The sequence below is a fragment of the Etheostoma spectabile genome, chromosome 16, assembly GCF_008692095.1.
Source record: "Etheostoma spectabile isolate EspeVRDwgs_2016 chromosome 16, UIUC_Espe_1.0, whole genome shotgun sequence".
In the NCBI taxonomy this organism is placed as follows: domain Eukaryota; kingdom Metazoa; phylum Chordata; class Actinopteri; order Perciformes; family Percidae; genus Etheostoma; species Etheostoma spectabile.
This window is the reverse complement of record NC_045748.1, coordinates 8937333-9225690: the sequence shown is the minus strand read 5'-3', so window position 1 is coordinate 9225690 and position 288358 is coordinate 8937333. Positions and strand designations below refer to the sequence as shown.

Sequence of the window (288358 nt, the reverse complement as noted above, 5' to 3'; positions counted from 1 at the left end):
TTATATAGACCTTAGTGGTCCCCTAACACCATATCTGAAGTCTCTTTCTCAAAATTCTGCCTTGGTGTAGAATTACAGCCACTAGAACCAGTCCCACAATGAGCTTTCCTTAGTTTGCCCCATTTCTGAGTCTGTAGATCTTGAGGAGAAGAGGGGGGGGGCAAGGTGGAGGATGGGGTTGTGGCCTTAACCAATTGACACTTTGCTCGTTTGAAAGCCATGATGTCTCTTTCTCATGGGTGGGCCAAATTCCCTGGGCAGGCAAAGCAGAGAAAGGGGAGGTAACCTTGCCCCTCATGACCTCATAAGGAGCAGGATTCCAGATCGGCCCATTTGAGCTTTCATTTGCTCAAAGGCAGAGCAGGATACCCAGGGCCCGGTTTAAACCTATCATAATTTCTAGCCACTGGGGGACTATAGGCAGGCTGGGGGAACTCTTATTCATTTTCATGCCATGGGACCTTTAAGGAGAAGAACGCATACATCTCTGTGTTTGGCTTACAGTGTGTGGCCTGTCAAATAGACTCCCAGCTGCTCAAAATTACTTGAATCCAACAATTAAGTTGGCTATATTCAGCTGACCTGCAGCTGGTCTGTGTTTACGTTGCCATTGCTGAAGAGATAGAGAATTTCGTAAAAGGTGCAGTGTAAGAAGTTTAATTCCAGTGGTGTCATTTTGTCCAATATTAGCAGGCAGCCAAAATACATTATTTACTTCATCTAGGGACTGTTTTGTCTTTCAAACATAGGATAATGTAATGTGGTGGCTGAAGTTTTTAATATTGTTACAGTTCAACTGAGGATTTAACTTGGCTCGTTTGTGATGCAATTTCAGACTTTTCCATTTCTCTTGTTTTCAGTGGCTATAAAACCAGTCATCCTTCTCCCCTGCCTTTGGCAGGTGCAGCATATCCTTCAGTTTCCATTTATAATCAGTGTCTAGTCTCACTTTTCCTTCCTTACAAACACAATCAAGCACTTCTCTATATTTTCACTCTGATCTCAGTGCCCTAATTTCTTCTCTTCCTTCTCTGTTGTTTCTCCAACTCTGACTCTGAAAGAGCGGAGTGGCAGTTTTTAGCTCGTTCACCAGGATATCTTTCATGTTGTGCCTTATCAGACGCCTTCTCAAATTCAACCAACCCAGCAGCACTTTTAGCATTATTTGTCAGCCCAGAGTTTAAGTGACTGAACACATTTTTGTGAGTTTCCAAAGTAAAAGACAATACACAATGGTTCCTCTTGTGATTCTCAAAAATTCTAACTCCTTAAGAAAAAAAAAATTATTGTGAAAGGTTTTACAACCTACGTGTTAAGTATTAGCACATTTTTTATACTTTATGAATATTTACAGCCATGCGAGCAATATCTCAATAACTATCAGATGGATTACCATGAAGTTTTGTAAACACATTCATGGTACGCAGATAACAAACCCCACTGACTTTGGTGAAACGTCTCAGAATCCCATGAAATGTGTTACTATTTTAACTGCATGTCCATGTGATTATGGTGTTGTATTTACCTTTTCCATTGTCAAATCCGTCTATTACTGTCTAATCGGTACACTTAATGATTTTGTATGTTTTGACTTCTAGTCCAAAAAAAAGTAAACCATTATACCGCATCAGTAATCACTTGCAACATCAGCCATTGTCATTTGAGTTCAGGTTACTTTTGTGCGTAAATTACAATATAACAAATGATGCATGATGCGTACAATACAAATTATGTGTTTTAACACAGTGTTAGCCCTTTGCTTGTGTCAAGCTGTAAATAGAGCATCTCTGGCAGTTGCAAGGGCTTTCATCTCCTGCAGAAGACAGTCTGAAGACAGTTTTTTTTAGAGGTTTCAGTCTCTCAGTGGTCTGTCCAGAGTGTGTTGTTATCTGAAGCTGCCACTGCCTCCCACTGACGATGCAGGACAGCCGTCACCAGGCAGATCCTTTCTTGAGGTCAGCTGTGTGACATCTGGCAGGACACAGAGAGATACCGTTCGATAGCAGGCCTCATTAGAATCATGTTTGTGTATTCAGATATCACAAGCTACATATATACACCAGCTGTGGCTCAGTGGTAGAGTGGTTGCCTGCCAATCGGAAGGTTGGTGGTTCTATCCCTGGCCCTGCAGTCCCACGTCGAAGTGTCCTTGGGCAAGTTTATCTGATCACAGTGTATGAATGTGTGTGAAGGGTGAATGTATCCTGTACTATGTAAAAGCGCTTTGAGTAGTCGTTAAGACTAGAAAAGCGCTATATAAATAAAGCACATTTACATATGAGAGGATGTGCCTGATTTTCACTTTGGTAAATCCACCAAAGGTTTTCAGCTAGTGATGACATGTGCAGGGTTATCAGAAGATGTGATGTATCTTAACAAATTTCAAACATTCTTGCAGAGAATCGTACTCAAAGCTTAATACCACTCATAACTGCCACCAGCAGCTTAGTTTAGCACAAAGACCATGGGCGTAAATTTAATCCAACAGATGGGGGACAATAAACAACAATTGTGTATAAAGGGGTTAAAGTGGGATCTAGGATTCTAATTTAATAATGACTCAGTATTATCAGTAGTACGAGTAAGAGTATCCAATGTTTAAACTGAATAAAACAATTTTTTCCCCATTTGCTACTACTTACGAAATCATTTGAATTAAATGTCATTTGCAATACACAGCATGGTTTTAGTTATATATTTAGGGTGGGACAACCCTCAGATATGAAAATGTGTTTCATACAAATACAAGTAATTTGAAAAACTGATATTTTGGGCATTTAGTAGCCTCATATGGGTCTGATCTTAATCCCCCTAAATTGAAAAGATGAGCTCTGCTAATTTGAGGCCAATCAAGATATCTTGGAAGTGGAATTCAGGGGTGTATGATGGGTGTTTTTTGTCAATCAAGACAACCATTGACCGAGTGAATAGCCAATTGAAAAGCAATCGCGGTAAGGCATTTAGTGGATGCCTTTTTCACTTGCACTGAGTGAGAGACTGTGATGACACGACTTGTGTAGGTTCTTTCTACAGTTTAATCCTGGGGAACGCATGATGTACCTTACATTATGCTGGCATAACTAAAATAAAAATAAGACTTAACTATGCATTTTTATAAAGGAGCTGGTGAACAAAACACGTCTGCAGAGATACAGTGTCTTTATGGAGCAGTGGAAGGTTTCCCTCATCTGGTCCTTCACTGTGTCCATTTTCTGCATTGGGGGTTTAACAGGGTCACTGGTGTCTGGGCAGCTGTTCTCAAAATTTGGCAGGTCATTGTCCATGAACAAAAAACTTCACTATAGCACCATCAACCATAAGATAAGCATAATTAAACTTTTAGCTTTTGTTTCCTTTTTGTTTTTTAAATGATGGCCTCAGGCCTAAACACAGTCTCTGTCTCCCTGTCCCAGAGAAAGCAAACCCTTTTGTTCAGCAATTTTATAATTGGAACTGTGTTTATACTCTTGAGCAAAACAGCTGTGTCTTTTGAGATAATTATGGTGGGGCAATTTCTGTATGGCATCAATTTGGGTGCACCTACTGTATGAGGAAACCCATTACATCTCTCTTTTTTTCTTTATCTTCATAGATGGTTGCTCAGCACTCTTGGATCCCCTCGTAACCCTACAGACAATTGATTTATACAATATTGTTAAGTTCTCTTGGTCATTTGTCACCCAGTTATTGATCGATATTGACTCTTCTCAAAAAGTATGATTCCCTCGTGCACACCTCTAGGATTCAATCTTGTAGCTCATACTGTGTACCTTGTTGAATGAGACCCCAAGGCAAGGGCTGGTGGGCGTAGCCATCGCTGTCTTCTTCTCCTTGGGGAAGTTCAGTGGTCAGTGCAGGGGATCGGGTGAGGTGGCTCATTGATACTGTCACAGGGTTCAGGTCGTGGAAGGTTCCAATGAATGTCTTAATGTGGACAGAACTCTCCCGGAGACCCATTGTGTCCTTTCTGTAGGGGGGCGACATGGATTAAATCTTAATATATATATACGACTAGATTTGACTTATTCAGTAAATTCAATGCCTAAAAAAATCAAAGCATTCCATGTCGATGTAAAAATCCTTCATAAAGCCACTAGTATGGTTGTGTTGTTTACAAACTACAAGGTTTTTGCCATCATTTGCAATTAATTATGATAACATTGTAATCCCAATTTTTTCAGTTATGTTGTTGTGTAACGAGATCTTAGCAGATAACTTAGTGAGCACAATGTTAGTAATTGTTGATAGGAATGACGGCCTGATAACTGCAAATATAAGACCGGCTACAACATGCGTCCCATTCAATTCACTTCAATTCAACTTTATTTCAGACACACAGGTCCATATGAGTATAAAAACATAAATGTAAAACACAAAAACACAGACAAGACAAAAAATGTTATGTAAATTGAATTTCATAAGACCAAAGTGATTAAAACACATGCAGACATTTGTTCCAATGTTTCTCAAAGCAAGAAGTGTACCTTGTGTTACGCTGGGTGGGGTCAGTTAAAGCCTTTATAATTACAATTTATTTGAATAAGTTAAGGGACAAATCCGGCACTAAATAAACCTAGGGGTTAATAACACATGGGTACCAAGTCGACCGTTCTCTGGGATCTGTTTTCATGCTAACTAACTGTTGTCACAAACCGCCAATTAGCTTATAAAAAAGATCTTTTATTAAAAAGATACTTTATAAAGATAGTACCGTTCACGTATAAGTGCAGGCGCCATCTTGGGAAAACGATCAAAACCCCTTTCAAAAACCAATAACTTTAAACCCGAAACCCAAAGTGACATAGCTAAATAAAGGCTTTTGGTCTTTCGACTTTTGTTTTGCTTTCACCCATGAAAACGTATTTATAAGCGCTTTTCTACCCTTAAAACCTACTCAAAGCCATTCACAAAATTCATACACTGGGCCGAGGCTGCCTTTGAAGGTGCACCTTTAGTGCAGGTTTCAGCAAAATTTCATTTTTGTCTCAAAGGGAGATTCTCTCGTTGATCGGCTAGCTCCCTTTCCCCTTTAAATTTACACTGTGAAAACCCGGGCCTCGGAGACAACCAAGGGCCGTAAACGTCAAAAAAACACTAGGGGCACAGAGGGTCCCCCAAAAAACAAAAACCCACTTTCCCCGTCAATCATGACAAAGGGTTTTGGGGAGGGTTTAGTGACATTTTATTGAAATTGATTTTATGGGGGGAGGGGCAGTTTGCTTTGTTTAGTTTTGGGATTTATTTGGAACTTCAACAGAGGGGTTTTTTGGCAGAATTTCTTAAATGAAACCTTTAAATCCACCCAAAGTTTTTTAAATTTTTTGGGCCTGTAAGAGTTGAGTACAGAAAGGCCCTTTAAAAAGCTAAAATTATTTTTTTAACGTCATCTCCACGGGGGAAATTTTGAGCTGCACTATCATCAGATAAATGACAAACCCCTTTTACCAGTTATTAGTTTTTAAATGTCACAGAATGACTGTTTTCATCTATTTAGGGGTGGGCTGATTCAAACCTAGCATTTTCCGTTGGGGGAAATTCGTCACCATCATCATTATCTCCTTCACAATGCAGTTCTGTGGAATCAGCAGCATGAGTGATATACTCTGAACACTCTTTTGCACAAGAGTAACATTGGGATATCGTGATTCCTTTGCATAACCTGACATTTTAGCTCTTTTTGAGTAATGTATAGATTGCAGAATCAATGATTAACATTAGGCCTGTATGTCTTCAACATGAGAACTTGTGATTTTATTTTTAAGTTGTTTTGAGGGAGTGTGTAATTTTTACTGCATTGGGGGTTTTAATTTAAAATTTTTATTTTTCATTTGTAAACATTAAAGTCCCAAAAAATTGATAGAATTTGACATTTTTGGGGAAAACGCCAAAAGGGGTTTCTTGGGGGGAGGTTTTGATGAGATAAAAACAACTCTTTGGGCCCTTTCCCCGAGCCCCCGGTTTTAGCTTAGCACAAAAAATGGGAAAAAGAGGGAAACCCCGTTAGCCCGGCTTTTGTAATAAAATAAAAAATACCCAAACCCACCAAACTCACTTGGAAAAAAAATTTAAACGTAAAAAAAGGAAAAAACAGAGGGTTTTTTTGTGCTGACATTTTGCTCTGAGCATTTCCCGGCCAAACCCGACTCCAGGGAAAACCCCAGTCCCACCAAGAAATAGTCCGGGCCCCATAAAAGGGGGAATTTCCCTTTTTTTTTGGGGTTTTTGTACAAAAAAACCAAACCAGATATGTGGGTTAAATTTAAAGACCAAAGGTGAGAAGATTTTTTTTATCTAAAAAGGGAAAAGGGCCCCTTTAGCTTTTTTTCTCCCTTTTTTCCCGTCTTTTTTGCTAAGCTACGCAACCTCTGGGCCTGGGGCTTCCCTATCTTGGGTTGTAAAATACCCGCAGGGTTTAAAATACCCCATTTACAGCCAAATGCATTTAAAAAATCCAAATGGGGGGGCCCTATTGAGTCACCAGCCAAAAAAAGGGAAACCTTTTTTTAAAAATTTCCCCGGGGATTTGGCAGTTGGGCCCAAAAATTTTTAAATTTTGAAAACCTGCTACCGGCCCCCAAACCCTTTTACTTAGTTTTTAGTGGGAGTTTGAGAGTAGGGGAAAAGTCCCCACTGATTCAAAAAAGGTGCCTTTTCTCCTGATTGCAAGATGGCTAAAGGGGTTGGGTTTTAAACCTGGGGGGTCCCCTCCAAAATTTCTTTTTATAGAAAACCCGTGCCCGGGCTTTTAGTTTTTAAAATACGGGTTTCATTTTTTACACAAAGGGAACTTTTGTTTAGTGGAATTTGGTAAATCAAAAAATTAAAATATTTTGGGAAATGCCCTTTAGCTTGCTAATCATAACTAACTTTTTGCTTACTAAGATCCAAATTGTCCCCCTCTGGGGACAACAGTGCTTAAAAATTTGTTGACTGGGTCAAACACCGTGATTTTTGCTAGCTAAACCAAACCCTGTGGAGTGTTTTTCGGGCGGGACTTAAATGTACTCCCTTCTCTATGGTAGGATGGAGGTGGGCCAAAGTGGGACGTGATTGGCAAGTGTTCAGGTGAGAGACAAACCAGTGGGCCAATCATTTGATGTCTCTCCTCTATATGGGCCGGCCAGTCAAAGAACAAGTATGTGAATGGCCATTGTTCATGTGAAAGACACACAAGTGGGCCAAAGTTTTCGACTGGAATGCAGCTTGCAGGAGTTTTGATCAGTGAAATCTGATACCAATCAAACTAAAAAGTGCTTAATGTTCCCCAAAAGCTTAATTTTTCCAATCAAAGCACACCACACATTAAAAGCAATTTTTTGAGAATAAAACGGAATGAAGTAAAAACACCTTATAACCCACTACTGCACTCAAAACCAGGAATGTGATTTGTATCTAATTCAAATACCTCTCTCTAGATGTACTATTATTCTTTTGATGCAGTAGGAGTCCAACAACAACAGTTACCCTACCTTCCGCCACCTTGGGCATAGAAGTGTATGAGGTGTCCACCACTGTAGTTTGTTTAAGTCCCATTTCACCAATATCCAACCATGGTTTATTTATTTTTTGATTTGTGGCCCATTACCATCAGTGGATTTCGAGTTTAATATCCCTTGGACATCCTGACATAGATGGGTATTTTTTTTGTTATTTAGGAAAACCGTTATGGAAAAACGTTCCTCTGCTCTCACAGTTGTCTCCATCTGTGACACCTGTCCTAATGTATAGCTTGAGCTCCCCCCTGTGGTTTACGTCTGTTAATGTGCTTTGCTGTTCATGATTATTGAGGATGCAGGCAAAACAGCCCTGTTGTTCAGAGGATACATGGCATTGTTTGCAACACTGATCCTCCTCAGCATCACTCTGTACCTGCAAGTGAGTTCCCACAAAGCCAGACACAGTTTGCAGCACATTTCTATATATTTTAACGCATAAAACATAGTAAGTAATGACTCACAGCAACAGATCTTTGAATTTTCCTTTAGAGTTGGGTCTCCTGGATGCCGTACTGCTGTATGGTCCTCATTTTCTTCATTTTCTTTTTTGCTGGTGGACCAGGTACGTTTTATCACTAGAGATCTTTGTTGTCAATGAAGGATTTCAACTATCCATTCTATCCTTCTAGACTATTCAACAATGATTACATCAAACTGCAGTGTGTGAATCTCTCCTGTGTTTTTGACCATCAGCTTGAGCATCAGCTCCTCTTCCATGGGAAATATTAACTCAATGGTTCAAATCAGCAGGAAACACCCTCTGCTGAACTCTCAACTGGATAAGCATGTTTTTGCTGGGAATGCTCTTTCCTTTCATAGTGGTAAGCACATTATTAAAATGCTGAAAAATGGCATATTTGTAACTACAGGCCAGTACACACATTTCTTCATGAATCAGTAAAATCAGAAAAAATGCACAGTTATTTATACATGGCCTCAAAATGCTTTTCTTTTGTCTTATCATATTCCTGTTTGTCTTTGCCGTCTGTGGGCTGTACGTAAAGTTCAATGTCCCTGAAACCAAGAATCTGACAGTGCTGGAGATTGCTGCAGTTTCAGAGGATGCACTGTAAATCTAGAGGATCAAATAAGAAAAAAATCCCCTGAACAGAAACTAGACAGAAACTCAACAGATGAGATTGTGATCATATTTACCGAAGTCATAAAGTGTCAAACAGCAGACATTTAGCTTGAAGGAGTCATGCTATATCACAGTGAGAGTTTTAAATTGCTCATGTGTATCAGAAGATAAAACTCACATAGTTATACATCTTATTGAGCCTACAGACATCTGCCAATTACAAAAAATCAGCCATGTGAACAATACAGCACAATATTAATCAAAGTGGCTTTGTTGTCTTTTATGACTTGTCTATGGTATTTGTTTTTTTACAAAAGGAATCTAACTTTACTGCATTATTTGACAGTTATATGTACTAATTTAGAGGTCCATATTTGACTAACTGTTATCATAGAATTCCGGTACATGTTATTATGGATTAAACTACTCAACAGCATTGGTTTATACACCGTTGCATTAGATATCTTAATCCCTAATTATATTACATAATAATCTGACAGGAGTGTACCTTCCTGTCCAATTCGGCATAAAGTGCTGCTGGTTGGTAATGTCATTTTATTGTATGATGCAAATACAAGTCCCAGCCCACAAGAGCTTACATTATAGGATACTGTGGAAGAAAAAGCTCTCTCAGGTCCAATTCAGTGGCCGGTTCAGCTGAGTTTTATTCACTGTGGAGTGGAGAAAGATGTCCACCAGCAGCTCACAAGCAGCTGTAGGATTCTTTCTCTGACCAAAATAAGTTTCTAGCCAAGGTTTTATACAAGGTCACAGGAAACCACAGAATAAACAAAAGCTGAGAAGACATTCAACTGACAAGTCTGTTGGAGTACATTTGCATAGACTCAATACAGCCTGCTTCAACTAATCAAAATGGCTTTGATTAGTAAAGGTGTGACTTTCTGTTGGAGCCAACCAAGGCTCTAAAGAAATGGTCCCACTCACAGGGATCAAGCAAATGCTTTGTTTTAGTACTAAACTAAAGCAAAGGCAGACATATTTAATGAAATCAGGAGACACTAAAAGTTGTTGATCAGGTAAAACAATAGGAAGTTAATCAGTCAACAGGAAAGACAATATCAGGATAAAATGGGACTAAAACCGTTAGGCAATTCATTTTATTCTACAATACTAAATATTCTGTTGCAGTGGCAACAATTGTCAGAAAAGACTGTAACGTCTTACATAACACATTACACTGCAAACAAAGAACTTTGTCTCCTCTCTAAAGTATTACAAATAAAATCTGTCACAGAAAAGGTTCCCTTCCATAACACAACTACAGTTTGTATCTTTTAAGAAAAATAACTCATCACCCACAAAGTACAAAGTGAAGGCTTTAAATCATATATAATAAAACATAAATACTCGTTCATCTCCCTTAAATGATAAAATATTTCACACACACACACACACACACACATACACTGTATTTAAGGACTGTACTTTTGATACTTTAAGTAGGCCTATACATTACGCTGACGATAGGCTCAACAGGGCTCTGTTTACCTACTTGTGCATTGCAACTTTGGGTGAAACTAAAGGCAAATTAATTGTTCAAATATCTCAAATGTTTAGATTTGATGAACACAGTTTGGCTGTTGGGGTAACGGCGGGGCAAACATCCTCGGGGAACTCCTAGCTATTACGCAGGCGTGCTGCCGTGACACATGTGTGCGCCCCTGATAACACAATCTGCAGGTTCAAAGCTAAATATCTTGACGAGTGCGTGGCAAATGCAAAAGGCAAGAGGCAGGATGTGCGCGTCCCGCGGCTGTTTACATCACGACCAAGCAGAAAGTCACAGGGTGGAGTTTCAGCTTGCGTACGAAATAGAGAAAAACATGTCCACGCCTATAACATTTGTGCACATTTGGTCATTTAAATGCTTTCCCAATGACTGTGTGCATAAAGTGCCGAGTCGCAGACCGCAGGACAGCTGTATAGGCCTAACTCACAGTAGTTCATCTTCGTTGAAAGTTCGAAGGAAGCAATGGACACAGATCCCAACACCTCCTCTGATGAACCCAGGGTGAAGCGAGGCTTTGACCAAATGTGAGTTCATTTGATTTAGGGCAATAGCAATGGCATACACAACTGTACTCTAAACAGCACTAATGCTTTTAATATCCTTTTCAACTGACATAACAGAAGAATTTAGGAAGTTGTCGTAATTATTTTCATAGAAAAGCTACTTTTTGTAGTACTTTTTTTGTAATTTCTGTGTCTTATTGGTGACAACACCAGATCTGGAGAAGTCACTGTATTTATTTCTACATCATTAACAAGTCATTATAATTAGGCTATTAGGCTACATGTTTTAAAACTCACAAATGCTTTCTGACCCTCCTCGCCTGCTTCTATCGTCTGAAGGTTTGCACCCCATCGTTACTACAAATTTGAATCAGCACATACTGAAGCCAGTAGCTGCCCCTCTGCGCTCCTGCACCAGAAACACTTGCTCCCTGCCAGCTTTTATGTGCTGGATTGATCTCAGGAAAAGATCCTTAATAGCTCAGCAGCAACACACTTACAAAACAAGAGCTTGCAGGTAAATAATGTACAGCAACCCTATATGAATGAACCATCAGGGAGGGTTGAGACTGGGCCATCCACACTGGAGGTGCTGCAGATAGGCCTCTCTCTCTGTCAGGCTGTCACTGATAAAGAGGAGCATCTAGTGACACAGGAAACCCATGTACTGTACAGTTGCACCGGTCAACGCGGCAGTCTGTTAAAAAATACATCCTGGAACCTTTTGTTTGTAATTTTGTCATTGGAATCAGTGAAGATAGTTAAGGGTAATGAAACAATATCCATATAAAAGAGCCATGAAAGCAACCATGAGGAAACCTAATAATGTCACAGAAAAACAACAAATCCCGACTTTAAATCAAAAGGTCTATTCACTTTAAATGATGACTTCCCCTCAGGCCCACATGAACAGGAACTCTGGGTAGAACTGATGCAAACAAGAACTGCAACACTTAACCTTAAGAAACCTCATCAGCCAAATCCACCACAGACATGGGTTGTGCATTGAACCCACAATAACACTTCACTGAGGCCTTGTGACGTCCGACTTCAGCTGTGTTGTTGTGTTTGATCACAGGGTGTTCGCCAACAGAAGTCTGACACTGGAGAACATCAAATGCTTTGGATTTGACATGGACTACACGATGGCAAGTATGTTACCGAAAAAAACCTTTGCATTTGTAACATGTTGTGTTGCCATGTGAAGGTTCTAAATCTAAACTCTGTCGCATTGAATTCTTTATTTCAGCTTTAGGACTCTCTCTTAAACTTGCCACGTGATATTTACCGCCTTTATGCTAACGGTGCTTGTGTTTGTTTGTTTGCGCTTGCAGTGTATAAGTCTCCTGACTACGAGAGCCTGGGCTTTGAGCTGATAAGAGACAGAATGGTGTCTGTCGGATACCCTCACGAGCTTCTACGCTACACGTACGACCCCAGCTTCCCCACACGGTTAGTTTGAAATCTACCTCTGTGATTGAGAAGTCATGCGACAATGAAGTAATCAATTCATCTGATGTCCTTCAGAAACAAATCTGTTTTGTTTTGAAATTTTAAGGATGAACCCCTTGAAATTAACCAACATGTCTTCAGAGGGGGTCCGTACAAATTTATTAACAAACAATTCAATCAAAATAAAAACTAACAAACGTGACATCATTTTTTGAGGTTTTAGGTAATTGCTACTGGTTGTTTTCACTATTTCTGAGATTGTACAGATCAAACAATTAATCGATTAATCATAATAAATGATCAGTAGAATAATCAATATTCTTGTAGCTGCAGTCCTGAAATAAACACAGTTGCCCCCTTTGTATCTGCTTCAACTGCCAGTTAATGTCATGTCGTCATAACCTCCTTCACACCTCCTTTTGCTTGCCCCCCCCACCACCACCATCAGCGGTTTAGTGATCGACACCACCTACGGGAACCTTCTGAAGGTGGATTCAAATGGGAATATTTTGGTTTGCAGTCATGGCTTCCGCTTCCTCAATGGGTAAAGTCAAAATCTTTACAAAATACAGAACATAAATGTTGCCATATACTCTGTTGAATTGTTAGTAAAACATTGACATACAGTATATGCCTGTTTAACCCTCTATTGCATGTTGTTGCCATATGGCAACAAATTCTTTTTCTTAGTGTTTTTCACAATAAACCATGTAAAATGCATTGTTTTTGTGTTTAATTGTGTAAATAGGTCTTTTATTTTGAAGTTGTACCCATTTGATGACTTCACATACCCCCAGAATCCTGTCCCCCCCCCTTTTTCTGGACATGTGCCACACTAAGGCTCACGCTCCAGGATGAGCCAAAATGTGGTTGTTTTTCTCAATTTTAGAAGCATTTCTTTGAAGAAAAAAAAATTCAACTGTTATCTGGAATAAGTCAACTTTAATTTTTCATCATTTAAACCAGTTAAAATTTTGTATTTTTTCTGTAAAAGGCTAAAATTAATTTGTTGCCATATGGCAACATTATGCAAATATTGACGTGAAATGTGTACATTTTGCCTAATGGGCTCAATTGAATTACTATAACTTTAGGCTACTCGAACACTATGTTTGCAATTAATTATAGTATTTTCAAAGAAAAACATAAAATGTATTTATATTATGTTATTTCAGCAATTTTGTAATTAATATATTTTCTAAATTATTAATTACACACTAATGTAAATGAATTGCTCACCAATAAAAATGAGTTATTCCAAAGGAAATCATGTTGGCGCACTCAAATTATCGGTGTGTCCAATGACATTTATTGTCAATATACCCTTCTGGTTTAAATATGGAGTTCCTAAAGGAAGATTATGTATCAGAAATATGTTTTCAGTGGCCATATAGTTCAGTAATTGTAAGTTTAGTCAGTGTGTTGTACTTATTTCGCCCCTAATCAAGTACATTGTATCCGTGTGTCTTCTTTCAGGTGTACATGACAGACTTATTGCAGGGTTATTATTAATAATTATCAAAAACTACAATTAAAACTAAACTAATTTGACTGTAAACACATTGGGCTATACATGTAGATACATATAAGTTGAATTTGTTTGGTAATTATTTCAATAAAAGCATGTTTTTAAAGAAATAATGGATTTTTTAGCACTTTCCACGAATGCGCGTTGTTGCCATATGGCAACAAATTACCAACTACCCCCCCTTCAATTTAAAAAAAAAAAATTCTTTGCAATTGCATTATTTAAGCATCCTGGAGTAATAAAAACACATCAAGACATTTTTACCATGTTTAAAAAATAATTCATGCAATAGAGGGTTAATCGATAAAACCCATTCTAAAATGTTATAAAAAAAGTTATTTTTTGCTGTGACTGGGGAAACCCAGTTGATTTAAAAGCTGCCATGGCTGTATGATTTTGAATGCTACTCTTAATTATTTATTGACACAAACTGCTAATAATGACGGCAGCACGACGCTCAACTGAGATGAGCTTTCACGAGATTTTACTTGTTTTCTGGTACAAACCACAGTAGCAGATTCCCATAAGTGCATCTAATTTGTTTTGTTTTAAAAGATTATCACAAGATTTCACATTGTGTGTTTCATTTCAGTCAGTTAGCTGGGGTTTGTGTATTTGTAATACAGTTTGTGTTTCACCCGTGTTATGTTTGTGTTCCACAGAGAAGACATTCACAACTACTACCCCAACAAGTTCATTCAAAGAGACGACACCGACCGTTTCTACATTCTAAACACTCTCTTCAATCTTTCAGGTATAAAATGTAGGATTGTTGAATTGCACAGTTATATTCATATTTAATGGGTAAATTCTGTAATCTTTGCTACCCCAAACTCCTGAGAATTCAAAATAAATTATTTGTCTGCATTTTTATACTCATTTAAAAAAGGAAGTTGATATACGATATCAGCAACTTAAAACTGAACTAACTGACCTCTGTTTCCATGGAACCTGCAGAGACTTACCTCTACACCTGCCTTGTGGACTTCTTTACTAGATGCACCAGATACACAGTGTGAGTGGACTTGTGTTATTACTCTCAGATACGTTTGACTGTACTTTCTGTGACTATAAATGGACCAGGGAATTCATTGTCAAACTTCACCACTCTTTCTCTTCTGCTAAATTCCTTCCAGGCTCCTGAAAGGTTTCCAGCACGGCGACTTGTTAATGTCCTACAGAAGCATGTTCCAGGACGTTAGAGATGCGATGGACTTTATTCACGACACAGTGAATTAAATTAGCAAATCTCAAGATCTATAATGTATAATGGGACACATTGTTAGCATGGCAAATCACACGTTTGTCTCTAACTGTTATACTATATGCGTTTGCTGTACAGGGAACCCTGAAGGAACGGACTATCAAGAATTTGGATAAATACGTGATCAAAGATGTAAGTAAACTAGACAAGATTAGAATGACAATCAGCTGTAATGGCCAAGTATGTGTGAAGACAAACATGGAATTTGACTCTAGTTTTTTGTTGCTCTCAATGTACATGTAAATAGACACACAGCTAAAAACAAGGACAACAAAGCTAATCAAAGGTAAACAAACATGTGACTACTCTGTACTGTAGTTGGCAGATTTATCTACCAACCCTTATAGAGCTGGCTCAGGTTTGCCTCGGAGGAGCTCTTAGTTATGCTGTTATAGTTACACTAAGCTCTTCTCTCTTTCCACCTGTGTGCATCCATGTTCCAAAAGTTGCTGACTAAGCACTGGGAAGATTATTTCCCAGAGTCCTTATGTCTTTTTGCCCCACAGTTTTTCTTGGATTTGGGTAGCACCTAACTCATGGTTGCAGCTGTCGCCCTGGTCCTGCTCCGCGTCCTGTTATGCCCTGCTTAGGCCTGCTGTGCCCTGCTGTGCCCTGATATGCCCTACTAAGGCCTGCTGTGCCTTGCTATGCCCTACTAAGGCCTGCTGTGCCCTGCTATGCCCTACTAAGGCCTGCTGTGCCCTGCTATGCCCTACTAAGGCCTGCTGTGCCCTGCTATGCCCTACTAAGGCCCGCTATGCCTACTAAGGCCTGCTGTGCCCTGTTATGCCCTACTAAGCCCTGCTATGCCCTGCAGTACCCTGCTATGCCATAAGCTACTACATCTACTCTTTCTAGTCATAGTTCCATTATCTTTATTGGGACTCTAATTTCTATTGTTCATCACACCCCCAACTGACTCCGTCAGACACCGCCTACCAAGAGCCTGGGTCTGTCTGAGGTTTCTACCTAAAAGGAAGTTTTCCTCACCACTTAAGGTTTCTGTCTAAAAGAGAGTTTTTTTCTTGCCACTGTCACACTAAATGCTGGTTCTTGGGGTGTGATCTAGACCTACTCTATCTGTAAAGTGTCTTGAGATAACGCTTGTTATGATCTGATACTATATACACTGTGTATACAGCAATGCTTATTTTTCTATTGATAGTGAGGATATTGAAATCTTACAGAACAGAGTATTCAAACTATGAAATATATCATTTATGGGAAAAGTGGATGCTTGGTGTTATAGGGTTATTGCACGGGGACTTTCCTAGCACTATGGACGGTGTTAAGTGTTCACCATAGTGACAGCCTGCGGGAAGTGTCTGCTCATTTTGGCATACAGTGTTCTGTGAACGCCTACCAGACGGAAGAGTTTGGAACTGATTGTGTCCAAGTTGTAAATGTTCTGCAATTATGTTACCCGCCCGTTTCCTGACTTTGGCGATGTATAAGTCCTTGATGGAGGGCAGGTTGTCACCAATGATTTTTCCTCTGTCCTGACTGTCCGCTGTAGTCTGTTCTTGTCCTGTTTGGTGGCTGATCCAAACTACATTTGGCCGTGCACAGAAGAGACAGGATTATTGCAGATTAAACTTGTACCAGCTGCTCCTGAGGCAGTTTGAACTTCCTGAGCTAGCGCAGGAAGTTCATCCCCTGCTGGGCATTTTTCCTAATAGCGTCTATGTTGGAAAATTGTTGAAATAGTAAACAAATGAATGTGTTTTTTACAGTCAAATCTCCCTGTACTTTTGACCCGGCTTAAAGTGGTGGCCAAGGTCTTCCTCGCCACCAACAGTGACTACAATTACACTAAGGTGAGCCTCCAAACATATAGTGACTACACATTAATTATATGAAAATAAACTGGAGACTTTTAAAATGTTTTTTTTTTTCTCATTTCTCATTAAGGAAATTATGAAATACCTGCTTGAAAATAATGCTAAGGTGAGACAATTTTATCTCTGCTTCAAATCTTCAGAAAATATCCATTTATTTGATCATGATCATGTGATTAACCATTATCTTGGTTTCTAGCCTGAAAATCCCAAACAGTCCTGGCGCTCCTTCTTCGACCTCATCGTTGTAGACACCAGAAAGCCACTGTTCTTTGGAGAGGGGACTGTGCTGAGACAAGTGGACACAGTATGAATAAGTGTCTCATACTGAAGATTTACATGTTGTTTGAACCACCAGGTGTCAATAATGTGTTGTATTTTGGGACACAGTTCACAGGAAAGCTTCGGATCGGGACGTACACAGGTGATCTCCAACATGGAACTGTTTACTCCGGAGGTGAGATTAATTTCTGTGCGTTTATTCAAACCACTTGCAAAACTTTAGACACGGAAGGTAAAACACAAGGATGAAGAGACGCAGGGACTAACACGGGGAAAATGACAATGAACCGACAAGAGACAAAGAAAGAATAGAGACTAAATACACAATGTAACGAGGGGCAGGTGACAGAGGGCTGATAAACAGGTGGAACAGGGCAGGGCAGGGCAGACAATCACAGAGGCGGGAAAACACAAGGCAGGAAGTAAAAGAAGACATAATGCAGGTGAAACAGACACTACAAAGTAAATCAGGAACCTGAAGCATGAAACATACACAAGGATAGAACAAGGAAAAACAGAACACAGAAAGAACACAGGTAATCCCCAACTATGAACAAAAAACAGAAAATCATACACATAGGGATTGAATAGACAACATAAAACAGGAAACTAAATGGCATTGACAGTGGGATGTTTCTATTTAATTGAATGTACTTTTATGTGCTGGGTTAGGTAATTTTTAATAGTTTCTAATTTGTAAAGCACCCGGTAAAATTGTTTTAAAATTGGCTATATGGAGAAAGTTTAGTATTTTATGAGAAGTGATGAAATCTCAAAAACATCACAAATTAAAGTATAAAAGTAATAAAACTTTTCCAATTGCTCATTTAAATTCTTCCACGGCAGCAGGAGTTTAAAAATGTTCAAAATATAATGTTGAACCTGCTTCTTTTGGCCTGAATAGAAGAAAAAAATCTTCTAAAAAAAAAATCGTCTGAATTTCTTATCACAAAAATTAAAATGAAATAAAAAATAACCCTGAAAAATTATTTTGTTGTGTGTGCAAACTTGAAAGACCTTTTGGAATTCAAATGTATGAAGATGGTTTTAAAAGTAAAAGATTCCAATGCTATGCAACCTTCAGTTGTTCAGTATTAAATAGGTTCACTAGGGGTTAAATTTCAAAGTTAGTTATTCAGTTGCTTATAAAGTGTAATTATTGCAGCCTTTCTCTGCTTCCATATGGACGTGTTTTTCTGTGTGCTTGTGATATGGATGCATTGTTATAGCTTAATCCCTCTTCCATTTGAATAAATGTTTGCAGGATCTTCAGACATCATCTGTGACCTGCTGGATGTTAAAGGTAAAGACATCCTCTACGTTGGCGACCACATTTTTGGCGACATTCTCAAGTCTAAGAAACGTCAGGGCTGGAAGACTTTTCTGGTCGTACCGGAGCTCAACAAGGAGCTGCAAGTGTGGGACCAGAAGAAAAGTAAGCGCGAATAGACAACATTGCTGTTGTTGTTGTATTGTGATCATTTCAAAGTCTTAATGGCTTTCTTGTTTTGCAGGTCTGTTTGAGGAGCTGAAACGTCTTGACGTCTTCTTAGCTGAACTTTACAAGTGAGTTCTTTTGTACTTGTTAATTAACACTTGTTGAATGTTTATGAAAAACACATAAACACTAATGAATAATACATTTGTCATGTGTTCACATGGAATTGATCAATACATTATGACCTGTGACTACATCATCTTCAATTATACCCTAAAAAATAATTGTATTATAATTTAGAACATGATTACATCATTAGTCAAGGCATTAGTTAAGAATAACTTTAGCAATTTGTAATTTGTAAGTCATTATTATCATTCATTGTGTTCTGTGTTGGTCTTCTGAAGGCACCTGGACAGTGGCAGTTCCAACTGTCCTGACATCGATGTCATTCAGACAAGAATGAAGGTCAGCTCTAAGTATCCAAACACAACCTTATGTTCAATTCTTCAAGTTTACAGGTATAAATGGACGCATCATGTTGCCAAAGAAGTTGCTGTTTTAACTACATTGGATATTCTTATGTTTCTTTTTGCTATTGGGAACATTTAACACACAGCTTTACTGTCATTAATAACATTCAGGCATCAAGACATCACTAGGATGAAGTTTAAAGTTTGGTTGTTCATTCAAATTCTCCCTCCCTCCCTTTATATTGACAGCCCAAATCAGTGCATCAAGAACTTTGCTTACAGCCGTTGACACATGCAATATTGTGTTGTCAACTAAGAAGCTCTTGTTTTAACGTGCATTGGATTAAGGATTTCCAAAAAATTCTTAAATTCTTAAAAAACTCCAAAATCCTATACACTGTCTATCTTTTTAATGCTCATCTAGACCAAAATATTCATTTAAAAACCAAACGCAGGTTGTCTATAACCAGTTGGGTTTCAGAAGTTTTAATACACTCTGTCCAGGTTTTTCTGCTAATGTGGTTTGTTGCTTGTGTTTGCAGGTGCTGACCTACAGAATGGACATGTCTTATGGCCAGATGGGCAGCCTCCTGCGCAGCGGTGCCAGACAGACGCTGTTTGCCAGCCAGCTGATGCGTTATGCAGATCTATACTCCTCCACCTGCTTGAACCTGCTGCACTACCCCTTTAACTATCTCTTCATGGCTCCCCCAGTCCTGGTCAGCTCTCACCCATACATGCTGCACAGAAAACAAATCGCTGTTCTTTCGTAGTTCATCATCTCACTCTCACTCATGAACTCTTTCAGATGCCCCATGAAGCGTTGTCTCTAAACTCGGCTGACGTCGCCTCAGAATTCACTGTCACCAACAATATGGTCACGATAAAAAGAAACTAAGGTTGTTGTTGTTCTTATTATGATACAGTAATATAATCATACTTGATCTGAACTGAATTCAGTTAATAGTTCATTAACATTTCTCTCTCTCTCTCTGACAGTGCTGAAGACAGCTGACCAAGAGAAATGTGAAGATGCTCCTGAGTAATCTTCTGGACATTGATGAAGGTGACTGTTTGTACCTGCGCTTGTATATAAAGACTTTGTTGCAGCCACGACATGCCTCCTTTACAAAAAAACAAACTTATTGCTCCACCACCTAGTGGATATGAAGTGCTATGCCTTGCAGCTAGATTTTAAGACTCAAAGCAAAACCAGATTCAGAATTACTGTGTTGTTACATCTAGTGCTGAGTGTGCACTTTTGTTCCGAGGTTTGTGTAATGGTATTTAAGAAGTAACTTTATTTATTTGTTGTTTCTGCAACTTCTTTTGGATTATTTCATACATTCTTCATATTATTGGTTCTCATTGGTCACAATTGAACAACAAACATTGTGGTGTTATATGACATTAGAAGATCTCAGCTAATATTTAAGAACATGCTCAGATAATTCTTAAAATTGTGTCGGGGGGTCCTCTGTTTTTTAGAAACTAATTACAAAGAAAACTGTTGAAGTATGTGGCTTATCCACAGTAACCAGGACACTGTATCTGGAAAAACTAAATGCAGAGTTTCTCAAATGTAATTTTTTTTAGCACCACAAAAATCATGTCTCTCCTTTTAAATAAGAAGAAGGCAGAGATTTCAGGAGCAGGTAATGCAGAACCTGGGCAAATAAAACAAGAAATAGAACATTTCAAGTTTTTCTTTTGTGCTACATCTGTTGTCCACTGGATGGCAGTGAATAACCTCTGCAACAGACTCAGGTCAAGTCAATGTGTTTAAAGGTGTGTGAACGGGCTGAATACTGCAAACAAGTACAACATGTTACCTGATAAAACAATAATCCATCTCTATATTTCAGATCAATGAACATGAATCACTGTGTTTACAATAAAATGGGATATAGAATATGTGTTCTAAAACTTAAACAGTAGCTCATCGACCGCTGCATGTTTTTGTATTTCCCCTAATAAAACTAATCTTATTTTGCTCTTGTCATAGCGGAGACACACACCCCGGCATAGTAATATTGTACACACACTCTGTATCTCCCTCTTGTTCTCTCTTTAGCTCGGACAGTCCTGCTCCCTCGAGAGCTGAACCTTTATCAAGAGAGAGCTGGGAGGAATTTGTTGTCTCTCTCACACACACACACACACACACGTTCTCTCTCTCTTCCTTGCTGTATCAGCGCTCACATGTGATCTTGTATAAGAGGAAAATATACTCCTGTTCAGAGGAGCGTCTTCCCCACGTTTCACTCTGCAGAAAGACTAATACAAATATAATATCAGCCTCATATTTGATATTGATGTTGGCAGAGCACACATCATGATGAAGGCTTCATTGATGTCAGGAAACAGCTTAAACTTTGGCTTTAACTCATGGGAAGGAAAGCATTTAAAAACGTAATGTTATAAGTGCTGAAATTGACTACTTGTGTTTACTAATATGACAAAAAATAAGAAATCATTTTCAAGTGTGGACTGTTTATATAAGCCCATCTTGACACTATGCACATAACGATTTGAGAATCAAACTACCATTCTTTAAAATTAAACATTAAAGGCAACTCCAAATTTGGAGCCACCCACTGCATTCATTGGCACCTCCCCCTTACACACACACACACACACACTTCCTAGATTATTTCATTTCCTGTATCAGAGCTATTTTAGTATTTCCGTCGCTATTGTCTGCTTGTTACCTGTATTTGTTTGTTTTCTACCTATTTCTTTATTTTTTTTATTTGTCATGTTTTATATTCTCACCTGCACAAATCCTCAGCTTTAATCCCTCCTAGCTACCATTTAATATGTTGTTTTCAATTATTTCTCCACCACATGTTGTCACTATGTGTATATACTAACCTTAGTGTTCTCTGACATTGGATGTGTAATGAAAAATAGTGATATTAGTTCCTATCCTTCATTTGATGCAGTGTTCTTTATTTAAACTTGCATAGATCGATGGATGGCAGTAAACTACAGCCCATTTGAATGAAAGAAACCTGAATCAGCAGCATGACAGCAAACTAACTGCTACTTATCTGCGTTAAATAGTCATATAGATAGGTATGGACTGAGGCTTAAGAATCTCTTAAGAAACAAGATGTTTGTGAGAAGCTGTAGAAAACTGACAGTAATATTTAGTCTTCAAACAAGTCTTTCTTTGAGAGTTGTGAAACTTCTCCTGACAAACACCAGGAGAAACACCTTTCTCACTCTCTGATCCCTCTTTCCTCTCCTTGAGACAATGCGCTGTGAAATAAGAGCTGTCTTCTCACATATAGAGTGTATACCTGTACTGCAGAGGTGTGAAAAGTTCCTCTGTGCTGTTGTTTAGAGTTTGACCCTCATGTCCCTCTGCAGAAATATCAGCTTTCTTTAAAATAATCCAGCACTCGATCACAACTTTGATAAGGATCTTAACATGGAGGAAGTGGAGGCTGGTTGCACGGTGTTGTGGAACACAACTTCAGTGTCATTATTATCACAAAACATTTTGTATCAATATTGTCATGTTTTTATTATCAGGGAACATTTTGGCAAATGACATCACGATGATCCTGAGTGTAAATATTAACATTAGGGAGGGAGAAACTGGGTGCTCCACCTCAAATATATAAATCAGTAACGAGTGGCAATAAGTCTGTACAGCTTCCATCGAAATATGATAACGATTAGCATTTCGTGTTGTCGCTTTTTTTTAACAATGCTATTCCTCCCAGAACAGTATGTGCTGTATCTGCTCTTTCAAACATGTTTTTTAGCTGTGCCTTTACATCAAACAGAGATACTCTGTTCTACACTAGCCTATTATATTTGGTTTCTTCATATTTTCCCCAGACTTTAACCTGAGTATTTGGTTTCTTTAAAAACTTTGTAATTTCCTCAAGAAGTGAAAAGGAAATTTATTACGAGGTAATAAAAAAAATATTGAGAATTGAGTGACATCGGTTTGTTGAATCAAAACTGATCTGTGGACAGTAAAGATGCACGTTTAAAGCCTGCAGGCCGTGGTCAGGCCTGAGATTTTAATGTTTCAATTTAATAAGATGTACAGTAGCTACTTACTGTTGTATAATTCTTTAATAAAAATTCAGGACGGGCATGAAGGTGACAGATCTGCTATTACAAATCCAAATCAGATTTTTTTTTTTTAAACTTTTGATAAACATTACATTTATTAATTTTTTTTTTCAAGAAAACTATGAGCAATTGAAAATGAATTTAATCATCTTTATTCAGAGAGTTGTCAAAACAAAAATAACATAAAATGGCATGTATAGCCTACATTAACTGTGTTTGTTCCACATTAGTATATCATGTTTGAATAACAGTTCAGATTTAATTTTCAGAAAATTCTCCCACATGATTTTATTTGTTTAAAAAAAAAAAAAGGGCTTCATTAAGTACAGTGTAATGAAAAAACATCCGCTCATGAACAGCAGGCCCATAGACAAATTACAAAAGGGCTGAAACAAAAACATTTGTTTCGTGCATAGCAGTTGGACTAAGTTGTGTTTTATGTATTTAATGAAATACAGATGTCGTTATCTCATCAGCTTATATTCTCTCTAGTTTTAGAAAGCTGCTAAAAAAAAAAAAAAAAAAAAAAAAAAAGCACCGCTGACATGTTGGGTTTCATTGCAGGATACTGCTCCATGCAGTCAGATAACTGCAGAAGCACCACCGTCCCCCATTCCACACATTCCAGGATTTCCCAGCAAGCATTGCAAGCAAGCCTAAACAAGTCACGTTCTTTACTCAGGGAGAATTTCACACAGTCAAGTGACTGAGGTCTCTTTTTTGCCTTCCCTTTGGTGTGCAAATACGAATTCCCTTTTACATCTAAGTCAAATTCAAAAGTACTTTTTAAAGACAGACATGAGACTTTACAAACTGGCTTCAATACACCACAATCCCTTTCCCCTGGAACATTGTTTTACAATACGTTTCCTTTTTCTGTGTTTTAAAAATGACTTGTGTCCGTCTGCTGCAGCTTGTAACAGCCAACTGGACGGTGGTTAAACATTTGCACCGGGAGGGGTCTGCTGACGGTCATCAAAACAAACATACCTCTTTACTCTCTTACTTTATGGTTCAAGCATGAGGCGCACACAGGAGCAGTGACACCTAATCTCAACACAGGAAGAAAGAAAGACAGAAGAGAAGGCAAAACGTGAGGGGGAAGAGAGGGCCCTTGCTCCCTACATTCCTCCCTAACCTCCCCTCCCCCCATTGACCTGCTACCACTGAGGATGCTCAAAAAACACACATAACCCCCCCCCTCTTTTTTCCATCTGCTCATTTTACCATCAGCACCCTGATACACACTGTTACAGTGTTCAGTGAGACGACAAACACAACACAGGTAAAGAAAAACACACAGGAGACTAAACTCCATTGAAAAAACAGTGGATTTAACAGAGAGCTTGTTTACCATAAAATCTAGAAACCTTTCAAATCCAGTTCGCATAACGGAAACTTTTAAGGTATAACAATGCACAAGGAATGTCTTCATGAGTATTTCTGTTATTATTCAAATTTGCCTTTATTGATTTGCTCTTCCAGTGGTCACTTTGAATAATTATGCACTTTTCATGAGCTGTGGCGTAAATTAAAAAGGTGGGTAAATGATGACTTCCAACCAATGCACAATCACGCAAGATGGACAAAAATCAATGATATAGTTTTGGAAAAAGGCATTGTGCCATTCATTTTTCTTCCTTTAAAATGCCTTAATGCACATCGGTTTGAATGTAAACTTTGAATGTAGGTCACGAGTGCCTGTGTCAGCCTACAAATGTGTGTAAACTCTCATCTGTAAATACAGAACTGGGTAAACAGCTGAGGAGGCTTTGCTCTGCACCAGCACCTGCTATCAGTCATCAGCTCCACTTCTACACAAATTTGTTTGAAATGAGCCCTTTAGCACCAGTTTATGAGCTGAGGCCAAATGCTATGACAATACTATTGCACTGCTAGAATGGATGGTACAGTAGTGCAACATTGTCAAAGCAGCTGACCTCAGCATGTGTCAGCACGTGGACATGGGACAGCCATTCTTCACTGCCAAACTCAAAATACATTTAAATAAGCAACAGTGATGTTTGTCAGACTGATGGGCTTTTATTTATTTTTTAAAGGAAAAAAGGCAAGTAATGAAACGCTCAAATTGTGCTGAAATTTGAATCTAGGTCATTTCTTTGATATTTAAGTAATAACCGTTAAAGGTGTGCTTAAAAGAAAATATGAAGTTCAAATGTTGAAGTTTTTTTTAGCTTTACACCTACAAGAGAAAGCAAAATAATACAGGGGCTCACCCAGAGTTTTTGTATGATACTAAGTAGAGACAGTTGGTCACAAACGCAGACCCATAACCACATTTAAGGACACCCTCATAGCTCCATTAGGAGTTAAGACAGTAAAGGAAGGTGTGTGTGTGTGTCTCTGTTTCATCAGCCAATGCCCTTTTAATATTGCACTGCTCATCTCAATGTCCAGTAGTGCAACAGAAAAAGGACAGTGGACAACAACATGGACACCATCCGACTCCACTGCCCATACTGACTCAACTTGCCCTTTTCTCCTAAAAAGAAAACGCATGTACTTTTATTTTGAAGAATCAATTCAAACGTCGCTATATCACAAAAGTACTCAAACCAAGCAAAAGTCAAACTGGATTTCTAAGTTTGCAAGCTTTTCTTCCCTTTAGTTTTTACTGTAGAAAATCAGCCTATTAAGGTGAAATTTGTTTAGCTTTAATTCTGCATTTGTGTGAGACGGATAGGATATAACAGTTAAACAATATAACTTTTCAGACCAAACTTCCTAAATTAAGCAGCATTGGTTACTCTCTCCCTGGGAGAATGGGTATTTCCCAGCATGTGGGCCCATACTATTCTCTCCAGTGAATGACATGCATTCTAATTTTTGGGGAGAAATGGGAGGTCGAAGAAGGGGGGTGGGGGGGAGAGAAACACTCCCAAAGCTTTCAGAGAACTACACGCTGCAGTCCTAAATACTTAAACTATCAAATACATTTTAACCATGTCAATTCTTCCCTCCGAATGATCGCTACAAATAAAACAAGAGCACACTCCGAAAAAATAAAGCCATTGATTTCTTTAACAAAAAGGAGAGAAGAAAGAAAAAAAAAAAAAAACTTGTAAAAAAGTTGCATTTCTCGTTCACAGTGAAATTACTTAACAATAAACCGCAACAACGGCAAAAATAAAAAGCAAAGTAGGCTAATCTGTGCAAGTTTGCACAATCAACGCCTTGTTACACAACATAGCCTACACAATCTATAGGCTACCGTGAAAGGAAAAAGGACGCTCGAGAACACCATGTAGATTTTATTTTTCGGTCTAATCCGTTTTATTATTCCTACTAAAACACATCAAGGTGTTCTTGGGTATTTTCTTTTTTTTTTACCTGTTCTTGAAAGCTTTACGTTTTCTCCGCCATACATCTGAGAGCGGCCTATACGCCTCCTTCACGTTAGAAGCACTGGATCTGCTCTGCGAGCCATTCCTGCCAGCTCACAAACCCACAGCACAATACTGACGACTTGTTAGATTGCACAACAGCCTATAGGCTGCACGCACATACACACACATACACAAACGCCTGCACCGTGGAAATGTCCCCCTCTGAGACCCATTACACTACGATAACAGCCCAATAAAAAGGTGCAGGACGCGTCTATCTGTCCACAAGGCGTTATATCGTGTCCTGATCAAGTTTTGGAGCGAGCTTCCAGATGCGCAGCGCGCGGGATTGACTCAACTCCTTTTGCTGTTTCCCCTCCCTCAAGTCGCATAAATAAACCCTCAATCTTCGCATCTAGACCTTTGCAACTTCCAAGTTTGCACTGTGCTCCTGACAATTTACGCAAAAATCGGCTCCAACTCACAGTAGACCCCCCCCCCCCCCTTTCCCTCCCTCCCTCGCTCTCTGCACAACCACCTCCTCTAAAATCGCGAATAGTATCTAGCCAAGGGAGGGACAATCCGTTATAGGCAAAAGGAGAAGGGGGGGAAAAAGTTGTCCATAAAACAAAGAAAAGCAACCCTCTCCACAAACCACTCTTCACGGTCCGCCGCTTCGTGGATTCACGCCGTTGTTCCTTGAAGGCTGCGAGCGACCAGAGATCAAATGTGCGGAGCTTGAAGAGTCAGAAAAAAAGAAAAAAAAATCGCAAGTCTTCCATGCACAAACACACGGCCTCGCAGATCCGACTCCATCTTTGACTACTTGACATTCAGAGCCTGCAGGAGCAAATTCCTCGTTTGCATGCCTCCCACTGATTGGCCTCTTCTTGCGCTAGTCTTTGCTTTATGATGAGCCATTGGTTTGGTTTCGGCGTGTTCAACATTTCCAGCGCGCACAGGATTGGCTGCGCGCGGGGAAGCGTCACACCGTACAACGAATACCTGATTAACTGTGTCCCATTCACAAATTTCTCATCGTCTCTCCCTCACGTATCCGATCACTAATTATTTTATTTACTTTCTGGCGCAAAAGAAAGCTTTTGTGCAGTTCCAAAGGGGATTATAATTAGCCTTTAATTGGCCTCTGCTGGGACAGTAATGCTGTTCAGTAGTTCAAATATGGACTAAACCCAGCTTATCTCCCCACACAGGCAGCGCGGATCAGGCCTACAATGGTGATCGAATTAAAAGAGTCGATTTGAATACAAACATACACGCAGGCGTACTTTTGACGCTTAATTCCGATCTATGTCTCTTTGATTGCGCATTATAAGCGAAGTGTGTGACAATGATAATTAAAGTCAACTACGAAAAATAGGAAATTGTTGTAAAAGTTGCACATTGATCCCAGTTTGAGTAAGAGGAACACGCAGAATGAGCATGTGTGATCTGGTTTGCGGGGGATCAATGGCTGGATCAGACCACACGGTGCTGGAGGCGGACCCTGTGGGCGCCTCGGCCCCTCGCGAAGCTTTGATTGACGCTCAGAGAGGAGTAGCGGCCTGTGAAATTTGGCATTCCTGGCCAGAGGAGCTGAAATAATGGCATTATCCAGTGGGAAAGGGCCCACTTTTTACTCCCCTCACACCCACCCGACTCCAGCCCACTCAGAAGGGATCTGATTGTGCAGCCAGTTGGCGAAAAAATGTTTGATGTAAGGCGGGGCATGATGGATCCGGTGAAGCTTTGGAACAGTGATGCCCCCCCTGCCTCAGAGAGACTCTCCTCAAACTGGACTCAACGTGTTTGACACTGAAGTGGAGTTTACCTTTATGACAGAATACATTTAGTTTTGGGTGTAATTGTATTTTTCCAAACTTCTTCTGAAACTGTATTTCTACATATTCCCTTTGCTAAGTCATTTACTAATACAAGCAGAGAGAAAGAAAGGAAATTCCTGCTTACTTGCCTGAATAATAAGGTTATTTAACGAATCTGAAATACACACCTTAATTACTTAAAGACACTGATTATCATTATTAATCCTCACAGATGAGAAAATGGCAGTTCACACTGTGGTAACGACTGAATCCACATGATGTGAAAATAAAAAGCTGTAGCTGTTTTGCACATTAAATGAGATTCATTTCTGACATAAAACAATTGCAAGAAGTATTTAAATAAATGAAAGAATTTAGTATTGTAAGACAGATTGTAAATCTGCTTCTGCAGAGAATAATGAATCATTATGTATTAGAAAATGATTTACAATTTCCTCACGAACCTTCAACATGTTAAAGAAGTCAATCAAAAGTATTTAAAAGGCAAAAAGAGAAGTTGAATTACTTTGGTTGTTTTTCCTTTCACTGACTCTTGTAAGCCAATATCATTCTACAGTAGAAAATGAATGACAGACAACTTGACTAATGTGTAATATTAATAATGAAAGATTTGAAATGACTGGTTGTTAATACGTTTTTTTGGCTTTAGAACAGAATAAACTCAATCAAATAAAAGCTCATGCCCACATGTTGGTTTATCCACTCTGGTAAAGTAAAACTAAGCTACTGGAGGATATTTTGAGATTTTACACCAGATTTGTGTCATTCAGATTTCAAATCAATTATATATTCACACTTTTAAATCAAACATTATCCAATTAAAAGAGATAAAAAGGTCATATAGTCTATTTCACAAATAGCTTTAAATCGTTTTTCATTGCTGTTGTTAACAAAGGTTTATATGTATTTAAAGGTTTGTAAAACCTTAACATTCAGTTGTATTTCATTGACGTGCCATTCTTTGAATCACAGTTCCACTAAATAACTTGCAATTAATGGATGGGAAAACGTTAAACATGACTAATAATTCATTCAGAAATGTGCTTGCACTCACAGCAAGCCACTAAAACAATTACTTATCATTATTAACACATGTTTCCTGATTTAATATTTGGCTCATTTTAATGACGTTTCCCAACTGTTACATTTTACAATCAAACAATTAATTAATACAGTAATTTCTTAGTAATGGATGTACATGTATTTTACTGTTGTTGAAAATGCAACTTCTCATGAAAACAGGCCCAATCTGAATACAAGTAGCAGGGAAATAACTTTGTTAGCATGCCTTGTGTATAGTCCTGTAACATGAGGAACTCATGTTAGCCCTCTAGCTAATTTCATTAAATGTATTTTTAAGAATTGTAATTATGTGGGAAGAAATCAAACAATTGTGTTTTATAAGATTTTAGTTTAGCAAATTTTCCTCTTTGTTTTTTTTTTGGTTTGTATTTACAGAACAAAGACCATCAGCTCAAATGTGTTTAAAAGGTTTAATCTACAGAGAAATATAAAAAGGAAAAAAAAACATGGAGTATTTTGAAATGTACCTTGTTGAGAGCAAATGAGAGAAAAGACACAAACTACTGTCATGTTTTGGAGAAGGCTTCTTCTGAAAATGAGCCTGAGGAGAAAGAGCCCCAAAGCTCGGCCTGACTTTAAACTGCTGCCCGAGGTGTCATGGGGGTTGAGAAAAGCCTTTTAAACATGGGAGTTATTGTTCTCTCTGTTTCTTTCCAACCTCCCATCCTCTGAAAATGTACCTCCTTTCTTCCTCTGCCCTTTAACCTCTCCCAACCCCCATCCCTCCATCTCACGTCTCTCTGCACATTTCCCCTCCTTCCTCTCATCGGCCAAAGACCAAACAACTGTGATGGATCGTCATTGATAATTTCCCACCACAAAAAAAAGGTTAATGGAGAAGTTTTTTAGGGGGGTGGGAAGTGAGTTTTCTGCTTCATCTTTTTCATGAAGTAGTAGTAGACCCCACCTCGAGCACGGAGCCCCCCCCGTGCACCCTGCCTCTCCGAGGAGGGCTCCCCTCCACTCTTCCTCCCCCCTCTGCCTCCCTCTTGAAACAGACTCTATAGACTGCATGCATGACATTCCAGCTGTGTGGGTGGCACAGCCTTTTACAGCTTCTCCAACAGTACACAGGGCTCCTAAATCCCAACAGCAGAAGAACCTCCACCCATGATCCATCTTCAGATACACGTCTTCACTCAGGAGCTCGGGTGTGTTCTCCATCACCCATGATTTTAACCTGGGAAATGTTGATATTTTGTTATCTCAAGGCCCAGAAGTTCACAGAGAAGGATGTGTAAAACAATAAGTTGCTAAAAGACCTAAAATTTCTGTCCTTCTTTACCTTGAACCCTGCAGATCCCAGGTCATCTTACACAGTTCAGAAACATTTAGTAGCTTGACACTTCATGAATTTTCCCGACTATAGGCTATATAAACCTGATGTTTGAACAGATGACTGTGCTACATTACTTCTAAAGACACCAGCTGCAAAACACTGTTAAATACAAATCATATCCATAAGCTCTATGTGTTCAAAATATGAAATAAGTTTTTGGAGTTTTATAACAGTTTGTTCGTAAGAGGTCTAAGAGGGAGATTGACCTCTCATAAGTAACATCTCTATGTAGGATGACAGGTTTATTTGGAGTGTGAATTACTTGTTGGCAAAGAAAAGGCATACATGTGTTTATGTGTAGCTCAAATAACATGTACAACATTAAATGTTTGCCTATTTGGTGTAATAGCAATACTTTATGGTCATTTATGGCTTGACGGTTACAGCTTCAATACTTTCCTACATATTTGGTTTTATTTAGGTCAGAGGACGATGGAAATATTTTTTTTACTTTACTTTTTAATACTATTTTAGCAGGGGAAAGTGGCATTTACAATGGAATTTACAGTAATTATTATTATTATTATAAAAATAGTCTTTTTTACAAAACCCTGGTATGGAAATTTGAACTCTTCTGCTTTTAATCATTGTGTTTTGTATATTGCTAAGATTACATTTTATTAAGCCCCAATCGACATATTGATTACAGTATATATATTGATTACAAGGAAAATAGTAACACTTGGAATTGTAAATTACGGAACCAGTGGTAAAAAAAATCATCATCAAAATAGAAAACCTTGTGCACATAATAACTTCTGTTTTCACTCTTGTTTAAGTGTCAATTTTAATTATATAACCCTTATTTAATGTTTGCCTTAAGAAGCATCACAATCTGTTGTTTATGACTCCCACCATCCTTAGTCCCTCTATTCAGGCAATAAAAAAACGCCCCAAGAAACCTTTGACTTCATATGTAACAGGGATCATTTCATCATGATTTCTCCACTATATTCCGCCATCAACAGAGTTGTAGGCTCAGCAAGCAAACAAACTCCACTTCCTCAATGTTACACACACTTCCACTCTACAATATCCTCCATTTAATCAATTAGTCATGATCCCAGAGGATTATCACGCAAGTTTTATGGAAGCTCCAAACCTGCTGGTGGGAGACATCAGTTCTTAACCGCCGCCAATAAACAACAAACCTCAACCATAACTCACAGCTGCCCGGCAAGTGTACATTGAGCTTGTTTTTCCCCCTTTCCACTGGGTGAGTGCATGAGCAGAGTCCAAAAGATGAAAAAAAAACTCAACCCCATTAACTGAACTTCAGAGGAATTCCTCACTTTACATATGGAATGCACTTTAGGTCAAAGGGCAAAGGGCCAGAGGGGAATCCACCCGCGCCCAGGCAGGCAGGCCTTATTTAAACAAGCCTGGAATGCCTGGTTGGAAGAGAGGAGAAGAGGAAGAAGGGGAAGGAACCTCTCTGCCATTAACATGAGCAGGGGCCACCGCCAATAAATACCAGCACTCTTTAAATTACCTGCACTGGCTGACTTCATGTGCTACTGACTCTGAAATTTATTATGAGCTTCTCCTGGTTACATATTCACCCGTTAGACTGGGGACAGATGTCTGCCGCTGTGATAGGAGGTAAAAGAAATCACTGTATGTGTTGAAAGTGTTGTGCAGGTACAGGATCCTTGAAGTGCAGTCCAACCGACTACATACACTTTTCCTATTTTTCTTTCGTGTAGCTTTAAATTTGGAAAGATCTTTTTATTCCACTCTGTCTGACAGATTCATACATCTCATGTCTTGGCTTGTTCCTGCTCTGCTTTCTATGGCTACACCAATACATCAAATTGAAATATTTGCAGCATTTTATACATGTTTTCCCGAAGAAATTCCAACCATATTTCTGCCATCATACAGAATGTTTGGTACATTTAGCGACTTTTGGCTCTCCTCTAGAATTACCTTTTCTTTTTTTAAAATTTGATTTGAACAATGTTAGCCTGCACAGATTGAGGTTTAAATGACCAACCCACCAGTAAGGTTTAAAGGGTTAAAGGAAAAACAACAATGGGATTACTGCTTCTATTGTTTATTTCACTTTCAATGACTTAATATTACAAAATGATTCTTTGAATTCATGCCTTTAATTTGAAACGCCAAAGCATGTGAATCCCTCTACATTAAAACCTGCAGTACTTGGCTAATTGAGGCTGCCCTGTCACCTGCCCGTTTGTAATTTCAGGATCAATGGGAGAGGATCCTATGAGCGCCTCTGAAAACAAAACCCTGCATTCCAAGCGTGGGCCAACCTCTTCGTTTTTAGGATCATCTCGCCAAAATTTTCTACAAATGACATGCTACAATCCCCATGGCCGTGGTAGAATTCTGTCCACTTCAGGGCTTCAAAGCTGCACAGGACTCGTAGGCCGGTCTGGCCAATAGGTGAAGAGGGGTGGACACTGCCTGCCTTGACCTCACCGACCTTCCCCAACCCCCCACCAACCACCCACCCGGTGTCCTGCTCTTCCTCCCCCCACCGTCCATTCCATCCATCCATCCCATGAAGCAGCCAGTGAGTCAGTAGGTCAGGCTGTCCGTCTGTCTTTCATATTATATATGAATACAATACATGAATATATGTTCATATATTGAAATTCACAAGGGGAAACAAACATCTGAAATAAGATCGGCACTCATTACACTGACTGTTCATGAGAGGCTAAATGGATTTGCTCAATGAGTGTACTCACATTTTCCAGAAAAGTGCCATTCCCTATGCTGTTCTTATGGCCTGTCATTTGTCCGCAGACCTGTTATCACTGAGCCGCTAAAGGGAATCAAACAGACGAAAGGATTCACATCCGCTACAAACTCAGAGACAAGAACTCTGTATTTCTGGATGTTATTCCCATTCTGCAGCAGCATTTCTACAAACTCTTGACTCAGCGTCTTTGGTCTGTCATTGAGGCAGCCATTTTCCCATGAAGGCTCACAAGATCTCTCCCCGGTGCCCTGCAGGAACCAATTACCTTTCTTTGATGCATTTCATTTCAGTTAACTGCCTGATCTAGGAATGATTTCTTTCTTTTATTGTTCTGATTCTCCAACTTCTCATGTCTCAGGCTCACTGTAGAAACATGGACTTTACACGGCTGTGGTTTGTCCGCATGTTGTTACATTTAGCTGTAAAGACGCCGCTGTTTAAACATGGCTAGTCTGGAAAATGAACTTACATTATTGGTTGAGATCTCCATACAAACGAATGGAGCATGGTGTATTTGAGTACAGAATTACACCAGGCCTTTCATAATTCTGACTTCTCTGGCAGTGTTTTCAGATATTTGTACTGTGTCGCCATCTGCTGGACAAAGTGGAATCAGCACAGGGTTGTGCACCCTGCCAGTTAATACAGTTAACTTAAACTAAGGCAGGATGAAGCTGATGTTGTTTTACAAATTCCTAAAAGCTGCATAAGACACTAGAACTTATCTCAAATGCACACTATTTGAGCTAAACTCAGATGTGATAACTCTCATATTTCAGTGGAAAAGTAGAACATCGATTCAAAACTCTACTTTTTTTAATGAATGCTAGATTCTTTTCATTTCAGCAGAAATGGTAAATGACAAATGCAATACAAGGCTAACCAGACTTGACCCAGAAATGACATTTTGAACATAATGTGCAGTTTAGACATCATTTTCTTTGGCACAATCCTTAATAATAAGATGTTACAGTGACAAGTTACTCGAGAGTCTATAAAAGCTTCTTGGAGCCACCAAAGATACTGATGAATTCTAAAGTTACTGAGTCTTAGACGGCATTGACGTGATTAACATCTTCTTTAGTCCTATAGATATTATAGGTCATTGTTATGCTGTGTTTTTGACATAACTTCCTCATACAGACAGCTTTTTATAGTTTTGAGTGGGTCTTATACTAGATGTAGTTCTCTGTTTAGATATGGAGTACTTCAAGGAACTTGTTTTTCGGTCGTTGCTGATAGTACACACACTAGTTGTAGTTGTACTCTTAATGCTTTTATAAGTCATCTCATCTTTACATAATTGATATCTCAAAACACACTTTTCATGTGATGATACTGAGAATTATTTAAATCCAGAATGCTGGTTTTTGTTATGCGGTAAACTGTATTTCCTTTTTCCAAGGCAGAGTTGATTATGATAACCAAACCTGTGTGTCATGTTTTTGTAGACATCATTTTACAGGCCAAAGTGGAGCTATACTGTACCTTTAACTACTTTATATAATTCAGTGGTTCCCATTCTAGGGTCGGGGACCACACAAGATCAATGTCTAAGCTGATTAATGGGAGAGTAAAGAAAAAAAAGAGATTTGGGCTTTCCTGCTAGTTTTGGAGCTGAAATATTTAATTTGTTTTTTGGCCCTCAGACAGATATTTAAAGAAAACTATCTGAGAAGTTTATCGGGGAATTGCTAACAAATCATAGATATATGAAATCTGACATTATTGTGGATGTTGGTTAAATATTAAAAAAAATGAATTTTAATTTGTATAGGTAGATTTACCACACATTTGCGTAGAATCTGAATCTAAAAAAAGTAACCAGTAAAGTAGAAGCAATGCAAATTTGAATAAACAGGTGACCAAAAGAAGTAGACACACTAGCGTTACAGTTAGAGTCATGTTTATTTACAGCAGAATCCTGAACAAGGAGGGAAAGAAGGGGGGGGGCAATACACCTGCCATGACATAGTTGGGGGGGGGGGGGGGGGGGGGGGGGGGGGGTTAAAAGGAGACAAAGTGTTTTAGATCAAGCACTTCAGGATTCATATTTCACTACACAGTTCTTAATTTATTTATTCACCATTTTTCTATACAGAATCCATTCAGCCGTAATATCGATGCACCAACAGAGCAGGATGCCTCTGCTGGAGGGGAGAAGAGGTGGAAATAAAAATGGAATAAAAACTAAAGCACTAAAGAAAAAAGGGGGAACAAGGGGGGGGAAGAATTCCATTTTTTATATAAAAACAAAAACAGTTTTTTGTTGTTATCACCATGATCGTCATCATTAATGTATTTAATGTATGTACATATACACACACATATGTATATATATATGTATATAAATCTATATATTTTCTTGCCATGTCCACGTAGAGGTGAAGGGGGCCCGTGGATCCATGATGTCCGAGTTTAGACAACTGAGCGGATGTCGGACATCCGAACCGGACAGCATTCAACTCGTAATAGTCGGCTTTAATCAATCAGTCAGAGCTGATCCATCGCAGTCTTTCTGACCTGCAGTTTGTGTCCCACCCACTGACACTGCTCTTTGTAGGCGAGCTCACAGGTCCATCGCCTCGGTGTCGGCCAGCAGAGACTAAGAACTGCCGTAGCCCTGTCGATGCAGTCTGAGAAATGATACACTGTACATTTAACATGCACGGCCAGATAGCATAAAAAAGTAAAAAAAAAAAAAAGCCTGCTAACTGTCGTCCGTACGTCTCTTCACGGTATCCTGTATACATTAGACATTAACTGACAAGCACCACAAAAAGGTGGAAGGACAATAAAAAAAAACTAAGACTGTCAGAGACCAAACGGTGACAGTAAAAACATCCTATGGGTTAGCTTTAATTTCTAAAATGTCCATTTCTGAAGGGCATAACTGATTTCCTCCCCTCCCTAGGTCCAAACAGACTTTAACTGGTGATGACACACCACACTCCGACACACACTTCCACCGTCCACCCAGAGGACCCTCCATTAGTAATCTAACCACAGTACGTCTTCCCTCATCTCCAGGCTTTCAGTCCAAACTTTCACAATAGTCAGGTCTTCACCGACTGAGGTGAAGTTGAGATGAGATGTGCCGTTGTGCTGTTCCACTGACTTGTCTTTTGTCAAAATGTATAAAAACTGATCTGATATTTTCATGCTTAGACATTTATAGACCTATGAAAGCTGAAATGAAATGCTTTTAGTGTTTCCATGGCCATAAATACGTGTAAATTTAGGATGTGCACAAGAGAAATTCAGTACAAAACCCAGCATGATGTATGATGTGGCTTCATAATGGAAAGTAACATACCCTAAAATTAATTCAACATTCATTTATTTGAAAAAAAAAACAAACAAAAGAAAAAACACTGTTTACATTTCAATCTGTCCGCAGAAAGACTGATAAAAAGAAAATTGACCCCTGTTGTGTTTCCTGTCAATATTTTACAAGTTAGACACAAACTGTTTCCGTTAGACATGTCTTTATGACAGCTTGAGCTAACACGCCCAGCTCAATGGAAACCTGACTATTGTCATCGTATTCATGATCATCAAATTAAAACCAAGTAAAACAACCGTTTTACACACACACGCGCACACACACACACACACACACACACGCACACACGCACACACGCACGCACGCACACACGCACGCACACGCACACACGCACACACACCAGATGTTTTGTTTTTTTCTTTCCAAAGATCCATCAGCTACGTGACTATCACACACGCTAACAGACGTTAGAAAACAACCTCTAAATGATGAAGGCTCATCAGTGGGCTCAGCACAACTGGCAGCCAAACTTCACCATTAGACTGTTGGCTGGTGTCAGTTTCCTACCCTATTCAACATGCTCCCAAACACAAATACAAACTCAAGATACCGCAAATACACATATATACAAATAGAAGCGGCCCCTCAAACGCTGGGGACAGCTTAACAATTTATAATGCATCATTTCTGTATATGCCAAGAATAAAACTTTTCTAAATAAAATACATAGTTATCTGTGAGGGTGGGGAATGGGGACAGCAGATGAACCGAGAGGAGGAGGGTGGGGCTCGCAGGGAGTGTCAGAGGAGGGCAGGAGCGCTGGGATGAAGCCATTGTGGTGGGATAATGGGACAGATGAAGAAAGCAACGGGGAGGGGGTGGGAAGGAGACGGATGGAGGGGGAAGACTCTTCTCCTTTACTGTGCCGCTGCTCCAGAGCACTGTCCTGTGCCACTGCAACACTCCGTCTCTTCTTTGTTTGTTTAAATCGTTCCATAATAATAATAATAATGACCACGACAATGTTAAAAAAATATATATAAACCCCAGCCGTGTCTCACAACCCTAAGTCCACAAAAAGGGGGGAGGCTTGGCCCTCAAGTTCATCTGAGTCAGTGACAAACAGAGATGCAGAGAAAATGAAAGACGCAGAGAAAGAAAGAGAAATGAGACTTACTATAGAGGAGACACAAAGGAAAAGAGAGAGGCAGGGGGCAGAACAAAAACAGCATAGGCAGGATGTGCTATAATGAAGAGGAAATAAACAGAAAAGAGGAAGCGGAGATGAAACTGGGAGGGTGTAGGGACCAAAGATGAGTTGTGTTGGGGCGTTGTGATCCACACACTGGTGTCCTTCTGAGGGTTTTCACAGAAGATTGGCGGAAAGCATGAACAAGTGATGACAACATGGCCTCACTCGGAGTGTGCCCTCTCTCCTTCCCTCTTATAAGGTAAAGGATCCATAGTCCTCCCCACACTGGTTGTTTATCCCAGGGTGCATCATACCTCCAGGAAGCGGGAGCTGCTGGTCTTGGTGTGGAAGGGCTCGGACCACATGCGCCGCAAATCCCCCTGTGGACCCCAGACAACAGTAGATACACAATGTCATGAGTCTTGAATAAAATATTTTCTGATACATCTTCACTGGGCAGGTCAGGCAAGAAAACTAAAAATAGTAAAAAGTTATAATATCAATCATTCGTTCATTCATTTACACTATTGACTTATTCTTCAATTGTACGTGCCCCAGAATTAGAATTTAGCTTCCTAAAACTCTCTGAACTAGTGCAGTGCCCGTTCAAATCAAGCAGCATCTTCGCCAGCTCCACCCTTTTGTCCAGATTTGGTCACTTCTGGCTCCAAAATACAAAGAGTGCGACAGTTAAAATGCTAACTCCTGGCTCCAAAATGGCAGTCCACAAACCATTGGGTGTCATCAACGATGCTACGTCCATTATTTTTACAGTCTATGGTTCAAAACATGCCTTTTCAGAACGGGCCAATTGCTTGGTCTCCGGTATTGCTGCTTTCACAAGAACTGCTCCTCCAAACAACTTCACACTCTTCACACTGCGTTCACTTTGGTACAGAGCAATACACCTGCCATGACATAGTTGTATTCCCAAGAAATGCTAAAGTATACACATCATTTGCTCACATCTAGCCATTTGGGACCAGGCTATTTCCAGAACAAAAGTGTTCATTCTGAAAGTCACACCGCTGATGAATGTTTGAGATTGCTTCATTGTAACATCTCCGGTCTCTCTTCCTTCATCTCTTGGAGAGCGAGCTGTACCCAGCTTGGGGTTCAGTGGTGTAACAGTTAATAGAGGAGCCCTCTCAATAAACTACACAGTGGGTACATAACGCACAACTAATAAATATGTTATGTAGATCTCAAGAACTAACACTCAACACTGCATTCCTTGGGTCCCTAGAAATACACCACAAAGTTGCTCAAAGTGTTACATGAGCAAATCGAAGGACAGAGACAGACAGACAGAGACTCCATTTTAGTTAGTTACTCAGCAAACAATAAGTAATTGAGTATGTTTACATGCACACCAATATTCCGCTATTTTTCAGAATATGACAATATTCCTAATTTGATACAGGTCAAGCATATTCCAGTTGGATATTCCAAATTTATATATATCCTTTTTCTGAATATAGCATTTTCCGATTAAGACGTGAGATATTCCGGTATTATTCAGGTTTCAGAGGCATTCTTTGGACATGTATACAGCGCATTTGGAAAATGCGTCTCTAACAGGGTTTTTACTGCAGTTAACACCCAGTTTACAGCCTTGTGCCTGTTTGCGGCAAATAGTCAGCTCTGTGTATTGCTATGGATGCTGTACACAAACCAACCAACCAACCAACCGTTTGCAAGGCTGCAGATCCAACAAGAAGACACACAGCTGCTTTTGAACATTTTAAAAAGACTTGGATATCAATAGGTTTTTTGATATGCACGCACATCGCTACGCCGTCCTTTTCAAAAAGTCGGTTGAAGGAATGAAAGAGGGATGCTTTCTTCGCACGGCTCAACAAGTGTGTCGCCGCTGCTAAACTTAAAAAATAAAAAAATTGTATGTCGCATGGTTACATGTAAATGGAAACATTAGTGGAATATTCACTTTCATTATCCAGGTAAACAGCTTTTCGGAATATCGTATTTTTCCAAAAGCGGCAAAAAGTTGAATATTATGTGCATGTAAACTAGGGGTGGGAACAATTTGATTCTAAACCGATTATTGATACAACAATTGTTTCAATGTATTTCCATATTTGATTAAAAAAAATGTATAAATACAATTCTGAGTTTGGTAGATTTTGACATATACAGTATTTGTCACACACAAGCTTTAATGAAATGTTTTGTCTCCTGAGACTTTTTAAATTTTGTAGTCAGTCCATGCTTAAGCCTTAAACATGCTTGTGAAAGTCACCTTCTCTCACAGTGATCTTCCATGTCAGAGGCTCAGTCGTGTTTAAAGGTGGAGGATTGGCTTCTTAGAACATGAAACATGAGGTGGTCAGATAATGTGACAAAGTACATGAACAGCCTATATGTGTTTTGCCTAATTTATTTATTTACAGTATGTCTTATTAGATCATGTGTATACAGTATATACAAAAAAAGTTCTCCTTTTGGCCATTTGTGTGTTTTTTTTCTGCACTCTTGCCTAGACTCTGTTGTTGTCCATTATCCCATCCTCTTTCAGTCACTCTGTTTTCTGATTTGTACGTCTGGAGACAGTAACTTTTAAATAAAAACACTTTTTTTTTTTTAAATAATCAATTATTAACTTATCAGAATCAAGCATTGAATCGTTCTAAAGAGAATTATGATTCATCTAAGATTATTTGTCCCACCCCTACTGTAAACATAGTCAGTGATGACTGGTTGTCTAGTAACTCTATCACCTGATCTAAAAATAAAAGGAAGAAAAGGCTAAGTTGTGAGCTGCACTGTTGCTGCACTATGTGTATAGAAACACAATACAAAACATGTTTTTTTGCACTTCCTTCTTACATGGGTTAATTTTTTAATTGTACTGTAGTATCAAAACTGCAGAAAAAGTGGCTAAAAGTGCCACAGCTAAACTTGAATCTCTTGGAAATAAGTGACGGTTGCCGTCCCATCCCATCCCATCCCGTACCTTCAGGTAGGCCATAGTGAGCAGAGGCAGCAGGGTGAAGGGCACCAGGTAGAGCAGAGCGGGCTGAGCAGCACGATGGATCCTGGAGGCTACAGTGGCAGTCAGCAGACCTGAGGACAGAATCACATCATTAGCAATCACATCATTCTTTTATTATTATTATTTTAGGATTATTATTTAAACCCTGAAAGAGAACGGATTTGAACCCTTTTGGAAAATATCAAAAATATTGACTAGCACTAAAACTATCACCAACAAACAATAAAGCCCCGGACCTTTCAGATCCATCTGTCCATCGATTGCTCGCTTACCCACAAAGTATCCGATGAGAGTGCAGTGGAAATAGGAGACGCGCTGCATGCGTCCGGCCAATGGGACTTCCCCATTTGCTTGCTTCTTGTAGTTGTCATAGCGCAGGACGAAGCATAACAGCAGGCCCGGCATCACGATGTCTCCTATTCCCAGCATTGAGAAGTGACTTCCTGTGGAGCTGCACAAATGGGGAAAAAGTACAAATATGTTTCGGATGGCAAAAAACAGAAAAACTAGGAACATGGTCCAAAGCAAGCACACCACCAAGTTGAGAGCAAAGAATTACCAATTGTATTTCATTACTTGTTCCTGTATGCTTAGTAGGTCCTTACCAGATGTCTTACCAGATCTGAACAAAAGGTTTACAGTTAAGCTACCAGTCCCCCACACCCCCCACTGCCGTGCTTCCATCAGTCTTACCTGGGAAAGACCAGTTTGCCAGGTAGGGAGAGACGGGGGACGTCGCGGCCCATCCCCGGCCCCAAGTGGAGCTTCCTGGACAGAACATCTATGGGATTTTCAGCAGGTTGGGTGGCAACTTTGACCATCACATTACTATTAAAGATGTAGGCTGAAAAGAACACCTGGAGGGGGAAAAGGAGGGATTTATGATGTCTTATTACTCATTTTGTCCAACCATCTTTTAAAGTATTTCATTTATAATCGTGTGAAGATGAGCAAGTAAGCCCCCATTTTTTATGAAGCTGTAGCCAGTTGGATATTTGAATAAAATTGATCATCGATCATCAAATGTTCTGCTGCTGCAGGTTGCTGCTGCATCACCTGGATATCCGATTTATATCCAAATAGACTCAATCCCAGATTCAAACATCTCAAAGCAGGTACATGGTAAAGATGAGAGCAATTACAGTAAATGCTTGTTGTGCAGTGTCAGTTATGATGTTAGTATGTATTTGAAATGCATTGTTTTTGGTCTGTTCAAATGTTATATGTAAAAAAAATCTGAGAAGTCAAACTTTTCTTGTAAGGTATTATTTTCTTAACAAGGACAATGTTGCTCATCTTTAATCCTTTAAAAGAAGTACTGGCAGCAATTATTTAAACAAACATTATCTGAATGAATCAGAGCACATTTAAAGCAGCCAGGTGCTCATAGATCCCCCTGAGCTCTACTACCTGCAGATTGAGATCTTAACTGATTTAATTTGTTCAGGGGTTTAATTAGAATTAAGGAAAATTCACACTGCAGTTCATTAAGTCTCAAATAAAACTATGACTTCCCATCTCTGTCACTCACTAACCCATTGATAAACAGTCTCATATTAAAATGATCATTCACAATACTGCTTCCCCTTGACTTTGGGGACACTATAGCTGCTGAGTGGCCATTGCTTTTGAGTTTTTCTGCTCAGTGCTGGCGCTGATTAACCAGAGTCAGAAAAAGACAGATTTCTTTTCTCAGGAGGAAAATTGGGATGCTCACTCGTTAGGCTCGTTCGAGATGAACTGCGCCTCGCCTGCAAAGTGGACGAGAAACGGTTGGCAGCAGCCGGGGGCGGGGACAAAAAGCTGCGGTAAAGCTGGACAGTTTCCAGCCGTTTTCAGCCGCCTTCAGGCTGAACAGGAAGTGACAAACTTTGGTGCGATTCCGATTTAATAAAATATAATCAGACCCACATATCAGCTGGTACATAGTCTCTAGATGTTTTAATTACGACACTCAAAATGTTCTACATGCAATCTGTTGCTGATTTTAAATAACAGACTGTAGATGATCAGAGATCTGAACGGATTTAGTCTCTGACTTAACGTCACTATCAGCCACACAACATGTGTTCTGTACAGAATAAGTCTTTAAATCAGACAAATAGCAGTTAAAATCCTTACAATTCCAAAATAATAAAAAGTTTATATAAAACGTCATTTTTTTTTTGAGTCGATTGTGAACCAATCAGCTGTTAAATCTGCCCATCTGTGCATGAAATCAGAGCGAGCCGGGATCAAGTCGGACACAAATCTCACCGGCACGCAACGGGCGCCGTTTGCCGGTGATCAATTCTACGCAGACCTGGCTCATCTCGAACGAGCCTGTTATGCCTGTATCTCAGGGCAGTGGCTTGTACGCCAGCTGTGATGGGGGTGAAAGTTTGAATGGGAGCATGTCTTACCCAGAACACGTCATAAATGAGCAGTCCTGACAGCAGCAGGCAAGACACCTTCAGGCTGGGAAGTCGCACAAAGGCTATCATGGCGACACACAAGCCCATTGCTAAAGCTGCAGGGAGGAAAAAACAAGACATTTAAAACACAATTACACTTTTCAGCGGAGAGGTGAAACAGCAACATGGGAACTGATTTTAGCGAGTTTATTCAAGAAACATTAATTACTGTGCACAAAGGCCTCATTAATTACTCAGCTTATTCTGATGAAATGTCTGTCCTGATTCACTTTTGGGTGCCTGAGGTTTGACCCGATAAGACACAAGATGGTCATGTCTGAGTTTTCATGCATAGATGAGTCAATAAAAGTATGATAATTATGTGTATTTGCACGTGTATAACATTGCATTTATTCTAACCAGGTGTAATGGTGATAAAAACCCACAGGGGCAATGTAACAGTAGTTTCATATACATAGTATGTCAAACTTGTGTCGAAATCTATCAATTTTGTCAATTTTATAAGTCAGACTTTGATTCATGAGATTGTTTTCCAACAGTTATATCCATGCACTTGTTTTTTTAAAAATGTTATTACATAAAGTGTTACAATTTGTGGCTGCGTTGTCCACATTACTGAATATGTTTCAAATTGCTCCAAGTCAACTGGTTAAAAAAAAAGTCCACACACCCACACCTTTCTCTGCATTGTCAGTGCTTCCCACAGATCTACACTTTGTTTGAGACCAGTTAGCTTAAATGCCAGTTAGGTTTTATATAGCAGCTGACTAACAGAAGTGTTTTCTTCCTGTGTTAGCATGCATCCCACTTCAGTAAGAGACTGAAAATAGTGCTGCTAAAAACTTCCTATTGTATGAGTCATGATGTCAAGTGTCTTCTTTCCCAGGAGTTGATCAAAACTGAATTTTGTCGAGACTCTCGCCTTTGTTGAAGATTGAGATGGCTGAATTTAACCTTACTACTCAGCAGCTTCAAAGTTAACAGCTATGCTAACAGAACTTCTCCTTACACACACTTCAATTCACTGTTTGATAACTGAAAATGTAATTATTATCAATCAAAAACTGCCCTGCAGTTTAGAGAAAGGTTACTAATCTTTCGATCATAGTACAAAACCTGCTGCAGAACTACTTTCTGGGAACCTTGAAAAAAAATAACAAATCCTCGGGTGATTGGAAACACTAGAACAAGAGTCATTACAGAAAGATACACACCATCCATGAGAAGCCAGTGTCCAGTCAGTACCCAGATGAGCACCAACATAACAGAGAGGAAGAAGGACAGGAGCTCAGCCAGAGTGAAACGCCCACAACAACCAAAGGAAATTCTGCAATGAGACAAATAAGACACACACTGTCTAACTCACACAGATCTAAGATGAGAAAACATAAGACCCCGTCCTTGGCTCCAAGTGGAGCTTCCTGTACAGAACATCAATGGGATTTTCCGCATATGAAAATATCACACATGAGGGTAAACATTTACAGGCTGCTTTATTTTAACACTGAGTAGTATTTGCATACTTAACAATGAGCAAAGAACAACTAGAGTGAGCATTGATTTGTATGGGAGTGGAGCGAGTGAAGAGGATAAAACATGAATTCATAAAAACAAGTGATCCAGTAGTTTAGAGATATAAGTCAGTTAGCTAATACTGTCTAAATTGTTACTACAAAGTGCAGATGAAGTGTTGTTCTTCTTGTGGAGTTTTTTTTGGTTACCAAACAGCTTCAGGTGCATTACCACCTCCTTTCAGACTGGTGTGGCTCTGATCCGAATTTGCATGTAGCCTGAGAAAACAGGCCAAGTGTAATCAAAAGTGCCTTAAATTTCATCTGGATTCTTAATAAGACAGACATGAAATGTGAGGGGCCTGAGATGCATGAATAAAAACTATGCAAAATACAGCCTGAACAGCCTTTACTAGTAAACATGTTAACCATGTAGTGTGTAGTTCCTATCGCCCCAATGAGGAATTAGCAATGATAGGAAGTAATGACAACAACATGTTTTAGTATAAAATTAATTTGTATATTTCCTGCACTGGGACGTGTTTTTAATTCATAGCCATAGTGGCAACTCTCAGACAGCTTGAGATGCAATTTAACTAACAAACGGGTGGCGCTGTAAATTCAAACAGGAGAAACAATCTACAGCATCAGAATACCATAAAACGTTACTTAACGGCTGTGGCTGGAAATGGAAAGAGAAGACATTGTGCACATAAAAAACATGCACAGCAACAAAATTTATATTTTTTAACATATAGGCTACCTTTTTACAGAAAATGTTCAGACGTAACACCCAGTGAATCAGATACATTTTCATAGGTGACGGTAATTTAATTACATATTTTTTTCATTTTACAGTTACCTTTACTTGGTAATTAAATTACATAACGCCGTTACATGTTACTCCCCAACACTGCTAAGCATTGAGAAGAAAGGGGTTTGAGGTTGGATTGTAGTGAAACCAGATAGGAGGCTCTGAATCTGTATGTAACTAGAGAGGAGGCGTTGATATTGGTAATTGTGTAGGTGGGTTGTGTTGTTGGTCTTGTGCTTTAGCTGTCAAGACACCTGAGCCCAGAAGCTATTCAAAATCATTTGTATGCAGTGAGTGAAAAAATAAATGTTAAAAGGGCTAATTTGCCACAAATAAAATATATTTCTCAGTAGATTTAAGCCCCTAAGACAGTTTCAGAAGCTGATTTATGAATATGCTGAAGCACAATGCTTTAAAAATATTTGTATAAGACCTACAAACTGACTGTTGATTTAAAGACACGGTATCCACATGATATACTTACTTGTTCTGTGGGGAGCAGGGTCTAGTCAGATATTGGCACATTGGCAGCAGGAGGAATGCAAAAGCAATTGTTGCAAGAACTGAGGAGAAGAACAAAGCACAGCAGTGAATCCAAAAGCCTTACACACTTAGACTGCTTGTTCAGGTCGTTTCCTGTCAGCTTAATTGGACAGCTAATGTCATTACAGTTTCAATAATCAATGTAGATAAGAGGCCTTTCCCACTGTGTAACTACCGAACAGAAACAGGAAAGCCTCATTATAGTTATTCTACTGCTGTGGAGTTTTTGTGTTAAGTTCAAGAGCGGCACTCACCTGCAGTGCAGATAGTGAAGACCACCTGTACCGAGTCAAAGAAGAAGAACATTACTAGCAGAGACACTGAGGCTCCTATGGGCAGGAAGAGGGCCTGTGTGGAGTCTATAGTTTGAATACCTGCAAAACAAAACAAACACCAGTGAGGATTAAAAAAAACAACAACACAAAAAACCATAGCTTATTACTTATACATCAAAGAAAACATGTTGCCTGTATATTTCAAGCCCTGCCATGTATGGAACACTCACTGCTGTTTGTGTTGCTGTTATTGAAAGCCCCCGTTGTCGTGGGGTTACCATCTTTATCCTTCTCCTGGTTCTCACAATCCATGTTTAATGACCTGCGGGGGGGGGGGAGGCTTTAGTTTTCAGAATCTCAAAAGCATGTAAACTGTTGACATTAGCTGTGTATGAGACTTAAAAAGACTTATTCGACGGTAAATAAATTACTGATGACAAGTACTACGACTCCTGAAAAGCAATAATTCTTTTGCATATCTGTCAATAAAAGGTGACTCAATCTTTCTTTGTAGAAGTTTGGGGAAAACTGAAGGAAGATTAGGTGAAATGTTGAATTGATGGCTAGATTTTGCATAGAGTGTGATGTCCATAAACTTAAGATGAACTGTGGCTCTAGACACCGAAACCTGAAGAAGTGTCTTACGTCAACCCACAAAATGTTTTCATTTCCTTGCTGTTTTTCTTTTCTGTACATATCTGACATCCACAGTCCTGAACACAGCCATACAAATAGTTGTATACAAATATGTTGCTTATAAAAATATAATTTACCCTGCACAATCCCATCTTACATTACAAAGTAGAATTGTTAAACATGGCTATTGTTACCTTCCCATCCAAATGTAGTGCACATTTAAAAAAGAACCGGCAAAAGAACCAAGAACCTCTAAATCTCAGCTAAATGTAAAACCTGTTTTTGCTATATCTCAAAGTATTTTTTACCGAATTTGTGGACAAAAAAACTGCTTTCAAACAGACAGATGGAACCACACTGTAAATCTGTGTGTGTGAGTACTCGCTAGTTCTGGTGGTTGATTAACGCAGATATTTGCTGATTGTTCTCATCAGGAGCCGGATTGAGTGGTGCACCGCCATCAGTCCATAGGACCAAATGTCTTTGATTGCTCCACATTTTAATTGTGAGATTTTGTGAGTAAATTCTGAATCTGCCACATCTTTCAGGTAAATGTGGTAGTACAATGTTTTCTCTGAAGTAGGAGTACACAGTAAGTCAGTAGTAGGCTATACATTGTGGTTGCTTAGTGCTTTGGGGTCCTTCTGTAAGTAATTTTAAGGTACAATGGTTCTGGAGAAAGCTTCAAGCAGCACAGCAATATGCCCATTCCAAAAACAGGCATATTTTAAACAGGCACTGTACTAGTCAAATAAATAACAGACGGATGAGCAAAACATACCTGCCCCTCAAGCCATTTACTTAATTAGAATCTCTAAAACAAATGTGTTTTGGTCAATATTCTAACTCAACTAAAGCAATCAAACACCATTATGTGCAGGACTGTTGCTCACCACCAACATCACATTTCGCCTGTTGTTCACCTGGTACACATGGACTGTGAAAGTGTCCGACTGTACTGCAAAGTGTTTTTCACCTACTTCATTAACCAGAACTTTTAACTAGACTAAACCATTGAGAATAGGTCCATACATCAACTGCATGGTAAATACACATATTCACCATTATTATTAATAATATATCTTTTATTAGTCCCAAAAGGGGAAATTACAATTTACACGCTGTTATTACACACAGGCCATACTTGGTACCTATACATGCACTAATGGAGAGATATCAGAGTGGGGGGGCCGCCCATGGAAAGGCGCCCCGAGCAGTTTGACTGGTATTTAAGAAATTATACTTTAAGCTATAGGTCCTTGCTCATGTGGCAGAGAAAGATGTGCTCTGTAAGTCATTGTCCCCTTGACAGCTGAAGTAATTGTTTAGTGAGACTCACCTGAAGCTGCCATAAACGATGAGAAGGATGGAGATGAGGAAGGTGGACACCTGGCTGGAGTCAACTAGGGAATAAGCCCTGAAGAGGAGAGAGAAAGACAGGAATACAAACATGAGCCTTGGAGCACTAACGTCTATGTAATTAAACTAGAAAAATACTTATTTTGCATCACCTTTAGCCTAAGACTGAGGACAAAAATGGTTTTGCTGCTAAAACTTTCTTCATACTGACATTACATGAATTAACTGTAACAACTTGTGTCGTTTACTTTTCTGCCACACACACACAAGTTGCCACTTCATTTAACAGCAGGAAAGTAAATCAGCCTTAAAATACACAAACTGTAGTGGAAAAAACTATGTGTATCTGTGAATCTTTTGCTTTCTCCTTTCTTTGTTCCTAACTGGAATCTTTATGTCACACTATTTTAGTTAAATATTATAGAATACTGTTGAATGATTACCTGACTACACATTTATTATTTCTGGCAATGCACTTAAATGTCCGCCCTTTGCACACTAGCAATGAAAAAATAGAGCCCTACACAAAAGTTATTAGACACAGACCTAATTCCAACCACGTCCACTTTAACTTGGATTAAGAGAGAAAAAAATCTGAGCTTCAAATCTGGCCAGAAAATTTCTACCATTTGAATTATATAACTGTGCTAAATTGCACAGGTATTGCTTGTTCTTTGATTAAGGGTGGTTCTCCAACTACTTTGTAATCAATTCAGACGTGCCAGCCATTAGTTGGAAATCATGGTTACAGTTTTCTCTATATTTTTTTCTCCCACCATGCTGTGGAAAAAGAAATAATAGTATGCCAACTGTAATTCCAGATGCTGCACTTTGACAATCTCACATCCTCTTTGAATGTCTGCAGGCACATTTCCCACTCCAAAGCACACCTAAAATACTCCGACAATCAAAATTGATGCGTGTGTGTGTTACCCCCAATTTCCACCAGATGTGTAACGCCTGCTGATCGGCTTCACTAATTGACGGCTCCGTGCTCCACCGTCCGTCAATACCCACCAGGTCCAGACATACGGAACAGCTCTGACAATGACTGACAGCTGAAGTCCCGAGGACCCACGAGATCTCGCAAATTCACGTTTAATAGAACCACAATTTTGTTTGTTTCCATCCAGAGTAGAAAGGAAACATTTATTCATTTGTCTCTGTGTTCGACTTCCTGGCCCGCACTATCTGCCGTGTGCTGAATTGCTGGGGAGCTCTCCGGCGTCCGGCAAAACTAGAAGCTCTGCGTATCTGCTCAGTTTGGCTGCGGATCGCCGGAGCTGGGAAAGAGTTGGGACGCAGCCGTTCCGCAGTCCGTGGAAATACACACATTGACTTAAAGGGAAACTTAATGACTGTTCCGGAGCGGATACGCAGCCGTTACGCATCCGGTGGAAATTGGGGGTTGGGGCTGAATCACTAGTTTTAAGTCTTCTGCAACACAGAAAAAAATGATGGTCTAGTTGATTTAAAAATTGGCCATAAAGCAGGGGGTGTTTTAGGATGTTGCTATGATGTGATTGCAAGTTAAAGTGTGTAACGTAACTGAGAGTGTAAGGGCTCCTCCCTCACTCTTGTCTAAAATTGTCACATCCGCAACCAGGATGGCTGCACCCATTACGGCAAACTCAACAACGGATAGCAGATCTCCATCAAACCAATGGGTGATGTCACACATGCTCTGTCCACTAATTTAACAGTCAATGGGTACAGTATGTACTGTATATATATCAGCAATTGCTAACTAACCAAGCTTTTATTCCATTTTAAAAATGGCCAACTGACCTGTGCATTGTGTGTATAAGGGGAACTGGGTCGGCCCAGTTTAATTAAAGTTATCATTGTTGTCAAAATAATAAGATTAGAACAATTTAAAATGACTTTCAGTGACCGTCGACAAGAACATTGTGTTTAAAAAAATTTGAATCACCACACAACACACCGATGCTGCACGCTACACGAAAAGGCGGATGCTTTGCACAGAGCCGAACACATTCTGTCCCACTGAGATCAGTGGGCTTCATGATTACACACAAGAAAGCAACAAAGAAAAGTGAAACAATGTGATAGCAAAATTAGAAATTCTGCATTAAAAATAAAAAGCTGGGGAAAATAAGCAATTGATTATAATGGAAATCAATGAGGCAAATGTGATACATCAAGTTTTTGGCATACTGGAAACAGTTTACAAAAGGAAAAGGGGATTTCTGTTCGGTTCTGTTTTTAAATTTTAATTAGGCCGTTTGATGTAATTTGGTAGCATATGACTCACCAGAAGTTTGGAAAATAAGTAGCAAATAGCTTTTGGTATAATTTATTCGATTCTTGTTTTTTGTTTAAATCAAACAATGTAAAAGCAGTACGCATTAGTTGTATAGTACATCATATTGAATGCAACATGTCTGATGAAAAACTATCAAGATCCTGTTGCTACAAAATACAGACCATGCTGTTCATGTAAGACATTCCTGCAAGAAGATCTGTCTTCTCTATACTATCTAGTATTGCAAACAAATAGCATTACAAAATAAAGCATACCAGCCTGTAGTAATGTGTACACCTTACTGAAAATACTTGAGTAACGCAGCAAAAAATAAATAAAAAAAATAATCTTAATACCTCTTGACCTACATTCTCCCCTGGCAATCGGTACATGTTATTGTGTTTTGTGAGACAGACTAGACAAAATAAACAGGAGGTGATGAAGGACATCATGATGCACGTCCTTGGCTATGGGTCGCTGATATAAATAATATCCATATGCATCTTAGTTCTTGTTCAGGTAAATAATGAATATGTCTTAAACCCTTTGCTTATACTGCGCATCTTTAAGCTTGCTAATCAGTCAAACAAACAGAAACGTGTGTAATCAGGCATCTAGTTTGTAGACTGAGGCTGCGTCTAAGCATTAAATTGTACCCATATCAATTATCCGGGGCCTTGACTGAGTGTAGACTTAACATGCAACCTTATAATGCCTTTTTCTGGGGACAAGACAAGGCTGGCATTGTGAAGTGGCTGCCTTCAGTTGAGGTACAGACTTGACCCTAATCCTGCCCTGTCTGTCTCCTGTCAAACCCTCTGGCCAAGGGTGAGGAATACAGGCCAGAGTTAAAAGTAAACAAAAAGCAGTGACACCATCTAATGTCATCATGATCACAGTCTGCATTTTAGCTCCCCCAAATGTTATCAGTGGCTTAAAGGGCACCAATGCATCCAACACTGACATTTATTAGACTAGCTGTCAGCAGATCTATTGGTCTGACTTATCAGCTCTACTAAACTAAGTGAAAACACTGATGTTGTTTTACACTGTGGTAGAGCTGGGCAATATATTGATAATATATTAATATCATGACATAAGACTAGATATCATCTTAGATTTTGGATATTGCAATATGGCATAGGTGTTGTCTTTCCCTGGTTTAAAGGCTGCATTACAAGTGATGTCATTTTCTGTTGACTGTTGTAACTGTTCTATTATTTGCCTTTACCCACTTAGTCATTATATCCACATTTTGGAGGATTTATCAAAAATCTCTGTGTAAATGTTTTATGAACGCACCAATAGTCAACACTACAATATCGTTGCGGTATCGATATCAAGGTGTTTGGTCAAAAATATCGTGATATTTGATCTTCTTCAAAGATAATGATTTTCTTAAGAGAGAGGTGACTGTTTTTGGTGACCACAAGAGAGAAATACCTCATGTGCTCGGTGAATAATACTGGCAACTTTTTTTTTTTTTTTGATACAGAAATATGCTGTCTTTTCTACAGAGAGTCACCAGATTTGTCGCTAGTTGCTTTTGTGAGAAAAAAAGTTGAAGGGGGTCTGAAAAGTCGCTAAATCTAGCGACAAAGTTGCTAAGTTGGCAACACTGTGAGACAGACGCTGTGTGCATAGAGAGGGGCTGTGTATGTGAGAGTGACGGAGGAGAGCAGGGCAAGGAAAGGCAGATGAACGAATGCACGTTTTAAATAGAGTTTAAAATAAATAAATAACGAAACTCAATGTGTGGCGGCCGGTGTTAATTGTGTGGCGCACCTCCACAAATTAGTCTATATGTGGGAAACACTGCTGGACATACTCAACCGCCCCCAAAATGCATTGCGGCTCTTCTCCAACTGCAGACAGAAAGGCAGATGGTTTAAATAATTAACCATTGGGTAAAATAATTACGAAGGATGGCGCGTGATGTCGAGGAGTTAAAGAGGAAATACACGGGAGCTCACATATATAATGTACTGCAGAAAACAAAGGCTATTTAACACAAAATATTTTGTGATTTTAATTTAAGCTACTAATTTTCAAGTTCATAATTGTATTTAATGAAAAGGTTTTACCAGAATAGGTTCACATTGTACAGCACATTGCTGCAGCTCCTCTTTTCACCCTGTGTGTTGAGCTCTCTGTTTTAGCTACAGAGTGAGGCATCTCACTTCTGTTCCATCTTTGTTGGGAGTCGCACATGCGCAGTAGCTAGGTAAGGACAACTTTTTCTCTTTGTAAACCTATCTCGTGCACAAAAAAAGATATACAACACAATAAAGGAAATAAAAGGGGAAAAAACAAAAAGCATAATATGAGCACTTTAAAAGAATACTGGAAAATATTGCATAGAGTGCAAGAGCTAATGTTGATTAACATTTGTAGCTTGGACCGGCAACGTTGTGATTGCTAGTCGTGATACAGAGAAGTAGTATTGTTTAAATTTACATCAATGGCTGCAGGTTATGGTACTGAATCGTTTATTTGTTAGACAGTATGCAGTACACACAATGAATATGTAGTATGCAGTACTAGTCAGTATTTCAAACAGACATAGTGTCCAAGGAAAGTCCACTACATTTGCTAACAAACACGTAATGCAATGAGTCACATTTGATTTATACAAAATTACATTTGTGTGACACCACCTGAGTTAGACTGCAATATCGGCCAATATACAGTATAATTGGTGAATATGTTGGCCAACAACAAGAAATTGCAGTAGATGAATTCCAAAGATATGTTTGATGTAGTTACTAAAACAGAGTCATAAATTACATAGTGTGTATTCCACACAGCTGTTTATTTTTGTAAAATGTTACGCTCCTTCCACCCTCCCCCCAATTTAAGAGATCCTTATCAGATATTTTAAACTCTCATATCTGTATCAGTCTCAAGAATTCAGTATCCAGAGTGATGGAGAAAGACAGAGTGGCAACACTCCCATTGGACTCAGCTTTTTGCCGCCTACTTCTGGGGCATGCAGCCTCGCATAGTTCCAAACATCCATTCTACGGCGTTGCACATCATTAATTTCCATTGCAAACCGTTGAGTCACTTCTAAGGTAAGTTGATTAAACAGTTACCTATTTGGAATTGTCAACTGCCTATATTTTATCAGAGTCCCTTTAAGTTGCATATACTGATCTTTATTTGTATGTGCACTTGGGTTGGGAATCACCAGACGCCTCCCGATACAATATCATCACAATACTTATGCCACGATACAATATTATTGCGATTTTAAACATATTGCAATGTTCTGTGATATATTGCAAGATATAAACTTTTCCAAATTCTAATTGTTCCCCATTTCAAAGGATGTCCCCAAAAGGGAACTTTGTCAACATCTGTTTTATCTAAAAACATACATTTGTTTGTTCATCTCACTTCAATTTTATTGCTGCAAAATGGGATTGTCAAGCAGATGAACTGACCAACACATATAATAAAAGATCGATACTGCCTGTGTATTGCCACTGAAAATATTGCGATACTATGCTGTATTGATCCCCCCCCCACCCCTAATGTGCACAGCGTTAATATATATATTTTTAACTTGCTAGAAGACCAATTGCCTGCTAGTTTGTTAGCCCTGACTTTGCCAGCTGTGAAGGTATCTCCAGGGTTTAATTGATTAAATAGCTACCTCTTTTGAATTGTCAACTCTCTATATTATATCAGAGGTCCTTTATGATGCATATACGTATTTTTTTTTGTCTTTTATTGTACAGCTCAATCGTCTGAGGATTTGGGGATGCACAGAGCGGAACAGGCTAAGACATTACGTTAGGTGGTTGTTAGGGGCCCGACTGCTGGGCACCTAACGGGGGACAGCGCTGGTGGGATAGACCGGAGTCCCGCGGTGTACTGCAGGCCTCTGAAAATGAGGAGCAATACAGGAGTTATTTAATGCTAACTAGTATTGTTTCCCCACCTTATTCTTCTTTCCTTAACACTTGTACTGTATGTATACACAATATTCATCCCTGTTCCTTCACTTCGTTTTTCCAGTCTCACACTCTCTCTCACACACACACACACACACACACACACACAACACACACACACACACACACACACACACACACACACACACACACACACACACACACACACACACACACACCAAAGTGTAATGACTTGTAATTCTTTAATGTATTTGACACTGTGTATGGCTTAGTCTTAAAACGATCATGGTTGTGTGGTCAACTCATGCCTCATCAGAAGAAGTGGCTTGGACACTAAATGCTGAATGGACTGGTGCTACTTTGATTGATAAACAATAGTTATAGCTAACATTAAAGACACGTAATTTCAAGCATCAACATTATGAACGCAATAACAATCCACCTACAGTCCCGCTACAGACCGCTGAGACAGACAGGAGAATGACAGGTGATTGAAACACTGGATTTAAGATGTCTTGCCTCGCTAAAATACGTCTGCCAACCTACTAACATTATTCAAACATGGAGAATGAACATGGAGGATAAATACTATCATAGTCTGAACAGAGCTCATATGCATTTTAGTTTGGTCAGAAAAAATTATTTAACGTTTGGATGATATTGCAAACAAGGTACTAAAAAAGGCACCATTTATCATGTGTAGAAATATCAGTACATTTAATATAAACTCAGCCCTTTCCTGCTGACATGCAGTGAATACTATTTCAGTTATGTATTGTATTGCTAGGCTACATTACTAGATTCCTTTCAGTACTGACACTGACAGGAGTCCTTGCATAAAAAGTGCTCCAAATAATAATAATTTTCATTCTTGTGCACATGTGACACAGGAATTCACAGGTTTTATTGTCTCTTTCAATCTCCTGTCTCGTTCATTCATTCAGTAGAATAGGAATGACTACTGGGTGATTAGAAGGAGAGTTGTAAAATGTGGTTCACTGTGGAAACAGGACAATACTGCATCACGTAGCTTCGCCCCAGTCTTGGTTGTCCAATAAAGGCCTCTACTTAATGACTAAAAAACACACTCAGCAGGCATAACTTTAAAGATTTGTCACATTGCAAGGTGGCTGGTGTACCTAACCCTAGATGTTGGTCATAAGAAACATCAAACAATATAGCCGATCCAAATAGGAGTTTCTTTTTTGTAGGTTTAATTAAAATGTCTTGCCAACAGATTGGCCTCAAGCGTTAAGAGAGTGATTAAGAAACTGACCTTGTTTTCCTACAAAACAGACACTAATGAGGTCACTGCCTCACTGTCAACACCGTGAACAGATAGACAGCTAGTTTAAATCTACCACAGATCTAATTCATATTCTAGCATCAAACTGGTTCGTCTGAATTCTGGGCACAGAAGCCTGTAGAACATGGGTGAGATAGATGAATGGAACATTTAAAAACAAAATACAATCCCGGACTGTTGAGGGCTGGATGGCAGCCCAACGTGCCATAAGAAGTCCTTGTTCACTGACAGACTAGGTTTTCAATAACACAATTCCAATACCGTCCTCCATCAAGCCAGTTGCATGCATGACTTGACCACTAAGGGCCAGGTCACCAGGGCCACAATGAAGACTTTTATGCAGCCCGTCTGAGGCGTGGATATTTAAAATAATATCTCAATCAGTTCTCACTGGGTATACACATGGGGATAGAATACACAAACTGAAATATTGACTTTGCATGCACTGTAACACTCCAGCTTACAGTAGCCATTGGGTGGAGTTGCCATTGGAGCTCCAATTGGGAATTAACATTTAGCAGCCTCCACTTTCTCATTCAAATACGGATGAAATGGTTTACATCATTCAAGAACAAGAATGTGTCATTTGTGATCAAAGGTGATCTTTTTGCCTGCAGGATATTGCTCTAATTGTATGCATTTACACCATGCAGCGGTATTTGTTCTTGGTTTAGATGAGTGTTTGTAGGGTCTCAACATAAAAATTGACAGAAATGGTTGACATGCAAGGTCCTGGGTTTGGTTAGTCAGCTTAGAGGCAAAAGGGTGCCCTGTAGAATGATGTTTTAGAAAATGTTGGGGAAACGAGAGATCTAGCCATATGTGTTGCTGGTCACAGATCAAGACGGAGGTCCAGATTTAATCATTGTTTATCTTCACAAAGCACATATACACAATAAGTTAAAGTGTCAGGATCAGAATTTAAGATGCATAAGACCCCTGTATCTCCAAATTAAAACTATTTAGGCTTTGAAAGTCAAAAGGCTCATCTAAATGGTGCTTTTGTTCCAAGACACAAGCAACAGGTGCTTCGGTGATCTGTCAGATGTGTGCTCTTAGCTGACAACATAGCAGCCTACTTGTGTCTACATAACTAAGCATACTGTATATAACAGAAGTTCTAAAAAGTAGGGGTGGGAATCTCTGGGCACCTCACGATTCGATTCCGAGGCCAACGATTCGATTCTAAACCAATTTTTTCTCTCCTTTTGGCCATTTTTGTGTTTGTTTTTTTCCTGCACTCTTGAATAAACTCTAACTTGCTGTCCATTATCCCATCCAGTCACTCCGTTTTCTGATTAGTACATGTCTGGAGACAGTAACTTTTAAATAAAAATCAACACATTAAAAAAAAAAAAAACTTATCAGAATTGAGCATTGAATCCTTCTAGAGAGAATCGCAATGCATCTAACAATAGTTTTTCCCCCCACCCATACCAAAAAGAGATAGTCCTTAAGGTCATTTGTCTTCTTCAGTGTACCAAACATAACAAAAACACTACAAACAATCCTTTACACTTGATATTCCTGCAGAAGTCAACATGTTCAACATCACCTACTTTGTGAGTTGTGCAAACGTTTAGTTGATTAGTCAGTGTCTTGAAAGGCCGAGCTTAAATTAGATTTAACTGTGGATAGTTTTAATAATAGGATTTGGGGATTATATCTTAATAACCATGTTTCCTGAGGAAGGATTTTTCTTTAATTCATTAACAAAAAGGCCAAAAGGGAAAGAGAAAATTATACTTTTGGACTACTACTTAGCCGATGTTACCAAAAGTGACCTGCAGCCATCATCTCATTCATTTTTATTGCATGACAACATGATTATATTATTTATAACTATAGTAATATTAAAATGGGATTATTTAAGATTACATTTTGACAAACCTTTATAGAATCAGTGTGATAATACTTTGTGGAAAACAGTCTGCTCTAATCTCAGAAAAACAAATTGGGGACAACACTGTTGTCAGGATGTGGTCTGAGGCAATGACAGTGACATATAGGGGTGTGACGAGACACAAAGCTCAGGAGACGAGACGAGACAAGACTGGGTACACGACAATGAGACAAGATTTTAACACTAGTTTAAAGAAAACTTCAGTGACGAAATAGGACTGGAAAATTAGTCACATATTCAGTCAAAAGTCACAAAATGACAACCTTTGAAAGAATTTTACCTTAAACTCAAATGGCTTCTCTCCAGTGTAACTAACCTCCTCAGACCCAGTACATGAAATTCCATGCCGGTATCCAATGGTAACTTTTTTTCCGGTAACTATACCGCCATCATATATTATATTGCAACTAACACTTTCTGTGTAGTTTTGAGAACTGTAACCATACTTGTGACCGCTTTACCGGCATTGCCGTGACTCAAACAAGCTGCCGAGACGATGTAGACTCCCTCGGGCTGCACCATATCTCTGCGTGGGGGTCAGAGCTGAGCCCGGCTATCTGTCAAACACGCAGAGGAGAGGACAGAGACGCTCAAGCTTACGGGTACCCAAATTTGGCACCGCTTGATTTAACGTGAATAGGTCCTTGGAGGTTCAATGTCATTCTGCACTTGTGTATTGATCTTGAGAGACAACTTTTTACCTTGACAAAAAAAAAACATTGTCACCTTTTAATATTGCGAGATATTCAATTGTGACGTCACACCTCTAGTAACAACTATCAACCAATTACCAGTCAAACTACCTTTGTGCTAGATGTAAAATACATTCCCTCAAGGCTTTCCTGAGATCTCACGTTCATGAGAAATGAGACAGAAGTAACCTCCAAAATCAAATCAGTTCATCCTTCAGTCCAAGTGGACGTCTGTGCCAAATTTGAAAAAAGTATCTCCAGGGGATCCTGAGATATTACAATTATAAGAATGGGACAGACGGACAATCCAAAAACAAAATGCCTTTGGCCACGGCTTTCACTGAAATAAAAAGGTAAAATTAAAAAAAAAAACTAGGAAAAAGAAATCTAAACCTCCCCATCTCTACTATGAGGCTGATTTCTTATGAGACTAATCTATTGTTGTTGACGGCAAATATATTGACACGTTAGCTAATAACCTTTACCTGTGTCCATAAGCTAGGGTAACTTTACCAGTACAGAAGACTTTTGAGAACATACAACAAAATACAACAACCTCACACCTAGGGCTGCACAATTAATCGAATTTTAATCGCGATCACGATTTGGACTTCCCACGATCAAATTTGCGTGATCGAGCGATTATTTTTTATAAAGCATAATTTCATAGAACGCTCCGGGTTTTTGCAAAGCCCATCTCCCGCTCCGTAAAGCCGTCTGCTCATGAGCCAGTCAGAGTAGTTCACTGCACCTCGTGCAGCTAAGTTTCTAGATGTAGACAGTCCCAGAGGACAGAGTAGCGTGAGGAAAACTCAACACATAGCAGTCGGTAATACGTCGGTCTCAAGGTTTACCAGTTTACCAGTAAACGCAACACTTTGTCCCATTTGTTGTTTTTCAGACAACAGCAGTGACCGGTGCTAGTCTGGGCTAATAGCGTCTGTTAGCTGTTAGCTCCTCTAGGACGCACCGGTGCTAATGTCCTCGCATCCGCTGCAATGCTGTTTATATGGGTATGGTTTAATTTTGCGTTACATGACCCATTTCGTCTGTAAAGCCGTGTCTGTGTTGGATCTTTCTACGCTCTCTCGTCTTACTCTCCGCGCCCCGCCACACAGCGGCCGCCGGTCCACACTTCTGACATTTGTCTACAGTTTTAATTTTTTATTAACACAGCTGTATATTGTTAAGTATGAGGGGCAAACCTGTGTTTGTACCGGTGTTTCCCTGGGTAACTCTGCTATCGCGGCCGCTACGGCGAAGAACACAGAAGAAGTTATTGAATGCAGCTAACTTCAGTTGGTAGAGTAACAGCGTGTGAGACGGAGCTGCTGGACCAGGACCAGAGATGTGACCCATGGCCAGAACATCATAGTTCATAAAAATGCAGCGCAGTGAAGATACAGACGTTTAATACACACGACGTGTGTATCCGCCATTCGACCCGTGCTGGACCCGTTCATAATGATCAGCCGTCTCTCTGTGAGTAGCGTCCATCACACTCCCTCTCCAGTTATAAATAGCCCATGTGACAATAAAATTTGTTTTGGTTAAAATCAACAAATAATCGTGAGAATAATCGCGATCAAAATTTTGATCAAAATAATCGCGATTATCATTTTGGCCATAATCGTGCAGCCCTACTCACACCACACACAATGAGTTTCCTAAAACATTTAGCAAAGCAGGAAAACAAGCTGCAGTGATGAGCTTAGCAGATGGCTGCACAAGTATCGTAACATGCTTGGGTTTTGCTAGATACTGAAAAATAGGGATCACACTGAACAAAAGATTTTCTCCACACGTGGACAGCAATGGTTACGAATCCATTCTCATAATTGAATAACTGAAATATAAGTGCTAAAACCACCACTTTATCAATTAGCTGATAAACAATTACCCATGCAACTCACTTATTATGTAGAAAATAATATTGCTGGTTACAGCTTCTTCATAAGTATCGTCAGCCAACGATAACATGCGGTATGTGTGGGAAAATATATATTGCCAAGCAGAATTTCAGACTTTTAGTTTGATTGATGTGGTTGCTGCTGTGTTCACATAAGGAAATCACATCTTGCAGTGTTGTAATAGTGGTTTAACTACGCTACCTTTTTCCCTTTGGTTTGCAAGAGCTCGGTAAGATAAGGTAAGCTCGGTAAGCAAGGGGATACCTTTGTTTACTCATGTATTACAAAGAAGTGTTGCTACTTTACCATGCAGGGTTCAAAATAAATGCTTATGTCCACCACCAAAATGGCTGGTGAGTGAAGCAAATATACTAGCCACTTTCAAATTTTACCAGCATTTGGCTGGTGGATAGTGCTCATTTTGAACCTGGCGACCACGTTTTCAGAAACCCAATGTAGTTGAACTAGAGCTGCAAAGATTAATTGATTAGTTGTCAACCATTAAATTAATCGCAAACTATTTTGATAATTTATTATTTTAAGAAAGAAAAGTTAAACTTCTGGTTCCAGCTTCTTAAAAGTGAATATTTTCTAGTTTCTTCACTCAATGACAGTGAACAAAATAACTTTGAGTTGTTGACAAAACAAAACCAGTTTATAGACCAAACTACTAATCGAGAAAATATGCAACAGATTAATCGACAATGACATTAATCATTTTTGCAGCCTGAGTTAAACTTTGATTGTTGACTTGGCTGTAATGCTCAACATCCCCCTTCCTCTCCCCATCAGAAAAGTCCTGTCTTTCTAATTCATATTGTACAACTTACCAGTACATGTATTATATGCCGTTACCACATATTCACACTCTTACAACCAGCCCTGTTGATAGTATAGACCAGACCCTTTGGATGTTCAACAAAGCGTTCAACTGAGATGCTAAACCAAAGCAAAGGCACATCAAAATTGGGGGAAAATGATGGCGGCAGCAAAAATTATGAATAAAATTTACATTGAATGCAGAATAATATTTCACATTGTCAAAACTGGGTCTCCCCATGGAAGCGAATAAAAATAATTGCAAAACAGAATGGTACATTATTAAGATAATTCCTTATTTCCCTCCTATTTAGCAGATTAAACGTTTTCACATGAGGACACCAACAAGTGACTGATCGATGTTTCCCCAGATACATATACAATAAAGAGTGGCACACAGCATTTTACATTTACCTTTATGAACAAGTAAAATTAACCCTTTACGAGAACTGCGTAGGTCTGCTCTAACGTAATATATCTGTGTGACTGTACATTACTGCGTGCACTTCAGAAAGCACCACTTTCACAATTTCACCTAAAAAGTGATGGTTGAAAAGTTCAGACTTACACAGAATGCATTTGCCAAGGCGCAAAACTGAAAATGAGGAAAAGCAACTACAAGAAAAACTCCATTAACACAGATGAACCAGTGTAATGTAACATAGCCACCTACCAAAGGTTAGGGCTCAAGTAAGCTGCAGAGCTACATGCGGCTGTGAAGGCTGTTGAAAGTAGCATCAAACTACAACTTTCCAGCTTTCAAACAAGACACCTTCAAAACTGTACATTAGCCAGTTGGTCACCAAAAGGCTGAACAGGGCTTGCTGTGGTTTACTTACTTGAGCAGTAATTTGTAGCTATAAAACTAATTGTGCAAACAGAACGTGCAAGTACTGCCAAGCACAGCATTCAAACCAAATGTCTATACAATATCATTAGAGGTCTGTGTCTTCTAACAGCACCATACTATGCCACTAATTAGGGCTGCACGATTATGGCCAAAATGATAATCGCGATTATTTTGATCAAAATTTTGATCGCGATTATTCTCACGATTATTTGTTGATTTTAACCAAAACAAATTTTATTGTCACATAGGCTATTTATAACTGCGAGAGGGAGTGTGATGGACGCTACTCACAGAGAGACGGCTGACTCATTATGAACAGGTCCAGCACGGGTCGAACGGCGGATACACACGTCGTGTGTATTAAACGTCTGTATCTTCACTGCGCTGCATTTTTATGAACTATGATATTCTGGCCATGGGTCACATCTCTGGTCCTGGTCCAGGTCCAGCAGCTCCGTCTCACACGCTGTGACTCTACCAACTGAAGTTAGCTGCATTCAAAAACTTCTTCTGTGTTCTTCGCCGTAGCGGCCGCGATAACAGTTACCCGCGGAAACACTGGTACAAATACAGGTTTGCCCCCTCATACTTAACAATATACAGCTGTGTTAATGAAAAATTAAAACTGTAGACATAACGCTACATCAGAAGTGTGGACCGGCGGCCGCTGTGTGGCGGGGCGCGGAGAGTAAGAGGAGAGAGAGTAGGACGAGAGAGCGTAGAAAGATCCAACACAGGCACGGCTTTACAGACGAAATGGGTCATGTAACGCAAAATTAAACCATATCCATATAAACAGCATTGCAGCGGATGCGAGGACATTAGCACCGGTGCGTCCTAGAAGAGCTAACAGCTAACAGACGCTAACTAGCACTGGTCACTGCTGTTGTCTGAAAAACAACAAATGGGACAAAGTGTTGCGTTTACTGGTAAACTGGTAAACCTTGAGACTGACGTATTACCGACTGCTATCTGTTGAGTTTTCCTCACGCTACTCTGTCCTCTGGAACTGTCTACATCTAGAAACTTAGCTGCACGGGGTGCAGTGAACTACTCTGACTGGCTCATGAGCAGACGGCTTTATGGAGCGGGAGATTGGCTTTGCAAAAAACCCGGAGCGTTTAATGAAATGACGCTTTATAAAAAATAATCGTTTGATCACGCAAATTTGATCGTGGGAAGTCCAAATCGTGATCGCGATTAAAATTCGATTAATTGTGCAGCCCTACCACTAATACAGAAAATTATATTATGCCTGTGCTTGCTTAATGTAAAGGTTTTAATATCAAAATGCATAATTGTTTTTTAGAAGATTGTAAAGCAGAACATTGACTTGTAATCTTGTAAGAGGTATGCCACAATTCTGTGGGTGTTTAAATGTCTGGTTTCAAGGTAATGGGAGCAAGGGGATGCTTTGAATGGCTCAAGATGGTATATGATGATGATGGTTAAGTATAACCTGACGTGCCAGATGGTCTGTTACACAGAACCATCTGAGAAGCCGTCATTGTTAACTGTTTGGAAAAGGGCTGGCAAAAAATACCTGGCAGGTGATTGGATGAACCATAGGTCTAGTCCACCATTGTTGTTTTGAACGAACTGTTGCAGCAACGCACAAGCACACGCACACACACACAATTTGTGATACTGGATAAGCCTGATTTAACACTTCTAGCTGTACATTTAAAAGAGGAAAAAATAGATTTTCAGCAACTTATTAAGTTCTTTTACCTCACTAATGTTGGTATGAAGTAAAAACATTACTGACCAGGTAATGATGTGCAGATGACAATTTTACCACATTGGCTGTCTTTGCACATTGCTGTGGTGAAAGGAAATACAACTCATCAATTTGGTTGCAAAGCTTAGTTTTGTTTGTTTCCACCTTCACTCATTATTCATCTCTGAAGTTCTTTAGTGACATTTAAGCCATTTCTACAATAGATGGTCACTGTCCTTAATGTTTTTCTGCTTAGATTTCACATTAACACAAGCAACTGCACATTCAAGCCTCATTCAGATGGGATGGTTTTGAAGGAAAATACCAACATTTTAGTTTTAAATTGATCTTAATATAACATCTGTGTGCCCCATACAGAAAATGGTCCAAAAACATATTTAGTCTAATAGACGGAAGCAAAAACATATATACAAGACAATATTAAAGCTGCTGGAAAGTGATTTCCTCTCTTTTTTGGTGGTAAGGGCTAGTTATTTTTCTTTGCGTTTCCCTTTGTGCTAACAAGTCTAAATATTATTTATGTTTTACACCATTTCCACACAGCAGTAACATGTCATTGGTCTCTGGATATGCTATCTGGACGAGGTAAAAGTATGATGATTTAGGTTTAAATGCATGTGGAACACATTGTGTTGAGTATGCAATCAGATCAGCCTGAACACATCTGGAGGTGCCATGTGATCGGATTTCAGCCAGGTGAATACAATCCGTATAGGTAACTACCTGATTTTCTTGCCATGCACACACAGCAGCAGACCTTAAATCCTACAAAAGGTTTGGAGGCCTGTAACCAGATGGTTTGTGAGGGAGATGCAGTACCAAGTCATTAACGACTGTTGTGTTGTGAAGGCCAAAGTAAGTAACGCAATAAAGTCTTTGATCAACCTAACCTTAACTGTATGATATAATAGCAATTTTCTTAATAAAGACCCCCAGTTTGCTATCTACACTGTACACTATCTGAGTAAGTTTGTGCTTTGCCAACCACAAGTGCATCCTTTCCTCTGAAAACTTGTGGCATACCTCTCCCTGGTTTTTAATAACTTTTGTAAGTCGATAATATTCCACATGTTTTTCCTCGGTCTGACCTATAGGTACAACCTAAAACACGGCAATAATTAACCGTTTTCCTTGACGACGTTTTAGATCTACTTCAGTGCCTGTGCTTTGCTGTGATGAGGAGTACCTCCAATATGGCAACTTCCAGTCTGATGACACGTTGTAAAAGCCCTCTATCCAGATACAGATCACTTGTTAATACAGATTTAAATGGGGCTTTTTAGGTGTTCGTGTCTTTGTTTTCTGACTATTAGAAAATACCGTGACAATCCATAGCTGTAAAGAACCACTAAAACATCAAATCAATATTAAGCTAAATCAACTGTTTTGGGCAGAGCTATAGCCCTTTAGCTTTTTTTTTTTCTCAATCACAAACAAACAAAAACATAAATTGAATTTTTAACATTTGTTAATGGCAATAAACTAGTTTAATTCTCCATGTTAAAATTAAAACAATATTTTAGTAACCACCCCAGACAATACAATGAGCCTTAGAAAAAGTAAAACCTCCTAAACAAACGTTATCACAACCCAACAGATTTTCTAAAACAATGTCACTTTGCTTTCCCTGGTATAAGTACTGCTGCTTCCTATGCTAAATATTGACAGTAAAAATGGATGTCATACCAATTCCCCACTAACTTTACACAAACCAGGTCAAATAGAAAGAAAGAGAAAAACAAATTGTATCAATATGCAAGACAAATTAGAAAGACAGTTAATAAATGTGAATTATGTGTTTAGAAGTCTCTTGCAAGCAACATCCCTAACTGTGCAGCTTTATGAAAACTACAATGACACAAAGCCAGTATAAATGGTCAAGGTAAAAGGTCAGTGTTCACAAATATCCTAAAAGCAGAAAAGCTTGAGTTAACTGATCTCAAACTGATACAAGTCATACAATTGATATGAAAAGACTATTAAGGCATGGCTTATCCAGAAAATAATCACAACAAATTATGGCATTAAATGAAAGTTAGACAAACCCATAAGATCAAAACACAGGACTTCTGTGGACATCTACCATTCAATGAACCTCTGCTGTTGACTTATTGGTTTGAACTGTCCATACATGCTGCTCTAAACACGATCACCAAAACATTCAACCCGTGTTGATATGATCAAAATTTAGTCTACATCAATTAGCTAGGCCTCAACGAAGTCAGGTCATATTCATTCATGGGCACAACGCATTTCAGAGATCACTTCATCTCTGTCTGGCATTCCTTGATCTATTCCTTACCAAGTACTACAACTAAACTATATCGTTAACCCGGCTTTAAATCTGTATAACTGGCAATTCTGCACATATATCTTTTGTTTCACAATCATGGATGTATTATATATTAAGGTCACAATGCCAAGCTCACCCTGAAACTGGCATTTTGTTATCTGACTGCGATGCCAGTTAGCTAGCTTAACGTTAGCTCTACGGCAGAACCTTTGTTATTGTGTGCAGTGGGTCGACGACTAGCTAGCTAATGCTAGCCATCTAATCAGCCAACACTATTTTTTTGACACAGTTTACGATCGATAATGCTTGACATGGACATGCAACGTTATGCTTCTTTTGCAAGATTAAAAATTTCAGAAAACAAGTGCTGATAATGTGAGCTAACGAACCATTTACCAAGTCGCTAACCCAAGTGAGCTTATCAAGCCGTTAGCTAGGCAGCTAGCTCTTTAGCACTCGCTCACAATAGCACCATTGGAATTGACCGAACCTAGGTAGCATTAGCATAGCGTCAGCTGGTGGAGCTGATTAGCCGCTGCTAGCTAACCAGCCTGTTCAAGTTAGCTGTTAGCAGTATTTAAAAAATTGGATTAGTGACATGTTGCTATCTCGACGCTGTTAAAACATGTATCTGAAGGCGTATATGTGAAGAGCCAAGTGTTTTCGTAAATTGTCAGAAATACAATTCATTGGTTTAGTGACCTAGCTAGCTATATCCTTCAGCAGCACCAGCAACAGCAGCTACCGTTAGGTAGCTACTACTAATCGGCAGCGCGATGCCTGTGCGCACTCACCAAGATGAGTAGCCCTGCTCCGCCATATCGCCAAAAACAGTGGGTTCCGCGACTGTGGCTAACACAGATTCAGGTCCCGGTGACAACCCGATGGGACCTCGGAGAGGTTTTCTGCTTTTCCTTCGCAATCCAATGTCCTACCAGTTACTTTAAGGTGATAACATGATGATACATCCCGGCGACAGCTAGTAGTCACTAGCTGAATATCGTGCAACTGAAATGGGAACGATGGTTTGCTATCGTTAGGTGGACAAGACAAAGCACCCAGAAAAAAAAACACTGATGTTATTTTCGTCAGTTTTGCTAATGTCCTGCTGTCACCCCAGCCGAGAAGGCTCGGTCTCCAACGATGCTACACCCACTGTACATCCATATTCAGCATGATGTTTCCTGAATAAATTCGGATATTCCTCAAGTCTGCACCCCTAGCTGTTATGGAAGACGCTCAGCTTTGCTTTCTATGGCGAGAGTCACGGGGACGCGCAAAATCGCCCTGCTGTAGAGCTTCACAAGTAGGACGTGCACTGAAACGCTTTTGTGCACTGAAAATGCTTGCAATGGTTTCCCTTCAGCATTGCAGCCTATCATTTACACCTACAACTAAAGCCGTGAGCATTAGGTCGATTATAAAATGTAATTTATGGTTATAAATATTGAATTCATTGCCGAATAAATTAATATGTCGCGAAAGAGGATTTTTAATTACGGACAAAATACTGAAAATCATACCTCTCGGTATTAGACTCGTTTAAATAACTATTAAAATGGGTTACAAAAAAACATTGTGTGAACAAATGACCAGTGATTACAAACGTTTATACAAATTAGAACTGGTATAAAGTGCATTGTGCTTGTGCTTTAGGTCTTTCCGTATTATTTGCAAAGAAAGACTCGCCCAGGGGCCTCGGTCCCATACATGGTCAACAGCTTATTTTAAATCAGTTTAATGTTTCAGGGTCTAGAGGCCCCTGGTCAAAAGACATAGGCCTATACACTAGGCTGTAATATACAAAAATACACAGTGAGATCAACACAACAGGCCTATTTATAAAACAGTATGATACATTGCAATAATACAATAGGCTACATTTAAATATGTTGAAAATATGTTAGGCCTTACAATGTTTCTTTTCTTTTTTGTGTTTTGATGGACAAATACATGTTGTAGCGCCCCCTTAGGCTGATCAATGTAATTTAAATGCCGGATCCAATGCTGGCTATCATTCTCCAGTTTGGTGGAAATCAAAATTGTATAATTAAGGATATTGCAAAAAGGTAAACAAGCATTGCATTAGTCAAAGTAGAGCCCTCATTAGTAGTCACAATTTGCTATGGTTGCAGGAATTGCAAGAACGAGCAACAATTTTTCTTTCCAGATCCTGAACGGGTCTTCTGATAAATGTTGGCAAACCTGCGAAGGGGCTTTGTTCCTGCGGATTTTATGCTCCCTAGATATCTCTGTTTTCCCAGTTTCTCTTGTACTTGTAAAGCTTTCGCAGGGGGGTTGAGCTTTTCAATGAGAGCTCTTGGAGCCAATCACAGCACTCAACCTGTGCTGGCTAAAATATGATTGCATCTACATACACCCAAAAAGCCTCAGTGAAAGGACAGGTCCTTATTGGTGCCATAGTGTACATGTCTAAGATATATTATCATTCCCCTCCATGAACTTTGATCAGCACGGCCTGAGATTTTGTGTGGGAACTAACAAGATGATTCCCCACTAGTACCACAAAACCCTGCACTACACAGCCCTTGATATAAAGGTGTTGGATTGAACAAACAACTTACAATTTGTATTAGCCACGCTAGGGATGGCAATGTCAGTTAGTGATTTTGGATTGCCATTACATTATGAAGACATTCCTGGTCTCCAGAGGATGAAGTCTCCTGACTTTGGTGAACCCCTTAAGTCTCCTCTAGTTCCACTATCAGGTTGACATAGTGGGTTTGTCTGCCCATCAGATTTCTTCACGTAGAATTGTTAATGAGATAGAGAATGAATCAAGTTCACAAAATACATTAGGATTCATTCTCTGGGGTCCATTAATATCTGCTGCCATTTTCATGAAATTAATCTGTTCTTGAGCTACATTGTCATTGTTGGTCAGGGTGACATTTTGATATAAAAGTGGCATGGGGGTATTGCATTATCTTGCTTTGGATGAATGAATACACACACTGATACTCCAATGGATGCACAGATGGATGGAACAAGAAAAGAAAAGGATGCAAAGTGTGTGAGGAGTAAATCAGCAACATGCAGGCCCTCTGTTAGTGCACACGCTGGTTCTGTTTAACGATGAACATTCAAAAGCAACTTACTTAGGTGTGTTAAACAAAAACAATGGCAATGTAAAAAAAGCATAATCCTGAATTGGTGTTGGTCAAAATGACATAATGCATGCTTCAAAGCAGGCACGCTCACACAATAGGGGCTTGAGCAACTGTCCTTCCCCTTCCTCGAGAAAGTGCCCTTTTTCTGGATGTATATTTATTTTTTTATAATATAGCCTATATATATATTCCTGTTTGCAAACAGCTTCCCTGTTGAACAAATGTATTTCTTGAATCTACGTATCAGATCCGGAGATTAGACTTTGTCGAGCCCTCTCTCCAGCAGGCAGCAGACCCTTCCAGCTCCTGCTCCAGAAAGTTTTTCTTGGCTTGTGTTGAGGTGAGTGGTGTTGAACAAAAGACTAAGCAGCCACTGCCTTGAATTTTCAGCTAGCCGAAAGACAAAACAAAAAGTTAACTTCTGTCTTGCTAACATGCATGAGCTACTAGCTTATGTAACAAGTTAGCTAAGGTTTAGCTAAGGCATCATGGTCCTAGAGACCAATGTACAGTATGGACTGGAGAGACTCCAGGTGAACAGCTACAGTAAAAACAGTGTCCAACAACGTCATCACAAACGCCACATTCATAGGCAAATTAGGCATTAACTAATTCATATAGGCTACTGCAGGTGAATAGGATTAACAAAATAACTAAAGTATATCAGCACAGAACTTCCCCAGTTAATAAATTAAGAGTCTTTCCCCTTTAAATGTTAATTTAAATATTTACAATAATTTAGAAGAAATCTACAGATGCAGCCTAAAATAAATACCATCTAAATATGTATTTTGGAAGTTTTATTTCCATTAGAGTAAAAGAAGACATGAAGGCAAAAGAGACCGAAATCTCTGAAATGACCATAACGTGTAAAAAGTGTCCTGCATAAAACAGTTATTTCATCATTTTGATAGTAGGCTCCTCATCTAATAATAACCGTGTTTATTTTTTTGTAAAAGTACCAAAATTGCAGCGACATCCTTTTTCAGTTTAGTTGAGATTTTTCAAAAAGAGTTTTTGAAGTGTTATTTATTCTAATGACCCTAAAAAATAAGATTTATTGCCATTTGCAAAATAAAGAAAACTATGTCCCTCTCCGTGGTGCAGTCACTTATTCTAAATATACACATGCACATTGTGGCAGACTTTCCTTTGCTGTTTGTGATCACTCTGGTAAATACTAAAGTCTCTGTGTAAAGTGATTATTTTGTTGAATATTTATAAAATATTTTAAACAATTGTGTAAGGTAAATAAGAAAAAATGGGAGTTGTTTTAATATATTTAACGTTTTGTTTACATTTACAATAATTATTTATTAACAAGTAGGCTTTTTTTTTTTTTCCTTGAGCCCCTGCCCCCTAAAATGTCTCTGCTTGTCCCTGCTATAAATGCCAGACAGATAAAAAGCCTGATTTATATTGCCATGTGTTGTAGACACAGCTTACTGTAGGCTAAGTGTCTATTCTAATGCTGTTCAGTGACATTTATAAAACAATACAAGCGCTTACTTTGGCTGTAAAACCATCAGTGTGAACCCATAAGAAGGCTATAAATCATGTGTGATCATTTTCCTCTCATTGAAAGGTGACCATTAACACAGCTGCAGGCTTAGACTTTGCAAAGCCTTTCATTTCCCTTCCTGATTAAGTCTGAATCACAAAGAAAAAGTGCAGGAAAGCCTTGTTTGTCCTACCATCTTCTTTGTTAAATGTGTATTGATCTGAGGAAAGTTTTACACACAGATAGGAGTCCAGAAAACATTGTTATAAGGGCTTAGCTGATGCCAGACGAGGCAAAGAGCTGATTTTCTTCAAGATTATGTACAATCTGTTCTCAGCAACAAAACCACATATTCTTAAAACAACAGGAGCAGCTTTAACTAAAAGGCTTATTCAGTCAAGTTAGTCAAGGTTTTTCTGCAGCATCCTGCAATCAGCTACCGTGTGAGACAATACAAGTGTAAAACCAAACAACAGCTAAATGTTCTGGGGGTTTGAAGAGGGGCATTTATAAGAACTACCCAAGTATACGTTGTTCACACAGTACCTTAAAATATCACATGACCCTTAAATTATGTAATTTAGTGCACATGATTACCATGTTGTTGGGTAAGTAGATCATCTGAGAGGAACAGTGGTCTCTGTTGGAGATGTACTATACACACTATCTTTGTGTGTATATATATATATATATATATATATATATATATACATATACATATATACATACACACTATCTTTGTGTGTGTATATATATATATATATATATATATGCCAGGAAGAAGTATGCCAGGAGGAAGTATTTATTGCGGCTGTGACCACAAATCTAGCTGGATCCAAAAGCTGTTCATAGACACAAAGAACAGGAAGCCACACATTTGAAATAACTGAACATCAGCAGTAGTCTGAAATAGAAACAAAACGATTCTAATCTGGCTCAAACTGTACAAAAAATAAATAAGAGCAAGTATAAAGGTTGTTAATCAAGTCTTGATTGGTGACAGGATGTTTTGGTTATAAGCTTCAAATGGATGACATTCTGATTCACATTACTCAATCTATCGTGTGCTGATAACGTCCACAGGTACTGTGGGTGTTAAAGTAATGTATAAGTGTAAATAAAAAAAGGTGTAACAAAATGTAGATAAGAGTACATTATCTGGCTTACTGTTGCTAAAGTGCACTCAAGATTAGTATGGAGGTGTAGCCATCATTAAGTAAATATGTATATACATATATATATATATATATATATATATATATATATATATATATATATATATACTGTATATGAACACTTTGGAAACTACATTTGACTCAAATTACTGGGTCTTTAGTTTCCGTTGCACATTCATCAAAATGCCTTAGTTTGAGATTAAATTGATGGGGATTTTTGTTAAAAATTCCAAACATGTCTTACTTCTTACATTTATGTGCTTAAAACAGATAAAAAAAGCTACCTAATACAAAGTGTTCCTTCTTCCCAGTGTAGTACAGTAGTTTGGCCGCTAGATGTCAGCCTTTCCTTTGAGAAAGATGGACCACATACACGGAAGGGCAAAGTCCTGCAAAGGCAGAGAGAGTTGGACAAGAAAAAGACTATAAACATTCTACAACAGTTTTTTTCGGGGTATTTCTACTCTTTTTTTGCCATATTTCCATTTTCTATGAACTATTGATTGGTGCTGCAATTAATAGTTCATAGAAAATCAGTTAATTTGATACAGGTATTGTTTGCAAAATGTACATTTATAGACCAAGATTATGAACACATATTATCACACATAGAGTTTGCCCTCCATCGTCTTCAGTTTTAGATTAGATTAGATTCAACTTTATTGTCATTACACATGTACAGGTACAATGCAACGGGGAGGAATGGAGCGCATTACACATGTACGATGTTGCACGTTGTATACACGGACTGGCACTGCTGAATACTTCATTTCTTTATCTGTTTTAAAGTAACATCTGAACTAGCTCAATGGGAAGACTAATTGTCTTAGCTCTGCAGAGAGTTCAAAGCTGACGGTCATGTGGTTGTGAGCAGCAAAGACCATTATATACCATTTCTGTTAGTTCTGCAAAGTCGTAGGCTCTGTGAGTTACTCTTGAACATGATCCTAATCTAACAATGTAGGATAACCTTTCCACTAAGAATATCTGCACCATATAAGAACAGATTGTGTGCAAGGTTTGCAGAATCCAGAAATAAACTAATTGGTTAGTCTGATATTTGCAATGTTAAATTCATGTCAGTGCATGCATGTTTTTACATAGGTTGCTCTCTCTAAACACTTACTTGAAGTGAAAGCAGCAGGTTTGTTTCAGTTATTGTGTTGCAGTGATAATTCCAAACATATCTTCAGGGTAGGATGTTTGGATTAAAATGTGGGCACAAGCACAAATCGCTTTGGCACAATTCTGTAGTTTGCTTTCTTTCAAGTTGACCTTTAAAGAATTTTCCTGCATGATGCATTTGTGCCACAAGATCACCGGATGTTTTGTGACATGCCTCCCACTCAGGCATGTATCATCCCTGGCCCTGGAACACAATACTTAAACACCAGTGACACAGATTCCATGATTACTATCAAGGACACTGTTGACAAAAGCAGAAGTGATGTTCACATCTCTGTGCTGTGCACTGATCCTCAAATGGCATTACACTGGCTGCTGATCTCTTTTCCCACAGCAAGTATTGCTCATGCGTAAAAAGCCAAATCCAAAAGCAAAAGGTGCCATCACAGATAAATGGTGTTAAATCGCGATGTCTGCTGAATTGAAAAGAGAGAAGCTGGTGACAGAATATGTAGCTGGCAGTTGAGACAGGAACTATGCACTGTCACTTTCCCCTTCCTCTCAAGCAGAGTCAGGGGGTGAATGCCTGTTTGAAGCTCTCCCCCTGGGCTCTAGGGTTCTGTGGGATCCGGGTGTGCTGACACTGTTAGCACGCCTGATATGAGAGCCTGATCAAAGCTGGCTCATTCTGCCTGACCGATTTCCACAGGATTAAGGATTAGGGAGACAGGAAGCTGGGAGAGGCACATAGACAATCTGGGAGAGACAAAGAATGGATAGTGATGGTTATGGAGAGTGAAAGGGATGGAAAAATGTTGAAGGAGACAGAAGGGGTCATAGGACCCTGGCAGAGAACATCTTAAGAAACTAAAGAAGGAATACAGGCAGTGAACACAGATTTACAAAACGAAAAAACCAGTTCACTAATAAGTAGAAAAAAAAGTACAATCAAAAGAACATTTAAAAAAAAAAAAAAGCCTTTTTCTGTAAAACACGACTGTTGGATTTTGTTTTAAAAGACAATGCAGCTTTAGTTTTTCTGGCTGGATGCCTGTGTTACCTTCTGTTCCCAACCAGAGGACCAGGCTGTGCTGCAGCTCATCAAGTGTTAATTCTGATATGCAGCCATATTATGCTTTTTGGCTTTTCCCCTTTCCTTTATTGTGTTATATATCTTTTTTCTGCACGTTATAGGTTTACAAAGTTTTTTAACAAAGTTAAAAAGACCAAAGTCCACCCCAAAGGGACTTACCATCTCCAACAGAGAAACACTGTTCACAAACTACTCCCAACAGCTCTGTTGTAGTCCAGCCTTTATTTCCGTGACAAACGCTCGTCACTTTGTAACACACGTCATAATGCTCGCCTAGCTGCTAGCACGGCACGCCCTCATGCTCGGCAACTGACTAGCTCGTAGTGCTTACTTGGGTACTGCGCATGTGCGACTCCCAACAAAGATGGAACAGAAGTGAGATGCCTCACTCTGTAGCTAAAACAGAGAGCTCAATACACAGGGTGAAAAGAGGAGCTGCAGCAATGTGCAGTAAAAAAAAATGTAGTGCTTTTTGAAAATTAAACTACATAAACCTATTCTGGTACAACCTCTTAATACAAACCTGAAAATTAGCATAACATGAGCACTCTAATTGAAGGAAGCAAAGATTGAGCACCTTGATCAGTAATATCAGAATCAAAGTCACATCCCAGTTATTATTCTGCAGGGTTAATGTTGCTGGATAGGTTACCAGTAGAGTCTTAATTGTGAGGCTAGTTGTTAAAAATATTCTAGTCATGTTAGGTCATTCAATTGTTAAAAGGTAGATCTTTGATTATTATAACACTGCTCCTAAGTGAACAAAAGCATCTAAAGTAATAGAGCATCTTATAGTAATAGGAGAGCAAAATAAAAGTCTTTAAGCTAGCTACCAAAGTGAGGTATAGTGGTTGTTAAATGGCATGTTATCATCGCCTGTAACCATTAGGACTGATTGTTGCTTTGTATTTCCCTCAGCCTAATTGATCTTCTCATTCAGAACAGAGATTGATACATTTTATATTCAAGGAGATCACAAAAGGTGTAATGCTTCTATTGCACCTTTGTGTCCTGTGTGACCCCGATGTGGTCAGGTAGATCGTCACATGTTTGACATCTGAAGGTGAAACAACAGCCATTGAGGCTACAGTAAGTGGAAACAACCTAGTTTCAGAGGAAACAACCTAGTTTCAGAGCCAAGGCTATTGTACGTGACTTGTCTCCTCTGAGCATGCACTTTCTTTGCGTGCTATGTGTAAAAGAAATGGTTTCCTGTTGACTGTCAGATGTGTTTACATGTGATTGATACAGATAGGGAACTTCCCAATGTGGGTTTTCTGGTGGTTTTGTGTCAGTTTCATTCACCTGACTTAACATTATGTGTACTATGGTCGGAGGTTTTTTGTTTGTTTTTTGCTTCCCATTTTTGAGAAGTTCAGACAGTTTACCCTGCACTACCAGCAAAACCAAGAAAATGTACATTTCTGCAGTTTTAAATGGCTGCTAAAGATGAAGAGACTGAATGTTGAGATTGAGCGTCTGCTTAAGGTAATTAATGATTATAGTGAGGGAGAAAGTGACAAGGAGAAAGAATGGGGACAATACACCACCTGCCTGCCAGACTGGATTAAAAGGGCTAGATGAAAGGTCAGGGAGAGGCAAAGTTGTTCACCCCCACCAGATGTGCGCTTACTCTGGCCTCTAAAGAATTAGTAATCTCACCGTTCATGACACCAAGGTTGGTGTCCAGGCAATTACATTACACTACACACCTTCAGTAACCTGATCTGGAGATTTTTTTTCCTGTTGTACAGTCTGTGTGTGTATGTGTGTATCAGGAGGAAAAGAGGAGTCTTTTTACACACTGGTGGCATCCATAATGACAAAGCAATAATTCACACCATGCTCCAGCAGTGCGATCAGTAGGTTTCCATGTGTTTATGCATGTATTCTCTAAGGCTGTAGTAATGCAAAGCATGCTATTTTTTTGGTTGTTCCCAGAGAAGTGCAAGAGAAATAAAACACCCATACATTCACACCCCATGGCAGGCTGCCTCATTTGTCCAAATATCTATCAATTCTTGGTTATAGCCAATAGCAATAAAGGAAGTGGTCCCACTGTCACAGAAACAGTTGGCACGGAAACAGCACATTACACCATTGTCCAATCCCCCTCCCATTCCTTTGTCGTCATTTCTCCCATCCCCTCCCTTCCTCTCCCCTCCAGTACCCTCCTCCTCCCTCTCTCCCTATCTTGTATGTTTTTTCAGTCATCAATGAAATCACAACCAATCCTGCTGCTAGACAGTCCGCAAGCATATAATACTTTAAGAAACAGATCTACTCACTGCATAACCTCCATTCTAGCAGGTAGGGCTCATTTCCATAATGGCCAATGTATATTTTATCATTAACGCATGAAATAAAGATACACTGGATGATGTAGCAGCCCCATCAGAGCCTGTTTTTTTCTCTCTCTCTCTGTTACTCTCATGATTTAATCCTGACCATTTCCCCCTTCTCTCTCTATCCCTGCTGACTCCTCCCTTAATTTCTGTCCTCCACTCCCTCTCTCTGCTTCTCTTTCTCTGACACACACAAGTACACGCACACATATATACACGCCCTCCACCCCCATCGCTGCAGTGTCTCAACTGCCTTGGAGCAAACAAGAGAGGATATAGAACACAGACGTTAACAAGACAGAAAGAGGGGCGTTGAAAGAGAGAGAGAGAGAGAGAGAGTGAGAGACTGAGAGAGAGAGCGAGAGAGAGAGAGAGATGTACATGAGTGTGTGTGTGTGTGTGTGTGACCCTGTGAATATGACAAAGATATGAAGATGAAGCAGCAGGACTAAAGGTGGATTGCACAGAGCCTTTCTCTCCCTGCAAGGGCTTGTCTGCAGTATCCTTTGTAAATGGATGCTCGCTTGTGAACACGGTAAGACTGACTATTCTTAAACAGACACAAAGCTTTCTTCTATAATCACGGCAAGGCTGGTGTTGTTTGGACACAGAGAAGGGGCAAGATGCTATTTCACTGCAGCCATTCTGTGGCGGACAAATGTGTTTTCTTAGTAAAATGGGGAAGGTGATGTGCAGAGATGGCACCAAGGCAGGCAGGCAGGCAGGCAGCCTGTCCAATCCCCTCCTCCACCCTGCTAACTCTGTGCCAACGGACGATGCTATCATACGCTTGCAATTTGACTCATCATCTCCCCAGAGCATCCTCGATCCTTACAGAATGCTTTTATCTCAACGCAATGCTAAGTTCATGTAATTACTGTATGTAGGACAAGTGAAGGATGCATCAACGGTGTGTGTGTGTATGTGTCTGTGCTCTGTCCAGGCCATAAGCTATGAAATTGAAAAAGGGCAAATGAAAGAGTAAAAGCACACGATAAGTACTTACAACTGGCTTTAGCAGACATTGAATGAAAAATGTTGCAGTGTGAGGTGTACAAATCCCGCAAAACTCGTGGGCACTGGAATAAGCAAGCAAATTGTGGCCTGACAGCGGCAGAGGAACGTTGTAGGATTGGCTTGTGAAGCGTTCTGTCTGCTGTTCCACGAGAGAAATTTACATCGGCATTCAGAAATAATCTTGCGCATGGATTTCTTGGTTAATTGGTGTCTGTTTGTGTCTGTTTATGAAAGTAAATCTTGTGAAAGAGTGCAAGGGGAAAAGAGGGAGAGAGCAGAGCATGTTCATTACCCAGCAGGCAAAACAGTACGATTTGTCACATTTTTAGTTTTCAATGGGGGTTGGAATTTGTTGTGCAGCATCATCAGGAGAACATATGTATTTGTACATACTATATGTGTGTTTATGTTACATGCTTGAGAAAGAGAAAGAACCAGTGAAGGGAGGGGTCGAGGGGCTGGGGGGGGGGTTTAACAGTAGTGAGGCAGATGGGGCAGAGGGGCGGAGGTTGATGCAGCAGAGAGCAAAAGAGAGCAAGAAGGAAAGAGAAGATTTGGAACAGATTGGATGAAAGATGGGGGGAAGACCATGATAATTTCATGGTGGTAGAAAGACAGCGCTGTTCTGAGCATGTGACACTGGAATGCTGGATGTGTCTGTGATAGTTACAGCAGCAGCTCACATCGAGGCCTGAAGACATCTGTGAATCAAACGCAAAGACGGAGGATAAATCACACCATGCCTTTATCTCTTTGGCACTACTGATACCAAAATGGATCAGGAATTTTCAGTTGATACTTTTGCTAAACCTGTGTAATGTTGCCTGATTGAGGTTTATGAGAAAACGCAAAACTGGATAGGAATATTGATTGCTGTCATAGTATACTGCTGACAGATTGGAATTCAGATAATTTGTAATTGCAGCAAACAAATTTTCTTCAGGATGTGTAACTCAGCATTAGCTAAGATGCATCACGTTTTATTTCATTCTGATATCACATGACCATTATTGATAAATCAAATTAATTAACATCCATGTGTTTTTCAAGTCTAGATGATTCAAAGCGCAGAAAACTGATGTAGTGCTGTCAGAGCAATCAGTGCATTATTGGTTTCTATAAAAGGGCCTGAGTTGTGATTTAGGATGGTTACCAAAATGTGCAGATATGATACCATCTCAAGGGAAGATGAATGTTGCTTCCATGTCAGTTACTGTAAGAAACAAGTTGTTGGCATATAATTATTATTAATATAACTGGTTTCATGACAATACATGTTTTGCATGCAAACAACATTTTGCAGGCAAGATGGTGTGTATGTGTTTTGCACCCACAATTCAGAGTGTCTTTGATGATTTTGTCCAGTTGTGATCTTGTTCTCCTCTTAAAAGGTCCCCTGACATGAACATTTCACTTCATGGGCTTTTTTAACATTAATATGAGTTCCCCCAGCCTGCTTATGGTCCCCCAGTGGCTAGAAATGGAGATGGGTGTAAACTGGGCCCTGGGTATCCTGCTCTGCCTTTGAGAAAATGAAAGCTCAGATGGGCCGATCTGGAATCAGATCCTTATGATGTCATAAGGGGCAATGTAACCTCCTCTTTCTCTGCTTTGCCCACCCAGAGAATTTGGCCCACCCATGAGAGAGACATCCTGGAAAAGTGGCAGTTGGTCAAGGCCACACCCCCAACCTCTATCTTTCCCCCCTTTTACCTCCTCAAAAGCTACAGACTCGAAAATAGAGACGAAATAGGACATACTAAGGAGAGGTCATTTTTGGACTGGTTCCAGTAACTCTGCACCAAGGCTAAATTTTGGGAAAGAGACTTCAGCTATGGTATTAGCGGAAAACTAACTTCTATATAAAAGCATCCAAAGAGCACCATGTCATGGGACCTTTAATACCAACTACTATAGTAGGGAGACAAACCAAGATCACATCCACTGTGAGAAAAACTCTAATCAAGCCTAATTATTTTGTCAAAAATGTCAGTTCTTCTGCCACCAGTCAAAAAATGTCAATAAGTGACTGATGGCGTTGGCTTTGAAATGATGGATGATGGATCCATTGCAAAATATAAAGGTTAATCACACGCTTACATAATGGACATTTGTTAGGTTTTATATGAACAAACACATACGCGTACACTCTGAAAAATGTCACCATACCCCTTTTCAAAATATTTATACATAATATTGGAAAAAATAGTATTGCTCTGATATTGACTAAGTGGTTTTGTTAAGCCAAATACACAAAACACTAAGGGTGCTCAGATTGACCGGTCACTGATCGTTATCACCCGATAAAGGCTTTAAATAGTTTGATTGGTGGTCTCCATAAAGGCCGATCAGATCGGCCGATCAGATGACGAATGAATTGTTACTACTACTGAAAAAATGTCTGCAGTGATTGAAAGGACATTTTTTCTATTTCGAGGTAGAACAAAAAAGCTAAACAATTACTGATATATTCTCTAAACGTGTGCTTTTTTCAGTTTATTACAGCAGGAGGACAAGCCTAAAATACTTAACACCTCATGCTTTTTTATCTTGCCATCCCAAGATATGTGATTTTGTTTTCTTTGCTCTGCACTTGACGTTTAAGTACACTTTAAGTTTGTGTAAATTAACAGTAACAGTTTTTTTTGTAATTTATTTTGAAATAAGGCTTATTTGTTAAGTGCTAAGCTGTTTAAGGTGTTTTCTAACCGAGGAAGTAGAATGTTTCCCTTTCAGTAAAAGTAAACAGTCGACAATTCACAATATGTTATCTTCTGTTAACTTTAATACATATACATTGTTAAGACTATTAAAATTAATATATGATAAATGTATGACATGATAAATAGAAGGCTTCAAATAGACCCGGTGATCGGTATCAACCAATACTGCTTCCAGCAATCGGCCCCAAAAAATCCTGATCGGAGCACCTTTACAAAACGCAACATAAATGCTTTAACCAGTAGAACACAACATCCCTCTGCACACAATAACCAACCAGAGCAACACTAGTTGATTGATTAAACTTTTGCCGCATCCGGTCGGCAAAACTCCGAACACATCTTCCTTTTTTAAGAATGACTTCAGTGCTTAACTCCATCTTCTTTGTTTTCAAATAGCAGAGAATTTACGCGGAACTGTCTCTGCCATCCTCATGTTAAGCCCGCCCACCAACTCAATACACGATGTGATTGGCCTGACCAGAATTTGTTTTTTACAGCTCACAAGCCAACGGAGAGTTGCTAGACTGACCCTTGCTGAAAATTACATTTGCTGCCGCTAGGGTGCGTCTAGGTTTCTCGGCTATCTTCCAACAGCATCAACTGCTAATGTTTTTGTTCTCTTTGTTCCAATGGTTAATAATGCACTATGCTGCCATTCAAGCCACCTTTATGCATTTAAAATGAGAGCAATAGAGTGGCAAAACCTATGCTGAGTTGACCTCCTTCCACCTCCTTTGTTACTTCCTACATCCACTCCACTGGGTGACATAATGGCAGGGGACAGCAGGGACAGACTGGGTTTTAAAGTGACAGAGGCTGTTGAGGTAGTAGCTTTCGCACTGAGGAGGCCAATGCCACTGCCCAGTGCACTTTTAGCCATCTTTAACCTTTCAGGTATGCACACAGTCAACTTGGACAATTAAACTCAGCTCTATTACAGTTAAGTACCAAGGGGGCCAAGCGTACAGTAGTTCCCTTGGCAACCTATTTAATAAAATGATTAATCTAACATGTCACTTCTTTCCTGGAGAGGGAGTGCCAGAATTACCACAAGTCGCATTTAGTATTTGTGAAAATTAACATTCAAATGGATCTTACAGATCCGATAAATATCCTATAATATAACCATAGAGGAAATAACGTGTCCATAGAGGTCTGGTCTGCTTTGTCACTCTGTATGTTCAGACAGGGCACTGCTCTGATTCAGCTGGCTCAGCATTTGTGTTTGTTTTGGGTCTTTAATCCTTGCCAGGTACTGGGACAAAGTGTCATCTCTACACGGCTGTGAGAGACTGTTTGGCAGCCCTTTCTTTTAGACAGGCACTGGCGTAAAGAGGACTAATAAATGACTTAACAGTAAGGCATCAGTGAGGAAAGCCGTCAGCTGAATCGAACAAAATCTTTGGGTGGGGCAATTTGAATGAGTAAGGATGAAGTTATCTTTGGGTGTAACATGAAATAATGTCAGCTCAATTCATCCCTCCCTGCCCTCCTTTCTAATCTTTGCTGGTAGTCACATACAGAGGCCTGTCTGTTTTCCTGAGGCGAGTGAGAGAGCCTTCCTTCCAGCACTCAAATCTGAGAGGGCAAAGCCGAGGGGACAAACAGAGCAACTTTGTGTTCCATTGCACACACATAACAGCGGTCATATGACAACAAGGAGGTGGAAGAGAGGGAGGGGAGGATGATGGGGGAGTGTATGGCTTGCTACCCACTGGTGAGGGATGTTGGTCTATACTGAAAGAAATGAAAGGAGTGTATGTGCATGCCTACATGTACAGTCTGCGATATTACTTAAGGCTTTCTGGAGTATAGCCAAAAAAATCAAAGTTTATAGCACAACAATTAGCTTTTTTTGATGAATTCATGCAGGTCTGCCCTTCCAGGAAAATACCTGAAAGTGGAGTGAAGCTGGTGGCGTGCCTCCTTCAGTCCACTGCTGTGGTTTGAAATCAATTCCGATTTCCAATGTTTAACATGCAGGGCAGTAATGGCCTTTCCCCGTTTGAACAGGTGACATTTTCTCACACATTCATCCTGTCAACACAATACATACAGTCCAACGCTGCTGGGATTGTTGGCTGGCATCTGTTGGAGGCTTGACAATATAGCAAGATTGTAGGCTACAGAATTTAATTAAAATATAGGTGTGGCTTTTTTGGATGGTGATTTCATCATTAGGTGTACATCTTCCAAAATCACTTCAAGGGCAAACCGCCTCACTGCAATATTAAAGATATGTTCCTCTTCATGATTCCTTTTACTTCTTATTCATCATTGTCACTTACAGCGTATATTTTACAGTGCTGAAAGTGTTGGTTAATCAGTCCCTCCAGGATATCGCGGCTTGAGATTGTTGAGGCCCAAAATGCCTGATGTTGCGGGAGCTTTTGTAAAAATGCAACAAACATACAAAAAACAGACAGAGAAAATTGCAAAAAAAGTTGCATTTTTTTGTGTAGTACTTTAAAAATAAAAATAAAACCTGTTTTGAGGACAATAAAATTACTCTGGGCTGAGTTTTCCCAGTAACCTTACCAATAAGGCTGAGGATGCTGCAAATGAAAATGGCCAGTGGATTTAAGACAAAAAATAACAATTTATTGAATGAATCAAATATGAACATGTCTGTCAATAGCTTGTTGATCTTTAAACATTGTTTATTTCCTATCCTGGCCTGGGACACACGTTCATACGGTTTGATGAAGTACTTATTGGACTTTAACTTATCATTGCACTTACAATAACGAGCGTAGCTTTCCTCAATTTAGGTCATCCTGTACGTCTCATCTCCGGTTTTTCCTGCATCCACCGTGTGTGTGTGTGTGTGTGTGTGTGTGTGTGTGTGTGTGTGTATGTATGTGTGTGTGCGTCAGTCGTGGGGGGAACTGACAGGATTGAAACAGCAGCCGCTTTCAGCGGCTTTCAGAGTAAAAAATCACTACAGTGTACATTTTGTGAATGTGAGATATTCAAGTCACACGCATCTTGTCCATAGACAGTTAAAGAAATGGACCAACAGATCCCGTTGTTCTGGACGGAGACCAGTGAAGGATATTAGAAGCACTTTTTCTGCAATGGCTGAGCGTTACTGTACAGCCTCAACTGAGCTTGACGACGTAGATTTGACGTGAGCAACGTGCCTGAAAGTTGTAAGTCTTCTGGTAGCTGTGCCAAGAGAAATCGCAATTATTTCAAATCTTGCAGAGAAGCAGAGCGTAGGTATATGTAAGGGGATATCATAGGCACAGGCTAATTATTGCTAACTAAAATGCTAGTAAACATTAGTAATAAAACCTAAACAGCTAATGTAAGTCCAAACTGTCTGCAAGCTTACCCTGTACTATACGGTGATTCCTCTACTGTGAGACAGTAAGTTGCGTGGTTATGACACAATAGTTGGCCAATTTTTACAAAAACATCTGCTACGGAGCCATAATGTGAGCTAAAAGACAATGGAGCCTTTTATACATACAACGGACAAATAGAGTCTTTAAGTGCTTCAGATGTAAAGTTATTCACTGTCAAAGTGGCGCCAAAATGAATGGCAGTCAAAGGAATGCTTACGGTGGGTGATGGCTTGGTAGCATCAAAGTGGGGCCGTAGAGAGCTTCGCTTAGAGAGGAGAGGCTTACCCCCATGTTGAATTGGCGCGATTGTGACATCGCAAAATCCTGAAGGGACTGGTTAATGACTGTTGCATGTGCTGCAGTATGAATTTGTTCTCCTTTTCCTGTTGCAGTTATCAGAGGAGCAACTGCAGATAATGTCTGAGGGTTGCAGAAGTCTGAAAGTGTTTCTTACCCACAATTTCCTTCTGTTGCAGAAAGCGTTTATCTTATCTGTCATGACCCAAATTAATATAACGGAATGTTTGAATGAAGAACAGACAGCTTAGTACTAACCTGAATTGCTTTTATCTATGTGACAAATGCTGTCGTGTGAGAAAAGTTATCTCCATGACAGCGGAAAAACATCTGTGCGCACCAGAAGCAAACGATTTAAACACATAGATATCCAAAGATCCACACGTGCGTACACCAGTGCACGCACGCACGCAAGCAAGCACACATGCACGCATGCACGCAAGCAAGCACACATGCACGCACGCACACAAGACCCTAGTGTCCACTTTGTGCCATCTTATCCCTTCACATCAGACAGCCTACCCATAGCTCAGCCTGTGCACAAACATGCTATTGTCATCACTGGCTGGCCTTGTGACTCAGTGTGACCCGCTGGATTGGAGAAGGGGGAACACAGCCATTGAGATCAGGAACGTTAAACAGAGCATTATCACGAAAAAGCATCTAGCATAGTGAGGACTGCCCCCCCCCCCCCCCCCCCCCCCAATCCCATATCCACCCTTTAAACAGCCCATTGTTTTGGGGGCATAGAGAGGAGAACACTGCCCATCATTGTTTTCCATAATGACTGAGTAGTGTCCTCACATGTGTACAGTATACGGGCATCTTTCTCTGAAGGCCGCATTCAGTACAGCATGTCGGTGGTGATAACATGAAGTGATAGCACAAATTGTTGAACAAACACTTTACATAAATTAGGAGTTTACAATAACTAGGTTTGAATATTTACTTTATTACACAGCTTTGTTAAATACTCGATTCTGATTGGTCAATCACAGCATTCTACGGACTGTTATGCTCATAGACTCTGGGGGATAATTTTACTCTAAGCACAAATAATGGTCCCTGATTTTAATTTACCAGCCACAATAATGGTATTGTTTTCAAACTGTGAGCCAATGTATGTGTGTGAGAGTGTGTGTGTGTGTGTGGTCCTGGGGACACCTGTAGCAAAAACTAACACAGAAGAGGATTTAAGTGCATTGTGTCTATCTTTCTGTCTGACAGATTTTGTCACCATGATATAATCACAACCATGCCAGATGCTGTCACAAAACTTTACAGGTGTGTAGTTGAGATCTAAAAGAAGGCAGAGTTTGATGAAGGATGTGGTCCGAGCAAGTACGCCCGAAGTAGGAGTGAAGGAAGTGGGGACGAGGCCATTGGGCCCCCCCCCCCCACTTTACAACCAATTACATACATTTAGATTGTAACCAAAATCCTGGGTAATACATTAGTTACAATGCCATTTTTCTTTTAAATTTAAAGTGAAGGTGCTATCTGATATTAGCAGATTTCAGACACCTTCCCCTAGGAGTCTTCTTGTTCTTGAAAATCCTAGAGACAAAGTTGCTGACAAGCTTGTTCTTGAGACGTTTTGACAGCCCATTTAAAAGTGTATTTCGAAGTATTTTCTCAAAGAACAGATGACATACGAGTCAGAATTCTCACCATAAACATGAACTGTTTTGTGGAGCTGGATTTCTGGCTTGCATGTACTGTGAGTCAATACTGATCACAGTAAGTCAAGCTTAGTTTCTGTATTTGGCCTTTGGAACTGGAATACCTTGTTTGCTACTATTACTAATCAGCTCACCATACCTGTACCTATTTGTTCTTAGTTAGAAGAAATGTATCTCATCATACAGTAAATACCTTTTATTTATTTATTCATGGTTCCCATGTTTAAGGGGGCCAAAGGATTTTGACAGATTAATGTTATTATCACAAAAACAGCAAGGTCCATTTCATCAAAAACTCCCATGGTTTGCAGTGTTAGCTGCTAGATGTAGAAATTCCTGGAAAGCTTGCCAGACTGGTAACATCTCCAGGATTCTTTCCAGTAGCCCAGCCTAACTGATTTAAGACTCCTCTCGGCTCTACTTAGAGGCAGTAGGCCCCCATAAGTAGATTGGAGTTAGGATAAGTCAGTGAACACAAACAAGAGAGCATTTAAATAGTAACTTATCCAAAAAAAAGGTTGGGTTATATAACTGCTTTTATTGCTCCTAGCTGTAAACGGTGCTGTCTGCAATATATAAATGCTTTTATCAAAATAGCGATTATGGCATTTATTTTATGAGAAATGCCCTTGTTATTCTGAATTTTAACTGCAGCCGTTTAAAAAGTTGCTACATGTTATGTGCAGATATACAGTATGCAGGTGAAATATTACAAATTTCAAGTTTACACAACTGAGTTTAATATTTAAGCTAAATATATATGTCCCCTCAATCAACTGCAACCCCCCCCCCCCCCCCCGCCCCCCGAGTAAATTAAGTTTATTTTTCCATCCTTCATAATGGAGTCTACACTGTCAAAATGGTCAATATTGACACTGACAACCAATCAAGATACAACAAGGCACCAGTTTATAAGGTATACTTGTAAATAATGCGGTCCAATACAATAACCCTGCGATAAATCCATAATTTGTCAATTTAGGTCTGTTGACAATGTGTCAGACAGGTGTTGATTTGGCTCTATGGTCTCCTCTCCATGTTCATACAGTACATGAGAACATCAAGTACGCCCCCAAACAATTACTAAAGAGCTAATACAACATGTATCCCATGCACTAAACATATGGTATGTATATTGTAAAATAAGTGCTCATGCCATTGTTTGGTTGAATACTGGATTCTGATTGGCTGCAGGGTGTCCATTAAAACGTTGTTGGAACAAAACTCAATATCCCAAATCTTTGAGTTTTACTGTCGGTGGCCTAGCCATCCCTGGACCACCTCAAATCAAAATGGGAAGAGGATTTTGAAACAAGGTATCAAGAGGAAAGCTGGAAGTTGGCTGTGGATGGGATTTAGTCAGCCTCAATATGTGTTAGACACAACGTAATCCAATTTAAAATTCCTCACAGACTTTACCTGTCTAGGAGCAGATTTGCTCAACTTTTTCCTGAACTGGATTCAACCTGTCAGTGTTGTGACTGGGACCCAGCAACTCTCCTTCACTCATTTTATGCAAACCCCAGCTCATGTACTGTATACCTTGAAGGAATCGGTAAATCAATTTTGCAACCGCAGGGGTCCGTTGCAGGAAGGAGGTTTAACAAACTCTGAGTCTAACCCTGATGTCTGAGTGGATTTACCCTGAGATGGGAAACTAAGTTTTTGGTTCCACAACAGCTGATTTGAGTTGGTTCAATCAACTCAGAGTAGGTTGACTCAGAGTTAAGCGTGTGCATCACCACAACAAAAAGGCCATGATACTATGATTCACCATGGCAACAACCATAAACAAACTGGTCGGCGGAAATACTCATGCGCACTTACAGTGAGTTTGAACATATATTTTGTTAAAAAAGCAACACAGGGGCTGCAGTAATATAGCGAGAATTGGTGTGGGAGATAACTGCTGCTTGAGTCAATGCGTAAGCTCTAATATAGTTTATTAATTTCTTATTTAATCACAGGCAACCTATAATATTACTGGTGAAAACTGGAATGGTAGGAGGCGACACCTATAATTTAATTTAGGTGCAATCCTGCGGGCGAAAAAGTAAACTACTACTAATCCAATTCTGAGGTTGCAGCACCATTACTAACAGAATTATGACTTACAATCATTGATTTCTTTTTAATGTCTCTTACTGGTTTGTGCCCGGAGAACTCTGCACAAACGTTTAAAACGTGTTTCAGAGCGAGTCACATTCTTCTGTATGCAGTGGCTTTACTAACATGCTCCACATCAACATTGTAAAGAAAACTGCCGTTTGCAAAAAAACACAACGCAACACAGAATGTGCTGGGATGTAAGAGCATGTCCACGATGGGTAACGTTAGTGATATGAGGACGGATAAGGTTATGTAGGCTACATCACTATTGGGCTGGGAAGAAAATCGATACCGCTCAAATGGTTATCTGGAATTTAAAAAACATCCATAGTCGGGGCCTCCACATCATCTACCGACATATGTTTAACTCCTTGCAAAGTAATACAGCTTCTTCATCAATGGGATCGTTGAAATGCCATGTTCGGAACAAAAACGTTTTATAGTCCGCCTAACACATAAACCAACACTGTTTTTTTATTCATGCAGATAACAAACTGCGCTAAAATGTGCCTGATACAGACTGACTGAATGAATGAGGAAATGAAAGAGCCCTGTGTCAGAGGGAGGAGACTGAGAGAAACTTGAGGTTTCTTGAAGAAAACCTGCTTCTGACCAGGTTAGGTTCACAGACTCAGTTACCATGGTAACTGACTCTGAGGTTAAGTTACCTCTCTTTCTGAAACTGGCCGGAGTTACCCCTTTCTCTCAGGTTTGATAAACCTCCCTATCTGATACAGAAAACCCAGAGTTTCCCTCATCTCAGGGTTAAAGACCTCAGAGTTTTCACCAAACCTGCTTTCTAAAACAGACCCCTGGACTATTATAACAATGTCTTTACGTTACACGTATCACTTGATCCCTACTTGTGCCTATTCTAATATGGACATCTAACACTGCCTTTATTTTTATTCATTTTTTTTAACATTTTTTGTGATTTAATCGAAGCCAAATGATTTTCCATACCATAGTATCATTATTATTATTATAAGCATAACAAATTATGCCTCTGTATGTTTATATTTAGGTAGTGGTACTTTTTGTCTGTCTGTGCTTCCCATTCTCCGGGGAGCGAGGGGTGGATGGTGTGGGACGTTTTTTTATGTTTGTGTTTCTTGCTTGTTCAGAAGAAACCAATACAAATAATTGAATAATAAAATGTTACGTAGGCCTATATTATAAGGACAATGTGAAATCTGTAAGTGGCCATAATCATAATCATCAATCCAACAGATTACTTTCATATGGCTATCTCGCTAGTGAGGCTTAAAGTCAGATGGAGCTCTAAAGACTTAATTTGATTCATGTGCAGCCCATCAACCACAAAGACATTTTGATCCACAATATTGAGCTTATTACCGCAAAGACTGAAAACTCATGACTTGAGGTTATAATGGATTTTTTTTTCTTTCTTTCCAATGAAAGCCTTGTACTTTTAGATTAATTCTTGCAAGGTTGTAATCTGTGTCTTTTGCTTGATGCTACTGACAAAATATTGTTATTCTTACTCTCTTCAATTATTCTGATTTTATTAATTAGTTTTTTCCGATTAAGTTCAAGCAAACAGTAAAATTGTTTGTTGGCAGGTAAATCCAACTTGGTTCCATTTGTTGATCCATTAATCAGGCAAAAAGCAATAAAGAATACTTAGGGGTTTGATTTCTTTCAAAATAAACAAATTGTAAATTGGATGTCCTTGGAATATTTACAGCTACAGTGTTTTATTAAAAGGCAAGAGCTGCTAGAAGATGTCTGCTCCTGATTAAATATTTTAAAACCTCCAGCTAACCAAGACTAACCAAGCAGTGCTAAAATATCCAATATCTAACCATCACACAGAAATTATTTTGGGATTTACTTTTGTAGGTGTCCCACTGAAATGAAATGTAAGTCTGCTCCGAATAGTGCCATTCATAAGTTTACTTTTTATGGTACATTTCAAAACACTGCCCTGTGTGGAAAAATATGCCAACAATCATGTCCATCTGAAAGAGGATTAGTCAGCCCCAGTATCTGTTTACTAGATGTTCTGTTGCATATGCTTTCTTTGGGGAATTAAAGCTTTCCATGTAGTAAACTGTGACCTTTTAGTGCAAACATCAACTATTCAGCTATTCAAAAAACTAGTCAAATTCCAATTTTTTACTTTTTTTGACGTCAGCTCTGTCCATACAAGTCTTACCTGTGACCTTCTGGTGACTGTATAAGCTGATAAGACAATACAGTCAACTACAGTTGTTATAAGACAACTGTAATTGAGGAAAGCATGCCTATTGATCGCCTCAGATTGTCTCACTAATGCGTTGCTTATTCACTGCCTTTGTGGCATCACATAAATGAATAATGTCTCTCCAGCAGAGGTTCTTCTTCTCTGCTTCTGACTTTCCGTCCCAGGAATCTCACAAGGCTGTTTTCTGATGTTTGTTTTTATCAGCTGATGTCTATACACCTCTTAGTCTAACACAGTTAGTGTAAGACCTTTTTTTTTTAATTCAGTTGCCAAAGAGGTTTGATCACAGTTTCATTCTAACTGCTTAATGTTGACACAATAGCAGGATTTAGCACAGATCTGGGAATAAGCCACTGTCTGACAGCCGAGGGAAAGCTACTCAGAAGCAGGAAGCAACCTTTCAGCCACTAAAACAGCTGCCTTTGATGAGAAAGCATAAGACCTGTGCAGCTGATCATAAGGCATGTGAGCAGTTTTGTTTTATGTGTGCATGTACTGTATGTTAGTATGCTGGAGGGAGTTTAACAGCTGCAATATTTGTGATGCAATGTCAACATTAGTAAGACAGAGATGACACTGTGCATTTTATTACTATTTATATAATATTTTTGTTCACTACACAATGCAAAGTCTGTTGAGGCATGAATTATGGTGACACAAAAAGTTCAGTAGGTCTGCAAACTCATGGGACAAATGGATATGAATTTCTGTGCAGTCATCAAAGAGTCACAAATTTCATAGCACCATAGTATTCGGAATAGGTTTTTCTATTGTAATTGTTATTGAATTCAACAATATTTGGGCTGGACCCCAACAAAGTGGACCCACCCTATAAATGCAAAACTTTGTCCCTGAGTTACTTAGTGATTGAGTGATGAAGTTACACCATTGGTTGGTAGAGTACTGGAGTTTTCCTATTGGCTGTTGCTCTTTTAATATAGGCACAAACAGTTGCCAAATTTCCAGTAGATGCCACAGAAATTTTATGAAGAAAAGTGAAAATAAGACATTTGTGAAAACAGATGCAAAGTTAACTTGCATTGCAGAGGAAAAAAAGCTGCTTAAAAAGGAGTTGCAGCTCTGAATACATCCTGACAAATATCAGCCTTAAAGTGAACATAGGCTGCAGTTTAACTAACAGGAATTATGCTATATTAATTTGTGTGCCCACCAAACATGTCCCCCTTATTCTTTTCAAGAGTTTGTCATTCAATAACATTACTTCTGTTCAGTATTACTATTCTGTTACTATCCTTTATTAAAAAAACAGGGCTTGCAGTGCAAGCATACAAACAACCAGAAGCCCCAAAATATGCCATAGGGAAACTGAAATTAAAAGAATATGCTGCAATGTGTACTTTGTTTGATGCAATTCTTTCCTGATGTGTATTATCCCTGTCGTTTGTATAGCAATGGCAGTGTACGGGTTGCGCCATAAGGTCTTGAACTGGCCATGGTCTGAGAGCAGTGGTCATGTGGACCTTTCATGCAATATGCTACTTCGGTACACTTCAAACAAATATTACTGAGACCACTATGCAGGTGAAGATTCAATATTAAGGAACTATCTAGCCTATATCCACTACCTTCCACTTCCGTGATTGCCCTGTTGCCACCAGAAATTCTACCGTATGTGCATTTTTTCGACCGGATTTCCGTTACCTAACGTTTCCTTTGTGTTGGAATTCTAAACTCCGGTGGATTTATGAGGACTATGGTTAACTGCTCCTCAGATCTCTGCAGGATAAATGAAGACAGCTAGCTAGACTGTCTGTCCAATCTGAGTTTTCGGTTGCACGACTATACCAACTTTTGAACGTACACGTTCCACCAAAACAAGTTCCTTCTTGAGGCTATTTTCCAGCGGCACCAGTGCTCCGTGCAGCGCTTACCACCGCCCATGAATATTTTGATTGGTTTAAAGAAATGCCAAGAAACCAGAGCACATTTTTCTCCCGTCCCGAAATGCTGTGTGGACTAGCCAGACCCCCCTCCGCAGCTCTGCAGTGCTGTGGAAGAAGGTCTGGCAAAGCAAGACTAGGAAGAACCTGATGTATACACATACTATATATATCTATATAGACACTACCACTGACTGTGTGTGACAGTGTAACAATTTGACCAAATTTAGCACATTAACCATACACAGTCATATACAGGGTTTTGACCATACAAATAGAATAAGAGTGGAAAAGACATTCCCGTTCAAATCAACATAGCTGGATGGTCAAAGCGGCAGCCATTTTGATGTGTACTGTGGCCAATGCAAAGAACTGTGACCGTTGTAGCAGGCTGACTTCTGTATAAGCTTCAGTATAAACCCACTTGCTAGAAAGTTGCAGAGGTGCGGTTTTGTGACAAACGAGCAGAGCAGTGCTGGGGCAAAAAGGGGAGCATGTAAATGTGCTGTATTTATATAGCTCTTTTCCAGTCTTAACAACTGCTCAAAGCGCTTTTACATCTACAGGAAACATTCACCATTCACACACATTCATACACTGTGGCCGGGGCTGCCGTTCAAGGTGCCACCTGCTCACCAGATAAACCTTCATACACATTCACACTCCGATGCGCAGCACAGGGGGAAACTCGGGGTTCAGTGTCTTGCCAAAGGACACTTCGACAATGACTGCAGGGGCGGGGATCAAACCACCAACCTTCTGATTGGCAGGCAACCGCTCTACCACTGAGCCACAGCCGCCCCATGGGGTGGCACCATTCCGTTCCGTTGGATCAGAGTACTGTTAATTGGCTGCTTGCTCTGCTAATTTTCCCAGCACTTGTCATATGACCAATTAATGTTTCCATGATGGCTATCTAAAATTCTTATACCATGTAACCAGCACTAGAATAGTTTTTTTTTTTTTTTTTTAAAGTGGCAGACTGAGCCTTTAGAAAATGTGTACATCATTCGAATATACAACAGTTTAAAATAAAAACTAGTGATTTTAATAATGAATCTGATGTTTTATTAGCAGAATTACATTGTGTTGTTCTATCCTATCAAAAAATCCTGGAATTGCCCCTGGAGCAGAACAGTCCAAAGCAGGGAGAGGTGTCTTTTGCGCACTATGCCCATTGCTTTGTCTAAGAGTAATTGAGGATTGCTGGATTCAATTGCTTGCTATTTCAGGTATGCTAATGATAATAATAAAGGCCAATACAGAGTTCTCAAATTAGTGAGTGTGACACACTTCACCGCCCCACTGACGCGTGCTGCCACCATAACAACTAACCACAATCGCCATTTTCTCTTGAACTAGTCAAATAGCTATGGAAAACAGTTCAACATGTCCGTTATACTCTCCTTCTATTTCTATGGTTTTGACCTAGCCTTGTTCAGTCACTTTCAACACAGGTGCCAGTCCCCAGGTTGCTGTTTATAAGTCCTTGGCATGCTTAGTTGTGATGAATGGGCTATTTTTTTGCTTTAGTTGGTTTTGATGTAAATGGGTAACTGGTTAATAAATGGCAACCATGCTTACCTGCTGGTCCCCTGTTGTAGACGACAGTTATGCAGTGCAGTATTCTTACTGCTGCCTGTCCATGGCAGGTTTATTCTCACTGAAACACCTCATCCGATCCCTCTTTAAATGCGAGCCTGCTAACCACAGCTCTGACACACACACCTGCATGCCTCATTCATAAAGCATTACAAGATGACTGAACGTGCACCTGTGCCTTTCACCTTTCTTTTAACATTGCACACTTTTGCTTTTCATTCATAAAAGTAACATTTTTGCATTTGGTCTCCCTCATCTCTGAGCACAAGCCAAAGTCATAACACATAACATCCACTTCAGAGCATCACATGCATTTTTTTGTTCGTTTATCTTTTGACATAATATGTGGTTTAATTTAATTTAGTTCAAGTCATGTGTCTTCAGTGACACACAGTGAGATTGATTGCACAGCAACACAATGGATTTAACACGCTTGTGTAGCTCTCTAAAATAGATGCTATGAAATACAACTGAATGTTCTATATTCATGCTTAATAATGGCTGTACTGGCCTGGAAGTTCATTATCACAATTTACCTGGTGATGTGTTCACTCAGTCTGCAACCAGATGAGGGTCTCTAATCTAATGTGATTGACCTCAATTTTAACAGCATTTCGTGGACTCAACAACTGCAGCAGGAAAGAATCTATTATACAACAGAAACACACTGTGACTACATGTACTCATCTCTAATAAAGGATTTGTAATTATTTGCAGTATGGTAAGTTATTAGTAGGAGGTAGCCCCTGGGAGAGTGATGGGCTGTGTGCAGCAGGAGCTGTGAAGGAAAGGCAGGAGAGTTACCAGGCTCGATCTTATCTTGTCTATCACATTACCTCAGCCCTCATGATGCATCGAGACGCTGGCCTCTCTCTGTGGCCCCCGACTCTACCTCTACTCACTTACTCTTAAAGTGACACGCCTGTTCTTAGTACCAGAGCCAACTGTGTGATAGCACAGGTGTCCTTACTACATTGTTTTTTGGAAGATGGTTTTAGATGTATGAGGATATATAGGAGTTACCAGAGGAGGCAAGCCTGAAAATGTATCTTTACTGAGGAAAGGTGATGACACTGTAGGCATCATGTGGAATGGAGAGGGTATGTTATTAGTTGTTGCTTGAATTTACAGCAATTTCAATTTTAAAAAATTAGAAGAGTAAGCATGTTTCATCCTGTTGGTGCTTTCCTAATTAACTTTTGTTCATTTCTTTTTGACATTTTTGAAATGTTCCAGGCATTTTGTTCCACTGTGTTATGCTTTAGTTATTAGGATGTCAGCAACGGACACGTTTTCTTCTTTGCTATGTAATAGCATGGGTCAAATTATTAAAACATATTTAATACAATTATATTACACGCTGTTTTTGCGCTGTTGGCACACTAATTCCTTTTCTGAAGTGGTATGACTTCATATGTAAATGCAAGTGCTGCATATTTCTGAAATTTGAATATTAACACAGAACTTATGTGTTTCATAGGCCCTCAAAATCAGTGATGTGCATTAACCAGTTTGGCTGGCTATGCCATTTTCAGAGGGTAGTCAGGTGCCTGGAGCCAGGAAACAATGCTCTTCACTCTGTTTGTGTTGTGATGCTTTGTTATGGCTTTGTTCTGCTCTGTTTGTCTTCTTAGTCATTTGAAGAGCAGACTTCACTCACTGAGCTCTGAAAAATGCTCTCTCTCTCTCTCTCTCTCTCTCTCTCTCTCTCTACGTGAGAGGTCTGCAGAGTATAGTTTCACCAACAAATCTAGGCCACATTATGATTTCAGATTTGTTACTCAGTCAATAGCATGCAGTGTTTCAATGTGCATCTATTTATCACAAAATACCACAGGCATTCACTGCTCCGAATTTGTTTTTGCTTTAGATTTATCTAATACTGTAAGACAGTTTGAATTCATGTCCCCAAACTTAGAATTCAATATTTGTTTTATTAAAGTAAAAGTGGTGCCTGCTGAACAGAAAATGTATCAAAGCAGGAGCAGTATGAAACCAGATATTTTTCTTTGTCTGATCACACAGTATACAATTTTAAGGATAACAACACAGATGTCTGGGCAAGGCGAAGGGGTTTTACAATGGTATGAAAGCGTGAGAGGCACCTGCTGGCTTGAGCCTGTTATTGTCCACTATGATAGTAAATAAGCATTTCATATGATGCTGTTTTGCTGAGCAGCTCAGATGAGTCAGATGTGCTGAAGTATGAATAGCGGAAGATGCTATTGATTACAAGGAAAAACATTTTATTATGTTAATCCTGCATCCATTTTCTTTTAAATTGTGAAGTTTATCTCAGCTTATTTCTATGCCTGTATTTGACCTTGATTGTGTATATAATGAATGTGTGAGTGTGTGTGTGTGTGTGTGTGTGTGTGTGTGTGTGTGTGTGTGTGTGTGTGTGTGTGTGTGTGTGTGTGTGTGTGTGTGTGCTGGGGTGTTAAATGGGTAGGCGTGGACAGCTGAGATTACTTTGGTTCAGGGTCTATGGCAACACAGGACTGCAGAGGGAGGGAGTTGGAGTGTACAATTGTAAGGGGCAGAAATCTGAAGAGGCAGTACACAGAAGGTAGCATGGCAATGGTTGAACGGGAAAAGTGCAGGTTTGTATGTGATGTGACTATATATGCTTTCTTTGCTATTCGGTCAATTTAGATATGATGAATAAAGTATAAATAATAAGTTTTGTTTTTTATTCAATTAAATTAAGAAAATTGCTGTTACTGTCATTGCACTGTGTTAAGTGTGGAGCTTGACTAGAAGCAGGGGCCAACAGCAAGTCTGCCTCTCTATAGGTCTCTAAAAAAACACAATGGAAACAAACCAGGTGACCTGTTTGTGTAGGGATTAAACAAACATGATACATGTTAACTCGGGAGCTTGATGGTCAAAACTATTTTAAACTATGGATGCTTCAATGCTAAGTTAGGCTAATTACCTCCTGGCTCCAGCTCCTAATTTAACGCACCAACGATATTAATCCTTTTATCTCCAAGAGAAGCCTCTTTGTTCAAAATGTAAAACTATTCCTTTTCCAGATCTGTGAATGATGTGATGGAAAGTGATGAAACTGCTCTCACTTGTCATAATCATACTATTCATGCCTGTTCTTTGTCTTATCTTTTGGCAGACTCTGAGGCCTTCAGTTGCTAGGGAGATATCCCACCACAGAAGAAGCAAAAAAGATTTCATCAGAAAGATCAAGCAAAAGAAGCCAATGAAGATCTGAGGTAGATGGTTGCAGAAGCAAAACAAAGGCAACGTACCAAAAGAGCCATGTGGGAGGAGAGTAAAGCGGTTTTGCCATTTGCACGCATCAAGCCCTAATCATTTGTCTACTGATATACGCTTAACGATCCCCAGCCCTCTTCCAGAGCTTCTCCTCAGGGGGAGCCCCTGCTATGAACCCCAGCTCTGTTGGCTTCAGCAGGCAGTCCAACCTCAGTGCCAGGCGCTGTGTGGGCATCCCACAAGTCTGGGTTCTGCCCACACAGGACTCACAGACTGCCCCTGAACAAAAAGAACAAAATACTCCTGAGCCACTCCTCTGTGTGGTGGCTCTCCTGTCTAGTGTTAAATTGGTCTTTTATGAAGTTTTAGCTGTCGCTTCACCAGCAAGTTTAGTTAAAAGCCTCTACAACTCTTCCACCGACTCCTTTTAGGTCGCCACTTCGTTGTAATTTGCTTTCCCATCAAGCAGCAGAACGAGTTCCTTTGTGTTCACCACGTGGAGGAGGACCATGGGATGCCGTCAGAGCTCGGAGGAGAAGGAAGCGGCGCGGCGCTCACGGCGAATCGATCGTCACTTGCGCTCAGAAAGTCAGCGGCAGCGGCGTGAGATCAAGCTACTGTTGCTGGGCACCAGCAACTCAGGCAAGAGCACCATTGTCAAGCAGATGAAGATCATCCACAGCGGAGGCTTCAACCTGGACGCCTGCAAAGAGTACAAGCCCCTCATCCTGTACAATGCCATTGACTCGCTCACCCGCATCATCCGCGCCCTCACCACCCTCAAGATCGACTTTCACAATCCTGATCGCGCCTACGACGCTGTGCAGCTCTTTGCCCTTACAGGGCCAGCTGAGAGCAAAGGGGAGATCACTCTAGAGTTGCAGGGGGTCATGAAACGTTTGTGGGCTGACTCAGGGGTCCAGGAGTGCTTTCAACGATCCAACGAGTACCACTTAGAGGACAACACTGCCTACTACCTGAACGACCTGGACCGCATCTCTGCTCTTGAGTACATCCCAACTGTAGAGGACATCCTACGGTCCCGTGACATGACCACAGGCATTGTGGAGAACAAGTTCACCTTCAAGGAGCTCACCTTCAAGATGGTAGATGTGGGTGGACAGCGTTCGGAGAGAAAGAAGTGGATCCACTGCTTTGAGGGCGTGACTGCAATCATTTTCTGTGTCGAGCTAAGTGGCTATGACCTCAAACTCTATGAGGACAACCAGATGGTAAGAAAAATCTGTTTAATGTGCCCACAGTAAATGTATGCACATGGACACATGTATGCGCTAACACATGCTTGCATGAGCAGCCAATCCCCCTAACATAGTAGTTTGGAAAGGGGCGAGACAGAAATCCACCCAATTAGCATATATCATACAAATATGCTCTCTTATTAAGTTTTTACATTTACATTTTACACCATTCGTGAGAAGATGTGAAACCTTTATTGCAAACACTGGGTTATGATAATTCAAGTGGTGAAAACATCTCTCATGCGAGATATCTGACTTACTGCAATGATCTTAGATAAAAATGATCTTGGTCTCTAGAAATATTAAGAAAATATTAATTTCATACTTTTATTTACCATATCAGTTGTTTTTCACATAGTGAAAAAAAGATTAACTGTTGTGATATCCTACCAATCAAGTAATATTTGTCTAAAAACAGTTTCACAGTTCTGAGAAGCAAAAAGAACACAAGGCTGTTCTGCTGTCATTTCCTCTCTGTACTTCCCCGTCTTCCACCATGCGGCCACAGATACAGGGATTACGTGTTTTTCTTTTGATTACGCCATACACATATCATTTGCAAAAGCATTTTTTTAAGATAGCGGCTATTTGAAATGAATTATAAGTGTTGCCAAAATACTTTTTGAAAAATGGTGTTTGATGGTTACTTAATTATCTCAATAGTAATAATTTAAAGAAAGGAAAGAGTTTGAATTCAAAACATTGAATTCAGATTTAATAACTAGGGATTCAAAATTGAATGGTTTTCCCAGCATTTTATTAAGATCAAGCACACCATGTCTGCCTTTTAATTTAACTATTTCTGTTTACTTTGGTGGAAACAAATGCACAATTAAAATCACACTAATCGAAAGATTTATAAACCACCAAACTGCTGAACAGCTTATCATTTAAAGTAGGAAAACGGACCTAAACAAAAAGTGTTAAAGTTCATTCTACTAAGTGGACTACTTAGGGGACCTTGAGTTCAGGTCTACAGCTACTGAATGCAACTATGTAAAACTTTCATTCTGTGCAAAAAATAAAATGTCTACCCAAATGTAGGGATCAGAGGCTGAATGATCCCTTCTGTTGGAGAGAAGGCTACCTGATTTGACACAAGCCAGAAAACTTTCTTTCCCTTTTTTGTAGATATTTATTATGAAATAACTGTTAAAGGATACTGTATTAAAGTGCTGAAAAGCTTTTCTTTAATAATGTAACAGGCAAAAGACATAATTGCAGAGGGTAGTCTTCCTAATATCCCCACAGGGCATCCAGGACCACTCGCTGCACCCTTTACATTGTTTTATCCTCATCCTAAAAAATAGTACTACCTACTGTAATTCCTCTACAGTTCATTCAGTTTTGTTTGGTAAATAATTTGGAAAGCCTTATCCAAAATGATGGTCCTTATCCAAAGTTCTTTGGCTGGGGGCATGAACAAACTGATTTTGAAGACATGACTAAAACAAATGCACTTTGCCATAATGTGGTAGCAAAGCTATTTCAAATCTGTCTGAATGAAGAGAGTAGCCACCCGGTATTTGTTATCTCCCCTTCATGGTTGTGGAATTAGAATAATTTGCTATCCATAACATATCTGTTTTGTTATCTGAGTGTTTTGGAATAGTTAGGTAGGTATTGCTTGTTTAACTGCGTTTTGATAATGGAAGGTCAACAATAGATACTATTTCCCTTTTGTAGTCTAGACCAACAAAGTTTTTTTTTTTTTATTTCTTCATAGGAATGGTCTCATTTTTTTCCTAAAGTATCTAGTATCCATGTTTACCTCTTTATACACAAGAAATAACGTGAGAACAGAGGAAGCTGTCATTCCTGTAACTGAACTGGCTTGATAACTCATGGGTTACCCGGATAAAACGGAGTACACGGTACCAAGTTGGAACATGAAATCAATTAGTTGTATAGGTTAAAAATAAAGTCTGAGGAGAAAAATGTGGTATGGTGTTAATTGAGTTCACAGAATAAAGTGTGAGGCTTTACCTGTGAGAATTAGCAGATTGTGAAGAAACTTTGTAGCTAAGGGAGTTCACAGGTGTTAGAAAAAAACAACTTTTATTATTCTAAGACAGGAGAGGAAGAAGATAGCAATGGATCAAAAGTACCAGAAAGAAATTAGAGCAGCCATCCTGCTGTAGAGCCAACTATGAATAAGATCTCAGCAGATACTGGCATTTCATGGTTGATGTGGTTGAATGCGTTTACAGATGTATACGTTTTAACACATGAAGCTGAACTAAAGATATCTTTGACAAACCACAAGGGTTTATTCAGCTCAAACTTCTGACATAGAAGTACTGAAATTAATGCTGGCTGCGATTTTGAGGGGCCAGACTGTGACATGTTGCCTTATCTGATTGAAGTGAAACCCTGTCACAAATATCCTGCTTGTATGTTCCCATCATCTGCAATAGCACTGGAGACTCACCAGACCAGCTGAATGAGTCAATATGGTACATCTTGTACATTTTGGCATAAGACGTACTTTTAAGTGTTTTACATATGCCATTGTTGTCTGTTGTTGCTACCGTTGCAGTGTGCGTGATGCACACTGCAATGGTACACACATGTATAGTGGTATTTTCCATAACAAGATTGATGTTATTCACGTGTAGTCATCAGTACTATTAACTAACCCTGCACTGAGGTGACAGTTCCAACCACTGAGCCACATGAAATAGTTGTACTTCAAAATAATTGAGAACATGCAGTTGCTACAATACTAAATACTAGTGAATCAGTTGCAAAAACTATATACCAACAAAGTTCTTCAGCTAATTAACTTTTCCAGGGTGTATTATGCTAAAATCAGTGCAGATTTAACACCATATTGATGGCAATAGCACATAAACCAAAATTGTATGATCATGACTTCAATAACTTTAAAACAAACACATTGTTGTTAAGTATCATCAAGTCAAGAAAGTAGGGGTAAAAAATTACATTTTGTAGGGCACATGTGAAGCCAGCCTTGAAAATAGTAGGTTATACCGTATATAACTTGCAGTTACATTGCTCAGTATGTTACAGTCTTTTGTAGTATAATGTAGGCTAAACATTTATACAAAAGCCCTGCAGGTTTGTTAAAGAGAGGCTGTACTAGTATACAAATCACAAAATGGTGGTCATACAGGACAGCAGGCCACACCCTCAGAAATCTACACGACCATCGGGCAGAAGGCATAATGCAGGAGACATTCTAAATGTCACAGCATGTGTGTACACCTAATCTTAATGCTACTGGATTAAGTGCAGAAATGTGGCTGTGGTTCCTTCGACATCTATAGAAGGCTCCTCAGTATATTTCTGCATTTTGAAGCCGCCTGCTTCCATAAACACTGTCAGCTGACACAACACTGCTGAACAGCTGTTACCTAACAAATAGTACATGCTCAATACATCTGCAATGTGAGAAAGAGAAGAGTGTTTGTATCCCTGTACTGTATGTGTCTCTGGTAACATATTTTACACAATCAGTTGATGGTGAATATAACAACAGGGAAACCCAATTTGGTTTCTGTTAAATGGGTTAAGCATAAATTAAGATTAAGATTAAGTGCTTGTGCAATGAAGGTCAATAGTATGTCAGGGTCAAGGATTTGGTTATTAAGCTGACCCTGATTCGGGTGGAAAGAAAGAATAATACTATATAGTAGTAAAAGAAAAGAAAATGGAAATTCAGAAAATATATGGAAAACATATTATTCCTTTAGTATAAACAAACCAATATACAATACCTACAAACAAAATACTTAAAAAATATCCAGGCGCCTACAGTATATTAGGCAGAAAACATGCTTCTAACACACTACTAGCTGTCTAAATAGCAAAAAACATGTCAGCTACCATGCTCCAAACACTAACATGGCAACCATTTTTAAATATACCAGAAAACTGATAACAATTAAGTAGAGCAGGTGAAATGTGTACATATTTCATATAAGTTGGCGTGTATGAAAAAGATTGATCTATGCAGACCCAACAGATTTTTCAACAAAAAACTAAAACATGACCACATCCTTTTGCAAGATCATTTATGTTAATCTTTAACGAAATAACCTAATCTGAAATTCATATTTATTAGCTTGTACAATACACAAATTAGATTTAACAGCTGTGACGATGTCAGAAGGCACTATAGTGGCATGACATATGTCACATATATATATATATGTTCAAACCTTGTTGAATACATTTGCAGTAAAGCTGTTGTCAGGCATTTGCATCGATTGCTAATTAATGTCTCTTATACAATAATCTTACCGATTCCCGCATTGTTAAGGGAGAGCTGTAATGTTAACAGCCAAGGTAATATCCCTCCAGCATCAGTAATATTTACTCTTTGACTCAATAAAAATGCTAACATCTAATTAACAGACCTTCCTGTCCTCATGTAAGCACGTTTACATGCCAGCAAAGATATATATGACCTTATTTACCTTAGCGCTAACACAACTGAGTCAATGCATGAGAAACAGTTAATAATTTATGTGAAATAAGTCTTTGTCAAATGAAACAATAAAGGACCAGAGGTGACTCATCAATTTTAGTTCAAGAGCAACTCCGGCTAACTCTTCTAGTTCTTAGTTTACGCTGCCTTCACACTGGCAGTTGAAATCAGCTCCAATACTGCTTTGAAATGACTGAAAGTCATTCATTTCCTTTGGAGATTCGTAGACCGCATGCCAATGGGTCCGAACCGGATCTGAACGAGTGCGGTGTGAAAAAAAATCGTGTCAGTTGGTCATCTGGATGCGTTAAAAAAATTTAGCTCTTGGCTACGGACGGTTCCTATCCGACAATTTCAGAGGAAGTTAGTGTTGCTATGGTAATGATGAACAAATCTGAATTCTTAACTTTTAATAAAATAATGATTTCATAACAATGTTATGTTGTCATGTAATTTTGAAATTTTCATGATTTCCTAACGTTATTAGGGCAGTTAATACAAATGCTCGCGTTAGCTTATCGATGTTAACTAGTGAGCATTAGGTAACGTCAGCTAGCCTGAGCTCGCTAGCTGATGTTAGCTAACGCTAACTAGTTAGCTAGCCTGAGCGCGCTAGCTCAAGTGAATTTACGCTATTCATAGAGGGTCCTAGAGAATTGGACATTTGGACACTGGCAAAATGAGTCGTTCTAGATTTCTACTATTCCGACGCTTTCAACGGTGTACTACGACGTCCACTGGGTGCGCATTGCGTATTACCGAGCTGATTTCAAGTGCCAGTGTGAAGGCGGCGTTAGAACCACAGTAGCACAGCACTTTGTTCATAAGCATGTCTGAATAAAGTATGTCTTATCTAATGGAAAACAACAAAACAGGGATTATGAAATTTGAATGACACGCCCAAATGTGGCAAAACTCAGTGTTGGTTGAGACATTTAGTATTTGTTTTTATGTGCATGCATATGTATAATGATCACTGATTAATGGCTCCGGGAAACAGTCACACATATACAAAACTGTTGCTTTGAAGGTTTCTCTTTTTGATGGCTTGTTGTGTCCAGTGATCATCTTAGTGATCTAAACCGTCAAAGCTATTCATACGTCACACAAGCAGAAAACAAACTCTGTCTGACCAGACAGACACGATTCAGCTTCAATGCACCAGCTCACGCAAGATGAAAAATACACTGTAATAACTACAGTACAACATTTACCCATCAACCCATTCCCTGATGCATTTTCCCTGTCCCATCCCTGTCTTGATAATGAATTGTTGCCTTGGTTACTGTTGCTTAGCAACAGGCCAGTCAAATGCTCCTAATCCTGCGCTGTTGACAGTGAGCTGTGACTAGGGAAGGGAGGATGAGAAGGGGAGAGGACGGAAGAAGGGGGGGGGGGGTTACAACAAACAGCAATGTTGGAAAGAATAGATATGAGGTGTATATGTGCTTGTATGTATTGTGTGCTTGGATGAGTGGTTGTGGGGGGATTATAATAAATGGCTGAGGCTCAGCAACAGCAGTGAAAAGCAACTGAAAAGCCTTGATGTGAGGTTAGCCGTTGTTTAAGCTTGTGTTAGCCAAACATAAAGGCTGACCATTATTGCAGTGTCTGCTCTATTTCTATTGTCTAAATTATTATTTTGTTAATCGCTCAAACAGGAATTAATTACAAGTCACATGAAAGATGACTGGAAATGAATAACTGGCATTTCATATTTTTATGTCAAAGTTTGTCATGTGCACTATTCCTTTCAAGCCACAGCAAAGAAGACAAAAATGAACTGATCTGAATGTAAAATGACAGTTTCCCTGAACGGTGACTTTAAATCACATCGTGTCCCTTCAGAAACACAGAGGAAGGTGTCGGACTGTTCAAAATGCATTCAGTAACATTCTCCCTCACTCAGCTACAACATCTTAACTGCCTAATGGGGTATCAAAGGCATTTCTATCATGTAATTGAATTTGTTCATATGATGTAATGGTGTTTTGAAAAAGAGCTTTTCAGGAAACGGAATGAGACTGTTCAAGGACACACCAAGTGAAAAAACACGTCATGCTTTTTTTTTCTCTCAATATTTCCCTTACCTGGCTATACATGCTTACACAGGTTTCAATGTCTCCCTTATACCATCTAGCTATTGCATCACTAAACTGTAATAGCAAAAGCTAATTAAGTGTATGATGTTCCGATTCAATTTATCTTAAATGTTATGGAATTGCTCTATAATGACCTCCTTTCTGAAGATTATCCATGTTACATGTAGTATTACGATTGCTTCTCCGTACTACTGTAGTCTCACCTTATAGAACAAAGTTATTGTCATTATTTTTGGTTTAGATGATAGTGTATACAGCAACTTATTTTGTTTTATCCACACCATACTCTTATGTATTATAAAATAAATAAGATACAGCAAATTGGAACTTAGAAAACTTCCGCTGCAACCTTCACCTGGACGTATTCTACAACATTAACAGACAGTTACACAAAACTGTCATTCAAATGTGCTTAGCTGATAATCAAAAATGTGATTTTGATAAGAATTTAGCACAAGAATAATATTATGTAAAATTCTGATGTGTTTGTTTTGAAATGTAAACCCCACATTAACAGAGACATTAGTTGTTGAGCAGAGAGGGAGGGCAGAAAGAGAGCAGCCTGAATAATGTCATTTTCAGATGCAGCAGCCAAAAACATGGTGACAGAGGAAATCATCTCATTAGATACGAGCAAAGAACCCTTTCTTGTAAGGCCGTGACATTTAAAATGAACCTTAATGAATTACGAAGGGGTGGCAGCCCACTTAAGTGATTTGTATTTATGGGAAACAAAGCAATGACACAGGGTTGAACTTCCTCATTAATACTTAAGCTTAATTAAGGCCTGCACCTTTGGACTACTCTGTCAGGAGGAGGTGAGGTGCTATTAATATGATAACTACTAACAATATTAAGAATGTTCACTGCCACATTATCCATAGTGTGCTTAACCTACATTAGCTGCTATCTAGAAAAACAAAAAACATGCAACTTTGGTTTCTCAAAACTGAAGCCTTTTCATCATCACCCCAACAGATGTGCATTTACAGTACAACACTGAATAATCAGGTTTTACTTTGACTCTGCAGTTTGATTGTCTCAGCCTATTCCAGCCATTACACATAGTATATTTTTTCATGCTGTGCTGATCTTGTGATTTGCTCAGAGCACCATGTTGTTTCTGTAACCTTTTAAACAGCAGTCTTCCATCCGACAACCTCCCAGTCACAAGCTACTGGCCAGTCGCCACATGCCAGCAGCTGCCATGAACAGATCAACTTTCTTTTTCATTTTCTTCTCTTATACATTCGTCACATGAGCACAAACTGTACAGAAGCACATGCATGCATGGATGCACATAAACACAGCTACACATAGACCTTTTCTTCTGTACCAAAAGCAGCATACTTTACCATTCTGCAAATTAAATGTAAATAATTAATACATTTTTGTAATGTCTTGTCCTGCATGTGGTGGAATCAAATAAAAAGAAATGATAAATGATAAACAAGTTACATAACAGTAAAAATATTTTTGTTTTTTCCGCAATGTCTTTGCTACTCATCCGTAATCTTCCCTTATCTTATGACTAACTCAGATATCTGCAGGGCATGACAGACATCAGTGATTTCCATAATAGAATTGGTATCCAAATCTTGATTAATTTTGGATTTACAAAATGCGAGACCCAATTTGATCCTTCTGGCTATAAATTATCTTATTTAAAACCTAAAAAATAATGCATCAACATCTGGAGGACCATTATTAAGATTAATTTATGAAACTGAATGAAGAAAACAATAATATAGAGTCAGAGCAGTTATGGTGCACTTGCAGAGTCTTAGAAGAGAAGGTTAGAACAGTCTGTCATCAGTGTAAACAGCCGGTCAACACAGTCTTTGTCCCTGCCACCACCTGATTCATTCAAATGTTGATAAATCCCAATTATGGCAATATTTTTAACTATTCTTTGCAATAGGGAGATTCTTCTGTGACAAGTAAAAGAACAACTGACACACATCTTCTGTGACTGATCGTTTCAGAGATTTGGACTTGGAGTGGTATAAAGAAGTAATCAGATGTTTCAGAGAGTGAGAGAGTTCAAACGCAGGTCTTCATCTGTCTGAGTCTGAAGTTTCTGTTGACATAACAGAGAAGCCGTACTTTTGGCTAGTCAGTCAGTCAGTTATCTTGTGTTCATTTTCATCCTTAATTCTTGCTTTACATGGTCTAATTGTCTGTCTTAGGTTTTGCCAAATGACATGATCCTGTTTATGTTAATGAGGTCTGATTGGGTGATAAATTAGGCGGATTTGGGTTCTATACTTCAAAGTCCACACTACATTTTTCTAAGCTGTAAAATAGTTTCCTCGTGGTCTGATCTTTTTTTATTTCCTTTCTCTTTCCACATCTGCAGAGCCGCATGGCTGAGAGCTTGCGCTTGTTCGACTCCATTTGTAACAACAACTGGTTTACCAACACGTCGCTCATCCTCTTCCTCAACAAGAAGGACCTGTTGGCTGAGAAGATCAAACGCATTCCTCTGACAGTGTGCTTCCCTGACTACAAAGGTCAAAACACCTATGAGGAGGCAGCTGTCTATGTGCAACGACAGTTTGAGGACCTCAACCGCAACAAGGAGACCAAGGAGATCTATTCGCACTTCACCTGTGCCACTGACACCAGCAACATCCAGTTTGTGTTCGACGCCGTCACGGACGTGATCATCCAGAACAATCTCAAGTACATTGGGCTATGCTAGGACCTGATGCTGGGGGGGTGTTGTGTGTGTGGGAGGGGGGGGGGTAAAGCGGCCTGCCGGTCTGCCTGGCAGTTTATCCATTTGAAGAGGTGCAACAGAGACCTGCAAAGGAAATGAGGTACTAAGATGGTCAGGGATGGACGATACTGTAGATTTAAGTGTTTCAGGTGAAACAAAAGAGCTCATGGGCCATGGTCAAGATGGGATTTTTACCCAATGTGTTTGCACTGAATATGAGTATGCAGAGACACCCAAACACACACGCACGCATGCTCACGCACGCACACGCACACACACATACACACACACACACACACACACACACACAAATCCTTATGTTTGCTCACACACAATATCTTTGGATCAACAGTCAAGCACTTGTTCGACAAGGCAACACTGGAAATTTTAGACAGCTACCCCTACCTGCCTGCCAAACCTGAGGTAGTAGGTCTGTACTGTTGGTTTTCGGTTACTTTTGTCTCCTTTATTTTTATTTGCCAGAGTCAATTAATGCTGCTTTACAAGAAGGATTTTTGACAGAATCAATGTTCTCTTTTGGATCTTTGCCCTTACAATGGTAACCAGTGAGTGCATCTGATGAGACGTGGGGAGAGCCTGCATTTTAAAGGACAAAAAAAAAAAATGTCAGTAGACATGATGTCACAGGGTTTCTGCCTACAAGAGGAAACTGCCACAGTGTAAAGCTGAAGTGAAATATGTTTTCCACACACTATTTCTGTTTTGCCCCCTGGTCACCTCTCTAATGTTGTTTTTTTTCCCCCTCTTACCTTTATCGTTTTTTTGTGCTTTAAAAAAAGAATGTCTCTCAAACCTGCCTTTCATAGCAGGTCAGTTATAATACCAGGAGAGTGTTATGCTCAGTAAAGTCAAAAGTATTCTTTATGATCATTCCAGTTTCCAGCAAGAGACAACAAAAACAGTGCCAAGATCAATTTGTAAATAAAACCAGATCCCATTCATTGAGATAATTTTTGTTTTGTTTGTATGGACAAATACATTAAAACATGCATGATTTTGTTACTTTGGGATACTAATATATTTTCTTTGGGATTATGTTCCTTTTTTCTTAGGTTTAAATAATATATTCCCAAAAATATATATAAAAGTCAAACACTGTGTACGATTGTACAGTTGTCAGAGAGGAATCTATTGAAAAGAGTTATATCAATATAATAATGGTAAATATGGTGTTATGATGAAGAAAAAGATGACTGATGATGATGATAGTGGTGATGATTACAATAATGTCAAGGAAAATCTCACTACAAAGTTAGCGTGAGAGGAGAAAGTGGATCAAAGGAGAACTGTATACAAACATGAAAACGAAGAAGCAAATCTTGAAAGTTCCATCTTCCTTGCATTATCTAAGTGGAAATTGTTTAACAGCCAGTCAGTATGATGTGTAAATATACTGTAAGGTACACTCTTTGTTCAAACAAATGAAAATAAAGGTTGAGTTGGGATACTGTAAGTGAGATAAAGAGAGAGCGAGAGAAGGAGGACAACCCCACTCTACTCCTCCTCTTACCCTTTTTCAGTTCAGAGGGTGATGTGCAAACAACTCAACAAAGGGCTTCAGGCTTGACTTTACGGGATGTCCACTTCAACAAAAGACAAAACATTTAAATTAAAAAAAAGAAAGAAGAAGTATAAAGAGGACAATAACTATGAATAAAACAACTTATGCAAATTTCCATGGTGTAGTAAATGTGTTTTTGGGTGGTGGTTGTGTCTAAAGTGCTTTCCATGTGTTTGGGGTGAGAACTGATCACTTATCTTTCTTATTCTTTCTTAATTACGCTGCATCAAATGATTTGCAACCTGGAAGAAGATGTGCTGTCCGAAGTCCTTGCTGCCATCCTCAGTGTACAAAATCATGACAAAAAATTGTTTGTCCTCGCCATACAATGAAGTCGCTGGAGCAAGAATAATTCGGACATAAAGTATGCAATCAAATCCCTCCTGACTGAACATGCTTATGTGCGATAGGGTGACAGTGTACAGATTCCACTCTAATTAGTGTAGAAACCCCAGCTGAGCCAACATGTCTGCTAGTGTGTCAGTCCCCAAATTAAAGTTTTATTTTGCAATTTTTAGTCTGTAAAGAGTTGAATATCCCATTTGTCATACAATTTAGATGTTGTTTAATGCAATAATGCAGAGAAAATTTTGCAAACCTCAACCACATTTTAGAAACTGAAAAGGTCTTACGTAGAACACTTACACATGACACACAGGACAAGTGTCTTCTGAAAGACATTTAGACAAGAAATGATACATTGATACAAACCTACAACAGGGTTAAATTCCAACAAGCAGGCTATCCTCTTGCCTCCCTGTTACGCTCATGTGGTATGAATATTTTACATTTTTTAAAACACCATTCAAGTGTTGACTGGGAACCATACATAAAACATGACAGTATTGTGTGGCTGATGGTTTTTTCATCTCATCAGTTTAGCTTAAAATGTACCATACATCACTGTGTGAAAACCATCTTCAGGTCATGGGGGACTGACTTAAGCAACAGTGTGAATTTGTTTGAGAGATGAACATAAATAAAAATCCACTGTTGACAATGGAGCTGAAATCATGCCTTGTGACTGTCATGTGGTACAAGTTGCCAACATTAAAAAATGAGTTTCAGGATGGGAGAAAAGCAAATCAAGAGAGTTATAGAAATATTCTCTATTTATAGCGGCTTCAAGTGAAACATGGTAAACTGTTGGGGCTGGGGTTTTCTCAGGACTGTTGTCACAAGGTGGTGCTAAGCAGCTGATGTTGAAGTAATTGACTGGAAATTCACCGCCTGGGAAAATTTTACATGGGTCACTTATTGACAGTCTAGTTACACTAAATGAAATTGCCAGGAATTAAAACAAACTCCAATGCAGAAGTACATATACTAATATTATTTGACCAATTCTGCCTCTCCCATTGGCAGGGCTAAAAGTCCTATTTAAACTTGTCAAAATTAAACAGCTTGTAGGAAGAGGAACCTAATACAGATAGACAGCCTCTGTAACACATCATTAGAGCAACAATATTATAACTTAGCTGAAATACCTCTGAGTCTTAATATTTACTGTAGAATACATATTCTAAAAACGTATGGGCAAAACATTTCATGAAAAGTTGTTTAGTTAGTTTTGATGCTCACATTGACTTAAAGGGATGGTTGGGAGTACTTTCACCCAAGGGTCCTTTGCACCATGACCTCGAGCCAAACATCCCCCCAGAAGCTTTTGTCCCTTGGTCTAACATTGGTTGAGTTAGCGCTATCCGCCAAATGGCTTAACCCTTGTGTTGTCCTCGGGTCAAATTGACCTGTTTTCCTATATCATTGTTCTTTTTAATTCCCCAAAATAACATGATTGATTCCACACAACGCTCTTTGGCAAGTACAAATCTCTACTTTCATTAATTTTGGGGCATCTTTTTCAATTTTATAGCATTTGAAAAACAAATTGAAGTGTTTTTGAAATAGTATTGAGTAAAAGTTGACATATTCCAGTCTGTGATTATCCATCAACATACTTTAATTTTAATCTAAGTAATTCCTAATTTCTGCTTTTCTAACTCAAACATCAGGTATAATTTCTTATAAATTAGGTTTATTGACCATAAATTCCAAAAATAACTGTAAAACTAGAGTTAACAAGTTAGTGTTACGTAGTGTTGAAACCGTCAAAAAAAAGTGACAAACATTGGGGAAAAAAAGTGCCAAAAGTGTTGATTTTCAATTTTGACAGAAAGACAACACAAGGGTTAATGCATGCGCTATCGGAACCAAAGGTGTATCTCGTAAGTTACCCCACTAATAATGCCCGGAATGGTACCAGACTTCTACAGTAGTACAAATAGGTTCTGTACTCATAAAACAAGACATTGGAAAGTTTTACATTTGTTATCTCTATTGAGACATCCAATATCTTACAAGGAAAAGGGATTGAGGGCATTTCTAAAAATGTAAGTAGTTCACAAACAACCACGGGCAAAAATAAGAATTCTTGGCCCTACGATGACAGTACAGAAACAATAAATATCTATGATCGCTGGCATGTTCCATGGTCCTGTCTATTTCTAGGCCTCCTGAATCATTCAGACATTTTTCAAAAGAAAAGAGAAAAAAGAAGTCCCTTCCCTCTAGCCTCTCTTGACCCTTGCTCTCTTGTTGAACAGTACCTTATTTCCCTCTCCCCTCCCCCCTATACAATCTCTTCTAAACGGGTTTTCCTCATATCACCCACCACTAAGTAAGTTTGTATATCTTGTGATTTCACTTCCCCCTGTCCTCAGTTCCTCTCTTGTCACTCCCTTCAGCTGACTCCTTCCAGTGTCTCCTCAGTGACCTCAACATTTATACCCGGCCTCTTATCCCCTATAGATCTTCTCTTCTTCTCTTTCCTCTAAGCTTGTCTATCTGCTCCAACTTGATCCTTGGCTGTAAACCACCCTGTTGAATCAAGTGGTCAAGCCTTAAGGCAGCTGGAAGAAATCTGGTTTTCTTGGAAGGGTTTTAGTATATCATCTCCTCTCTCTCAGCTAGCTAATCTGACATTTGCTACTTCCAGTCTTCTGCTTCTGACCTACAGAAGCTCGTCTTTACCCTCTCATCTCAGCATGACTGCTCCTCCCTGCTCTGGTCACTCAACAAAAAGAGTGATGACAGCTGAGGCTCATCCTCCGGGCCACTCTCTGGTCACCCTCTCCTCCTCTGACCCCTCTAACATGAGCTTAATGTTTCCCTCATCCTTAATGAAGTCTTAAAACAATTCCCATGAGCAGACTTGAATTCTGCCCTCTTGAATCCACTGCCGTCTCCCCCACCCAGACCACCGCTGCTGATTTGCTCTACTTCTTGACTGATATCATCAACCCCTCGCTGACATCTGGCAGAGAACCATCTGTCTTTTAGAGCCACTGTTCTCCTAATAAAACCTTCTCTTGACCCATCTGACATCCATTGCAGACTGCAGCTGTCAAGCCTTTACTTGTCTCTCTTGCTTCTGGAACTGAATTTTTATCAAATATAGCCAGTGTTGTCCCATTAAAGACTAAGGCATAAAATGTTGCCAAAAATTGAAATTATGTTTAAGTTAGTTACGTGCATTAGGGGCTTTTTAAAAGGAATCTATAAAAGCCTGTGCTAAAAATGCAATGACACAGTAGCCAGTGAGCTGTTTTTACCACTATATGTCTTTGAAGTGTAGTCAATATTTTATCAGCAGTTTAGAAGCAAAATCAAAATGAATAAGAACTGTCCATCCACAACAATCCACAAGAAAAAACTTAAGGTTGATTTGCTTAGCTTACATTAATGGCCACATTAACTTAATATAAAAGGCTACTGTTGTCTGCCAGCAGGGAGTAAACAGACATTTTGGGGGACAGGGGCTCAAGGAAAAAAAATGCCTAATTGTTAATAAATAATCATTTTAAATTTAAACAAAACGTTAAATATATTAACACAACTCCCATTTTTTCTTATTTACCTTACACTATTGTTTAATAGATTTTTATAAATACTCAAAATAATCAGTTCACACAGAGACTTTTTAGTATTTACCAGATTAATCACAAACAGCTGAGGAAACTGCCACAATGTGCATGTTTTCTATGCTACTAGTTTCAAGCATATATTTAGAATAAGTGACTGCACCACGGAGAGGGACATAGTTTTGTTTATTTTTAAATGGCTATAAATCATTTTAAATTAATTTTAGGGTCATTCAAATAAATAACACTTTAACACGGTTATTATCAGATGAGGAGCCTACGATCAAATTGATGAAATAACTGTTTTATGCAAGACAGTTTTCACATGTTATGGTCATTTCAGAGATTTTTGACTCTTGTGCTTTCATGTCTTCTTTTACTCTAATAGAAATAAAAACTTCCAAAATACATATTTAGATGGTATTTGTTTTAGGCTGCATCTGTAGATTTCTTCTAAATTAATGTACATCTTTAAATCTAACATTTAAAGGGGAAAAACTCCTAACTCATTAACTGGGGAAGTTCTGTGCTGATATATTTTAGTGATTTTGGTAATCCTGTTCACCTGCATTACTTTGTCAAATGACTGCATATTAGCATTAAGAAATGCATTTGTTTAACAGGGAAGCTGTGTGAAAACAGGAATATATAGGATACATTTATTATAAAAAATAAAAAAATAAACATGCATCCAGAAAAAGGCACTTTCTCTCTAGAAAGGAAAAGGACAGGTGCTCAAACCCTTTTTGATGTCTATGTGTGCACGTGCCTGTCTGCCAGTTTAAATCCACATAAATGTTACAATCCCAGAAAAATGTGTTTTGCTGAAATCATTTCTATTCATCCCTGATGCTCCCTTGGCCGGCTTTGTTGTCATTTTATTAGCCCTTCTCTTGTGCCAGCCGGATATGCCAAGATGCTGCTGGCCCTGCAGACAGACTGACAAGTGAACTCTCTACAGCCTTCTTCTACGGGTTTAGTGAACATAACCTCTGTCTTTAGCACTTCTCCATCAAGTCCTCATACGACCTCTTGTTCTCTTATGGTCATATGGTCGAGGAAGCTCAAGATTGAATCTTTCTTTTGATATTAAACAGCAGAACAATGTGTGGCCCAGCAAGGTAACTGTATTGTGCTACTTTGAGGAGCAAAACCTTCACTGCTGTAGCCTGAATGCAATAAAAATGGGCCTACCTTACCAGGCCTTTGGAGATGCCTAAAGCCATGTTTAAGTCCACCTCACAGTGCATTTTGGGCCAACATTTCTGCGCTGAAGCAAGTGTTTTAATGTGACTGATTTTGAACAGAGGTGGAACGTGATAGCACAAGGCTGGCAAATGTAGACTGAATCATAAAAATAAGGCGGTAGGGTTAAGACTTGGCCACACCAGTGTTTATAAATTTCAGACAGAAATCTATTCATTTTAGTGGTATCCACATGATCAGGGTTCAACTTTCCTCAATTTCGAAAACATAATCTTGTGCCAATTCTCATGCAACAGTATGGTGGACCAACACAACACTTAACTTAACTACCACTTTGGTAGCAGCTTATAAAAAACAAGTGCAGACAAAGACTGCAAGACACGCAAATTAGGAAACTGATTCAACAATTTAACAATGCATTAGTCACAAAGACACACAAGCAAATACTAGCAACTACGGCTGGGTACAGAATTTAATACTTTTTAGGCACCGACCAAATTTCGTGCCTCGTCATTCAATACCCAATTTTAATACCTAGTAGGGAGTAAATCTCATCAGACTCAGTGAGCCAATGAGCATGCAGCATGCTTCTACCAAGCGCTAAAAATGCTGCTGATTGGCTGTCTGATGTTATACATTTTAGAGACATGCAGGAAAAACTCTACGTTACAACAGGCCTCATGTAGTAGGAACTAAAAAATAAATACAAATAATGCCGTAATGTGTAATGTTGTAATTTCTTCATGTTTTATAAAAATTGTATCAAAAAAAGTATTGCTTAGGAGCCGGTATCATCAGTAAGTAACGTATTGGTATCACTATCGAAATAATAAAGAAACAATACCCAACCCTACACCCAACACTCAGTAGCACAAGTGGAGTTGCCACAGCAACACAAGTCCCACCTAAGTGCCTTCTTCAGTGAGGAAATGGAAAAGAAACTATCAGACTGAGACAGAGACAAACAAAGAGACTTAGAGAGAACTAGCAGTTGCACTGCCACAACCAATATGGCCAATAGGAATTGACCTCTAAAATGCTAGTACCAAATCTATATAGCTATTTCTCTTATTGCAAATACTCCAGTCAATGTTCATTGATTCTACTGTTAGCTGGACATGTGAATGTCCATCTATGAATGTTTCTTGTTCTCAGGTCTCTCTTGAAAATAGATATTTATCACCATGAGAATACCTGATTAAATAAACATACAGAAAAAGCAACGAGCATCCAAGTAACGTCCTACAGATAATGCTATGTCACTGTTATGCAGTAGTTTGTAGATAATGGGTTAAGAGTTACAGTATAGTACATTGCAGTTCATGTGGTTAGCTTTGGTCAAGTTGTCTGCCATGGGTTCAGGACAGCGTGCCTTTTGGTTGGCAGCTAATTTAGTATCTGAAGCTCAACGTTTATTACTTCTGTTTTCTAACTTGTAGTGGTGGATATACAAATAAAAAGCGCACAACGTCCACAGGGTGTACCGTGTCTACTCATGCTCACTACTGCTTTTAATCCAGCCTGTTTTTGCAAAATAAAGACTGCAAAAAGCCTAATTTTGGCAAAGTGATTTTATGAACAGAGTGCTCTGAATGTAACTCTAATTCCTTATCCAGCTCTTAGAGCAGTGGAGGAAAAACATGTTTTCATTACCATAATATGTAGCTTACTGTAACAAATTTACACTTTTCAGGTGCTTGAATGCTGGCGGAAAGGCCTGTAGGCTAGGGTGAGTAAAAATATACCGAATTAAGTTAACTCCATTTCCTGTGCTGCCCACTATTCACAAACACACTGTATTCCCCTTATTGACAGACTGTAGGGCTCTGTGTACATGTTCTGTTCTGTGAGTGACCTCTAGTTTCACTTTTCCATGAGCGTGACCCTGATTTGCTTTGGTCCTCCAGTAAATCATTCTCATGACTGACATATTGATGTACATAAAATCCAATCACTGGACTGCTCAGGGAGGGGTAAGGGTGTGAAGCAAAGGTTGCTCTGCATCAATTATCCATCATCAAAAGGATGGTTCTCCTTCAGTTGTTCTCAGGTTAAAAACTTTGCCATCCAAATGAAGACCTGGGACTTCTGATTCCCTCCAAGACTACTCGTCCTCCCTCTTGATCTAACTCTACTTTTATATTCTCTTTGGTTAATTTTGCTTTATTTTTATTTTTGGTTGGGGGGGGGTTGTTTGCATACTTTTGCAAATATGTTATATAGTGTTTGAACAATTCTAATTTTGCTTTATTGTATTTGGGAAATAACCAAATCAATGCTTCACTGCAGCCAGCTGTCATTTTAAATAAAAATACACAGACAGTACTTACAATAGTAGGATCAGTTCATTGCTGTTTTTTTGTCTTTTCCTTTGATTTGTTGACAATAAGAGAAAATATAGAACATCACCAGATACTTTAAGAGGTTTAAGAGGAGCTAGGTATACTAGTCCTAGTCACATTGACAGCAACATAGTTTGAACTGTAGGTCTCTAAAACCTTTCTGGTCAGCTATGAATACATTGTCACTCACAATAGAAGATTAATTAAAGCTGCAAGCAACGTTGGACGGGCCCTCACTAATCTGCGTGCGTCGGGGTTACTGGCGGACGGCGCTCCTTGCGACTGTGCGTTTGTGCGGCACTCAGACACTGAAAATCGTCACCAATGAAGATGGAACTCCCTGCTGTAAGACTCTACGTCATAGAGTTCATTATCTGTGGAAGGGGGCGTGGTCAAATCACAGGGGGCGGGTCAACGCAGCACAAATGAAGAAGGAACTCTCTACTGAGTTCAATGACACCTCACACAAGACTGTACCTTAAAACGGGTCAAATGTTATGGACTGGGGCGTGGCCTGAATGAGTGGTTGTGTTTAATGTATAGGGAGTGGCTCAGTATCATATGTAGACCACCCATTTTAAGTTTCATGTAAATTGGATGATGTTTGTCATTTAAGGCTGATTTCCTGTTGCCAGTTGGTGGCGCTATCTACGAAAGTCAATATTGGGCTGTAGATGTTCTCAGGCCTGGACTCTTGGTGATTGTGGGAAATTTCAAGCAGATATGACAATGTAAACTGTAGTCACAGCTACTTTCTCTTTCATTGCTGAACACTCAAAATGGCCGCCATGCCACGCCCACACCGTTTGACGAAATGTTTTTCTTTAAATAACTTTTCATCGATAAGGTCTTTAGATGACACAAACTGAAGTTGAAGTCGATCTGATGAAATCTCTAGGAGGAGTTTGTTAAAGTATAGCACCTTGTCCCTAGGCCTACTTCCTGTTACCACTAGGGGGCGCTATGACTTTGAGCCAATATCGTCGAGTATATGTCCTCAGGGCCGGACTCTGATGAATCCTGAAAAGTTTCGAGCCAATTCGACAATGTACACTCCCGTTACACCCACTAAAAACATTAAAATAACAGCTTTACTCCAGACTGCATAATCTATAATCTTGTTTTATTACTTTCACCATTTTTAAACCTCTTTGAACCGCAGTGCCAGCTGAGCATGACTGACAGTCACAGACAGTCATGCTGTCACACCAAGTTTCATTAAAGGCTCTCCAACATTTTATCCCCATTTAATAAACGAACTATTCAGTCAGATAGGTATTTGTTGTGATCAAAATTCTCTTTTGGATAACTTTTTATCATGAGTGTCAGAAGATACTACCTGCAAAAATTCAAGAAGATTGCAGTCACGGCCTAGGAGGAGTTTGAAAGAATGTAAAACACATGACAATTCATAAAGTCAAAATGGCAGCCTTCCGGTTGGGCGGAGCTAATAAAGATTAATGGGAAATATGTTTGCAATGATTAGAGCAATATGCATATCAAATCTGGTGAAGATCAGATTCCACACATTAGGGGGCAATATGGAGCCCGCTTACAGGAATGGGCCAAATCGCTGAACAGACTCGCAAAGCTCCCAGGTGTTTATGTGGGCGCCAACTTTCGTATATATTGAGGCCGTCAAAAATGTGCCCAAGGGATAAAACCAATTAAGGGGGCGCTATAGAGCAACCATACCACTCCAAAGCCTAAATGTGGTGCTCGGGCCCTAAATAATAATCCTTACAAAAACAATAGGTTCCTTGCACTTTGTTCTAGGACACTATTGGTGCCCTTGCACTTCAGTGCTCAGGCCCTAAAAATTCCTCATACGCTTTCCTTAACAGAGTGACCAGAATCAAATTCCTGAGTCTTGGTATATACAATATGTGATATTGTGATTCACCTGTTTTTGATGAATAACTAACCCTTTATATAGTAAATCTTAATTCATATCCAGATCAAGAACGCAGCTGGAACTATTTTCCAATTAATCTTCTATTTATCTCTATTTCCATGGTGACCCTCCATTTCATGATCCCACTTCATTTTCAGCCTCTGTAAGTCCTTTTGTTGTCATATGTTCCATTACTTCAAAAAGATACGATTTCAGAGAAGCAATCCACCTATAATTAACAGGCTTACTGGCTTCCAAATTCTGGGCAACTTGCCCTCCTGCCATACTTTATTACACCAGTCTAAAAATACCTTTAATGCTTTCTTACTAACATGATCTAACCTAACCTTTTAAATCATTTTAGCATTGAATTATCCTCTTCTAATAATAACAATGCATTTATTTCAGATTCCCACTTAAAACTGTGGCAGAGCTTTGAAAAACAAACAAAAAACATCTTTAAAATAAGATATGTGGCTTATGCCCCAAAACCTTCAACATTGTGTTCTTACAGTACACAGCTTTTGACATATTAGGCCAAATTATTAATATATGGATAACTGGATATCTTTATCAAGTACCACAATTAAAATGTTTATTGGAAAGCTCATTAAGTCACCCGTATAGAGGAGATCAAGTTGGCCATTGAAGTATTTTTTCAAGCAAAAATGTCTTATTTTCATTGATTGATGAGGTCACTTTGGACTTGAGTAAATTGTGACAGGGATTTTTTTTTTTCTGAAATTTTAGAAACCAAATGAATTGATAACACACAATACATTACAGATTACTGCCCCGGAGTCCCAGTCATCTAAGGTTCACTATGCCAATTGGTCTGTTGTAATTTAACTAATAGCAAAAGGGCATTTTTCACAGCAGACATTGTGACATGTCACAGCAGGAAAAGCACATGTGTACCTATTAACATTATTGATGGCTGCATTTCCATTTAAGTGATTCCTGCACGCTCACTCAATGGCTGGGTTTACTGGGGCACCATCGTTAAGCCGTTATTAACAGCATTGGTTCCACCCTTGTTTTCCTGCTACAACTCAAAACATCTGCTGTGAAAAAGACCTATTTGTCTGGGAGTGCGCACCACTACAGCACAATATTAACAGAAATGACAAGGGCCTTAAAATGGCTCCTGCATTATGACCTAATCTTATTATTTTAGTTTGTGTTATGTTGTGCGTAGATGGTGCATGTTCCTAGATCATTCTGTGTTTAATGAAATTGCCACACACAATTGATACATGGCAAACTTGGGGTCAGGCAGGACTACTGATTAAAGTAACTGATTGGATTTTTGGGCTGCAGAAAAATTCTAATTAAGCTGGCATGTAAAGTCTGCTCTTTCTACTGCTGTCCTTGTTGGCGACAGTGAAGGGAGTGGGAGGAGTCAGGGGGATCAGGTTTTCAGCTGGGCCTCCATTAAGGTGGCAATGCAGTTTTTGCAACTTCTACTTTGTCTTTCCATGTAAAAAAATATCAAAGATCGTAAGGCTGTTAGACTATGCATTAACATATTACAAATTAAATTGAGCTGAATAAACTTTCTATTCAAAAACATCTTTTCTGGTTTAATGATTTAATCATATGATGAATTGTAGAGAAATGTAATATGCTTTTTTAATATTGTGATTGCACTTCTAAGATGAAAGCAAGTAAAAACATGTCAAATGTACAGTACATTTACATATTTCATGAGTCGGTTGACTAATTCTAAAGGATCTCAAATACTTTTCAAAAGGTGCATTACATGTTCCTGGACTGTCCCTATTCATTACAACAGGATCATGTTTCAGGCATCTCACATTGCAATCAGCAAAGCCCTAAGCTACTGCAGTTCCAAATCTGTTTGTTTTGTTAATCCAGATATCAGATTATTCACAAGATGTTCTTGTCAGTAATATTATCTACTGTTAATCAGCCTGTTCAGAAAATGGGAAAGGCTCAATTGAACAACATGTTAATGTGACAAACAAGCTTTAGGTAGTTGGTTGTTACAAAACGATCTTATGGACTATATAAAGTAGAGTTTTCAGATCATTAAATTAAAGAGCAATTGGTTCATGTTTATCAAAAAGAAAACAAATCTATATTTCTGTACAATCAAAAGAGAAAACACAGCTGAGAGCAGCTAACCCCTGATTTCCACCAATTGCGGAACGGCTCCGGAACGGCGTCTGAGTCATTAGGTTTCCATTAAAGTCAATGTGTGTATTTTCACTGACTGTGGAACAGCTGCGTCCCGACTCCGTCCCAGCTCCGGAAATCCAAAGACCAATGGAGCAAAAATACAGAGCTTCTATTTTTGCCGCAGCTATTCAGCACAGGGCAGACTGTGTGGGACAGGAAGTCGAGCACAGAAACAAAATAAAACATCCGGTTAATTTTCAAAATCAAATACACCATGTTCACGGTGGATCTTCCTGCACTGCACCTTCAAAATATTATAAAGGGCGGAGACAGGTCAGAGGTTTTGTGGTTCTGTTTATAGAAACTAAATCCTGTTATATGGAGACAGTCATAAGTGAATTTGCGAGATGTCGTGGGTCCTTGTGACTTCAGCGGTCAGTCATGGCCGCAGCCATTCCGCAACAAATCCGGACCTAGTGGGTATTGATGGACAGCGGGGCATGGAGCCGACACGCAGCGGAGCCGATCCACCTCCATACCGCAGTTGGTGGAAACCCAGGGTAAGGTTCACTGGTACAGGTTACCATAGCAGATTACCTTTCACTACATATGGTGGAAAACATAAAAAAATATTTCAGTAGAAAAGCTTAAATGGCAGGTGATACACAAGATTTGCGGGGCACAAAGAAAAAGTTACTGGCGTTCAGAAATGACGGAAATTGACAGTTGACAGACTGAATGAGACTGACTTCCCAGACTCTTGTGCTCAGACGTTAGCCCCCTCCTCCCCAGACTCGAAGTTCACGAAGGTTGCCAGGCTGAGACTGCAGTATCCATGGTCTCGCTTTGCAAGACCCACCTCCAAAGCACCCTGAAAGAGCATCCACAACAATGTTTCTATACACTTTTCTCCAATAGCCAGACATTACTTCACAGCCCAACGGAGTAGCTAACGTTAGATGCTGGCTATATTGACAGTCATATAGTAGCCTGTACTCGCACGGAGCTCTGTACCCAACTGACATAGGCTACTTTTTTGGCTTAGAATTACCTTTGAAAACACAACAACCTGGCCGTCCTTTCCACCCGAGAGACAGACACACTTCCTAGGCTTAGAATTATGTAGGAATCGCTAAAAATAACCCTACCTTGCCAGGGCTGCCAACTCTCACGCATTGGCCGTGAGACACACGCATTTGACTGGTTTCACACGCGCACACGCCACACCCCCAATTTCTCACGCTGAAGTGTCAGCCCGGTCGGTCAAATTTCTGAAAGATGACTTTATCTATGTTTTTACCTGTTGAGCCACTTGTGATCGACTAGTTGTGCTTTCAGAGACTGTGAGGGGTTCAAGAGCGCTCCCTGTATGTGGAATTTTCAAATTGTCGCAAACTGAGAACATTTTTTTCACGATCCATCCCAGGTGCATTCCCGGCTTCAGGTATGAGCTCTGATTATCACAGACCGTCCGTCGCTTCGTGTCCACTCTCTCTGTAACAATAGAGGTGAGCAGCGCGGCTGGTAGTGTAGCAACTTCAGTTCATGTTATTGGACTCGCTCTGGGGGGGGCAGTGACGCGTTGCATCCGTGTAGTCCTGCGATGAAGAGCAGCGTACAGCTCCTCTAAACTCTGTCAGAGACCAGAGACCCAAATGGGCCTCTGTGTCCGTCAGACGGTCTGAATGAGATCCACCATATCAGCGGAGCAATGACATGCACAGCAGACTATATTACAACTCTCCAAATCGCGTACAACAGAGATGGGAGGAGTTATATTTTGAATGTGCACAAAGTTGTAGACATCAGCAGAAATCTGGTGAAACACATCTGAGCTATACTATATGTACTATATATATATATATATTATATACGATACTGCAACGTTGGGCCACTATTGTGCATCTCTAACCTCTGCATCTCTAAATGTAACTGTAAATAATTAATTTGATGTTTTTTAAAATGAACAAATAGTCTTTATTTTCACAAAAAAGTAAAAACAGTAAGTGGGGTACAGAGGATGAGGGCCAGACATTGCCGAGCCTTGGCACAAAGGTTAAAGGAATAAAATGTATGTAACTCAGTGGTTCTCATTCTTTAGAATTTCAGTGGTCTTAGTTGATCCCTCATCATTAATTTAACTTTGGGTCCCTGGTCCCTACACCAGGGACCCCTGGACCTGTTCACCACAGACCCAAATCTTCTCAGCTGTTGCTGACATATGCTACTGTCTCTTCATGTGATTCATTATGTTTGGCACATTGTGTGGGTCAGTTGTTATATCATAAGAAGTTAATAATGTAAATGCTGAATGCCCTAAAACCTGTTGATACTACAACAATGCAAAGGTTCTTAACCCTACAGTTTTGCACATATCATGCAAGACTTGATTTCTCCATTTTTTTTGCAAAAAAACTCTCCAGAAAGTGACATTTAATGGTAAATAATAATATTGCCCCCCCCCAAATCTCACTCCAAGGTTTTTGGAAAAGTTGGCAGCCCTGCCTTGCAGTCCTCTCCACCCGACTGAACACACTTTATTGGTTTAGAATTACAGCAACAATCGCTAAACACACTGCAAACGGTCCTCTCTTCCCAATTTACAGCCCCTTCTCTTGGCTTAAAATGACTACTCACCGTTGTCGGGTACGGCTGCTGAACAGGCTCCACATTGTAAACAGTCTGGCCCGCTGGCATGGTCCTCTGGTACCGTCAGCAGGGCTAGAATGGCGGCGTTAGCCAGGACCAGTCTCAATTTGTTTTTGTGAATAACCAACTTGGTTACTCTAGCTTTCTAGAAAGAACTTGAGTACACAAATGTTGAAATGACAAAACAAAATGTAACCGTGATAAATTAGCCTGAAGCTAGCTACCTGTTAAGAAAGAAATTAGCCAACTCCGTGTCCTTTTGGGCTCTAAACTAGGGCTGCACAATTAATCGAATTTTAATCGCGATCACGATTTGGACTTCCCACGGTCAAATTTGCGTGATGAGCGATTATTTTTTATAAAGCGTCATTTCATAGAACGCTCCGGGTTTTTTGCAAAGCCAATCTCCAGCTCCATAAAGCCGTCTGCTCATGAGCCAGTCAGAGTAGTTCACTGCACCTCGCAGCTTAGTTTCTAGATGTAGACAGTTCCAGAGGACAGAGTAGCGTGAGGAAAATTCAACAGATAGCAGTCGGTAATTAGTCAGTCTCAAGGTTTACCAGTAAACGCAACACTTTGTCCCATCTGTTGTTTTTCCGACAACAGCAGTGACCAGTGCTAGTCGGTGCTAGTTAGCGTCTGTTAGCTGTTAGCTCCTCTAGGACGCACCAGTGCTAATGTCCTCGCATCCGCTGCAATGCTGTTTAAAAGGATATGGTTTAATTTTGCGTTACATGACCCATTTCGTCTGTAAAGCCGTGCCTGTGTTGGATCTTTCTACGCTCTCTCCCCTACTCTCTCTCCTCTTACTCTCCGCGCCCCGCCACACAGCGGCCGCCGGTCCACACTTCTGATATTTGTCCACAGTTTTAATTTTTTTATAACACAGCTGTATATTGTTAAGTATGAGGGGCAAACCAGTATTTGTACCAGTGTTTCCATGGTAACTCTGCTATCGCGGCCGCTACGGCGAAGAACACAGAAGAAGTTACTGAATGGAACTAACTTCAGTTGGTAGAGTAACAGCGTGGGAGACGCAGCTGCTGTACCGAGACCGGGACCTGGACCTGGCCAGAGATGTGACCCATGGCCAGAATATCATAGTTCATAAAAATGCAGCGCAGTGAAGATACAGACATTTCATACCAGGGCTGCCAACTTTTCCCCAAACCTTGGAGTGAGATTTAGGGGGGCAAACCCATATTTTGCCGTATACAAAGCAATTTCTTTGCGTCTTTATCCTTCGGGGTTTAAATTGGGATTTGTTATATGTGGGGGGATGGGGCTCTCCCTAGGGGGGTCTGGGGGGTATGCTCCCCCAGGAAAAAATTTGAAAAATAAACCATTAAATGGCACTTTCTGGAGAGTTTTTTTTTTTCAAAAAAGAGCAAGAAAACCCCTTCCCGCATTGTTGTAGTTCAATGGGTTTTGGGGGGGGGGCCCAAATTTAAAGCATTTCCTTTTTAAAATTCTTATGTTAACAATTTGACCCAGACAAGGAGCCACATGAAGAGACAGGGGGCATATGTCAGAAAAAGCTGAAAAGATTTGGGTCTGTGGGGAACGGGTTTCCAGGGGCCCCCTGGTGTGGGACCGGGGGCCCCCAAAAAGTTAAATTAAGGATGAGGGTAACAAAAGGCCCAACAAAATTTCCTAAAAAATAAAAACCACTGATTTACTAAATTTAAAAATTCCTTTTAACCTTTGTGCCGGGGGTTCGTAAGGGTCGGCCCTCGTCCCTCCCCCATTTTATGTTTTACTTTTTGGGAAAATAAAAAACTTTTTGGGTTAAATTTTTAAAAAACAAAAAATTAAATTTTTTACGGTCCCTTAAGTTTGCACCGATTTAGAAAAGAAACAACGTGGCCCAACTTTTGCGGGTATGAAAGGGATGTGTTTCATAAAGTTTTCCCCCGTTTCTTTGTTTACAACTTTGTGCCCCATTTAGAATAAAAAAAACTCCCCCCAAACCTTGGGGGTCCGAGTTTTGGAGAGTTGAAATTTTGTTGTGTGAAATGCCCATTCCTCCGCTGATATGGTGGATCTCTTTCAGCCCGGGCCACACAGAACAGAGGCCCTTTTTGGGTCTCTGGTCTCTGACAAAGTTTAGAGGAGTGAAACGTGCGCTTTTATGCGGGGACTACAGGATGAAGGGCGCCACTGCCCCCAGCAGAGCGGGTCCACAAACTTGAACTAAAGTTGCTACCCACCCGGGGTGCTCCCCTCATCTTTACAGAGGGGTTTGGACACAAAGGCAAAGGGGGGGGCCTGTGCTACTCAGAGTCTACCTGAAGCCAGGGATACAACGGGGGAAGGGCTGGGGAAAAAATTTGTTCTAAATTTTGCGAAAATTCAAAAACTTCCACAGACAGGGAGCGCTCTTAAACCCCCTCACGTCTCTGAAGCACAACTAATCGTAAAGGGGGGCTCATAGGTAGACCCACGTAAATACCCTTTCCAGAATCTAAACCGCCGGGGGGACACTTCAGGTGAGAAAGGGGGGGTTTGTGGGGGTTTAAAAACCCCTCAAATGCGGGGTTTTCCCCCACGGCCAATGGGGAGATTTGGGCACCCTGCCCATCCCCCCAAGAAAGGGAAAGTTTCCCCCCTTACAGTGAGGGGGGGAAAGCATTCAGCCAGGAATCAGCCCGTTTACTTATTTTAAAAACACCACGCTGTAATTTTTGTGGGCCCGGGCACGTTTTTCCCACACGTGAACGTGGAGTTTTGGGGGGAAACCCCGGGGTCCCCTCTTCCCCCCAAAGGAAAAGGAAAAAAAGAAAAATGATATTTTTGTTAAATGGGGGGGTTTTATTTTTAAATTACCTAGGGACGGAGGTTTTTTTTTCCTTTTTCCCGTTGATTTACACCATCCCCAATTTTTCTGAAACTGCTTAAAAGAATTTTTTATTTTTTTTTTCAGTTAATCAAATGTTTTTTCACACTTTTTTATTTGGGTTTTTAAATTTATGGGAATTCCCGATGCGACAGTTCCATTCTTTTTTTAAACCCTGGTAAGTAAACTCTAGGTAAAGGTGAGTTCAAAAATAAATTTTTTGGGGGAAAACCCCAAAAAAAACCCACAAAAAAAACCCCAAAACCCCAATTTAAAATTTAAAAATTTTTTTAAATCAAAAATGTTTATAAGTCTCTCTTTTCGCTCACGCCACGCTCGCACGGGGTTAAGTGTAAAAGTCAGGGAAACGGGAAATTTTTTAATGCGGTGACCAAGGTAAATGTGAATGCTGCGGGCCCTTTTTAAAATTTCTTTTGAATTTGGACTTGACCCCCAATTTGACCGGGAAAAAAAAAAACCCGGACATTTGGGGGAAATTTTTTGGGGGACTTGATCACCCGGGGGAAAAACAACTTCTAAAAAAAAAATGAACCTAAAAAAAAAAACTACAGCAGTAAAAAACAGAAAAAACCTCGGGAATTTCCTGTTTTAAAAGATTCTAGGGAGCCCGCGGCTGGGACCTGTCACCCCCCGGAAAAATTCTTTTTTCCAGTGGGGACTCTTTTAATTTTTGGGCCAAATGATTTTTTCCCTTATTATATTCTTTAAACCCTTTTAAAAGAGAAATTTTTGAACACAATTGGCTTTTTAATTTGTTAATTTGTTTGAAAAAATGAGAATTTTTAAATATTTTTTAGAGGGGCCTTTTGGGGGAAAACCCCAAAATTTTTTGGGTGACATTTTGCCCGTTTTCTGGGTTTAAAAATAATAAATAGGGTTACAAATGTTTTTATGGGGGGGGCGTGGGGTAAATTTTATGTTTAAAAAGGGTGTCCCCTAGAGGTTTGAAAACACTTTTTTGTCAAAAAAATTTTAAAAAAGGGGTTTGGGGTTTTTACAAGTTGGGGGACGGGGCCCCTTTTTCGAATAATCCCAAAAAAAAAAAACCATTTCCCCCCGGGGCACCATGGAAAAAGGGAATTAAGAAGGGATTAAAAACTTGCAGGGTAATAAATATGAAACGTTATTTTTGAGGACGCCTACTTTTTTTAAACCCGTTCGCTGTTTAAAATTTGAAAACCCGGAGATACTGTCGTGCTCTTTAAAAAAAGACTTATCACATTTTGGGGAAGAAATTTTTCCCAGTACTTTTGTCAATTTTATTAGAGTCTGAATGAAGGAGTTTGACGTAACAAAAGTTTTCTAAACAGTTGGACCTAAACTAAAGCTCTTCAAAATCCCAGGGGCTTTATTTGCCAGGTTTGCAGGTCAAAACATTGAAAATGCTTTGTTGTTCACCGGGAAATTTTTTGGGAATTTTTTAAATTTGGAAAATTTGGGGTTTTGGGTTTTTTCATGCAGGGCCCTGTGCACACCCCTACTTTAAAGATGCCACAGTTTTCCCTCACGCTGCATGATAGGCAACCAGGGAAAACAATAAATTTTTGGGAAAGGGCTATTAAAAAAATATGTATAATTTGGGGAAGATGCCCATTTTTAAGCTAGGGTTTTTTTTTTGGAGAAGCCCCGGGTTTTTATTAGGCTTTTTAAGCGGGGGAAATTTACGCACCATATCTTTACGATCACCGTTTTGGTCATCTGTGTTTTTCCACAATTTGAAAACCGTTATACCATGCTCTTGGAAAAAAAATTTTCCCAAAATTTGTCAGGGACATCATTTTCTTCTCTCTATATCACAAAGAGTCGACCACCTACAACCGGAATGTGAATGAAAACAGACAAAATTTAAAAGGAAATTTGCTCGGACTGCTTTATACTAATCTGCCTTTTTTGTTGTTTTAAAAAACCAATAATTTTTTAGAAGAAAAAAAACCGGAAATTTTAAAAGGGTTTTTATGGGGGAATTTTCATCTTGCAAAAAAAGATTCAAATTTTTTTTACCTGTTTTTCCCCTTTTTTTCAAAAAATCAGGGGACTTTCCTGCTTTAAACCCTTTTTCCCCAGAAGGGAAGGGGGGGACATTAATTCCTTTAGCTTTTTGGCCCCGGTAAAATATGGCAAAATTTTTATCAAAAATTTAAAACCAAATTTTTATCTGAAATTTATCAAAAAGAAAAACTTTTAGATAATTACGTGAGGCCAATGTGGAGAGCACAACACCGTAACAATGTTTAAAAAATAAAAATTTAAAAAATAATAAAAATAAAAAGCAGCAAAACACCCCAGTTTTTTGATTTAATGGGCTATGGCCGGGGGGGTGTTTTTTGGGTTTTGTATTTTTTCCCGGGTGTTGAAAAAAAAGTTTTTCTGGTGAAAAATGTTTAAATTAGGTTTTAAACCCTCCTGTTTAAGTCTGTTTTTTTGGAAAGTGGAAATGTGACTTTTTTAAATTTTATTTTTGAATCCTCAGGGGGTTTTTTTCGGGCCCCGAACCCTGACCGCCCTTCGCTTTTGTCGCCCCCTAAAACCCCAATCCTGGACGGCTTCAGGAATTTGGGCCCTTCCGGGGAGGCTGGGCTTCAGGGGCTGGGGCTTCGGGAGGCGGGGCCCTTCGGGAAGCTGGGCTTCAGGGGTGGGCTTCAGGAAGGGGGGCCTTCAGGGGGCGGGGTTTTGGAAGCTGGGCTTAAAGGGGGCCCGAGCCTCGGGGAGGAATGCGGAAGGTAGAGCGGGTTTCCACCATGCAAATTTGGGGGAGGAGGAAAAACAAGAGAAATTCCTTTTCCTTTTTACTACCCCTGTTTACCCCCCTTTTATACCCTTTTTACTCCCTTTTCCCCCTCCGTTTCCCTATGCTGACCCCTTGGTTTTCCCCTATGGGGTTCCCTTTTGGGGGTTCCCCAAAGGCCCTATGGTTTTTCCCTATGTTTTTTCCCCTATGGTGTTCCCTATGGTTTTTCCCCTATGAGTTCCCTAGGGGGTTTTTTCCCATGCTGTTCCCAATGCTTTTCCCTCACCCTTACCCCAAACCCCCCTTATGATCTTATGTTTTTTCCCCAAAGTTTCTTTAACGTTTTTCCTCAGGGGCCCCTGCTGTCCTCCTGCTGATCCTCCTGCAAACCCTTTTATGTTTCCTAATACCGATTTTTAAAATTTACTGGCCAGGTACGGGTTATGGCAATTTGAAGGGGCCAAAAGAGGAGAGAAAGGGGGGGTTAAAAACGGCCAAACCCGAGCACGAGCCAACTTTTGAGATAGATTCGGGGCTTGATTTCTAAAGGGGAAAGGTGATGGGCTCCCGGGGCAGGGGGGGGCCGAGTAGAGGGGTCGACCGGGTTTAGCCCTTTCCCTAAAATTCCCCTGGCCTGGCTGCTCCAGACGCAGGCACGAAAAGGCGAAAACGGGGAGGGGGACTCCTGCAAAGGGGTTTTGGAAAAGGGGTCTGATGTGGGTTTTGGTTTAACTTAAAATTGGGTGGGTACTCCCCCCCTTGAAACTTTTGGAGAAAGTCCATCCCCCCCTTCATCACTCCACATCCAGAAAGGCCCAAAGGGTTTCCCCATGGTATTTTTTGGGGCTTTTTACTTCTTTTTTGGTTTTCCTTCTTTTTTGCATAGGGGACGACGCCGGAAATTTTCTGTAACCCTGAGGGCCCGGGCCTTTGCGTCTTGCGGGGGCCCTGTGATGCTAGGTACCCTTTTGCTTCGGGCAGGGCTGTGACTCCCCGGGGCCGTACCCTTTTGGCGTCTGGCGGGGATGAAGAAAAGGGTTTTTAGCCTTTGGTCGGGAGGGCGTAAAACCCCCCCCAAAAGCGTCTTGCACTGGGGCTTTTTTGGGAAAAATGTTTTTTATATATAATATTTGGTATCTCTTAAATTTTTGCTAGGGGTCGATGGGTTTGTTTTTCCCGGTAACCCGGGAGGGCCCGGGCCCCTTTGCGTTTTTGCAGGGCCTGTGATCCTCAGGTAGTTTCTTGCGTTGGCGGGCTGTCGACTCCCCGTGCTTTGTATTTTTTGCTTTGGGGGGGGCTTAAGAAAAGGGAGCCTTTGCTTTTCTGGCAGGGCTGTCAAACCCCCCAATTTAGCTTTCTTGCACTGGGGCTTTTTGGAAATGTTTTTTTATAAAATTTTTTTGGTACTCTTCTTTTTTTGGAAATGGGGGACGATCGCCCGGGATTTCGGTCACCCGAGGGCCGGCCCTTTGGCCCTTCCCGGGCCGGGTGACCCTTTCCGGTAGTTTCTTGGTCTGGCAGGGCTGCGACCCCCCCGTGCAGGGAGCCTTTGCTTTTCTGGCGGGGCTGATAAAGGGCCCAAGGGTACCTTTGGTTTTGGCGGGCTGCCCACCCCAATTTAGCGTTTTAGGGGGCTTTTTTTTTGGAAATTTTTTTGTTATATTATTTTATTTGTGTTCTTTTTTTTTTTTCAAGGGGACGTTTCGCCCTGTATTTCGGTCACCCTGAGGGCCCGGGCCCTTTTGGGTTTGCAGGGCCTGTGATGCCTCGGGTAGTTCGTGCGTCTGGCGGGGGCTGTCGACCCCCGTGATGTACCCCTTTGGTTGGCGGGGCGATAAAAGAAAAGGGTACCTTTTGGGCGTCGGGGGGGCGTCCCCCCCAAGTAGCGTCTTGAATGGGGTTGTTTGGGAATGTTTTGTATATTATTTGTGATCTCTTCTTTTTTGCATAGGGGATCGATCAAACTTTTTTTCTGTCCCCCTGACTGCTTTGGCCTTTGCGCCCTTGCAGGGCCTGTGATCCCGGTAGCTCTTGCGCCCTGGCAGGGCTGTGTTCCCCCTTTCATGTACCCTTTTGGGGGCGGGGGATGAAGCCCAAGGGTAGCCTTTGCTTTTGCGGGGTGATGAAGACCCCGGGTACCCCCTTTTGCGCGGGCGGGGGCCTTGATAAAGAAAAGGGTTTAGCCTTTGCGCCCGGGCGGGGCTGATGAAACAAGGGTGTTTTTTGCACCTAGCGGGCTGCCCAACCCCCAAGTAGCTTTTGCACTGGGGCTTTTGGGAAAAGGGTTTTTAAATATTTTTTTGGTACCTTCATATAGGTATGGGAATCGTTGACTGTTTTTCTGTCCCCTGCGGGGGCCCTTTGCAGTCTTGCGGGGCCTGTGAGGCCTCAGGTAGCTTTGGTCGGGCCCGGGGGGCTTTTTTCGTTTCCCCCGTGCGTTACCCCTTTGGGTTTTGGCGGGGTGATGAACCAAGGGTAGCCTTTGGCCCTTGCGGGGCTGATGAAGAAAAAGTTTTTTTTTTCGCCCGGGGGGGAAAGGGAACCTTCATTTGGGGGGGGGGCCCTCGTTCAAATGAACACAATAATCCCTCCCTTTACATAAAAGCTAACAGCACTGCGTCCCAATGGAGGGCTAAAAAAAAACCCTTCACTATTTTAAGAAGCGGGAAAAAAACCCTTAAAATTTAAAAAAGAGAAGACAGAGCATTTTACCCCCAAGCATAAAATTATTTGGAAATGCCGGAACCAAAAAAAAACAGAACCCAAATATGGGGAAAAAACCTCAGGGAAACCCAAAGGTCACCAAAAAGCCCCCAAGAGGCATTTTTAATTTAAAAGTCTCCCCCAACATTAGGGGGTTGTGTGTAATGAAAAGCTGTTTCATTTTGGAGGACTGCAGACAGCCCTCCTAAACCTAAAACTATCGCTTTAAAAAAAACCGCATAAAAAAGAAAAAAAAAAAAAAAAAATCTGCAATATCAAAGAGAAGACAAAGCACTTTATTTCCCCCGTCCCCTCAAATTACTGGAAAAAGCCGGGGCACCCCAAAAAAACCCCACATTTCCAAAAATTAGCCCAAAACCCCATGGCACCAAGGCACCAAGTAATTTCCCCCAAAGGGCCCGTTTGGGAAAATCTTCATCCCGAGGGGTTTAAAAAAAACCCAAAAATTTAAAATTGCCAAAAAAGGGGGACAGTAACAAAATAAAATTGTTTATTATAATATTCATTTAAATTTTGAGATTTTTTTCATCTTACTAACCCTTTTTTTTCTTACTTTACTCTATTAAAACCACCACCTGACCGGTTTTTCAAATTGGACGAAAAAAAGTAGGTTTCGGGGGACTTTAAAAAAAAAAAATACAAAAAAAAAAACCCCCTATAAAAACACCTGCTTCTCAAAATATTATCATTCATGTTTTAAAGATTTTTTGGGCCCGTTTTGCTAAACCCCTTCTTTATTTTTCCCCTGAGTCGTGCTGTTTTACGTGGGTTTAAAAAAATAAGTACGAGCTTTTAGACTACTTTCTACCAAAAAAATAAAAATAAAGTAAAACCCACCAACAAAATGTATGTTTTTTCTATGGGTTATATAAAACCTTATTTAGTAAATTTAAAAAAAAAAAAAATTTTTCTAGCTTACCGGGCCATTATTTATTTTTCCCCTCTCACCTGGCCGCCCCTGCGGGTTTAGGGGGGCCCAAAAAAAATGAGTACGAGCTTCTGCAAAAAAAAAGGGACTTTGAAGGCCCAATGTAAAAACAAAATAAAAAAGTTTTTTTTTGTATTTTAATTTTTTTTGTTATTATTAAAAATAGCTTCTTTTTCCAAATACCCTTTAATTTAAATTTAAATTTTTGTTTGGAAAAACCATTCAACATACTTTTGTCCTACTCCCCCTATTACGGCCTCTGACTGAATGAGAAGGTAATAACATGTTTTTTTTTAAAAATGGTTTTTCAGTGATTTAATAAAACAAAAAAATTTTAAATTTTTCTTACCCCACAATTTTTTCTTTTTTCCCTTTTTCCTCCCCCTCCTGAGCTGGGGGGCCGTTTTTCTGGGATGTGGACGGCGAGGGATCAGCCCCTGAATTAATAATGAAAAGAAAAGGAATGTATGCTTTTTTCAAAAATAAGCTCGGGCCCTTTATAATTTTAAGTCTTACTATGTAGGGCCCTTTCTTTTAATTTTTTTTTTTCCCCCCACAGGTCTATAAGCTAACAAAAAAAAGCTAAATTCTTTTAAAATTTCACGCTTTAATAGTCAGTATAAAAAATGTAGTCTTAAAAGATTTTTAGATTTTAAAAAAAATGGTTTCTTTTGTCGGGTTTAAAGTTTTGGAAAGAATTTGGGGGCATTTTTAAACATTAAAAAAAAAACACAGACCTTTTGGTTTTTTTGGTTTAGGGGGGGAGTCCCCCTTTTGGAGTCCCAAAGGGGGCAAAACAGGGGTCAAACTTGGGGTCAGTCAAACGTCAACCCAAGCACCAAAACCAGAATCCGCGCCCCCCTAGCTACTTTGTCCCCCCTTTTTTTATCAACTTAAAATAGTTTGGTTTTTGGGTTTAAAAAAAAAACACTTAAGTCTTTTAAAATTTCAAAGGGAAATTTGGAGATTGTTTTTTTTTTTTTTTACCAGGTGTTGTTTAAAAACAAAGGGTTTAAAAAATTAAATGGTTTTTAGATTTCTAAAATGTTATGTGGCTTAAAGGGGGCCCCCAACAAGCAGGTCCACTTTAGAAATGGGAGCCGAGCGTACTGAAACCTGGGGAGCCCTGCAAAAGATCAAAAGTCCCAAAAAACATTTGGGGCACACTTCCATATCAACTATCAAGAAAAGAACGGGAAAAGGACAAATTTTGGGAAAAGCATAAAACCTCCCTATGATTTTTTTATGCATTTAAAAAATTTGCTATCCCTTTTTGCATACAAACCAATTTAAAATTTTTTTGGGAATTAACTATTTCTTTTTAAAAACACATCATTGGGGGGGTAAGCCCAAAAAAAAGTATGCTTTCCTCCCACATACAAAAATTTTGCAAAAAAGCCAAAGCTAAAAGGAAGGTTTTGAGGATATATGATCATTGCACATAAAAATGAAAGGGGAAAGAAGGGGTGAAAAAAAAAAGGGTTTTGGGCCCAAGGGGGGCAACCCGAAGTAGCCCCTGTTGGGTTTCTTTACCGAACAATCATTCAACACAAAACTCCCCATTTTGATCTAGTCAAAAATGTAAAAATTTTTTGCTCCCCTTCCCTGGAAAAACCCCGAAAAAAATAATAATAAAAAAATAAATTTTTTAGGAAAAAAAAGGGGGTTTTAAAGCAAATTTCAATTAAAATCAGCATGGTTTGATTTAGTAAAAGGCCCCTTTACACTGTTGAACTGACAGAAAAAGCAAGCAGGAGTCCCCCGTAACACACACCCCACACACAAAACCCCAAAACACCCAATTTTTTCCAGTAAGTTTGGAAATTAAAATTTCCTTTTTTGGGATTCCTGGGGCAGACCCCCAAATTTTAAACGCTTTTACACCCTCTTATACGGAACCAATGCCCCTGAAACAGCCATGTCCAGCACACGGGGTGCCCCTCTGGACCGTTTCATTTAAAGATGAACCCAAAAAGGATGAAATGGGAAGAAGAATCCCCTTGCTAAAAAAGCATTTGTTTAAATTTTTAAAGGTTTCTTTTAAAACAGGTAATTATGGCAAAATCTGGAATGTTTTGGAAAAAATGCATATTTAATCATCCCCTTTGCTGTGGCTGGGTTTTCCCGAGAAAAATTTGAAATACTCTATAATTTAAAAGGTTTCCTTTTGAAATTTCAATTTATTGCTGGTTTTACAATCGCCCAAACACTATTTCCCTTATTTAAATTTTTTTCCCCAAATTTTTTAAAAGTATTACAATTTTATTGTAAAGGCTAAAAACCACCGAAGACTAAATAAATTTGAAAGTGGGAGAAAAGGGGGGAAACCCCACCGGACTGAATGAAGAAAAGTTTTTTTCTTTCCCAATAGTCGTGATGTTTAGGGCTTTTTTTTTTTCCAGAATATAAGTGGGCTTTCCACAGAAATCCCCCCCCCCTTAAAAAAAATCAACAGCCAAACCCCCTAAATTAACGAAATTAAAAAAGTTTTATGTGTAAAAAACTACTTCCCGTTGGGGGGGGGAAAATTTTGGGGAAAAAAAATTTTTAATGAATTTTCTTGTAAAAAAAATGACCAATTTTAAAATTTTGGGTTTTATAACCAAAAAAAAAAAAACTTCACTTGAACAGCTACCTTAAAAATGTGACCCGTATTTTTAAAAGGGGGATTTAATTTTGGTTTAAATTTCCAAAAGTGTTTTTTTGGGGAAACTTTAAAAAAGGGGAAAAGTAGATGACACAACCCCCCGGAAAAACCCGACAAGGAAACACGTGGTGTGATTTTCTATTACAAAAAATATTCAAATGGTCCCCCATTATTTTTTTCAGGGCCTTTACTCACTTTGTTGATCCCTTTTCCCTTTCTTTGGGGAAAAACGTCTCAAAGAGTTTTTTTCAACCAGTAAGAATTTAAAAAGAGAGGTAACAAAGCGCCCCCTTTTAAAAAAACCCTTTCCTTTTTGAAAACTTTTTGGGCAAACTTGGAATGTTCCGGGGGTTTCAGCTTTTACTGGGTTTCAACGCTGGAAGTTGATTTTTTCACCCAAAAAAAAAATCAGGATTTTGGTAATTTTTAAATGCAAAAAGTTAAAAAACTCTTCTTTGGCAAAATGACACAAACACAATTACCCACAATGCAGAGAAATTTTTTTGGGTTTAAACAATGGTAAATTTTCTGGGCTATTTCATTAAAAAAAAACGTTCTTCTTCCCAAAAAAAATTCATGAAAATCCTCGGTGACACTAAAAGACTTTTAAAAAAAAAAAAAAGCCCCTCCGATTTTTTGAAAGAAAAAGAAGGCTTAAATTTTAACCATTAGCGCAAAAAAGGGTGTGAAAGTGGGTATTGCCTGGGTTTTTGGGGGCAAAGGGCCTCCCCTAGTCAAACAGCAAGGTCAGGGGACTTTGGGGCCCAAATTGTTTCTCCCAACCCCCTACTCTTTACCGCAAAGAAAAACCCGCCCCCAAAGTGATCAAAGTAAAAGCTATCCCTTTTTTTGCAAAAAGGCAAAATGTTGGGCTTCTCCCATGTAAAAAAAAAAACGGACAGATTTTTAAACCCCCGCAAAACAAACCCTAAACCCAATCATTTCCGCCTGAAAGATGAAGCCCTTAAAAAAATAAATAAAAAAAACCTTTTTGAGGGCCAACGTTACCTTTCTTTTTTTTCAAAAAATTTTTTCTGTCAGTTGTCGGGTGCTTTTCCCTTTAGTCCACAATTTTAAAATTGCTTTGGTTAACCAGCATAACCCCCGTGTCTTTCTCGGGTTAAAAGAAAAATTTTTTTTCATTTTTGAAAACCGGGCGGTATTCACTTTCTGGGGAAAAAAAAAACAAGTAGCGGAGTGGGGTTTGATAGCTTTCCGCCTTGTTGTCGTTTTTGGTTTAAAATTTTCCTCTCACACGTCCCCCCTGAGACAAATAAAACGGTTTTTCCCCCTGTCTAACTTTGCTTTAAACAAAAGCATTTGAAATTTGGGAAAACAGGGGTTAAGGAAGCAAACTGCATACCCCTCCTCCCCATTTTTGCCAATATTTAAAAATTTCCCTTTTCCCTTTAAAAAGTCCCCATTTAAAACCACGCAGACTCCTCCCCAACATCTCAAACTTCATTTTCTGCGAGGGGTTTTTTCCACACAGCACCGGGGTGGTCCCCGGGCCCCCCCCCCCCCTTTATTGCTGAGCAGTCGCTGTGAGGAAGGGGAAATGGGGAAAAAAAGTGGCCCGACGCTGGAGGGTGGACAGGTTTATGGAAGCAGGGGGGAGGAAATTCCAAATTTTTCCATCTTTCCCAAAAGAGAGGGGAAAAAAAAAAACCCTTTCCAAAAAAAAAAAAAATCAAACCCCTCCTTTACCTACATTTTCTCCCAGGAAAAAACACGTAAAATTGTCCTCCAAATATGAAACCCCGAAAAACCCCAAAAAGGGGTTTTAACCCCTAAAAAAATTTTTTAAAAAAGAAAAAAAAATAGGGTAATTAATGACGAAGGGGGGAAACCGTCCCCAAATGGTCCCAAATTTATTTCAAACTGCAGGGTTCAACCTAAATCATGTTTTATTAAAGGGAAATTTAAAGAGTTTTTTTACAAAAAAAAAAAAAAAAAATCTGTACAGAGCCACTTAAACATTTTCATCAGGCGGTCACATCTTCAGCTTCTTTTGTATAAAAATTACATACCACAGTGATGGCCCCTTTTTAGGAAATTGGGGGGCCCCCCCTTTTTCCCCTCAGGGGGTTTTTCCCCGTTTTCCGGGGTACGGAGTTTTCTTCTAAAATACCCGACAGATAACAGGGCAGTCTCCCCCGGGTATAAAAAAGAAACAACAAAAATGTCTCTGTTCGACCTTTTTCTCCTGTCCCTCTTTTTTAGAGGTCCCTTTGTTTATTTTATGCTTGCGCTTTTTCTGATGAAAGTCTCCCCAGTGTTTAGAAAAGGCTTCGGGGGACAATGCAACCCCTGATCTATTTCCCCCAAAGCTGTAGGGATTTCCCCGTGAAAGAGGCCCGATTTTTTGGTTAAAAGTGGGTAAAAAACCCCTAAACCTGAAAAATAAAAGGGAAAAATTTTTACCCAGAGCTTTTTTATTTTAGCAGAATACCTGAAAGATTTTTCTCCAGGCTTAAAAATCATGGGTGCCGGCCCCAGGGTTTGGAAATCTTGTCACAAAATATAGAAAGAAAAGAGGGGCATTTCTTTTGAAAGAAAAAAACAAACATAAAAAAAGGGGTTTTTTATTTTTTACAACCTGAATTGTTTTAAATTTTTTTGTTTGTTTCAGGGGGGTGCCAACTTTTTTCCCCCAAAACCCTTTAGTGAGATTTAGGGGGGAAAAACCCTATTTTTGGTTTTCAAAGCAAAATTTTTTTGCTTCTTTTTTCCTTCGGGGGGTTTAAAAAATTTGGGGTTTGGGTTTTTGGGGGGATGGGGCTCTCCCCAGGGGGGGGCCCGGGGGGATGGGGTCCCCCCGGAAAAAAAATTTTAAAATAAACCCTTAAATGGCACTTTTTGGGGGGGTTTTTTTTCAAAAAAAAACAAAAGCCTTCGCATTGTTGTTTGTATAAAAAGGGATTAGGGATCCCATTTTCATTATTAATTTTTATGTATAAAAAACTGAAACCCAAAAATGAGCCACATGAAGAGCAGTGGCATTGTCAGCAACCCCTGAGAAGATTGGGTCTGGGGGAACAGGCCAGGGTCCCTGGGGTAGGGGGCCAGGGGGCCCGGGGTCCCCGGTGGGAGGGACCAGGGGCCCCAAAATTAAATTTTGTTGGGGGAAACAAAAAAGACCAATGAAATTTAAAGAAGGAAAAACCACTGAGTTACATAAATTTTAAACCTTTAAAATTTTTGGGGCCCAGGTTTAGGGAATGTCTGGCCCCCGTCCTCGGGAACCCCCCCTTACGGGGTTTTTTTTTGGGAAAAAAAAAGACTATTTTATTTTTTAAAAAATCAAAAATTTAAAATTTTTCAGTTACATTTAGAGATGCACCGAGGTTTAAAAAGACAAAAAGTGGCCCAAAGGTTTCAGTAAGTATTTGATGTGTTTCACAATTTCCGCTCTGTTTTTCAACTTTGGGGAAAAATTTTGAATATAACTCCCCCATCTCTGGGGGGTCCGAGATTTTTGGGGAGTTTTAAAATGTCTTCTGGGCATGTCATTCTCCTTTATATGGTGGACTCATTTCCCCACCGCACCAGACAAAAGACCCAAAATTTTGGGGCTCTGGGCTCTGACAAAGTTTAGAGGGGCTGTACGCTGCGCATTATCGCAGGACTACACGGATGCAACGCGTCACTGCCCCCAGCAGAGCGGGTCCACTAACATGAACTGAAGTTGCTACACCAGCCGCGCTGCTCACCTCTAGCCTATCTTTACAGAGAGAGTGGACACGAAGCGACGGATGGGTCTGTGATACTCAGAGCTCATACCTGAAGCCAGGCATATGCAACTGGGATGGATCGGGAAAAAAAATGTTCTCAGTTTGCGACAATTCGAAACTTCCACAGACAGGGAGCGCTCTTGAACCCCCTCACAGTCTCTGAAAGCACAACTAATCAATCACGAGTGGCTCAATAGGTAGATCTACAGATAAACTCATCTTTCAGAAATCTGACCGACCGGGTTGACACTTCAGCGTGAGAAATCGGGGGTGTGGCGTGTGAAACCAGTCAAATGCGTGTGTCTCACGGCCAATGCGTGAGAGTTGGCAGCCCTGTCATACACACGACGTGTGTATGCGCCGTTCGACCCGTTCATAATGATCAGCCGTCTCTCTGAGTAGCGTCCATCACACTCCCTCTCGCAGTTATAAATAGCCTATGTGACGATACAATTTGTTTTGGTTAAAATCAACAAATAATCGTGAGAATAATCACGATCAAAATTTTGATCAAAATAATCGTGATTATCATTTTGGCCATAATCGTGCAGCCCTCCTCTAAACTGTCTCCATCTTTCGATTGCATCTCCAATATTTACACAGGTTTTGTAACGTCTCTGTTAGAAACATGACGTTTAGGTCAGGTTTGGTTGCTATACTTCCATGGCTGTACTAACGTTACAGCTGTGGCGCTGGGTTTAGCTAGCTACGTTTTTAAATTGGCAACCCGGGCTGGCTGAAACTGGGCAGTTGATAAGGCACAACGAAAACAGAATATCCGTTAAAAGAACGGAATTTTCAAAAGGAGAAATTACTTGTATTAGCATTGTTGTCAGAATATTGTATTTTAACAACATATTTCCGTAATATCTGCACTGGGGGCATTTTTGGATGTAGCAGTATATCGTCACCTTCCTAAAATAATCGCCTAAGTCATTTTTTGACAAAAAGTATTTTCTTGCCTAAATCATCTCCTCATGGTGCTGGCCACCTCTGGTAAAATTTCCTACATTCTCAGTTGAACAGGTCATGTGATTCTACGCCTTTAGTATAACTGTCTAAGTCAAAATATGTTCAGTATTTGGTTCAGTTTTTTGTGTTTTCTGAAAAACGTGAAAAAGTGACTTAGGCGATTATTTTAGGAAGCTGACGATATTGAACTTTATGCCTAAGGTGTCCATTGTCAGGTATTGGACAAAGTCTGGACGACGGCGAGGCATGAACCACCCGATTTAGGCCTATAGCCTACAATGATTACTTGCCAAATAACTTTTTTTTGAACCATTAATTTATATTTTACTCCGTTTTACAATCAAAAATGTTCGAAGTTTTAAAGTTTTTCCAACAATAACTCCGTTTCCCCCTTTACGCCTAAGGATTTGACTAATAACTGGAACAAACATTTCCATCCCATAAGGTTCTTATGCAAACTGGACGGCCCTTGAATACGTCTTGCCAACCTTAGTCCGCTCAGCTCAGACAGCTAAAGAAAGTTAACGCCATGTTAACAAGATTCAAAGTCAATAACATTATGTACATTTGGCAATCAGTAAACATAATTTGACAGTATGTTTAACAACAAGACAAGCTAGCTATCATCCATTGTCCCCAAAACAATATAACGATTTTTACAAATAATTATCCGCGATGTGTACCGTCGGCCGCAGCCGGAAGTAGCGAACAGCGAACGCGATGTAAGCATAGACCGTTAATATTGATGTAAGATAGCGTTATTCGCTGTGAAACAAAGTAAGTTCAAAGGGCAGTGCAAATTACTTCTTGCAGCTTGTGTGTTAGCGCCATCCTGTGGTGTTAAGGGGACAATGCACTGAAACAGCGTTGTAAATAACACTGGATGTATTGAAATAACAGATTTACATTTTATTTTATTTTTTATGTAGCGCTAATAAAGAACGGTAAAACAGTCAGGAACTCCTTTACTCGGTGTCTTAACATGTGTCCTATAACACTTTTTTTTTATGAACACCCTGCAGCCAATCAGAAGAATCAAGTAGGCCTATTCACCCAGACCACGGTATAAGGTCAGTTATCCCCTGTTTGTGATGGAAGGTTTACTTCCTTATACTATGTTGTTTATAGCAGATTTTCATCGATACTTACTACTATTAACTTTGAATCAACTGTATAAAATAAGCACTTGTTTTCAGTTGAAAAAAAATCTGATAAAACCATTGTACTGTATGCCACCTGTGTCCAACAGAAAACAACATGAAAAATTAAGTTAAAAGTGTTTTTAAATATCACCTTTCTGTAGCTTGTCCTTGTAAACTCCAAGGCTTCAATCTGTATTTCATTCATGCCTCTCCTTTCAGAACAACACTGATCATTGAGAAAAACAGAACTACATTGCAACACTGATGATTTTAAGGCAAAGTACTGTTAAAAAAACAATATAGTCTTCTTTGCCAGGTTCATCAATGGCAACAAATGAAAAAAAATTTAGATTTTAGATTTAGATTCATTGATTTTTTTTTTTAAATCTTAAAATAAGAGGGTTGATGCTCGAACACCCTTAACATTGTGCTCCCACGGCTTTTGATATGTAAGGACTACTTATTATTATATGGTTAATAGGATATCTTTATTAAAAGCCACAAATAAAATTACCATTGAAAATTTGCTTTGGTAAAATCAAAAACCCACCAGTCCTAAGAAATGTCTTGGCTACTTGGCTAGCTAGTATTTCTTCTTCTGAGCGGTACATAATCAAACATTCATAGTTTCACTCTTTTAATGGAAGTTTAATCTGCTGTTCTGAATGGGTACAACAGGCAGAACGAAAACTGTTTCATTTGTTTTCACACCATGGTGTTAAATATTAGATATCAACTGGACTTTAGTCAGTTGTATGTGCATACTAAATCTGAGGCTGAGTTGTCACGCAAGAATACATAAGCTGAAAAATAGCCTCTGTCCTACCATTTAAACATACAAGCAGCGACCTGGGGCAGCTCAGGTAGAGTGGTTGTCTTCTTTTCGGAAGGCTGGTGGTTCAACCCCTGGCCCTGACACTGAACCCCAATTTGCTCCCGATGCTGCCCATTTGGTGTGTAAATGTTCATCTGATGATCAGGTGACACCTTGTATGGTAGCTTTGGCCACAGTGCATGAATGTGTGTGAAGGCATATGTAAAAGCGCTTTGTGAAGTCAATAAGACTAAAAAATAGCTGCCAGTGCTGTTTCAGTTTCTTTTTACTCACATCACAGTGATGCACCCTTTCTGCAGTGTTATACTACTATGCCACCTCGTGGCTATCATAACCTTAAGAGTTTTCTTCTAATTAGTTGTTGTGCAAATGGAATTTGCGAGTTCAACTTTGAGTTTTGAAGACACAATCTTCATATTGACAATCAAAGGCAAAGACAAATTTATTTATAGAGCACCTTCTCATACATAGAGGTCGTTTAAAGTGCCTTACAAGCAAAAAAACATCAATAACAAAAATATACTGAGATACACAAAAGGATTAACACATTTTATAAATTTAAGACAAAGTATTAAACAAAAAATTATTAAATTAAATAAAACTAATTAAAAGCCCTGGAGAAGAGAACAGTCTTTAACTTAGATTTAAAAATGGTAACAGTTGGTGCTTGCCTCGGATCCAGCGGAGCCAATTCCAGCAGTGGGCAACATTATGGCTAAAGGCCGTTTCACTACTCTTGGACAGAAATCTGTGCCTGGCACTGATCTGAGAGACCTACCTGGCTCACACGCAATAAACGCATCTGCAATATATTTAGGGCCCCGACCATTGAAAGCCTTATAGGCAATTAGAAGGGCCTTGAAATCTATTCTAAGTACAACCAGAAGCAAGGGATTTCAGAATTGGAGTAATGTGCTCTCTCCTCTTGGTATTAGAATTCTAGCAGCAGCATTTTGAATGATTTGCAACCGTTTTATGGTCATCTTGGGAACACCAGTAAGAAGTGCATTGCAGTAGTCAATCTTACACAAAATCAAAACATGAATGATCTTTTTGAGATCTTATTTGGACAAGAAGTTTCTGATTCTCGCTATGTTTTTGAAATGCCAGAATGTTAGATCTTCATCAGTGATTACGCCAAGATTCTTGGCTTGACTGTATTTTTTTATTCCTCTAGAATCAAGGTATGTACTGAGTGCCAGCCTTCCTTTCTTATTGCCAAAGATAATTATTCAAGTCTTATGTTTATGTAGTTGGAGGAAATTTTGTTGCATCAAATTGTATACTTGCTTCAGACAAAGACATAGCGAGTCTATAGGAGCATAATCTGGGTAAATCTGGTGCCACATATCTATGATAAGAGATCTCATGTTGGTGTTGAAGAGTGTGACAGAGAGGAAGCACACACAGAATGAACAGAAGGGGCCAAAGAACAGACCCTTGTGGAACTCCATATGTCATGGTTGTTCTCTCAGATTAAAAATTCCCCATCCCAACTACATATCCCCTGCCATCTAAATATGAACCTAAAGCAAGATGAATTTCATTATAATTTGGAACTGACTGACAAAACTCTAAAAAAGAACTATGCATCCTGTAGTACTATGTTTTGTTCTGAATACATTTTGCTACCCGAATCTTGATAGCCTCGCTAATATCGGAGTACTTTTATTCCCAAATCAGCTAGGTTCATAGGACTTTCTAACAGCAGACATTTTGACTTTTTATAGCAGGAAAGGCACAAGTGGAACCAATAACATTTACAATGGCTCCAGCCATTTTCAATGCAGCAATTAACAATCTTAGTATGCTGCTGTGAAAACGCCTTCAGATCCATTGATCTAAGGAGTTGTTTCCTCCCTTTCATGTTATCCTCACTGTTGAGAGTGAATGGTCAGTGTTAGTTGATGGGAAAAAGCTCAAGCTGAAAAAGGGCATTAGATGCCTGGTCTCAGATCCCATATTCTGCTAGCATGAACCCATGAACCCAAGAGGGACCATTGTGGTTTTGATGGACAGGGGAGCCTCGCCTACAATGACTGCCGTAGGGCCTGTGCGTTGCTGATCACCTTAAAGCACTCCTTTCACCCGTGTCTACTACCCTGTATTGAAATCAACAGCTTCCTGGGTTAAAAACCCGCAATCTTGTGGCTACAATGCCCCTCTGTTACTGAATATGGAACTGTGCCCTGAGAGTGTTGTGACAACAAATCAAATTACAAAGGTCTGTGGTTCTGGAGTGGGTGTGAATGAGGGGCCCAGTCTGGAAAATTTCAGCCCCCTGTCCATAATTAGAAATCAACAATACCCCAACCTTGATTATTTCTGTATGTCTTTACTGTATGAGATAAACTAAAAAATGCAGCACACTGATAACATTATGACAAAATTACAAAATACGTTTTACATGCAGAAATAAAAGTTTGAGTTTGAGATGTTTTTGCATTAAAAACACAGTTTAACTAAAAGTTTTTAATGTCCTTCCATTGGTGAAATGCAGAAAAATGTTATGAATTGCTAATTTTAGCTGTTTACCAATGGTTGATTGAAACGTGTTTCAAAACCAGAAATCTCGGTGTAGTCATGGACTCCGACCTGAATTTTAACAGCCACATTAAGACAATTACAAAGTCCGTCTATTATCACCTTAAGAATATATCAAGGGTTAAAGGACTAATGTGTCAACAGGATTTGGAAAAACTTGTCCATGCTTTCATCTTCAGTAGACTTGACTACTGTAACGGGGTCTTTACAGGTCTCACTAAAAAATCAATCAGACAGCTGAAGCTGATTCAGAACGCTGCTGCTCGGGTCCTCACTAAGACCAAGAGACTGGATCACATCACTCCAGTTCGGAAGTCCTTACACTGGCTTCCTGAAACTTAAAGAATTGATTTCAAAGTACTTTTGCTAGTTTATAAATCACTAAACAGTTTAGGTCCAAAATACATTTCTGATCTGCTACTACACAATCACCCCCCCCAGACCTCTCAGGTCATCTGGGACAGGTCTGCTTTCTGTCCCCAGAATCAGAACTAAACGGGGGAAGCAGCTTTCAGTTTCTGTGCTCCTCATATCTGGAACAAACTCCCAGAAAACTGCAGATCCGCTGCTACTCTCAGTTCTTTTAAATCAAGGTTGAAGACCTTTCTTTTTAATGTTGCCTTTCTTTAAATGGCTGTTCATTTCTTTAATGTTTAATTTCTTATACTGCACTGTAACTTTTATTCTTGTTTTTTATCAGTTTTTATTTTTTAACTGTTTTTGTGTAAAGCACTTTGAATTGCCCTGTTGCTGCAATGTGCTATACAAATAAAGCTGCCTTGCCTTGCCTTGTGTCTGTAGGACAGGGCACTCAAACACTGCTCTGTTTGGCAAAGATAACTAAAGTATTTTCCCACACAATGGAGACCACTATGGGGATTGAACTCCTGCAAGAGAGCAATTGTTTGTATAAATCAGCTGTGGTTGTGGTCTTGCTGCCCTGGGATGTGATCGGCTCTGCAGTATTTATGTTTTAAACACCAGCTCTTAGTGGTTATGGTTATGATCAGATTTCAGCCTTAGTGAACATTGAAATAGACTGGGCCAAACCAAATCAAATAATTCTGAGGAAATGTTGACCTGTCTGGAGACATTAGAAGTCCAAAGGATCCTCTCAGGTTTAAAATCAACAATGAAATCAACGAGTGTGACCAAGCCTTAATCCCCACACAGAACTGGCCTCATTCCAGTGATTGATTCTCATTCAAGTGCATTTGAATGTCCCCGTTTAGAGATTTCAAGCAGCCATTTGTTACAGTACCAGTCTGATAACCCCCCCATGTACTCCCTTACATCTCTACCTTTCTACACCATCAGGGTGTTACATTTCTGTAGAAGGCTGTGGTGGTCACTGTGATGGTATGGGGTTTCTTCTTCTTTATTCAGCCTTTTTGATGTGGAACACAACACAAAGTACATGTTTAAGCTTTGTCTCCCTGTTTACCTTTATTACTGAATACATCCAAAACAATAAGTGTTTAATTTTGATACCATTGCCCCCTTCTGATCTGGGAATATTGCACACTTTGTCTTTTTTTCGCAGATCATAACAATTACAGTTCTACAGCACCGTATTGGATGTACTGTTCCGAGAAAAACGTTCACTATTTTCTTTTGAGGGCATTCACCAATCATGTTCCTTTATTGACAAAAACTGACCATTTTAAGTATCTTCTCTTATTTTTTTCATCTTATATTTCCCCACAGCATCAGCTGCACTATAACTTTGGACAGCACTATTTTGGAATTGGATGTCAACATTATAATGAAAGATGAAGCTGCAAGCAGCGATTCACTGGTTCATAGCAGGGGGACCCTGTGGGACATAGGTGGTGAAAGATGACACAAATGTTGAGGGTAGGTTGGTGTATGAAATGCTGTGGAAATTGGATTACGTGCCTGGAACACATCTGCTAAGAGTAAAGCAAATTAACTCAGGCTTAAATTCATCCTGTACACTTAGATACAAGACGGTTCACCTAATGCAATTCAACAAAACAGCCTTCAATAAACCAATCATTGTTTACTGAGTGCAAACGTGACGGGGTTTTAGGTGATTACTGCTCAAGGCCATTTAATTGCAGGATTGAATTACTTAATTACTCTCTTAATTACATTAAGTTATAATTAGGGTAACATCCACTTACTATAAGATCCTTGTTGCTTAGCCTATTTATATAGTACACAGCTATAGCTGCGTTAAAACCTAAATGGATCTTTAACCTTTATTCACGCAATTTGTTACAGGTGATGTATTTCTGTTTAGTAGTGCTCAGTGGACATTTCCCCATGCAGTTTGTCATTACACGCTATACACCTTACTGTAAACCTCAATTTGAACAAACGAAACCAAAAGTAAAATACTGAAATCACTCTCATATAATAAAAAGTATTTTACTGTAGTTGTTGACTTTGTTAAACTAGTAAAAATGTAATAGTATATAAGTATATAAAGGTGGCTGTTCTGTTCCTCTGAAGATTTTGTTTTTCAAAACAGAATTATGAAAAATAAGAGTTAGGAACAAACAGTGGTGTAAGAATATTAATATTTGACATAAAAAGTACAACATTAGATTTAAAGTTTCAAAAGTAAAAGTACTCATTATGCAGACTGGCCCATTCAAGAATACACATTGTGTTATTAATTCATCCATTATAATACATCACAATTGATTTGTTGATTACATTTTGCATTGTATTTTAAATGCAAAGTAACTGTTGTAGCCAATTTTGTTGCGTGCGTGTATAGCCGTGTGTGTGTTTGTGGGGTAGGTTTGGAACCAGGATCTTGGAAGCCACACAGTTTTTCAACCACAGCTGTGTGCGAGTGATGTTCTTAGATCTAGTCTGCTCGATGTTAATCTTGCACAGTCAGACTTTTTGTAGGTGTTTTTGAATGCATTTATAAAATAAAAGATTCCCCTTAAGACAATGGCAATGGTTTAAAAATCCTTCCAATAGTGGTATTTCTTTGTGGTTAGATTGCCACTTTAGTAACTATAACTTACATGAACAAATAAATGCTGTGGAGTAAAAAGTACAACATATCCCTCTGAAATGTAGTGAATTTAAAATATACACTAGTAAAAAAAAATTAATGTACAAGTATTTCCATAATTGAGTAAATATATACTCAGTTACTTTTTTTTGACAAGGTGAATGCTGTACCCTTTAATACCTGCAGGACCTCAATCACCTGCAAACTAGTTTCATTGCCCTGTAGAGACACCTAGTGGCTGCTCATAGTACTCTTTTTATATTTGTGTACATTGATGTTTTCTTTTTTCGTTTTTTTTTTCAGAATCATACATTTTTTGGGAGCGTGTTTTACATGATGACAACTGTGGCAAATGATGATCATCTATTTCTCAGTCTCTGCCGTGTCCTCCTTCAAGCATTGTCTTTTAGACTAATAATTAACACACAAATAAACAATCATCTCTTTAAGTATGAAAGAGAACATTAAGTGTTCTCTGTGGCTGGAGTGAAGTCAGGGTTAACTTCCTTTTATTTGAACTAGACTTACAGTAAATAAGAAAGTATTTCCTTACATTTCCTCCAAGCTATTCAGAGATCGAAAATTGAAGGCCTTGCTTTGATTAAAATACATTTTAAGATTCATAATCATATATACAGTAAGTCAGTTGTGCCTCTCTCTGGATTGTTCCGCTACGGTGTAAACATAATTGGCCAAAAATGTTCTCTGACACTCAAAATATCAGTGAGATGTGTAATCAACAGCTGTACATTTACTTGTTAGATAGTCCTTTTTTACTCATTGACAGAGGTGTCAAAATCAGTGTGAGGTGGCAGTGAGAGGACTATGTCCTGTAACAGATCTCTTACGGGTCAACATTCAGTAACCTATCGTCTTATTTCTTTCAGGAAAATTCCGGTTGATTCCAACACGTGACTCTGTAATTTGGAGTGCTGTCAGTGGCGAGAAAAACGAAAACAATCGGTGCTGCCTACACCGTGTTGTCCTCCTGTTAGCGTTAGCACCCAACAGGCTTCAACAGGGCAAGTTTTAAACGTGTTTTTAGCCTCTAAAGATTAAAAGTGCCTACCCATGTGAAGGGAATCCTTCTGAGGGAACACAGAGAATCTGACTGCAGTAGATGTGAAACAAATGCATGAAAGTTTTGCTAAGTCAGCTGGGTTTATTTCCAGTGTTGAGACGACAGCGTGCTTAGGAACCGTCCACAAACTACAACACAGAAAAGAGATAAAACAAAAATATGTAGACTATCAATTTAATGATTAAATAAGGTAGTGTCTCCAAACTCACCTCAATTATAACTTGTCTCCTGCTAGTTGTACTACAGCACATACTTTTAAAAAATAAACATATGCTTATTTTTGAAAATATGTCTGTATCTCTTTTCTGTGGTTCATAGACGGTCCCTAAGCACTCCTTGCAGTATCAACCAAGAGTGTGCAGATTATGGGCACAAAAAAAATCCTTCTATGGCTGCAACCTGGAGCCTCCCGTCTCATGCCGTCTCACCATGCTGATAGACAATTGTATTTGCAGCAATATCCCAGTGAAGTGTGAAAACAATATAGAATATAAAAATAAAACAGAGTCTTGGAAAGAGTGTAACATGTTAATTTTTGGGTTCTTGTTATTGTGTGTGCAGATCCTTATCCCTCCTCAGGAAATCCAGCCATTAGAAATGGCTGTGTCGCTGATGCAGGTTTCATCAAAATTGCGTTAACATCAGGTACACAACAAAAACATCCAGAAATCAGCAAACTATATGTACGGCTGAAATTGTTACTTTAACAGTTTTTAACGTTTTTCAATTGATTGCAACAAATGTGGTCACGAAGTTATCCGTGACCCCATCTGGAAAATAATTTGTGATTTTGTATTTTTGACTTTCTCAACTTACCGTTGGACACACCTCGGCATGAGACGAGACGGCATGAGACAGGACGGCATGACATGGGGACGCTCCAGGCCGCAGCCATAGCTGCCTCGTATCACCACAGGCACTAAACCCAGCTGAATTAGCAGAACTTTCATGCCTTTCTTTCACATCTACAGCAGATTCAGAACACATTTAATGACATTTTGGACATGTCTAGAAGCTAAAAACACATTTAAAACTTGCCCTGTTTGAAGCCTGTTGGGCGCTAACTTTAGCAGGAGGATAACATGGTGTAGACAGCGCTGATTGTTTTAGTTTTTCTCTCTACTGACAGCACTCCAAATTTACAAACAACAGAGCTACGTGTTGGAATCAATTGGAATTCTCCTTTAAGTAAAACATTTAATAACAGCAAAATTTCCTTGAAATAATAAGTAATAATAATCAGTAAAAGATTTGTTGGGCAGAATGGTCCTTTTCAGAGAGTTACATATAACATATTATTGGACTGTTATTATTAATGCTTTTACACATACGCAGCATTTTAATGTTACCGCTGGTAGTGGTGGAGTACATTTAAACTATATATTGTTGAATGGTTTAATCTACAGAAATATCACTTTCTTTCCTTTCTTTTTTAATTGTATTACTGCTTTGGTTTTGGAAAGTGTTAGGGTTTGAATTTAATTAAGTTGAATTTAGCTGCTTTATTGGAAAATCCAGTAACTGGTATTTCCTTGTGGCTTGATCATTTACCAAAAAAAAAAAATGAGTTGCTGAAAGGTTAGGAATTTGAACACCTTCATTTTCACAAACAAAGTCATGTATCAGCAAGGTTGATTTGCGCATCCAGATACACTTTCAACCAAGTTCAATATCTGGTAATGTATTAGATACATTCTCCCCCTCCCAGCCCCCAATCTTTCCTACTTTCTCTCTTTCTCAAACACGCCCACACACACACACACACACACACACACACACACACACACACACACACATACACACACACCTAAGCCAAAGGTACATAAGTGTCTGTGCAGGTGCTTCAAAAGGAGAGACTCTTTGACTTTAGCAACAGTTCTGCTGTCTGGTCACACTCTCAGCAAAATGTCTCAGGATTATTTTGGATTCTCCTGGAGAAGGAGCAATGTAAGAAACGGCACAGCCCCCATGGCTGTCAACAACGCAGCAGATATCTCCGTTATTGTGATTTACTTTTTAGTTGTCTTGGCTGTCGGAGTATGGGTGAGTTGTTTAGTCTTTCAGTTTGCTACAGGAAAATGTAATAATTTTTATATTTTTAGATGCTGGATAATTCAAGATGATACTGATATGAGAGGCATCTCCCTTTTACTTCAACAAAGGTCTTGTTTGAGCACTTTTACATCAGCACTTTGGAGTAAATTATACATAATGGAGTGGACTCATATTGTGCAATCATAGCCTCTTGCTCAACAACCTGGTTTACAATTGTTTTATTGCAGATCAGATTGCACATATCTAAATGTTTGAGTAATGTTCTTTTATTCAACTCTTATATAAAATGAAATGTAATTCAATTTTTAATTTTGATATTTTTGAAGAGACTTCACATTTGTTATGAGGTGACTGTTGAAATACAGAGTATGTTGCTGTTTTTCACAAATGTATTTATGGTTTCCTAAAATGTGCCCTTCTTCTGTTGCAGGCCATGGTCCGCACCAACCGAGCCACAGTCGGTGGCTTTTTCCTTGCAGGCCGGAGTATGGTGTGGTGGCCGGTGGGTATCTCATGATACTGATAACAGGTTTTTATTGTTTGGTGCTAATTAGTAGTATAAAATAGGATGCAGTGTGTTTAAGCAAGTTTTATTAGAGTGATCAGGTATGTGAATCATCTATCACTACTAATACTGACTGTTGGACTACAAAAGCAATGTCAGCTGAGAATCTTAGAAATTATGCATATTATTTATAAATTATAAACTATAAATTGTAAACTATAAATATAATTAAATATAATAAATTATAGATATACTCTATGCACTTCACAGATCGGAGCATCACTGTTTGCCAGCAACATTGGAAGCGGCCACTTTGTAGGAATTGCTGGGACTGCTGCAGCAGCAGGAATAGCCATTGGTGGATTTGAATGGAACGTGAGTAATCGTGTCTGATGTGCCAATTCATTATCACGTCTGACGCAAATGTATCTTTAACCTGTGACAGATATTATCAGTTATCTCTTAGTTATATCCGTTATTCTGCTTGATGTCCCACAAAGAAACACACACCGACACAAAGAGACAAAATTACCACAAAGAAACATAAAATGATTACAAGGAGGCAAGGCAAGGCTAGGCGGCTTTATTTGTATAGCACATTTCAGCAACAGGGAAATTCAAAGTGCTTTACACAAAAACAGTTAAAAAACAGTTGAAAAATAAAAACAGATAAAACCCAAGAATAAAGGTTACAGTGCAGTAGGAGGGTCAAAGCTACTGCAAAGTGAGAAAATGAAAGTGAAAACATAATGCAAAAGTACCACAAACAGACAACAAATTACCACAAAGAGACACAAATAGACATGAAAGACCACAAAGAGAAATACAATGACCACATATTAAATTACCACAAAGAGATAGAAAACCACAAAAAGATGCGCAACGATTACAAAGAGACACAAAACAACAACAATGGGAGGAAAAAGCATCACAAAGTCCGTGTGTTGATCATATGCAGGGGAGGTGATGGGGCATTTTGTACGTCTGTGCCCACGGGCCCATTGTCTCATTATGCACCCATGGATGGAAGGAAACTTTTTGAGTAAATGGTGGAATTGATTTTTGTGTTGGTTGTGTATTTTTGTCTGTTTCAGGCTCTGGTAATGGTCGTCATTCTGGCCTGGCTGTTCGTGCCCATCTACATTAAAGCCGGGGTAAACAGAACAGGCCACATGTTGGACATAGAAACACCTTGGGGGGTTATAAAATATTAGAGGAGAAAAGAAAGTAAAACAAAACACAATCTAATTTATTATGGATGTTCAGGTGGTCACCATGCCTGAGTACCTGAAGAAGAGGTTTGGAGGACAGCGTATTCGCGTCTATCTCTCAGTGCTGTCCCTCTTCCTGTATGTTTTCACCAAGATATCAGTAAGTCATCACAGCTCAACCCTCAGTGATATCCTCTATGTCAACATTGTACCAGTATTGTACGTTAGTGGTTGATATGATGTGTTTTCTTTTCTCCTCTCCACTCAGGCAGACATGTTCTCTGGCGCCATTTTTATCAACCAGGCTCTTGGGTTGAATATCTACCTTGCTGTTGTCATGCTGCTATTGATTACTGCACTGTACACCGTCACAGGTCGGTCCCCTTAGGATGCATTCACTTCCTTTTCAATTGAATTCGCTCATAAACTGAAGCCAGTGGTGTTATCTACCTTACAGAATGGCATGACAACTGGGGGTAAAGTCTTCTCAAGAGATGTGGACACACACATACACACTCTCTCTCCTGTCTAGTTTATCTGTGGTGTTTTATTGTGGTTAATTACCCATGGGCAGTGATAACCAGGAAATGGCCTTAGGTTGCTGTTTTGTACACATCTGAATTTGAGCTTTACAAAGACTCTGAAAGATCACTTACAATAAATTGTTTGTGTTGAGTACATTAATGGCAATAAAATGAAAAAGCATGGACTGATAACATCACTAATTGTATCTTAGGTGGTTTGGCTGCAGTGATCTACACAGACACTTTACAGACTATCATCATGGTTATTGGATCATTCATCCTCATGGGCTTTGGTAATATACTACTTTTTTATCCTTATACTCGTTTCTATCATTTATTGTGACAAAACAAATCCTGCTTGTGACATCAAAAAGTAAAAATGATTTGTAAGTTAGGTCTAACTTTCACACGTCCTCAGCTTTCAATGAGGTGGGAGGTTATGAAAGCTTCCAGCAGCGCTACATGACGGCCATCCCTTCTGTGACGACTAACATCAGTGCGAGCTGCTACGAGCCTCGGGCTGACTCCTTCCATATTTTTAGGAATGCAATTACAGGAGACCTGCCATGGCCTGGCCTCGTGTTTGGACTCACCATTCAGGCCATGTGGTACTGGTGCACTGATCAGGTCAGTCCAGCAAATGTGCAACACAATCCATGGTTACAAACACACACACACAGACAGACACACACACACACACACACACACACACACACACACACACACACACACACACACACACACACACACACACACACACAGACTGGTTTATTTGATTACACACATTTGAACACACATTTATGCACTTTTATCTTGTCTGTTTTTGCCAGACCAGTTCAAGCGGCTTTAGGTGGCCTGCTGCAAGAGGAGAGACATGCTTTTAGTCAGAACTTAATGCACTCCCAGAGACTGAGATAAAATTAACAGGCAGACTATTGCTGGATCTAATTGAAATATTGATACCCAGAACAACGATAAACACATTGTAGTTAGCCTTGATCCCTTCTCAGTTAACAGAGAAGAATTCTTATCAACAAGCAAATATTTTGAGTTGAACCCAAAAAAGAGAGAAAAATTTAGAGTCTGCAATAAACCTTTTTAGATCCATGTATCCTTCATTTTCCCATCTGTTACTGTAGGTGATTGTCCAGCGCTGCCTCTCAGCCAAGAACTTATCTCACGTTAAGGCAGGCTGCATCTTGTGTGGCTACCTGAAGCTGCTGCCCATGTTCCTCATGGTTTTCCCCGGTATGATCAGCAGGATCCTCTACGCTGGTGAGTGTGTTGTGCTAAGTTTGTAATGTGACTGACATAAGCTTGAGCAAGCTCACTGGTTGAAAGTACTATTGTAGCTCATGCACAACGTACCACAGAAATAAAGTTGGTTTAAATCTTTTCTCAACATCCAGCTGATCTTATTCATGTCATTCCAGATGAGGTGGCATGTGTGGATCCGGATGAATGTGAAACATACTGTGGTGCCAGTGTGGGCTGCACTAACATTGCTTATCCCAAACTGGTGGTGGATCTCATGCCTAATGGTGGGTGGCTAAAGACCTTTGACTTGTGAGCTGAGAATGCAAACTGCTGCCTTTTTCGTCAAGTTACCTTACCCCATTTTAATCTGTTATTCTATCTGTTTCAGGTCTGCGAGGTCTTATGCTGTCGGTGATGATGGCCTCTCTGATGAGCTCTCTTACCTCCATCTTCAACAGTGCCAGTACTCTCTTCACAATGGACATCTACACTAAGATCCGCCGCTCTGCCACTGAAAGGGAACTCATGATAGCTGGCAGGTAACACACATCGAGGTTTCAGTTTAATATGATTTCTTATGAGATAATTCCTACCTGCCTTAATGCCACTATCTTTGATTATACATAGAGTGTTTATCTTGGGCCTGATTGGTGTGAGCATAGCATGGATCCCTGTGGTGCAGTCAGCCCAGAGTGGTCAGCTGTTTGACTACATCCAGTCCATCACCAGCTACCTCACCCCACCTGTTGCAGCTGTCTTCATGCTTGCTATCTTCTGCAAACGTGTCAATGAGACTGTAAGTTTCCACTTGAATCATTACTTTATTTACACATTTCAAGTCACAAGTCACTGACTGAAACGTCAATTTCAACGTTTCAGTCAAGTGCAATCTACTGCCTGTCTGCAGCCATGCTAGCAGCTCTGTTATGGTGTACTTAAGCCACGTTTCCATCAAACACTTACGGCATAGTACCTTTAGAACCATAACCCATATGGACATGTACCTTAACACTAGATCTGTTTTGCGTTTCCACTGCAGACAGCTTTTTAATGTAGGTGGGTTTGTTACTGGATGTTAAGAGAAACAAGCTGAAAACCTTCTTTTTCCTCACTGCTCGATACCGTTTTTGCTGTATTTACTCTTCATCACACATAACTGTTCTAATGTGTAAGAAACTAAACTGAACTGAACCGGATTGCTTGGTGGAAACAGGGCTTTAGGTACAGCGGTTCTTTGGGCTATGTGTTAATGTTAGCATGTTGTCACAATGACAACAATGGTTGTGGTTTAACATGGTGATGTTACTGCAAGCAGGTACAATATTTACTATGTTATCTAACCATTTTAGTTTAGAGTTTTAGCATGCTAGTGCTTGACAATTAGCACAAAATGCAAAGTGCAGCTCAGGGTGATGGGAACCAAAGTATTGGATAAATTACAATTTTGATTACAATTCTTTTTTTTGAGGGGGACATAAATGTGTGCACCCCATCTCATGGCATCCAATAGACTTTTCACTCAAAACCAAAAATGTGAACCTCCCGGTGGCGCTAGAGGTAAATTCAGGAGATCACCAAGGACATTTGTATTCATGCTCTGGGCACCATGAATGTCTACCAACTGCCATGACACTCCATCAAATAGATATTGAGATAGTTCAGTCGAACAAACCGACAGATGTTGTCATGCCTCTAGAGATGATCTTTCTGTAACTGGTCAAAGGTCTTAAGCAACATCTTTCTTTTTACTGCTTCCCATGTAACGTGGTTTCTTCTGACCATAAAGAAGTTGAATCACTGCACATGGGTTTCATGATCACGTGGTTAACAGTTGCTGGGGTCAAAAGACTCTCTTTTAAAAGGTGGCATGAACATAGGCCACATGTTAGTATGGTTCTTACTCTCATGATCCTCACATTAGTTTAGGCAAAACAGTCAGTTCATAACTGAGTCATACAATCACCAGTCACATTTACACGAGCCAGTGTGGAGGATTATATAATATGAAAAACTCACTTCCACTCATGCTGCTGCTGTTACTGTCTCAGCTCATTTCCCTAGCTTCAGGTCCTCCTGTCCTGGTTTCTAGTCAATCATATTTGCCATGACTCGTCCTAAAGTCTGCATTATAGATATTTTATTCCTCAGTTATGTGTGTCTGCCCCTATGTACTCCTTTAGTGGTTCTGTGGCCCGACAGAATCTATTAGATGCTATTTGAAGTTATTTAGTTGGGTTGGTTGGTCAGTCCACCATTTTAGTCCAGACCGAAAATATATCAAATACAATTTGATGGATTGCTGAAGGAAAAGCCTAGTTACTTTTGCTGACTATCCTCTGGGGCCCCTAGCAGATTGACATTTTTTGGTTTTGAGTTAAATGCGCTGTTGGATGGATTCTTATGAAATTAACACACACGGGGATGTGTGTTCTGGATAAATTGTAATAATTTAGGTGATCCCATGACCCATCTTGCAGCATTATCAGATCATGATTATTATTTTGTCCAATACTTGTACAGTGTAAAACTATTTTTGACATTCCATCAGCCTCAGCTGTACTTGACTAAGATGGTGAACAAAGTAAACATCATACTTCCTAACAATCAGCATGGCTAGTGTCAGTCGCTCAGCATGGCAACGCTAGCATGGCTGAAGACTCTTATCTAATACATACACTGACAACTTGTCCTACCCTTTTCTTTTCCCAGGGTGCATTTTATGGCCTCACGATTGGCCTGTTAATCGGCCTGTCCAGGATGATTGCTGAATTTGCATATGGGACAGGCAGCTGTGTTAACCCCAGTAGCTGTCCCACCATCATCTGTGGAGTCCACTACCTCTACTTCTCCATCATCCTGTTTGTTATCTCCTGTATCATCATTGTGGGAGTCTCTCTCATGACCAAACCCATTGACGACAAGCATGTACGTGACAGCAGTGAGATAAGGCTGGATCAAAAAAATGCATCTCCCAAACACCACTGAAGGACAATGCAATAACCAACTGTCTTGATAATTTGTTTCAACCTACGCATTGTGTCGCTCTGTTGCTCTAGTTGTATCGACTGTGCTGGAGCCTAAGGAACCATACGGAGGAGAGGGTGGACCTTGAACAGGATGATTGGATTGATAACCAAGAGTCCAACAGTATGGACATAGAAGGTAAGCAGCAGACGTACAAAATGAACATATGCATATATATTTTCTTCATTGCCATTGTCTCTTCCATCACAGAGCCCGAGGAGGAACCAGGCTTCTGCAAGAAGACGGTGATGTCCTTCTGCGGCCTGGAGAAGAAAAAAGCCCCAAAGTTGAGTCCAGAGGAGCAAGCGGAGCTGCAGAAGCAGCTGACAGACACCACTGAGAAGCCTTTATGGAGGAGCGTTGTCAACGCCAACGCCATCATCCTCCTGTGTGTGGCTGTTTTCCTTCACGGTTTTTACGGTTAAAGAAACTCTTTTGCTAGAATGTAGTTTAGACCACATGAACTGTTTCCCAAAACCCTATAAAATAAAACCAAGAGACCTTTCTACAGTCTACTGTATCATTATTACTGTATGTATGTTGTGTATGGCTACTGAACTCCTCCACAACATAAGATTATGGAACAACAGTATTTTGTAAATGCCTGTCTAAAACTAATTTAATGAATGTACAGTCAGATCTGGAGTAAACATTTTTCAGGTATATAATCTTTTATTTTGGTTTACTTACATGTAAATATCGTGCATATATATTTACACATCTATTTGCTCCACATTGTTCCGATCCCCTGCAAAGTTCTAGGTCTTCCAATGTCAACTATGATTTTTCTTCCTTATCTTTACTGTTGGTTTTTGTGATTGTAAGCATTATAAGAGGAAACAGAGATCATGGAAATGCCTCTTACTTACCTGTAATAAATACCAAATGTGGGTTAGTAAGTACAAGATGGAAGTATAGTACTGTATTCATTCTGCATAAGCCGTTCTCTGCTCAAAGTTCACACGTACTGTCATTTAAATGTATGTTGCATGTTGTTTTAAGTGTTAATGAATAAAAACATCTCAGAGAAGAAGGGTTTTGAATTAAACAGCACAACACTGTTTTAGTCTATTTGCTTCCCTCTGGTGGATCACTGTTGTTCCTGTTGAAAATGTGAGTGGTTAATTTTATTGCACATTCAAGTTCTAGTCATATCTGCTCTTAATGAGGAAAAGTATGTATTTTTTGGACATGGTTAATAAATACTGAAACCATAGATGATAACTTGATAACTTGAATTGTAAGTCATTCCCTATGTGACTCATATCACTAACTCTTTGGTTAATGTGCACTAATGTAGGCCTTGAATATGTGCACTGCTGTTAAATGATTTGTGATTCCTGCCTTGGACTTGCATGCTTTGTTCTTTGCAGTTTTATCTCTTTCACCCCTGCATAATTCTCTTGAAGCTGTAAATTACTTTATATCTGTTTGAATCATATGTCTGGCATTAATTCTGCTGGTCTGCCTACGAGAGTAATTTATTATCTATTTAACAACTACACTATTCGTTGAAGATGTTATCAATTACTTTATAAATTACTTAGTCTATATCCTTGACGTTACATTGCTCCGGTGCCACAGGAAATTCTGTCGGATGCATGTATTATCCATTTCCTTCCGCTGTCTTTGTGTTTAAATTTGAAATTTGTTGGATTAATGAGGACTTTTTTTGACTGCTCCTCAGATGTCTACCGGGTAAATTAAAACAGTAACAGTAAAATATGTAGTATAGGATGTTGAAAAACGTGATGTAAAAGTCATAGTATAGCATGTCAAGAAAGTGATAAAAAAAAAAGTCATAGTACAGTGTGTTGAAAAAATGTACAAAAAAGTCATAGTATGGTATGTGGAAAAAAGTGATAAAAAAGTTCCAGTATAATTTGTTGGAAAAAGTTATGAAAAAAGACATAGTAAAGTATGTAGAAAAATGTTATTAAAAAAAGTCATAGTATAGTAAGTCGAAAAAAAACTTAGTGTAGTATGTCGAACAAAAGTGATAGTATAGTATGTCAAAAAAAGTGATAAAAAGTCATAGTATGGTATGTTGAAAAAAGTAATAGTATTGTATGTTGATTAAAGTGACAAAAATGTCATTGTATAGTATGTTGAAAAAGTGAAAGAAAAGTCATAGTATAGTATGTCGAAAAGCATGATAAAACAGTCATAGTATAGAATGTCGAAAAAAGTGATAATATAGGTCATTGAAAAAACAGACAAAAAGTTATGAAAAATTCATAATATAATATGTTGAAAAACATGATATTGAAGTCATAGTATAGTATGTTGAAAAAGTGACAAAAAAGGCATGGTGTGGTATGATAATAGTGACAAAAAAGTCATGGTATAGTTTGTCAAAAAACATGATATAAAAGTTATAGTATAGTTTGTAGAAAAAAGTGACAAAAGGTCATAGTATAGCATGTTGAAAAAGTGATTAAAAGGTCACAGTATGGTATGTCGATAAAAGTTATATAAAGTCATAGTATGATATGTCGAAAAACATGATAAAACAGTCATAGAAAAAGTAATAATATAGGTTGTCAAAAAAATAGTATAATCATGGTATAGCATATATAGTATGTTGAAAAAAGTCTTAAAAAGTCATAGTACATTTTGTTGAAAAAAGGCATAGTATAGTATGTGGAAAAAAGTGATGAAAAAAGTCACAGTATAGTATGTCAAAAAATCTAATGATGCATGTTGAAGTATGTCCAACATAGTCATATTATTTAAAAAGTAATGTTAAAAATGGCATAAATGGAAGAACATGCAAACTCCACTGAAAGAAGCACTAAACTTAAACAGTGAAAACACAAAAAACTGTAAAAGATATAAAAAAATCTGAATTATTTTCTAATAGCTGAAGGTTTTTGAGAATTGCTTGAATGCTGCACAAGGAAGGAGAAGCATTTCCAAGTGGAAGAAGCCTGAGGAGGATTTGTTGATTGGTCTACTGACTTTCAATATAGAAAGAAAAAAAGCTTAATGTTTAAAAAATTATAAATGGTAGACAAACGTTGAATACAAGCACAAATGTCTTTGTAGTATAGCTAAACATAATGATATCTGAATGATTTTTGTAGTAGTAGTAGGCAACCAAAAGTTGAATTGGAAAAATACTGCGAATGCTGCTGAATAAGCAATCCCACAATGAGAAACACCATAGTACAAGACAATTGCAAACCAAAAAGCCTTTGAGTTTGAGGAACTTGTATTGCATCAGTGATGTGTTGACCACATACTGTGAACCTTCCACTTCATACAGTACTCACTGCAACAACTAAAAAACTTCAAACAGGAGCTATTTGTTCTTCAGACAATCTCTCATTACATTATGTATTCAACACCCACATTAAATAAGCATAACCATCTTGCATTCATTGAATAATCATGTTTTTTTCCCTTTCTGAAATAGTCTCATGAATATTTACTGGTCAGCGTGAAGACTCAAGCACATACAAAACTTTAAATTTAAATTCTTGTCATGCAACATCACTGAATCAGCAGATCTGCAGTGGGAGCTTATGGATGCTGCTTGCAAGTTTCTGGGCAAATTTATAAAAAAAGAATTAGCAGTGTTTCATTTAGTCCTTTTTTTTAGAGGACTCAGAGTGTCACAGGAGGAATGAGTGCAAACACGAGTCTGATACATGTGCTCGCTGTTCTTGATGATGATGGATCTGTTTTCCTCAAAAGCTCCCAGTCAGCAACCTGATAGAAAATGTATTTGAGACTGAAATAATGTTTTTTTGCCTTGTCAGATGTTCTGCAGTCACTTAGATTATGTCTATTTGCACCAGCATCCTGTATTTCCTTCATGTCTGGTTGGTGTACTTAAGTGCGTGCGTGCATGCGTGCATGTGTTAAATACTGTATTGCATATTCAGATTAATGGCTCTCGGTGCAAATCCTTTATACACAAACGTTATAAACAAACATGCTGATATCTCAGACTTGTGCATGTGTCTTTATGTGTGTGCATGCATATGTGTGTTTAGATATGGTGGGGGGGTGGGGTTGTTAACGTTCCTCATTGGCTGAAATATTTTCTCTGGCAGCAAACGTGATCCTGCCTGCAGAGGCACTGCAGTGTGTGCTGCAGCAAGACAGCAACGAGAGAGAAAGAGAAAGTGTGTGTGTGTGTGTGTGTGTGTGTGTGTGGGAGAGAGAGAGAGAGAGAGAGAGAGACGAGAGAGAGAGAGAGAGAGAGAGAGAGAGAAAGAGAAAGAGAGCGAGAGTAGGGGTTGGGCAGGCAAAACAAACCACATGCATAAGGAGGGAGCCAGAGGCGTGTGTGTGTGAGTGTGCATGTATGTGTGAAAACACTGCGCATGTGTGACTGTGAGGCGCACTGACTGGAGCAGACGGAGAAGGAGAAAGAGGAGTAATGAACAGCAGCTGAGACAAGAGGAGAGATAACAGCAGAGAAGAGGAAACGAAGGCGACAAGAGGTTTACCTGAAGTACAGACGAAAGACGAGCAGAAAGACAGGAAGGAAGAGAAGAGGGACGTATATGCAGAGAAACACAAAGCAGAAGCTCAGGTCACTGCACAGAATCAGCTGAATTGAGAGGCTTGGGAAGCGAGATGGAGAAAGAGAGACCAGAGGGAGACGCTCTGCCCCAGCATGGAAGAGAAGGAGCAGGGGTGGGTGAGTAAAGGACAAAGGTACCACCGAGGAGAGCAATAGAAGAACAAGGGATGTGGAGCTCGACAATAGCAGCCCTGGACATGACGCATCCACCTTGTAACAGCCTCCTCCATCTTACATCTCCTCCATGTTTGCCTCCCTTCACTGCTGCTCATTGTTCATCCTGCTAGAATTAAATGGACAAGAGAGAGCATTCTCCCTCTGGTGAAACATCCCCCTGAACAAAGAGACTGAGCGGCTTATCTTCACAAAACAGCATCAACGACATTGACAGCAACAACTGGAACAGGAGCGAGGGGGAGAGAAAGGACTGGAACAGGACAAGTGCGTAGGCAGACAGGTGAGGATGAGAAATGGCTTTGTATCTGTTTCACAGTAAAGATGGGTTTTTCTGTGTTGTATGATCTGGATGTTTCAGATCTGTGAGGTGTGGCTCCTATGTGGGTTTTCATACTAATGTTCTTTTCTTTCTAGCCTTCTTTGTGCAAGACAGAGTTGGTCTTTGCCTTTTGTTACATTAAGCTTGGATTTACATGGTTGTTGCATCATTTGCTGTTGAAGACACACAGGGATGCATGAATGGAGATGCCCAAATATGCCCACAGACACACATCTGCACGCCTACTTATCTGCATTGTCCACAAACAGAGGTTGGAATCTGTGAATAGGCCGTGATGATGTGTGTTTGGGTCCATATGGTATCTTTAGGGTGTCATGTCTCCTGTGGTTATGACAAATGACAGACCTCTGCACAGACAGACAGTGGGGGCTGGAGGAAGTGGAGGAAGGGGGGGGGGGGGGGGTTGGACAGGGCAGGAACGGCCTGTTCTGTAGCAGTCAGCAGCACTAAGGCATCTCCATGTTTGCCATACATTGGCGCTGCAGTGAGAGTGCTGGGTACACCATGCTGCGATTGCATAACTGCTGCTCCTGAACACACCCCTCCCACATGCTAAAGTCGCTCCATCTCACACAGTCCAAATATTTTGTCCACCTTGCCTCGATCTCACCGTCCCTCTCAGTTCACACACAGTTATCAACAATGCTTTCCACCTTAACCCTGTGCAGGACAGCGTCCTTAAAAGAAAAATCAATCCTCTTAATCAATCAAGCCATTGTTGTTATTGAAGTGCTGAACATTTGCTGAACCTTTCCGCTCATGAATCTTCTATGAGGTCTGTGTCAGGCAGAGCGATAATGGTTATGGCTTTTTTACTTTTCTGCCTGTGTGCAGCTCTGCTATGTTGCTGTGGGAGATACATAGACGAGAACAAAGAGCACTTGCTGTAATGAATTGCGAAGCAAAATGGCCGATGTCTGCCACGAATGACAGCAAGCTGAAATATTAAAAACAACACCTCACCATATACTCACTAAGCACTTTCAGCCCATGCAACAACAAAAAAACTAAATCAGACTGTAGCCTTTGGAATAATTGCATGTAATCACAGCTTCATGGATTGACCATAATAAATTAAACCAAACATTATGTCCTCATCTAAATCCTGGGGAAATATATCTACAGATGTACTGAATTCTTGGCATTTTAATTATGTTTGGCATCAACTTATTGTATGTTTTGCTGTATGTGAAGGAAATGATTGTAAGCCAAAGCACACCAAGAAAAGCATGTCATTTAAAAAGAATATGTTATAGGCTGTAACAAACAAAGAAAACACAAGACACATTAGAACAAGCAAGACCTGTCATCTGCATTTATAAAGTGCCACACTTAATACACTTTTCAATTGTAAAATATGTCATAGATGCAAATCCTTCCATGTTTGAGTCATTCTCCATGTTTTACTGAATCCCTGCAAGAGCCATGTTTTCCAAGAGAAGCTGCTGCCACCAAACATAGTGTAAATCTGGGGATTTGTCCTCAGATCATGCTAAGGTCATAACATGTTATGTAATCAAAATACAAACATAATATCCCACGTAGGTCCAAGAAGAGATGTGCAGCGATGCTTTTAACCAGCCAAGGCATGAATGTGGATACGCATCTCAACATAGCTGGCATACTTGACATACTGCTGGTATGTGGTGTAAGGGCACAAAGGCCGGCGGATCATCCATTCTGTCCAGGCCAACCGATTGCTCACATGGATAAATAGAGACAGACAGATTTTCATTGAGAGAAGAGAGAGAGACAGGCAGGGAGACAGATGATGGGCAGGGTCTTTATGACTCATTCAGAACATGGTGCCCTTCCCGTGCTCTCCGATCTGCACAAGTGGAATTTATCCAGTTTGATCATGAGGACCTGATTTGGTGTGTGTGTGTGTGTGTGGTGTGTGTGTGTGTGTGTGTGTGTGTGTGTGTGGGTGTGTGTGTGTGTGTGTGTGTGTGTGTGTGTGTTGCGTGGTGGTGGTTGCGAGTGCGGGGGGTGTGCGCATGTGTGCGTATGTGATGAAGACGAAGCAACACATTGGGATTGTGAGGGAATAGGATTCTTGTTATGTGGAGCTATGTGTTTTCTTTCTCTTCAGGTGTGTGTCACTGATAATGGACACACACAGTAAATAGTAGACAAAATATGTCTTTTAGACGGTGATAGCTGTTTGTTCTCTGTTTGTTTGTGTCCACTAGAATGTAAAGGGTGGTGCCGTGTACGTGATGGGGAGTTTTCCTAGGGTGAGAATGTTTTAGGATGTGTGTGTGTGTGTGTGTGTGGTGGTGTGTGTGTGTGGTGTGTGTGTGTGTGTGTGTGTGTGTGTGTGTGTGTGTATAATGCTGTGAGGAATTTGCTGCTGAGACACTCCTCGGACATCTCTGTGGTCAGCTATCCTCTTTCTCTTGCTTGTGATGACGAGGTCAAATGCCTGCCATGATTTCATTAGTGTAATAATTCCTCTGCAGGAAAAGGATTTGGAGCATAGTATACACACACACACACACACACACACAAACACTCAATGTCAAGACTGTGGGAGAGCTGCAGCACTGCGTTAATATGGTGAGTGGGTCGGAGATGAGCTCCTTACATAACTGGAGAGGGCTCCGCCGATTAGGAAGAGGCTGCGCTAAAGCTGGCCCATCAGCCGGCAGCCTGCATCAGTTATCAGCCCTTTTCATAGCACTGTCACTAAATTAGTGGGTAATTTTGGCTGCTTCATCTCCCCCAGGCTCAAGAATCCGTGTGCTGCCTGATTGCTTTGTCAACTCGACCCCTGCCCAGTACCATGCAGACATACTCTCACAATCCCTTTATATCCACAAAGTGTGTCTAGACATATAATATCTTTCAGAAGTGGAGCTGATTGTTTGATTTTCCAACTCAATAGCCCAATTGATACCAGATTTGCGAGGCCAATACCACTACGAGCTGATTTCATGTTTTTTTTTTCTTTTTCTTTTTTTATATACACCTTACATAAGTTTATACTCAGCAGTTGATGTAAGAGTAATCTTTGTAAACGTGTATCTGCATACGAACGCAGAATCTGTAGGCAGTGGGAGGTTTTTGGTATCAGAAGCTCTCTGGCTTTTGTTTGTAGTCCGTTCGTTGTCCAATTAGTATTGCATCATCAGACAATAGCAGATAGGTTCTGAGATTGCCAAGTAAGGGTATTGTTTCGAAATGACCTAAAACAATATCTACAGCATGTCTGTAATTTGATTTGTTGTTATTTATTATCCCACATGTCCACAAAGAGATATATCTGCAATAAGCTAACATAAGTATATATGTGTTATATATATATATATATATATATATATATATATATATATATATATATATATATATATATATATATATAAATCATTCCGGCAGATTTGTCAGTCTAGCTATAATTCAAACTATTATATTTGGTAGTTAAAATTCAATTCAGGCTTAAATCCACAATGCTGGAAGCTGGGAAAGAGAGCGAGGAGAGAGGAGAGAGAGAGAGAGAGAGAGAGAGAGAGAGAGAGAGAGCTGGGACACATCCGTATCATGTAGGGTTTCATCTAAAACAGTTTGATGCTGATGTTATTTCAAAGGCTAAGTACTAATACCAAAACATATTTTTATAAAATAAAATTTTTTTTTTAATATACTGAATACATATTCCTAATCTTCCAGGTTGAGTTCAAATTAATTGTTACATTTCTTAAGATTTTTTTGTTCTTGCTATTAATACCTGCACCTGTAAGGCCAGCATGTATACATTCATGATGAAGGTTTCTCAGAGTCCTTTTACATAAATATCTTCTAAAAGCAAAGAGCATCCCCCCGAAATATAAAACAATCTTGCGTATGAATGTACATTGCGTGTGCAAGAGGATGAGAAAAAAACAGAGGCTATATTGGGAAAAGTGTTGAAGCACTGCAGTGCTGGAGGAACACATTTGGTGAGATTGTGTGTAATCTGGCTAACAGCTCTTTGTGTTTGAGTGTGGGGTGTAGAAATATACCGTATCAACTGATTCATTGAGAAAGAATAAAGGGGAGAATAAAATGTCTGCCTGCTTGCACAATATGGCTCGCAGCATCACATGGACGAAATGGGCTGAAGCACTTCTGCCTGTTAGGTACATCGCTCTCATTTGGTGTGAATCTTCAGCATGGGTTGGGGGCAGGAAACCACTGAGAAGTGCACAGATAAACAAACCATAAATAGAAGCCAAGACCAGCACTGTGCTCCCTCCCCTCTCTCTTTCTTTCTTTCTTTCGATCTCTCTCTCTCTTTCTTCTTTGCCATCTAGGTCACCTCCTCTGCACATTCTTTTTCTCTCTCTAATGAATCATCACTGTTGACAGCCGTGAAGAGAATGAAAGATGTGTCATCCTCCCTCCTCTGCTGTTTGGCAGCTATTTCTCTGGTCAAACTAAAACGCTTCATCCATACACTTGTTATTTTTCCTAAACCCACATACAGTTTGATGACACAAACCCTCTATGCAGAGTGTAACCTGTTCCCACGCACGTTAGAGTCTAACTAACGTAACTCACAAGATGTGACAGTGCTGACAGGAAGCATGACAAGAGCAGGAAGCAACGTGTCAAAATCACCTGCTCTGACCAAACAGTGTGGCAGGCTTTGGCTTTTAATTACGTGTCAATTGCATTTACTGTTTTTGTGCAGCACTGTTCACCTTCTGTTATTTATATTAACACATTTTTACTAACATTGACTATTTTGGGTGTTAGCTTTTCACACCACTCATAGATTGGCACATGAAATCTCGGGGGTGCACTTGTACTCATGAGCTCAGTATTTCTACAATCCCGCTTGAAGTGTGCAGTCCGATACAACAGCCCAATCAAATATCAACATAATCTTCCAACTTTATAGCACTCCAATTGTGTTGTGTGTAGTCAAAGGAAAGGCGTACCCCAGGGCATGTGGCAAAACGATAATGTCGTCTCTCTTTTCAGAAACATACCTGGGTTGAGGACAGGATGCAAAGGTGACAGACTCTGTCATCAGATAAACACAAAGAAACTAATCTTCATACAGCTACAGTAGATTCTATCTAAGTTCAAACACATTCCAATCAAGGATGCACAGAAAGGTTGGAGAACAGGTCAAAGTCAAATTAATATCTCATCGTAGTAATGCTTTGTAGGAAGACACAATAAAAATGGCATACACCCATACCTTTCTAAAAATGAATGAAACTTGTATGATTTATTTCCGAGAAGCCGACCCTGTCTTTCCCCATTGTATTAATTTATATATTTATATTTATTATATTTCTTTAAAGTTATATAGATCTTACAGACAATGTGTTTTTATGAATCTCTTTACTGTTTTCACAGGTAGATGGACCAAAGGAATCCTGAGGACACGTTATGAGTCTGGGTCACTGAAAAAGAGAAGACAAGCACACAGAGGCATCCCTTCAGACTGTTATTACTTCTTCTGCTCAGTTGGGAGGACTGTCTGAAAGTACAAACTCCCACCTCTGAGGAATTCAGGAGCCTTGGAGCTTGAAGGAGTCATTCCAACAGCTTTCTGGAACATTATGGACACCTCCTAAAAAAAGACCTCCTCCCTGTTTCTTATCAACAAGCCACTGAGAGGCTCACACAGGGTCACCAGACCACACTGGTCTAAGAGCACATAGAAAGACTGGAGGTTATTCTTTCTTTCTCACACACTCAAGTTGGTGTTTAACGGCACCCGCAGCCAAAAACAGGAAACTAAGCGGGCATTTAAGCTAGAACCACGTGTAAAGGCTGGTTTGAAACGCCAAGAGTTTCCTTGGCAGGCCACAGGATATAGTTTAAGACAATACCTTTTGGCCCTTTCTGAACTGCCTGAACTCAATCCCCCCCGCACTTTGAAAGCAGAAATCCACCAACTTGTACTGTATGTATGTTTGTGTGCATATGAGATTATTTATTAGTGTCATCAGTGAGAGAGAACATGTCTTTGTGCTCAAGTACTAACTGTCCTTGTGTGTGATTAAAGACCTACGTTTCTGCAAATAGCCATCAGAGACTGCACAGGAACATCAGCATAAGTGAGTAAAAACAACAAAAAACTACCTTGAAGTAGTCAACACTGGTCAGATACTGTAAGCTGGACTGTAAGTTGTCAATCAACTGTCCATATCAACGGTGACAGAATAAGAGCTGCAGATTGCGGTGCTCTGGCTGAGCTCTTCTATCTGTCTTCTCCTCATAAAGACTCTGGCTGACACTAGCGCCCAACAAGCGGGGAATCTGAGGGAAACATGGAGGCAACCATCCGTCCCCATGTCCCCTCAAATGGCTGACTTCAAAAAAAGAGCCTAATCTTTTTTCCCTTGCCCAGAACCAGGCAGAGGTGTTCAGCGCTGATTAGAGCCACAGCCCCTTTCTCTTTCACCTCAAAAAACGTGCGGATGTCCTGCCTCAGGCGTCAGCCCGTCACCATCCCCATGGACACCGTTAAGATCATCCAGTCAGAGAAGTTCCCCAGAGAGTGCACTGTGCCCGCCACCCAGCCGCGCTATGCCCCACCCCCCAGAGTGGCGTGGGACGGCGGAGGTGAAGGCGAAATCATCGTCAACCAGGCCTGCAGCGACCTGGCCCTGGAAATTACAGGGTCTCCCCGGCCAATGGTGTCCCCCTCAGCCCCCGTGATGCGCAGGGAGCAAAGCTTCCTAGCGCAGCGCAAAACCAGTGCCAACGAAATCTGCTATCACCAGTTCCACTACAAGATGGAAGACGTCATAGTCAACCAATACGTGCTGCGTCCCTCATCCACCTCCTCCTCCACTTCCTCCTCCTCTTCCTCCTCGGGACCCGTTATGCCCTGCGAGCCCCTGGACTGCCCCACCTGCGGTCACACCTACAACTTTGCCGGCAAGCGTCCACGTATCCTTTCCTGCCTGCACTCGGTGTGTGAGGAGTGCCTGCAGATCCTCTACGAGTCCTGTCCCAAGTATAAGTTCATCTCCTGCCCCACGTGCAGGCGCGAGACAGTGCTGTTCACAGACTACGGCCTGGCTGCCCTGGCCATCAACACCAGCATCCTGAGCCGCCTGCCCTCTGACCCCAACGGGCCCGTGCAGTGGGGTGGGGACGCCGACCGCAGCTGCTACCAGACTGTGCGGCAATACTGCCAGTCAGCCTGCACCTGCCAGATCGCCAACCCCTTGTCCTCCTGTGGCATCATGTAGACAAGGGGGGACACTGCAGGCATGACTCAACGCTGGCCCCCCACTCCACCACTCTTTTCATCTATAAGCTCTACCCTTTCTGCCAATCTCCTCTCTCACAAACACATTCAGTAAATAAATTCCTCCACAGATGTTATCTCTATATATTTAATAGCACAGATGGATGCTATGTGGGACTAATGGATGCGTATGGTTCAATAAATAGTAAATAAATGTATTTTATGTATGGACAGGAATCCTATTCACCCTCTCTCGTTTGGTTGGATGTGTTTGTCATTGACATCTCTTTACGTGGGAATGCCAGGGGAGGTTTATCCCCCCCAACCTAGGTGAATAAAGATTAAATAAATGATAAAAGTAACTGTGTGGACTGCACTTGTTATCTGTCAAGCTACAGAAAGGATTTGGCTGCAGAATTATGCCTTTACTTTTTCTTATTTATTAGACCAGTGCACTATGAAGCTAGGTCCATTATGGCTTGCTTTATATAAGGGGATAGGTAAAGGATTATGGTATTTTCTTATGGGTTTTGCACGGTTTATGAGGGTTTGTAAAATATGCTTTAAATGTACCAAAAACCACAAAGACAATCCCTTAAATTACCCTATTTTTGCTATTAAGCTAAAAATGTTGATGCTTCAAAAATTAAGGCTATTTTCAGGTACAGTCAGCAATGTATTTCATGATGTTTGGTATTTTATCCCTTACAAAACCACTTTTTCATTTAATACAACCCATAGATTTATGTATTCATCTACTCCAAACTGACACAATCAGATGATTAATTGATTAGTCAAGCAACCAAAAATGTATTATCAGGAACTTTAATAAGAAATTAAATGTTTAAGTCACATATGTGGTAAAAATTCACAGCAAACACTTGAGCTTGTTATTATAATTGAAGCTAGTTGAAGACTTGAATCTTTCAGGCAGTATTTTTCCAGCAGTATTGGACATTTTATGGACTACATACTGTAAATGCTATATGCTAAGATGTTATCAGAAATCCTATGTGGTGCAATAATAACAGCTTGTTCTTCCATAGACATACAGCATTTGATGGATATGAAGCATATGTCTGTTATGATACAGATGCACACCAAAACAAAATGATTAAAAATTTCAGAGAGTAATGTTAGCAATGTATCACATATATAGTGTAATATACTGTACAGTGCATACCAGTATTCTTTACCACTTTGCAGCTTATCACAAATACACATTTGATGTTGTAAAAAATCAAGCTTTGTAGGACTACGACATTACATGACAGTGACATTCTATCACAGTTTCACAGAAAATCATTATTCATAAGCGTAAAAATAAAGGCAAGTATACAGCAGACAATAAATAAACATGGCAGATTGCTTAATCACATGGGCTGAACAGGAAGTCAATTTGAAAAACGCAAAAGTGCTAAGACCTTTAAAGGAAAGCTTCCTCCGCTTCAGAACTGAAACTAAAATGTCCAAACCTCATGACACAGGCAGAGTTTTCCTACTCCTCCTGAGCAGCTGGCTCAGCCGTCGTCGGGCCGAGTTTTTCTCAGATGAATGCATCTGTTGACTGTACAGAATAATAATCAGTTGAACAGAACTGAAGCACGCCAATTGGGAAAAGCTGGAAGCAGCTTGTAAGCTAAGTTTCATGATGAAAATGGACAAAATGTTCAGGAGGTACAGAAGCACAGACTGAAAATCAACTCCCACCAAAAGCCTCTACTGTGCATTAGCTCTGGACCACTGCGTCAGCGTGGCCGGCTGCCATGTTAGAGCACCACACACATTTCCTCAGAGCATTATGCATCATGTGAGATTAATAACACTGCCCCTTACAAGTTACAGCTACACATGCAAACTCTTACCCCTTTGTATCTCCCACTGCAGGCTCTCTTTTCAAAGACCCAAATTTTAACTTCCAGTTCCTTCCAGTTTTACTCGTCTCCTTTTTTTCATTCTCCTGAAAAGACACATTAAAATATTTGAAGGCCAAAATTATAGAACAATATAAGGAACAATAAGATATTTCTTATAAAACTCACCATAAAAATGCAAATTACAATAGTAATTCATTTTATTCTTTAGCTTTTTTTATTAGTTACAGTACAAATGATGTGTTTATGTGTGTTGTGTTTGATTGTATTCTACCTGAATCACATGGCCTTCCTCTACCTTCTCCAGCAGGTCATCTGTCAGATGCTGCCCTCTGCAGTCTGCGTTCAACCTTCCTGCACCAAGCACGCGCACACACGCGCACAGACACACACACTTACGATACACTGAATATAAAAACACAAAAGCTGAAGATGGTAGATGTGAAACATGTAGACTATAACTTACTAAATTGCAATGCTGTAATATTTGTGTCTGAAGCTGATCTCTGTCGAAAATGTCTGTAAGGATTACGCTGCCGGGGTTCGCTGTGTTCTGCCCTTTCTGTATCTTCAGGAATCTGACAAGAAGACAGGGCCTCCTCAGCAGCTTTAAGGTCACTCTGACAGGTGTCAAGAGCCTTAAAAAGAGTGATGTGATGTGGAAAATCAAATTATCATGGTTTAATTCATGTTACAGTAACACTTAGCCTGCAAGGAGACATCTTGTCATCGACAGCGGCTTTGACAAGATCATGTCAAGTTTATAAACCCAGCATGTTGTGGCAACCCTTTAATTGCCTTGCAAAGACGAAGGTACATGAATGTCTTCACCTGACTCACCTCCATGTCTTGATGCTCCCACTGGGCATCCTTCTCCATCTGTAACGCTCGACTGTGCATCTGTTTTCTGGCAATTTCTTCTAATTTTTGGCACACATGCTCCAAGTAGCAGAACCCAGGACTCAGTCCATTCCTCTCCTCCTTACCAAGGTCCTGCACAGATCAAAAGATTTCTCTTGAAGGATACAAGAGTGTGAAAGTTTTTTCTTCACTTCTGTTCTTTAAACACTCTTTCTACGGATGGAAATGTCGGTCAGTTGACCCACAAACTGAAGTATTACAACATCTACCAGATGGATTGCCATGATGTTTTTGCACACACATTCATGTTGCCAAACAATGAATCCTACTTTGGTGATTCCCTGACTTTTACTCTAGCGCCACCAGCAGGTTGAAATTTATGGTTTTTTAGAGACATTTCTATCTATTGGATGGATTGCCATGAAATTTGACACATACATTCATGTCTCCCTTGTGATGAATTGCAATAATTTGGGTGATTTATTTTAGTGTTGATAAGCAAATGATGAAATAGTAAAAGAATACATCACAGTCCACGTTGTCTTTAAATTGAATGTTTTGTCAGACCAACAATCCAGACCTGAAAGATATTCAATTTATAAATATAATCAATTTAGTTTGTTGATTGACTAACTTCAGCACTAACTAGAGTTGAATAGAAAATAATAGAACATAATTAAGTAGATATGGATTAGTAATGTGTCAAAACCATTTTATGATATAATTTAAAAATGTAATTACACTGAAAGTAGACATTTTATGAGAGTTTGATATTTATAACAGGATATAAACCTGAGCCATGTAATTAAGTTGTTCTTTGAAGAGCAGAAATCCTCGGCCTGTTTAGTCTGAACCTCCAGATTTGTCTGACTGACTGATTGCTTCTCATTTATTACTAATACATGTTTGCATACAGTACAGTATGTACTTTTGAACAAAATAACGAAAGTGTAATTTCATTTAATTACAAAAAGTATGTTGTACAATTGGGTACTTAAGTCTACTTGACATTATATGGCTTCTTGGTGTTGCATTCATCAAAGCCTGTAAACTTTGGCCCTCATACAAGGAAACAAAGTTTATATACACACACACACACACACACACACACACACACACACACACACACACCACACACACACACACACACACAGACTAAAATACCAAGAAGGATTTAATTAGATACAAACTGTACAGTTAATCCTGTTGTTTCAACACCTCTGTGTGCTGTCAGCGTGAACTCATTTTCACACTGAGGACTCTAACTCATTATCATTGTTAGTCAAAATCCAACCTTTTTCCCATCATCTGGTCAACAACATTTAGCAAAAAAACAACAAAAAAAACCAAACAGACTTCCCTCACATATCACCATCCATTCCTCTCATGCCTGTGGGCTTAAAGTCACCTGGGCAGACTGGTTTACAATCCCTCGAACCGCAGACAGACTCGTGACAGGTTGCAAGCTTGAAAGAGATCCTGTGTGAGTCATGACAGGCCAGTCCTACTTTTAATTTGAGAGCAACTTGGTGAATGTGTGTTGCAACCCTTTAACTACGGTAAACACACACCTTTTTACACTTCTGGGGCTTTCTTTCCGGATTTTGTTATTACATTTACAAGCCTTTGCTGTGCAAGACCATGCATGTTACAGTGAAACTGATGTAATCCAGAAACTATCTCCCGCCCCCCTCACAGAAAGGTCCACCAGAAATCAGCCACACTATAAAAGTGATTTTATCTCTTCCCCACATTTCTCTGACAGTGTTATTTTGCAAATTAAGATTTTTGCAAACAAAACATATAGAGAGCCTATACAAGATGATGATTTGTTGTCAATTGAACTACTGAACTGTATTAACAATGAATGCAGTAGTTTGACAGACAATTAACGGAAACTATTTTGATCGTTGAGTCATTTTTCATGTAAAATGATTTCATAGTTCCAGCTCAACAAATGCAAAGATTTGCTCATTTTCCTTTTAATCATTGATCATTTAGAGGTTCGGACTTAGATTTAAGGTGTCACTTTGGGGTCTGAGGCATTGTTACTGCATTTTTACTATTTTTTACAAACCAAACCATCAATCGATTAATGGAGAAAATAATGAGCAGAATAATTGATAATGAAAATAATCATTAGTGGCAGTCTGATACAAAATAGTTCAAAATTAGTTCCACCTCAACCAACTGCAACCGTAATATCCTGCTTCATCCATGTTTAATAATACTCCAATGTATATACCGGTAACACAGGGGACATTTTTCTGCTTTGAGAACTTTTACTTTAAATAATTCAAGTAAATTTTCCTTAATTATACTATACTTTAATATTTAATATTTACTTTAATATTTTAAATGCAGGACTTTTACTTGTGACAGAGTATGTTGACTACGTGGTATTACAGTAGTACTGATATCTAAGAAACTATAGACTTCTTCCAGCACTGCAGTTTGGTTTGGGACATGAACAGTATCTCACCTCTGCTCTTTTCTGAGCCAGCTGCTCATCACAAGTCATAAACATCCGCCGCATTTCTGACATCTGCCTTGTGGACACTGATGGGTTAACTGTCCTCCTTAGGCTAAAACTCTCTGACCTTTGACCTCTCACTAAGTCCGATGTGTGCCTTTTGGGTAAAAAAGATGCTCGAGGTGGTTGCCTGAGCATTCCATCCACTGTAAGGGGCTCTCGGTTGTTCTTTAGACATTTCGCTTCAGTCTTCTGTAGTGCTAGCTCCACTTTTAAGTGCAAGGCTGTGGCGTCCTCCTGGACTCTGCTGGGACAGAGGCGTGGAGAGGAGGAAGACACGGGAGACTGTGACGTTAAGGCTGGAGTGAGTCCACCTACTTCTGTTTCTGGTGCAAATGTGTCCATTTCTGCATTTTCCATGAAGACGGAGGAGAATGTAGCAGTAAAGGACGTAACAGAGCTGGCTGTCTCCACTCCAGAGTCCTCTGATTCTGCGGGCAGGTTTGTCCCCACGTGGGTGGAAGGTGTAGTAGGATCTTCATCATTATTTCCAAGCCATGCTGAGTCCAAACACTGGTCTTCTTTAGTCACCCAAGCCTCCATGAGGTTTCCAAAGCTGCTGTATAGATTCATCTCGCTTTTGTCCCTCACAGCTCTGCTTCTGAACTGCAACAGGAAGAAGAAACCAGTTTACACAGCCTACATCTAGTCGTCAGCTGAGGTGATCTCTTGAAGTAGAATTCAAACCATCCCCTCTGATCCGCCTCTGTACCTTCACCACGCCTCTCCCCATCAGTTGTCCTGTCACAGCGCAGAGCTGCATGTTCATACGAGCTCCTTCCTGTCTCTAAATCCTGGGAAAAGAGTGACTCATCTGCATTGTTATTTGAAATGTTTGATTTGGCCGCACACCTGTAAGAAATCCAAGACATAAAAAGCCATGCCATGGACACACAGATGCATTCACAGACAGTGGAATTAAATGAGATATAAACTTCAGTTAAATAGTGCTTTTCCGAAACAGAGGTGATCTAAAGAAAGTTAAAAAAAAAAAAGGGATGCAAAATGACAACACGTCTCAGAACTGCCAATAAAAGGATTCCCACAACTTTAGAACTCACTTCTATGACCTACAGGCTTTAACATATCCAATGCATTCATGAGTGTAAAGAATATGACTGTTAGAATATGAGATGGGTAACATGATATGTTAAAATTACTCAATGCTGGGCACCCAGATAGGTCATTGGGTTGAGCGGGTGCCCGTGTACAGAGGCTTGCTCCTCGATGCTGCGGGCCGGGGTTCGAATCCGACCTGTGGCCCCTTTGCTGCATGTCACGCCCCCTCTCTCTCTCTCCCCCTTCCACACATCTCTGCCTATCTAATAAAGGGGAAAAAAAACTTTAAAAAAAAAAACTACTCAATGGAAATGGAGCATTATGGTATGTGTGTGACGTTTTAAACCGTTTCAAACATCTCAGATTTATCTTTCAGTGCAGGAATGTGTAGAGTGGACTCTCCTGTCTGCGGATATGATCTACATTCCCCAGCTGTACAGTGGCTGCATTTCATCAAACACACCGGATTGTTCACAATCCTGGAAACACAAAAGAGTTACTTTGAGTCAGTGCCAGTCCTGATGAATGTTAACCATTGTCCTTGTTTTTTCTTTCATTTGTTCAGATCTAATAAATCCCTGCTCATACAGTAAGCACCCACCCCCTATTATTCTACCTGCGATACTTAAACAAGTAAAATAATTTTTTTATCATTAATTTATGGTAGATAGAATGGGTCAGATGTTTTCAAGTCTTTACACATTACACACATGCTTGTGTCAAAGCTACATTTGAGGACACTGAGGTCATTGTCTGTGTACCTTTTTAATAAATAAACAATATATGGTTCATGTTTAAGGATGCTTTTATGCAAATACTTAAATAGATCAATAAAGCGGTGAGTGTTGTTACACGGAATTCTAGGGGGATTTAATAAATAGTAAAAACATACATACACATATATGATATATATACATATATAATACATATTTATTTACAATTTTTTTTATCAGTGACTTCAGTATTTATAAAATCCTATTTTGAATTCCCTAATGTACATTGGTCACTGTGAACGTTCCTTCTCCACACTGTTAGAAAGAAACCACGTTTAGTCGCTAGAGGGCGTCGTTGAGCATTTCTCAAGAATTTCTATTTATGTATTGATTAAAAAGTTGCAATAACAAAAGTTTATTATTGCAACTTTTTAACCACTTTTAATTTTTTATAATGACATCAGAAAAATACAACATTAGAGCATAGTGATGTGTTTTAGTGTGTAGTGAGTCTGTCACACGTTACTAAAAGCTGAGGACTCTGATAGTTGGAGGTGGTTCGAGTGGTAATGGTGGTACTGCAATATTTGACACAAAGTGGAAATTAAAATAGGCCAATGAGTGATGAAAGAATGGCAGTTACTGATATGTTCAAATAATCCCTAATTTAAAGTTATGTAAAGTTATCTACTCTATTAGTATAGAAAACAATAGTATTTTTGTCCTGGCAGAAAATGTTTCGGTGCACGTGTCAGTTTAACGACATTGAGCTCCGTCGGTGTGTTTGTGTCGGATTCTCTGTAGCAACCAGCAAACACGCCGCACAGGAGGGAGACCTGAACAGGACCAACATGGAAAAATACGCCCCCAAATTCAGCAAAGTTCTGATGACACCTGATCCACATTATGTACCGGGGTAAGTACCATCCTGACACCAGATTCGGTAAGAAACAACCATGTCATTTTAATACTAAGATAAAATAAAAAAATGAATTATGACTGCGCTCAGTTTAAGTGCTGCGAGGGCTCTTTATCACTGTTAAATTATTAAGATTTATGGGACAACATGTCAAATATAATGCAATGTGAAATTATAATACATTTATTTTATTTATGTATTTATATATTCAGGTTTTATCAGAGTAGTAAATCTAGGATGTATGTTATTTTGCAGCCTAGTATGTACTGCATTATTGAGTAAGGTGTTCCTGTTCATTTGTCCACAAATAAAAGATTTATGTTCTACATCCTACTGATTGCCTCAGAATATGTGTTAAATAAGTTAAATCTAAATGTAGCCTACTTAATGACATCATATTGTTTCCTATTAAAAAGCTGCTGATGAGGGACAGTAGATGCTGGAGTTTTGAGTTTGTGTTTACCCAACATTCCCTGTTGTGGTCAGGTATTCAGGGTATTGCCCCCAGCTCAAGTACAATATGGGGAAGTCTTACGGCCAGCTCACAGCCGAACTGCTGACCAGTCCCGAGGTGAAACACTCCAATCATCTGGTCCTCCACACGGGTCACGTCCCCTCTACAGAGTCTGACGCCGGTGTGACACTGAGAAGCATCCCTGACAGTAACTTGAAGAAGATGATACCAGGATATACCGGTAGATATCACATACTAACACACAGGGTCAACAAAGTAACTGAACACCTCATGGAAAAGGATTTCATATTGGGGACATTTGGTACCCTTCACATGAACAATATGTTAGTGACCTGATGTAAAATTCCTAAATGGCAATGAGCCATGTGTCTTTTAGTTATAATTGAAATCTGGCAATACACCTTTAAATATGTGAGTTTTCGAAGCACAACTACACGAGACTACAAGAACATCGAGAACAATCTATTTCCAACTGCTAAATGATTAAGTAAAGACGACCGGTTATGTGGAACAGTGTTGAAAATCAAGATATTGTGCACCAAACAGTGTTTGCAGTGGTGTTTTTTCAAAGTCTTTATACATTTTTTTTTTACATTTACATTGCTTTTTCAAACCCTATGGAAGCATTTGGCTGGGAAATTCCACACAGTCTTGCAGAGCATTTAAAATTTTCAATCCACCTAAATTACAGAAAAAAACTTTCAGCCATTCAGATTGCTTTGGTTTTATTTGCTCTGTGAATCAACAGCATATTCATCTTTGATATCTTTCTAAAAACAATGTCCCAGTCACTCTGGATAATCCACAGCACTTGGAAACACTTTGTGCCGAAGAAATGGTCTCTTTGAAAACTCTTCATACTGTGATCTTTAGATTATCCAGAGTATAGTTAGAGGGACATTGTTTCTGGAAAGGGATGTTGGTGTTAACATTTTAAATAGAACAGAAGAGCAAGGAGGCAGAAAAAGACAAATATCTCAAAAACTGAGCGAATAAAACCAAAATTGAACCAATCTTTTGACGTTACTTGTTGTTGTTTTAGGCTTCATTCCAAAAAGTCAGAACTACTTTGCCTGCAGCTACGCTGAAACAACTCATAAAGCGCTGTCTGAGTTCTATCGGGACCAACGGCAATCAACACACCTGCCAGATGTTGTCAACTACACCAACCAACAGTTTGAAGTAACTTTCTCTCTCTCTTACACACATACACATGCTCTGGCTCTACCACTCTTTCTCCCACTCTGTTGCCCACAAACACACGCATGTTAATGTGGTACCTGGGAATAGGTTCACTCTTGTTTAATTATCCATAGTGGAACTCTGCACTGTAATGTAATCCACCATGAAAAAGACTGAGAGGCAGAACTGGTCAGCGTTCCAGAAGGACCGACAACAGATTCAGCCGTTATGTCTCTGAGATTCACATAAATTACCTTTTTAAGATTAAAGCCATAGTGTGTAGTTGAGAAATTCTAAGTACCAACAAAACTGTCAGCGCGTCCACATGATACAAGCCTTACGTGATCGTCATTGCGCACCACCCCCAACCCTCCTCCGAGGACACGAAGGACTCTTCAGAAGAGGTAATTATCTTCACTCGAGCTTCTGAGCGGGAAAGTCGATGGACGACACAATCTTCTGAACATAGCCACACTGAGAAATGCAAAGAGAGTTTCGTGGAGCTGAAAGCTTTGTAGCAACTCATTTAGCAATGGCTTGACTGTAACCGACGTTTATTAATATCAAAAGGTAAAACTGTAATAAGAAGGGATTATCAGCAGTGTAATCAATTTTCTTATGGCACACATTTCCATTCACTTGCACTTAGTAAGTGATGTCATTTTTACTGCTATAGGTTTACATTAAACCTGTGTTTATGTAGAATTTTTTGTGCAAATAATCTCTGAGTCATGCATGTTTTAATGGTTCTTTGTTATCTTTTGGCCCAGAGACCAAGACCCCCCTTGAAAGCAATCTCCAACAAAGTGATCACCTACGGGCCCTTGAAGTCCTTCACCCCCACTGAAAAACCATACTTCATGGATGATGATAACCCACACAAGTATTTTATGTCAGGTACAACAGAGAACTTTAATAGTTGTTTCCAGTACAATAACGTAGGCCTTAATCCTGCAATAAACCTGCTAGATATCCAACTTTATTAGCCAGATATAGTTAACTTTGTCTGTCTGCTATTTAGTCCTGAGCAGGCAGCTTACAGTGGGCTTCTTAAAGGCTGGAAATGCAACTGGGCGGACAGCAAAAACATATATACATACAACATGTACTGTATATATATATATATATATATATATATATATATATATATATATATACACAGTATATGTATGTATACAATAGTGATACTGGCTTTATACTTTTTCCTCTGCATAAAATGCCAAATAATACCTACAAAAACTCCAGCAGCTCACTGAGTGATATATCTTACAGGTTTTACAGGACATGTGCCAAAATCTCGTTTCTTAATTGGCAAAGGTTTCCCCATCACTACTAACCGGGCACTGATCCAGTTTGGGAAGCAGCAGCAGACTGACCCCACATCCCAGGTCATCCCAGGGAGGAAGGAAAGTACAATAACTCCCATGCCCACTATCTATCCATCAAACAGAGGTGTAGTGCCGTCATTTACAGGACACATCCCAGGTCAGTGTCAGTGTTAGCAACACATTTCACATTACAAGGCCTTGTGGTCTGCTATTTTATAATTATAATTTATCAATTAAAATCAAGTTCAAGAATTTCTAACTCTACACCATCCCATAGGATACCAGTTCATGTATGGACAAACCTTTGGCCAACTTTCCCAGAATGCACTGGAAAAGAGCGGCATCAAGAGGATCCTTCAGTCAAAGTAATAAAACCATCATACACTTCAATGAAATAACTGGCAAGATAAAGTTGTGATATGAGGAGTCAAAACATACCTGGAAGTCCTCACAATTCCATCAAAATAAATTGTGCTGGATTGCAAAAATATGTGGCACATAGATTAACATTTGTACTAATTCCTGTTGGCATACAACAAGAAGTCTTTATTGACAGACTTTGATTGTCACTGGGCATCAGACAAAGCTTTCAGAGGTTGAGAAAATGACGTTGGGTGAAATAATTTCACACACGTCACATTATTGCAATACATTAAAATTGATGTATCAACACATGTTTTGTTCCTTCCTCCCTCTTATCTAACCACCAGTCTCAAAATATACTTGACACACATTTAAATACCTGAAACAGTTACAAGATGGCTTATATTTGTGCAACTCAACAAACTTCTGACATACTACTGTATATAGCAAACAATTCCACACATTTTAAATTTCAGTGCCAGAAAATGTCCAAAAACCTAACTAAAACTTTACCTGGAAGTTAAGAGATATAGGAAGCACTGAAGCACCTATTGTGTGTTTAACTCATGCACCTACAGTAAATCCATGCAGGGAATCTTCTCAAGAAAGCAAATCACTGACAATCCACAAGGCTGGTGGAGCATATTTCGCACTAGTAAGCGTGTATTTCTTTCTATTTTCCCGCCTACATATGAAAGGTACAGCAATGGAGAGAATAACAGTGATAAATGAGATAGTTTTGCACCACAAGAAAGTCAAACAGTCTAAAGCAGGTCAAAATTCACATTTGTATTAGTAGGCCTATCAATATTCATATAATTGATATTTGCCTTCAGGAAATGAAAAGGAAAAGTTATTCCAGAGTGCAATTGCAAATGGAGGAATTGGCCCTCATTCGTTAAGCCATTTCCGGGAGAAGAGCTCAGGTTCTACAGTGGAAATGAGTCAGCATCCTCTTCTGACCACATTCATTCACAAGCTTTATCTCACAACCAATTAATGAGCATAAATTACAAAATTATTCAACTGAGGGACATTTTCAGATTATGAGCCAGTTGCACCAGATGATCGCAAAATCAAACTGAGCTCACGTAGGCTAAGTCTTTACTAAGTGGAGATTAATGTATCACTAAATTAAGAACGGGTTGCACCACACAAACTAGTTCTTACATACAGATGAATTGTCACTGCAATATTAGCTTGCTAGCATATGACCTGTTGAAGATTGAAAAGTAAGAGATAATATGAAATATGTTCGACATTTCTGAATGCTGTTTGATAATGACGTAAACCCCACAGCTCTAGTCAAAACCTGTCTCACTTCCCTCATCTCCTTCATAACTACCATTATTCATTCTTCTCTCTCCTCTGGTATTGTCCCCTCACTTTTCAAAACAGCATCCGTCTCACCGATTCTGAAAAAACCTGGCTCAGACCCAACCAACTATAATAATCTTCGTCCTATCTCAAATCTTCCCTTTATTTCTAAAATTCTTGAAAAAATAGTGTCTGTTCAACTCCATGCTTTTCTTACCCTTAACTGTCTTTATGAACCTTTCCAGTCTGGTTTTCGCCCCTCCCATAGTACTGAAACTGCCCTTATAAAATCACCAATGATCTCCTCACAGCTGCTGATTCCGGACTCATCTCCATCCTCATCCTCCTCGATCTCAGTGCGGCCTTTGATACCATTTCCACTCCATTCTCCTCAATAGACTTTCTTCCCTCGGCATCTCTCACACCCCTCTTGACTGGTTCCGCTCATATCTCTCCGACCGCACTCAGTTTATTCAACTCAAATCTTTCACATCCCACCCTTCCCCTGTTACTACTGGCGTCCTCAAGGTTCAGTTCTTGGCCCCCTCCTTTTCATCACCTACCTACTTCCCCTTGGCAATATCTTCCGCAAATTCAACATTCATTTTCATTGTTACGCAGATGACACCCAGCTCTACTTATCCAGCAAACCCACCTCCTCGCTCCCCCCCTTGTCCCTTACTAACTGCTTACTTGAAATATAAAGACTGGTTCACCTCAAACTTCCTTAAACTAAACAGTGATAAAACCGAACTCCTCCTCGTAGCCACCAAGTCCACCCTATCCAAAATCAATAGTTTCTCTCTACCAATCGACCACAGCTTTGGTCTCCCCTTCCCCTCGGTCAGAGTCGGGGCGTCATCCTCGATTCTCCTCTCCTTTCAGTCCCCACATAAATAATTCTGCCGGTTCGCTACTTCCACCTACCAACATAAACCGCCTCCCCGTCCCTTACACCCTCACACTGGCCTCCATCCTTACCCACACCTCGTCACCCTCCCGCCTTGCTACTGTAACCTCCCCTTTTTGCCTTCCTCAAAATCCCTCCATAAACTTAAACTTCTTCGAACTCAGCAGCTTGTCTCACCAGAACCGACGAGCTGAAGTTAGTCAAGCTTTATATATTTCCATGTAATAAATGTGATAGATTTGTGAAATCCTACTTTGTCAGTTATGTGTTTTGAGTGCGGGAAGTCTTTTTTTTTTTTTCATCAATAGCAGAAAATTTCCCTGCTGTGGGTGTAAACTTGTCGCCAGTACAAATTACCTTTTCTTAAATTTTTTCCTATTTTTTAGTCCCGTGTGCCTAGCCTGTCCTTCTTGTTTGACGACCTTATTTCCTCAAACTTTCTTTAAATATGGTAGTTTGTATTGGTTTCCGGTGGAAATTTATGTACTCCCCATCATGTTTTATTTTTTCTTCAGACTCAGCAGCTCGTGTCATCACCAGAACCCCCTCTTTCATCATAAAACCCCCGGTTCTTCAGCGCTCCTGGCTCCCGGTTCAATTCAGAATACAATTTAAAATCCTTCTCCATACTTCAAAGCCATCCATAACCTTGCCCTCCATAGCTATCAAACTCCTACACATCGCCGTCCCCCTCCCGCTCCTCAGATCTTCCTCCTCTATCCACCTCACTGTCCCCATGCTCGACTCATAAACCGTGGGAGCAGAGCCTTCAGCCGCTCTGCCCCCAGCTCTGGAACTCACTTCCCCCCGACCTCCGCAACTCAACTCTCTCCTCTGTTCAAAACTAACTAAAAACCCCATCTGTTCCAGCTCGCTTATCTGTAAATACACTTTTCCTTTTTTGTTCTGTTTTGTTTTTTTTGTTTTGTTTTGTTTGTTTTTTTGTTTTTATTTTGTTTTTTATTACTACTTACACTTTTATGTTTCCCTGTATCTGTCTCTTATTTCTGTAAAGCGCTTTTAGGGGTTAGAAGGCGCTGTTTATAAATGTATTATTATTATTATTATTATAAACCATGTAATTACATTTCATAAACATAATAGAATACCTCGATTATACAAGGATCTTGATTAAACATAACTAAAACGACTAGCTAAAAAGCCTCTGTTAGATGATTTAATACTTATTCTAAACTACATAAATAGTACTAACTCGAAAACCAGTTCTTTCCATGTATGCATGCAAAATATATTACAAAGTAACACCAACATTTACAAATGGTTAACAGACTTAATGTTTAAATTGGACCTAAAAATGGTTATTGTTGCCAGTTATGCTATAGCTTGTGATGTTACAGCAACTTCCTGTTTACATAGATGTTTCCTTGACTAAAATCTTCACTAGTTAAGACATTCCTTTAGTTTTAATGGTGCAACCTGATTTATTTTGAAATTAGCTAATAGTTAGCCTACTATGCACTTACAAAGGACAAACAAACTTAGTAATGGATTTACGAATAGCTGGTGCAACGCAAAGCTTGATGTATAGCCTAAAGGCCTGTATTTTTTATTTTTTAATAATCCTGTATTTGTATATGCTTTCTGATCAGTTCAGCACTATGTATGTATTATCATGCAGTTAAGACTTTTTGTTATTACAGAAAATAGGGTCCACTCTCTCCTCCACCCACAGAGAGTTTAGTTTTCAGCAGTCCTTCTTAGTCTGAGTTCCTCCTAGCTTCAATGACCTGATGGATTGAGCCAACAGTCCAAGCTGCGATCTGTCAAAATGCAGCCACTGTGATGGTCGCCTGTACCTATGAAAGCAATGATGTAGAGGTATTGGTTATGAGTAAAGAGTCACAGTTCCAGTCTTCCACCAATCTAGATCCCAAATCAACTAAAAAATAGGCTAGTAACAAAATCAAAAAACTAAATGTATGTATATTTCTGGTTGTATTGCTCATGGCTGTTTCTTACCTTCTGGTTTGTGCTCCACTGTGAAACTGAGAATCTGTCTCTGTCCTGGTGGACATATCTGCTGCTCCAAACAGTTTGGCCCAGCGCAGTGCACCCTGACATGGACTCTCAGCCTGGACACAAGTAGATGTAACTGGGGTCTCATTGTCTTTCTCTCCACTCTTCTCTTCTTGCCTACTGTCCATACTTATTTGAGACCAATTATCAACGTAATTCTGGCTACAGTCTTCCCGTTCAATCACACCATCCATAAGGTCAGGCTCTTTTGGCCACCACTCTGGAATAGGTGCTACAAATGGACTCCTGTTCGTCTGCATCCCTCCGCAATCTTGCCTGATGTAATTCTGAGAACTGAGAGACTCTTGGAGATGCAGACCTGTCTGGTGTGAAATCTTAGTCTGCTGACTGTGGCTGCTCAATACCTTTTTGTCAGCTTGCAGTAGTGGCCAGCTGGTCACTAGGAGGGCTGAGCACGGCGGAGGTGGAAAAACACCCTGCTCCTCCGCACAAAGCTGTCGGTTACGTAACAGTCGGGGCTCCAGGAGCAAGTTGAGGTCAAACGGCAACACAGACAGCGGCTGCAGCAGAAGTAGTAGCTCCTGAAACAAGGGCTGACACTGACCTAGTGACATGGACAGGAACCCCCAAGAATGGTAGTATGTTGTCACCACATCTGTGGAGACAGTAACCGGTGTGAATGCACAAAGCTCCATACGCAATAATATTGTGTAACTGAGGCGTTAATATTATAGATCCCACTGCTCTTCAGCAGCATTTAAGTGCCAGTGTTTTTTTGTGCAAGATGGTAGGGGAAGACTCATCCCTGATTGGCTCGCCCTGACATTCTAACTCTAACCCTAACCAATCACACTCCTCTGGCCTAAACCTAACCATCCCAACCAGAGCAGGCAGCGAGTACTAGCCATTCAGGGATGAGTTCCCTAATGTATATTCATTCATGAGTCTTTCCCTACCATCCTGCAACAAATAAAACCACGGCCAGGAGTCCATGTTTGTGCAAGATACCAGAAACACCAATCAGTTTAGGACCTATCCCCTGACTAAAGGGGTTCCCTGACCCTAACGACTCAAGGTCAAAATCTAACCTTAACCAAAGCAGTGGGATCCATAATAATGCATAACTGATTTAAATGCTAACATCAGCATGCTAACATGGTCACAATGACAATGTTAACATGCTAATTCGGAGACTTCATTTTTGACCTTAGAAGCAACAGCCTGACAACAACAAATAGCATATTTAAAGGTCAACTTTTTGAGACCTTTCAACCCCATCACAGCATTCCTCCGAAGATCTTACCTGTTATGGATAACAACGGAGATACGATTTTTTTAAGATGCTGGAGTTTAGCAGGTTAATGTTTATCATGTTCACCAGCTCAGGTATGCTAATTCTGTAGAGAGCATGAATATTGGTATTACATTTCATGATAGTCCTTTCAATTATTGTTGAGATATTATGTGTGGACCTTTTGACATTGTGCTTAGCTGCTAGTACAGAAAATTGAGTGTGTGCTCACCTTTTTGACTCTGAAGGTGACTGAGCCAGAATTCCAAAGCTCTCAAGCTGAAAAAAAAGCAAATAACCAAAAAAAAAGATGAATGCTTATATGTGCAGTCATTTCATCTACCTACTTTAGAATCATTAGTGAAATCAAAGGTAATCTTACTTAAGCAGGCCCATGATGAAGGCTCTCAGTCTCATACAGTGGCTGCTGAGCTGGGGACATTGTGTGATTTTGGAGACCAGGCTTTGGAGGACCCTGGTAGATGGACCTGTTGCAGACAGGGAACACGGAAGTTCATCAAAAAGCCCATAACTGTGTACCACAAACAATGCTGCTCCACCAGTACATCAAGCAAGTGCATTCAAGTACCCTTTCTTTAAATCACGATCACTCTAGTTACATTTACCGATCCTAGTAGAGACCTCCACCACGCTCCAGGAGTGGTTGCGGCGCTGTCCGATGATAAAATCCAGTTTGTGATCCCTAAGTCCGTCCTCTAAAATATTCTGAATTGCTGGACACAAATGTTCCAGGGCCAGACCGGCGATTGTGGGACTGCAAGAGCTGTTACCAAGACGCATCTGTGGCAGAAGAAAAGAAATATGATTCCCTGCTGAGACAAGTCATTTGACTCCAGTCCTACAATGTAAGTAATATCGGTTCAAGCTGCTTAGCTCTGCCAAATTCAAACCTTTTCGTCAGGGTCTCTGCTGCTGCCAAAATGAGCCATGATCAAATCCACCGCTGTGCTCACAGACCTCAGCAAACCTAGGGACATTGGACAAGGAAAGAGGTTGGACGAGCTGAAGTTAAAGTCAAAAGCATTGATATATTTACATGTATAGTAAATGTGATAGATTGTGAATCCAAACTTTTGGCAGTTTGGGGTTTAATTGATTCTGGAAATCTTTTTTTTTCACGAAAGCAAAAAAGTCTGCGGGTTGGGGGGTATAACTTGTCGCCAACCAAAATTTCCCGTTTTTTTTTTGAATTTTCTATTTTTTGGGGCATGTGCCTAGCCTTTTCCTTTTTTGTTTTCGACACTTTTTTCCAAAAATTCTTTAAAAATTGGGAGTTTTTATTGGTTTCGGGGGAAAAATTTTTTTTCCCCCAGTCCTGTTTTATTTTTTTTAAAAAATAAGACAAAAAAATGAACAAAATTGGGTCAAAAGACTTTTACTCCCCCCTAACTGGGGCTGGGATGAAACATGAGAGATAAAGTTCAGGGTTTTATTTCATATTGCAGTAATGCCAAAAGTGAAAGTGAATCAAAGATGTCCATTTTAGCAGTGATCCTCATTTACTTGCTTTCCCTGCCTTTCTTTTTTAATCTCATTTTGGCTAGCCTCTGCAAATGTCACGGTAAATTCTTTATGCATGTTGATCCTGCCTGCAGTGCTGCATCACACTGACTGTCCACCATATTTTTGTTATCCATCCCCAAAAAATTCACATTTTATACCATCCAAATTTTTCACCAAAAGGGCCCCAAAGGAAAAAAAAGCTAGGTGTGTTTAAAATCCTTACTCAACGCTCATTCTCCCTGTCATCTTCTCTGTTGCAGTCACACACACATAGGCTACAGAGTAGAAGCTCACCAATCCCCTGCGGGAGATTTTAAAAAAAGGGCTTTTTTTAGAAAGCCCCTTCAGGGGATTGAAGGCACGCTGCCACAGTGTTTTTATTGCTGCCCCTTTTTCCCGCCCATCATGGATAACAAACCTCAAAAGGAAACCCCATTGCGGTTACTGGGTCACTTTAAAACTATGTTTTTTTTTTTAACTTTTCATTTAAAATTTGGGCCCCACCTCTCCTTTGAAATGGTGTAGCCCTTTGGGCTCATAAGATTTTCGGGGGAGGACAAACTCGGTGGGCGGCCTGTCACTCAGGATCAGAGATTCACTTTTGACCCTGCTTGGTTCCACTTTCCCCCGTCGCCCCCTTTTTTCACCCCGAAAGCCAAGGGAAAAAAGACCCCCTCAAAGAGGAAAAAACAACTTAGGGGAAAGGGACTGTAAAAAATACTGTTAAAAAAGACAGAGTCGATGGGGGTGCAGCTCCCACTGGGGAACTTCTTTTTTTGGTTGTCCGGGTTTGGGGGGGGCAGGACCCCTGCAAGTTTGGGGGATGAGCGGGCCGTGGTTAGGATAAAAATGGGTTTTTAAAGAGAAAAAGTGGATGGGGGGGAGGTGTGGGTCTTATTGGGCTCAGTGTTGGTATGGCTCTGCTCAGGGGTGAGGGTAATAAGGTTCTGGTAGGCGGGACTTTTAACAAGTTTGGACTGATTTGGTGCTGAAAACAGGTTTAAAAAAGTGGTAGAGTATGGGCTTGTTTTTAAACTTGCCTTTTTGGTCCAGTGAAGCTTTTTACTGCGGGGTTGGATCCAGGCCCCCTTTTTTATGTACATGGGCTTTTGGGGGTGCTTGTTTCTGCCCTTTCTGCTCCATGCACATCTGCGGGTGAAACCTTTTGGGCCCGGTTGCTTGGAGCCCGGGGGTCAGAGCTCGAAGGACCCCCCAAGGATAGGGTTTGGGTTTGCCCATTGTGTGAATTTAAGATTAGAAAAGCCCTTGACGGTTTTTGCCCCCTTTAAATTGGGGGGCCCGGTTTTGGAGCTACCCGACTTGCTGCTCTTCTGATTAATGTACTGCTCTAGAAGACAGCCCAAGTGTTGGGTCTGGGGTTGGCCTGTGGGGACCAGAACAAAGGGCTGGATGGGCAGCGAGGTTGGCCTCTGGGCTTTACTGTAGCGCACCCTGCATTTCCATTGAAAATGCTCCTGAGATGAAGGTAGAGAGTAAGAAATGTAGTTGGAACAGATGTTAGATTTACTTAATACTTAACACAAATGGTTTTCATAATTTTCTGATATTGTATCTTTGCATGTTTTGCCCTCTCACTTAAAACAACAGCAGCAACTCGTTGCCTTACCCTTCTCAGTATCCCAAAGCTCCTGTGCAGAATCATAGATGGCTGTGTGGACACAGCGCTTGTGCTTTGGCATTTACTGCTATGTGGGCTACACTGGCTGGGGCACAATGCACAGGTTGTGTCGAAGAAGTCTTGGTTGCTTTGTGTATGTTTCTTGCTGAAGAAGGTTTCTTCAGTGGAGGTGGTAGCAACTTGGTAATCATTGGTCGGAAACTGAGAGCAGTCAAATCCAGCACTGCACTGCGTGTAGGAGAACGTCTTTTCATCAATCTCCTGATGCTGATACAGAAAAGACAGAACCGCTTTAGGTTTACACAACCAAATCACATACTTGATAATTGACAAGATGTTGTTACATATATATGTTACTATATAACAAGAGACTCTTAATAATGGAGTTTATACTGTAACTAATGGCTTCAATCCTTAACTAATACTTATGGATCAGTGATAAGCTGTGTTGTACAGTAAACCATCAATATATACTTTCTAAAAAGACATCAAGTCTGCAGTAGCAACTGTCAAGATTGTTTATTATAATCTATCAAGTCTGTAGAAAAGCTTACTATGTTTCTAATAAATGGATTTTGATGTGGGTGCTGCAGCTGTTTTCCATAGGTTAAGTGTTCAAACATTCCATTAGAGGGGACTACTCCATTAACTTAAGAGATAGCTAAAGAAATAAAATAAGACCACAGTTTCTCAAATGAATGGCTTATAACTGATCTATAAAGCATTAGTGTGTGATTTATTAACCACTAATAAAGTGTCAGAAATTGGTACTGAGACGTTAAAAGCTTGTAAGAAAGGTAATGTTCATACTTCAGAATATAGTACATACTATGTCTTTGTAAACATATTTTATTCAATTGTGTTATTTCCTCTTTCTTCTATTAAATGGTCTCTAATACCTATGTCATCTAATTATGTACTGAGAGAAGAGCTGTTTTTGTTTGCAGCATTACCTTCTTGACTTCTTTGTATCGTCCTTCCTTCATATGATCATTTAAGAGGTGCTCAGAGCGAGGGAGGGGGCTACTTCTGCTCTGACCCTCGGGGCAGCTGGTGATGCTGGACCAGGCTGGACTGGGCGACTGGGAGGAAAGGTCACAAGTTACAAGCTTGTAGTACTTCTGGTTGGTCCCCATGGCCAATGTTGCCTGGCTTTGGAGACAGGCGGCCAGGTCTGATACCTCCAGTGAGGAGAGACCCGGGGGTAGCGGCTCCAGGGAGTAAAGATTGCAGTTCGAGTCAAGGCCCTGAGGAGACCAGCAGGAAGCAGAGGGGGACATGTCAATCTCCTCTTTAGGGGGACACTTAACTGTCATGTCATCATGTTGGAAGTCCTTGGCTGGAGTCTGAGGAACTGGTTGGAGGTTAAGGAACACAGATCCCTCAGATGACTGATAGGGGTGAACTGCGGGACTGCTGAGGTCATTAGGCGTGGCAGGTTTGTTGCTCCTGTTATAGATAGTGCAGAAGTTAACCAAGACGCCATCAGAGCTGTTACAGGAAGAGTCGCTGACATACTCTGTGTGAGTGTTGGAGAACAGCTCTGGGGAACATTTGTGATGGCTGAAGAGGCTACAGGACGTGTTATCTATCAGTCTGTCTGAGTCCTGCTCTTCATAAGCCATCAATGTAATGCCAGATCCGCTCACATGAGAGCACTGCCATTCAGTCTGCAGTGAGTCCGGCAGGTGAGGCTGATTAGAGAGCCACTCTTTGTCACCCTCACTACCCAACACGGCCCCTTCATTGCCCCATTTGCTGTCCATGTCCCCTTGGGCCATTGTATAATGTTTGGCACCATTATTTAGAGGCCAGTTGGAATTTCCATGCAACACAAAAGAGGAGTCCTCATGATATCTGTGCAGATTGTCTCCATCATTATCTTCATCTTCCTCATCCTCATCCAGCCCTGTTTTAGGAAGGAAGGAGTTGTGTAACCGCAGACTGTCTCTAGCTCCAGAGCTGTCCTTCTTCAGATGGGAACTTGTCTCCTCTGGTGATGAGTTGGAGTCGTACCTCCCGCTGCTGTCAATGCCCCCTTCCTCCTCTGCTCGGTCCTCGTTGAGACTACCGTAGCTGTTAGAAACACGTCTTCGTGCAAAGGCATGCTCTTGGTTCAGTGAGTCTTTCTCTGGGAGGGACACAGCTCGGGTCAGACCTACTGAGCACAGCCGGCCGGGCCTCTTGGCCGAGCTGCACAGGGCCTGGACAGGAAGTTGCCAAGTGGAAAGCTGGACCACAGGGAAGTGGCATGCTATCAGGGTGTCCCCTGAAAGACCAGATGCTCCAATCATACTGCTGAAACAGGCTGGACCATGGACACGGTCTCCATGTTCCTATAATGAAATCCAGAAAGAATAACATTAAATATAATCACTTATAAGTAGAGCAGGGTGATTGTTTGGACGATAAAGACATGTTAGAAGGCTGCAAGTAAATGTAATCAGGATAAATTGTTTGTTGTCTGTGTCTGCATATGAACTGTTTATGTTGATTTCCTTCTGCAACTACTTCTTGACGTTTGGACTCAATGACCCACCAAACTGTAATTCTGTCAAAGGCTTAAAGTCGCAGTGCATCTTTAACTCTGAAGTAAAATCATTCCAACAAAATAGAAAGGATAAACATCAGGCTACTGCTGTCAGAGTCTGCTCCCTCACTTCACACCACCCGTCCTCCAGTCAAAGTCCTACTAGTGTTGTCTGCTCCTGGCCCTCAGCACAGCCTACCCAGCTCCATAATTCAGTCAACCATTAACAAACTCCTCCTCTCTCTCCGCCTGGGCCAACCACCGTCTCTCAGTTACTCAGCTGCTCTGTAACTAGGGCAGCTGCACTGCAGAGATGCTCCGCTGGCACTGCTAAGAGTGAATACACTTTCACATCAGTTTAGTTAATTTAACGTGCTCCACCAGCTTCATACACATTGCTCCTGCTTTTAGAGACATTGATCATTTTATCAATAATAATAACAACAACAATAATAATGTTCATCATGCCTTCATGAAACACAAAAATCGCAATAAACAAAAGTAATTACGAAGCACATAAAATATTTAAAACTTGCTGACGGCGTTCAGTCATTACATAATCCTTTTAATTATTAGTAATAATTAAAGTTGCTAGGATACAACCACACACCATTTACAGATATCTGCCTTCAGCAGTGTAACATAGTCCTGGTGCTAGTGTGTCGTGAATTTAAACTAGAATCATGTTCAAAAATTCAAAATTTTAGATGCAACATCCTCTGTTGCCAGACATTGTCTGGGGCTTTATGTCACACATCAAGCAGCCATCAGTTCATAGACGTCACACGGCTGTGCAACTGTCTGGTCATAATGTGGGTAAAAAAACAACATCTGTTGCAGATCCCCAAGAAGAGGTAATCCTCTTTATCATCCCATTGCTACAGTAAACAACATCCTTACCATGACAACAAAATACAATAGTTCTAGTAAACACATCAAATATGCTCATAGGCAGAAATATCGATCCGCTCACTTTAAAAATAAAAGTGGCTGTGGCTTGGTTGTGGGACTTGGTGAACCTTTCTTCAGAGACCCTAATTCAAACAACAAAATGTAAAAAATAAAAATTCTGCACTACAGCACATCCATATATTGCACATATTTTATACGATAATATATTATATATATGATACATTGCAATATTTACATTTAAATGTGGCTAGCCACTAAGCTATTGAAACAAGCAGAATACTTATGGGCACCCATAGTTTGCTCTACAGCAAAGCTCACTTAAGGTACGTAATCATAGGGTAAGCACTGAATCCCCAACTGCTCCAAGTGTTTCTGTGTTTGGATGAAACCATCTGATTACCTCGGTCTAAATAAATCAATATGTTGTCATTTAATTAGAAAGATTAATGTCTCTTGTAATGTCATATGAGGGACACTTTAGTAGTACTCGAGGGGATGGCATTACATTGAATATTTTTGTATCTTGTGCCCGCTTATTTTCATCAGTTCAATACCACAGGAAAGTAGGCACATTATTACTGCTTGGAGCTCTGTCCTCTGGGTACTGGAGCACACTGAGATGGTTGTGATTAACGGAGCTATTTCACTGGAAATGTCTGTCAGGTCAAGTCAGCCATCTCACATGAGGGATGGGACTCTGTGGTTCTGTGGAAGCAAAGAGTCTGAGATCCCCTGTTGTGAATGCGTGTGGGTGAGTGTGTTGAGTTTCATTGTGAAAATTGTGAAAATGAGATATTTAAGGTGGCTAAAGTAGCCTACAACAAGAGATGCACACATGCCAAAAGAACCACCCATGACAAACGTAGCATATCTCTCTCTCTCTCTCCTCTCTCTCTCTCTCTCTTCCACACACTTTCACGCTGGCGCACACATAAAGACTTACATAAAGTAAGACACAAGATTACAACCAATGCAACTTAATAATTGACTTCAAGGCAAAGTAGACAAAGCAAATAACAAGCTCATCCTGCATTTGAGCCATCACCAGCGATCACCCTGACATCCTTTAGTATTTTCACTTACTTGATAACAGTCGTCAGCCAACGGTGATGTCCATCCTCTTCTTCCAGGTGACTTAAATGGGTCTGATCTAAAATCATGCAACAAAACAATTCTTTAAAAAATAACGCGTGTGATCAACGCACCTCTGACGTCAAAGATTAACCATAAAGCTAATATTGTTTAGCTCTATTACCTGATGTCAATCAATGGATTACACCGGGAATTTATTACTACATTTTGTCTTAATGTGAAACCGGTCCGACATTGAGGTCCGGGCAGACACAGCGGTCCCCACGCCGCCGCATTCAGCACAGCCTGGGAGAGATTTTACGTCACGGAGGCTTTAACCAATGAAGAGGGAGAAGAGCCTGCCCCACAAAGTATCCAAGACACCGGGAAGGGAAATAGTTAATTATAAAAGCATGTATTTAAAAAAAAAATAATAATAAGATTCATAAAAATAGACATGAGTAGGCTTATGACAACACAGTGCCTTAAAATGTAATTTTGATGAGTCACAACTTAAGTGTAATACAATATACTAAATTCACATAACGGCCGTTGTATTACTTGACATAATGTATTACTGAGATATTTTAGTAACAATTCCTAATTTTTCATCCTTTCATCATCCACATTTAAAAATAAAATAATCCTAAAAAAGTAACAAATCATTTTTGAAAGAAGTTTTACGGTTGAAATTCCTAAACCAGTGATTGTCATTGTGGGGTCCAGGGACACTTAACCTGGCTCAGCTCGCCCCCCAGTGGCAAAGATGAGGAGTCATTGGAGTCTATTTTCAAGGACGGTTGAACAATATGTGTCATGTGGTTAACTCTGTTATATATTGTAGGTAAACTTCACATCTAAAGCCATAACCAACATGTTGGCAATAATGTTCTGTTAAAAGCACCCCCAATAACCCGAGAGTTTGTCTCCTGATTACTAGCGAGTGGGTGGGTGGGTGCGAGGAGCCTGAAGGCAGCACCACCTTAATCCAGAGCACATGCACACTCATTCCATTTGAACATATATTCCATCAGAGGAAGCCTTACCAAGTCTACCATGTTAACCTGTTAACGTGCTGGACTGAGCCACACGCATTAGTACACAAGTGGACAGATTTCAGAGGTCAACCATCTTTTTACCAAATCTGATCAGCACAACACAAGACATTAAGGAGTTCAGAGCAATTTTGAAATTCAGTTCTCTTCAAACCACACACACACACACACACACACACACACACACACACACACACACACACACACACACACACACACACACACACACACACACACACACACACACACACACACACACACACACACACACACACACAAATTTAACATATTAACATGGTCAAAAATATCCTCACAATTCCCAACCATACGATCCCTTTTATTAAAAATTTTCTGTAATTTCTCACACAGATGGGCAATATTCATGCATATTCATTAAATTCTTTTCTGTACTTTATCACAAGAGCTGTTGATGGAAAAACAGCATTATTAATTATAATTCAAAACATCGAAAGGCAGTGAGAAAAAGCTTGGTCCTTGGTCAGTGAAGAGATAGGAACGACACGCTTACCACTTTGTGGAAAATGCTCTTAAATGCATAAAAACAGAAATATTTCATTTCCATATGAAAAATCCCAGTCATACTGTTTTTGTAGTAAACAAAAATCATAAGTTGTCATCTTCTTCCCATGCATTAAAAGAGTAGAAGGAACTGTGAGGTATATTTTAATTGGTTCTGAACTTGTTACATACAACCGCTTAAAACAAAATGTAAACGTATAGTTGAATATCTACAATATGTACAAATAAATAAATAATAATAATATAACATGAACCAATAAACTCAGTGCCGCACAAACTTTGCATGAGTATTTATATTTTAATAAGTGTTTTAGACTAATTCAGTTATAGAAATCAATGTTGCTCCAGATGTAAATGCAGAACTTACAGCTTGGTTCACTGCATTGCCAGATCGGATTACTTTAACTGAATGCACAGATAAAGTGCATTAAAGAACCAGCAGGTCTTGAGTTCAAGCCAGAATATAAGAGCAGTAATTTCATACAGGGTTCATTTTGAAACAGGTTGCTTTGGTCCATGAGGCAGTTGTTTGTTTGTCACCCTGGGAGTTTTGTTTGTGCATCCTCTTCAGTTCCAGAAGCAACATTTATTTTTCCTGCAAAGATAAGAAGCAACTTTATTGCAGTGTCATTACTTTCTGACTTTGTCCACACCATGCAAAATGCACGTGGACATAACTTCACACACTCCACAAATACAATACAGAAATATTATTGCATAGAGTCTGGGAAAACAAAAAAAAAGCTACATTTTGTCTATTTACCGGTAATATAATGGAATGTCATGTGGAGGAACATATCTGATTTCACATGAATGACAAAACTTCTAAAGTTGCAGTGGAAACTTTGATTACTTGGGTTTCAACATGTCCGAGAGGCTCTGCTGTACCTGCAGTATTGTGTGCCGCACTCTTCATGATCCCTGCAGCTGGCACCCACAGGCTTCATGCTGTTCCAACGCCACAGGAGAGAGCGTTTGGTCCGCTGGATCAAACCATTCCAGTCTTCAGGTAGAGGCAGAGCATTGACCTGTGAAGGCAAATATAAGATTCTTCAAAAACTGTGATGTCCCTCATGATGAGTGCTGATAAAATCCAATTACATTAAAAAAAATCAAAAGACAAGATGGTCTGTATTAGCACAAAAGAGAGAAGGCATCCTCTCAGAACATAAACAGTAACAGAAGGTTATTAACTTACCTGAAGGGCACAGATTAGAGACAGAACTAAGAGAACAAGGATTTTTTCCTGGAGAGTTCTCATGCTGTTGCAGATCAAGTTCTAGAGAGATGTAGTTCTGCGGTGGGGCCGGTGTGTTCTCCCATGCTACTTGTATTAAAGGCTTTAATTGGGTTGGGGAGGAGTTCCCCTTTGACAGTTATGAAATATTAATTCTCCAATATGCCACTCTAATGACTAAGGGTGAGGTTGGTCAAAGAAGCTGATCTTAAGTCAGAGCCAACGATACAAGCCTCTATGAACAGGGTTACTTATCAGTTTTATAACGGCAGCCAAAGTCAAAGTTTATCTGCAGGGTGTCAAAGTACACTTTAACCCTGTAATTAAGAACAATTCCACGTCGGAGGTATGTATGTGAAACCTGAACATGTATCAGCGACCGTAGAAATGTATCTATCCACCCATTTACTCCACCTAGAGTCTCCGTTTCATGTGGGAAGCATGGTTTAGACTGTGGAAAGAAAACCCTATGAACTCATGGAGAACATGAGAAGACCAGTCAGAAAAATCAAGGTCTAAGAGCCCTGAAACATCATCCTAACATGTGACTGCTTACCGCTAAGCCACCTTACTGTACATAAATGGTCCTCCTCTTCAAGGCTGATGTTAAATGTGCAGCTAAAGCCAGCAGGCAGTTAGCTTAGCTTACCATAAAGACTTTGGCTCAAAAGGAAAAAAAATCCACCTTCCTGCACTTCTAAAGCTTGCCAGTTAACATTTTATTTTTGTAAAAAACAACCAATTGTCATCTTATGTAGAGTTCCGTGCTGGAACACCGGGCCAGTGAGCTTAGGAGTTCTTTCGTGGTTCCTAACAATGCACTCGGCCAAGAAATAGTAGCCTGTATCTCCACGTCGAACTTTTTTTATTGCTGCTGGTAGGTAGATTTTGCAAACCTTGGACAGAGGCAGACAAGATGTTGTCACCTGCTTCCAGCCTTTGTGCTATGCTACGCTGATCACCTTCTGCTGAATAAAAGATTGATAAACAAACAAAAACTATTTTGAGCTGAAGACTAGCTAAACATTTGAAAATAAAAGGGTCAAACCACCGTACAGTAGGCGGTCGAGTTGCATTGTGGGTAATGTGAGTGCCAGGTGTTGATTTAAAAGAAGGATGCATGGAATAAGAAAAATATCTCACATTCTGCTGGATGGATTGCAATCATTTTGAATAAACAAAAAAACTACTGTCTGCAATGTAATAAGAATTGAATAGTTATAATTTTCTTTTGTAGCAGAATATTTCGTGGTAGTTTATTCTGAAATGCAAAAGAGTTAACAAAAAAATTAGGTTTAAAGCAGGTTCGTAGGTGTCTGCTTTTCAAATACAACAGTTAACAACACGTGTGTGAAGGAGGAAATACAAACAGGCCTCCAGAGAGAATGTGAAGCACACCAGGTTTATTAAAGTTGTAGTAAATGGCAAGACAATGTGCATATGTTAAATATGTGACCTATTGAAAATATGTTAACAGTGATTACATATTGATTTTACTATGTAGGAGTAGTTGTGTAAACAATAATCTCTGATACATATGAAAAAAAGACCATAACAAACATTAACACAAGACAGCCTGTCAGTAATGTGCGTGAAACAGTGGTTATTCAAATAACAAATTACACATTGTAGTGACATTCTACATAATTCTGGACAGAATATATTGCCAAACTAAAGAAAATTAAGTCAAAATAATCCGATAAAATGCTGATTAGAAGAGCAGAGTTTAACCATAAAAACAATGTGCAATTCCTAGTGGTTAAAAGGAAAAACCTTAAATAATTTTTTATTTGGCAAAATATTTATCAGTAGTACTAGCATAACGCTGTTTCATGCACTGATTTGATCATATCAGTAGAAAAACTCAAAATCGCACATTCATGTCTAATTGGAATTAGTAAAATGAAAATATTGCACAAGACATGGTACAGCACACTAGGCTATTGTTGAATTACTACTATTTGAATGTGATTCCACATTATATTTACATATATCGTGGATTACTGGATTTCCACTGAAGGTTACACAGAGTACATGGTTTTTAAAGGAAGTGGAGTTCACTATAGATTCATGACATAAAGAATAAAACATTAGGGGCACCCAGATTGCTCAGTTGGTAGAGCGGGTGCCCATACAAAGAGGTTTACTCCTTGACGCCCGGGTTTGACTCTGACCTGTGGCCCTTTGCTGCATGTCATCCCCCCCCCCTCTCTCTCCCCCTTTCATGTCTTCAGCTAACCTGTCAAATAAAGGCCTAAAAATGCCCCCAAAAAATAATCTTAAAATTAATAAAATATTATGCCAGGAGTTGTTTTGAACAGTTTGACTTTGTTATAAACTTTGGGACAATACAAAAATGTGAAATATTGATGTGAAAAAATGAAGGATATTTGTCTTGCGGTTCTTCTTACTGATGCCTCAAGAATCTGACCACACCGTGCTAAAAATGGATTATTGGCCAATTTCTAACACTAATTTAGTTCTGTAGCCATTCATTTTATGAGCCGCACACACACACACACACACACACACACACACACACACACACACACACACACACACACACACACACACACACACACACACCACACACACACACACACACACACACACACACACACACACACACACTTTTCACTTAAATTCCTGGTGGTTGAATTATGTCAGGACTAACTCTCCAGACAATTCAAATTATATTGTGTGGGAGATTTAAATTACTCAATTCACGTTGTTTCAAACCATTATCCCGTATTTAGCCGTAAAAAAGAGAAATATTTCATTTAAAAAAAGAGGGATTCTCGTAAGGATCACAATGACAATAACCCTGTAACAAACCTCTTCACTTTGTTTCCTAAAACAATTAGATTAAAACAACTGATTAAAAGGTGGAATTGTGGTTATTAATGCAAACTATTACTTGGGTGAAAAAAATGGTAGAAGACTGTGAATATGGCAATCCTTCTCCTTTTACATACTGTTTGGTGCTATGATGAGAGCAGGGGCTGTCGTTCAGCTGCAGTGCTCTGAAAAATGAAACCAGATAACAAAATGTTACTAAAAATGTAACATTAATATTAGCCAATAATATCCCACTATAACATTATCTCTGAATAATAGTTATAAAAGTAATACTTTAGGCTTGTTTTGTACATGACCACTATAGCTGAATGATTCTCAATGATTTCTCAATGAATGATTTAGTCAATCAACAGATTAATAATAATAATAATAAATAATGAATACCAATTTTGACAATCCGTTAATCATTAAAGTAGTTTAGTCAAGTAGTAATGGCAAATATTGTCTGGCCCAGTTTTTAAAATGTAAAGATTTTCTGTTCTCTTGTGTTTTCTACTGTCTTAACTTCAATATCTTTGGGTTTTGGACTATTCATTATTGTTTGAACTAAATTTAATTTGACCTACCATAGACTAAACAATTAACAAGCACTCACCTCGGGGACCTTCTGTCGGCACATCAGGAACATGAAGACTCCTCCCAGAACGATGCCTAGACCAATCAGCATGAACGGAATGTTCACCACGACATTCTGCTTAACAACAATCGCCTTCAGCTTCATGGCTGATGCGTCGTCAATGACAACGCTCTGAGAAGATGGAAGAAGAGTGTTCAGTTCAGCACAACATAAAAACACTGAACAAAGAGAGCCTAGAGATAGATAGATATATATATATATACATACATACATACATATATACATACATATATACATATATAATATATACATACATACATATATATATACATATATATATACATACATACATATATATATACATATAATATATACATACATACATATATATATATATACATAAATATATATACATACATACCTACTACATACATAATACATACATACATATATATATATATATATATTACATAAATATAACATACCTACATACATACATACATACATATTATACACATACATATATATATATATATATACATAATTATATACTACATACATATAATACATATATATACATACATATATATATACATACATATATATATATACATATACATATAAATAATCATACAATACCTATATACATATGATATACAAGTATACCATATATATACATATAATCATACATACATACAACATACCATACATACATACATACATACAATATACATATAAATACATATATATACATTATATACACACACATGAATATGTGACTAAATGACAAAACGTTGTGTGTTTTGGGACTCATTGATAAAACCACAGGAAAGATCACTGTCCTCACGTTTCCTGTTTGGCTGAAGAAAAAAAAAAATATATTCACAGTAATTTACCTACTATGATAATTATGAATTTTTGTTATGTTTATTAGTAATGTGAACACTTGTCTATGAGTTAATGAATAAATGGCAAAGAGACATTCAGACAACTGTAAGTGTCTTCCAACAACCTTCGGTTGCATGCTGTTCATAGTGTACATTTAGTTTGTGTAAATACAGTTTGACAACGTGTACATCTGTTAGGTATGGAATAGAGCGGGGCGATATGAAGAAAATCAAATATCCCGATATTTTTGACTAAATACCTCGATATCGATATTGTAGGGTCGACTATTGTTCCTTTCACAAAATGTGCACACAAGGAGATTTTTGATAATCAATCATCAGTTATGTTGATATAATAATTAAAGGCAAACAATGGAACAGCTAGAACAGTTTGGTGTGTTTAGAAAATTACATCACTCTGCTACAATGCAGCCTTTAAAAGCAGGAAAAGGCAACACTTCTGTCATTTCAGGATAATTGGATATCCAAAATTTAAGATGATATCTAGCTTTGTATATCGATATTGATATATTGCCGAGCCCTAGTGTGGATTTAAGATTATATCAAGATTGTTTGTTTTTTTCAGATGCCAAGTAGATGCACAACAAGAGAGCCACAACTGTACAAAAGTCCACTCTTAATGATGATGTTGGCAAAATTGCTTTACAGTTCTTACTGGCACTATGTCTTCTACGTTTTCAGTTTCATTAAAGCTGCCGAGACAGGAGACGATGAAGGCAATGAGCCGATTACCTGAAGGTGGGAATTTTCTCGAGGTACACGTTGACCTGAAGCCGCTTTGCTGCTTCCAAGATGATTCCTGTCAGCTGCAAAACAGATTAAAATGTAGTTTAAGAGAAACTTAAAACCACTGACCTGTGTGCAGATGTATATTGTCACCTGTCATTATGTTCAAGATCGTTATGCTGCAAACATTTTTTTAGTAAATGCACTTCAATAGTCTGGTTGGCAGAAATGTACATTAGGGCTGCACAATTAATTAGAATTTTATCAAAATCCCAATGTGGACCAGTGCAATTTCAAAGTCGCAGGAAGGGGGGGGGGGCATTATTTGTTGCAAAATGTGTCAAACCATTCTGAATTAAGCACTGGGGGGGGGACGTCTCAGCCTACAAATCGTATCCTAGAGAAAAATCTTTGCTTGGTACAGATCCTTGCAAAAATCACACTATATCATTTAATTTAATTTTCTTTTAATTTTCTTTTTTTTTAATGAAAACAATCAATCCCTCCAATATTGTGAATCATATCTCAAATCGCGCAGCCCTACTGTCAACAATAAAGATGTTATCTGCATACATTTTGTTTTGTAGTTCGCCCAAATGAACATCCCAGCCCTGAAGCTGGCAACAGAGGTGGTTGCTCTACTCATAAAGTTGTAAAGGGCACCGTAACCCATTAACTCAGTATTCTCATGCAGTGGCACAATAAAAATGACAGTACGACGGTGGATAAACAGACAAAACAGTAGCTTGTTTACTGGGTTCAAAGATGAATGCCACCTCCTCACACGTTTGGGCTAATAAAGTTTACATGAATTGGTTTGAAATGTAAGTGTATGAATCACGGCTGAATGCTGGGTGAGGCAAATCGACTATTTGCTCTTTTGTTTGTTCTTTTTTTATAATAATTTAAATATATTAAAAAAGGAATACTTTTTTTTATTTTAACAAATTGATGTCTTAACGGTTTGTGTCTTTGTAGTCTCTTTGCTACTTTCATGAGTATTCTTCATTGATTCCCAGGATTCAAATTACAGTGATTCTACATATGAGATGTCAACAGATGTTCAGCAACCCATTGTGGACATCCATGGAGTGTTTTTTTTTCAGTCTGCTTCCCTTTATTATGGATTTACCACAGGACAAGTTATTACAGTATGACACATGATAAGAGCTGAAAGGAGCTTATCTTTGGTGACAGCTCCATTCCACCTCTGGTTAATCTTTACCCATTGCCCCGTGTGTAGCCACTGACACGGTAGTTCACCCTCTAGTGGTAAACATGAATGTTGTCTTGGTGCAAAGTTTTAAACACAAAGGTTTTCATATCAGCTTCCTATATTGCAACTATTTTTTCTGAAAAAGGAATCATATTAACAACATGAGGGTGTAAAGTAAAGAAAGGCTTAAAACAAAATGTACACAAATTACATCTTTAAAAGCTCTGCTCAGAAATAGGTTTTCCTTACTGTTGCTTCACCCGGATGTTTAACTTTCACGGTGCAGAATGATGTATGAGCCGAGTTTGACACTAGAAGTGTTTTAAAACTAATCTGTTGAAGACCAAAAGTTTGAAGTGGAAACTAAAAACCTCCACTACACACCCACTGTGGATGTAGGAGACATCTTTAAGTAACTTTTGAAATGAAAAATTACATATTGGGGACTTTTCAGTGAGAGACAATGAGAAGATGTAATTATAAGAATGTAGTAGAACTGTAGTAGAACTAGTTTTAATTTAACTTTTTTGAGGGAACAAATACCAGACATAAAGTTGTTCTCCAAGACAGCAGAATCTTTTTACATGTCTTAAAACATCCATCCATCCATCCATCCATCTTTGTCCACTTATCCGGGGTCGGGATGTGGGGGCAGCAGCTCCAGCAGGGGACCCCAAACTTCCCTTTCCCCACATTAACCAGCTCCGATTAGGGGATCCTGAGGCGTTCCAGATCAGGTTGGAGATATAATCCCTCCACCTAGTCCTGGGTCTTCCCCGAGGCCTCCTCCCAGCTGGACTTGCCTGGAACACCTCCCAAGGGAGGCACCCAGGAGTCATCCTAACCAGATGCCCAAAACACCTCAACTGGCTCCTTTCGACGCCAAGGAGCAGCGGCTCTACTCCGAGCTCCCCACAGATGACTGTGCTTCTCACCTTATCTCTAAGGGAGACGCCCACCCCCCTCTTGAGGAAACCCATTTCGGCCGCTTGTACCCTTGATCTCGTTCTTTCGGTCATGACCCAGCCTTCATGACCATAGGTGAGGGTAGGAACAAATTCTGACTGGTAGATCGAGAGCTTTGCCTTCTAGCTCAGCTCTCTTTTCATCTCAACTTTGCAATAAATTGAATGTAATACTGCACCCGCTGCACCGATTTTCCGACAAATCTCCAAAGGTATATGAAATCTCTTAAAACATGTCTGTAAGAATTAAAGTAGAAATTCCTACCGGATTGATAACAATCGTAGTCTGGTGCTGCTCCTTATTAGGCCTCATACCAAATACATCCTGAACATATTTCTCATCTGCCTGGTAGAAGTGTGGTGGAGACATTATGATGGGAGCTCCTGGACACACAAAAAGATTCAGTTAGAAGTTGTATAATATCCTTGGCCTGGTAGAGAGGTCATCAGGTGGGCCCCAACCTTCTCTGGGTGTTTTGACCCTAATCCACAACACCCTCCAGTTGGCTTGTCAGCAGTGACTGGCCAGGTCACTTCCCCTCTCTTTCAGGCTTCCAGCTTGTGTCCTCACTCTTGTGCCAGAGCCAACCGAATAACATTATGAAAAATACTTAGATCAGATTCAGAAAAAAAACCAGTTCATGATGAAAAAGCTTTCATAGAACATTTCCTTAACTACTCCTGGTGAGTTTTAACTGTTTTGGTCTACAAATACTCCCACACTGCCGACTTAAGCCGCTTTTTGTGGCGAATACAAGGCTGGGATGTCAGTTCCAAATTTACATATTACCGCTCTTCTTACCAACGTTACAAGTGAGTGGCACTCATACAAACAGATTTCACCGTACACCCAAATGTGACTCGCAAGATTCATTTTGTCAACAAGGTCACAATGCAGGAATCCGGACACCACAGATATCATAGTTTCCACACTTCTTACAGTAATGAAACTGTAACGTAATGTAACCGTGGTTATGGAAAAATTGGTTCATCCCGACATTCCTACTTCCTACCTTGTTTACATCGGCTGACATTCAGTAGGCCAGAGCCCAGGCAATTTCCAGCAGGGACACAGAAGCCTGCGTTGGCTGGGTTCACGGTATGATTGGCAAACACCTTGCTCGGGGGACTGAAGAGATACCCAGGGATCCCCTTCACCGTCACATCCTCCTCATACACAGCGTACAGAGACCTTGGAAACAGAGTCCAATGCTGGTTAATCTTTGCAGGCACAAATCAGTTATGTAAAGCTGGAAAAGCTTTACAGAACTGGTGGGGTTTTTGCGCAAATCTTGTACATGAGCTACGTGGTAAGCTGATTTACTGAAAACCTGGACAGCACATACAGTTGTATTTTTTTAAAGGGTTTAAAAGGTTGTGCTAACCTGTTACTGCATCATAAACCTTGGCTGTCTGTGCTGCACTCTCAGTTCTGATGTATGAACCCTCAAAGAGGGTGGATATTAGTTTTTAAAGCAGCACTAAATAGGTAGTAACCTAACAGTAACCTCATTCAAAAGGCCAACACTGATCAGCCATCCACCCAGCAAAGCTAAATTGGTATAAACCCATGTATCCAGACACGAATAATGATGAGGGAAAGGCTTGGGAAGACATTAATAGGATGATTGAGGGGAGAGCCATTTCACTAGCCAATTCAAGCCACGGAGATAAGACCAGAACAAGAATGACTCTGTAAAAATGGAAATCGAAAGGCCCACTTAATTAAAAATTAATTGTATATTACCTAAAGCTGAAAAGGTCAGCTGAGCTCAACAGGTAACCAGACAAAATGAAAGGCAAAATGAAAGAAACAAAATAAAAACAAAAACCCCATCAACTAAGAAGGACTTTAAGCTAATAAAGAAAAGCCAGAAAAAGTACCCAAATGGGGTCAAATGTGAAAGCTCACACAACTCAATGTTTCTCGCCTTTAAAAAGCCCAAGATATTTGGGAATAAAGTATAGACAATTATTTGTAAGGATTTGGTGCATGCCCAGTTACATTTGGGGAACATATTTAGTCTCCCAGCAGCACTTGGTCAGCTCACCTGCACAGGTCAGAGGAGAACATGTAGAGTGTCTCATTCTTGGTGATGACTGGATGGAAAAATGCTCCGTTGGTTCCATTGATCATGTTGCAGTCATCAGATGACCACCAATTCAGCTTGCTGCAAGCATACACAAAAAAAAAAATAATATTGGTAATGTTTGTTTTTTTTAAATCAGATTTTCATTTATAAATTTAAAAACCAAGGAGTTTTGGACATAAACAATGCCCAGCACCCAACCATTTCATAATTTTGCCTTTGTGAAGGACTACTAACCCATTTTTTAGGCGAAACCTATGTTGTTTAGATGTTTTATATAGTGTGGGCTTGAAAAGGCCTGGTAAAACCCTGCTGTAGCTTTGTGTTTAACTGACAGATAAGAGAGTGGCTCCAATCTTCTTATTCAAATCTTTGCAAGAAAGCAAATACGTCTTAAATACTACTACAGCTCATTGGGTAGCAAGTCAATATAGAAAGTCATTGTTAAACCTTACTGACAGATACCGTCTTAAAAAGTTTCTTTCATCCATTTCAAGTGCAACAGAGAGGATTAACATTGGTGTGGCTTATAGACATGAATAGCTCTGTTGAAAGACACATATCAACTGTAATATGATAATGGCCTAAAAACCTTCATGTTATCAAACAGGGTGAAAAAGCCTTAATTATTTGACTGTTTTGGTAATCATACAATCCAAATTGTGTAAGCCAACTCTGATCCATTTAATGTAATGTATGTAATCAATTATTACCACTGAGTGGATTTACAGAGCAGGAGATCATTGTCATTTCTTTGCTGGAGGTGAGAATAAACATTTACTGTACCTTTCACCGTTCCATGTATCCACTCTGGAAAAGTCCTTGTAGTTTTGCTGTCCAGTGAAGAAGACATAATCACCATCGTTTGAAGCATTGGTCTATAGGGAAAAATAGGAATGTTTTAAAAAATTGAAAACAGCTCCCACATAAGAAACTCTTGATTTTCTGTGATTATAAAAACAATCGCACAATAGTATATTCATATGCTTAAATGAGACCTTATAAAAGAGTCCAAAAACATCATCCAGCTCGGGTCTTAAAGTTCTGAGGGCTTTGAGTAGGCCGTCTTCATAACCCCAGAGCAGCTCTCCCACTGTGTGGGTGGTAAACAGGCCTTCCCCGGTGCCCTTCATGTAGGAGGAGATCAGATTGGCGATGATAGTCTGGTCCTTGAATTGCTCCATCACCGTCTACCAGGAGAAAGAAGGGAAGACAACCTGTTCTGTAACGCCCTGATAGCATAAGCTCCTACGATTAAACTATTTAATTTCTGTTTCAAATAAAGTTGAGTAAAAAAAAAAAAAAGAATATGTAGAAGCTGGAAAATGGCAAAACATGCAGCATGTGAATTAAAAAGGTTATAAACATTTGTATTAGACTTTGTGGTAGCTAAAATCCTCTAATAACTGTTTTGGGGAGGGGAGTGAGTGATTTATTGTATATTATGGAATAATAGCTGTAACCTGTGTGTGGTGTTTCTCCGTCTAGTGAAGTACTTCTTATTTGTTTCCAAAGCAATGCCGCTCCTTGTAAGTACATGGAAGACATGTTAATCAATTGATCTTTGATAGCATACTCTAAAATATATTACACAGTGCTAGTGATGTTACTTTCTTTGCCGAGGCTTCAAAGAGTGTGTCGAGAAATCCCGGAAGTTTTCCGTGACAAGTGTATCGAGGCTTGTATCATTTTAGACACATTTTTCAGTTTTAGAATATTAATATTGCCCCTGCTGCTATTATAATATGACCCAAAGATTGATTTACACACATTTGTAGCCACATTCCTCCCAAGGCAATCCGTTTACTACACATTTATGTTTTACAATCATTATACCAGCAGAAAATACACACTAAGTTGATATAAATGGATTACATGGAAATTGATTTTTCTCATAATCGTTATTTCTTAAAAGGGCGCTATGCTGTTTTCTCGCAGGTTTCTCTAATAGAGCTCCCCCTACCGCTTCAAAATAGATATCTGGCTCCTATGTTTACTTGTGTCTGACTCCTCGCTCGGTCAGTCTGCCGTTTCCTCTTTCTCTCTTCCTCCGACAATGCTTTCCTAGCTTTCTGCTTCTTTTTTGCCAGCTCAGCCCTGACCATAGAGTGAAAAACCATGAAGCTTCCTGACACTGAGGCCTTTTTCCCCTCACAGGCGCTAGGGGGGACCGAGACGACCACCATGCAACTCGAAAATCATATAACCATTCCAATGACTCTGAAGGTGTTCAGTTAAGTTAAGATGAAGCTTAAAAAAACCTATACGACAAATAATTTTTTCCCAGAGATGGTTTCTGTCATTTTAGGTAGTTTTTAATCATGCTGTTAGTTCCAAGTTTTATTTGATGCTATTAAAACAGGGTGAAACGTCATGGTTGACAGCTGTGATTACTCGCAATTGGTCGGATGGGCGGGACTTGGATACTGCAGCTCCACCGCCAGATCACTACTGCACAGACACTGTACATGATGGCAGTGCCCTTAGACTTGATATTTTGGCTTATTTTTGTACACTTGGAGGAAGGGAAAATGCGTAGTCCATCTTTTTCTTTATTTCTTTTTTTCACAGTCTATGATTCTAACACCACTAGTAGTTCATGGATTTGTGCGGCTCACCATTGCAGGGATGTTGATCGTCCTGATGAGGTCACTCTCTGGACCTCGGGACATATTAGGCTGGAATATGTAGGTCTTAGTGTTGACAGCTGCTACTTTAGTGCCATTATCCTGGAAGTCCACTTGCTCCATAGGCCGGTACTCTCTGTGTAGAAAAATACAGAACCAACAGGGTTACGGTCAAAAGTTAATAGTTCTGTGTCACAGTGCTGCAGCCAAAAGTGTTAAGAGAAAGAAAAACCTTTAATAAGGTTGCCAAGAATCTTAAATTAACTACACATGCAGTCTCTGCATCTTAGACTGCAGAGAAAATGCTTTTGTTAAATAATGATAAAGTTCTGTTTTCAAAATCATAATTTTGGCTCAATTATAGCATTGTGCAGTCATTTTCTTTCATGACTCAGATTCATGTGACTGTCAAAAAAAAAAAAAAACACATCCTTGATGGTGAGTGCAATTATGAGGGCTGCTGTGATGCACTTTCTGGACAAATTAAACTCTCCTCCACGGGTGAATCTCAACTGTTTTTTAAACAACCAATTATAACCTTCTTGTAACTTAAAACATTTATAGAGTATGTGAATGAGTAGGTAAGAAAATTACTACGAATGGCCTTTTATCAAAAGCTCTACAGGAGGTGCCTCAAAGTGCTCAGGTGTAACTGATCGGGGATTCAGCAGAACATTTGTGACCATCTGGTTCAGCTTCCAATGAGACTGTAAATATGTACAGTGTTGAAAAATATAAGAAAGCCATCTCAGGTATGTGGTAAGTGGTTGACAGGGGTATTTAAGGTAATGGATTGGCAAATAAAACTGTTTTCCTACCATTATGTCAAAAAAACTGCCTTTTGACGAAGTAAATTGCTTTTGGACAGAAAAGGATAAAGGAAAAAAAGAATATCTCAGCTAGACAAATTGGCATCTGTACAAAGCTACAGTGTCTGTCTGTGTTAATAGACAAACAAGCTGCATCAAGCTAGCCAGAGACAGGACCGCACTCACAGCTCTCTGCTTCTGTCTCTGCAATAGGACATGGACATTTTTGAAAAGACAATAATTTAGCAATGGCAGAAACACAAATTATATTTTGTCTACTATTTACAGTAGTCACTTTGTCTTTCTGAAAATTGCAACAAAATACACAAACCACAAGTGATTGTGAGGTTTTCACAACAAGATGTACTGCAGTCACACTGTTCATGTAAACCTAAATTAACCGTGGTAAACCATTGTTGCTGTAATTCTTTATACACCTTCAGGGAATGTCAACTATTCTAAGTTAAGCCAAGAATACCCACTCAAAACTATTTATTTTAATAATTCTTGATAGATTTGTAGACTCATATTCCAACCTTTTGTATAATAGTGTATGTATAATGTATTGCTTGTGCATACATGGTTAAATTGACTGGAATTCTCCTTTAATCTAATCATCAGCTTGTTAGCACCTTTGCACTTTGAAAGGTGAAAGACTTTGTTTCCATCATGTGATCTGTAGTAACATTTTTTTTTACTGACTTGCCAATTTGGCGTATTCAGTTTATTTCTATTCACGCATAATGTTAAAAGTTTGGAAGGAGGGAGCTTGATTGCAATTGCATTTGCATCCCCCCTCCTTTGATCCATGTGGCTGTTTTTACTGTGACATCTTCACTTCTGTTTTATTGAATACATGCCTAACGTTAGAGAAATAAGAGTAAAGTCTTTCTCCTTTTGCTTTCTCACCTGTATGTGTATGGTCCAATCTCAATCACAGCAGGCCGATCCCCATCCAGCACCTCCATGGGGTTGGTCAGATTAAAGAAGTAAAACTGCATGTAAATGGGGGCGGGTGGATTCTTCCAGGCCTCAAATGCCTCAGTGCCATTCTTCAAAACTACTTCCTAAGGGGGACAAAGAGCAGTGGTTTAGTTCAGGCGCAAATATGCTGATGACTAAGCTGCCCTCCCACCATATGACAAACTCTACTGCAAGTGGTGAAATCTCCATTTGGATCAGCAGTCATGATATGGCATTTAACTGTGTTAATGCTGATTCAGCAGCATTCACAGTATTGTTATCCGATTCTTTATCCTTCAACTTTCTTTGGTCGCCTCTAACTTCTGCATACATTCAGCAACAAAGGCCATTCAAATATCTAAATGTTTAGCTCTTTAAGCACATGATGGGACGTCAACTTCTTTCCTGCTATTCATGCTTGTTAAAATATTAAGCTTAAAAAAAATACATTACAGTCTATGGAGCAATGTTCAAATCCTCTTGAGGCTTTTTTCTTTTTGAAATGCTACTCCCACATACTTTTACCTACAGACAACAAACTTTAAACTATTCATAAAACCTATAGCTATTACATTAATATTCAGCTTCAGGATATCTTTACAGTTTTTGTGGTATCACTGTTAGTGTTTCATACAGGCTTTTTCTGTGCATACAATGGAGTTAGGCTGAATCTCATTTCTCTGTCTAATACCTTCCCGTTAGATTTGCGTGTTCACGTGAGAGTAAGGGCTATGGTGTTCTTAATTTAAATGTTTTTAAACATCGTTAGCTTGCTATGCTAATGTTACATTGCTGATTTGCACAACAGTCACGCATTTCTCGGCCTTGAATGGACTCCATGCATGTCTACAGTTTAAACCATTATCAAAAGAATTTAATTTGATATCAGTGCACAACACTACTTGCTTTGGAGACATCAATACGTGCTTTATATATATACCGTCCTGTATCACACAGGGACGCAGGAGGACACAAGGCAGATGATCCACTTTTGGGCTGAAAACGAGCAGAAGTTTCTTAAATCATGTGTTCATGTTGCAGCCATTCATTATTGTGTTGGTAATACATTATTGTAATCATTTGTAATTAATTCCTGTTCATGCACTTGTACATTGTTGCTGGTTATGATGCGGGACACTGATGAAAGACATGTGAGGGAAGCGTTTCTGGCCAACAGGCATCAGACTGGTCTGGAATATCAGAATGGCTGTAGTTTATTTGTTGGTTTGTGGTCTTGTGTCTTTTTTTGTTGTATACATTTGAGTGCCTTTTAATATGTTTGTGAAATGTAAGTTATGGTTCTAATAGTTGATAATGGTTATGTCATCTAATATGTTTTTTTGTCTTGTTTTTGCCTGTTATGTTTCATTTATTGGGCAATAAAGATAGATTTTGGTTAACAAAGAAAGTGTTTCTGAACATCAATGACATTCAAAATGGTGATAACTGAAACGCATATACAACACACCATGCAGTGTGTATACAAATATGTATTGCAAACAGACCTAAGTACTACACAGATAAAAACATCTGCACCACCACCAAAGTGAACATAAAATAACTATAAAATATATACATGCATATGACACTGTTGTCAAAACCAACGCAATCGACATAGACACACTTGCAGAAGACATCTTGGAAGTTTGGGATCAATACTGTATGGTGATGTAACCTTAACCAATTGGTGTCTCATTTCATAGGGGTATGTTTTCACCGCTGGCCTTACCACTCGGTTTTGATTGCCAAGGGGGAAGACAGAGAAGACAGAGAAGACAGGGAAGACAGAGAAGACAGAGAAATGAGATTCAGCCTAGTATCTCATGACTTAGTGGGTTAGGACATCACTAGAGAGGGAAGCCTTGCGAAATCGTCTTAAAACCTCCTATAACATGCTCTCACGTCCACAATATTTACTTGCCATACACAAGTTGTACGTCAAAATGTAGCTATTCTTGTCTTATTTCAGCCGATGTGCTAATTTAAGCAATAGGCCTTAAGGTTTTTGAATTAGCTGCCTCAAAGCAACAAGATACCTTCTTATCCTTATCATCCACGCCAAATTTAGCTTAATCCAGTCTTGAGCACAAAGCTGTTTTTTAAACTGTGATATTAGAGTAATTTGTACGTTAGCTACGCAAATAACACGACTACAGCTTCGGCAACCTCTTGGGATGCTCAAAGTGAAGATATTTCAGTAATACAGTTTAAGGTTTTCGACTGGGAAGCAAGTAAACCAGCAGAGGGCTAGTTCCAATTCTCTGAAATGGAATCTTTCCCAGGTCTTGGCGTGGCCATAGCAGGATTGGTAAATTCATTAAACTAGCAAAATAATTGTCTATGACAGTATTGGAAGAAGCCTAAATAAATTGCATTCCACAAGCAATTAGCTAGTACTTTATAAATATACTTTATAAATTAGCTTAAAAACTAAAGCTCTCCAGCAAACAGTATACTGAAACTCAAGAGGCGAAATCGAAACACAGCAGGCTGTCAAACTAGCTAGCTAACTTAGTTAAGTTAGCGTTAACAGACACCAACATGTCTAACGTTAGCCTGTTATATAAAACGTTAGCCAGAAACTGATTGGTAACGTAGCCTACCTTCTCAACGGCCGACTGTACGAAATGTGTAAACACGTTAGACAAGACCAAAGCAATACCCGCGATCAGAAGCAGTATAGACAAAGCTCCGGTGCTGTAAATGCAACATGACTTCAGTAGCATGGTGAACTAGAAAAATGATATCGAAGGAAGGTCAAGTTAGCTCTATCTGACATTAGCTACTGTCTATGCGTGTGTGTTGTTTTTGTTTTGATGGCCCACTGCGCCCAGCTAGGAATTCTCGGTGAAGCGAAGACAAACAACCGGAATGAAATACTTCCCTATTACCACTTCCGCTTTCTTCGACAGTCGACGGCTTCCCGGAGCATGCAGCCGTTAACAATACACTACACTGATATATTTTAAATAGCCCATTTAATGCAAGTCGGAATTTAAGATGCTACAACATGACAGTGCTATTAGAACTATTATATGGTGGACAAAATAATGTTTTTTTCCCGCGTTAGCTGGTTGTTGAAGGCCTAATGTAGGGTCAATATCTGTCTTGCATATAAAGACTCTTTGTTGTTAATCGCATGACAATGACGTCATTCATTAAACCAGTCTTTTCTGGACAATTTGGTGATTGGAGATTTCATTGCATCTTATTAAAAATAATAATGCTAATAATGTATACTTTAATAATCCCACAAGGGGAAATTACAATTTACACTCTTTTCTTATTACACACAGGCGTGAATTATACACACATGCTCAGTACCTATACATGCACTAAATGGAGAGATGTCAGAGTGGGGGGGGCTGCCCGTGGAAAGGTGCCCCGAGCAGTTGGCGGTTACGGACTGAGCTACTGCCACTGACACAGATAGTGGCAGTAGTAGTAGTAGTAGTAGACGAGGTCACTTTCAGACATGAAATACTGGAACTAGCTAGAGGCAGTTAAGGTGCAAAAATACAGTCACCAGACATCCCCATGGGCTCTGTGGTGATTTAAAACATCCTTATAGGAAACAATACAAAGCCGGATATCATTTCCAGCAACAGGTTTCAATTAGAATTACATGTGGGACGCAAAGTCCATTCCCAAAACTACCCATTGATTGGAGAGGACGAGACAGGAATGTAGAAGTGCTTCAGATTTGTTACAGCTTAAGAGAGCTGTGATTATGAAAATATTGTACACATTTGGTTTTGTGCTGCTTATGAGGCTTTAATAAACAGCATTTTTTTAGTTTTTATAAGGAAAATGCTAATTTATTAAGGCTGTAGATTATTGCCACCGTAAATTAGTGCGGCTGCATTGGACACCTACACCTCATATTGACTGTAAGCTGTGTGGATATAACATCCCAAAATACCTGATAAATCAGGTAGTTTAGTCTTTCAGAAACACATTGGAAACGGAGGCAAACATCACTGAGGCTGAGTTTAAACATCTGTCTTTTTTTCTTCACAGCCTTGACTAAGTGATTGAGTGAGTCACTGCATGGATCGGACTGAACATGAAGAGCCTTAAAGCAAAGTTTAGAAAAACCGATGTAAGTGACAAGATAGTGGCAGTAGTAGTAGTAGTAGTATAGTAGTAGTAGTAGTAGTAGTAGTGCTACTACTACTACTACTACTACTATCTGTGTCTTAGTTAAAAAGAAGAGTTTGTGTAGGTTCAAGACTGAAAATAGGTCTGGCAATGCAAGACTACAACCAAAGTGGTCCAAAGGCCTCATATTTAGTCTGTAGCAGTTGGTTTGTAGTAATTTGATTACATTTGATTATATTTTGTTTGCTAATATGCATTACCCATTATGCAGGATATTCACTAAAAGGCCATCCAGGTGGGTCCTGCATTAGAACGTGTCTTGGCTGGCTTGGATCCTGGTCTTTTGAAAAAGAGGTCAACAGTGGCCTACCTCAACAATGATCGAATGAATTCAGTTTATTCAACCTCCCCGTACGGTAATCCCTACATTTTAAGGGTTATATTACCCTTGAGCAAGGAACTCAATTACCTTGAAATGTTTTGTGACCAAATAATAAATACTGGTAGTTTACATAGGCTAAGAACAAGTCAAATATTTTCTCACATATACAAAATAGCTTGTAGGTTTAGGGTATGTATGACACTTTTTCTGTGGAGACACATTTTAGCTACTTTTAGAAAGAAAAAATAACCTACTATTTATTAATAAAACATTATTCAAAACGCAGAACAACAATGTAATAAATACATTTTTCACTAGGGGTCACTATCTTGACATTTACCAATACTTTATGCCACCTACATTCTTTGGCCCTTAAATGGTAGTATGGGTATTGGAACGCAGGGACAGTACCTGTTGAGTCATATAAAAGGGGCCACACCTTAACTAAGCAGACTATGAGCAAGCGTCAGCGTCTCTGTGTCACAGTCCATTTTTTTCTCATTTTTCTTTCTCTGGTCGTTTAGGCATAAACTCTAAAATTACACAATTTCAAAGATAGCTTACTGCTCATACTCATTTAGGAAATAAGTCCAGATATGTCAGGACAATCTGAACAGACCACCAGAGTGTATATGATTTATTACTGATACAGACATTGGCTGTAAATTGAAACATGCCTTTAAATAATAGTTTGGGTAATTATTAAAGACACACGTACTGCCAGTGAGGTAGCCCAAGTCACTATCTCATCTTACGAAATAGCATCAACATTACACCTCACAGCTCAGACACGTTCTTACCTGTTTTGATATGTTTCGTTGTGCTGTTGTGACACAAGCCTTATATTATCAACATGACTTCTTTGTTTTGGTGTTTTTAAACCTTATGAAATACACACAGATTTTAAACTTAAAGACCAGTTAAGATATGAATTGAACTGTGTCTTTGGATCCAGAGAAATCTGGGATGCATTAAGCAAAATGTGGCCAACGTATTGGACCTTGGCTCACATACTAAAAGTATGAATATCTTGGCCCCTGTTGCATTCATTTGGAAATTTTTGTCAAGCCGGTCCCCGAACTTTATGAAGGTGCAGTTATAATTGTGTGCTTGAATAGGCCCTTATTAGCCCTTTAATCAAATTTCATTCACAAACTATCTGATTTGTAAGTTTAATAAATGGTGTGAACGATGTGATAGCTCCCATAGACGTGTCTTACATTAAAACGGATTTTATTCTATTTTAATGTATTCTAGCTGTTTTAGTGTGGTTCTGTGGGAAATACCCCTTTACCCGGAACATGAATGGGGCACAATGGAGAACAGAAGAGGGCTCGCTCTCCGCGGTCACGAGAGCTCTGGGAGAGTGACGTCACTTTCCTAAACCGGGCAACAGCCGTTGAGTTGAGTCCCGAGCGAGAGACAGGCAGGAGTCCTCGAACAACTTTTAATGTATGCGGGCCGTGTCGGGCGCACTGTTTTCTCCTCCTTTATGCATCCTCCTCCTGTTCGGCTTAGCTTAGGTTCGCGGTTTTCTCACCGGTCCGGTAGCGAATCTGTTTTTGGCACGAAAAGCGTTTGTGTGTTAATTTCTTTTATGTGTCCAGTCCTCCTGCGACCCCAACACATAACTGGGTAAGTGTGTCCAGTAATTGCATATCATGTAAGAAGTCGTTGTTCGAAATGATATAGTCATTTTCACAATGTCTTATAACTAACGAGAACTATTTGCGTGTCTCAGGGGTATTAAAGGCGTACCGTTCGGGTTTCAAAGCGTCCAATCTGATTGTTTGTGTACAATGATGCACGTCGCGCGCATTTGATAGCATACTTTTTTTGTGCTAAACTGCCCATGTTTGTGCATGTATTCATCATAGACTGTATACAGAGGTTTTCATGCACAACTTCCATTGTTTGATGAGCAGTAGGCTAGAAGCAAATATGCACAGGTAACGTTATTAACCGCGATTTACTGGATTTGTGCTCCAGTAGAAAGTTTGACAATGGATTCAGTAGGACATTAAGTAGTTTGCTGTCCAACAGTGAGGCAACATATTCGTTTGATATCTGTTCATTTTTAAATTAGCTTCCTATCTAGGTGTTCACTTCTTAATTGTTTTAACCCCAATTGCCATTGATTGGGCTGCTAATATCTAACAGAAAATTAAGATTTGCATTATGAATGTGGTAGGCAAATGTATGTTAATCTGTGGCTGGAATGCTGCCAGAGGAGCTCAGACATGGCTGTCCTTGATGCACCCGACCTACACACCCCTCTCAGTATCTGCCCACATAAATACTCTTTGAAATTGAAGAAAGAAAGAAAAAAAAAAAACTCTTTCTAACTTGTGATTTGTGTCTGCAAAACCTTTTGAGTGCATGCATTTGAAATAGTATTTCTTCAGGACCCAACTACCAGTTATCATTGCAAAGCGTTTGAAATTGCGTACAGGGTGTTCTTTGTTGAAATACATGCAGACAACAGAGTAATCTGGAAATGATAATAATGAAGTGAGGGAGTAGACTTTTGACTGGAATGCTCACAATGATATTTTGAGAGTAAATCAATGACGAGGTCATTTCAGACATGAAATACTGGAACTAGCTAGAGGCAGTTAAGGTGCAAAAATACAGTCACCAGACATCCCCATGGGCTCTGTGGTGATTTAAAACATCCTTATAGGAAACAATACAAAGCCGGATATCATTTCCAGCAACAGGTTTCAATTAGAATTACATGTGGGACGCAAAGTCCATTCCCAAAACTACCCATTGATTGGAGAGGACGAGACAGGAATGTAGAAGTGCTTCAGATTTGTTACAGCTTAAGAGAGCTGTGATTATGAAAATATTGTACACATTTGGTTTTGTGCTGCTTATGAGGCTTTAATAAACAGCATTTTTTTAGTTTTTATAAGGAAAATGCTAATTTATTAAGGCTGTAGATTATTGCCACCGTAAATTAGTGCGGCTGCATTGGACACCTACACCTCATATTGACTGTAAGCTGTGTGGATATAACATCCCAAAATACCTGATAAATCAGGTAGTTTAGTCTTTCAGAAACACATTGGAAACGGAGGCAAACATCACTGAGGCTGAGTTTAAACATCTGTCTTTTTTTCTTCACAGCCTTGACTAAGTGATTGAGTGAGTCACTGCATGGATCGGACTGAACATGAAGAGCCTTAAAGCAAAGTTTAGAAAAACCGATGTAAGTACTGTAACATGTGTTCACGGCTGTGTAAAGTGTGTGTACATGCAAGCATGTGTGCACACGTGTATGTCTGCGTGGTTGAGTCAGTGTCTGTGTATATGCCTTGAGCAGTTGCGAATGATTTTCTCAACCTTGGGGTCAGCAGCACCCCACGGCTTGTTGATATTTTACTATTTAAGAAAAAATAAACAGGCTGGAAAAATAATAATAAATAGATTTAATCATAATGTCTGTGCAATCCCTTTAGAGCTTCCTCCATGCTCCTGTAAACAGAAAAGTATGACATGATCAGATTCACATGACAACTCGTCAGCTTAGTTGCAGGTGTCATGAGAATTTTAGGACCTAAAAACAGGATGACGTGTTTAAGAAACCATGATCATATTATGGTGTTAGCAATTTGACAGACTTTTATACAGACATGTTGAGTTGCTTTGGAAGGTGACTGTGATGCAAATTGTTTGATTAATCCTACAAAGACCACAAATCTCCTTAGATACTGTGACTTTGCACTGCTAGATGAGGTTTTGATCCTGCTGACAATGAATCAGTCTTTAGGGAGGAATTTCTCCGTGTTGGTTCAGTCATTCATTCGGTCACAGTCTCAGATACTCTACACTCACAGGAAGTGAGGCGTCTCCACTGTGTCTGACTCATCTGTTGTCACAGTGACCGTAATGACACAAACCGTAAACGCCAGACAGGAAAAAGCAGGAGGGTTGCTGAATGAATGAGATAAGTTTTAGGGCATGGAGGGAGTGTCTGAAGTAGAGAAGTTGGTGAATAGAGAGAAGAATGCCTACTAAATTAGAGCTTGGTTTATGTAGACATTTTCCATGAGTGTGTGTCAGTGCAGGATGGTGAGCTTTAGTTAAATGGCATGCTTTGTTGAGAGACTGTCCCACAGAGGAATAATTAGGTGGAGTACATCCCTGCTTTTACTCAATTATAGCCACAATATACGGCAAGGCATAAATAATGTGTGGAGAGCAAGACCTTTTTTTTGGAGAGCAAAATTAAGTCACCAGGGACCCACCTATTGATCATCTGGAAGAACATTCAAATTGGAAGGAATACAGAGGCACGCATATGTCAAATAGAAAATAGAAAACAAATCATAGCATTCCAAGTTTTTGATCAGATTTTAACAGCCTGCAATTTTACATGTGTCTACCACCTTATATTAGTAAATGATTGCAAATTCAGTCAGCTATGTGGAGGATTACAATAGTGTCTGTTGTTGGAAAATGTTAAGTCCAGCATTGGACAGCAAGGTTACGGTAGTTCCTCCTTAGTGCGTGAAATGGATGGTGGCTGTCTCACCTTTACTGGGTGTTTTCCAGCCCAAACGTGTGTTGTTACAGTAAGTGTTGTAAACTGTTTGAGATAGATGCTTTCAGAGTGAATGCTTGTCCTCCCTGAAATAGCCAGTCGTAGGCGGCATTAGAGGAAAAAAAGGGATGAGCTGTGGATGTGAATGTTGCTTAGAAACACGACTAAAGCCATTTGCAGTCATGCATGCCTTTGCAGACCTCTCACCCACACACATTGTCGCACTCTTACTTTCGCTTTCTCTTAATTGTAATACATCACTTCATCAATTTGTTGATGCAGTTCTGGAAAGAAAACAATGGTACCACCTTGCTGTACCATTCATATACAAACACCTAGACAGTTTTGATTGATTACCAGTTCTCTTGCACTTCTTGTCACACATTATATAATAACATGACAGTGATGAGGCATTATTCTTTTGTGGAGAATTACATAATTTAATCTCTGACTATATTCTCTTCACTTTTGTAAAATACAGTACAAAAATACTTATGTTTAATTAAAAGAAAGATCCATGGATATACTGTACGTAAAAACAAACCTTTAGTGAAATACAGATTCGCTTTTTATGCAGAGGTATTCTGGGTAAAACAGTGCCCACTTGGTAAATAAAATGAATGGTCATGTTTAAGTTATGCAGAAAATAGTATCACAGGCCAGCATGTTTATCCTCTGAGCCAATAGTCATTCCATTGCTTTTTATAGAAACCCTGAACAACCGTAATAGAAAGAAATTATCTTGGTGGTTCTATTTTAGGCTGTGTGTCAGTGACAGATTTCTCAGGAATGTTCCCCCCCAAACCCAAAACCAGCCCTTCATTTTTTTAAACAAAGTAACAGAAACTAATGTTCGTAAATAGCTTTACAATGAAGTAAAGACATTTCCCGGTAATGTGTAATGGAATCTGTGCTTTAGTGTCAAATCTTTTCTAAATGCTTTATTTAGGGGATCCACCTCTAGCCCAGTGAACTGAGTGCATTAGGCAGCCAAACCTTTACTCAATCAACTACAACATGAGGCCTAAATAAGGTATACAATATGATACAGGCAGTATAAAGGCTACATGCTCAGCTTGAGGATATGGCCTGATAAAAAAAAGCTTGATTGTGTATTTTTCAAAATCATGGATGGTTCACGAATTCTCAATATAATTTAAACGTATACAATAGACTTTGTATTAATCATCAACCACACTAGTATTTAAATTTAATTTATCTTCCACATCATGAATTTGAACACTGCTGAATTGCAGGAAATGAACAACTAACTATGCACAAAACATCTAGAACTTTCAACTTGATGCGATGGTACAGCCATAAATTATATCTTGGGGTTTGAATATTAAACTCAAGATACAGTAAGGATTAAGTACATGCGTGTATGCGTTTATTATGCCTTGTGATTGTGTTTTAATGCTTGGCCACACACTTATTTCCTTTAAGTGACATCATGGTACGATGTGTAAGAACGTTCTATCTAACCTTACTTTGTAGGCACTTTGAGAATATTTTAGGTTAATTAAGGTTAATTAATCACGTTGTCCTATGCTATACTTTATGTTGTAATGTGCTGTATTATTGATTACTCTGTTGTACCAGACTGTATCAGCCATATACCTAATGGAGTTTATTACTGGTACTGATAGGAAATCTGTGAGTCAGGTTGTGTGAAGATTATCAGTGTGCAGTCCTCTTTAACTACACACACTACTACAGAAAAAAATACTAATTGCAAACCACACAGGCAGCCACTTCCATCATACTGTGCAGGTTTAGGTCATTCTGTCTGAAGGATTGAGGCAGTAGGCTGCAGAGTGCAAACTGCATTATCATCAATATTAATTGAAATTAAACTGGTATTTAAAACGGTGCTTGAATTAGGGCTGCACGATTATGGCCAAAATAATAATCACGATTATTTTTGATCAACCTTGTGATCCCAATTATTCTCACGATTATTTGTTGATTTTAACCAAAACAAATTTTATTGTCACATAGGCGGTTTATAACTGCTTTCACATCCATATTATGTAACATTCTTCTTATGTTGAAGTTGTATGTTGTATAGACATACAGCTGCAACACATGCAAATGAAAATGATTAATTAATATATTAATCTGAAATAAATAGCGTAGGATATATATATATATATATATATATATATATATATATATATATATATACACATTTTTTTTTTAAATGCATCTCTGAGAAAGCTCCTTCACTTGTTTTCAACAATAACTGATTAAAAGAACCGGGGAGTGCGATGGACGCTACTCAGAGAGACGGCTAACTCATTATGAACGGGTCCAGCATGGGTCAAACGGCGGATACACATGTGGTGTGTATGAAATGTCTGTATCGTCACTGCTCTGCATTTTTATGAACTGTGATATTCTGGACATGGGTCACATCTCTGGCCCAGGTCCAGCAGGCTCCGTCTCACACGCTATTACTCTACGAACCGAAGTTAGTTGCATTCAATAACTTCTTCTGTGTTCTTTGCCGTGGCTGCCGTGATAGCAGAGTTACCAGCGGAAACACTGGTACAAATACAGGTTTGCCCCTCATACTTAAGAATATACAGCTGTGTTGATAAAAAAATAAAACTGTAGACAAATGTCAATAGTGTGGACCGGCGCTGTGTGGCCGGGCTGCGCGGAGAGTAAGAGGAGAGAGAGTCGAGGAGAGATCCAAACACAGGCACGGCTTTACAGAAGAAATGGGTCATGTAATGCAAAATTAAACCATATCCATACAACAACAGTGCAGCGGATGCGGGACATTAGCACCGGTGTGTTTTAAATATGAGAAAAACACAACCTTTCTTAACACTTTATGTGTGGGGTGTGCTTGTGATTGTTTTTTGACCTTCCAATATATCTGATTGTTATATAAAACTATGCAAACTATCCTAAATTGTTCAGTCAGGCAGACTTATCAGAATGTGTCACCAGGTTAAGTTGACTGGCTATCTCAAATGCTGCACTGTGAATGTGCTGTAAGGCTAAGTAGTGTAAAAAACGCAGCCTACGCTTAAGGTGCTTATGCATTTCTACCCTTGATATTAAACAGCTATATTGCTGCACTAAAAAACTGAGAACTGAATGCAAAGGATTTTCTCACAGATTATACAGCAGACATAGTAACAGTATTTCTTCTGCACTGGGATCATCATGGCGGTTTTGTGGTTGTCCATCCAAATTTTGAGCATGCCAGTACCTAAAAGGGTGGACACCAATGTTGCTTTATCAGCAGGTGTGTAGTTATGCAAGGTCAAAGTGAATCAGAGGAATGTGTGCGTGCATGCGTGTGTTAGACTATGTGCCTGCAGTTGAATGCTGTTTCAGACGCTATAATGTGGTTTCTGGGAATGGGTTTGGCGATCAGCTGCAAAGAGACTTACAGGCATTTTGCTTTAGCCATGTCTGTCAACAATCAGCTGTCAGAAATGGTTTTGCTGTGACCTGCACCAATAATGAAGACAGAAGACTATACAAATCTGTACAAACATTTAGATCCAGCTTTGATAACCAGGCCTAAATAGTACTCTGTAATACTGTACATAGATTTAAACAAGCAAAAATCACTTTTAACTATATGTGATACATAGTGTGTGTGTGTGTGTGTGTGTGTGTGTGTGTGTGTGGTGTGTGTGTGTGTGTGTGTGTGTGTGTTGTGTGTGTGTGTGTGTGTGTGTGTGTGTGTGTGTGTGTGTGTGTGTGTGTGTGTGAGAAAAAACATTCTACAAACATAATAGTTTTTCATGAAACAACCTTAAAGGTATAAAAACAGGCATGAGTAATTATCTTTTATATAAGGAATCTTAATTAAATCTTGTTGTGTGCGTCCACCCTTTGAGACCACATTAAGGACTCCTGCTGTCCCTACTGGTTGAGCAGAGCTGCTCTAAATTAGTTAATTTGCTTACACTGTTATTTTACTCTCGTCCCCTTACTACCATCCCCCAAGCACACACGCTGCTTACTGGCTGTGCTGTTATGCACACACATACACATCCACAATCTGTGTTTGTTAATATGCATGTATTCTATTGTTGACAGTGGTTCTAGCATTAAGCCCTTACCCAGACCTTCATACTGTCACACTACTTAAACCTGCTCCCCCAGCTGCTAGACTAAGCAGGATTACTTGAGGCCTTGACACACACACTTTCACATCCATGTGTATAGACTGGTATTCACAGCATATGCACTGACACACACACACACACGTCCCTTATCATCCAGTCTCTCTGCACTTAATTAATGTGTGGATCATGCTGTCTTTTCTATCTCAACGCAGCTGTGAAAAGCTTCAATTCATCTGAGTTATACGACCAAACTGTACATTAAGGGTTGCTATAATTATTATTAAAATTTATAGAATCTGAATTTAACACTGGAGGGATTCCTTCCTATCAGGAGTTGCAAAATGTGTCTACTGTGTTAACTGGATCATTACTGCAAACAAAATCACATGCTGATCATCTGAAAACATTTCTAAAAAACACTAGCCCATAATATTGTCCCTCTTTCTCAGTACATCAAGGAAAAAATGTTACACCCTACATTTTCCATAAAAGTTTAAACTGCAGTCACAAAAAAATCATTATTTTTATTATATATATATATATATATAATATATATATATATATATATATATATATATATAATATATATATATATATATTAACAATGCGGCAGCCTCTCAATTATAGGAGTTTTCTTTTTAACTGAAGCACTGCCACTTGGATCTGTTTGATTTGGTTTGGCATGGAATGGTTTGTTGTGGCTGGGTGTACTGAAACGGTATTAGTTCTGGGAGTGACAGTAAAACCTCAGGGACTGCCTAGCATTAATCTGGGAGAGGGGGTGGAGGAAGGGTGTGTCTGTGGATGTGTGTTGTCAGTCAGCAGGTGATAGTACAGCAGTCCAAGGGATAACTATGGCCCTATATACATGTATTTTATCTGTAGACATACAGCAGAATCAGAGTCTACATCCAACAGAAAGTGTTAAAATTGATGTAAAAAGACATAAAGGCAATGCAGAGAAGGCAAATTAAAGGTGCTATGGGTTCATCTATCAGTTGGGCTAAACCTCGTCAGGAGGATGAGCGACCCCACCAGCCTATTCACCCAGTGGTCGACCGATATGTGTTTATTAATGGCAGAATTTAAATGAACATTTATTAACGCATTATCGTCTGCATTGTCTTTGTTTAGTTGGAGGCTATAACTTGCAGAGTAGTTTTGAAAATACAAAGAAAAAAAATGACGCCTTTTTCAAAACGTTCCATACTTGTGTAAAAAATGCTTAACAATTACACTTACCGTCCCACAACCATCCCAAAGAATCTAAGAAATATTTTACTCGTTGGGAGAAGAAGTCGGGGCTACAATAGCTTTTCAAACCCTGTAAGCTAGTTTAGATGTTCAAAGGCTTGCTGTCTGCAGACATTTGTTAATTGACCTTGTGGCATTAATCGACTTGATTAAACATCCAACCGATTAATTGATCTGTCACTAGTTGATTGCGGCCCTAAACAGAAATTAAAAACTATCACACTTTTTAAATATATATTTTAAATAAAAAAAAACAAAACCAAGTACAACCTGTCAATCTTGATGTAAGCCATAAGAAGAAAGTGTATCATCTTGCCAAAGGTTATTTCATCTTCATGGAACTGGCTTTATAGTCTAGTGATGAAGAGTCCTGTCTCTATGATAGTACTAGTGTGCTTACAGTAGCCTACTGTATGTAGCATGCAGAATATTAGTCCAACTATTGGTGTGCTTGCCACGGTTAGTTAATTGTTGATTGCACTTGCCACTTTGGTTGTTGTCCTAAAATTTACTAAAATACAGACTTGAACTGGTTTAAATTAGTCCAAGGAAAGCCTGAGGAAAATGGCTTAGAGCCTTTTTAAACATAGATCCAATTAAAGCAGGAACTGCCCATGGGATCTCTTAATTCCTTATCACTTGTGTACATACAGCCAGGAAACCTGCTCGTCAGCAAGTACATGAAGCACTGAGCATGGTAAAAGCAGGCGGGTGCGATCCTTGTGTCTGTGCATGTGTTTGCATACTCATTTATGTGTGGGTGTGTGTTTGTGCATGGGCTTGTTCGTTGTCTGGTGTGGCTGTGAGGAGATGCAAGGTGCTTGTTTGCTGCGTTATGTACATGAATACACTTGTTTGTTGTATTTATTAGGGCTGCACAATATGAGGAAATTATCCAATTGCGATTATTTTGACTGATATCGCGATTGCGATTCACAAGGGAATGATCATTTTTGTATTATTATTCTCATTTTCATTGAAAAATATTATTGAAATCTAAAAAAATTAAAATTATTTTTTATACTGTATAATATATTAGATAATGTAAAGCCCTAGTATTTACGTTTATGAAGATTTGTTTGTGAAGGTACATTTATAAGTGCAAGTTCAAAGATCTTAAGAAACTGTGGCTGTACACCCAGTGTAGCATGACTCACTAGACTGTCTGTTGACAAGGTTCAGAATGACATGTAGATGAAGTAATGGTGTGAGCACCAGAGAGATAGACAAAAACAGATAGGGTTGATAAGGGGAGTTCAGTTGAAAGGTTGTAGAGAAAAAAATAAAAAGTATAATAATAATAAGAGAAGAGAGACAAAGACTGGTTAAAGGAGGATAGATTGGGATTGAGAGTGAGCAGGAGAGAAACCCTATATGAGTGAGAAGGGCAGGCTGGCTCCCCGCCCTGGTCGGGTTCAGACGGGTTGTTTAGTTTGGCCTGTGCCGAACAACTGGAACAATATTCATGCTAGGAGATGGATGGAGGGTAAGGTTAGAATCAGTTCACCAGAAAAAAAAAACTATGAGAACTTTCCTTCATGAGAGACTTTTGGCAATGCATTGCTTGATTTGCAGTGTAGGTCTGAAAGCTGTTTATGCTCAAGAACGTTACTGAGATGTGTTTTTAGTTCCATCTATTGTTTTGAGTGGTGGAAGAGTGACATGGTTTTATGGATACAATTTTAAAGTAGAGACAAAGACTGTTTCAGATGTTTCCCAAAAGCATGTCCTTGGACCTCAATAGAATGATCAGTGAGACTTTTTTTTTAAGTTTTATTTGACTCTTTGTTCACTGACAACTGTGTGCATAAACTACCCTATCGTGCCTGAAGTGAGGGATACAGTATATTTTTGCCCTACTCCACTGACTTTATGAACAGCCCTTAAGCTTAATGAGACTTTCCAAGTCCAGCAGTGTTTATTTATAGGGCAGGAAAGGCTATTTGTGTCAGGAGGAAGTGTTACATGAGGGCTATTTTTTACTGCCGGTCTTCTTGCACCCATAAATGTCCTATGCCGGACTTCTGCATCAATCCTTCAAAACTGCATTCGATGAAAACAGCTGTGTAATAATCTGTATGCAAAGAGTTCTAGCAGTAAGATCATGTATATACAGTATATCAGGCTCATGTGGCAGCCTATACTGCACTAAGCAAAACATAGTATAGACTTTTATTGTAACAAACCACTTGATGGAGTCATGGTGACCTCATAGTATTCCTGTAACTACATAAGTTGTTTATTAGAGGAGCATAAGAAAAGCAGTAAAATGAGAGGGTAATTAGACAAATGAAAATGTCGACTAAATGAAGTGAAGAGAGGGTAAGGGGTGGGAGGCCTGATGGATGACATGAGGACGGTTTAGTTTTCCTTTCTTTAAAGTCGTAGTGTTGATGCCCTTTCATCAGTGGAAACGCTTAGAGAGACATATAAAACAAGAAGATAGCATCATATCTTTAGTTTAGAGTTAGAAAATAAATACAATGGCATTCCAATGCAGTTTTACTACCTTATGACAGAACAGTCTTATTCTTTAAAATATGGTAAGTGTAAAGCAGAAACAAAGTGCTTTTTTGGCATTTGGAGTACGAGATCCTCCGCTCCACTGCCTTTTAGGATTTATTCTCAGTATTAATAAACAAGGAAAGGAAACAAGGAAAGCTAGAAATAACTAAAATAAGGATTAAAATGACGTACAATCCTAACAAATCCTTTTTTGCAAACTTATTCACATCTAACAAATGACAACTAATCACACAATGGCATACCTATGATCTAAAATAAATTTAATTGGTCATAATTCCTTTGAAAATGTTTCATCAGTGTTTCTCGGGCACAGATATTCTCCTTGGGAGTCTCTGATGTTGGCAAAATTGGTTCAAAGAAGCACTCCTGGTTGGCAGACATTGATGGGTGCCATTCAACTTGGCTGTTGTGTGTGTCTCTAAAGGGGAACTCCACCATTTTAAACATCAGTTTTTTCACAGAACTTAGGGAGTACTACTCCAGATGTGAAAAAGTTCTATAAAGGCTACATTAGCTGCTACTTTAATAACACACTCGAATCTCTGACCCAACTGTTGGTGCATTGTAGGTAATGTAGGCATTATGGACAGCATATTGACTGTAGCAACATTCACTTAGTCTGGCTATCACCAGACCAAGCCTAGCTCAATAGATTTGAGATTGAGCATTGCACTGGGCAGCCTACTCTCTATTTTCTCACAAAAGGACGTGACAAACGGGCATAGTTCAAATACCTGGATAGTCCTTCAACCAATCAGAACAACGATCTGGATGATGTAGAAGCGACAGCGGCATCAAAGGGTTGCTGCGCTTTAGTGGCGTTCGTGGTCGCTATATTGAATGTAAACGAGAAGCTGGTTGGTCGCTTCTCTATCGTCATCGTGTTAAACCCACCAATAGCACGGCAGGTAGATTAGCCAGTTTGTGATGGGTTCAGCAGGAGAATTAAACGTGTAGATTTCCAGACCGAGCTTCAGGGTGACATCAAATCGCCGGCAGAGTGGGCGGGGTTTACCCAGTCTAACATTCACTAGTTTTGAGGGTAAAATATATTTAGTGGGGAGAGGGTGATTCTAGTCAAATTGCTGTTAATCTAAAACAAAGTTGCCAAAAGAGAAAAATGTTGTCATGATTTAAATATGTTTCATTATCTAAACGTGCAGTCCAGATTGGGCAGTATTGTGAAATACATGGCAGCATTTTTCATCATGAAAGCAACCATCTGGTCTTTGTTTAACAGTTCTGTCTACTAACTCTCTTATTCTTGGTTTGAGTTTCTGTGTGTGTGTGTGTGTGTGTGTGTGTGTGTGTGCGTGCGTGTGCGTGTGTGTGTGGGCATAGGGCGTAGCGGTGTGTGGCATGGGCAGTAAGGGTTAGTGTGGTGTGAGACATTTTGAGCAGCATCTGCTTTGTTGCAGATAAGGAGGGTTTGAAGGTAACAGCCACTGATCAAAGGGCAGAAAGATTTTAGATGTGTCAATCTCTGTCTTTTGTTTCGTTTTGTCCTGTACATTGTTCACTCTTCCATCCTCTCCACAACTTCCTGCCTGCACTGCGCTCCTCTGTCTGTCAACCACTCTCTCAAACAAAGAATATTCTCGTAATATGTATAGATGTTGTTCCCCTCTGGAGTTTTTAGTCTATGTTGGTTGTGTGTCTTCCCTCCCATATAACCTACTTTCTCTCTGCATTTATTTATCCTCATCTTTCATCTCTGCATGTAATCCCAGAGACATGATTCTCATTTACACAACAGACAAATTTGGTTTTGTGTGATAATTGGAACAGTGGATGGGGTTGTGTTTTTATGTTCAGTCACCTCTCTGAGAACCTGAGAATAAAGGACTTTTTATACAGTTAGCTGTATTTTTATCATAATAATCCTGTGCTGCCTTGGTTGTTTTTTCCTTTTTTTCCACTTTCCATTTCCTTTCCATATTTCCTCTCCATCAATAAGCCTTTAAGTAAGTCAGTCTCTATTTGCATTATCTTTAGACATGATACTTCCTCATTCAGCCTACGCTGTTTTTCCCATCGGTTTCCCTTATCTATTTATGTCAAGTATTTTGTTTTTCTTGCCCAACAAACAGAAGGGCCTAGTTGCTCGTTCTGTCTGTCAAACACTACAGTTCAGAGTAAGATTCCCTGATAACTGCCCCGATCACCATGAAATTTGTTAGGGTCATTTTTCATCCCCAGAGTATGACTAAGAATGATGTTGGGGCCACCGTCAGGTCAAATTCCCCTTACATAACATCACAAGGAAAAGTATCTGGAAATGTAATTCCTGGATTTTCTATGAAATTTGCTGTGGATAGTGCAAAGTCCTGGTTTTACCTTTCACATTTTTTTTTCATAATCTTTAGATATCCTGGGAAAGGATTTTCTTTTTTTTCAGTGCGGGTTCACGCGGGTGCACAAATGCAGTTCATTGACAAACAATAGAGTAAAGCTTAAAGAGGTCAAGCGTGACTTTGTTTTAAATTAGTTTTATAAGCTGTACCACTTTATATGTGGAAGTAAAGCAGCTCCATTGAAATAACCTGTATTCTGCCGTATTGAAGGCACACGGGACTACCCAGCAAATCAAAAAGAAACAAACACGTTTTATCTGTAGATCAACAAACATGTTATTTTGTCTCTCTGACTAAAGGTTTTCTAACGTAAATGTTTTTCAGTTAAACTCCACCGGCTCTTAGTGGCTGAACTCTACAAACATACTGAATGTGATGTAGGAATTACTGTTTCCCAATCTTAGTTTGTTTTTACTTCAGAGGACTGAGGAAGTTTAGAGAAGCAGAAAAAAGGCTCTGAGCTGAAATGTTTATGCAAAAACCATTAGGTTCACACACACTTGATGGGCATCTGTTTTCTTTGTAATTTATTCCAAAACTGTAGTAATGACTGGATGTTTGATGTTGTGATTCTATAATTTGACTTCACAAATAGATACATTAACAAATGTGAGACATGTGAGGAGAGGTGGGGACACAAGGATAATGACTCATTAAAATATAACAGTAAAGCAACAAAGAACATTATACACATTCTGATATATATACTCCTGTCATTTGGTCTCTCGACCAATTCATTTATTGCACTTCTTTTCCTCACCTCTTTAGCTTTCTTGCTCCTTGTTCTCTTGTCCTTGTCCTTGCAGCCGGCCTCAGGCCTGGATAAACAGGAAACACTTAGTGTTATCAACCGACTCTTTGTGTTTCTTAATGAGACAGGCTAAAGACAGAGAGAGAACACACTACCGTCCACACCCTGATCCCACTCTAAACACAAACATAAAACCGAAAGAGGGAAAACCTGAAAGAGAAGCAGGCAGACAGACAGAGAGAGTCCGAAGAGGACGGGGGGGCAATCAGGAGACAGAACTGAAAGCAACAGAGGAAGTGAGATCCTTTTCACTTCCAGGTGGTACACACAGAACAACGGTGGTCTAACTGGTTATAATCACAGGATTAGTGACCCATGACTTATTGCTTGTGCAAACCAATGTGGGCTAAAGCCATGCTGTCCAGTGCAAGCCAATGTAGGCTAAGCCGAAAGTGTTCAATACAATCATCCTTTAGAGTTGTATTGTGTTGTACACTGGTTTAGATGTTTTTCAATGTGTGGTGTTTGCACAGTATTTGACATGTGCTTTGCTGTGTTATGTCCACATTATACATCATAAGGAGTAGGGCTGCAACTAATGATTGTTTTCATGAAAGGGGCTATTATAATAACACAGTATCAAATGAAAATGTGGAAGAGGTCGCTTGTATTGATGATCCTATATCACCTGCATCTGCAGCTCCTTGGCTTTACGGCTCTTTAGCACTATCACAACTTAATTTTCGTCCTCAGCAGGCAGCTGTTTTTAGCCAAAAAAGCCCACTGTACACTACCTGCTCAGGAGCAAACTGCAGACGGACAGTTAGAGACTAGCTAATGAACATAGTGGAGCATTTAGCAGTTAAAGGCCAGATATGTTCCTCAGAAGTTTGGTAGAGACCAAAACCAGCTTAAGGAGAGTGAATGTTGGACTTACATTTGATTCAGAAACACAACTCAAATAACTGATGATTTTGCTATGAAGTGTTTTAATCAGACGATTTGTTTCACTTTTATGTTACTCATTGTTTGTCCAGTCAAAAGTCCAACACCCACAGATATGCCCATTATTGCTTTTTAGGGAGCCTATTGTAACAGGGACTGCAGATGAAAACTAGCTTTTTGGCTAATTCTGGCATATTTACAGAAGTATGTATTAATATGCACTGTCCCTGTAAAATAAATATTCAATATACAATCACACAACACGAAAGTCAGCATATCCTCAAATCTGGGAAGCTGGAACATTATTGTGTTTGGCTTTTTTGCTTGAGAAATTAATGACTAATAGATTATCAAAATAATTGCTGAATAGTTTTCTGTGACTTATTGTTTCAGCTCTAATGGGTAATTCTGTTGACAGGGGCAATGTCTGGCCTGGTGTTATAGTGTTTTGTGTGCAATGATAGTAGAATATAAAAAATTAATCAAAAGGTATCTCCTAAATATAACCTTTGTCAGTGTGTTTTTAAGTTCTGTGTTTTAAAAATCCAACCCTATCATCTACTTTTCATCACAATTGTTTTCCCATCCAAAATCAAAATCCTTTTTAGGGGCTTTTATACCAGCCTACTTCTAATCTCTTATTGAGTGCTCATATACATACCATACAAAAAAGTACCATTTATTGTCATTTACTTTAAGGACATGAAGATATTTTTTTCTATTGGTGCACTGTTTGCTCTTTCAGAAAAGGCAATTGTTTCTACATTATGCCCCTTTTCGGTTAAGAAAACTCCACACTTTCTTCAATCACTTTTTGTTGGAGCCGAGACCTGTGCAGATTTTTCTATTTTTTATATCTCTGCCAGCACTGATTATTTCATCAACCTCCTGCAATGACACTATTTGTGTATGCGGTTGAAACTGGAGCAGCACATTCCGCTCCTCTAAACCTGTCTATTACAATGTACTGTAGTCTAATGCTATCTGCGTCATGCTGCTTTGTCGTAACGGCCCGTCATTTTTTGTCCAGCCTATTAAAATCACAGAGACCATTAGGCATAATTGTGCGATACAGTACATCAGTGTTTCCCTTGTAATTTTTTCTTTTAGTGCTGGTCAGTAGGGGGTATTTGTGTTGGTAGGGGTTCAGAGTCTATTCCCATTTTCTCCCACATTTCTTGTTAATGAGACCACGACAGGAGCATTTACTGCAATAATAACTATATACTTGTCGGTTTTTGGATAGAGGTGGGGTTTTTTAACAGTTATATAGTGTTCAACAATCAAAATAGGAGCTACCCACTAACTATTTACTTTGACCCAAAAAAAGTCACCCACCTAAATTTTAATTAAAGTATGGATATTTGTAGAGCAGCAATGAGCCAATTAGTTGATAGATGGAAAGAAAATGGGTTCAACCAGTGTGATGGTTCAGTGTACAAAGAGGAAGTCTTGCTCAGTATGAAACAAATGAAATTAATTATGAACAGTCATATAAACCCCTTTGGGTAATAATTCATATTTCTGTTTGATAGAGAAGGGGAGTGTTGACTCTACTCTGTAGACACAGTGGAGGTTCAGATAAGGTAAAACCTTTGGTAGTTTCCTACTTTTAGAGGGAAACTTGTGCCTATAAGGCAGTTGTTAGAAGACAAAGTAGTGGGCCTTTCTTTTCCTTTGCCCTAAATGTTCTGCAATTTCTTGATTCAAAGCAACTGACAACCAACCACGGCATGAACAAATCTTTACTGAAGCGACTATACAGAGAACTGGCTGTCCAGTGTTTTGAATGATAGCAGAAAGCCCTAAAACAAAAAAATCTAAAGGACCTAGATCCCTGGACCTTAGTTTTAAAACGCTTTAACTCATACCTTTTTTTTTGGTTTTCCATCTCCATAAAACCACACTCTATCTTAGTAATTGCCAGGTTACTCCTCTTATTGCCCTCTTAGGTTGGACAGGGTTGTATGGTTAACAATCTTTCATGGCAAATCTAAGTGTCCGTTGGGCTTTTCTGTAAATCTTGGGTGGGTACATCTTCAAGGATGAACATTGATAGTAGTTTCATTGCAATGTGTATTTAAAAGCCTGTATTTTTTCACTATGAGAAAGTTTACCAGCACAATTCTGTAGGCTACTTAAAAAGCAAATTCCATCCAGGCATTGTACCAGTAATTTGTGTCATTTCTTAAGCAACTCTGAAAATCATTTCATACCAGGAGTTAAATGTTTGCTGTTTGAGTGGAAACCAGGAACCGGGATGTCCAATATCAGAAGATCTAACTCCTGTCCTGCTGTACGCCAGTGTCTAGAAAACATCCCTGAGAAAAGAATATTCAGTTATTCAGACATGAGAAAACACAGCCTGTTGAGTCTGGTTTGATCAGATGGGTCACAGGGAAGCTGCAAGTTGCACTAGGGGGAAAAAGCAATGGGTAAGTGGCTAGTCAGTCACCCAAAGGAATTTAGAGTTTACTTTCAGGGTTAGATATAGGAAATATGATTTAGATCCATCTATTTCAATCAGCTTTGTTGGCAGACCTTTCATGCAAATGAGAGTGTCAATACCAAGAGATCTGGTAAGTTACTGAATTGTCAAGGTGCACACAAGTTAGGCTTAAATTCAACTGTACCAGCCTGAATGAAGTCCCATTAAGTGACACTTTCTGCAAGATGTGACTGCTGCTATAATTCAATCTGTCATGTATAAGAGAGGGTTGTTTTGCTGCTGTTTCCGGATTACAAAGGCACTCAATTACACCAACGAGTTCCACCCTTCCTGATGTCCACAAAACCTGATAAGTATAGTACTGGGTACTGTGTTGGATAATATAAACAAACCACTCTCCAAGTTCCTTTTACACTCTCTTTGATGATTTTGGTGAAACTCAGGGAACAGAAATACAAGGTATATGGTGTATATTCCTTTCTCTATTTTCTTATGCCTCAGTTATGTATTTTCATCTTTTTCTTTTCAGTTTTTTCTACCATCTCTTAAATGTACCTATTTTTAGTATGTGATTGCTTCAGTGCCCCCAGCATGCTGCACATGACTGGCTGTATAAAAAAATCATGAGACTTTTCAGACCAGCATACTGTGAGGAAAATCCAGCTCTGTGTAAACAAGGAATCCGAAACTACACATATAGGATATGCCCTTTTTGTAGCTTTAGTTATCTCTGGCTGTGTCATATTTCACTGTCCATCAATCATAGACCAGACAGCACGTTCTCTGACTTTACTGTTCCACTTTCACTTACCACACACAGTACCTTAGGGAATGCTTTGCTCAGGGTTTGCCCTAAGAAATAGTTTAGCAGAGGCAGCCATCCAGGTCTTTATCCAGCTCGTTTAATGATCAACTCAGTTAGTAGATGATAGTCTAACATTTGCCACCCTCATTATAATTAGAGCATTCCCTGTGTGAAATAGCTCCTTTTCTTATTTTTCCTATAGATTCAATTTTATTTAAGTGTAGTGAATTTTTTATTTATTTATTTTATTTTATTTTTAATGATGTGTGTTTGCAGAGGTGGTCAACAGGCGAAATACACCAAATGTATAACTTGATCCTGGGAATCAGAGCAACCTTTTTTTTTAGATTTAAATTTTTAAAATACGGTGGCTGAGAGTTGTCAACGCGCTGAAATTGAAAGGTGCCCTGTAAAATTTCTTGTAAACAAACTAAAGTTATGCTTGCATTTAGTGTTTCTCACTATAATGCATTTTCCTTGAGCATGTTGAATGTGTATTCTTCCTCATATAACATTTGCTATCGGTGGAATAGCGGCAGCATGACTGTGTTTCACGTTGCCTGCCGCACATAGGCGTGGGTCCTCTTGCGTGTGCATGATACAAACAAAACTGATACTCACTAGTGAACGTGTTGCTCCATAGTGGTCAAAAACTCCACTGGGTACCTTTTTAAGAAGAACACAAGCAAAAAGACAAAACATGAGCAATTACAGAAATGCTGCAAGCAAACAGCTTATGAAGGATACATATGAACACGCTAGTGATAAGTAAAGGACTAATACTACTAGGAATATTGCAAGTTATTTTAATAATACAGGAATTGTGCAATCAGAATGTTAAAACCCAAATGAATTCTTATGACTTTGTGCTATAAAGGAAGGTTTTCCCTGATCCTGCATTTATTTAGTAGTAACTCTAAATTGGTCTTGGATATTTTTGGAAATACTTGCAGTATACCCATCACAGACATGGAAAGGCACCTGGTAGATATATCTTTGTCACACGTCTCTGTCAGTGCTCAGCTGAGTGTTTTTATATCCAATCTGTTATTTCCAGTCTGTCAGAGAACTTTCTCATCTTACATAGCCTCCTAAATTCTATCTCAGCTCTTGCAACATGTAGTGCTTTGGAACCTGCATCACAAAGAGTGTGTGGGGGTGTACAACAATTTTCCAGAGCTCTTGGCCAGAAAAGCAAGAAGATTACTCCGCTCTCAGTCATCTTAGACTTTGTTTTCAGTTTACAAAGCACCAACAATTTAGTATTTTTATTTTCCTCAAAAGGTCCACATTAATGACTCTGTGGATCTGGCTGCAGAGCTCAGTGGTCATCCTAGCTGTTTCAGTGACAGAAGGGATTTTTATAGCCCAGCAATTTTCCGCCAGCTGTGCAAAATGTATTGCAGTGATTGCATTTGCATGTTTGCCACGGAGGCTATTTACACCATGTATTGCTGTGTTGGCTTTTTGCTCTCTCAAAATAGGTTACAGTTTGCCACCTCAAGTATTTCTGGAGTCATAGAGTTCACCCCCTTATCACATGTAGCAGGTCAGTAGGCTATCGGGTCAAATCTAATACTGTGCTGTATCCTAATATGCAGACGGTTTGAGGGAGACTAATGAACTTGTGCTACCAACTTGTTTGGGGCGGACAAGTTCAGTTCTGCCCCTCACTCTGTTATCAAGTTAAGGAAACATTATTTTACAGCAATTTCTTTAAACACATTTTCTAACGTCTTCCATCTAATATGTTCTCCTTCAAATGAGCAGCTACTTTTTTCTTAGTTTAATATTACTGATTTTGGTTAATTAGGTTGGGGGTCCATCGTCCTTTTTAAATGGTTAAAGGGGCCCTGCCATACGTATTTCATTACTTTGTGGTAATGTCTGAAGTTCTACCATGGACTCTCTAACACTTTTGTGTTACCTTTTCTTCCAGCCATTCTAGCATGGTATAGAAAGCCTGCAGGAAGACTCAGCTCAATTTGTGCCAGTTCTCATTAATATTGAATGAGCTAAGCTGCTTCACTCTGATTGGGTAACAGCTAGCAAATGAGAGCCCGGCTATCAGCATCCTTTACCCAGCGTAACTGGGCGAGCTCATGAATAGTAATGAGCTCAGGCAACAGGACATCAGACTGACCAGCTTTTGTAATTGGCCTGATTTCTCCGCTTATTTCTCTTCAGTGGCTAGAACTGACAGGAGGTAGCAGTTCATTTTCACATTCAATAAATGTAAGGAAAAACGGTTTTGTGTGGCAGGACACCTTTTAATATAAAAGTTTTCATAATGTGAGTTTTTTTTTTTTTTGCCAGAGGTACATGCCGTTGTGGACAGCTCTTAAAGTTTACATAATGTAGTTTGTGCCATGAGACTGCAGTGAGTGTTCCAAGAAAGACAGTGTATGTCTATGAGATCATATTTCGTTTTTAAATATTCTGACATCTCTCTATTTGAACAGCCTGTCAGTGATACAAATTTGGGGCCATTTGGTTCGTGTATGTGCGTGTCAGTGTGAGTTCACATTAGATGTTGCTTAGGTGTGTGTGTGTATGTGTGTTTGTTTTCTCTCGTACAGTGTGGAGACAAATGTTTTGTGTGTGCCACAGCAGAGCCAAAATAAACTTTTTCCCTTTGAGAAACATTGCTCATATTAAGGGCATCTCAGCCATTTGGGCTGCAGAGTAAGATTTGCTAATGTGTCTGTAAATGTCTAATGATACACATCCTTATTGGTAAGGTATAAATTATTATTATAGATAGTTAATAACAGATATACTTTCTTAGCATTAAAACCATGGATACATACATAATATTTATTGGGTGATGACGCAGTGCATATGACACGTGCCTTTGGTGTGGGAGACACAGGTTTGATTCCCATTGTGATACATCAATGTCGCTAAGCAAGACACTTAACCCCTAGTTGGTCCAGAGGTGTGCAACCTCTGACATATACAGTAATTGGAAGTTGCTTTGGATAAAAGAATCAGTGCCTCATTCCCGCAAAGTATGTTACATGTCTTGATGATGGTGATACTAATGGCTTGGTTTTGTCTTAATCATCCCTTTTAGGTCAATGAGTGGAACAAAAACGATGAGCGCCTGCTTGCTGCAGTGGAGCATGGCGAGGTGGAAAAGGTGGCCTCGCTTCTTGCCAAAAAAGGTGCCAGCGCTGTAAAACTGGACACTGAGGGCAAATCAGCGTAAGCATTCCTACTATTATCTACAAAAGAATAAAGCAATATATAGCAATCAAGGAAATTAACTTTTTAGCACAAAAATACTCCTGTAGAGTAATTAATTGACTGAGCCAATAGTCCACACTGTGGCTGAGGCACTTTGAATTAGAGCCCAACCGATAGATCGGCGGGCTGATATAATCATCCGATATTAAACATTTCCCAAACTATTGGTATATAATGGCCGATAAAATGGCTGATTTTTAACCAATTATCATATTATTTAAGTGAGAACTCTTAAATAACTACAAATAACTAATATTAAGGAAATCTGTTAAAGTTTTATTGTGCATTTCTGGATTTATTTTTATATCGGCATATCATATTTTTTATTAACCAAATATTTGTATCGGCATCGGCCTTAACAATCCTTTATCCGTCGGGCTCTACTTTGAATCATATCTGCTGCTCTGACAAGGATGCAAACCAAAAACCCAAGTAGAATACAATGTGCAAATCTCCAGTTTATAGCCTGGTTTAGTAATATCTGACAAGTAAATACAAGTGCAGCTATTCAATCGCTTATCATGGACTGAAGAAATAGCATGATTTTGATAAATGAAAGTGGGTCTATTAAATTTCAGGGAAACATCCCATGGATGTGAGTTTTGTGTTTTCCTTTCAGTTTTAGCGTGACTTATATACTACTACAGCATATACTCCAACGTCTTGGGCTTATGAAACTACATTCACATTCCACAACATTATGTTAAAAATGAATGACCAATCAAAAAATACAGCTGTTTTTCTTAGTTCCTGAAAGGTTGACATTTTCAACCATTCATTCAGCCGCCATGAAATTCATCGTTTTTGAGAGCAAGTTAATTTCTGCAGAGGCAGTAAAGCTTGTTGCCTCACCAGTTGAGATTGTTGAAAACACAGGGTCAGGGTTAATATTTGACCTTTTTCTGAAACACAACAAAAACTGACTTCAATGTGTTTAGCAGCTCACACAGAGCCAGAAACATGAAAACACAGGAACAAATGCAAGGAGAAACAAATGCGCAGAATCTCACATGCTAAAACAAACAGGCTTTTTTTTTTCCATCAGTAGTTCACATCCTTGACCTTTTCTCTGTGTGCGACTAGAACGCAGTAACACACATACAGATGCATAGTCACATCCTTTGTAAATCATGATGAATGTGGTGGTTTGGCATCTCAACTCTACAATGTTTTCAAGACACACAAAGGAGGAGTCTTCAGTATCTCTATGGTGATAAAACCTGATTGAAAGGCATGTGGGCATAGTTGTGCAAGTGTGTCACAGTGTGTGAATGTGTATCCTACACACACACACACACACACACACACACACACACACACACACACACACACACACACCCACCAAGGGAATGCTGGCCATGTGTAATGATTTTCATTCTGCTCACTGAGCTAGAAAGGGGATGTATTGATTGGCTACTCCACACATACGCACAAACCGACATGAAAGTGTAAAAATTGAATGTGTGTGTGTTGGTGTGTGTGTGTGTGTGTGTGTGTGTGTGGTGTGTGTGTGTGTGTGTGTGTGTGTGTGTGTGTGTGTGTGTGTGTGTGTGTGTGTGAAAATGTAAAATAGCTGTCCTACAAACATCTCTGCTGTTGGGATTTTATAACTATTGACAACTGCTGCTGCGTTTCTAATTTGTTCATTGATTTGGGTTTGTGTACAGTCTTCATGTGGCAGCTGCACGTGGACAGACAGACTGCCTATCTGTCATCCTGGCCCATGGAGCTGACCTGTCATTCACTGATGCTGCTGGTATGTACTGTAGTTATATACAGTGGGGTTTGAAAGTTTGGGCACCCTAGGTAAAAATGTGTATTAATGTGCATAAAGAAGCCAAGAGAAGATGGAAAAATCTCCAAAAGGCATCAAATGACAGATTAGACATTCGTATATGTCACAAAAAGTTAGATTTTATTTCCATCTCAAAACAAAAAAATGGCATCTGCAAACGTTTGGGCACCCTGCAGAGTTAATACCTTGTACTGCCCCCTTTGGCAAGTATCACAGCTTGTAAACGCTTCTTGTAGCCAGCCAAGAATCTTTCAATTTTTGTTTGAGGTAAATTCGCCCATTCTTCCTTACAAAAGTCTTCCAGTTCTTTGAGTTTTCTGAATTGTCTGTCTCGCACTGCTCTTTGATGCATAGATTTTCAATTATGTTCAGGTCAGGAGATTGTGAAGGCCATGGCAAAACCTTCAGTTTACTTCTCTTGATGTAATCCACCGTGGATTTTGAGGTGTGTTTAGGATTATTATCCATTTGTAGAAGCCATCCTCTCTTTAACTTCAGCTTTTTCACAAACGGCATCAAGTTAGTGTCAAAAGTTGCTGACATTTTATTGAATCCATTTTTCCTTCTACTCGTAAAATGTTCCCTGTGCCGCTGGCTGCAATACAACCCCAAAGCATGATTGATCCCCCCCTGCTTAACAGTTGGACAGCGGTTCTTTTCATTAAATTCTGTGCCTTTTCTTCTCCAAACGTACCTTTGCCCATTCTGGCCAAAAAGTTCTATCTTAACCTCACTGGTCCATAGAACTTGTTTCCACAATGCATCAGGCTTGTCTATATGTTCATTTGCAAACTTCAAACGTAGATTTTTGTGGTGAGGACGTAGAAGAGGTTTTCTTCTGATGACTCTTCCATGAAGACCATATTTGTACAAATATCTCTTTATAGTTGAATGGTGTAGCACAACTCCAGTGTCTGCCAGGTCTTTCTGGATGGATCGTGCAGTCAAACGCAGGTTTTGACTTGCTTTTCTCACAATCCTGCGAGCTGTTCTATCTGATATTTTTCTTGGTCTTCCAGATCTTGCTTTAACTTCCACTGTTCCTGATGACTGCCATTTCTTAATAACAGTACATTCTGAACAGAGGATATTGGCATCTGAAAACGCTTTGCTATCTTATAGCCTTCTCCTGCTTTGTGAGCGTCAACTATTTTCAGTTTTCTAGACAACTGCTTAGAACAACCCATGGTGTTGATTTTTGGGGCGAGGTCAGATGAGTCTGGGCATTTGAAATCTTAAGACTGACATCACCTTGTCTTTCCAGATGATGATTGAGAACAATCCATGACACTGTCAGGTCTCAGCTTTCCAAAGGGGGCGGTGCATGCTATAAACTTTGCAGGGTGCCCAAACTTTTGCAGACCCCATTTTTTTGTTTTCTTTTATTTTGAAAGTGTAAATGATGGAAATAAAATCTATCTTTTTGTGACATATTATACTAATGTCTAATCTGTCATTTGATGCTTTTAGGAGATTTTTTCATCTTTTCTTGGCTTCTTAATGCACAATAATACAAATTTTTACCTGGGGTGCACAAACTTTCGAGCCCCACTGTATAGTAGTCTACTGTTTAAAATCTGTATTTCTGCTTAAGTGGTCTTTTTTCCCCTCAAATAAATCCTTTAAAGTATAATGTACATATGTACTGTATGTGTCCACATAATTTCTAGGGCCACTTCTATAATGCTTTCTTGTGGTTGTTTTCTTTTTCATTTTATTCAATTTGTCACAGAATTCTTTGGCCTAATGAAGATCTTAACTAAGGCCTTTTTTAATTAATGTTCAGGTTTCAATCCGTTACATCTGGCTGCCAAAAACAATCACATTGAATGCTGCAAAAAACTCATTCAGGTAAGTGAAGGGGGTTTTAATAATCAACAAATTATTTGTATTTCTAAAATTGCTTCGTCATATTCAGTTCCCTGCAAATAATGTGACAATTTGCAATCTATCAAGCCATGCTTTCACACGAAATATGGTCCCACAGTAATACGACATTACTACTGTTTTTGTATTGGTTTAATACAATGGCTGTACAGTATTTTAGGTTCAGTTACATTGTTTTAAGATGTGTTGTACAACAAAAAAGTGTAAGAAATGTGAGCTAAGAATGTTTTAAAGGCAGAACATCAGTTCTCCCAACAGGAGTTCTTCCTGGGCGCATTACTTGGTGTAGCCAATAAGGGAAGTGTGAATGCAAAGCATGAACCGTATGACGACCTACACTCTGACTTGTCTCGCTATTCTGTTAAGGTGTCTGAAAGCAGACAGTTTCACTGCTTCATTACTTCAGTCTGCTGATTGTGTGTGCACATGTGTATAGATCAGCAGGTCTCAGCAGGAGACGACAGACACTTTTACACACTCTTCCTGCTCTGATCTGCTGACTGAAACTATCCCATGACAGCCTGCAGCATCTCAGCAACACACATCTGCCCTTCCAAACATCCATACAAGCCTGCTGGTACACAGCAACATTTTGAAAGCTCTAAACATCGTTTTGCCACAAAACTGCTTGTACTATCTTGTACAATGACACAACTGTGTTTTCACTTGACATGAAGATGCACCAAATAATGGCAGTTTTTGCCAGAATTGTGTTAGTAGTTAACTGTTTGATCATAGCAACAAATAATGCTATTGTTCCTAAAATTTGTAGCAGGTCAACTATGAGGAGAAAAGAACAAAAACATGTAAATGCAGGAATATATTATTTGCTGCACATGTTTGCATTTCCAGTGCGTCTAAATAAAACGTCAGTGGTAAACAAGCGTTATACTCAGATACTCTGCACCAGCATGAAATGCAGCCACAATGCATTTTGTGTTTTTAAAATTATTTGGAGACATTTCATGTTCTCTGAAAAATGTGAAAAGTAATTCAGGGAAATGTAAGAATTCACTAGACAGACAAGGCAGGTCGGAGGAGTGGAGACTAAATGTAATCACAGCAGTTCATCACATCCAACAAGCACCAAAATGCATTGCAAATAATGACACAAAAAAGTATAGGTATTTACCAATGGAGTGTTTTTTTCCTATTCATTCATCATTCATGTATAATTCATTGATTTGCACATCTAATATGTTTTCCCTGCAGAGTAAATGTCCTATAGATGCCGTAGACGGCTCAGGAAAGGCTGCTCTCCATCACGCTGGTAAGTGTCTCACAGTCTTAGAGTTAATTGAGCAAAGATGCTTTTATCCAAGATTAGTCTCCTTAGACAAGGACGTGGGAAAATTTCTTGTTAGATTAAATTTAAGCTCTGAGTTTATTTGGATGAAATCCTCTACCATATTTGGAATTAAGTGATTAAATGTGATTTCAGCTAGTTCGTTTCCATCAAAAGTTCCTATAATACTCTTGCAGGTTTTTATTCAATCTAAACACTGTGTGAGAGTGATGGGGAGATTCTCGCAGACCTCATCATAATTTCTTCAAGCTACCTACTTTTTCTCTTTCAACATTGTCTGCCTTCACATAGTATGACTTCTCTTTTGAACTCTTTTTAGTTTGTTACAATGCTGATGTTAGTTGACATGCATGTTTAGGTAAATTATTGAAGGTGTTGTGTTTTTTATGGAAAAGGAAAGTAGACTGTCTAATCATTTTAACACATTTTAAATTAATTTGGTCTTTTGGAATTCAGAGAAGATGAAGCTGATACATTCATAGCTCATTTTGATGTTAGATAAATGACTTAGGTCACACTGCTGTCTTCTTGTCATGACTGACTCGGTTTTATTTTATCCTCAGCTGCCAGTGGGAACATCCAGACCATTCATCTGCTGTGTGAACTCAAAAGTTCCATCAACCTAAAGGATGCAGTGAGTACTTTTTTATTATAACTTCCTCCTTGTCTTTCTTTCCCAGATTTATTTTTCCCTTGCAGGGTAGTAAGGGGGCTCTGAAACAGGATGAATACAAAAGAAATGCTACACTCACTTTCATTCATATCACTTTCTACTGTGTTATTGCCAGAGAGGAATGTGTTTAAGGAAGGTTGATCACTCTTTGTACGCTTTGGATGTTCTTTAAGATTTACCTGTCTATTGGTTCTGTGTGTGCAACAGGATGCTTTCTGTAATCTACTGTCAAATATCTTATGTCCCCGTTTATGGTTTGGTCTGCGTCTCTGCCTTTTTAAGTTTAAGAGAGCAGACTGCAGTTGTCTCTCACAGCTGTAAATCTACAATATGAAGTATTCTAATTAATTGACATTTCCTCTTGTTTGTCCTGTCTTGTTTGTTTAATGATTGATTAATAGTGTACACTATTGTGTGTATGCATGTACTGTATGTGTGAGGTAGGGGGATCAGTCTACTGTGGGAACTCTGCTCTCAGGCCGCAGACATGTGGTCTCCATTGCAGTGACGCTCCATGCCTGTGGTTTTACCCAACGTGTGTGTATGTGTGTGTTTGTTAGAAAAAGAGAGCAAGTGAGAGAAAAAAGAGAAGAGAAATGTGTTGCCTATTTATTTCTAATTAAAATGTATAGTCAGGTCATGCTCGTTTAAGCCTCTGACAACTTGTCAGAAGCTTTTGAAACTAGTTCACGCTCCCACTTTTTACCACTGTCTGGCTGTAAGGATTTCAAGACTAACGTATAGTGTTTGCCAGTTACAATTAGAGAAGGCAAGTCTTTTCCTGCGGCATTTCGTGTGGTCTTCAAACATTTCTTCCTAATCAATCCAAAAGTTGTTTTTGAAGCTAAAAGACAATGCTGTTTCCTCTTAAAATGAAGACAAAATGTGATCATTTATTTTCCAGCTATAAACATCTGGAAATGTGTGTGAGAGATGTGAGCAACTCTTTCTGCTGTTAGCGGACATATAGACTGAGAACCACAAAGTCCTCTGGAACATATTGCTGTTTCTTTACTGAGCCGAACATGCCAGCTTGTTAGCCTAAGGCATGCATCATGGCTGTAAGAAATATCTATACCTGATCTATTTTTTACTTAAATAAACACACGGCAAGATGTAGAAAGAAACAGAGGAACCTCTGCCAGGTCTCACATATGTCAGACAAAGAATGTTTTTAGAAAATCAAGTAAATGTAAACTTAAATTCTACTCTGAGACAGTACTATGTAGTGTAAAAGCTTCCTTATGTTTTCAGTTTGAAAGAAATATATTTCTGAGTTACTTTAAAAAAAGCTCAGCCCATGTGGCCTGCTCATTGTTTGGCATGGATGTTTTTTAGTTTGAATGGCTCAAAGAGTCGGGAAGACTGCAAAAGGGACAATTTGGAATACTAATGATTCGGATGACTTTCTTCAAACCAGGTGAGAGTCATGTAGCTGGTAATATACAGATAATACAGAGTATAGCCCATATCGATATCTGCAATAAACTAATAGCCTGGGCAATGGCTCTCATTTACGAAATGTGCGTACGACCTAAAACAGGCGTAGGACGGGCGTACACCAATTCTTACACAAAGCTCGGCATTTATCAATTTGAATGAGAGCGTAAGCTGCGAAAAAAATCTCAAGTCTGGTCTGACCTTGTGTACGCAAGTTTTTGAGTTAGTGTGGAATTGCGGTGCAGCATGTAACAGGGGAAGAAGAAGTCATCAGTTGATTAATTATCCACAATGGCCGATCTGGCTCTTTTAGAAAACTTCTACAGTGGACACACGTAGCCTACACACTTGAGCCACAGTGGAGGTTGGGGGGTTCTGCATAACATCGAGCAGGAAAACAGGGTGCCATAAATGTAGTGATGGAGCCAGATGACCCAGAAAGCAGAGCACAGCCCCGACTGGGGCTACACAAAGGAGAGAGGATATTACTCCTCGCTGTCAAAAGGTATATTGTTATTTTTGGCAATGTTTTTATTTATTCTTCAGGTATTCGTTTGTCTTTTAAAGTGTCGTTAATGGCAAGTTTCATTCTGCCATTGACCGACATATTTTGGCCAGTTTTTTCAGCCCCTCGGCTTTGACTCACGAAAAAACCATGAGTAAAATAAAAAATACACTACATAAACTCTGCTACCGTGTGTATATTTAAATATATGTACCTACATAGGCCTAAGAGATTGCAATACAAGCCTATATATTACTATTAAGAGTATAGCATACACATGTCAAGGATGTATAAATTAAATAAACTTCAGCTGGAGTCCGATTTAATGCGGCAACACTGTCAGGGATCTCTTTGTATTCTGCAATCTTCCTACATTCTAATACCAGTTGTTAGGCTGCCAAATAGGACACACGTTACTGCAAATTAAACTGAGATGTCAGGGTTTCAATCTCCACTTCTGCAAAGTGCTGCTTTTTAGCTGGATTACGTCTGGCCATGTCGTAAATAGTAGAGGCGAGACCTCAAAACCGAGTATATTGGGATGTGATATTTAAATTACGATCGTTTGCAGCCGCTGCATTTATCAATGTACGACCATTCTTACACTTTGATTGGTGTGATACGAGTTTTTCATGAATCCCACATGAAGTCTGTTGTAAGAGGATTTCTGCGCTCATATCTGCGCTGGTTTCTACGTTAGGTTGATACATGAGGTTCAGTGTGCTGTGGTCTTGATCGGGAGTCATATAAGAGTTTTACATGACAAAATAAATTTGAGTATGTACATTACGTGTATTCTAGGCAGTATGGTAAAAAAGTTAAATGGGCATGAATAAGTTCTAGGCTGGTCCAGTGGATGTCCACATAACAAGAAGAAGCTTGGTGAGTGATTCATTACCTTACCTAGTACTAAAATACAAATTGAGTGGTACAACCTGGGAGTGAGGACCTTGTACAACAGTTGCATGACAGGATAGGATAGAAGGAAAAAAAACAACTCTGTCAACTTCTTTAGGCCTCTGTAATTAATTTAAATGAAACAATCTGATCAAATTTTGTTTCAAAAGTTCACAGCTTACTGACGTAATGCAACATGCGAAGAGGGTTCACAAATTTATTTATATATTTTTATAGGGTTTCATGCTAATGAGTTGGGAACCAATGGTTTTAAGGATAGTAATCCTCATTCAGCAGCACATTAAGTGATAAGAGCTAGCAAGATCACTTTTGTTTCCACTCTGTCATTTTTAATGAGTAAAAGGGGTATGAAAGTAAAGTACTGTGTCACATGTTGTATTAACTTGATACTAACCTCCATATCGCCCAGTCCTAGTGTACAGTATCTATGGCTACATAGCAACCACCCTAGCGAGTTAGACATATGATTCTTTCTCTGAAAATTCAACACTGGTCTATTTTGTTTCTCACAAGTTTACTGTTTTAAAGCTAATTGGTGTTGTTGGTGTGCCATTAGGAATCAAGCTTGTAACAAGGACATGTTTGTTTTTGTGTATTTGCTTTGATTGACAGGCCACTCAAATGATCACACTTTGGTGTAATGGCTGCTGCTCGATGTTAGCTTTGCCCAGTCTACCTCGTTTCCCAAATTTAGTATTCTGGCCTTAAACTGACAATATGGCAGCAAGTTGTCAACACAACTCAAATAAAGTGTGGACAAACGTTTTTACACCTGTGCTCTCACGTTCGTCCACACAGACAGACACGGAATCTATTACCATGAGAAGACATTTTTCTGTCTTTTAGATTCTGGAGAAGAAACAGTTCAGTAGGAACATAGACTGAGCAGAGCAGACACAGGCCTGTTAAAGTCTTCAGCAGATTTTAGAGGAACCCACAACATAGTTTTGTTCTCTGTGGTGTGTGGAAGCAGCAGCCTTGTAATATAAAACACAGAGCTATGCTGACAAAGTTTACAGTTTCTTGACATTCTTCTGCTCCAGTTGGACATTACTTTGGATTTTTTTCTCCTCTTTGTTTCACTCACAATATAAATGACTTGTGGAGATGTCTTTTCATACAGTTTAATGCTGAGTTTCTTATCTGTTGTACTAATGGCATCTTAGTGGAGATGATGTTTTGGCCTTCCAGGCTGTACAACTCCCTCCACAAGCCCAGCCAATCAAATGTTTGGGTTTGATTTAGGTCATAGATGGTTAGGTTAAATGTCATGCTTGGGGTTACAATCTGTCAACCATGGTAAAAAATGTGGGATTATGTTGCATGAAATACTGTCTCAGTTGCCCAACTCAAGGCAATAAACTCTGAGTCAGCCCATTAATTTAGAACTGTACTGAAAATATGTAATTTTGGTGATTTTTCCAAAATCTACTTGTCTCGAGAAACTATATCAACATTGGCTCTTCTGTTTCTCTGCTGGGAAATTCATTTAGGAGACATCCACTCCTTTTTCACATGGATCTGAGATTTCTCTCACCACACAGACACTAACTATACTTCATGTCCAGGCCCACGTCCTGATGTCATGAGATAAGTTATATAGGCGTGTGTGTGTGTGTGTGGTGTGTGGTGTGTGTGTGTGTGTGTGTGTGTGTGTGTTGTGTGTGGTGTGTGTGTGTGTGTGTGTGTGTGTGTGTGGGTGTGTGTGTTGTGTGTGTGTTGTGTGTGTTGTGTGTGGTTGTGTGACCTCCATAGTATGATTTTAGTCGTATATCTAATGTTACAATGTATGTTTGTTCCAAAGGACGGACTGACCCCTTTGCTGTTGTCAGCCAAACACGCTCATGCTGAGGTGTGCAGCACTTTGCTGGACTGGGGTGCTGAAATCAACACTTCTGACAACAGCGGCAGGTTAGGGTACACACAGTCAAGTCCACACACAGAAAATCCAGATATGATGTGTAATAGTAGTGATGACTGATTCCAGACACTTGTGTTTTTGGATGATGGATAGATGTTGCATTGGTGATCAATATTTATTCTACTCTGTGTTGCAGGACAGCCTTGATGCTGGCCAGCGAGTCTAACGCCGTTTCTGTTGTTGAAGTTTTGGTTCAGCGAGGAGCTGATCTGTCAGCTGTAGATTCACAAGGCCATGATGTTGTACACTACATCAAGCTATTGGGCAACTCGGAGCTCAGAACTGCTCTCACTGCTGCACTGAACAGACAACAGGTCTCAGGTAAGAGTTATGCAAACTCTCTTGCTCTCTCTCTCTCTCTCACACTCACACACCTCTGTGCAGAGATTTGTACTGCTCTGGTTTTGACACAAAGTCAACACTGCCATCTGGAGGAATTCTCCCATACATGCTCAGAGAAAGCTTCTCTAAATGAATGCGATGTCACCTCTAGAGACATTTAAAATATCTTAAGAGTAAGCACTGTTATCACTTATTTGATTTTTTGGTGTACATTTTTGATGTTTTTTTCCCTTTTTTCATTTGACAGATACAAAGTCTCCTAGAAGTCCTCAGGTAACAACTCCAGTCTGTGTTTTTCAATAGAGACAGAGCCCATTTAAGCCCCACCCCCACCGGAGGAGAAAACAACTCTCCGTTCTCTATTGACTTGTATTGCGTTAAGGTGCCTTCTTATCAATGCCGTCTGCTAGTAAACAATAGAAAAATGCCTGACAGCTGCTGTGTGGTGATATGCCCCAAAAAAATTTGAAGAACCCATAACTTAAGTTTTTTTTATGTTGCTGAACTGAAAAACTGAGCTTTTATTTAGACAAAAGTGGATACAAGCGTGAGGAATCAGCAGAAATGATGGGAAGACTTTGGGATCCTGACATTAACTTAACGTTATACCCAATGTTATATGTGCAGAAAGCATTTTGTTACCAAATCAAAATGTAATTTTTAACTATACATCTGTAAGTTAAGCTAAAGCATTTTGTACACAGTATAGAACAAGTGTTACAGTGAAATGTGGATAAATCAGAAAGCTATAGTATTATGTTTGCAAGTGCGTTAGCTTGCTAATACATAGATAATATTATCTATATAGCTGGTAGACATAGGTTGATAAAATAATCAGGTACTTTCGTTAGCGTTTCAGCCATTAGTTGCATAATGGCGCAGATTGTTTTCCCCTCCGGTGGCGCAAGGCGCTCTGTGTCTATACTTTACTTTGGAGGTCCTAACAAACAGGCTATTAAAGTTACTAAAACACCTAAACTTACAACAACTAATCAACTATTAATAGTGAAAGTCTAAATTAGTTGTTAGTACCACATAGTGAGGAAGAGCTTAAGCCAAATTATGTCTCCAACTACAACTCATGGGTTGTAGTTTAGTATCAGCGTTTCTTATGTGTTGATATTAAATTTCATTAGCTTGTAAAAAAATAAATAGTTTAGAAGCTATTTTTGGAAAACAAAACCTAAGTCTTAGTGTAGCATTCATTGATTGACCCTACTCCTACTAACCAGCACTGAATCACTCCTTTCTTTTTCTCTTTCCTTGCCTTTTTTCTCCTCTCTCTTTTGCTGGCTCCTCAGCATGATCAAGTAGCTAAACTAAGTGATGAACGGATCACAACTCCCAAAAAACGAAAAGCACCTCCACCTCCTATTAGCCCACTGCAGGTAAATGCACGTGTATCTGTGTATCTGTCTGCTTGTATCAGTATGCCACTCTTTATATTAATGCATGTCTGCAGTATATTCATAAAATGAGTAGTCAGACCTGTAAGTGTCTGTTTACATAATATCAGTTATATTATTGTTCTCTCCGTCAGTCAGTCTTGCATTAGTTTATGGTTGCCTAAGTATAACAAAGTATTTCACTCATGTAGTGTATTCATTTAATTTATGTACTAATCTGCCTTTTGTTTTCCAGGGGTTAGGATCTAAAAATGTACTTAATACAAATATCTAGGGCACTTGATTGTTGTAGCAGGACATTAGCATTTTGTCCCAAGGGTTTCTGTACAAACAGACTATAAAGATACTGTACTCATTTGTTTTTAAAACTGCACACAAACAAATCTAAACTTTTTTCCAACCAAGTCATGATAATGTTTTATAAGGAGAACAATCAACCAATCAACTTCACCCTTCTATAGAGCTCTGGACCCTCTTCTCCTTCAGTCCTGACCTCTGCTGGGACCCCAGGATCCAACAAAAGTGACACTCCCAAAAGATTCAACTACAAGGTAATATAAAGCATATGCTGTAAAACAACAATGTGCTTTCTTCAGGGCTTAGTCTTATTTATTGAAATAAAAAGTTCAATAAATGTACAAATATTTTATCATAATTATGTAAGGGATAATGTAGCAAGGCGGTCATTATTGTAAATTATTGCTTTTGGGGACAGGTTGATGTCGGGATACTAATTTCCTATATTGACTGACTCACTCCTAATTATCCCTCTTATTACACGGCTTATTACATGGCTACTCATACAGAGGTTACCAGCTGATAACGCCTGCATCTCGGTTGGGACGGTTAACTTTACTGCTGATGAGCATAGCTCTCCAGAAGAAGCCCGGTCGCCCCAGTGAATGACCTAAACATAGAGCTAACTAATGCTCTGTTTGCACTGTTGCCATAAGCTCTGTTAGCAATCCCCGTTTTCCTTTCGCTCACTTTGTGATTTGCTGGCCTTTGGTATTAGCTCCGTATGAGCACAAATATTTATTAAAAAAAATATTTTAATGATTCACAAAATAGTCCACCAGAGTCTATCATTACAACTACATCCGTGTCTGAAATAACAGACCATAGTAACAAGGCCATGTAATCAATAAAAATATTCAATAAGCCCCGAACCTGCAGCAAATGCTTTTGACCCTGTATCAGTGGTAATAGGAAGAAGACCCAAAGGATCTTTAGAAAAAATACAGCATATTATGCAGCAACTTCAACTTATATATTAAAAGGTGTACATTAATAAGTAGGTTCTCAATAAAATCTCAATAAACAGATAATTAATGTGACATCAAATACGCAACATTAAAATTCCACTCCACATTTTGTACATCACTAACTCATGATTTATGAGTAGCATTTCATGTGATAATAAGCTAAATTCTTGCCTTCAACCTTCATACCCTTTTCCCTCTGTTTTCCTCCTTCTCACACCTTCTTTTTCCTTCTCCTTGTCAATCATTTGCTCTTCTCCCCTCCCACTTCTCTGTCCCGCCACACCTCCTTCTCATTTAAAAGGAGGATGAGCTGTTTAGAGGAACGACATTAAGTGAGGAGGTCGAGAAGCTCCATGAGGAAAGAAACATGTTGCTGGAGACAATCGAAGACCTGAAGCAGTCGGTGGAGCAGACGGCGACTGGTCCCGGACTGGATACAAAGGTGATTAATGACTAAGCAACACTATAGCGACTGGATTTATATTACAGATGAGCAGATTTGAAAACAGATGTGGTAACTTGAGCAGTCTAAGTAAATGACGTCAGACTTTTAGTTTGAAAAGTAGGGCACTAATACACAGTGTAGGGGACAGCACATGCATTGAGTATAATTACTGGTATATAAACATATGGTAAGTGAATCTTCTACCAAATCTAATTAAAATGTCTTCCTATTTTGATAAAGAGAATTCAAAAACATTTGCGCTATATATATATATATATATATATATATATATATATATATATATATATATATATATATATATATATGGATATTTTGGCATGGTGGCTATTTTGATTTCATTTTTAGTGATTTAGTGATTTTTTTTTTCTTTGTATCACACGTTTCCTAATAGTTTTTCTGGTTGTTAAAATCTTAAATTATCACTGCTTTTGTAAGTGTAATAATATACTCTGACAAAAGACAGGTGTGCATTGCTGAACCTTTTCACCTTGGGCATTCTTAAAGGAGGTCTAACCAAAGCTTTAGACGTGTCATAACTCGTTGTGTTTTTCAGTAGGTAGCTTGTGGTCCTTAACGTTGCTTTTCTGTCTCTGTGTGCCCCTGCATGTAAATGTATGTTTGTGTGTGTTTGTGTTGACAGGTCGAGCACAGTTTAACAGCATCTGCAGCTCTGGTTTCTGCTCTTCAAGCCAAGATTAATGCACTGACTTTGGAGAATCAGCAACTTGTAAGCAAACTCAAGGTATGCAAGCCGTTCATTCACAGTCCTAAGGTTAACCATAAACCAATGAATGAACATACTCAAGGCTAGGGCAGCACACTGTACATAAGCAACTGCTTCACAGTCTTCATGTGAGACACAAATAATCTAAACTATGGCAAACAAATAATATATAACAAGGCAATGCACAAATATAACAATATTAATTAAAACAAATTAAAATAGTCCATTAAAGTAATATTTTAAGGACAATACAAGCACAATAGGTACATATTTCCAAATCTGTCTTAAATAAAACAATACTCACATGTCCATATGTACATTAAAAGACTTACTGGTCACTGTTATCATCCCTAATGTCCATGCTGGCTTTGATAAGATCTTCCTCCAATGGTATTCCAAAATTGGAGTGATGGGGGAAAAATCCACAGTCCTCGCCCAATGCAAAAGAAAACATAAAAGTTTAAAAGATGACCAAAGATAATAGAAGTATGAGTTATGTGGTCAAATCAACAGGTTATTTTCCAAAGTTACTGGGATTTAAGTACAAAATTCACTCTTTATTTTCTTGATTAACTGCCTATAAAATATCTAAAAAAAGTCAAAAAGTAAAATTCCCCACAACCCAAAGCAATCTACAGTATTTATATAGCTTGTTTTACTCAACTGAAAGTATAAAACCCAAAGATATTACTTTACTACTATAAAAAAAATAGTATAGTAGTATTATAAAAAATGAGAAATAGTTGGAGACTGATTTACTGTCAATCAGTTAACTATGACTTAATATAAACTATTAATTCATTTAAAAAAATATAAAAAAGTGTGTTTCGCAAATTGAATTTATCATCAATATACTCAAAAACTCACATTAACAAATGGACGTAAATAAGTGATAAGTGATTATACAGCAGCTCAAATTAATAAATCCTAACCCATCATAAAAGTACTGGAAACAATATTTATTTCAAATTGTCCTCCCTTTCCTATTATGATTTTATATGCAGTAAATTCAATAAAAAAATGAATGCTTTCCTTGGTCTTGGTCCCCTTTATCTAATGACAGACTTTAGTCACAAGGTTTTAGCTTATTTGATTTGATAGTGAGACTTTTATGTTTCAATCCCTCACCTCAGAAACATCCGTCCCTTCAAGGAAGTGAGGACCTAAAGGACACCAGTCGCCCAAACAGCATGGCCTCCAATTCCTCCTTCCACTCTACCCAGGATGAGTTTGATTCACTGCCCCAAGTGGAAAGGGAAGACGGTTCAGGCGGCGTTTCTGTCAGACCGGAGGAAGAAGAGGGTGAAGGGGGGAGAAAAGAGGAGATCAGACTGTTGCGACAGGCGCTAGAGAACGTTCAAGTGAAACTGCTGGAAACCAGGAAGGAAAACCGATCGCTTCAGGCCCAGCTGAAACCTGAGCGAGGCAGAGAAAGAGAGGAGGTCAAAAGCATGGGTCAGAAAGGAAGACAGGAAGAGTTGATAGAGAGTCTTGCGGAGCTTCAAGCAAAGCTGACAGACACTCAGGAGAGATACCACCAAGCTGTTGAGGAGGTGGAGGAGCTGAGGGTACAGATGGGAAGAAGAGGTGAGCTGATGGAGAAACAGGAGGTCCAGGAACGCACATCATCCACACTTGAACATGAAGTGAACCAGCTGAGGGCCCTGCTTATCCAATCAGGATCTGAGCAGGAAAAAGCAGCTGAAAGAATCAGACAGCTGGAGGGGGCGCTGAGTAAGGTGGAGGCAGAAAGACAGTGCGTAAAGGAGAAGGAACAGAAGACTGCAAAGATTGAGGAGCTGTACAACGAGGCACAAGAGGAGATTAGGATGCTCCAGGTGAAAATGGGCTTTTTTTTCTCTCTGAACTTCTCTGTGACTGGAAGGGCAATTTAACAATTTTATACATCAAACCTGTTTACATATTTTAGGAAAGTACTACTGCATCTAAGGGAGCTGCACAAACTCATAAATTGACTCAAGGGATGTTACTGGCCTGGCTTTTAAAGGGAATGGGAGATTACTCTGATTGGTTCATTGCATGTTACGCCCAAAACACACCTATGATTAATTAGGACACTAAGTACAACCCTTTTGAACCATGCGCCTGGCGCACGGACCCTTTTTTACGCCATTAAACTAGCAAAAGTGGATTTGTACACGCCCTAAACAGTTTGCGCCAGGCGCTTCACGCCATGCACTTAGATGGTTCATGTAGGGCCCTACAAGTTCAAAAAATGATCCTATCTGCATGTGTGGAGTTAGAAAGAAGTAAGCTTAACCAGATCCAATCTCTGCTTAAAGCTAGTGGCTCAAGGCTACGTTAGCCACTACTAGCACAACACACCTAAATCTCTGATGGTCGATGGCCGAGTTGCATTATGGGTAATGTACATTAAATTGATAGGGAACTCTTTGAAGATATAGAAGAGCATAGAGGAAACAGCTTCAATACTGATTAATCCATTTTCACTATCTTTCAATTATTCTTTTTATTCTACTTACTGTGCAGGGCTTACTTCTTGAAGTCAGTGACATGTTTAATACTTTTTCTCTTTAATTTCTCCCTTCTTGTTGTTTAGGAGGCTCTGAGGGGCACAGTGCCAGTTGAATCTGCCGCCAAAGACTTTGAAGAAATGAAAGCTGAGCTAAACGAGGTAACTGCCGGACTGCAGCGCCGCTTGCTGGAACTCTCACACTCCTACAGTGAAACCAAGAGTCAGCTAGGTGCTGCACAGAAACAGCTGGCTGAGAACAGTGCAGCCTCATCTCCCTCCTCAGAACAGCAGCAGGTCCAGGTGCTGAGCAGCAAGGTGGACGAGCTGCAGACGTTGCTAGCTGAGACAGAAAAGAAGCACTCGGCTGCTCAAGAAGAGATTTTACTGCTGAGGCAGGAGGCAGATGCTCAAGCACAAGGCTCTGTGACCCTCGCCGACCACACGCAGGTGATGTCATCTCTGGGAAATGCCATCAAAGAGTTGGAAAGCCAGTCAGAGGACCTGAAAGGGCAGCTACACCAGAAAATCTGTGAGGTGGAGGCCCTTCAGAATAGGTGAGGAAGAAAACTGTGATGTCACATGGGGTTCATGGATGCATCTTTTTTCTTTTACTAGAGATTACAGCAATTAGAATAACACTGGAGGATTGTAAATAAGTCCCCTTGTTTATGTACAATCATGAATTACCTGTACTTTGAGTATTTCCAATTGATGCTACTTTATACTTCTACTTAACTTTGTTTGAGACAAATATTTTACTTTTTACTCCATAACTTGTTTACAATCCTACAAGGTGATTTATATGAACATGGGCTCTCCTATTGTAGTGATATTGTAGGCTGATAAAGTTGACCCTGTATCAGAACTAGATAGTCACTAGGGAAACTACTTTGGCAGCTTTAATACTTTTCTTGTCTGCTAGAAAATAATAAACTCCAACACTAGTTGTCACCACATGGTCTTTGTGTCTATTTCACAAAAAGGCTGACAGCAGAGAAAGATGTCATCCCAGATGGTTCAGTCTCCCGCGTGGAGCATGAGACCACACGAGAGCAACTTGAGGGTGAGGTGAACCGCCTGACGCAGCTCCTCCAGGGAGCCCTCAGGAAGCAGGACGAGATGGCTCTGGAGGCGGCTGATGCATGGCAGAAGGTGAGAAGAAAGAGGAGCCTCAGATGCCCACAGAGGAGGACTGTTAATTATCTCTCCTGATATAATTTTGAACCATGCATTTCTCACAACATACCTATCAACACTCGTATCCATCTTCAGGCACGGGAGAATCGTGCTGAGTGGGAGGCCCTGCAGGAGCTGGTGATGTCGAGGGAGAAGGAGAACCAGACGCTGACCTCAAGGCTAGCTGAGTCCCAGGATGCTGTGTGTCAGCTCAAACAGCTGGTGGAGAACCACGTCGCCTCAGAGAGAGAGAAGAACAAGAGGGTCAGTAATAACCTGGTAGCCACTGTATAAGTACCATCACTATTGCAGTACTTTAAACCTTAGCAGTGTCTGTCCAACTCTGTACTGCTAGAAACATGATTTAGAAATTAGTCTTGATATATTTTTTCAGCTACAATTCAAACTAAACTTGAGACAGTCTAATCAGGGCTCTGTTTTTTCCTGTTATTATACTGTTTTATTAGACAGAAATAATAGGCTTATTTGAGAAGAGCCAGGCCTGGGCAGAATCGAATCGCCGGTGATCGCCGCCCATTGCATGCCGGTTAGATTTGTGTCCCACTTGATCCTGACTGGCTATGACGTCATGCACACGTGTGCAACAATAATCTCACGAGATCAAGGCAGCGCAGTTGCTTTTCACTGACTGCAAGACCCAGGCAGACCCAGAGCATGCTGAGAAACGCCGGATTCTCAGCTGATTGGTTCAGAATTGACTCAAAGTGATCATGTTTCATATAAACTTAATTGTTTTTTGAATCAAAGAGATTTTAACTGCTTTTTATCTGATTTAAAGGCTTTTTCTGCACAAAACACGTGGCTGATAGTGACGTTTAGAAGTTTAAGAGACTAAATCTGTTCAAATTATGGATCACATACAGCAACAGAATTTTGACAGCTACTCTGCAATAAAAGAAACAATTGGAACTCTGTACAAGCTGATATGTGTCTAACATTTTATTAAATCAGAATCGAACTACAGTGTTTGTCACTTCCTGTTCAGCCTGAAGGCTGCTGGAAATGGCTGGAAGCTGTCCGATTTGAGAGCATATTATTGTCACCGCCCCCGGCTGCAGCCGCCTGCTCTCGTCCTTTTTACAGACGAGGCGCAGTTCATTTCGAACAAGCCAAATCTCTTTAAAGTTCATTGTTTCATTAACTGTATGTTTTATGTTTTTTCCTCTCAGATAGATGACCTGTCACGCGAGGTGGGGAAGCTGAAAGATGCCCTAAACAGCCTATCACAGCTCTCCTATAGCTCTGGTTCGCCCTCTAAGAGACAGCAGCAAAGCCAGCAGCTGGAGACAATGCAGCAACAAATCAAACAACTACAATACCAGCTAGCTGTAAGATTTGGTCAACATATTTTTAAGATAGAACAAATGAGCGTATTGTACTTAGAATGTAGAAGTATTTACCTCATATCTTCTTTGTAGGAGTCGAAGAAGCAGCACCATGAGATAGTTTCAGTCTACAGGATGCACCTCCTCTATGCTGTCCAGGTATATTGATCCATTCATTTGTTTTCAACTCAAATTGTAAAAGAGTTCACCCGAATGATGAAGAAATATATGGTTCTCACTTTCCAGTTGTGGTATCTAGCCATGCAGAGTACTGTGTATTTATTTTAGTTAGTATACTAAAGCGGTGCCGTGTGCCTTCAGGGTCAGATGGACGAGGATGTCCAGAAAGCCTTGAAGCAGATCCTGATGATGTGCAAGATGCCAAGCCAAGCCAAGGAGGCCTGCTAAGACCGACTGGGCCTGGTTTCCCAAAAACATGTTGTAAACGAAAATGGGAAGTGAACTGCTGCTGACCCCCACACGTCCTTCCGTCTGAATTCACACGTTGCTTGTGCTATGTGCCAACACATAGTGCCTCTGGATAAACCTTGAGTATTTGTTAATGAGGAACAGGTTTACAATCAAGTGCATTGCCTTTGCTAATGTCCTTTTGACCGACCTTGATCTAAAGATCATCAATCTTCTTATGAAAGATGTTTTTGGGAAACCCCAGCCCAGCATACAGATACTGTACATCAGCCAACAAATGAATGAATCAACCAAGTGGTTCCAGCCAAACGTATAATCTCAATGTGCATGTTAACACTAAACTGTCAATGTGCAGTAACCTTAAATCACATGCAGTTGAACAAGCTTCAAAATGCAAACATATGTGTTCTCTGACATAAATATACATGTACACACTAATCAGGCCACTGAAAACGTGAGTTTGATGTGGTTGGTCTCTGTTACAATGTGCGCTTAGAGAAATAGACTTTGTTGGCACTGCTGTTACAAGTATCTTTTTTATGATACAGTGCTAGTATTATTTTACATGTTGTCAACCTTTTCCTGATACAAACTAAATTATTTGTGCCCTCTTAACAATGCATGTGACTTTGCTCAACCACATGCCCAAAAATCACATAGAAATGTTTTTGTGGTCGCACTTCAATGAAGAAAAAGCTTGATACTGTTTGTATTGCTATTTTTCTGTTAGCACAAACATTTATAAAAAAAAAATGTATTTTACTGAATTGTATTACCATGCCATGTTTTCTAAAATACTGTACTTTATTGAAGAGGTTTGATAGCTGTATTTTTGATGGCCTTGTTTTGTGTCGGTGTTTTGTGTGAATGAAAATCCTTTTTCCTTGAGCATAACGCATTATTTGGTCTAGTGACATCTGAATTAGTTCATTTTCCTCATTTAACATAGAAGGGGTTGAAAAGGATGTTTACCGTAGTACAAAAAACAAACATTTCAGTTATAACAAATGCCCAACAGTATGGGCTCAATATTTTGTCCTTTTGACTCAGAGGAGAGTTAGGAGGTACGATTTGTAGTTCTTACATTTCCTCTTGTCTTACACTTTAGGTCTTTTGTTCAGCAATTTCTAACTTGAAAAGCAAAATGTGTTGTTTGAAAGCAAACCGTTGAGTCTGCTGTTATCTGCCTGTAATCACAGTATTATTCAGGCTCTACAGAACTTTCAACTGAAAATTACCATCAACATCAGTAATTCTCAGTTGTAGATGCCAATTTCACCAGGCTTCTTTGTACTTATTTATTTACCAGATTCAGTACAATATTTTTCTTCTGTCTTTCTATTTGTGATGCTCCCATCTCTTTCAGTGTTTCTTTGTAGGTACGGATATACACTGTACAGAATACATTTCAAATGCATTTTCACATCACAATCCTTTGCCTTAGTACTGTACTTAGAGCCATACACCCTTGGATTTTACCCTTCTTCTAAACAGTGTTTGAGATTTTTTGAGAACACACCCAAAACTAACGCTTTTAAACTTTTGTCTCATTGACTGACTGATGTCCCCTCCCTTTGTCAAACACTCAGGAACTTTTTTAACTGAACTGATTTACACCTGACTAAGATTTGTTAGAACCTGAGTAGTCTGGCCTCACAGATGTACATTGCTAGGATAAAGCCTGAAGTCCCGTCCCTCCCCTCTCGCTATCTCCACTATTGGGGCTCAGCACCGCCCAGGATGGTTGTGATTGGTGCAAAGAAATAACAAGATAGAGTGTTATTCCCCCTATCCCAAAATAGATGGACAGCGTATCTAGACCATACTCCAGCTCTGATACAGGGCTGTGGCGCAAGGTCTAGTCTTTTAGGGCTGCTTGATTATGGAAAAAAAATCATAATCACGATTATTATGGTCAGTATTGAAATCACAGTTATTTAACACTTCAGATCAATTGCACAGCCCTTACGCTTTTGCTTTATTTCACAGGTTGTAGAATATCAATCAACCTCTCCCTCTTTTTCTCTCTAGGCCTTGACTGAAATGTTTTGTTACAAGAAAAGGAAGAAACAACTCTTCTGTTGGTTGTTTCTTCACTGTTTTGTAGTGACATGAAAAAAACGCTTCTTTGCCAGCTGCTTTGTTGCCCACATTAATACATTTTCAAGATACTGTACAATCATGTGTCTGTTTTATTTTGCATGTCATATTTTAAAACGTGGTCACGTTAGTTAATTTGAAACCTTAATATCATGAAATGGAAAGTGATTGAAACAAAGTTTTTGTGTCATGCATACAGCTCCAGTACACCAAGCATGCATACAAGCCATCACAGATTAATATGAACTGGATTCAGAATGTCACATATACAGTTTAAAACAGCACAACAACACTGCCTTTTTTTGCAAGCTTTTGAGACAAAGTTGGTCAATTTCAAGCATCAAAACTAAGTAACCACGTACATATTTCAAGGTTTTGACACTAAATTATAAATGCATGTCCTGCACAAAAAATGCGACATTTCACACACATTTCAAATCACACAGCTCACACAATCTATTTTCCTCCTGAATATTTATCTGCCACACTCAATGACCACACGAACAATACTAGTTCTCAACTGAACAGCTATAAAGACCTTTAGCATCTAGATAAACAAGCAAGACACAACAAATGATTTGAGGCTTTACATCAGAAGGAGATTGTTATAGGCCCATTACATGTTTGGTTTCATTACCTTTCCAAGCACAGACAGAAGGTGTTCCTCTGTTAGCCTAATAAGGGCCACACTGTTTCTTTGTTTATTATAGTCAATTCGGGTTTGTCTATTCTAAACATACTTGTGGCAAGTGTTTTGGTGATACATGACCACTAGATGGCAGCCTTGGGCCAAAATTGGATGTGTTATCACTCGGGGGCTGCCCCACTGACACTTTACAGATGGTTGACAAAAATATAGGTACAAAAGCTAAATGACATAATAATTTAGAGTATGGAAATGATGCAAATAGTGCTTTCACAATCACAAGCTATCAACCTAGTTGAACTCCTTTAAGATATTTGTGTTCCACCACCATCATCAAAACACCAAATGTGGGAACATCTTTTATTCAAATTGTATTTTAACCTTCCAGCAGAGTTAAAGATACGTTATGCAAAGTAAGCAATTTAAGTGATTCTGCTAGCTTGGTGGTATTCCAACACCTAGTCACTTTATGTTGTTGTTTTCCCTTAATTAGTTCTAATATAAATACTTATATACATATTTAATGTTCAGTTTCTGTCCTTCTCTAAGTGCAAGCATTTGCTCTACCCACTTTAAGATTCAGAGTAAGAAAAAAACGTTTTAAGTTTAAATAATAGAAAATAAAAAAATCAGACGCATTGTTTATCTTCCTGTTGGGTTAGGCACATCATCATCCATGTCAACACTCTGTCCTCCCTCAATGTCCACTCAGCTTTGGCTCTCAGAAGTCCTGCCAGCCCGACTCTGGGTAATTCATCTGCCGTTCTGTTTTCTCTAACCGGTGGCACAACTCCTTCGTTTCCTGACCTGGCCCTGTGTTCTGCCTGCTGGGCAAAAACACACAAACGCATATGCACGCAAGAAACTACTCACATTCAAACAAACACACACACACACACACACACACCTCTGCCCTTACACAACAACTTCCTGTCAATCTTGCTTTCCCTCAGGCCTCAGGGGTAAGTGGAGAGAGATCTAGTGCTGTGATCCTAATCCAGCGAGGACCCATAGTTGTCTGTGAGTGACAGGATAAACCCTGCTTGGCTAAATTGAAATATTCAATTTGACTTTACTTAATGTGAATGATTAAACATGGGTCCGCTTTATAGTCATTTCTGTTGTTTATTAACTAAGGTTAAATTTACCTTTTTTTGTGTTTTCCTTCAATGTCTAATGTATTTCAATGGCTTCAAAGTTAGATTTTAAAAATCACACAATGTCACAAATGTTCTTAACATCTTCTAATAAAAACAGAAACAAAACAATTAGCCAATGAACTGGTTTTTGATGGAGAGAAAATCAATCATCTAAAACTTGATAATTTATTATTTAAAATATTTTCAAGCGAAATTGAAAAGAAATCTCTCTGATAGTAAATTAAATTAAGGTTTGGACTGTTGGTTGGACAAACAAGAAATTTGACTAAGTTACCTTTGGCTTTGGGAAAATGTCAGACCACTTTAACTGATTTACTGAGAAAACTGCTGCAATATTGTCTTGATTAGAATATTCTAAACCAGATTTGATAAAAGCTATTATTACATCCAACTGAGAAGTATAAATATGTTGCACATGATTTGACATTACTAATCGAGCACAATGATTCTTATATCTGCACACTTGCTGATCTGGACTAGAATTTAAAATAGAGCCTTCGTAATGATGACTCCCCCTTGAAACAGTGCAGTTCAAGGGGGTCCATAGATTAAGCCCATAGAACGCCAAAAGACAGCAAAGGATGAGGGGACCCAGAACAGAGCACTGAGGAACCTCAGAGCACAGATAAGGTGTTTAACGACTGACACATTTTCCCAAAAAAGGAAACAGAAAGACATCTTATAATATATCAATACAAAAAACGTGAAAAACTGAATTGATTTAGAATGATTCTATGTAGGGAATAAAGAGTTCAGAAATGAAGAGAATAGAATTGTAGACAATGTTAAGAAGTCATAACAGAAGGTCAAAGCCCAGGAGAGGAAGACTGCGGCTGAAGGAGCCCATTCTTTAAGGAAATGAGAAGAGCTTGTGGCCAAGAGAATAAACATGGAGAAGCAAGAGTAGCAGATCAGGGAGAGAGGGACAAGTGTATATGTTGAATCACTGGAAGGATGACTAATCTGCCACAACTCCTCCGAAGTGGTGCACAAACCTGTATAAGCTGCCAGAAGCATGAGGAGCAGGAAGAGGAAGTTGCTGATGAAGAGGAGACTTTTCTAGTTAGTTTACTGACAACCATGACTCACTACAGATTAAGCACGCAGCAATAAAGTAGTGCAGTTTCAGCTGCCAAATTGCTACTTTTAGAACATCTTTTAAAATTTTCTATCCATGTCTTTGCTAACTATTTGTTTATACTGTTTATTTTCTACCAATCAAGGTTTGTGGGATTAGTAAATATTGTTGAATGGCTTTCCACTAATGTGCGTCATAGGCCGAATGCTTGGTCGCAGTGTGCCGGCCTGCGTTATCTGCTCAAGTGTTGGTACTTGTATCTGCCAGTATGTGTTGTTTCCGCTGTTGCTTTAAATAAGTAGTTCCTAATAATTTGGCTGCTATTAAAAGACATCTTGACTCGGTAATCCTTTAAGTAAGTATGACATAGTTATTTATGTACATCATTGTGTCTGTTACAAGTTGTGAGACAATGCTGACGTATAACCAGCTGTTGCAGCCTACATGCAAAGCCTTCAAAGCTGAGAGGTTCCTCTGCCTGGTGACAACCTTTGACATTTCTGCTCTGAGAAAGATCAAACTGTGGTTAGTTGTACCTACAATAAAAATATCAAATGTCATATCAAAAAAGACTAAACCTAACCCTTTTGGAGTTTTATGTATTTTTAGTCTGGTGCTGAATATCTGAAAAATTGGACAAGACTGCACAGAGGCCTGACCTCAACCCCATCAGACGACTTAGGGGGTGAATTCAAATATTGACTGCGAGCCAGGCATGGGCGATGCTAGGGTGGGGCTGTAGCCACATCAAGGAATTACCAGATGTTTAACACAAAAACAATCATTGTCAATTTCCTTAATCTGGCTGCAGTTTCCCCAATTCACTAGTTGATCCAGTCCAATAGAGTTGAGTCCAATAGAGTGAGTTCATGTTGCTTATTAGTCAAGATGTAAAGTAAACTGTTTTTATTTATTTTTTTAAAGTTGACTATTGTCTATCTCTGCATTATTCTACTCTATTCTATCTACCAGTCCTATCAACAGGGTGGATATTATTATCATCATTTTACATTTTTGTAGTAGGTATTTGAGATTTCAAAATACACCTACACTGGCCTCATTTATTCGTGTGTCTACGCCAAATAGCCCCAGAAAGACAGAATCTCTGGCGCCACCTACCGAGCCAGGCCTCACTGTGTAACATCAGTGTCACAATCTTGTGGGAAAGCCTTTCTGGAAAAGTGGAGGGGGTTATAGCAGCACATGGTTTACAATCAGTTATTCAACAAACACATAAGTGCGTAATCTGCAGGTGTCAACATATTTTGGGCCATTTAGTGAAGCTCATGGTTAAGGTTATCAACTTGAGATCAAAACCTCAACTTATCAATGAATACAATTTGCTTCAATTTAATGAAATACTGGCAATTTATCAAACACTGGGAATACCTAAATCTCCTGCAAATACCTTGATAGGGCAGCATGCAGAACTATCTACTCATTTCCACTACACATCCACATACAGTAGAGCTGGCCCAGGCCTCTTCAGTACACTCATTTTTTACATAAACAATATTTATGGGAGTCTACATCTACAAGAGATTATTTGTTGGCTGACTACCTGTTGAACTGCGGTTTCAAATAATTGTATGGTGACATTTAACTGTGCTTACTGCCTCTTAGCAATGCTGGGGACATTTGGCTTTTGGCATCAAGGCTCCTATAAATGGGGAGGTTCTGGTTTGGCAGTAGTCTCTGCCATGATAACTTCACTTATATTCAGAATAATAGCAGTTTGTTTAAAAATGTGAATAATGCTCAAAATCCTTAGAATAGCTTTTAATTTCATAATATCAATGCATTGCAAACATTGCACATTTAATTCCAAATCAAAACATGACCAACATTGATCAAGTTTGTGTTATACCTCCACAGAAAAAGGAATATTAGGTCTGTTCAAAAAAAAAAATAGTAGTATTTGCATTTTTCTTTACAAACTCAAACATTTACTGTATAAACTGAAAAAATGTCTCAAGGCTTTGCGTTACTTTGAATGTCTGCACTAATATTTAGTTGCATAACCATTATTTCTGAGAACTGTCACCTGTTAACAGGTACTCCAGCCCAGGACGATTGAACTACATTCCACAATTCCTCTGCAGTACTGGGTTTTGCCTCAGAAACAGCATTTCTGATGTCACTCCACAAGTGTTCTATGGTATTGAGGTTTGGGGATTGGGCTGGCCACTCCATAACATCAATCTTGTTATTCTGGAACCAAGACTTTGACCCAAAACACACCAGTAAGCGAGCAATGTCTTGTTGAAAGGCATTTCCTCTTCAGCATAAGGCAACATGACCTCTTCAAGTATTTTTCATGTATTGAAACTGTTCCACAATCCCTGGTATGCACAACATGTTTTTTTGCACCACCATGCTTTACTGTCTTCACAGTGTACTGTGGCTTGAATTCAGTGCATGGGGGTCGTCTGACAAAGTGTCTGTGGCCCCTAGACCCCCAAAAAAAACAATTTTGCTCTCATCAGTCCACGGAATGTTGCTCCATTTCTCCTTTGGCCAGTCAATGTGTCATTCGGCAAATTTCAACCTATTCAGTCTTTTTTCAACAATGGGACTTTGCGGGGGCTTCTCGCTGATAGCTTTGCTTCACATTGCCTTCTTCTGATCGTAAAGTACTCACAGGTAACTTTAAGTCTTCTTCGATTTTCCTGGAGCTGATCATTGGTCGGGCCTTTGCCATTTTGGCTATTCTTCGATCCATTCGAATGGTAGTTGACAATTTTTCCCCCACTTCGTTCAGGCTTTGGATGCCATTTCAAGACATTTTAAACCATTTTGGATGAGCAGCCAAAGAATCATTTTCTGCGTTTTCTTTATATGTTTTCCCCTCTCCAATCAACTTTTTAATCAAAGTCCCCTGTTCCTCAGAGCAATGCTTGGAACGACCCATTTTGAGTATTTCAGTGTGAAATGCACTATAACCAGCATGCACAACATTTGCTTCCTTCTTTCCTTGAACATGGGCCGTACTTGACACATGTTTCTTCACAGAATCAATCCCCTTACTAATTGAACACAACACTGCTATGTATTTGAACATACCCCTTTCAATTACAGATTTTCTTTACAGACTCTTATTTGTATTTCTACTCTGATATTTATAATATTTGTGCAACTGCAACACAGAGTTTCCCTTCGGGGATCAATAAAGTATTTTCTGATTCTGATTCAATTACACAAAATGAGCAGCACGCATGACATGACTGTTGGGACTGTTGGTTTCTATAACACTTAACAGTAAATTATTTGCCATGTAGAAATATCACTTCTACCAAAAAATATGATTTATGAGGTTAGTGATGTTGGACTGCTATTATTTTGAAAACAACCGCACTTGTGTGGTCGCAGTCATGTTGTCATCAGGGAACTTTTAAGTGTCACTGATCCGCGGCTCTCTCCTTGGCAACATTGTGTGTTTACATATGTATTTTTATGGGAGGTCTGACTGTAACACTGTGGAAGTGGTGGAACAAAACTGAGAAATAAAACAAGTGTGACACGTTTCCAGATTCAAATTGTTGTTTCAGGTAACTGTTTTTCCAGCAACTGTCATCACATTACAGCCTTCCCTAATCTCTCACTTCACCTATCTCTCTTTCCCCCTCACTCTCTTTTCCTTTCCTTCCTCCTCCACTTTCTTTTCATCTCTCCCTTCTGCTGCACATCTCTATGGTTTGTCAACATTGTTGACATGCTTTAGTTCCATCTACTGCGACCACATTTTAGTGTCGTATAATTAACTGATGTGTGCAACATGTTGTTGTTGTGTTCAACCATCAAGCCGTCAAATGTTCTCAGTTTGTCTAATGCAGGCTTGCCTGGAAACAAGACCCTGTAGTAGACAAATGGAGGGGCGTAAGAGACGCATGCAGCTTAATTGCTGCAAGATGTAACCTCGCCTGCAGCCTACTAGGGCCCACAAACACACTCATACACATGAAAGTATGCGCATACACACATTTTTAAAAAAGTACGCAAACACGCGATCAATTATGTGTACACATAGTATATGCAGTAAAGAAAACACAAACTGCTTTAAGTGTTTTACTAAATTACAACATGGCGGGATTTGTTGCGCCACGTCCCAGACATCATAGACACATTTTTTCTTTGTTTGCTGGTGGAAAACAAGGTTTTAATTCTACAACAAGGCTACCCTTTGATAGAGAAGATTCAAAAGTCCTTCTCTCTGAAGCAAACCAAATGGAATCAAAACTAATTCAAATAATTCAAAAAAATCTACGGGTTTCGTTTCCTTAAGGCGTTTTAAGACAGTCTTTGAGCCAAAGTCTAATGGATAAAAGATGATATTAACGCAAAGATGCTTTTGAGTAATCTACATTTGGCTCTTGGTAGAATCCCATGAAGCGTTACTGAATAGAAATCACGAGAGGGATCAGAGGGTAGAGAGACATACTGAAGAGAAGCTCTGACCTGATTTGGTCTCACATAGAGGAGCTGAAGCCACAATGGGAGCACCTTTTAATTAAACCATTACAATATATTTCTAGGATTGCTGAAGCCATATACTGTATGTGAACATTTAATGCAGTCAGAAACAATAAAGAATCTGTGACCAGTGCACAGGCCCATAGAGAATCAATTGGAAAAGTTGGAACAGGTGACTGTAACAGTACACTGGGACATTTCCTACGGGAAAACATAAACTTTGACTCAACTTCAGCAAAAGATCACAAAATAATTCACAATATTCAGTCTCATATTGATTGTCGCTCCGGGCGGCACATCAGGATGACATCACAGATTCCAGCCTAGGTTCTCTGGTTTCTTGCTATTCGGTTCTTCTAAATAAGAGATTTGATGGTGCTACATCGTGATGATAGCAGACGTGATTTTTTTAAATTGATTGGTATTCCCCTGCAGCCACTACACCATCTCTGGGCACCGCTGGTGTATTCCCTGACATCACTGAGCTGACGGCAGATCTGCTGGCGGCAGTAACCCAGGTCACTGAGATACAGTTACACACTCACAACTGTGGAAGACCACAACACAGCAGACCACAGAGAGGTTCACTAGCAAAGTCCTGCACATAAACACTGCATGCGGTGTAAATAGTTAGATGCGGAATGTATCTGTCCGTGTTGATTTAGGACGGGGGGAAGTTGCAATAAGAATTTAAAGTCAAGTGTTTACGTATTTTTTCTTGTCTTCCTAAACATCATTTAGTGCAACAGTTTCATGATCCACTGACTTCTGTCTTGAGAGTCTACAAACCTCCAATTGTTGCATATTGTTGATATTTAATAATACATGATCATGTGCTGCGTCCCAGATCAGAAGTGCTCTTTCCCTCTGTCTAATTGTGGGATAGTTGGATGGGATCCCTGATCCGAGAGAGTTTTGGCTACAGATCCAACCCCCAGAGATGTTTATTTCTGCATCTGATTTTGCACAGATTGATTGCAGCAATATTGTCTGGAGGTGGGGTAACAGCAGTGGGCAGAACACAGCCTTTGATTTTCTTGTTTGTTTTTTACATTGTGGCATCTTACAAATATGTTAATAGTGATGTCTACATACTTGTGTCCCAGGGCACCTACACTTTACTTTGTAAACCAATCATATAAGACAATCTAATTATTTGATCACTTGTATATTGTAAGAAATGTGTGCATGTAAACCATTTGGCAGGGAGCCATGACAAAAAAAAAAAATCTGGAAGGGAAGATGTTTTGTATAATGTGTCAATGTTAGATTGTATGAAAGTCAGGAAAACATCTTTACTTGACTATTTATTATTAAAGTTGGATAATGTATTTCCCAAGAGTCCCTCTTACTCCAAACATACTTTGTGAGTTTTTATATATCACTGAAGTGTATACCTGCACACTGAAACAGTGGAGACCCTGTGATTTTATTACCCTGTCCTGTGCTGTGCTGCTGTTCCCAATGTAGGCCAGGCTTCCCAGTTTCAGTCCCTCGCGTTCACTCCGGCCTTCCCACATCAGGTTCTGATGAGCCTAACTGGAAACACGTGCTCCACGCTGGCTCCCCCGACAGATGGGACAATATCATATTATTAATGACAGAAAGAGAGAGACAGAGGGAAGGCGAAAGAGAAGTGGGGAAGGAAAACCCTCCCTCCTCAAAGGCTTTTTGGTCTTAAATAGCTCAACACTGCGCTGCTGCTGCTTCTGAGGAAGTTATTATAGGAAGGCAGCACGGCTGTGTTTGCATATGGAATAGCATCTCAATCTAACTTAATACTCGGCAGGCTTAGCCCCATGTCACTCCTCTAAAAGCCGCTGAACCCTGACCCTAGTGCACACTCTTGAAAAGATGTCTAAAGTATGTGGAAATTCCATTTATGTACTTTTGGTTTGGAGCGGTTTTGTGCAATTCTAATTAAGGACCATCTAAATATCAGGCTACAGCTTCCAATGATATTTAAATAATGTTGTGCTACCAACTGGTTGCAGGTTAGAGAAGATCACAATGCTCGAGTCTCTAAATGAATGACAGCAATCTGCTGCACTTCTGTTTTGGAATGAACAGAGATCAGTGGTTTGATGTGGTTACTCAGTCTGCCATGTAGTTTGAATAAGTCTTTATTTACTCAGAATTCATAGCAAACAACTTTAGTCCTTAACACTGTCATGTGCAAACTTTAATGCTGAAAGGTATGAGCTTTAGCAACAACCATTTTGGCTTTTGCACACATTAAAATCTACGACAGTTTTCTGTCCCACAAAAACAAAAACACAATAAGAAACAAGAAGAAGAAAAGCGATTTCATTATTATTTTATTGTGCCTACTCAGGCAATGTTCATCAGCACCTTGACCCTGGATTACAAGGAAAACATCCTTGTTCTAAAGGTTTAGTCACAAAGGACGGATTCCCTGCACCGAATTACTCCGGGAGCCAGAGGCCTTGTATCCCGCCAGGGCAGGAAATGCTGAGCATTTATAGATTGTAGAAGCATGGGGGTGAATTGCAAGCGAATGGACATGACCTCTTCCCCTTTAAGATGCCAAGTTGACCTTTGGCTGAATGGAAGCAAAATATTGCTAGCAACATAATAATAATTAAATAAGGTTTGGGTTTCCACAAACTTTTGTGCAATGAACAGACAAATAACTCAAATAACCTCTTAAACTGAACTGCGCAGGTACACTATTGTGCATAACAGAGCACAAACTGAGAGACAATTAGGTGGTCTACTGCGTTAATGGCTTTTTTCACCCCCCAGTCCCTGGTGATTCACTTTGTATTAAAGTACCGGAAACTACATTCACACTGAGTCAAACCACCAGAAAACACCTCTGTCTCTCTCTTTCTCTCTTTCACACACACACACACACACACACACACACACACACACACACACACACACACACACACACACACACACACACACACACACACACACACACACACACACACACACACACACACACAGGAAAGGGGTCTGAGTTTGTAGCCAAGTGACAAAGAATTTACAGGCGTGTTGTAAGGCCCTGTAGATCTAAGTGCGCGTGTGTGCGTGTGTGACAGAGTGTGTGTGAGACAAAGAAAAAAAAGAAATGGTCTTGGACACTTGTCTATGAGTGCCTTATTAAAAAGGTGAGAAGTGAGTGCAGTGTCTGGAGGAATGGGTTAATTGTGCTCTTAAAAGAGGACTTCAAAGGGTGGCTGGTGTCAGGGCTGAGGGGCATGGGAGCAAAAGATGATGAAGAGGAAGTGGAGGAAGAGGAACAAAAGATACTGGCTTGGCTCATAGGAAGGGCTGGGAAAAAGGCAAAACTCGGCTGACGGTAGGGTTGGGGTTATCCCAATTATTTTCAGAAGCAAATGAGGGAGACTGGGAAAGACAAGACGCTTTTGTCAAGGGATGGAGGCAAGAAAGGTCAGACTGAAATATCCCAACAACTATTATATGGATTGCCATTAAAATTGGTACTAAACATTCATAATGAACAATAAACTAAATCTTATTGGCTTTGCCAATCCCCAGATTTTTCATCCATCATCACCTACAGGTTAAAGTTTCACATATCCAGTCAAATATCTTATTTTTCAATGGATGGATTGCTACAACATATCTTAGAGGCATTCATGGTTCCCATCATCATATGGTTGACATTTGTGGTTGTCAGTGACACTGAAATATCTCAACGACTATTAGACGGATTGTCATTGAATTGGGTTCACACATTAATGTCCCCATCAGGATGAATTGCAATAGTTTCTTAAACTATCAATTCTCAAACCTTTGCTCTAGTGCACATCATCAGGTCAACATTTTAATTTGTCAAATGCTTGAGCTTATTGACCAAATACCTGCAAAACTAACGGCATTCTCATCGGCCTCAGCTGTGCTTTGTCTTCTGTGGTTATTAGCAAATGTTAGCATGCTAACACACAAAACTAAGATGGCGAACATGGCAGACATTATACCATCAGCATGTTAGCATGCTGGTATTAGTATTTAGTTCAGAGCACCAATGCGGCTAAGCGCAGTGTGGCTGTAGACTCTTAGTCTTGTTCTTTGGTAATTTAGATGAAAATGTAGTTTTTTATGTACAGTATATTGAAATCAGTGGATACATGTGTAGTGTGGCTGTATACTCTTAGTCTTGTTGCTTAATAATTGACAACCAATTATCAAAAGTGCTGAACTCTGTTGATCAATTAAGAGATAAAAAAAGAAAAACTAACTACTAATAATTACAGCGCTATATTAGACTTGATTTGACTTCCCAGATACAGGGAACAGCCTCAGACGGGCCTTGTGGGCACATCACACTCTAAACCAACTTAATAAAGCATCTTCCGGTCCTCAGATCAATATGTTTTAGCAAATACAACTCTCTATGATTACAAACAAAACTTTGTTATCGATTATTAGGTCAACGTTAGTAATCAAAATGTTACAAACCTTAACCGGTGATTAACTCTTGACAGTAACAGCTTCCCAGATGAGCTTTGAGCCCTCATGCTCCCTGACCTCCTGATTGGTTGTGTTTGATGTGAACGTAATGTAGCATAGATGATTGGACATTATCATTGTTCTAATTAGGCCCTCTAACAGGCAGCTGTAAAGCAGATGTAGGAGTGCAGCCCTCAGACTAAACACAGCAGCGTCACAGGAGACTGATTCACATTCCCCGATATCGCTGCTGTCGGGTGAAAACCTCACTTCTCCAACAACTAAACTTTTTAGAGACAAAGGAAACCAGCAGTGTTTTTGGCCTGATGACTGCATGCTGCAGATTTGTTTTATTGAACAGGTTTTGGACAGAACCCATCAAAGATCATGTCAATTTCAGTAATAAAAATTGGAGATACAAGATTTTATGCTTTGCAGAGTTTATAATAAAAAGTCACCAAGGCAGAGAAACTCGCCGGGAAACTACTCAAGTACATTTGTTATTGCATTCACTAGTTTGCGCTTTCCAAGTATGCATTTGTTTATTTTTTCAGAAGTGCTTGGCTTCTTCCCTTAAATATTATGTTTTGATAAAAAATGTGACATGGCTTCTTGGGAAAATAATAATAAGCAGACGCACGCTTGGCTCCTCAATGCAAAAAATAACTTTTAGGAAAGACTTTCTACTGTTAACTATATGAAATTCCCTTAAGGTTTGTCCTTTAAAAATATGCCACATTGTTATAGATTAAACATCCCGCAGGTATATAAAGCGGTTAAATGAGATCTACCTCGACCAGCTATGACAAAAAGGCTGCTTATATATTAATGCATGAAATAGCAATGTTCCAATAATACAATTTATTTAGCGTGTATGAACTACATACATACATACATACATACACCACACAACACACACACAATATAATATATATCTATATATATATATATATCTATATATATAAAAACACTATGTTCACCAGCTAGTTGCTAACCTTGTCTGTTTTCTGTTTTCCTGTTTGGTGCTGAGCAGGTAGCCTACAATTGGTGAGAGCTTGTTCACTGAAAACAGCTGCCTGCTGCATTTGCAAACAATGCTGATGAGAATTTTTTGGTGTTGCTGCTTTTTTATAAGGTTGGCTTTTTTTTATTTTACCAATGCTATTTATTTTGAAAAATCATGCTTGCCTTACTGTACCCTTTTCTTAAATCTTACCAGATACATTTGTTGCTCATGTTCATCAGGTGAGGGTTTACCCAGTAAAAACACCTGTTTTTGTGTTTACCTAACTAACTAACTAACTAACTAACTAACTAACTAACTAACTAACTAACTAACTAACTAACTATTTTATTGTGTACTGAGGGATTACCTTGGAGTGTAACCCCTATCTTCCACGGGGCGTGTCTGCGCTGTGTTCTGGAGGCGTTACAACCCCCACGAGCACTCGCTGCCATTCAAGTCAATGCTTTATATCCCACCAGCTGCGTGCGTGAAGCAGTTCTCTGCTCTGCTAAAGATACGCTCCAAGTCTATTTTCACGCGGGCCGTTCGGACAGCCGGGCAGAAAGTGAAACTTCAAGACTATCCTGTCAATTTACCAAAATACACCCCAACATACAAGACTAGCTCTGTATTCATGTAGTCTTTCTGTAGACCAGTGAGGAAAGTTTAACTCGCTCAGCAGCTTTTTAAGAATTCAAATCTATAGTGAACAAATTGAGTCTCCACAAATCATGCAAATCACAGCCATTTGAATCAACACAAGCGATACATGCTTAAAAAAAGAACAGTTATAATTGTACGACTGAAAAAAGAGATCTAATTCATGTCCATTGACAAAATGTGAAACACTTTTATGCTCATGTGAACCACCATGTGCTCCCTGGGAGGGAGAAAACATGGACTCAAATAACTCCAGGTGTTGGACCTCTAAACTTTTACGCTCTATAGGAAACGGCACACAGTGGCAGGTCACATCAGCAGGAACAGTAATGTCAAAATCCTGAAGAACAGAACACTGAAACAGAGCCGACTTTAAGGCTTTCACAATAGCTGCTGTCCAGAGCTTTGATTTCCAACACAAATGTTGAATTTTTTAATTAACGCTGAATGTTGGAACTTTTCCAATGATTCATGATCCATCCGTGTTATTTCACTTGACACTGATTACCCTCCTCTTGTACAGTTGGTTGTGCAGCAGTTGCATTGAGGGATTTAACCCTAATGAAAATATCATTTGTAGCAAAATCTATAGCAAAAAAGAGCGGTTAAAACTATTTGTCTCATGTAATGATATGTTAGCAGGTATGCCGTCAAACATCTAGAGACTTTCTTGGAGCACAGAGCATTAAGTTTAATGAGACCGTAATTATAACTACACTACCGGTCAAAGGTTTGGGGTCACTTACAAATTTCCAATGCACTCCATTATAGACAGAACACCAGCTGATCTGAGTGGGGGGGGGGGGCTGATCTTTAATGCAATATCTACAATGCCCATTCTTAGCAACCATTAATCCCATGTCCCAAAGGCTAATTGTGTTCACTAATCGGATATAATTTTAAAAAACTAATGAGAAAACATTGGAGACCCCTTTTGCAATGATGTAAGCACATAATGTAATCTGAAATATGCTGCCCTGGGTTAAAAAACAATGCAACTGATCTCAGCTGGTATTCTGTCTATAATGGAGTGCAATGGAAATTTCCAAGTGACCCCAAACTTTTGACTGGTAGTGTACTCTTCAGATGAGTTCATAATATTCTGTATTCACCATTTTCTTGTCACTAGAGTTTTGATTGCTTTTATGTATATCGTATGACCACATGACACTAAAAATTAAAGCGATGCCCGTGCTTACGTGACACTGTAACATTGGCCTCTGAGGTATTCCCTCCCAGCACCCGTCTGACAGTAATTACAATGATTCATTTAGTTTTATTACAGAACAGACATCTCTTTTTGTGTGTGTCTTGGCCTGGGGGAGACCTAAGTGTCTCTAAGTGACTGGTCTTTAATTACAAGCACAAACAAACAACACCACGTACATATGTTCTGGTTTACTGTAATGAGGGAGACACCAGCATGAAAATAATGCCATCACACAAAGGATTACTGAGAAAGAGATATCAAATTCTCTCTTTTTTTAATCCCCCCCTTCTGCGTCTTTCTCTCTGCCCTGCTGTAAAAAGCAATCATCATGACTGTAAGTTCAGTAATTCAATCTGCAATATTGCTTTGATTCACAGCTGTTGTTGAGGCAATGAATCTACATGTACTTAGAGTAATGAATTAGCTCTAAAGTATCTGGCCCTTAGTTTTGCTATTCATCACAGCCTTAGAGCAGTTTAACCATGTGTTTCTGATCAGTTCAATTAATCACTGTTTATCTGGGTAAGGTTTCTCACTGGGAAAAACAAAACACCAGATTTTTTGTCTGCGTCATGCTCTCTGTCTCTGTCACTTGCTGGAGCATTGCTGGTCAAATGTTCAGAGAAGAGAGGGGTTAAATTACAAACCAAACTTAAGCCAACAGGTAACAGGCCAATGGTGCCTGAGAGCGGTATGCACACATGTACAAGCTCTAAGGCTATTTTTTGTGCATGAGGGTATGCATGTTTTCTGTATGTTTGTGCACATTTGTGTGTGTGTGTGTCAGTATGTCAGTGTGTGACCAGAAACACCAGGCGGTGTGAGTTATGGTTAGCCTTTGCCTTTGGATGTCTCTGACATGAAGCAACGTCAGAGCCTGTTAGTAAATGATTAATCAACAACGTTACTTGGACTAATGCTGTCTGATAGCATATTTCCAGGAAGCTCTGGAATTCGTCTTCACAGCTGGACTTTTACAAGATCTCTCTGCTCTGCAAGGGAGTGACAAAGCAAGAAATGCAAGCGTGCTGCAGTGTTGCAACAGTCGAGAAACCTCTTGACCAGAAGAAAATAGCTGATACATAATACATCGAAGACTGAAGATGTTGTTTAATCTCAGCTACCAAACTCTGCAACACTATCAACAATAACAACAAACTAGTAGTAGTACTTTTTATGATGTATCACAAGCACACCACGTTTTCTGTCTCAACTGAACTCAAACTTGCAAATACAGGCTTGAGTTTATCTTATCTTGTATCTTAGTGTTGATACATTTTGTTGCATTTAACCTCTCTCCCGCTTTCTCTCTCCATCTTTCTTAGATAACAACTTCACCACTTGTCTTTATCTCCCAGACAAATAGTTTTTTGTGACATCATTGCTTGCTGCATGTATCACAGCCCACCCACTCTTTGCAATACTCCCCCTCCCAACACACATCCCTAAAAGCTTTAGATCATTTGCTTAGTTTATCACTAGCCACCATCTTTCTTGCTATTCTTTGGGATGGTTCCTCGTTTATTTTTTTTATTTTTTTAAGAAGAGTATTAAAACATTGGAAATGTTTATAAATGTGATTACCCAGACCTTTGTTTTGAACAAATTTATTTTGAGTTCATAGAGGTTTAAAAAAAAAAAAAAAAAAAAAAAAAAGGGAAATTGGGAATTTATTAGTATTTGTCCAGTAAAGCAATACATTTCAGTTTTGTTTTTTGCTCTATTACAGAGCGAAAAGGCTGAATATTTTGTTTCCCTGGCACCCTTTTACAACCTCCCAATTTCAAGTAAACTTTTGATTTTACGCTAGAGGCTGGATATGCTATGTGAGGGACATCACTGCAAGGGTCACTGCATCTGCTGGGTTAGCAGTGCAACAGACAAGCATAATGGGAACTGGAGTTTTGAATTGATTTAAGTAAACAATGAATGACTGAAACAAAGAATTTCAGAAAATTAAGAACGTAGTCTCGCTTTGCCAGACCTTCTTCCACAGCACTGCAGTCAAGGGTCTGGCTAGTCCACACCGCATTCTGGGATGGGAGGAAAACCTGCTCTGGTTTATTGGCTTTTCTTAAAACCAATCACAATTGTTATGGGTGGTGCTAAGCACCAGGCAGAACGACGGTGCTTCTGCAAAATAGCCTTGGGAATGAATTGGTTTTGGTGGAATGTGTACATTCAAAAGTTGTTTAAGTTTTGGAGAAAACCGAAAAATCTGATTGGACATAGTCTAACTAGCTGTCTCGATTTACCCTGCAGAGATCTGAGGAGCAGTTAACCATAGTACTCATAAACTGACCAGAGTTCAAAATTCCAACACAAAGAAAGCGAAAGGTACCGGACATCCCAGCCAAGTGAAACCAGGCGGAATTTCCGGCGGCAACGAAGGAATCCCGAAAGTGGAACGCTGTGGACATAGACTAAGCTTTTTGGGAACCTGACAAAAATGTCACAAGTATGTAGTTGTATGTGTGCAGATATGTTTATTTGAATGTGCATGAACTAGAAAAAGAACAAAAGGGCCAAAAAGACCGGGAGGCAGGCTAACACACTGACATACTGTAGGCAAAAAACAAAACATGCAGGTGATGAGAGAGACAGACAGACCAAATGTGGGACACCCTGTCTTACTGAGCTCACCGGGCAGGTGTGACCTACTGCTGGAGGTCCCTACATGCTGAACAGACACTGACTGTTGGATGGCTTTAACAAGCTCCACACATGCCATACAAAACCAATGTTATTATTAATCCAAATTAGAAATTAATGGAAATCTGTACCATTACAAATCTTAAAAAAACATTCATTTGGTAGCTGCTTTGAAATATTTGCGCTTTTTTCAAACCTAACAGCACATTTTTTAACATATAGCCTATGCCTTCTCAAAATGTGCACCAGTTGCACGCTTCATCAGAGAAGACTACTCTCAAATGTTAAGAATGGAGCACCGCTGATTGTTCTCAACAAACACTTCACAGAGAAGAGGGAGCTAGATTTATGATTCCCACAAAAATAACATTCAAACACAAACAAACTGTTGCTGGAGAAATCGGACATGAACGCTATCTTTTGTAACTCAATCCATAAACTATGGGATCAGACGGATCAACCTTTACACAGATTTGAAACAGCGGAATTTAAGATCTGGTAGGACTTGTCTACCCATTTTGAAAAAAAAGGGTTAAAAAAATTTAAAACTGCAGCTGCTAAAAATGTTCCCCCCTTCAGGAGATTTCAGAAGCTAAACTAAAATGACCTTCTGCTGTTATTAAAATAACATGCAGTTCTAGGCAGCACTTTTTCTACACAAAACAAAACCAAACACCAAAATCCAACAACTGACACCTACAATGCTCAACAATCAAAGGACAAAAGACATCATTTGTTTTCGCCCTTCAGAACAACAAATGCATGTGTTTTATGTCCACATCAGCAGGACTACATCATTTGGCTGTGCCTTTCAAAACCGTTTTCTGAGCAAACACCGCTAGGGTTAAGGTTTAGTTGGACATGGTTGGGGAAACATTGGGGTTAAAATTATAACTTTGTTGAGGTTAACGGACCTCCATCGTCATGGTTAAAATAATAACCACTTGGTTAAGTACTGCTAACAAGAAACCAAATGTTGACTGTAATAAGGAAAAGGGAAATGAACACTTAACTTCCATGTTAAAGTCCTCCGTTTGGTTGACCCATACATTGACCCCGACCTCCTCCCTCTGCAGACTTTGTTGCACTATACAGGTGCTGGTCATATATTTAGAATATCATGAAAAAGTGGATTTATGTCAGTAATTCCACTCAAAAAGTGAAATCTGCATATTATATATTTATTCATCACACACAGTGTGATATATTTCAAATTTCATTTCAATTCATTTCTTTTAATTGTGATGATCCTAACTGACAACTAATGAAAATCCCAAATTCAGCATATCCAAAAATTAGAATATTACTTAAGACCAATACAAAAAAAAGGATTTTTCGAAATGTTGGCCAACTGAAAAGTATGAACATAAAAAGTATGAGCATGTACAGCACTTAATACTTAGTTGGGGCTCCTTTTGCCTGAATTACTGTAGCAATGCGGCATGGCATAGAGTCAACCAGTCTGTGGCACCGCTCAGGTGGCTCTGATAGTGGCCTTCAGTTCTTCTGCATTGTTGGGTCTGGCGCATCGCATCATCCTCATCACAATACCCCATAGATTTTCTATAGGGTTAAGGTCAGGCGAGTTTGCTGGCCAATTAAGAACAGGGATACCATTGTCTTTAAACCAGGTACTGGTAGCTTTGGCACTGTGTGCAGGTGCCAAGTCCTGCTGGAAAATTAAATCTGCATCTCCATAAAGTTGGTCAGTAGCAGGAAGCATAAAGTGCTCTAAAACGTCCTGGTAGATGGCTGCGTTGACCCTGGACCTCAGAAAACACAGTGGACCAACACCAGCAGATAACATGGCACCCCAAACCATCACTGACTGTGAAATCTTTACACTGGACTTCAAGCAACATGGATTTAGTGCCTCTCCTCTCTTCCTCTAGAGTAGACTCTGGAACCTTGATTTCCAAAGGAAATGCAAAATTTGCTTTCATCAGAGAACATGACTTTGGACCACTCAGCAGCAGTCCAGTTCTTTCTTTACACTTCTGACGCTGTGTCTTGTTCAAGAGTGGCTTGACACAAGGAATGAGACATCTGAAACCCATGTCTTGCATACGTCTGTGCGTGGTGGTTCTTGAAGCACAGACTCCAGCTGCAGTCCACTCTTTCTGAATCTCCCCCGCATTTTTGAATGGGTTTTGTTTCTCAATCCTCTCCAGGGTGCAGTTATCCCTATTGCTTGTACACTTTTTTCTACCTTTTTCATCTTTTCCTTCCCTTCGCCTCTCTATTAATGTGCATGGACACAGAGCTCTGTGAACAGCCAGCCTCTTTAGCAATGACCTTTTGTGTCTGGCCTTTCTTGTGCATGGTGTCAATGGTCATCTTTTGGACAGCTGTCAAGTCAGCAGACTTCCCCACGATTGTGTAGCCTACAGAACTAGACTGAAAGACCATTTAAATGCCTTTGCAGGTGTTTTGAGTATATTAGCTGATAAGAGTGTGGCACCAGGTGTCTTCAGTATTGAACCTTGTCACAAGATTCTAATTTTCTGATATACTAAATTTGGGTTTTTTGTTATTTGTCAGTTATAATCATCACAGTTAAAAGAAATGAACATTTGAAATATATCCCTCTGTGTGATGAATAATTATAATACACAAATTTCACTTTTTGAATGGAATTACTGACATAAATCAACTTTTTCATGATATTCTAATTATATGACCAACACCTGTAAGTTGCACTGTTTTTGTTCTTTGCTCCAAACAAAGCAAATCAATTCCAACATGTGCTAAAACAATCAATGCCATCATTCTTTCTTGGAAGGACAGTCAAGAAAGTTCGATAACAAATGCCTAGAGGAGTCTCCAGAATTGACACTAAAGTTTCAGTATCACTGCCCCCGGAGCCAACATTAAGGCATAAATGGTCAAGGTCAATGACAGGTAGTGTGCATGAAGACTTATGCTATGTAATGTACTGTGCACAAATAAAAAAAAAATAGTGTAATTTTTGCTATAAAAACGGGAAACTTTTAATAGCTGTAATGGAGGAAAAGTCCAGAACAATTTTTCTTTTCTGTTGCTTTAACCTGCCTTCATAAATGCCTGATTTACCAATGTTACATAGTTACATCATGTCTGTTCTTAATGTGGTGAAACATTATTCATTTAAAGAATTCCATGTGTTCTTGCTAAAAATGTGTTACGCCAACATGGCTGTCTATCACCTTGACTGGGGAAAGATGTCCGATTACGAGAACGAAGTTTCAGTGGTCCATGACTCAGGTGCCTCCTGTTGAGTGAGCGGATGTTCTCCTCTTGGTCCAGTGGACCGGGCGATGTGAGGTTCAGGATTAAATCCATAACCAGACACGATATAATGAGGTTTCAAACCAGCAACCCACTGGGACAAAGTACTGTAATACTAGTTAAAGATTGAGTAGTCATCGAATCATGTGTTTGTTTTAGGCTCAGCAGGAAACGGTCAGGGATTCAATAGTGTTATTTCTCAGATAAATTTGTTCACTATTTATTATAAATCCCAGGTTCTAAAAGACTACCAGTTAATAAAAGACATATTTCCCTGGTGAGCTGATGGTGTTTATGCAGGGCTGGACATTAAGGCCTGTCCACTTGTCAGGGACAAGGTAAGACTTTTCCTTTTATTAAATTAAGGCATTAAGATACATTTTTTTTATTCCTCTTTTTATTCAACTTTAGCATGGGTTCCTTAACTTATTATCAGCACTGTAGCACCACTAGGCAAAGAGGTACATTTCTCACAAACCCACAGCTTGGTTACACATTTGCAGGAAATGCTGCCTTCACCAGAGGCATACTATAGGTGTGAAAATACAAAGTCTTCAGGCATCATGACTACAAGTGTTCCTGTTGAGTCAGCTGAGCTTCTGGAAAATTACAGAACCAATAGTCATGAAGAGAAGGAGACCACTTCTGTAGAGTAGTTGAAAGGATGTGTCTGCGATAGCGGCAGGTGGTTAATGTGTCTCTAATGACACAGTTTAATTTTCTAGCATGCTCAGCTGTCTCGGTCTGTCAGTCCATATGGTTTACAAAGACCCTAAGCTAATGCTAGCTTGTTAGTCTCCCCATGATATGCATTTACTTACACCAGATGCTTGACAGAGCACATCAAAGATACACTGCTGACTGTGTCCAATCTGTGTTGTTTTATTGTTATCCTGCCACATCTTAACAGAATGTGTTGAGCTGATGTAGGAGACTGAGGAAACAGTACGGTATTTTTCCATTATCTGTGTTAGAGGCTGCTTTTGTGAGGTCCAGAAGATACCACGTACTTGGCTGCTTTCTTTTCAAAATCAAGATATATGCAAAGAAGCCAACAGTTCTACCTTTGTTAGGAAGACACAGTGACACACTAAAAATGTACAGAGGAAAGATAAGGGAGGTATAGTGACAATGTGAACTAAAAATAAACTAAATCTGGTTCATTTCTTCTTTTCTAGTTATTATTGTTGTCAACAACTCTAAATAACCCTTGTCACTTGTTCAATCAGTTGTCTTAAAAACCAAAAATCAACACAACTATCCTGGATACAAAATGTCAAAAAGGCACTGTGCTATTTCAACGGTTTACCTCTAAATTATAGGTGCAACAACTGGTGCCGGCTAATTAATATGACATTAAATCTGCATAAATCATAATATACATAAAAGACCTCCAAATTAGACTTAGCAGAAATTCAAGACGTTAGGCTAAGACGGCGTCACCAAACTGTTAGCTTGTGCCTACACCGTTCAGAAACTGAACACCAACCACTAATACTGAAACACCTCTCCCTTCTCCTTAGGTTGGAACCCCAAATGCTGCCAAACTGCAGAAGTCATGTTCTTCTTCGACACCAGGTCACTCAGTGTGCAACTTGCCATCTCCCCCACCTCTCTCTCTCTCTTTCCTCCACACGGTCACATGATGACAACCACACATAAGCATGTTTAGGCATTAAATAAATTATATTAATATTTAATCCTTGTCTCCTATATAAGTACATTGCATTTTTTTAATGACGATATTGAAATTGATAATGTTGCTATTTTTAAGAAACACTTTGTTTTTTTCTATCTGGATGCTCCCATGTTGCCTCATTAACAAGCCCAACAATCTTAACAAACAAATGTGACATTACATGTTAATTTGTTGTGTATAAAGTTCAAGACCTGTATTGTGGCAATGCTTGTATTTCTTTTCTGTTCTATAAGCCATTAATTGTTTCTTTGGCAAACATGTGGTCTCAGTTGGGTCTGCTTCCAAAACATCAAAGATCCTTGTGTGTTGTTGCCACTATATGAGGGAGTTTGCCTCAGCAGAGACTTTACTCTTTCACTCCAAAAGCGTATTTCAGACTCAGTTTGTGTGTGTATTAATCCAGAAGAGAGAGTGTGTATGAGAGAGGACAATGTCAGTTATGTTTTGTTGCCTCCATATGACTTGGCCAAAGTCGACTCATTCTGATAGCAATGACAGAGAAGTCAATGTGTCAGTTGCACTGGCCACCATATGAAAAAGACCCTTTGAAATTCACAAAGATATGTCAGAGATCCAAATACTGTATGTCACTGTCATTTCTGTAAGAGAATGTGCAGATCTAAATTTGAATACATCGTTCAATGTTGTGAATCTATGCTGACTACAGCTGCATCTTTCCAGCCTTAAGGGGGCCAGTGTTGACACATTCTCAAAAAATATTATCTGGGAAGTCTTAGTTTAAAGGATAAAGCTGGAAATTTTTTTACATTTTTGTTCTGGTCAACAAATCTGGTGTCAGGTTTATGTCATATTGTGTGAGTGCCGTAAAACATGCTCACAAATCCTTGCCGATGTACAGTAAGTACTCAGATATCCTACCTTAAAAGTTAGAGCCAATGTTACCAATGTTATCCCTCCATGAAAATATCTCAACAACTAAACAATGGATTGTTATTAAATAATGTACAGACATTCATTTCCACCTCTGGATCACTTGAAATCACGAGGAGCCCTTTACTTTTTATATAGCACAATCATCAGGTAACATTGGTGCTCTATGGCAAAGAGGAATAAGCTATACCAGACTTTGGCTACACAGATAATACTTATTTGGATCAATTAATTGTTGGTTTTGTTGATCTCGACAATAAGTAAAACAAACTGTAGAATTTCCCCGGAGTTATCCATATCCTAAACTGCATATAAATACGGGGGATTTACCTTCAGTCAGGACATGTGAGGAACAACCGCTGTGGGAGCCCATGAGTCAAGACATCAGCAGCTAAACAAGGGGAAGCCCAGCCTCACTGTCCTCATTACAGGCAACAGACCGTTGTAATAATGAAGCGTGATGACTCCTTTTATGTGAGACCCAGTCTCATGTCTAATGGCCCTATCATTACTGGAGAGTGTAAACAGGAGAAAACACTTCATACAGACATCGGATTAGTCCTGCAGTAAGTGTTTGTTGTGGTTTTGAGAACCACTGGGTTCATGCGTGTGTTTTATCTGCGTCTGTGCAAGTGTCTACCATCTCTGGTAGCAGGGCTTCTTCTAAGGCAGCAAAGGCATTTCTTGTTGTGAGCCCCAGTGTGGAATCAAAGCATGGTTGTAAACTCCAAATCAAAATATACATTGCTTTGCTACAAAAAGACATAACACTTATTTTGACTGTAGAGCTTAGTGTCAAAGTATTAACAGCTTACACCTATGCTACATCAGCCGAACAAGACTTTGAATTTGAAGAATTTGAGAAACTAAGGGTAAGATTTGGGATGATGCCATACCTTGATTTAAAATTGCAATAAAGAAAAATTCCACTGACAGTCTCAAATACTTGCTGGTAGATTACATTACATCAGGAGGAAGGCAACTGTGGTAAGCTCAGTATCACAACAGTTACAATAAAGTCCAATCCAGTGTTTCTCCCACAGACTAATTTGTGGCGGTGCGCCACACAATCAACACCAGCCGCCACACATTGCGTTTCGTTATTTTTTAACGCTATTTAAAACAGATTTGTTCAGCTGCATTTCCTTTCCTGCTCTCCTCCGTCTCTCTGTCACTGTACACACACACATACACAACCCCTTCCCTCCATGCACACAGTGTCTGTCAACATGAAAACAGTGTTGCCAACTTAGCGAATTTTTCGCTAGATTTAGCGACTTTTCAGACCCCTTAACGACTTTTTTTTTCACCAAAGCGACTAGCAACAAATCTGGCAACTTTCTGTTAAAAAGACAGCGACTTTCTGTAAAGTATTCTGTAAAGCCAGTATTGTCCAGTGAGCACGTGAGGTATTTCTCTCCTGTGGCCGCCAATACAGTCAACTCTCTTCTGAATCCGTTTTGTGAGGAGCAGCCCCTCCCCTTTCTCCTCATGTGCGCCAGCACTATTTCTTTCTTGTCACAAATATGCAAATGAGCGTATGAGGTCATCTCCCCATCCCCCGCCACTAATTGCTTTCTAATCTGTGGGAAACACAGCAATCACAGTCAAAATGTCTCAAAACATCCATATAAACCTAATGACCCACTACTGCGGATAATTTACGTCCCTCTCTGTGATCTGCATGTTTAGCAGGTTCCAAACAATTCTCGTTTCACCAGTAAATTACTAAAACACTACTTGTACTGGAGCTATAGAACTATGAGTAGGCAATAGTGCTGCATGGAAGAAGTGCATTTCTCCATGATGCAAACTCCACCAGAAGAATGTATTTGTGTATTATACCCCCCCCCTCCCACCCACACACCACACACACACCACACACACACACACACACACACACACACACACACACACACACACCACACACACACACACACACACACACACACACACACACACACACCACACACACACACACACACACACCACACACCACACACACACGTTTTTGCCCCTGTTGAATACCTTTTTCTTTAGTCTCTTTTTAACCACAGACATGTCTGGACTGTTACAGAAGTGCCGGTTTATGCAGAATGTCAAACTTCATTATTGTCACGTAAGAGGTGCTCACTTAAGTAAAGTTAGTTGTTCGGGGGTGCAGTTTTGTTAAAGATGAAAGATGTCTTGAAAATCCATTTAGCACTTTGGGCTTGCATTGTATTAGGAAAAAAGGGAACATGTTTTGAATACCTGCTCCAAACATACAGCACCCTGTAAAATAATCTTTCTTGATTGATCTTTAAAAGTGGAGTACCCACTACTGAGACAAGTTCTTAACAGGTTAAATCAAGTGCATTTTAAGTGCTTCAAAGTACTTTTCAAAGCTTTTTTAGATTAACAATTTTTTCTTTGTCATCTCACCTACTAACTAATGTCTTCATCTTCTCTGTATGGACACTTTTTGTTTTGGTTTGTTCGCGTGTCTAGACAGAATGCATTTTGCGGGGCTTTGAGTTGGCTGTCTATTGTCTACCTGTGTACCTGGGGATGGTTGGATAGCTTCACCACATCACAGGGCTTTGTCTGCTTCAGTTTGTTCCCTCATCAGAGACCAGACATAATTGCCTTTCAACTCCCGTCGCCCTCGCTTTTCCTCACAACCATGTCGTCCGGGGGAGGTGGAACGTTTCTATATATACAGCCATGCTTATCTGTAGAGAACAAAGCTCCGCTGGTCACCTGCTAACTGAGCGTGTGCAGAGAGGTTACAACAGGGTTGGGAGGGGCTTTATGGCCCACTTAAACCCGATATCTGAAATTTAACCTCAGGACAAGAAACAGGACAGGTGTCTGGTTCCAACTATGGCCAAAGTAATGGACATGAGTGGCAGTGTGGTTGGGCTAGAGTGTGTTGTTTTGTGTGTGTGTGTGTGTTAGGGCCTTCCCATGTCTCATTCTTTCCCCTTACCTCTTACCCTTATCTGACCTTTATGCAAGTGCGTGTGTGTGTGTGTGTGTGTGTGTACATGTACATGACCGTGTCTGTGTGTTTATGTGTCAGTGAGTGTGTAAGGTTGAAGGTGTGTGCATATATGACAACGTCAAGGTCAAGAGAGCACTAGAAGTTACCTTTAAAACAAAGCAGATTGCCACATTGGATATCTAAAGCAGGATGCTCTTCATGCTTGAAAGGTCTGGGATCATTTTGGTCAAATAACCCTCAAGCCTCGGCTCACACATGCACACCTGGCTTCCATTTTACCTCCTGCCTGACGGAATCCTGCACGTCATGGCAGCCGCTCCATAGATGTATCCCCTACAGAACATTTCTCCAGTAAACTTTAGTTATTATGAAGGATGGTGGCATAGGTCAAACTAGAAGAGACAATTATCATAGCACTAGATGCGTTTGTGAAAGCTAGAGCTGCAACCATTAGTCAATTGATCAATTAGTACATTGGCAGAAACCTAATCTGTAACTATTTTGAAAATCAATATATAGTTGTAGTCATTTAGTCATAGCAAAAATGTCAAACCAATTCCCTGGTTCCAGTTTCTCAAATATGAGGATTGATTTGTCATTTATATAAGAGTAAACTGAATATCTTTTGGTTTTGGACATTTTGTTGAATAATTCCAGATGAAGGATTACAGTACAACACCTCAAACTGTGAGAAATTATGACAGGCATATTTCACTTTTTCTGATATTTTATAAACCAGGCGATTAATTGAGAAAAAAATCAGTAATAAAAGATAATCTTTATTTGCAGCCCTAGTGAAAGCAATGTAAAAGCAAGTCTAGATGGAGAAGTAATAGGCTACTTTTCTTTGGATCCATACATTGCTCTGTGCTTGATATCAGCAACACAAGACTTTCTGTATCCTAATAGAGATGCTAATTAACCGATCATCATTAATATCCATATCCCAGTGATTTGTTTTAGTAATAAAAGTAAATTGATTGAGTTACTTAGAAAGATGAACATATTATGAAGAGTTAACTTTGTTTACTACGGACATTAGCAGATGAAGTGTAAAAACAGGATGAGTCTGCACGTAAAGAATTTAAAGAGGGTACAGACTTAAACGCCTCTCAGATACAGACAACATGGCTGCATCACTCTTGTCCCGCCTTCTAATAAACCAGCATCTGATTGGTTCTGGCAGTCATCCCACCTTTGATGATGACCACTGATTGGTCACAGGCATTCTCTGCTTTCAACCTTCCGCCTGGTGAAATAAACAAGAAAGACACGAGAAACATCAGTCATCAATAACAATTATCTCTCTCTTTCCCCCTTTCTTCCCCTTCCCCATTCCTGCCAAACAACTCCTCCTTTCTCACCCATGCTATATAACTTTATTTAGTCTTTCTATAGCCATATACATGTCTGGACTGTGACAGATGTGCTAGTTTATCCTGACTTTCAAACTTCATTAGGATCACGTAAAAGGTACTCACTTGATTCTGTTAAATTTGTACATTTGTAGAAGTAACAGTAAATGTGCCAAGGAAAAGTTATGGTATATAGAGAAAAAGCTACAATGCAGCTACAACGAAGCTACAATGCCAGCAACTAAAACAAAACATATTTTCCTTTTTTTCTCTTTTGCCTTAAATTCTTTCAGAGAGGTGAATGGAACGAGCTTTAAACATTTATCCATCAGCTTGCTTTCTCTGAAACCAGAACTGATCCACCTGTTGCATTATTTACCTGGAACCAACATTCCCGGTCCCCACATCAATATTTTAGCAAAGACCATGCACCTCCACTGGACATGAGATAGATGTGGATGTTGCTACAGCACATTGTGGACAAAATACAGCCCACAGGGGATTTTGTTCAAAATTAAGTGGAGGTAGATTTTTGTTTTGCTTCATCTTTATGCACAAACTATAATGTGCCTTTGTGCCTACATTTTTACAAAGATTTAGATGAGATGGCATCTACTCTGTTTGGCTGAATGGCTCTTAAAATATTTTTTAATTTTTCTTTAGCAAAGAAGACATTTACAGCAACAGATAGAAGAAGGCTACAAACAACATCAAGAGGCGGCCAGGAAGTTAACAATGCCTTGGTCAAATGTAATTTGTTAAAATGGCAAATGTATCATGAGAATTGGTATTCCAGTGGCAGTTGTGTTTAACATCTTAGTATGGGCCACACGGTAATTACGTCCATGTAGTTATTGAACTAAGGAAACTATATCAGCTTGTAGAAGCACTGTTGGAAGAAGCTGTCAGTGGTGCATAGGGCAACATTTCAGAACTTTAGGTTTACGTTTCAAAATGTAAACCCAGTCGTAGAAGCTGCACCATCTGATATGGGCAATCACAGTTTGTAATTTAAGCCAGTAGTTGACAAATTAAGTATGAAATTGGCTGCGGAGCCAATGAGGTTTTGTGATATTAGACTTTAAACTATGTAGAGTACACTCTTGGCTTAAACATAGTGGTTACCGAAGAACAAACCAGGGCCAGTTTCAGCTAGTTTAATTCTATGACTGCCTTGTTGGCACTGCGTTTCCACTGACAGTAATACTTTATCCTTCACCACATTCAGCATTAGTGA

The 288358-nt window shown here is 39.4% G+C and overlaps 12 protein-coding genes and 1 long non-coding RNA gene across 20 annotated transcripts; 7 read left to right on the top strand and 6 right to left on the bottom strand.

Annotated features, from left to right (window-relative positions):
- Positions 1–3114: 3114 nt before the first annotated feature.
- On the top strand, positions 3115–8194 carry LOC116704717 (solute carrier family 2, facilitated glucose transporter member 5; the record flags this gene model as incomplete). Its single annotated transcript, XM_074783885.1, is given in 9 exon segments — positions 3115–3272; positions 3416–3534; positions 3742–3790; positions 3792–3865; positions 7023–7065; positions 7441–7525; positions 7777–7875; positions 7986–8058; positions 8190–8194. Coding segments are annotated over 9 exon segments (705 nt in total), but the record flags the coding sequence as incomplete, so codon positions are not given.
- A 2148-nt stretch (positions 8195–10342) lies between these two features.
- On the top strand, positions 10343–20901 carry nt5c2l1 (5'-nucleotidase, cytosolic II, like 1). 2 transcript variants are annotated; one of them, XM_032540387.1, is made up of 18 exons: positions 10344–10632; positions 11690–11763; positions 11946–12063; positions 12512–12607; positions 14254–14345; positions 14549–14606; positions 14728–14821; positions 14934–14987; positions 16589–16672; positions 16767–16802; positions 16893–17000; positions 17084–17150; positions 18240–18410; positions 18490–18541; positions 18821–18881; positions 19429–19605; positions 19695–19785; positions 19886–20901. In XM_032540387.1, exons 1-17 carry the CDS (start codon positions 10571–10573, stop codon positions 19782–19784), a joined length of 1494 nt encoding a protein of 497 aa, XP_032396278.1. In that variant the 5' UTR covers positions 10344–10570; the 3' UTR covers position 19785; positions 19886–20901. The 2 variants fall into 2 exon arrangements, with proteins under 2 accessions (XP_032396279.1, XP_032396278.1); XM_032540388.1 differs by lacking the exons at positions 18821–18881; positions 19695–19785; positions 19886–20901 and having other exon boundaries at positions 10343–10632; positions 19429–19569.
- A 16139-nt stretch (positions 20902–37040) lies between these two features.
- Positions 37041–67401, bottom strand: sppl3 (signal peptide peptidase 3). The gene is made up of 11 exons (XM_032540390.1): positions 66863–67401; positions 48349–48426; positions 46604–46695; positions 46353–46472; positions 46040–46118; positions 44445–44557; positions 43219–43325; positions 41510–41673; positions 41089–41267; positions 40778–40887; positions 37041–38183 (listed from the first exon to the last, which is right to left on the bottom strand). Exons 1-11 carry the CDS (start codon positions 66886–66888, stop codon positions 38112–38114), a joined length of 1140 nt encoding a protein of 379 aa, XP_032396281.1. The 5' UTR covers positions 66889–67401; the 3' UTR covers positions 37041–38111.
- Positions 59246–108810, top strand: gnaz (guanine nucleotide binding protein (G protein), alpha z polypeptide). The gene is made up of 5 exons (XM_032540391.1): positions 59246–59256; positions 68742–68747; positions 76802–76973; positions 96477–97809; positions 106751–108810. The coding sequence occupies exons 4-5, from the start codon at positions 97087–97089 to the stop codon at positions 107093–107095; spliced, it is 1068 nt and encodes a 355-aa protein (XP_032396282.1). The 5' UTR covers positions 59246–59256; positions 68742–68747; positions 76802–76973; positions 96477–97086; the 3' UTR covers positions 107096–108810.
- A 41012-nt stretch (positions 108811–149822) lies between these two features.
- Positions 149823–157854, top strand: slc5a1 (solute carrier family 5 member 1). Its single transcript, XM_032540262.1, has 16 exons — positions 149823–150081; positions 150524–150595; positions 150869–150973; positions 151693–151752; positions 151865–151969; positions 152078–152183; positions 152546–152626; positions 152752–152960; positions 153473–153608; positions 153767–153874; positions 153979–154129; positions 154218–154386; positions 156300–156515; positions 156647–156752; positions 156825–157038; positions 157444–157854. Coding segments are annotated over exons 1-16 (1977 nt in total). The 5' UTR covers positions 149823–149943; the 3' UTR covers positions 157445–157854.
- Positions 157855–160841: 2987 nt separating this feature from the next.
- rnf208 (ring finger protein 208) lies at positions 160842–169228 on the top strand. Its single transcript, XM_032539676.1, has 2 exons — positions 160842–161608; positions 167018–169228. The coding sequence occupies exon 2, from the start codon at positions 168088–168090 to the stop codon at positions 168865–168867; it is 780 nt and encodes a 259-aa protein (XP_032395567.1). The 5' UTR covers positions 160842–161608; positions 167018–168087; the 3' UTR covers positions 168868–169228.
- A 481-nt stretch (positions 169229–169709) lies between these two features.
- Positions 169710–174815, bottom strand: si:dkey-106l3.7 (uncharacterized). 3 transcript variants are annotated; one of them, XM_032539675.1, is made up of 6 exons: positions 174084–174815; positions 171572–171733; positions 171207–171378; positions 171039–171094; positions 170732–170826; positions 169710–170433 (listed from the first exon to the last, which is right to left on the bottom strand). In XM_032539675.1, exons 1-6 carry the CDS (start codon positions 174705–174707, stop codon positions 170343–170345), a joined length of 1200 nt encoding a protein of 399 aa, XP_032395566.1. In that variant the 5' UTR covers positions 174708–174815; the 3' UTR covers positions 169710–170342. The 3 variants fall into 3 exon arrangements, with proteins under 3 accessions (XP_032395566.1, XP_032395564.1, XP_032395565.1); XM_032539673.1 differs by having other exon boundaries at positions 169711–170433; positions 171015–171094; XM_032539674.1 differs by having other exon boundaries at positions 169714–170433; positions 171015–171094; positions 171581–171733; positions 174084–174814.
- A 1873-nt stretch (positions 174816–176688) lies between these two features.
- On the top strand, positions 176689–180300 carry cimip2b (ciliary microtubule inner protein 2B). 2 transcript variants are annotated; one of them, XM_032540261.1, is made up of 6 exons: positions 176689–176822; positions 177312–177520; positions 178343–178482; positions 179253–179379; positions 179800–179967; positions 180088–180300. In XM_032540261.1, the coding sequence occupies exons 1-6, from the start codon at positions 176758–176760 to the stop codon at positions 180177–180179; spliced, it is 801 nt and encodes a 266-aa protein (XP_032396152.1). In that variant the 5' UTR covers positions 176689–176757; the 3' UTR covers positions 180180–180300. The 2 variants fall into 2 exon arrangements, with proteins under 2 accessions (XP_032396152.1, XP_032396151.1); XM_032540260.1 differs by having other exon boundaries at positions 176690–176822; positions 179755–179967.
- Positions 180301–183346: 3046 nt separating this feature from the next.
- On the bottom strand, positions 183347–193679 carry LOC116704499 (uncharacterized). The gene is given in 13 exon segments (XM_032540040.1): positions 183347–184217; positions 184381–185053; positions 185922–185968; positions 186072–186177; positions 186316–186490; positions 186601–186677; positions 187718–187729; positions 187732–187860; positions 187863–188688; positions 188841–189119; positions 189806–191188; positions 193378–193444; positions 193550–193679. Coding segments are annotated over 11 exon segments (3777 nt in total). The 5' UTR covers positions 191147–191188; positions 193378–193444; positions 193550–193679; the 3' UTR covers positions 183347–184105.
- Positions 193680–195820: 2141 nt separating this feature from the next.
- LOC116704716 (liver-expressed antimicrobial peptide 2) lies at positions 195821–197160 on the bottom strand. Its single transcript, XM_032540330.1, has 2 exons — positions 196159–197160; positions 195821–195988 (listed from the first exon to the last, which is right to left on the bottom strand). The coding sequence occupies exons 1-2, from the start codon at positions 196219–196221 to the stop codon at positions 195821–195823; spliced, it is 231 nt and encodes a 76-aa protein (XP_032396221.1). The 5' UTR covers positions 196222–197160.
- Positions 197161–197575: 415 nt separating this feature from the next.
- scarb2c (scavenger receptor class B, member 2c) lies at positions 197576–212809 on the bottom strand. The gene is made up of 12 exons (XM_032538927.1): positions 212541–212809; positions 209884–210041; positions 208157–208301; positions 206537–206728; positions 206325–206416; positions 205500–205619; positions 204462–204640; positions 203714–203832; positions 201274–201347; positions 200452–200493; positions 199652–199823; positions 197576–199220 (listed from the first exon to the last, which is right to left on the bottom strand). Exons 1-12 carry the CDS (start codon positions 212661–212663, stop codon positions 199182–199184), a joined length of 1455 nt encoding a protein of 484 aa, XP_032394818.1. The 5' UTR covers positions 212664–212809; the 3' UTR covers positions 197576–199181.
- A 2970-nt stretch (positions 212810–215779) lies between these two features.
- rai14 (retinoic acid induced 14) lies at positions 215780–258481 on the top strand. Of its 4 annotated transcripts, none has more exons than XM_032538925.1 (21): positions 215780–216055; positions 217553–217634; positions 237227–237357; positions 239067–239155; positions 240981–241045; positions 242294–242351; positions 242951–243021; positions 247728–247834; positions 247981–248165; positions 248434–248459; positions 249488–249574; positions 250054–250143; positions 251159–251299; positions 251964–252065; positions 253181–253885; positions 254629–255098; positions 255528–255696; positions 255817–255984; positions 256911–257069; positions 257160–257225; positions 257388–258481. In XM_032538925.1, exons 2-21 carry the CDS (start codon positions 217599–217601, stop codon positions 257472–257474), a joined length of 3012 nt encoding a protein of 1003 aa, XP_032394816.1. In that variant the 5' UTR covers positions 215780–216055; positions 217553–217598; the 3' UTR covers positions 257475–258481. The 4 variants fall into 4 exon arrangements, with proteins under 4 accessions (XP_032394816.1, XP_032394817.1, XP_032394814.1 ...); XM_032538926.1 differs by having other exon boundaries at positions 215780–216083; XM_032538923.1 differs by lacking the exons at positions 215780–216055; positions 217553–217634 and adding an exon at positions 229942–230247.
- Positions 258482–264469: 5988 nt separating this feature from the next.
- LOC116704315 (uncharacterized) lies at positions 264470–279622 on the bottom strand. Its single transcript, XR_004335653.1, has 3 exons — positions 279536–279622; positions 277429–277432; positions 264470–264481 (listed from the first exon to the last, which is right to left on the bottom strand). It is a non-coding gene; the product is annotated as an uncharacterized LOC116704315 (long non-coding RNA).
- Between the last annotated feature and the right edge of the window lie 8736 nt (positions 279623–288358).

What these genes read in the sequence shown, in the direction of transcription:
- nt5c2l1 (XM_032540387.1), top strand. Translation starts at nt 10,571, where the DNA reads ATGGACACAGATCCCAACACCTCCTCTGATGAACCCAGGGTGAAGCGA. An exon ending in TGCTGAGACAAGTGGACACA is followed by an intron (nt 17,001 to 17,083) that starts GTATGAATAAGT and finishes TTTGGGACACAG; the next exon opens with TTCACAGGAAAGCTTCGGAT. An exon ending in TCATTCAGACAAGAATGAAG is followed by an intron (nt 18,882 to 19,428) that starts GTCAGCTCTAAG and finishes TTGTGTTTGCAG; the next exon opens with GTGCTGACCTACAGAATGGA.
- sppl3 (XM_032540390.1), bottom strand. Translation starts at nt 66,888, where the DNA reads ATGGCGGAGCAGGGCTACTCATCTTG. An exon ending in CCCTGCTCCCCACAGAACAA is followed by an intron (nt 44,558 to 46,039) that starts GTAAGTATATCA and finishes GTCTCATTGCAG; the next exon opens with AATTTCCTTTGGTTGTTGTG. An exon ending in ACACTGGCTTCTCATGGATG is followed by an intron (nt 43,326 to 44,444) that starts GTGTGTATCTTT and finishes TCCTCCCTGCAG; the next exon opens with CTTTAGCAATGGGCTTGTGT.
- gnaz (XM_032540391.1), top strand. Translation starts at nt 97,087, where the DNA reads ATGGGATGCCGTCAGAGCTCGGAGGAGAAGGAAGCGGCGCGGCGCTCA. An exon ending in TCTATGAGGACAACCAGATG is followed by an intron (nt 97,810 to 106,750) that starts GTAAGAAAAATC and finishes CCACATCTGCAG; the next exon opens with AGCCGCATGGCTGAGAGCTT.
- slc5a1 (XM_032540262.1), top strand. Translation starts at nt 149,944, where the DNA reads ATGTCTCAGGATTATTTTGGATTCTCCTGGAGAAGGAGCAATGTAAGA. An exon ending in TTGGTGGATTTGAATGGAAC is followed by an intron (nt 150,974 to 151,692) that starts GTGAGTAATCGT and finishes TGTCTGTTTCAG; the next exon opens with GCTCTGGTAATGGTCGTCAT. An exon ending in ATGTTTTCACCAAGATATCA is followed by an intron (nt 151,970 to 152,077) that starts GTAAGTCATCAC and finishes CTCTCCACTCAG; the next exon opens with GCAGACATGTTCTCTGGCGC.
- rnf208 (XM_032539676.1), top strand. Translation starts at nt 168,088, where the DNA reads ATGTCCTGCCTCAGGCGTCAGCCCGTCACCATCCCCATGGACACCGTT.
- si:dkey-106l3.7 (XM_032539673.1), bottom strand. Translation starts at nt 174,707, where the DNA reads ATGAATCTATACAGCAGCTTTGGAAACCTCATGGAGGCTTGGGTGACT. An exon ending in TGGCTCAGAAAAGAGCAGAG is followed by an intron (nt 171,734 to 174,083) that starts GTGAGATACTGT and finishes TGATCTGTGCAG; the next exon opens with GACCTTGGTAAGGAGGAGAG. An exon ending in GCAGTGGGAGATACAAAGGG is followed by an intron (nt 170,434 to 170,731) that starts GTAAGAGTTTGC and finishes TATTCTGTACAG; the next exon opens with TCAACAGATGCATTCATCTG.
- cimip2b (XM_032540260.1), top strand. Translation starts at nt 176,758, where the DNA reads ATGGAAAAATACGCCCCCAAATTCAGCAAAGTTCTGATGACACCTGAT. An exon ending in ACACAAGTATTTTATGTCAG is followed by an intron (nt 179,380 to 179,754) that starts GTACAACAGAGA and finishes TATATCTTACAG; the next exon opens with GTTTTACAGGACATGTGCCA. An exon ending in ATTTACAGGACACATCCCAG is followed by an intron (nt 179,968 to 180,087) that starts GTCAGTGTCAGT and finishes ACCATCCCATAG; the next exon opens with GATACCAGTTCATGTATGGA.
- LOC116704716 (XM_032540330.1), bottom strand. Translation starts at nt 196,221, where the DNA reads ATGAGAACTCTCCAGGAAAAAATCCTTGTTCTCTTAGTTCTGTCTCTA. An exon ending in CTCTAATCTGTGCCCTTCAG is followed by an intron (nt 195,989 to 196,158) that starts GTAAGTTAATAA and finishes TTGCCTTCACAG; the next exon opens with GTCAATGCTCTGCCTCTACC.
- scarb2c (XM_032538927.1), bottom strand. Translation starts at nt 212,663, where the DNA reads ATGCTACTGAAGTCATGTTGCATTTACAGCACCGGAGCTTTGTCTATA. An exon ending in TTTTTGGACTCTTTTATAAG is followed by an intron (nt 206,417 to 206,536) that starts GTCTCATTTAAG and finishes TTTTCCCTATAG; the next exon opens with ACCAATGCTTCAAACGATGG. An exon ending in GATACATGGAACGGTGAAAG is followed by an intron (nt 205,620 to 206,324) that starts GTACAGTAAATG and finishes GTATGCTTGCAG; the next exon opens with CAAGCTGAATTGGTGGTCAT.
- rai14 (XM_032538923.1), top strand. Translation starts at nt 230,071, where the DNA reads ATGAGACAGGCTAAAGACAGAGAGAGAACACACTACCGTCCACACCCT. An exon ending in AACTTGTAAGCAAACTCAAG is followed by an intron (nt 252,066 to 253,180) that starts GTATGCAAGCCG and finishes CCCTCACCTCAG; the next exon opens with AAACATCCGTCCCTTCAAGG. An exon ending in AGGAGATTAGGATGCTCCAG is followed by an intron (nt 253,886 to 254,628) that starts GTGAAAATGGGC and finishes CTTGTTGTTTAG; the next exon opens with GAGGCTCTGAGGGGCACAGT.